Source organism: Carcharhinus amblyrhynchos, chromosome 22, assembly GCF_965287045.1.
Source record: "Carcharhinus amblyrhynchos chromosome 22, sCarAmb.v2.hapA, whole genome shotgun sequence".
Classification (NCBI taxonomy): domain Eukaryota; kingdom Metazoa; phylum Chordata; class Chondrichthyes; order Carcharhiniformes; family Carcharhinidae; genus Carcharhinus; species Carcharhinus amblyrhynchos.
Genome location: NC_137345.1, coordinates 41,512,962 through 41,801,319, shown reverse-complemented (window position 1 = coordinate 41,801,319; position 288,358 = coordinate 41,512,962). Strand labels below are relative to the sequence as shown.

The 288,358-nt window shown below is 41.3% G+C and overlaps 1 protein-coding gene across 2 annotated transcripts; it reads right to left on the bottom strand.

Annotated features, from left to right (window-relative positions):
- Positions 1-90,930: 90,930 nt before the first annotated feature.
- Positions 90,931-257,275, bottom strand: trim33 (tripartite motif containing 33). Of its 2 annotated transcripts, XM_080210202.1 has the most exons (20): positions 256,621-257,275; positions 201,276-201,394; positions 183,072-183,219; positions 173,452-173,584; positions 146,282-146,398; positions 141,066-141,180; positions 140,828-140,974; positions 131,130-131,247; positions 130,390-130,637; positions 128,029-128,208; positions 126,674-126,874; positions 122,956-123,103; positions 120,369-120,444; positions 111,820-111,988; positions 109,838-110,190; positions 107,622-107,745; positions 106,291-106,365; positions 102,658-102,810; positions 97,714-97,788; positions 90,931-94,921 (listed from the first exon to the last, which is right to left on the bottom strand). In XM_080210202.1, exons 1-20 carry the CDS (start codon positions 257,234-257,236, stop codon positions 94,706-94,708), a joined length of 3,531 nt encoding a protein of 1,176 aa, XP_080066328.1. In that variant the 5' UTR covers positions 257,237-257,275; the 3' UTR covers positions 90,931-94,705. The 2 variants fall into 2 exon arrangements, with proteins under 2 accessions (XP_080066328.1, XP_080066329.1); XM_080210203.1 differs by lacking the exon at positions 97,714-97,788.
- Positions 257,276-288,358: the final 31,083 nt, after the last annotated feature.

The window sequence follows — 288,358 nt, the reverse complement described above, 5'->3', positions numbered from 1 at the left end:
ATTGTTGCTGTGTCTGTATAAGATTTGACCTTGTTATTGTCTGAATAAATCACCTTGTGATGAAAGCAGACTCTTCATTGATACATCGCACTATTACACACTTCCTTCTCTGACATTTCTCTGCTAATTTTACAATCCTTCAATCTATGATTAGTACAGGAAAATCATAGCTACTTGCCCTGTGTTCCAGGTGGGTTCCTCTTATTACATTATTACCAACTCACAATTCCAGCAATTTATCACACAAAAATGTAAAAACCCAAGTACGCAAGGACAAGTCTAACTATTGGCAGACACTGAATCTAAATTACAGTTCCATACACCATGATAATCCTCAAACCCTCTGTCGCCTTTTCCAGCAGGTACTTGGATTTTGCAAAGTAATCAGACCCCCACTGTCTCCATTGATCATCTATTCAGATACTTACTATCCCTGTGTGTGATCGTTAAACCTAAACTGTCTGTTCAATCTCAGTCTGGCCTGTTTGAGGCTCTCTTCTCTTGTAATAGAATCAATAACTAAGATTAACATATTGATGTTTATCCTATCTCATACTTTTCCTGGATATTTCCATCCCATCCATTCCCTGCACCCAGCGTAAACATTCCCAGTTTCTCCCTCCAGTTTGACCAATAAGTCACCCATCAACTTGGTTTAGTGTCTACAGCTCTCTGATGTCCACCTGATAATGTGGCAGGCAGAACAACGCACAGTAACTCCAGGTAATTCATGAACTAAGATGGACCATTTTCCCAGTCTCATTCAAAGAGCCACTCCACAAGTTGAAGCTGAAAGGCACTTGGTTTAAGGTTTGTGAATTCACTGTGTCGGAAGGGTTTGCTGTGTCTGTAATGGAGGAAAGACGAGTGCCTTACACGGGGTGGTGGGGGGGGAAAGGCGGGGTTGTTGACGGTTAGTGCTGTGCCATTTGGTGTCCTGCGGAGAGAAGGCAGAGAGAGAATGGTTTGGAAGGAGAGAGGAGAAGGAAGACTCTATCCATGCAGAGGGTTTTCTCGGAATCCTGTAGCTAGTGAGCTGTGAGTCAGGAGCAATGGCTGAGAAGGTTACAATTCACCATGAGGCCATCCCACAAGTTGTTCTACCTCCTTCACTCAAGCATCAAGCAGGGCTTTCTGGTGGCTATGAAGGTCATTGCCACCGTTACACTTTACACCACTGGATCCTTCCATGCTGGAGCAAGGGACATCAGAAGAAAACTTGTAGTTGGCTATGGATGTGCCTGAGAGGTCAGGGAGGAACTTTATCCTCTTCCCTCTTGGGAAGAAACATCAGAATGAAAGGGGCATGTGGATTTTCCAGGATAGTGGAATCCTGGTGGTGCATCATTGACTGCACACACATGGCTCTACACCAACAGGAAGTAATAGCATATCCGCAATAGTCACCATTCTCTGCACATGCAACTGGCGTTCAACCACCATTCAGTGAATGCCCCTTATCCTGGCAGTTCTCATGATGCTGTGCCAGTCCACAATGCCCATCAAAGCCCCCAAGAGAATGATTGCTCAGTGACAAGGATTACCCTCTCCACAGATGGTCCACAGCTCCATTCCATCACACGGCCAAAGGAACTTCACTGTGAGTCATGGAGAAACTCACAGAAGTATAAAACAAGCTATAGTCTCCTCAATGCTAGTTTCTGCTGCTTAGTTCAATTGGGTATTCTCTGCACTATACACACAAAACACTAGCCGTGTTTCTGGTGGAGTGCTGTGTCATCGACCTTCAATTATGAAAACCCTTGTCACCTCCTAGGCTCGGAGGCCACCTTAGGATGAGGAAAAAGAGGAGGAGGGTGAGGTAGTGCCTCCTCTGCAGTCTGTGAGCTTACCCTGCCTCATGGATCTCTGGTGGCTGAGCGTACATCAGCTCTTCATCATCTGAAAACAGAAAAATGTAGGAGGTCATTAATCTTCTTCCTGAGCTGATGTTCAAGGTGTGACATCCTGGGCATTAATCACTCTTCCCCTGCCATCCATTTCCTGCTGAGACTCAGCCTTAAAGCCTTCCTTTGCATGTTCTCCCCGTATCTGCGTGGGTTTCCTCCGGGGGCTCCGGTTTCCTCACACAGTCCAAAAGACGTGCTGGTTAGGGTGCATTGGCCATGTAAATTCTCCCTTAGTGTACCCAAACAGGCACCAGAGTGTGGCGACTGGGGGATTTTTACAGTAACTTCATTGCATTGTTAATGTAAGTCTACTTGTGACACTAATAAATAAACTTTACTTTAAATATTACGTTAATACTGTGAATCTGCACTGTCAAATAGTCAGTACAGTAAGAAGTCTCACAACACCAGGTTAAAATCCAACAGGTTTATTTGATAGTAAACACCACTAGCTTTTTAAACCTGTTGGACTTTAACCTGATGTTGTGAGAATTCTTATTATGTTCAACACTGGCATCTCCACATCATGATTACCATCGACATCGCAAAATGGTCAGTAAACCAGGTTCTTCTAGGCAATATAAGTTACAGTGAAGAGTGGAATGTGATCCATTATTTACATCCCCCTAACCTCAGTAAGCATGATATCAATGTTTAAAACTAATAATTAGTATTTGTATAGCACCACATGCCAGTCTGAGTGAAGAACAGCACTCGAGTCTGAATCAGAAGGCCAGGGTTCAAGCCCCAGAGCATAGAGCAAATCTAGCCTGACATTTCAGTGAGGGAATGTCGCACTGTGGGTGGGTGTTGCACTTTGAGTGGGTGCCGCACTGTGGGCAGATGAAACATTAAACAGAGGCACTGTTTACTCTCTGAAGTGGATGTCAGAGATCCCGTGGCCCTCACAGAAGAGCAGTTCTTGCCAACACCTTTTTATGCTGTTGCTGGGATCCTGCTGTGCACAAATTCACTGTCACAGTGCCCACATTGCAGAGGTGACTACGCCTCTGAAAGTGCACCATTAGCTTCATTGGATGTCCAGAGGATGTGAAAGATGCTACACAAATTCACATTCTAATTTACCTTTGCGATATCGCGAAGTGCCTCACGCCTCACATCCAGAGAATTCTTTGAAGGGAATTGCTGTAGATTCAGCAGTGTTTTTCCAGCTGGCCAGCTTCCATGAAGATCAGTGTTGTAGGTTACACAACCAATTAGATTTTAGCTTGACTAATGAAACAGTAAGAAAGAAGTAGGGCTTGCAATAACAACAGTAAAGACTGGGGATGTTCGGCAGGTCATTCAGAACACTGATGAGATCTCATTGACCACCAACATTAGCTCGATTGTTCTCAATCCCGATCCTTCCGGACTTGCTGAGCATAGTTCCACGATTCCCGTTTTCATTCCCAATGCCCAGCATTCACAGTATTTTGGGAAGGTCTGCGTTGATGTAGCATCCTTCTTGACGTCCGGACACTCCACAGTGCTTTACAGACAACAGAATATTTTACAGTCAAGAAAACCATTGAGGTTGGGGATATTTGTGGAGTCTCTTCCTCCAGTTAATTGTTTAATTGTCCACCATCGTTCATGACTAAATGTGACAGGAGAGCTTTGATATGATCCATTGGTCATGAAATATCTTAGCTCTGTCTATCACATGCTGCTTCTGCTGTTTAGTACGCATGTAGTCCTGTGTTTAGTTTCATCTCATTTGTAGGTTTGGCAGTCGTTGCTCCTAGCATGCTTCTCCACATTCTCTGTCGAACCAGCTTGATGGGAATGGTCTAGTGAGGGACATGCCAGACTGTGAAGGTTACAGCTTGTAGTTGAATACAACTTTATTCACAAACAGGGTAGATCCTACTCAGTGAGTAGTACAGCATGTCAGTATGATTGCCAGTGTCCAGAGCTATGGCACTCAAATCTTATTCTCACGGATCTCACTCATAGTGGTCCAACCACCTCTGGACAAGAGAATGGGAAACTGAAAGGAATGTCACCCCTGCTGGTGGCTGGTGAAGATATGTATCAGCACAAACTGAGAAGGTGAATCAAGGAAATGATCCCAGAGATGGGGAACTTGAGTTATGTAGGCAGATGTAGAGAAGTTGGGATTGTTTGCCCTGGAGATGGTTGAGAGGAGATTTGATAGAGGTATTCAAATTCATAAAGGGTCTAGACAGAGTAGAGAAGGAGAAACTGTTCCTATTGATGGAAAGATCCAGGCACAGATTTAAGGTAATTGATAAAAGAAGTGATGGCGACCCAAGAAAAGCCTTCACAGAGTGAGTGTTTAGGATCTGGAATGCACTGGGTGAGAGTGAGGTGGAGGCAGGTTCAATTGAGGCATTCGAGAGGGAATTGGATTGATACCTGGAAGAGAAGATTGGGCAGGGTCACTGGGAGAAGATGGGAGGACAGCACTAAGTGAATTGCTCCTACAGAGAGCCAGCATAAACATGATGGGCCAATTGGCCTCTTTGTGCTGTGACAACTCTGTAACTCCAATGTTATCCCAACCCCGCCTATATCCAAGTGGGAAAGGAACGAAAAAGTAAAACGTCTCCCAACAAAATAAAGAGCGAACAGATGCTGAGTCAAAGCAAGAAAAGCTTTAACTAGCCCTGTGCCAATAAAGAACATTATATTTTTCAGATTTTGCCTACATTAAAGTATGTTCAACAAAGCTTTCTTCAGCAATTATAGTCCTAAGTGGGTTGTAAAGATAGAATGCTCCGTCAGTTATTTTAGCAGCACTGCTTTGATTCCAGCCAAGAGTAAAATTTGCTGGGTTCTCGCTGTCGAGTTGCTATTGGCTGCTGAAGCAAGTCCCGCGAGTGTGTCACTTTGTGACTCTTCAGCATATTGAAGTTGGATGGGAACAAATGAGGAAATAGGGAAGAGAAAGAGTAAGGAAGGAAGAGAGGAAGGATGGAGGACGGAGGGAGGTAAAGGTGAATGTTATAGGGAAGGAGGAGAAGGAAGGGAAGGAACGCGAGCAAAAGAAGGAAAAGGACAAGGGGGAAGGTTTGGATGAGTGGAAAGAAATGGGTTTTGAAATGATCTCACTGAACTCAAGGCAGTCAGAGTTAGGGAGGACTCATCATTAGACCTGCGCATTACACCCAACCTGATGATATTCAGAAGCATCCACAAACATCACTCCCTTCACCACCAAGGTTCAGTAGCAGCAGTGTGTACTATCTACAAAATGCACTGCAGCAATTCACCAAAGATCCTTAGGCAGCACCTTCCAAAGCCACAACCATTTCCATCTAGAAGGACAAGGGCAGCAGATACATGGGAACACCACCACCTGCAAGTTCCCCTCCGAGCCATTCACCATCCTGAGTTTGAAAGATATCCGTTCCTTCGCAGTCGCTGCGTCAAAATCCTGGAATTCCCTCCCTAATAGCATTGTGGGTAAACCCACAGCACGTGGACTGCAGCGATTCAAGAAGGCAGCTCACCACCACCTTCTCAAGGGCAACTAGGGAAGGGCAATAAATGCTGGCCAGCCAGTGATGCCTAAGTCCCATGAATAAAAAAACTCACAATGCTTACATTGAACTGACTAAAAAAAAGTGAAGTATTTAAGGTAATTAGCTTGTTTAATAATGTACTGTGAACCAAACAATACAACCCAACAGCCCTATAATTCAGAAATGAGTGTAACGTTTATGATATTCTTCATCATTGCCGGATGGTATACAGCCACCATTTCCTGTCAGTCCCTGGGTACCTCAATTAAGATGGTTCCCATTTTCACAGTCAAACAAAGCCAATAACATACACCACAGTTAATCTGAATAAAGTGCCTGGCTGGATTTTAGTACATGACTGAACATGCTCTCTGTAAGAAATATTGGGGGAAACTTTGTGTTTCTTACACTATTGTTCCACTCACACTATTCCAGCATAATCGGTTGAATGAGTGGACATTTAAAACTTAAATGAGTTAAGTCTAAAACTGCTTTCACTCATATTTTCAACAATCTTTTACACAGGTAAATTTGCCCAGATTAGGGCACACCCACAGAGCCAACCATGATCCCAGATCAAAACTGTAAGATTGGGGGGGTTTTCAAAAGGCTCTTCAATTTGCTCTTCATTAACTTAGAATCACAACTACTAGTAGATACATGTTAAAAGTTTTTCAAATCAAAAATATATTTACTTTACTTAGAAACCACCAAAGCAACAAAATTGATTAATGAAGTTTTTTAAAAGACATTTTCAGTGATTTTAAATCAGGATTATTATGTACAGTTTTGGTCTCCTTACTTGAGAAAGGCATTGGAGGGGGTGCAGAGAAGATTAACTGGGTTGATTCTGGAGTTGAGAGGGTTGGCTTATGAGAACAGACTGAGTAGACTGGGCTTTACTCATTGCAATTCAGAAAAATGATGGGGGGGTGGTCTTATAAAAATATAGAAAATTATCAAGGAAATAGCTAAGATAGAAGCAGAGAGGTTGTTTCCACTGGCAGGTGAAACCAGAACTATGGGCATGGTCTCAAAATGAGAGGGAGCAGATTTAGGACTGACTTGAGAAAGTATTTCTTCACCTAAAGGGTTGTGAATCTATGGAATTCCCTGCCCAGTGAAGCAGTTGAGGTTACTTCATTGAATGTTTTCAAGGCAAAGATAGATAGATTTTTGAACAGTAATGGAAGTAAGGGTTATGGTGAGTGGGCGGGTAAGTGCAGCTGAGTACACAAAAAGATTAGCCATGATCTTATTGAATGGTGGAGCAGGCTTGAGGGCCCAGATGGCTGACTCAAAGCCTACGGAATGTAAAAATTAAAAATGCTTAATCTTGGCGATAAACCTATTTTCAACTGTACGAATAAAATTATTCCCAGGTTAAGAATCTTAAATAACTGGTGCATTCTCCATGACAAAGCCTCTACCAGCACCCACTTAACAGCCAATCAGCACTTGTTTCTTGTGAAATATTAATTGTTCTCTTTATATTTGGTTCCTTGTGAGTTGTCCTGATGATTGGGCGATGAAAAGCTATGACAACGTGCCTTTTTTCAGCAATACTAAAGAGCAATTGCATCTTATTACAATGCTGCAAGTCACAAACCAACCACAGCAATTTTAAATGCATTTCTGAGTTCCTGACCTAACCTGAACCTATAATGCTATTGCAATGCAGACAAACAGCAAGGATGCCTTGGGCAGGATTTACTGACTGCGCTCGCCCCGAGTCCGGAAATTCCCACCCAAGGTCACCAGACCTTTGCATGGTCCATGTCCCGCCCGCTACAATTCCCGTGGTGGGCGGAATGGGAAAAGTCTGCCCAATTAGAACCATAGAACATTACAGCACAGAAACAGGCCTTTTGGCCCTTCTTGGCTGTGCCGAACCATTTTTTCTGCCTAGTCTGACCTGCACCAGGACTATATCCCTCCACACCCCTCTCATCCATGTACCTGTCCAAGTTTTTCTTAAATGTTAAAAGTGACCCCGCATTTACCACTTTATCTGGCAGCTCATTCCACACTCTCACCACTCTTCGTTTGCAGAAGCTCCCCCCCATGCAATATTCCCTTTAAACATTCCCCCCTTCCCCCTTAACCCACGCCTTCTGATTTTTTTCTCCCCTAGCCTCAGTGGAAAAAGCCTGCTTGCATTCCCTCTATCTATACCCATCATAATTTTATACACCTCTATAAAATCTCCCCTCGTTCTTCTACGCTCCAGGGAATAAAGTCCTAAGCTATTCAACCTTTCTCTGTAACTCAGTTTCTCAAGTCCCGGCAACATTCTTGTAAACCCTCTCTGCACTCTTTCAACCTTATTAATATCCTTCCTGTAATTAGGTGACCAAAACTGCACACAATACTCTAAATTTAGCCTCACCAATGTCTTATACAACCTCACCATAACGTTACATTTCGTCACAATTCAGTCAACAATATTTTTGACTGACTGATCGTGCAATGGTGCAGTACAGTTTGGTAAGGGGAAAAGACTTTGCCCATTGGCTTTCAGTTAAGATGTGATTTCTCTGTTATCGATGGGGGCCCAAAACTGTTACATTTGAGATTCTGGGGTATGCAAAGAAATCGCAATTCAGTTCCAATCCATAGATAAGTAAAATACTAACTAGAGAAATGCCACCATTCTGTAAAGTCAAATAATTAACTGGGCATCCAGAACTATTAAAATCTTCTTTTTTCAACCTACACGCTGATTACCTTGTTAAATGAATGTTGTGTTTATGTAAAGTTTTAGCAGCACTGTTCATTCCAGCAGCACCGAGTGATCAACATTAGAGAATGATTTGATATTCTCATTGCATCTTGATGCTGTTTGTAATTTACACATCATCTTTTCTTGACGGGAAAAGCTAACATTTTATGCAGATTAATCACGGTTGCAGGAATGCAGAAACACAAAGGCATACGAGATGAGTCTTTGAATTTCAGAGTTCGAAGCAGTCAAGATACCCGTAATAATGGATAAATGCAAAGCAATAATCTACTCCATGTGAATGTGATTACTGAACCAACAAAAATACGTGACTGTGCTGAATAATAATGTCGAGAGAGTGCACATTAAAAAAAGAACAGGACAGCAAAGTGGTGAGTTACAAGCCAAGGGCACAGCACTATCACGAGTCAACACACTGGTAATCACTTCAGTTAACTCCTCATAGGCATTATGAGGGAGGAGATTGAGAGAAAGCTTACATGCACTCTGGAACAAAAGACAAAAGGCGAGCAAGCTCTGACACTGTTGCATTGACTCTCACCCTCTACTCTTGCCTGGATGGGAGTAGCTCCAAGGATTGTGAAGAAGCTGGAGACTATCCTGGAGAGATTAGGTGGATTGACTGATGTTCTTGCCACTGAGGCTGCAGTATGTCTAAGCTACAGAGTGAACTGCCATAACTCAGCAAGTTCACTTCAGCTGTGCTTACCTCCCTACCCCCTAATAATGCTTGATCCCCTTATTGATCAAGAACCTATGAGTTAAAGACACTCAATGACCTGGTCTCCACAGCCCTCCGTGGCAATGAGTTCCACAGGTTCACCACCCGCTGGCTGAAGAAATTCCTCCTCATCTCAGTTTTAAAGCTGCGTCCCTTCACTCTGAGGGTGTGCCCCCGACTTCTTGTCTATCCCACTAGTGGAAACATTCTCTCCACATCCACTCTATCCAGGGCTCTCAGTATTCTGTAAGCTTGAGGAAGTTGACAAGAACCGGAGTCATCGACTGTTGATTTGTCCGTGGGCAAGAATGGCACAGCTACAGTCTGGCAATGATAGACTCTGATACAATATGAATGCCACTGCTTTACAACTGTGTACAAATCTGTTGATTTTAACCACGTTTCCTGGTTCAAAAACATGTAATTATCTGACATGACAGCTACTCAGAGTTATTCATCCTTGTTCAGTAATTGGGACTGTCTCTTCCACAGGAGTTTAATCAATTGCACAGAATTGGTCAGAACAACACATCGGACACTAAATAAAAGAAAAACAACTTTATCACTGCTTTTGTAAAATTTTTCACAGCTTAAAGCTAATTATAAAGTGAAAGAAAATGTTACAATTGTTCGATTCCTGGCTGGGGTCACTGTCTGGGCGGAGTTTGTACATTCTCCCCGTGCCTGCGTTGGTTTGCCTCAGGTGGTCCGGTTGCCTTCCACAGTCCAAAGACGTGCGGGTTAGGTGTTCCGGCCATCCTAAGTTCTCCCTCACCGGAGTGTGGCGACTAGGGGATTTTCACAGTAACTTCATTGCAGTGTTAATGTAAGCCGACTTGTCACTAACCAATAAACTTTACTTCGCTTTATCTGTCATGATCTCCAAACATCCGAAAATGTTTCACAGCCAATGAAATGTTGTTGGAAAGTAACTACTGTTGTAATGTCAAAATACAGCAGCCATATTGTACACAGCAAGCTCCCACATCAGATGATCACAAGAAGGCCACCTGTTTTAAGTTTTGATTTTGAGAAACAAATAAATAAATATTGGCTGCGACACTAAGGAAAACTCCAAACCTTTCTATTGATGACTCATGTAAAGTATCCAATAAGGTGCAATAGCATCTTACCCTTTCTCGGTGAATTCCTCACAGAATATCCAGGATAAATCTTACTCAAGAATTGGTGAAGTCAAAAGGTCTCCCGTTGTGTTTCAGATGTCCTCTTCAAAAGCTTCAGTGAACATGAAATAGTGAGTGTACCTTTAAGTAGTGCTTGAACTACGCATTGCCACAGTGTTTACTCTCAAACAACTGGTCGCTGTTGGCAGAAAGCATTAGTTTAGGTTGTGGCTAAGGTACTGTACAGCGTCTTTAAGGAGCATCCACAGGCATCTTAAGTAGCAATAATGGGCAGAATTTTACGGACACGTCATCCTGAGGTTCACACGATCCCACCTGAGGCGAATGGAGAATGCCGTTCTCCGAACATCGCCCACCCCCCGGAATCGGGGTGGACGTGCCGGTAAAATTCCGGCCTATGTGTCCAATGGCCCAATGGGACTCTGCATGATTCTAACTGCTTTATCAAAATGATATCCTGCATCGCAAGCAGAATAAACGCAACATTACAGTTGAAAATCCCATCTCAGCCACCTCAGAGACACCAAAATATTCGGTGAAAGTCGTGCCGAAAGCCAGGAAAAAGATACAAAAGTCTGAGGTCACGTACCAATCGACTCAAGAACAGCTTCTTCCCTGCTGCTGTCAGACTTTTGAATGGACCTATCTTGCATTAAGTTGATCTTTCTCTACACTCTAATTATGACTGTAACCCTACACTCGGCATCCTCTTGTTTCCATCTCTATGTACAGTATGCTTTGACTGTATAAATGGGAGGATGAAAGACTGGCAGGTAGTGAAGGAAGAGCTGGAAATTCTCAGGGAATTTCTCCTCAGCGAAGAAAGGAAAGTTCTGAGGGTGGAAGTGATGATGCAAATGCTTAAATATTTTCATTCTGGGCACATAAAACCAATGTGCTGGAGGTTACACGGAAAACCTACTGCAGTATTAGCAACTAGGAAAAGTGCCGTGAGTTAATGAGAAGCATCCTGATCCAGAGAATGGAATGTAGAACTTGCGCAAGAAACAATATTTTTCACTGTATACTAATACATGTGACAAAAATAAATCAAATCAAATCCAATCTTATACTTCAGCATTGCATAGTGCTTATGTCTCTGAAACAGGCCATTCGGCCCCACTGCTCAATGCCTGTGTGTTTATGTTCCACATGAACATCCTCCTAACTGGGACGGCACGGGGCGCGGTGGTTAGCGCTGCTGCCTCACAGTTCCACACACGAGGACGGTCTCAACAGGGATCTTGGGTTCATGTTGCACTATCTGTAACCCCCGTGACTTGCCTGGGTTTGCAAAACCTCAGTCACTGTGCTGTCTGGAGACAATACACATCTCTTTAACCTGTGAACAGTGCTCCTTCCACTCACATTGTCAGCCACTTTAGGACTTGAACAGCAGTTTGGGTGTGAAGATTCGCATTCTAATCAGTAATCTCTAAACTGTCTGTGCTTTATATGCTCTGTCTGAGGCCAGAACTCTCCATTCACCTGACAAAGAGGGAAACCTCGAAAGCTTGTGCGTTTACTATCAAATAAATCGGTTGGACTAAAACCTGGTGTTGTCAGACTTTTTATTGTGCCTCACAGAGCCAGGGACCTGGGCCCTGTTCCTGGCTTGGGTCACTGTCTGTGCAGAATGTGCACATTCTCCTCGTGTCTGCATGGGTTTCCTCCCACAATCTGAAAAATGTGCTGGTGAGGTGCATTAGCCATGCTAAACTCTCCCTTAGTATTCCTGAACAGGCACCGGACTGTGGCAACTAGGGGATTTTCACAGTAACTTCATTGCAGTGTTAATGTAAGCCTACTTGTGACTAATAAATAAGTTTAATTTTTTACTTCATCCCAGCTTACCAACATATTTTATATTCCTTTCTCTCTCTCTCATGAAATTATGTATCTTCTGCTTTAAAATATCTGTTATTTGCCTCAACTACCCCTTGTGGTCGCAAATTCCACATTGTAGCCATTCTCTGGATAAGGATGCTTCTCATAAGCTCACAGCAATTTTCCAAGTCCCTATAAGCTTTCCGCGTAACCACCAGCACACTGACTTTCTGCGCCCAGAATGGAAATATTCAGCTTTTGTAGTTTCACTTCCACCCTCAGCACCTTCCTGTCTAATGTGAGGAGAAATTCATTAGAAGTTCCAACTGTTCCTTCTCTGCTTTGACTACCTGCCAGTCTTTCACCCTCCCACTTTGTACCCTTATCGGATTGGAATGTGTGAACAAGAAAAGGTTTTAAGAACATAAGAACTAGGAGCAGGAGTAGGCCATTTGGCCCCTCGAGCCTGCTCCGCCATTCAATAAAATCAGGGCTGATCATTTCATGGACTCAGCTCCACTTACCCGCCCGCTCACCATAACCCTTAATTCCTTTACTGTTCAAAAATTTATCTATCCTTGCCTTAAAAACATTCAATGAGGTCGCTTCAACTGCTTCACTGGGCAGGGAATTCCACTGATTCACAATCCTTTGTGTGAAGAAGTTCCTCCTCAACTCAGTCCTAAATCTGCTTCCCCTTATTTTGATCTATGGACCATCTCACAATTATCCATTATATCTGCTGTTTGCCTAGTCATTTTAACCCTTTGTTCCCCCACATGGGTTCTAACTATCAAAGGAGTGAATCTTTAAACTCTTCCGAAAGAATTACTTCATTAACAGCTTCATACATTGCCTCTATTTTGAATATTCCCACCAGTGAAGAATACTTTATTTGATTCTGTCAAACTCAATACGAGTCAGTCCAGGTTGTGTTCTTACATCTCAAAGCTTCTGTCAAAACTTTATGCCTCTGGTACCAACTCATATGCACCCAGAATATCCCTTTTAACTGCACCATATTCCCCAAATACTTCCTCTGACAGTGATGTATATACTTCATGAGCTCTACCTGCCAACCTATTGTATAAAAGCAACGATCAAATCTCTTGTAGACATTTCATTTGTTTAGATATCTTCTTCAATGAAGTAAAGAACACTTCTACATCTCTTCCCTCAAACATTGAAAGAGCTCGTACAAATTTAAACTTCTGCTTGCTGTGTTCTGTTCTGGAAATTAGCCCTTACCCACCTTCTGGTGCCTCTGTTTAATTGGAATTTTCTATCGCTCTCCCTTCTCTTTTCTCTTTGCTAACTTAACTACGTCCAATTCCCTTTCCTGTAGTTTTTCTCTCTCTTGCCTTTCTGCCTGTTCCCTTTGAAATGTTCCCCTCGCATACACACAGGGCGGGGTTGGTGTGGGACGATGCGGCGGCGTGGGCTCGTTGGGCTGAAGGGCCTGTTTCCCGTGCTGGAATGTTCTTTGTTCTTTGTTCATTCTCTTTCCTTTCTTGCTCTTCCTCTTTCTTCCAATCCAATTCTTTGCTTTTCTCTATCTCTTTCCATATTAAGTTTCTTCATTTGAAACTAAATCCTAGTTAATTCGAATGACTCAGACTTCGGAGAACTTGGTCTCTAGGGTATCCCTTCCAATTTTACACGCTGCGCTATTACTTCAATTATATCTGCTTTCCTTGCTCCTGCTGTTACTCCTAACCGTAACTTAGCTGCCAATTCTGCTCATTGATCTTTATTCATCTTTTCTAAACCACTCAATGCTACATCTTTTAAGCCTAGAAAAGTCTTAGCAATTGCCAAAGCCACTTTGCAGCTCCCCCACTTTAAAATCTTACAATACTGCTCCTGAGTTCCATGTTCTCATCACCTTTAAGTTCATCAACACCAAGCCAATCAAGGAATTTTCTTTCTTAAATCCCACAAGAAGACCCCAATTCTGTTTTGGCACGACGGATGATAAATGCCAGACTACCCAAATCCCAAAGGGAAACTTGAACAAGCTGCCGCAACAGATTTCAATTATAAGGAGGTATCTGAGATCAAGAGAAATAAATTTCAGACCACTTGTGACAATTTTAAATATTAAGTTTAAACACTCATTAAAATAAAGAAGGTAAAATTTAATATTTTGTCTCAAATAAACTCAGAGCTAAACCCTTTTTTAATGATAATAGTCCTCATAGATTTTTAATCTATAAAAATTCCAGTAACATTACCACACAATGCCCCTTATGACCTGGGGGAAATTTCACACAAGTTTTCCCTCGAGTATCAGTCTGTACAGAGACCACAGCCTGTTTCTCTGAGGGTGTCAGCAGCTAGTGTTCATGGGTCTGCCTCTGGCACACACAGTCATTGTCAAGATCTCATCACCACATCACAACCGTCTCCAGTTCCTCCTCAAATATGTTTTTTTTCCTTTGATCTTCTATGCTATTGTTCATATAGTTTTTTAAAAGTTTCTTTGTCCAGAATGGACCCTTTTTTTGTTACTTTATATAAAATATAAATTTCTATATTGATAAAAGTAAAATTATTTTGTCTCATGCGTGTGTGATCTCCCAATTGTATATGATCCTTTTGAAATGCAAAGTTAACCTAAAATAACTTCCCTTCTCTGCCTAATGTAAATTCCTACTCAAGCTGCCCCCTGGCAGTCTGTTCATTTCCAGTTCAACCACTTGCTTTCACACCCACTCCCTGTTGATATTTTAATCCTTGCAGTCTAACTATCTTCAGCAAAATTAAACCAGTCGCACCCATACTCACACACACACAAGCCTGTTTCACAGTATGCGACAGTGATATGGCAAAAAATATTCGGAAATTTAAATTTTCCTCCTAAAAGAAAGATTTTAAAAAGGCTGCAAATGGACCTGTCTATAGGTTGTGTGCAAGCTTATTCTCAGGTAGATCACCTGTTGTTTCCATCAATCTTCAGATTTTCATCAAAGCTGGAGATGCCATTCTCTTTCGATGTCTCACTAACCAATCATCATTACTTTATATTCACCATTTGGTGCATAATAAAACTGGCAAGCTAAGGGATCAGTCCCTATCATTTATAGAAGTAGACTTTGTCTCACCCATTTACGATCTCCCAATTCTATATGTTCCTTTTGAAATAAAACAGTTAATTTAAGTAACTTCCCTTATCTGCCCAATGTAAATTCCTACTCAAGTCTGGTTCCAAAAGTATTTAAAGGTTATAAAATGCAAAAGTATTAGAAGCTGTGCAGCTACAAAGAGTAAGAATTGGGTAAAGCCTTTGGGAAGCTAAAAGAAGAGAAGGGAGGTACCTGGAAGTTTAAAAAAAAGACTTGTGCCATTCAAGGTCTCAGGATAGTACAAAATGGTTGATAGCTACTTTCTCGAGGTGTACACATGGTTGGTACTGTAGGAAGGGGTAAATTGCTCTCGGTTTCTGTAGGAGTTGTTTTAATTGCTCCTGGGATGTGAGCATCACTAGCTCGTGATTTATTGCCCATCCATGATGCCATCTGAAGGTGAGGCTACCTTCTTGAATCACTGCAGGTCCTGTAGTGTAGGTACACCCACAGTGCTGTTAGGCAGGTGGGTTCCAGGATTTCTACCCATGACAGCGAAGGAATGGTGATATAGTTGAAAATCTTGATGGTATGTGACTTGGAGGGGAACTTACAAGTGGAGGTGTTCCCAGAATCTTCTGCCTTTGTCCTTCTAGCTGCTGAAAGGTTACCAATTTGGGAAATGCTGTCAAAGGAGCTTTGGTGAGTTCCCTGCAGTGCATCTTGTTGCCAGGGTGATGGATGAGTTCCAATCAAGTAGGCTGCTTTGCCCTAGATGGTGTCAGGCTTCTTGAGTGTTGTTGGAGCTGAAATCATTCAGGCAAGTGGACAGGATTCTATCATACTCCTGATTCATGGAAAATATTTGGGCAGTAGGTAGGTAAACCACCACAAAATTCCAAGCCTCTGATCTAGTCTTCCATGCCTTCATTCAACATCATGTTATGGCTGTTACAGCATTGTCAAGAGCTATCAGACTTTGTGCGGCAGCACAGTAGCACAGTGCTTAGCACTGAGGCCTCACAGCACCAGGGGCCCGGATTCAATTCATGGTTTGGATCACTGTCTGTGCGGAGTCTGCACGTTCTCCCCGTGTTAGCATGGGTTTCCTCCGGATGCCCCAATTTCCTTCCACAGTCCAAAAGACGTGCTGGTTATGTGCATTGGCCATGCTAAATTTTCCCGAACAGGCACCGGGGTGTACAACTAGGGGATTTTCACAGTAACTTCATTGCAGTGTTAATGTAAGCCGACTTGTAACACTAATGAAAAAAACTGAAAACTTTGTTTAGAAGAGAAGGTATTTCCTGACAGGAGAAACTTGGGTCTGGGAGGTTTCTGCAGCATGAAAGTTGCAGAGCCCAGTTCTACATGTTTACAACATGGTTCCAGAGGCAAAATGCCTGAGAGAGGACTCACTGTCTGTGGTGTGACCACTCACTCTCAGTTTCCATTGGTCCCTCAAGTCAGGTGACTCACTTCTGCTGTCTTGTCTTAAAGAGACAGACACCACAACAGTAACATCTGTGCTGCTAATGAGTGTGGATAATAATTTACCTTTAAAGATGCCTGTTGTTGACTTTGTATGTTTGAAATCATTAGTCACAGGGTTTCAGTCCCTGTCTGTATACTGAATAAAAGGATTTGTTAACAGTAGTGGGGGATGAGGAGGGATGGGGTGAGTGGTTAGCTGGAGAAGCAGGAATATAACTGCTGACCGCTGATGTTAATCTACTGAAACAGCCATCAATGTTTGCACAGGGTCATGAGAACCTAAGAAAGACGAGCAGGAAAAGACCATTCAACCCCTCGAGCCAGCTCCGTCAGTCAACAAGATAATGGCTGCACTGATGTGGCCTTAACTCATCTCTCCTCCCATAATCCACCATTCCCTTGTCAATCAAAAATCTGTTCAACAAGTCTGAAGCTCAATCACCAGAGCGCACACTAAAACACGCATAGAATGGGAGCCGCCAGAAGCCATTCAGCCCCTTGACAATGCCCCAACTGATCTTCTTTCTCAACTCCACTTTCCTGCCTTATCCCCACTTCCTTCGATTCCCTTCCTGACCACAATGCTACCACTATGTTTGAGAACATTTTCAGCTAACTAAAGGACACTCAGATTAACATCAATGGTAAGAAAAATAATACAATTTGCTCTAAAGGAGAAAATGGAAAAACATCTAGATCAAAAATATATTAAATAGTTGGCATGGATTTCAATCATGATTGATTATATTGTCACTGAATTGTTTGGAAAGGTAACAGAAAGAATAGACTAACAATATTAAAGAAGTTTAGTGCTGGAAAATGGGGTTAGAATAGATAAGTGCTTGATGGCTGGTTAGCACTGCTGCTTCACAGTGCCAGGGACCCAGGTTCAATTCCGGCCTCAGGTCACTGTCTGGAGTTTGAACTTTCTCCCTGCATCTGCGTGGGTTTCCTCCGGGTGCTCTGATTTCCTCCCACAGTACAAAGATGTGCAGTTTAGGTTGATTGGCCATGTTAAATTGCCAAGGGGATTAGCAGGGTAAATACATGAGATTAAGGGAATAAGGCATTGGTGGGATTGTTGTCGGTGCAGACCTGATGGGCTGAATGGCCTCCTTTTGCACTGTAGGGATTCTATGATTCTGTGACTAATGCATTAGATGCAACTTATGTTGATTTCCATTTGGCCTTTGAGATGGTGTTAGATTATAGATTAAGACATACTGAATTATAGGACAAGTAGCAGAATAGATGCAGGGTCTGGGGGTGATAGGGGTGCTGGGAGGGAGAGCATTTGTGATAGATAGGTAGCTGGCTAGAAAGTAAAATTTATGTATTAGTCACAAGTAGCTTACATTAACAGTGCAATGAGGTTATTGTGAAAATCGTCCAGTCGTCAGACTCGGGCGCCTGTTTGGGTACACTAAGGGGGAATTTAGCAAGGCCAATACATCTAACCAGCACATCTTTCGAATTGTGGGAGGAAACCCACACAGACATGGGGAGAATGTGCAAACTCTACACAGAATTGACCCTGGGTCCCTGGCGCTGTGAGGCAGCAGTGCAAACCACTGTTCTTTACAAGTCACATAAAAAATTGAGACTGAAATCAGAAATACAGAACTAAATTGCGAATGACCCCAAACTTTTTTCGGGTGAGGTGGGTTGGGGGCTGGGTGTTTGGATAGTCAATACCAAGGAGCGATTCCCCCCAATTCCCCATGTTCTCAGTGTCATTGATAAAATCTAGGCTGTCTGGGAAACTTATGCACGCACAGTAAAGTTTAAAACCCCTTTTAATGTCTTTTGTAATATATTTAAATTGGCCGCCCGCTTTTCCTAAGCCTTTTCTCAAAGGTAGATGTCGGTAGGTTTGAGCTGTGCTTCTGATGGGTCATAGTTTCACGCCAAAACCCTTTCACCCTGTTTGGTTAAAATTCCACCTGGTTACCCTCCCCATTGGAGGGAGTGCAGAGGAGGTTTACTAGGCTGATGCCGGAGTTGAGGGGGTTGAGCTCTGAGGAGAGGCTGAATAAACTAGGCTTGTACTCGTTAGAGTTTAGAAGAATGAGGGGAGATCTCATTGAGACGTATAAGATGATGAATGGGATGGATAGGATAGAGGTGGAGAGACTCTTCCCGCTCAGAAAGGACAGTAGGACTAGGGGGCACAGCCTCAAGATAAAGGGGGGACGGTTTAGAACGGAGTTGAGGAAGAACTTCTTCACCCAAAGGGTGGTGAATCTCTGGAATTCTCTGCCCGTTGAAGTGGTGGAGGCTGCCTCGCTAAATATTTTTAAGACGCGTGTTGATGGGTTTTTGATAAGAGAGGGGATTAAGGGTTATGGGGAGAGGGCGGGAATGTGGAACTGAGCCACGACAGATCAGCCATGATCTTATTGAATGGCGGGGCAGGCTCGAAGGGCCAGATGGCCTACTCCTGCTCCTATTTCTTATGTTCTTATGTTTTTATTGTGTCTCTTTGGAATCATCTCCCCAGGGGACGGAGGGGTAATTAAGCTGCAGAAAATCTTCAGAACTGAGATGGATAAGATCTTTGTTTGCAAGGGAATAAAGAGATATGGGGATAGAGTAGCAGAACTGAGGTAGAGGAGCATTCATAATCTCATTGATTGCCAGAGCAAATTCAGCGGCTTGTGTGATCTACATCTCCCCTCCTTTTATTGTGCTCTTTGTTCTAAGCTGCACTTCCATTTATAAAGTGAAGGTGATTAATCAGCCACAGCAGTTGTATTTTTGTTATATTCAGCTTCTTGCCGGTTTCGAACGATTGGCTTATGTACGTACGAGAGTATGGATTCCAGTTTGGTGGAACAATCATCGATTACCAAGATGTTTTTTACCATTTCAAATCACTCACTCAGACTCCGACTGACTCTCCATGTTCTGGGTGAGGTAACTACAAATCCTTTTCCGTGTTGCATTTTGTCCTGTAACGGAGTGTTGTGTACAATTCTGGTTTCCTGCTGTAGGAAGGATGTTATTAAACTGGAAAGGGTGTTATTGGGTCTGGAAGGTTTGAATGGTAAGGAGAGGTTGGATAGACTGGGACTTTCTTTCCTCTGGAGCGGAGGAGGTTGAGGGGTGACCTTATAGAGGTTTATAAAATCATGAGGGGCATGGATAAGGTGAATAGCCAAGATCTTTCCCCAGGGTAAGGGGGTCCAAAACTAGAAGACCTAGGTTTAAGGTGAGGGAGGAAAGATTTAAAAGGGACTTGAGGGGCAACTTTTTCACACAGAGGGTTGTGCGTATATGGAATGAGCTGCCAGGGGAGGGAGTAGAGGCAGGTACAATTACAACATTTAAAAAACATCTGGACATGTATATGGATAGGAAAAGTTTAGAGGGTTGTGGGCCAAACACGGACTAATGGGACTAATTCAGTTTGAGAAACCTGGTCAGCATGGACGAGTTGAGCCGAAGGGCCTGTTTCCAATGCTGCAGATCTCTATAACTCTATGACACCAGCTCGTACTGCAAAAGATTAAAGTATTTGACTTATATCCAGTCTGGTGGGGGGGGGAGCAGAGAGGGAGGATTTTCCAATCAAATCTCGCGCTGCGGGTCCACCTCAACAGGTAAGACAACCCCAGCCTTTTCTGCCTCAGTGATTAATTCAACCCAAGTTCAAAAGATTATCATAATAACTACCACGGATGTTGCAGATCAGAAACAAAAACTGAAAATGCTAAATAAACTCAGCAGCATCCATGGAGAGAGAAACAGAGGTATTGTTTCGAGTTTGTATGACTTCTACAGAGCTGTCGTCTCAAAGCATTAACTTTATTTCTCTCTCCACAGATGCTGCCAGACCTGCTGAGTTTATTCAGCAGTTTATGTTTCAAAAGCTAACCGTTTACTATACCACGTCTATTTCCCAGGCTGGGTGTTCCTTGTGGTATCTTTAACTCTGGCTGTATCTCTCATGACAGTATGGCTATTCCAAAGGTTAATTTCTGAGGATAATTAGTGTGAGGAGCAGGGTTTGCCTGTCACCAAGGGAGGCAGTGGCACAGTGGTATTGTCGATAGACTAGAAATCCAGAGACCCAGACTGATGCTTTGGGGACCTAAGTTCGAATCCCACCACAGCAGACGGTGAAATTTGGATCCAATAAAAATCTGGAATTAAAAGTCGAGTAAGCACCATGAAACCATTGTCATAAAAACCCATCTGGTTCACTCATGTCCTTTAGGGAAGGAAATCTGCGTCCTTACCAGGTCTGGTCTACATGTGACTTCAGACCCACAGCAACATGGTTGACTTTTGACTGCCCTCTGCAATGGTCTAGCAAGCCCCGCAGTTCAAGGGCAGTTAGGGATGGGCAATAAATATTAGCCCAGCAGTGATGCCCAACATCCCATGAATGAACAAAAGCCAGTGGATATTGAAACAATGTGATTTTCAATATCCACTGCTGGTGATAAGTGTATCCTGAAGAAGAGCTTTCTTGGACTTGGAACGTTAGCTCTGTTTCTCTCTCTATGGGTGGGGTGGGATTCTCCATCCATTCACACCAGCAGGATTCTCCCACTGCAGTGAGCGGAGATTTGGATCAGTGCCAAATTCTCTGTCCTCGCTGGCCACGGCAGAGGGACGTGAACAGACGGAGAATTCTGGCCATGCCGTCAAACCTGTGGAGATTTTCCAGTACCTTCTGTTTTTATTTCAGGTCTGCAGCGTGTGCGATGTTTTACTTCATTAACATGCTTTAGCGAGGGAACCGAGATTGGAGATGGAATGGTGGTTGACAAGAATAGACAGGTCAAGGGTTTTTTTTGAAGGAGGGGGTTAATGGCAGTAGGTTTGATAAGAAGATTGACATCAATCAAGGGGAGGAAATGATTCACGTTATCAGCTCATGGGACCAGAAAAGGCTTTTGGATGGTAATTTAGTGGAAATACGGTCAAACAATAACAACAATTGTTACTTAAATTTCTATAACTATCTATCTAATGAAACATCACAAGACACAGAAGTATTATAAAACAAAGTATGTCACCAAACCACACAAGGAGATATTGGCCATGAACTGTTGGGGAGTGACAGTCCCAATCAGATTGTTAATCCGCTACCCAGATTGGGAGCTGCACTCTCTCACCTGGTGGACTGAGCCAGGCCTGCTGAATAACATGCTACACAGCAACACCGGTGCAACACAGCAGCTCCAGACTCCCTCCAGTACAATGCAACAGCTCCCAGTCCCCTCCAGTGCAGCGCAGCAGCTCCCGATCCCCTCCAGCGCAGCACAGCAGCTCCAGACTGTCTCCAGTGCAGTGCAGCAGCTCCCAACCCCCCCTCCAGTTCAGAGCAACAGCTCCCGATCTCCTCCAGTGCTGCGCAGCAGCTCCCAGCCCCCATCAGTACAGTGCAGCAGCTCCAAACCCTCTCCAGTTCAGCATAATAGCTCCCAACCCCCTCCAGTGCAACACACCACTCTGGACTTCCCCCAGTGTAACGCAGCGGCTCCAAACTACTTCCAGTGCAGTGCAGAAGCATCAGAGGATGTGAAGACCGTACTAGCTGCTGTAAACCGGATATGTTCAAATGTCCCAGTGTTTAAATTCCACTTTGAGCAGTCAAGGACAAGGTAAGTTTGGGCCAGGGTAGTTGGGGAGGTTGAAGAGGGTGGTCAGTGGAGTTAAGACAATGGGAGTAGTCAGGTGGTCAGGGATGGGCTGGTCAGGAGAATAGCCAGTTGGTAGTCAGCAGGGTTAGGACAGGAGGGTAGTCAGCTGGTGGGTCTGGTGGAAGAGAAGTCGGATAGTGGTCAGGGGTTCAGCAGGAGTGGGGGTAGAGGGGGGTGGGGGGGGTTGTTAGGGGGATACTCAGGTATCTGGGAAGGTTGTCGGGGTGGGTCAAGGCTTAGTCAGGTTTAGGGAGGGTAGTCCGGGGACAGTCAGCTGTGTAGTCACATGGTGGCCACAGGTGTCAGTAGTATAGTTACCCAGGAGTTGTAACCACCAGAGATTGGAAGTTCTCTCCAGATGACTAAAAGCTAAGCCGAAGAGGTATGTTTTAATGAGTAAAGCATGGAAGAGAGTTGCAGAGATGTTACAGAGCTAATTCCAGAGCTAATGGCCATGGCAACTGAAGATTGCAGCGGTGATGCACAAGAGGGCAGAATGAGAGGAGCACAGGTAGATTCAGAAGGGTTGTGGAGCTGGAGCAGATTACAGAGATGGGGAGTAATCAGGAATTTAAAATCTAGACGCTGTTTGAGTAGGAAAGACTGCCGTTCTGGTGAGCTGTAGGTCATGGACCATGGACAAGATGAGCTGAGAGAGAATCTATGAGTTCGGAGAGAAACAAAAGAGGGATCTAAGTGGTTAGCACTGCTGCCTCACAGCGCCAGGGACCCAGGTTCAATTCCGGCTTTGGGTCACTCTGTGTGTGGGGTTTTCACATTCTCCCCTTGTCTGCGTGCATTTCCTCTGGGTGATCCAGTTTCCTCCTACAGTCCAAAGATGTGCAGGTTAGGTGAATTGGCCATTGCCCCTCAGCGTCAAGGGGACTAGCAGGCTAAATATGTGGGGTTACGGGGATAGGGCCGGAGTGGGATTGTTATCGGTGCAGACTCAATGGGCCGAATGGCCTCCTTCTGTACTATAGGGATTCTATTGAAATTCAAGGAGATGGCTCGTTGTCCCGAGAGAAGGTTTGGCCCCACTGGCTAAAGCAAGGATTGGAGATGGCAGAGGCAACTGAAGTGATAGTCTCGATCTCAGTGACAAGCTGGAGGCCAATGTGGGGGACATGGAGGGAGATGGTTTGCTGCAGAGAATAAAACTGGGCATTATCTTTGCATTTCAGGATTAATAGTGAGCAGTTTTGGCAGATCAGATTAGTTCCAATAATGCTTGGAGCCTCTTTATTTTTGAAAATATGATTTTCCAACTTGCTACCGATAGAAAATTTTGCAAATTGAACTGAGACAGAGCAAATTACTTAAAAATGTCAGGTCTTGTGCTCTGTCTGTGAAAGACAGAACGAGGTAAGAATAATTTGTAAGCTACTTTTAACAGCAGATTCAGAATGGTCCCAGCTCTGAGCACCCTGTATTCTCACAGTCACAGGTAATGCACGTTGAGAGAGTGAAAGGTGGGGGAAACTTGAAAAGTAAAGTATCCAAAATAAATGAACTTGATGGTTATAAGTGATCCATCCATCGATTCTCTCGTGGGATTTCAGAGGCAACCAAAAATGAATTTTGAGTCAAAATTGGGTCCAGCTGTAATGTGGTCAACAGAGTGAGGAACATACATTAAATAAGGTCTGGTTGTCTTAAATGAATGTCTTCACTGAATAGCCTGAAAGATTAGCACGTACATATTAATCACTTTTCTATGTCCACGTTGTAACCTCTCCAATCTAGAAATCCACTTTTCAGAAATACCAGGAGAAGTGGGGAGGGGCGGGGGGTGTGACTCCCCCCAGTCCGCTGTGCTGAGACTGGAGTGAATGCCGTGTAGCGGGGCTTCCTGCTGGGTGCCACAGTCTCCATGAGCCTCCAGCCACCGGATTTCGGGCATCATGGAGCTCCTCGCCAGTGTGGAGCTGTATAAACTATTTAAGTACTGTATCCGGGCTCGCTCGAGTCTCCCCCACCCCAGCCAGAAGCCTTTGACTCCAGCAGGGTTTGCAATAGCTCTGGCAGCAGACCTGGTCCCGCTGGGGTGAAGGGAGGTCGTGGAGATTGGAGGTCAGGTAGGGTGGCCAACTTTTCCCTCTGGCACTGCCCAAGGGGCAAACGGGAAATGCCCAGGCACTGCCCACCAGGCATCAGGCAGTGCTAAGCGGTGGGGCCTAATGGGACGGAGTGAGATCAGTGGGGGTGAGGGATCTGCTACACTCAGTGGTGACAGAGGGAGGGAGGGAGGGAGGCCAGCGATCGGGGTGGGGGGGTGGTTGGAGGGGCAGCGATGGGGGAGGGGAGTGATTGGAGGGGGGGAGCGATCAGAAGGGCAGCAATGCAGGGTGGTAGGGCTGGCCAGAGATCATGATGTGGGTATGCCGGCGTTGGACTGGCGTAAACACAGTAAAAAGTCTGACAACACCAGGTTTTAGTCCAACCTATTTATTTGATAATATACTCGCAAGCTTTCGGGTTAGCCCCTTCGTCAGGTGAATGGAGTGTTCTGGCCTCAGACAGAGCATATAAAGCACAGACAGTTTAGAGATTACTGATTAGAATGCGAATCCTTACACCTAACCTGCTGTTCAAGACCTGAAGTGGCTGATAATGTGAGTGGAAGGAGCACTGATCACAGTTTAAAGGGATGTGTATTGTCTCCAGACAGTACAGTAAGTGAGGTTTTGCAAACCCAGGCAAGTCACGGGGGTTACAGATAGTGCGACATGAACCCAAGATCCCTGTTGAGACCGTCCTCATGTGTGCGGAACTAGGCTATCAGTCTCTGTTCAGCGACTCTGCGCTGTCGTGTGTCGTGAAGGCCGCCTTGGAGAATGCTTACCCGAAGGTCAGAGGCTGAATGCCTGTGACCACTGAAGTGTTCGCCAACAGGAAGGGAACAGTCTTGCCTGGTGACTGTCGAGCGATGTTCATTCATCCGTTGTCGTAGCGTCTGCATGGTCTCCCCAATGTACCATGCTTCGGGACATCCTTTCTTGCAACGTATCAGGTAGACAATGTTGGCCGAGTTGCAAGAGTATTTACCATGTACCTGGTGGACGGTATTCTCACGTGTGATGATGGTATCCATGTCGATGATCCGGCATGTCTTGCAGAGGTTGCTGTGGCAGGGTTGTGTGGTATTGTGGTCATCTTGCTCAGATGAGGAGGATCGTGACAGACACCTCCAGACCCTGAAAGATGCCCTCATAAGAACAGGATATGGTGCTCGACTTATAGATCGGCAGTTCCGATGCGCCACAGCGAAAAACCGCACCGATCTCCTCAGAAGGCAAACACAGGACACAGTGGACAGAGTACCCTTCGTCGTCCAGTACTTCTCCGGAGTCTTCAACATATCATTGATGAAGACGAGCATCTCACCAGGGCCATCCCCACACCCCCACTTCTTGCTTTCAGACAACCACACAACCTCAAACAGGCCATTGTTCGCAGCAAACTACCCAGCCTTCAGGAGAACAGTGACCACAATACCACACAACCCTGCCACAGCAACCTCTGCAAGACATGCCGGATCACCGACATGGATACCATCATCACACGTGAGAATACCGTCCACCAGGTACATGGTAAATACTCTTGCAACTCGGCCAACATTGTCTACCTGATACGTTGCAAGAAAGGATGTCCCGAAGCATGGTACATTGGGGAGACCATGCAGACGCTACGACAACGGATGAATGAACATCGCTCGACAGTCACCAGGCAAGACTGTTCCCTTCCTGTTGGCGAACACTTCAGTGGTCACAGGCATTCAGCCTCTGACCTTCGGGTAAGCATTCTCCAAGGCGGCCTTCACGACACACGACAGCACAGAGTCGCTGAACAGAGACTGATAGCCAAGTTCCGCACACACGAGGACGGTCTCAACAGGGATCTTGGGTTCATGTCGCACTATCTGTAACCCCCGTGACTTGCCTGGGTTTGCAAAACCTCACTTACTGTACTGTCTGGAGACAATACACATCCCTTTAAACTGTGATCAGTGCTCCTTCCACTCACATTATCAGCCACTTCAGGTCTTGAACAGCAGGTTAGGTGTAAGGATTCGCATTCTAATCAGTAATCTCTAAACTGTCTGTGCTTTATATGCTCTGTCTGAGGCCAGAACACTCCATTCACCTGACGAAGGGGCTAACCCGAAAGCTTGCGAGTATATTATCAAATAAATAGGTTGGACTAAAACCTGGTGTTGTCAGACTTTTTACTGGCCAGAGATCCGCAGGTCTGCACTGGGGGCTATTCCGCACGTACCAATCTCAGTGTGGACAGATCAGCATATGCGCAACTGCCCGCTCAGCACTATACTGCCAGCCTCCCCAGCAAGAATAAGCCCTGTTCGCCAATTTTTTAATGATATTCAAGCTAGGGCTCTCCGTGATGCACAGTGTGGGAGAGATTCACTTTGAAAATCCCAGCGGGATTTATCCCGGTTTTTATGTGAATTCGACACTTAGAATTCTTTTGAGAAAATCGCCGCCCCGTTGACAAAAATGTTGAGTGATGTGATAATGACCCTGGATGTCATAAGTAGCAATTCAGTACTGTGCGATTGGAAGTACAGGAGATGCAGTATTTTGACGAGTTGTACAAGACATTGGTAAGGCCACACTTGGAATACTGAGTACAATTCTGGTCACCCTATTATTAAACTAGAAAGGGTGCAGAAGAAATTTACTAGGATGCTACCGAGACTTGATGGATTGAGTTATAAGGAGAGGCTGGATAGACTGGGACTTTTTTCTCTGGAGCGTAGGAGGCTGAGGGGTGACCTTATAGAGGTCTATAAAATAATGAGGGGCATAGATCAGCTAAGTAGTCAATATCTTTTCCTAAGGGTAGGGGAGTCTAAAACTAGAGGGCATAGGTTTAAGGTGAGAGGGGAGAGATTAAAAAAGGGGTAAGGTAGGGTGACCCTTGAGCAACGCCAACTTTTCCCTCTGGCACTGCCCAAGGGGCAAACGGGAAATGCCCAGTGCTAAGCAGTGAGGCCTAATGGGGCAAAGCGAGGTCAGTGGGGTGGGGGGTCTGCTACACTCGGTGGTGACAGAAGGAGGGATGGAGGCCAGCAATCTTTGGGGGGGGGGGGGGGGAGAGGAGGGGAGGAGGTGGTGGATGCGGTTGGAGGGTCCAGAGGGACAACTTTTTCACACAGAGTGTGTCTGGAACAAGCTGCCAGATGCAGTAGTAGAGGCGGGTACAATTTTGTCTTTTAAAAAGCATTTAGACAGTTACATGGCTAATCATAGAAACCCTACAGTGCAGAAAGAGGCCATTTGGCCCATTGAGTTTGCACCGACCACAATCCCACCAGGGATCTTGTCCCCATTTCCCTACATATTTGGCCACTAATCCCTCTCACCTACACATCTCAGGACACTACGGGGCAATTTTTAGCATGGCCAATCAACTTAACTCGCACGTCTTTGGACTGTGGGAGGAAACTGGAGTACCCGCACAGACACGAGGAGAATGTGCAAACTCCACACAGACAGTGACCGAAGCCGGGAGTCGAACCCAGGTCCCTGGAGTTGTGAAGCAGCAGTGCTAACCACTGTGCTACCGTGCCGCCCTGAGATGTAAGATGGCTGTAGAGGGATATGGGCCAAATGCAGGCAATTCAGAGCAGCTTAGTGGTTAAAAAAGGGGGCGGCATGGACAAGATGGGCCGAAGGGCCTGTTTCCATACTATAAACTTCTATGACTCTAACCATCTTTATTGCTGCTTTATAGGGCGATACTCTCCCACTTGTTGGGGGTCGGAACAGGAAGTGTTTCTCACTGCAGAGATCAGCAGGAAATCATTAACCTCATTAATTATGTTCTGGGTGTTCAGCACCTTATACGCTGGCAGGGTGGGTATGATAGTGCGCCATCATATCTGGGCGCCATATTGAAAAGGCTGACCCACCATTGAAGAAAGAAGATGGACCTTCTGCAGAAAGAGAAAATAGATCTCCAGGAACACTCTCAGGCTGGGAGATGGACCTCTTCAATAACACTGAAGCTGATATATGCTGTGACGTTCCAGAATCCAGGGTTGCTGGCAGCCTCCATCCCAAACTCCAGAGGCAGCCCCTACGTATTGTCCAGGTAAGTCCTGACTTTCGCCCTCCATGTTGCTCCAGATGATCTGGATCAATGTGTTTGCCCTCTGGCGCCCGCGGAGATTCAGACGCGGATGGTAAGTTCCGGTCAGGCCTTTATCTGCATCCATTCGCAAGACGCGAATCCATTTCTCACCGTTATACAGCGGATTTGCTGATCTTCCATGGTGGAGAATCATAGAATCCCTACAGCGCAGAAGGAGGCCATTCAGCCCATCGAGTCAGCATCGACCACAATCCCACCCAAGATATTCCCATAACCTCACCCCCCCCCGCAGAAAATTCACACCAGCATATATCGATTTTCAGCCAAATTGTCCCCTCCACCCCTGCCCGCCCACCATTGAACCCATGGTAGAATTCCGGCAATAATGTTTTGTTGCTGTTTTCTGTACATTCAGGTAAATGTTTATATTTATGATGTTTCCCAGTTCACATAATTCAGCGAGACGTTCCAATGTCATTCGAGAATCCAGAAAGTTCCAAAATTCAGAACAAATTTAAGTTTGTTTATTGGTGTCACAAGTAGGCTTACATCAACAAGGCAATGAAGTTACTGTGAAAATCCCCTGGTCGTCACACTCCGGTGACTGTACACTGAGGGAGAATTTACCATGGCCAATCCACCTAGCCAGCTCATCTTTCGGACTGTGGGAGGAAAGCGGAGCACTTGGAGGAAACCCCGCACAGACACAAGGAGAATGTGCAGAGCACGCACAGACAAACTGGGAATTGAACCCGAGTCCCTGGTGTTGAGAGGCAATAGTGCTAACCACTGTGCCACTGTGCCCCATGTCCATCATGTCCTTCACAACCTCAGGATGTCCCCACAGCAGTTCACAGAAGATTAAGTGCTTTTTGAAATATAGTCACTGCCAATTTCTAAGACCTTCAGATCCGCCCTCTTCTAATTACCAGGGGAATTATCTCTGTGTCCTGCCCAATATTTATCCTTCAATTAACTTCACAGAAAGAGATTATCTGGTCATTACCACATTGCTGTTTGTGAGATCTTGCATTCCCTACATTGCAGAGACTACTCATCATAGACTTCTCTATTGGCCAGAAAGCACTTTGAGATGCCTGATGATAGAGTCATTGAGGTTTACAGCAGGGAAACAGGCCCTTCGGCCCAACTTGTCCAGGCTGCCCTTTTTCTTTTAAAACCACTAATCTAATTCCAATTGCCCCCATTTGGCCCATAGCTCTCTATATCCATCGTACCCATGTAACTGTCTAAGTGCTTTTTAAAAGGTAAATTTGTACCCGCCTCTACTATTTCCTCTGGCAACTTGTTGCAGATACTCACCACTCTGTGTGAAAAAATTTCCCCTCTGGACACTTATGTATCTCTCCCCTCTCACCTTAAACCTATGCCCTCTAGTTTTAGATTCCCCTACCTTTGGGAAAAGATATTGACTATCTACCTTGTCTATGCCTCTCATTATTTTATAGACCACTATAATGTCACCCCTCAGGCTCTTTCGCTCCAGAGAAAAAAGTCCCGGTCTATTCAGCCTCTCCTTGTAACTCAATCCATCAAGTCCCAGTAGCATCCTAGCAAATTTTTTCTGCATTCTTTCTACTTTAATAATATCCTTTCTATAATAGGGGGACCAGTATTACACACAGTATTCCAAGCGTGGCCTTACCAGTGTCTTGTACAACTTTAACAAGATGTCCCAACTCCTGTATTCAGTGTTCTTACCGATGAAACCAAGCATGCCAAATGCCTTCTTTACCACTCTGTCCACCTGTAGCTCCAGTTTCAAGGAGCTATGAACTTGTACCTCCAGATCTCTTTGTTCTGTAACTTTCCCCAGTGCCCTGCCATTAACTGAGTAAGTCCTGCCCTGGTTCAATCTACCAAAATGCATCACCTCGCATTTGTCTAAATTAAACTCTGTCTGCCATTTGTCAGCCCACTGGCCCAATTGATCAAGAATTGGGCCAGTGACCATTAAGTATGTTGTATAAATGCGAATCTTTCTTTCATAATCTGCGCCACACAAGCCTTCTGGACTGGAGAGGTCACAAAACAACAAAATTTATAATTGTTCATTTTGTGGGAAAGATTTAATACGAAGTCAATCCCTCACTAAAAAGAATTCTAGGCGAATGATACCCGAGATCTTTGGTATGCTGGTCCTGCAATAAATCATTGCCAGATAGGAATACAAAATCAGCGCTCAATCATGTGAAATAGTACATACAACAGAGAGATTGAGCTGCAACCACAGTGATAATCAGCCTCTGTTAAAAGCTCAAAAGTAAAATAAGGATTTGGTTCCCCAACAGTTTCAACCAGGGTTCTTAGCAGTTATTTTACTAGCTAATTGGCTTTAGTCTGACCTCTTGTCTTCACCGACAGCTGAGTGAGTCGCGATGCAGAATTAAAATGATTCTGTCAGCGGGCTATTTTTAACACGGTTGAGTGACAGCTTTTTTGTTACTTCCTACATATTAATCATGGTTTCAGAAGAGTTTGTCACCCCTCATTGCCTCTTCTGAAGGATCCCAATTAAACTGAAGATCGGATAGGTCCTCCAAGTCTGCAGTGAGTCACTTTGGATTTGATCATTCCAAGTCTTCCTCTCGGTTCAAGGTGAAATATCCAAATGGGTCGGACAGTTGCAGTAGTGTGTAGCTGGATTCATAAAAGCAGACAAACTCTGCTCTACGCAATAAAACACTCATTGACATGTTCTTGAATTCACTGTTTGCCCAGAAGTTACTTTCCTTACCTGTTCAGAGAACTATAATGCTACAGAATTCTTAACAGCCCCAATTACCAAGATGCAAGTGACCAATCTGATGCACCTGTAAAGCACTTTGAGTGAAGAATATGCTGCAGTTTCCTTCCCCACTCCAAAGGTGTGCGTGTTAGGTTGACTGGCCATGCAAAATTGCCCCTTGGGTCAGGCAATTAACAGGGAATAGTGCTGGAGAATTCAACATTTCCCAGTTAGGACAAGTATCAAAATCAAACTCTCTCTGCTTACATATAGCATAGTTAACACGCCACCTTTCTCACTCCCATTCCCTCATTCAGCTGCATATACATCCCAAACTCAGAATAACCTCCCATCTTGCGTTGGGTTTGAGCTGGGGCTCCGTTGGTAGCACTCTTATATCAGAATCATAAGTTCTGAGTTCCAGTTCAGCTCCAATTCAAAGCTGACATTCCAGTGTCGCGCTGAGGGAGTGCTGCATCGTGAGAGGTCAACTTTAGGGTGAAACTGTAAATTGAGGCCTTTTCTGTCATCACGAGTGGATGTTTAAGATTCAGCAGCACTACTGCAAAGAACAGTAGAGATTAATACTGACCTCCTTTCTCGCTGTAAAATAGGTGCAAACACAGAAATCAAACATCAACAAGTTTTTTCTGGATATACCTATGTCTATATTCAATATTAGAGAGAGGCACACAGCCATTATTTCAATCACCAGCTACGTAGCCCCCTGACTTTAAACTCTGGCCAACAGTAACCCCTGGAAGTAGAACCCACTATAAAGTGGGTAAGCTTACAGTAATTAAAAAGTTCTCTTATTAAAAAAAACTGAAGTCTTACCTTTAGTCATTTTTAATGAAATGGAGGTTAGAATGTTATTTCTGATAATCAGACATGTTCACCTCTCCCCCTCACACATACACTCACCCCTCTCTCCCTCACACACCTCCCTATCCCTCTCACACACACACACACCCCTCCCTCTCCCTCACACACATGCATGCACACATTCATCTCTCTCCCTCACACGCGAACTCACCTCCCTATCCCTCGTGCACTCACCCCTCTTTCTCACGCACACACGCACCTCTCCGCGAGTCTCAAACTCCCCCACTGCCCCTGTAGGCCACGCTGCTGCCACTTCTTGGAGCGTCCGGCTCCCACCTCAGGATCAATCCTTGCTGTAGGCCCCAGGCTTTTACGCCCTGCAACGGTGAGGTGAATAAACCAAATAGGCCAATCAGAGCAAGCCTTTTGAATTACCGAATGTTGACTAGTCAACCCTAGAGTGCAGCACAAACCCAGCGAGAGTCACTACTGGTCTCCACATGTCTTCGCCACATCTCCACTGGAGACCAGGTGGAGATTTGGGACATGGCTGGGCAGTACCCATCTGGCAGTGCCCACCTAGCACACTGGCAGAGTCTGAGTGAGGGTGGGGCCTGAGTGAAGGTGGGGCATGTCAGGGGACTCATTTGGAGGGCCCCAGTTCCATGCTGCCAGCAATCCGCGTTGGGGAAGGGGTGTGGAAACATACCACCAATGAGGGATGCTGGGGTGGGGTACCGAGGGGGAGTAATTAATTCCCAAGATCTATTTTAAAATCAAACCAGACCAAAATTCAACTGAACGAATCAGAGTCAATGTGCCTGGCTTGAATTTAAACAAAATCTTGGCTATTCCTTGGTGCCTTCTCCATGTCAGAATCCACTTGCCAATCAATCAACACTCCCTCCTCATGCAACATGCATTGCTGTTCCTTTTAGAATTGATATCCTTGCAAATTTGGCCTGATGAGTTCAAGCCAAAAGCTTTGATAGCATGTCTCTTTTTTCAGTAATACGCAAGCTCTGCATCAGCAAGTGGCAATGTGTTAACTGGTGCTCCTGTTACACAATAGAATTGCAACACCTAGACAAGTGATTGGATGCAAAGTGTATCCCAATACTTAGCAGTTATGGCGAACACCACAAAATCAGAATAAATCTCACTTTACAAATCTACTGGAACTAATAAGTTTATACTCAAAATAAAACACCAAGGTGGGAATTTTCCCATCCCATCCACCATGGGAATCATAGCGGGCGGGGAGTGGACCATGCAAAGATCCGTTGACTTTGGGTTTTGGGGTGCGCCTAGAAAATCCCACCCCCAGACAGTGAAGGGATAAGTAAAATAGGCTTCATTCCTCTAGCTGTTTTTACACTGATCTTTTGAAGGATGGTTATGCTATTGGCCTCAAAGAGCCGGTAGCTAAAATCGCAATAAAAACCTGCCAGATTGGTAAAGAATCATAGAATCCCGACAATGCAAAAGGAGGCCATTTGGCCCATCAAGTCTGCACTGACTACAATCCCATCCAGGCCCCATCCCCATAACCACACATAATTACCCTGCTAATCCCCCTGACAGAAGGGTCAATTTAGCATGGCCAATCAACCTAACCCACACATCTCTGGACTGTGGGAGGAAACCAGAGCACCCAGAGGAAACTCCACTCAGACAGTCACCTGAGGCTGGAATTGAGCCCTGACACTGTGAGGCAGCAGTGCTAACCATTATGCCACTGTGCCGCCTATGATAGCTGGGAAGATCTGCTTTTCACTGAGACTTTAGAGTGACTGATCTCAGTCACTCAGTCAATGCTGTAAGAGTATGAACCGAGGCAATGGATGCCCACAGCTGAAGAAACTCTCTTGGACCAATATGTAGAAGCAAAGTGATTTGGTTCCACTACACCTGAAGACAACACATATATCACCTGGGGAATCAGGTCTTGAAGATGTCCACATTCTTTACAGGAGCAAGAAATTATCTCACTTAAAAACTATGGGGGCTGCTTCATTGAGATTCTATTATTTTATCCAAAAGTCTGTAGCTATTGCTAGGGGTGCAATTGGTTAAAATGCATCAAGAATTTTTGGACTCTGGTTTTACTCAGGAGCAATGCCCACATTTCCACTTAATCTCATGATCCTGAATGTAAATTCTCTGGTTATGGGCAGGAGAAACTGAATGTCTTCATTTTCTCACCATAAACACAGGAAATTGAGGCTGAAATTTTACCAGAACAGAACGGAATTCTCCTCAGGTAACATTTTACAAGCCTCAAAATAAGCTGTGGTGCATATCCCCAAACCCAGATTGTGATTTCAATTTTAAGGCGACTCATAGAAAACTCTCCTTAAGGTTAAATCAGAATTAGAGTTCATTCATGTATTTGAACCCAGGGGATGATCGCAATTTCATATACACACATGTACAGAAAAGAAATAGAGGATTTTACAATGATGATAACTTAAAAGAAAAAGAGCCACAGATATGGATATCAGTTCACATGATTGCCAGAGTCCTAAACGTCAGACTCCAGTGAGAGTTTCTCCATGGAGGAGTTACACTCAGGCGGTTCAGCAGGAGTTACAGAATTTCTTTCAAGTTTATTGTGTCACAGTGAGGTGGGATTGGTATACAGAGACTTGGGGCAGAATTTTCCCATCCTGCCCGTTACGGGGATCGTAGTAGGTGAGCAGGACCATGCATAGGTTCATTGACCTCGGGTAGGATTTTCTGGTCTTGGGGTGAATGCGGCCAAAAAGTCCCGCCCTTAGTCCATTCAACAGGTGGTAACAGGCTTCAAGAATTGATACAGGCTGTTGGAAAGCCTGGAATCCTACTGTGGTGTTTTCAGACGGCAGGTTGAACAGCAGACTGAGTTATGTGTCTAGGAATGCAATATTAAAACTTTCCAAAGCTTAGGTCATACAACGTCACCCATTAATGAGTCAGTTGCGGGCTAATGAGCAATTTCCATGCCTCTAGTCAAAATCCATTGTTCGCCTTAGGAGATAGCTGGTTGCTGCTGGTGCCTGTATATGTATGATGAGTTTTGTTGGCCCTCTCTTTGTTATAGGACCAGACTGGGGAAACAGATCATCTGCTAGTTCCTGGTTTCATTGGCTGTAATGTGTCCTCATAATGAGAGGTGTGAGATTCCACAAGGATGAAGATGGAGCTTTTGTCCTACAACTGCTGTTGTAAATTTCAGAAAAGGTATCAAGTTGTGAATCATGTGACCTGTAGCAGCCATCGTTTAGTTCAGTAAAGTCTACTTTTCAAAATCAGCAAAGAAGATTTAATTTAAAGAGTTTATGATTTCTTCAGTGTATTAGGGATATGACATTTCCATGAATTAGCACAGTGTTATTGTGATCAGCGATTAACCAGGCACAGCCAGTAGGACCTCAAGATTATAGAATCATAGACTCCCTACAATGCAGGAGGTAAACCCAAGGCGTTGATCACAATCCCACCCAGGCCCTATCCCCGTAATGCCGCTTATTTACCCTGCTAACCCCCTGATGCTAAGAGGCAATTTAGCATGGCCAATCAACTTAACTTCACACCTTTGGACTGTGGGAGGAAGCCAGAGCACCCAGTGGAAACCCACGCAGACAAACCTGCCCTAAGTCACTGTATACACTGACAGAGACCCGAGGCCAGAATTAAACCCGGGTCCCTGGCGCTGTGAGGCAGCAATAATAAACACCATGCCACCCACAAAGGAGACAGACCAGTTCTTGTGCTGATCAATGTCTTTAAAATACCTTAAACATAAACATGTTGCGGTGATTGCTGCAACTGAAGGAACAGACCAAGCAGTGGCTTCAATTGGCTGCCAATCACAAACCTTATTCTACAAAGGACGGGTCAATGGATTGAATTTGAACTTATATTAAACAAATTGATTGTCCACGATCACACTCTAACACAAGCTGTCGGTCACGGCAGTGGAAGGTTATTAATGGTGGATTCCTGTAGTCCCGTGTGCCCTTAACTCTGACCAATGATAAACATAGACAAACTCGACATTGTGCCTGGAGGCTACTTCAGATGGAGCTGTATAAAAGATGGCGGAAACTCCAGTGGGCACAGCTTATTTAGTTCCAGTTCCACGATCTTTCCATTTCATCCTGCTCAGATCCCAGGTAAAAATCGTATGGAAATTCCTCGCCTTTGAACTTCCGAACACAATCCGTCCCTAAAAAGAGCCATCAAAATGCACAATGTATGGAGCGCAGGGCTCCTTGTAAACACTACAATACCCAGCGCTTAAAAATAACTCTGGGTGACACTTTGCTTCTTTGTGGTTTTCATGGTTCCAGGCACTGAGATAATAGGAAGTTTTAGAATTCAATTCTGAGACAATATACATTCAAAAGAAAAATTTTGAATGCATTTTGCAGTCGGTCCCTCAGTACACAGAGACTCCAGTGTCTTGGGCTTTTATGCCAGGTAATTGTCCAGCCAAAAAGCAGAAAATGCAGATAATGGGGAGGAATTTGCATCAGAAAAGGTATTCATACTGATCAGAGTATACCATGGGAAAACGCTTCTGCTGCCATAATAAAATGTCTGACAGCCTCTCCATTGAATAAAGACAGAGAACAACCTGTTACTGCAGCCTAGCATTCCCTCTCTCTACTGCATTGATGATGTTCAGTTTGGCAACGCTGATTTCCTGCACCGTCTCTTTCCCCGACTGCATTCTGCCCTCATTCCAGTAAAAAACGGCCGGTTTATCCATTATCTCCATGTCAGGATCAGGCATGGCCTGTGGAGTAAAACATTCCTCCTGGAATGTTCTCACAGGACAGTGTGTCTGTAGGGCAGGTTCTCAGAGGAAGGTAGCAGGGCAGGGACTCAATTACCTTGTAGATGGAGCCCAATTGACATTTCTGAGCAGGACAATTGGGAATGAAATTGGAGAGGTTTTTCCAAAGGTAGGGGAGCCTAGAGGGCATAGGTTTTACGGAGAAAGGAGAGAGATACAGAAGGGTCCAGAGGGGCACTTTTTTCACACAGAGGGTGGTGAATGTCTGGAACAAGATGCCAGGGGTAGTAGTAGAGGCGGGTACAATCTTTTCTTTTAAAAAGCATTTAGACAGTTAACATGGGTACGATGGATGTAGACGGATATGGGCCAAACGTGAGCAACTGGGATTAGATTCAGGGTTTTAAAGGAGGGCAGCATGGACAAAAGGGCCTGTTTCCATGTGTAAACATCAAAGACTCTATAAGGTTGCAAAGGATTTAAACACTAACAAGAAATACCAGAGATGTTTCAGCAGGTCAGTCGCTGGTGAGGAGAAAATGATTGACTAAATGGCCCCGGTTTTTAGGGAGGGCAGGCAGGATGGGTATGAGGCGCCAACATGGGACTCTTGTCATGGGGAAAGCCAACTGATCTTAACAGAACTTAACAAGAATTACAGAACTGACTTGAGCCAAACCGCATATTTTATCAATTACAAATGCTTTTTATTTCTACGTCCAAATCCTCACTTGCTTTCGCTTTGAGGTCAGTCCCTTCTCCACCACTGGGACCCTTACACAAACTTCATTCAGCCCAAGACACTGTGTGGACTATATTGGGGTGGAGCAGATATCAATCGGATGGGTGATGGACACGATGGCCATGCAAAGGAGTCACATATCCTGTGATAAACCCTAGGACTTGCATGGGCAATCATTGATTGGCCTCCCCGTGGGACTCATTGAATATGAGCTCCCCGATGATTGGTAATTACCAGATGGAGCTCGTATACTGAGCCTTTATAAATGTATCTACTATTTTGTTGGAAGGAAGGGATTTCTACACTGTTTTTGCTTCTTTTGGGAGCCTGAAATGGGGTGAAAGATTCTATTTCCAAGCTGAACACCCTTCAACTATGGCAAGTGCAAGCAATAGGCAAAAAGAAAAGGAAGTATTGTGACATTGACGTACGCAGGAAAACATTGAGATGGAGAGCATTGCTAACACACTTGGGAATCTGTGTGGTCGACACATCAATTGGTCAATCCCAATTGATAGCCTTTCCATGTTTATCAATCAATCACTCGATCATTCAACCTGATTTTAGTAGTTTGACTCACTGAATTTCCTTTGTCTGGCTGCTTTCAGTCACAAAATTTGATTCATTTCCTTTTTGTTCATTATCTAATCCCTCAAACTCTTCAAAGGCCACCTGCCGATAGTTAGGATTCTGGTCTTTATTCCCTGCGGCTTCCGGCAGTCTCGGTCTAGTTTCTCACTGTTGAACGTGGAAGTAAAGTTTGATGTAACTACAAGAAAAGGAATGTGTCAGTTCTCTGCAAAACATGTGGAGAGAGAGATTATTATCAAATGCTGTTAGAAAGGAATGATGAAAAATGGATCAACGGGACAGATTGTGAAATCAGATGCACGGAATAAAGGATAACTCAGGTCTAAGCAGAAGATACATAGAAAGATAGGAAAGAAAAGGGCTACTATAAGATTGGCAGACTCTGCTAGGGTTTTTGTTTAATCAACTTGGATTCAGTTTATCAACAGGCAGCAAGTTCGCTAGTCATTGTAATGAGGGGTTTTAAATATTTTGTAGTTTTTAAGGTATGTGTAATACCTTTAATTAGTCCATACATATAAATATATCTTCTATACATTTTAGAAATTAAACAAAGAAACTTTGATGCACAGTTATAGAGTACCTCTTTGATACCAAATACGTGTTAGACACATTCCTTTAAAGCACCCATCTGTTGGAATCACAAGGCCATAAAGGAGACTTCATTGCTTCACCAGACACCTTGTCAGAAACGAGAGTGAGTTTTAATGAAGCTGCCTTCACAGTTTCTAATCAAAACAGAGTCAGAAAGATATTAGTGTCTCAGCGAACGAAAGAGTTATGGTCGGGGATTTGGTGGGAACTGACAAGGGTTAATGGTAACGTGATGATACCACTGGAAATGTAGGTAGTGATAAAAAGCTCAGTCATTGAATTGATGAGCAATGTATCCATGTGTTTCATTATGTTGGCAATAACCAAAACTTATCTGGGCTATAATCGGGGAATATCCTGAAGGCAAGATGAGTTGATCACATCCTTTAGAGATTCAGTTAACTTCACTGACCAGACCATAAAATACTAATGGCTTTTGTTGGCCCCTTTCATCAATTAAAAGATGTCCATGTGAGACTGTTTAGTGAAGATGCTTTATGAGGTTGCTATCAAAAATGGAGACATGCTGTTAAGAGACTAGAGGACAGGCTTAGGGATGATATATTGGTGTATTCCATGAGGTATCGTGAGCTTATGGATCAGGGTGGTTCAGTTTTTTTCTATTAAGGAATAGATAAAGTACGTAATTTGTAACACTTTTGATTGGATTGTGTCAAACTAACCGCGAGCTGCAGAATTATATAAACCAGCATGATTTTCTTTGTCCAGTGGAGCGGTATCTCTGATCCATTGTGTCAAGAGACTACCCCCCTTGCTAGCAGGTAAATAAAGGCAATCTGTCAGTTAAGTATCTTGTGGTAATGTGTGTTTGTGTTAAAGTCAAACTCAGAAGTCGAGATTTCGACAATACAGAAGGTGGAGGGAAGAGATTGGCAAATGAAGCGACTCAGCTTTTCACTGTCAAGATAGAAGACTGTGCTACATTGTGATGATGATACCTACATTCATTGTAGAGTAAGAGGCTTGAGAGAGAATCATAGAATCCCTACGTTGCAGAAGGAGGCCATTCAGCCCATCGAGCCTGAGCCAACAATAATCCCACCTAGACCCTATCCCTGTAACCCTATGTATTTACTCCACTCATATCCCTGACAGTAAGAAGCAATTTAGCATGGCTAATCTACCTAACCTGCACATCATTGGAATGTAGGGAAAAACCAGAGCACCGGGAGGAAACCCACACAGATATGGGGAGAACGTGCAAACTCCACACAGGCGGTCACCCGAGGCTGGGATTGGGCCCAGGTTCCTGGTGCTGTGAGGCAGCAGTGCTAACCACCACGCCACCATGCTACCCTAAGGAGAGAAGGACCAACAGTGGATTGGAAAGTGACACCAACCACAGAGAAAAATGTATAATCATTGGTCAGCGCAGAGTCTGGAACAGAACTCAGAAAGCAGCAAGCCTGCCTGGAAGAATCCCATAGAATTTGGAACAGTGCGTAATTGAAGCTTAATAGTAGAAGTGTTACATTAACTGGAAGCCTCAAGATCCTTCCATTGAAAAATCATTACATCAATTTACAAGTACCTAACGTGTGTGTATAACATTTATTTAGAACGTGGGTTCAGTAAATCGATTTTGAAGATTGTATGAGAAAGGTAAAGGGCATGGGATATTGTGAATGCGGTGTCTGTTTCTCTAAGACAGTACAGCAGAAATGAGTCACCTGACTTGTGAGACCAATGGAAACATAGAGTGAGTGATCACCCTAGAGGGTGGAGTCCTCTCTCAGGCAGAATCATTCAGCAGTCATGTAGATATGAAAGGACTGGAGCTCTTGTTGTAGGGCTGCCAAGGGCTGCAAACTCTTGTACCAAGGTTCTCTTAACAATAAATACATTCCTTGTTCCTAACAAGTCTGAAGACTCTCTGAACAATTCCAGAAGCCCGCCACGCAAAAATACATAACATTCGCTTGATATCTACGGCTGAAAACGTTAACCCACCTGTTTTAAATTTCCATTTTTAATTTTTGAATGACAATTCAGGTCCCAAGGATCTATTTATAAGGACAGAATTCTGAGATCAATGTATGAAGTGCAATGTGTTATTCTGCTGTTAAAACATAGCTGTACATAACTTGTGTCTCTAAAGACTAATTTAAAAGCAAAATACTGCAGAAGCTGGAAATCTAAAACAAAAAACAGAAAATACTGGATAAACCCAGCAGGTCTGACAGCGTCTGTGGAGAAAAACAGAGTTAACATTTCAGATCTAAATGATCCTTCTACAGAACTGAAGCAAGGTAGAAATGTAAAAAATTATACAGTAGGAAAGGGGGGATAAGGGGGCTGAGGATGTGGGGCAAAAGAGAAGACCAGGGATAGGTTGAGGCAGAGGAAATTTGGCCAATGTGTGTTGGATATAAGACATAGGACAGTGTTAATGGCTTCAGGAAGGATGAAGAGTGCTAATGGCGGCAAAAGGTGATGTAGCAGGATGTGTTAATGGGAGCAAGTGAACAGCCAGGGATAAGTGACCAAACAAGGGAGGTTTGGGGTTATGTGGAGGGCAGGCCAGGGAGCTGAAAAACAATGAACAGACAACATAGAGAAGGAGAAGGTATGTTTACTGTCTAAAGTTATTATACACATTATTGTGCCCAGAAAGCTGGAACGTGCCTAATCGGAAGATAAAGTGTTGTTTGCCTTGGGCATCACTGGAATGTCACAGCAGGTCAAAGCTGGACATATGGACATGAGCACAAGACGCTGAGTTGAAATGGCAAGTGACCAAAAAGTAGGGGTCACACATACAAACAGAGTGAAACTGCTGCACAAAGCAGTTACCCAGTCTGTGTTTAATCTCCCCAGTGTAGAGGAGGCTGCAGAGCAAACAACAAATACAATAAACCAGATTGAAGGAAGTGTAAGGTGAAATGCTGCTTCACATGAAAGGAGTGTCTGTGCTCTTGGGCAATGAGGAGGGAGGAGGTAAAGGGGCAGGTGTTACATCTGGGATGGGAAGGTGTCATGGAAAGAGGATGAAGAGTTCAGGGCAACGGAGGAGTGGATCAGGATGTCATGGAGGGAGTATTCCCTTTGGAATACTGGCAGCGAGAGTAAGGGGAGGATGTGTTTAGTGGTGGCGTCATGCTGGAGTTGGTGGAAATGGCAGGGGGTAATCCTTTGAACGTGGAGGTTGGTGAGATGAAAAGCGAGAACAGGAGGAACGCTGTGATGGTTCTGGGAGGGAGGGTGGGGTGGGGGTAGAGGTGCAGGAGATGGGTCAAACAGGGTTGAGTGCTCTGTCAACCACAATGGGGGAGAATCCTCAGCTGAGGAAAAGGTGGACGTGTCAGAAGCACTGTTCTTGAAAGTGACACCATCAGATGTGGCAGTGGTGGAGGAGAAACTGAGAGAATGGGATGGAGTCCTTACAGGAAGCAGGCTATGAGGAGCTGTAGTTGAGGTAGTTGTGGGAGTCCATGGATTCATAATGAATACCAGTGATCAGTCTAGTGGAGACAGAGAGAGAGACCAAGGAGGGAAAGGAAGTGTTGGAGATAGACTATGTGAATGTGGGAAAGGGGTGGAAATTGGAAGCAAACCTTTACTGTTCCATGGCCCAGATCAACGAGAATCTGATTCATCGACCTGAAGATTCACCAAGATTTTTCTTTAAGTGTTTTTTGGTTCTTTGTGCTGACACCATATTTAATGGTCATCTCTAGTTGCCCAGAGATGATGATCTTGAGTCTTCTCCTTGAACCATTGTATTCCTTTTGATAATGGTGCTTCATAAGACCATAAGATACTATAGCAGAAGTAGGCCATTCAGCCCATTGAGTCTGCTCCACCATTCAACAATTGTTATGCAGGGAATTGCAGAACATGAATCCAGGGATGAAGATGTTTGAGTTTGAGGGTAAATTGAAGGGATGACTGTTTTTGTGGTTGATCTTGTAGGGCTGGAAGATGCTGTCAACATAATTTTGGGGAATTATTACAGTGCATCCTATAGTTAGCACAAATTTCATGCTTCCAAATGCAGTGATGTAAAGACGCTAATCAAGTGGACTGCTTTGCTCAGATTGAGTTTCTCAAATGATGTTGTAGCTGTATCCTACCAGTGAAACGAAGAGGATTTGAGCACAGTCCTGACTTGAGCCTCGTAGATGGCCTCCTGGCTTTGCTGGAGCGAAGATTCTGCTGTTGGTGGATTTCTAGCTCATACCTAGAACCTCCCCCTCTTCCTGGTGTTTTGGGAAGCTGTTCTGACTTCAGACTTGTGTGTGTGTGTGTGTGTGTGTGTGTGTGTGTGTGTGTGTGTATCAAGAGAACTGCAGTATTCAACCAAAGGACTAAGTTCCAGCATCATGTGAGCATTCGTATTTTCTGTTCTAAATGTGTGGCAAGGGTTTTGTATTGGGAAGTTTGTTTGATTGGAACATTTTATATATTTATTAAGGGCTATACAATATCATTGTTATTTTTCTTTCTTTGTTTGTAATTGGTAAAAGTTACTGTTATATGTTAACTGTATTCTTAAATAAATTTTGATATATCTCCCAGTAAGTCAGTTGACACATACCTGAAGTGAAACATCCATAGAATCCAGACAGTGCAGGAAGCCCTTCGAGTCTGTATCAACCACAATCCTACCCAGGCCCTATTCCCATAACCCCACATATTTATCCGGTTAATTCCCCTGACACTGGGGTTAATTTATAATGGCCAACAAACTTAATCCACACATCTTTGAACTGTGGGGGGAGATTGGAGTGCCCAAAGGAAACACTCGCAGACACGGGGGAGCTCGTACCTAGAACCTACCTCTCTCTCTGGTGCTTTGAAAAGCTGTTCTGACTTCAAACTTGTGTGTGTATATCCAATGTGGGTCACAGATAATGACCCAAGGCTGGAATTGAACCCGGGTTCCGGCGCTGTGAGGCAGCAGTGCCAACCACTGTGCCTCATGCCCTAGCCAAAATTAAATTGCAAAACTTATGATCCAGGCAGACTTCATAAAACTCTTTGGAGTTTCTGACCTGAATTATAACACTTATTATACCCAGTCTTCTGAATCCAGGAACACAGTGAGGACACAACCAAATTGTGCACACCAGTCCTTTCAGGAACCTATTAAGAATTAACAATAGTCAGGAACAATCATTTTAGGAAGAAGGAACGTGAATGATGGGTTCCGATGATTATTCCAGTGTCTTACAAATCCTTCCACTGATGTTTAAGGCGACTGTAATGAATAATGCTTCTCATATGCAAACACTAAACTCAATGATTTATTGAGGGGAGAAAAGCCTGTGGTTCAATGTTTGCTAAGGAGTTGTTTGGCATTCTGATAATTGGTGAACATAATGTCATGTGCCAATATTCCTTTTGATAAACACTGCATTATTTATCACTGGTGTCAGCATTGAAGCAGCAAAAAATTGCTTTTACATTTCATGAATGCTACCCTTTGTGAAAATCAATCAGAGATGACAGCCGTAGCTTTTGGTGCCATTTAGATGCACACATCTTACTTTGTAATTGTGATAAACTGCAGTCATTATTAAATGGCAATTGAAAAAAAAACACACTGAATCCAACTCAGCTGCTGGGCCTACCAGTGAGACTCGAACGTGAGATTTCCTTACACTAGACAAAGCATTATTTAACAGAGTCATTTTGCTTTCCTCATAAGCACTTTTTTCACAAATTGATGTTTTTCTTTCTACTCAGTGATAACAATCACCAATCCCTTCTTCTCAGCTTTGATCATTTCAGAGAATCATAGAATCTCTACAGTGCAGAAGGAGGTCATTCAGCCCATCAGGTCTGCACCAGCCCCCTGAAAGAACAATACACCCAGGTCCACCCACCCAATCCCTGTGACCCAATGCATTTATCATGGCCAATCCACCTAACCTACACATCTTGGGTCAGTAAGGGGTAATTTACCATGGCCAATCCACCTAACCTGCACATCTTGTGTCAGTAAGGGATAATTTACCATGGCCAATCCACCTAACCTACACATCTTGGGACACTAAGGGGCCATTTACCATGGCCAAGCCACCTAACCTGCACACTTTGGGACACTAAGGGGCAATTTACCATGGCCAAGCCACCTAACCTGCACACTTTGGGACACTAAGGGGCCATTTACCATGGCCAAGCCACCTAACCGGCACATCGTGGGATACTAAAGACCAATTTAGCATGGCCAATTCACCTAACTAGTGCATCTCGGGACACTAAGAGGCAATTTACCATAGCCAATCCACCTAACCTGTGCATCTTAGGACATTAAGGGACATTATTGGAAGCTAAGGGACAATTTAGTATAGCCAATCTATTTAACCTGCACATCTTGGAACACGAAGGAACAATTTAGCATGGCCAATCCACCTAACCTGCACATCTTGGGACACTAAGTGGTAATTTAGCACAGTCAGTCCACCTATCCTGTGCATCTTTGGAAACCGGAGCACCCAAAGGAAACCCATGCAGACATGGGGATAATGTGCAAATGCCACACAGGCAATCAGCTGAGGCCGGAATTGGACCCGGATCCCTGGTGCTGTAAGGCAGGATTTTCACTGCTTTCTGGGTAGTGTTCAAATATTTGGTTTATTTTCTGAGCAATCAGAAAGACTATAGAGAATTACATTGAATTTACAAAGCAAACAGAGATCATTCCTCTTAACTGAGAGACCAGTAAATGGAGAGGGAGGGAAGGAGAGGGAACCAGGGGGTGTCATGGGAAGTCATAGTTCATTTCCTCCCAATTGCACACAATTTAAATAAATGTGTAGCAGTGTGTGGTGATTGTCCCTTCATCAGCAACACAGCAGAGTAAGGGTCATCTGGCTTGGGGGGGCCACCTGGGACTCAGAGTGCATAATCACCCTCAGGGATGGAGTCCTCTCTTGGCCAGGAGACAGATAAGGATCTAGATGCTGTCAAGAGGCTGCTGAACAATTCTTATTAATTTTCACTAATAAACTCTGTGTGAAAGCATATCTTTTCCGTGTTCTGTGTCCCTACGCTGTACCACTCACCTCATAGCCAGGGGATCAAAATCCAGAGTTTTCCTGAGATTTACTTTACTTTTATAATCGTCTTGCAAATACTGAGCCAGAGAAAATCAAAGGCATTTATTGTATTCTTTTGAGTGTTATTCTTGAATCTGCTTCCTTTCAGACAATTCATTCCAGATCACAGCAACTTGCTGTGTAAAAAATCTTTTCTCATCTTCTCTCTGGTGCTTTTGCCAATCACCTTAAATCTGACGTGTCTGAGAACCACTTCTCCCTTGTCAAAACCAGTTATGATTTTGAACACCTCTACTCAATCTCATCTTAACCTTCTCTATTCCAGATTTCCCCCTCTTTTCACCTAACTGAACTCTCTCAGCCCCGGCTCCATTCTATACACATTCAGAGCAGCAATCTATAGATTTCTAGGTACTCATGACATCAAAGGATATGGTGATCGTGCAGGAAGATGGCATTGAAGATCAGTCATGAGCTGGTTAAATGGCAGAGCAGGCTCGAGAGGCTTATTGGCTTGCTCCTGTTCCTATACAAATTAAGAAGAGTAGGCCATTCAGCCCCTCTGGCATGCTCTGCCATCCAATAAGATCAAGGCTGATCTGACTGTAACCATCCATCCTCCCCCGCTAACCTTTCACCTCTCCCCGTTTATCAAGAATCTATGTACTGCTGCCTTAAAAATATTCAAAGACTTCCACCATCTTTTGAGAAGAGAATTCCAAAGATTCATGACCGTACGGCACCCCAATCTGCATTTTAAAATTTACATACCCGCTGCCTCCCCACCACAGAGAAGGGTACCCCACCATCACTCTCACTGATAATGGGAACCCTTCCCAACACACATGGGCCGTGGCCTTCCCCACGGATAACAGGAACGCCTCCCAGTACGGACCTCAATGGAGAACCCCAGAGGGACCCCTAGCACCACCCCTGGCATTGTGGACCTCTGCGCCCCCAGTGGGCTCCCTTCACCTGGTTCATGTGTTGCAAAAGCAGTGGTAAACCTCGCCGATGCGATTTTGCACCGGCAAAGGGGAAGGGTGGTTCTAAATGTGGGGGGACAGTACAGCCAGGAAGTCCTTTGAAGAGATGTAAATTTACTAAAATGAGATTATTGACTTTCTTGGGTGAAAACTCCATTACATCGCCGGGGATGGAGGGGAAATCAGAAAATGAACACATTGGTAGGATTTTCATTTTGATTATTGCAATATTTTGTGCTCAAGGGGAACGTAGACACAGAATTGCAGTAATGTGTTACACACCCCTGTGATAATATTGCAGACTGATATTGCCAGCTGTACATTTTCAAACACTTTCAGTTGATCACGATTAGTCTGTAAAGTTGCTGTCATATGCATTGCATTTACTAAAGTGCTTCTAACCCAGAGAGGTGAAACATCTACATTTCGTATTTTCTGCAGTAAGCTTTTAAAAGGTGAATCATTGACGCATAATGCATTTTGCAGCACAGAAAGTGGCCATCAAGCACAACCGACCCATGCTTTATGTGTTAATGCTTTTCATACGTGTCCTAACCTTCTATTCCTTTCTCCCTCATGTACTTATCCAGCTCTCACTGAAAGGAATCCATGCTAATCACCTCATTATTCCACATTCTCAGCACTCTCTGGACAAAGTCGTTTCTCCTGAATTCTTATGGGATTTAATAAATATCCTCAGCCCAAGAGGATTTCTTTCTCTCTAAATACAGTTTAAAAGTGCACCTGGGGAATTGAGTTCTCTTTTCTTTTATTAACGACGTGCTACAAGCATTTGATAATGTATACACCTCATTTGGACACACAGATTGCAATTACCGTCATTACACAGTTCCCCTCATCATTCAGAACTCACACCCAGTTTGTCTTTGTCCTGTCTTTGACACTTGACTGACTTGGTGACAAAACATGGATTCGTTTTCTAATTTAATAGATACACTGTGGGCCCATTGCAAAACTTTATTATGATTAATTAAACTAACTAGAAACTTCACCGATATAATTGTGTTTTGATTTGACTCGTGCAGGCTAGCTGGAAAAGGACACCCAATAATAAGACCTGACAAAGGACTGTTCAACTCTTCAATTCTCCCAGCATTGGAAACGGAGCTTAAATTTGGAGATTCGGTTGTGACGACTTTGCTTTTAAACATTTTTACCCCATCCTTAAAGTTACAAAGCCAATGCTCGGAGTGGATCAGGCAAACCCGAATCCGTTCCTGGCTTGCTCCAAACAACAAATTCAAAATCCAATTCACGGTCCCCACAAGAGAGGCCAACAAGATCCAAGCTGACAAGATATGGTACTGTGCCCCATCTTGGGTTTAATCTTGATCTTAGCCAAGAGAGGAGGGTGCTAATTGTAAATGAATTGTGTTTAGTAGTGGGCAGATGATGGGCATCAACTTGTGCACCTACCAATAGACACTGAATTAGACTACGGTAGTTGGGAAAACGCAGAGAAATTGTGATGTTTGATTGCTGAGTTAAACTGGTTATGCAATTAGACCAGACTGGTTGTAATAAGAGTGGGTTTGATGTGTTGGAGTTACATTGCCCGCAGTGACCCCAAAAAACGTGAAACTACCCATTGTTAGCAATTTGTCACGTGCCAAACACCCAGAAGCCAGTGTAGCTGCTTTCATTTTGTGTGTGTAAATTGGATATGTTGTCCCCTTAGCTTGGGAGACTAAAAGTAATTAAAAGTGTTCTCTGCTGAAACTAGTTCTTGTGGAGACAAAGGATACGGGACTCTATTTGTCAAATATTTAAAGTGAGATTGTGCACAATGGGAATTCTGAAAATCGTCTAGACATTGTTGGGTAAAGTGAGTGGAAAATGCTACAAACTCAACTATTGAAAGGTGAACTGTTGTCTGTCCTCAGGAAGCTGGTACACCTTGGCGGGAAAAGATAACATCCATCTTAGGTAAGTTCAATCTTGCTGAGGTTGATCACTCCACGTTATCATCAGAGCATCTATAGCTGTAGTCATATCTCAAGACCATTACTCTTGTAAGAAGTAGACTCGGAAAATCTGCTAATACTCCTGACACAGGCCTCCCAGTAAAGTGCCATTCTGACTGCTTCACCAATGGTAGCTTAGTAAGCTGGGCAAGACCATTCCCTCAGTCATCTAGAAACCATAATTCTTCCTTCAAGAGAGTCTTTGTTTTGGCAATGCCTTAATGTGTGGCATGTATAAGCGCAAGTCTTTATTTTCAGTGATACAGGAACGGCAAATCTACTTCCAGTTGCTGTGACCTTTCTGATGATACTGTTCTTTGAAGAAATGTATTGATATCATGTTTCTTGTAAGGGGTAAGTTTCAAATTCAGCGGTGCTGATCTGTTGCGAAACAGGCAGCTCATGTGCTGAGGATGCAGACTAATGATTGATTTTAGCTGGGGATGTGTTTGTTTTAATCTGAGTTAATGCAATTTTGTTAATTTAGTTTTTACCCTGGAGTTTCAGAGTAGGATTTTAGACAGTCATATGTTAATTCGTGGAACTAAACTTATAAGGAAAAGCAAGCAATTTCCTCTGGGTTCTGAAAGAAGCAAGAAATGCCTCTGACTCTCTCTCTCTGAAGGCTGCTGTTTGCGTTTGTCAAAAGATAGGTATATCTCTCTCTCTGTCTCTCTCCCCAGAGGTGTTCAAAAAGCTCCAGAACTGTTAACAACTACAAGAATGTAAGCCAAGATGTTTATTAATGATTTTGAAGAGGAGTTTAAGTCTATAAGAGGAATATTACTTGAATTGGAACTAAGAGAAATAAGTTAGCAGTTAAGAACTGTGTTTTGTCATGTTTAAGTATTTCAATTGGTAAAAGTTAAGCTAATTCATTTGTTATTTAATAACACAGTTTAAACTATAAAATTTGTTCTGATAAAAGCTTCCAATGTGTCAATAGAATCACCTGCAGTGGAATCTTTTATCCTCACACTAAATAGAGAACTGTCAGGTTTCATCATGTATTTTGGGGTTTTGTTCTGATGCCCCAACACCTTTGGGACAATTTCACTTGAGCACACTTCACTCCATCCTCAACATCCATGGGCAAGGGTGGATCTCAAACCTCAAAATCCTAAACCGAGTCCAAGCAATAAGAATTGAGGCAATGCTCAACTGTGCTGGTCAGGGCACAAACTAGCATTGTGGGCCATTCCATTGAGACAGCTGCTGTAAGGAGAGATACAGCCAAAGTCAGCTATGCAAGTGTTACAAAGATATGCTTATGGGAAAATTAAGGTGGTGTAGCACCAAGCCTAATGAACTGGAAGAATCAGCATGAGGACAAACTCACCAGAGAACCCTGACCTGTACAGGTTCTCTCACTTTTGGAAAAGATCAACGTCAATGTCTTATAGACACCTGTGAATGTTACATAACAGCATCCAACCAAGTCACACACCAGCATCTATGCATATCATAACATATGTGTTCCAATGCCTGAACTGTTTCTGACTATCAACACCCAGTCTAGGACTAGAATCACAGAGCAGAAAGAGGCCATTCGGCCCATTGCCAATAATCCCACCCAAATCCGATGCCCGTAACCCCATGTATTTATCCTGTTAATCCCTGGCACTCAGGGGCAATTTATAACAGCCAGTCAGCCTAACCTGCACATCTTTCAAGTGTTGGAGGAAACGGGATCACCCAGAGGAGACCCACGCAGACTCCATACAGTCTGTGACCCAAGCCGGGAATTGTACTCGGGTGCCTGGCGCTGTGAGGCAGCAGTGCTAACCACTGTGCTACCCCATCTCAGTGTTCATCAATGATGAGTCTGCACATCCATCACCTTCTTCAAACTCAAAGGACAACCATGGTCGTGGTTTTACAGCTGGAAGTTTCCAATCGTCGTGCCTTCAGCTACAAAAATTTTCATATGAGATTCTAAAGCTTCATATTTCAGTTCAAGTCATTGGCTTAATGAGTTGCATGGTCACCCTTGTCATTGAGATAATTCGCATCAGTGACAAGTAGAGGTGAATCACTTTTGACTAGATGTCTGTTTTAAAAATCAGCAGGGATATCGTCATGCTGCATTTGGACACGAAACTACTTCAGTATCTGAGGAATCACAAATTAAACTGAACATAGTGCAGTCATCAGTGAAAATCCCCACTTCTGATGGAAGGTTGTTGATGAAGCAGCTGAAGACGGTTGGGTCTAGGACACTATCCTGAGGGATTCCCGCAGTCCTGAATCTGAGATAATTGACCTCCCACCATTGCAACCATCCTCCTTTGTGCGAGGTACAACTCCAACCAGCAGATAGATTTCTACACTTTGTGGAGTGAAAATGAGACAATAGGAATCGGGGAAAAGTTGATATTTAGGGGAGAAATCCAACGTGGGGGGAGAATCCCTGGAGCAGGGGAATTCCACGCGTAGTGAAGGGGAAAATCACTTGGGAGGGATTCCCAGAGGTGGGGGGTTTCGGAGAGAAGTCCCATGGAGGTTCAGCATGTGTCTCAACAATAGTGACCCAGATGCTGGGAGTAGTTTTAATCCTAACTTTTTTGGAGTATCTCTTGATGGAACAGTTGGAAATATCGGAAATCTGGTTTCAGTTGCATCATTGGATGGTTTCCAGGCCAATTGTCAAAGAGCAATTTGAACTTCCTGGGTTATTTCTGCATAATCCTTACCTCGGAACCGCCGTGGGGGTGGAGGGAGGTGGTGGTGGCTGGGGTAAGGTTCCCCAGTCACACTGCCCTGGAGTTACAATCCATTAAAACTTTCTGAACTCCACTACATTCCCCACATTGAGCAAGCTCTCGTTGTGGTTGGGGAGGGCGATAACTACCTTGGACCAATGAGCCAGAACAATTCAGTGGTGTTTTGGGCTGGGTAACAAAAGGAAATTGTATTCTGAGCAAAGCCACTGAGGCATTGGAGCTGGGAAGTAGATAATCATAGAAACCCTACAGTACAGAAAGAGGCCATTCAGCCCATCGAGTCTGCACCAACCACAATCCCACTCAGGCCCTACCCCCGTATCCCTACATATTTACCCACTAATCCCTCTAACCTACGCATCTCAGGATACTAAGGGGCAATTTTAGCATGGCCAATCAACCTAACCCGCACATCTTTGGACTTTGGGAGGAAACCGGAGCACCTGGAGGAAACCCACGCAGACACGAGGAGAATGTGCAAACTCCACACACAGTGATCCAAGGCAGGAATCGAACCCAGGTCCACTGGAGCTGTGAAGCAGCAGTGCTAACCATTGTTCTACCATGCCGCCCCATCTGAGCAAAATCCTTGTTCAGAAGAATGAACAGAGATTTAAATCCAGAATTTAATTTTGTGAAAATCAAAGTGAATATTCTTGTGTCTAGAAGCTGTGGTGTTCACATTGTTCTTTAATGGTCTTCTCTGTGATATAGAAACTGTGATGTGGAGGTGCCGGCGTTGGACTGGGGTAAGCACAGTAAGGAGTCCCACAGTACCAGGTTAAAGTCCAGCAGGTTTATTTGGCAGCACTAGCTTTTGGAGCACTACCCCTTCATCAGATGAGTGAGGGTTTGTGTTCAAAAACAGAACATATAAAGACACAAACTCAATTTACAAGATAATGGTTGGAATGCAAATCTTTACAGGGAATCAAGTCTTAAAGGGTACAGACAACATGAGTGGAGAGAGGGTTAAGCACAGGTTAAAGAGATGTGTATTGTCTCCAGCCAGGACAGTTAGTGAGATTTTGCAAGCCCAGGCAAGTCCTAGGGGTTACAGATAGTGTGACATGAACCCAAGATCCCGGGTGAGGCCGTCTCATGTGCGGAATTTGGCTATCAGTCTCTGCTCAGCAATTCTGCATTGTTGTGTGTCGTGAATGTCGCCTGGGAGAACACTTACCCGCAGGTCAGAGACCGAATGCCCATGACGGCTGAAGTGCTCTTATAGAATAGAAACATCTTATATGTAGAAACGGCACATTTCAGTTTCTCATGGATTGGAAGCCCCCACATTGGTCTTGGTAAACAGCTGAGATACACAGAGCAGCAAGACTAAGGATCAGCCTTTCCTTATTTATTTGTGAGACATGAATGTCACTGGCTGGCCAGCATTTACTGCCCATCCCTTGGAGGGCAGTTAAGAGTGCTGTGGCTCTGGAGTTACACGTAGGCCAGACCAGGTAAAGACAGCAGATTTCCTTCCCTAAAGGACGTTAGTGAACCAGATGGGTTTTTCCAACAATCACCAATGGTTTCATGGTCATCAGTAGATTCTTAATTCTAGATTTTTTTAAAATCGAATTCAAATTCCACCATCTGCCATGGTGAGATTCGAACCCACGTCCCCAGAGCATTAGCTGAGTTTCTGGATTAATAGTCTAGTGATAATATCACTCAGCCATCGCCTCCCCGTCAGCCAGTGTGTTTAGCTCAATGGGCTCATCCAGGGCAACCGGGGCTAGTTGATCTTTTACTCCCACAAGCTGGATTTACCGGGAACAGAAATGAAAGCCCAGCCAATGGTTCCTGCTGCAGGGGTCCCTGTGAGGACAGGGCCAGGCTCAGCTCAGGACACGAGGGGTCCAAACACTTCGCAACAGATCGAGACTGCTGGCCTGGAGGCTTAAAACGAGTGTCAAACCTTTACCGAGCATGGGATAGGGAAGCGGAAGGAAACGATAATGGAGAAGTGGGAACAAGTTCACACAGTGTTGGTTTATTCTTTGTTGGGTAAGGAATAGAAGTACAGACTACAATCACCTGAGATGAGATCCCAGCCCTGACCCCCCACGATTGGGTTTGAAGGGTCCAGTAATCCAGTAGTTATGTTACTGGACTCGCAATCCATCAGCGCAGATTAAGCATACTGGGTAAACGGAGTTCAAACCCCACCCTGACCACTGAAGCAGGCTGCAGAGCGCTTGGGTTGGGGGGGGGGCAGTTCCTGGCCCACCGCTGATAGCTCCCTGATCAAGAATGTTACCTGTTAGTGTCGGGCTATTGTCTCACCACCTAAATATTCACCTGAGGAAGGAGCAATGCGCCGAAAGCTTATGATTTTAAATAAACCTGTTGAACTATAACCTGGTGTCGTGTGACCTCTGACCTTATCCACTCCAGTCGGACACTTTAGGAACTTTCACACGGTTATTGGATAGGCACATGGAGCACACCAGAATGATAGGGAGGGGATAGCTTGATCTTGGGTTCGGACATAGCTCAGCACAACATTGAGGGCCGAAGGGCCTGTACTGTGCTGTAATGTTCTATGTTCTAGTCCAACACCAGCATCATGGCCGCCATCGAGTATTTTTCAGAGTGGAGACAGCACGGGGCAGCAGTGAGTAGCACTGCTGCCTCACAGTACCAGGGACCTGGGATCGATTCCTAGCTTGGGTCACTATGGAATCTGCACATTCTCCCTGTGTCTGCGTGGGTTTCCTCTGGGTACTCTGGTTTCCTCCCGCAGTCTGAAAGATGTGCTGGTTAGCTAAATTGACCCAAACAGGTGCCATAGTGTGGCGACTAGGGGAATTTCACAGTAACTTCATTGCAGTGTTAATGCAAGCCTTACTTGAGACAGTAATAAATAAAACTTTAAATTTAGCGTGAAATTCATCATCACACATTATTACAATTTATTCAAATCTTAGTGAGTCCATTGCGATGGATAAATCTTTGCTGTATTAATGATTAAGCCTTGGATATAAATATTTCTCATTCATTGCTGACAGCTCCTGGTAGCTATTTTAAATCACAACATTCACGGTACGTCTATTAGTCAGTAACTAATTCCAGCCGTATTATTATGTTACCAGGAAGCAACCAGCTCACTTCTGCTCTTTTTCTTTAAAAACTTATTCAATTACGTTACCCTCATTATCTGCCCCATGTTCCAGTGATCATGCAAAAGATTTAAATATTCAGCTTTTGGACAACTCATCCCTGACATGGGTAATTAAACACCCCCCCCATCCCACCACCCCCGGGTCAGCGAATTAACAGACTCGATTAAAACATTGTCCTTTCCAATCAGGCTAAACCAACAATCTGTCAAACCTTGGGACCGTTCCAGAGCTACCTGCAGTAGCTAATGGAGAATTATCTCATGGATTGTATTTGCTAACACTTCAACCTTACTCTGCGCACTTACTCCAAACCCTCGCCCGTTCTGTCCTTAAGGCTGAAGGTCACCCAAGTGATCATTATTCCAATCAGTGCAGGCAGCCTATTTGACTGTGGAGGCATCACCGCTAAGGCTAATCGGGTATACATCTGAAGCTCAGAGGACTGATTGTTGGATGGAGAGGAAGAGTGGAGGGCTTATCGAGAATGTAGCTGATCTATTTTCTCCTTCCACTCCAAGTACGTACAGGCAAATTGTAGTCTGCCTCAGGTCATCTTGGGAGTGGCGGTGCGACGGCGCACTGGTTAGCATTGCTGCCTCACATCGCCAGGGACCGGGGTTCAATTCCAGCCTCGGGTCACCGTCTGTGTGGAGTTTGCACATTCTCCCCGTGTCTGCGTGGGTTTCCTCCGGGTGCTCCAGTTTCCTCACACAGTCCAAAGATAGAATCATAAAATCCTGCAGTGCAGATGTGCGGGTTAAATTGTGCTAAATTGCCCCTTATTGTTGGAGGGATTTGTAGAGTAAATACATGGGGTTACAGGAGTAGAGCCTGCGTGGGAGTATTGTTGGTGCAGGCATGATGGGCTGAATGGCCTCCTTCTGCATAGGGATTCTATGGTTAACTCCGTACAGAATGATGTTTAGATCTTGGAAATCAAACATGCTGAACAGTGCCCTCCACTGGCTGTGTCATGGAGTGCAATATGTTAAATGTCAGTCCTGTCAGCCAGCCTTACAGAGATGGGCAAGATGTCTTTCCCTCATTGTAGCCTCTGCATAGATGATTCGCAGTTTGTTCCTCATCTTCAATCTCAACCTTACTGCAAAGAAATTTCTATTATTACTTGCGTGGAGAAAAACTGCAGCAGGCGACGGTGCAGAGGGACCTCGGGGTCCTTGTGCATGAGTCGCAAAAACCCAGCTTGCAGGTGCAGCAGGTGGTCAGGAAGGCGAATGGGATGCTGGCCTTCATAGCGAGGGGGATTGAATATAAAAGTAGGGAGGTCTTGCTGCGGCTGTATAGGGCACTGGTGAGGCCGCAGCTGGAGTACTGTGTGCAGTTTTGGGCGCCATACTTACGCAAGGATATTTTGGCCTTGGAGGGAGTGCAGAGGAGGTTTACTAGGCTGATACCGGAGTTGAGGGGGTTGAGCTATGAGGAGAGGCTGAATAAACTAGGCTTGTACTTGTTAGAGTTTAGAAGAATGAGGGGAGATCTCATTGAGACGTATAAGATGATGAATGGGATGGATAGGATAGAGGTGGAGAGGCTCTTCCCGCTCAGAAAGGACAGTAGGACTAGGGGGCACAGCCTCAAGATAATGGGGGGGTGGTTTAGAACGGAGTTGAGGAGGAACTTCTTCACTCAAAGGGTGGTGAATCTCTGGAATTCTCTGCCCGTTGAAGTGGTGGAGGCTGCCTCGCTAAATATTTTTAAAACGCGGGTTGATGGGTTTTTGATAAGAGAGGGGATTAAGGGTTTTGGGGAGAGGGCGGGAATGTGGAACTGAGCCAAGACAGATCAGCCATGATCTTATTGAATGGTGGGGCAGGCTCGAAGGGCTAGATGGCCTACTCCTGCTCCTATTTCTTATGTTCTTATGTTCTTAAGTCGTCCTGGGTTTAGAGTTGCTGTATTTCTTCTAAGAGTCAGTCAAAGACCAAAAAATAAGGGTCACCCATTCAGGTCAGAGACCAGGAGAAATCTTCCCATCAAGGGTTTGGGAATCCCTTCCTCCAAAGACACTGGAAACAGAGATTTTGCGTATTTTTTGAGAGAGAGAGATTCTTGATAAGCAAGAGGCAAAAGGATATTGGGGGAAGGTAAGGGATCAAATCAGCCATGATCTTATGGATTGGAGGAACAGGATCAAGGGCCCTACTCCATTTACTTTACTTTCTCTTTCTAGTTGTGCTTTTCTCCGCACTCTTTGTCCCACAAGGCACCTTTGTGACATATTTCTACATGTCCTTATTTTTACCTCGGTGAATTGCTTCCTCTTTGTCCCTCCGTCTTGTCTCTCCCTTGTATCATGATCAACTAATTTGGGCCCCGTTTCTTTAATCTACGCTTGTAAATTCTGAGTTTGCTCGTATTATTTCTTTAAAATGTGACCCACTTCCCCTCTCCTGAAAATATGAGCAAACTGCTCCCCTCAGTTACCTGAAGTTGTTTCTCATTTCTTGGGAGTTAATCTTTTTAAAAGGTCACTTACAGAACATCATGCCAAGAACAGCACAGGGACTCCTGATTTACAAAGCCATGAGATATTCACACAGTACATTTACCAACTTGCACAATCAGTAGCATTTCGCAATTTATATTCAGTTGCTTGAAGTCACCCATTGTAATAATTGCCTGTTCGCAAACATCCTTATCTCCTCACCCAGCAAACTGATAATCCTGTGTTTTGTTTTATTGTAAAGTGAGCAGAAATCACTTCCCTCTTATAGGTTGTGTCCTGAAATCTCTCAGATTAAATATCACGCGGTTAGTGCCACACACAAACGCATAGCTGCCTTCTATCTGAGTGAGATTCAGGAAAATCTTCCACTGAAATTAGAGACTCATTTCCATTAAGTGTGTGGAAACGTACATACAGACATCAAACATCTCCAGTTTTGAATCGAATTGATATTTGACAATCACAAACTAGAAGCAGGAGTAGACATTTGGCCTTTCCAGCCTGCCATTCATGATCATCTAATTCAATATCCTGACCCTGCCTTCACCACATTTCCCTATAACCCAAGAGATATACCTACGGCACAGTAGCACAGTGGTTAGCACTGCTGCTTCACAGTTCCAGGGTCCTGGATTCGATTCCCGGCTCGGGTCACTGTCTGTGTGGAGTTTGCACATTCTCCTCATGTCTGTGTGGGTTTCCTCCAGGTGCTCCAGTTTCCTCCCACAGTCCAAAGATGTGCAGGTTAGATTGATTGGCCATGCTAAGAAATTGTCCCTTAGTGTCCTGGGAAGTGTAGGTTAGAGAGATTAGTGGGTATAATATGTAGGGATATGGGGGTAGGGCCTGGGTGGGATTGTGTTCGGTGCAGACTCGATGGGCCTTTTTCTGCACTGTAGGGTTCTATGTTCTAATCTCCTTTACTCCTTGCTTAACTTAGAAGGGAAGGATTCCAGTTACCCCGTGGCCAGGAGTAGTTGGTTGCTCTGCTGAAATTTTCAAACCAGAATCTTCTCACAGCACAGAAGGAGGCCATTCAGCCCATCAAGCCTGTGTCGACCTTCTTTACGAGCTATCCAATTAAAAACACGCTGTCGCCTTTTAGGAAGAGCCCTGCAACTTTTCCTTTCTTTTGAAGCATTTACCCAATACTCCTTTGGAAGTTTTACTTGAAACTGCTGCTGCCTCCCTTTCAAGCGGTGAATTCCAAACCATCGCAACGCGGTGTGCAAAGTAACAAAAACCTCCTTATTTTTAGTTTCTTTCTTTTTGGGATGTGGATGTCACTGGGTGGCCAGTATTTATTGCCCATCCCTAATTGCCCCTGAGGCCATTTCAGAGGGTAGTTGGGAGTTACAGTACAGAGTTCTGCACTGTAGGGTTCTATGATTCTTAACCTCATCGCTGTGGCTCCAGAGTCACATGTAGGCCAGACTGGACAAGGACAGCATATTTCTTTCCCTAAAGGACATTAATGAACCAGATGGGTTTTTCCTACAATCGACAATGGTTTCATGGTCATCAGTAGACCTTCTAATTCCACATTTCTTTATTAAATGTAAATTTCATCAGCTGCTGTGGCGGGAATTGAACCTAGGTCTCCCTGGGCCTCTGAATTACTAGTCCAGTGACATTACCGCTATGCCACTGCCTCCATTATCCCACATGGGGTTTTTTTTGCCAATTACATCAAATCTGTAAGTGGAAACAATTTCTCCTTACTCAATCTATCAAAAATCTCTGCTACCTCAATTAAATCGCTCCTTCGCCATTTCCGAGCTGTGAACCATTCCACAATGCTAGTACGAGCGCAAAATACCTCCATGCTTTCTATGTCGCTCCACAGATGCTGCCAGACCCGCTGAGATTTTCCAGCATTTTCCATTTTCGTTTCAGCTTCTCATCTCTCCCTCAGTCGGAAGCAGTACAAAATAAATACAGAAAAAAAATTAACACAAGCGAAAGATTAAATACCACAGAGGAAAGGAAGAGATCTATAGGGACATTCTGAGAATAAGATCCATTCTCACACATCTTGCTATTTAAATTAATTTTCATAAGTATGATTTAAGTTGCCAAAATTATTCCACTGTGTCACAACTAAATGCCGGTTTCTTCAAACATGAGCACTAAGAAGTGGACAAGGTGAAAAGCAGGAAGGGTTATTAAAACTGTACGGCTGTTGTTGAATTTTATTTTACACAAATTTGTCTGTCCACCGATAAAAGGACAACCTCTCCACTGCTGTTGGAGTTTTTTGAGACTTTGCTGCCATCTGGTGGAAATCCAGGAGATGGCATTTCCACAAAAGTTATTGGGCAGGTCAATAACCCTACTTTTGCATTTTGTCAGCCTCACATGATCAAACAACCATTACCAAATCCACGAACCTTCAAACCAACCTACTGAGCTCTCTGTATAGATGGGTTGTATCTTGTCCCGTAAGAGATCTACTTCCCAAAGCCAGATAATTAATCGATTGGCAAGAGCCAAGACCTGGTGACTTAAAGAGCTATTACTGGGGCTTAAACATGTCGGACAGGATTTCACAGCCTCGTTCATCCTGAAACTGTGACATCCTGCCTGAGGTCAATGGACTTTTCCATTGTCCGCCCTTTGCCGAATCGTGGGGCAAGCGGGCCAGTAAAATTCCAACCATCGGCTTAGAGCTAATATGGCCAAAGAGCCTGGTCTTTGGACCAAAGCTCCGTATCAAATCTAGTGTTGTACTAACTCAGGTTCGCCTGGTTAAAGGATTGACAAATTTAAAAGTACCCAACTAGCGAGTATAAAATTCAAAACTGTGGATGGAGAAAGAATGATTACAACAATGATTTCATAACAATAATGACAATGTTTGCTTTAAAGAGCAATTGGAACTGAGAGTTAAGCATGCTGGGATTTTTTGGTCAACTTATAATTAAAAATTGATGCAGGTCATAAGGGGCCATGACCCTGCCTGGGAACTGTGACCTGGAACTCCCAGTGTTGAGCAAGTATGGGATGTTGTTTACTTTGAGTTAGGCCCTGATGGCACCAAGAGGGGATAAAGCTGGTGTCCTATACACAGGCTGGATGATTGGTGCGGAGTTGTTTACAGGTACTTCCACTGGCTGGTCAAACAACGTGATCAATTTCTGGTTACACCGTCAGCTGAGTGCCCCAGAACTTTCTGGAAGTTTACAACATTTGAGGATAAGGACACACGTTCAAGCATTGTGTCTCCAGCAACAACTCGAGACACTCAATTGTAAGAATACTCTGAACGACAGCTTCAGAGAAAGAGCAAAGGACAGATTCTACATTGGGAATGGACCTGGAGATTTTGTTCTGAACCGTGTAACATCCGTATCCAGTTAGAGGTAATGCTCAGTTAAGAATCAAGTTCAGTTATGAATTTAAATTCAATAAGAGAGTTAAAGTGTTGCAACTGTTGCAAGTCTGAGTCTGGTACCTAAAGTGTTAAATAAAGGGAAGATTGTTAAGAGAATTTGAGCCGACTCCTGTCCTAGATTTGTCATATTAAACTAAGTACCTAGGAAAGAGTTTTAAATTAGTAGCATAATAACAATAGCATCCAACATTAGATGAAATTCCACGTTTGATAACACTTGCGAAACAGTCCTGATTGTGCTAAGAATTACACAGAAACCAAATTTAAGATTATCAGCCAGGTTCACAGTGTGGTTCGTTTATACATACTAGAAGCTACATATATTCACACATAGACCCCTGTCTTTTGCAGGCAGAAGGAACATATCTACACATTGCACCTTTTTCAACTAAAGAGAAGTTTTGGGACAGCCATTCCCTGGTTCATTCCTCATAAATCAGAATCAATCTGTCTGGTTTGAATTTGAACAAAAGCTTTGCAATCAACTGTCCCTTGCTGCATTCTCCATGGCGACACCTCTACGAGCCCACACAAGCCGATCAGCATTCTCTTTCATGCAGTATAAATGGTTATTGCTATTCTTGCTCTCTGTCCTGATGAGTACAAGTTGCAAAGTTGAAACTTTTTCCAGCAACATTCAAATTCTGCACCTCTAAATGGCTATAGCTGTATAAATTGAACTTCAAGATCAAAAAGCACATTTAACTAATAACAGGTCACATCCCATCTAAATTCTAATCCTGAGGACGAGGAGGAGTGAATGAGAAAAGGTTCTTCTATCCAAAATTAGACCATCTCCTTCTCTCTGTTACCGGACTCCAGGATATCTCTGGAATCCTGAGAGTGGGACAGCTTCTTGTTGCAATACTGGAGCTTTCAACAAGCTAATGTCCCAAAACAGAGGAACACAGATTTCCCAGATCATGACAACATAGGGAAGCATTGAAGTAAAAGGCATATCTAACTCTGGAGTTGAACTCTCCCACAGCCCAATCACCCAGGGGATTGCTCTGTAAACCTACTCCTCAATCTCCAACAGTTAGCAACAAAACCTTCAAAACATTTAGCTGACTTCCCACCTTCGCTCCTCGACTGTGGCATACTGCCTTCCAAACAACATTCACCCCCAGCAACATAACTGGCCACTGTCCAGCATGCAGCAATGACAAATTACCCCTTAGTGTCAGGGGGACTAGCTGGGGTAAGTGCATGGGGTTCCGAGGATTGGGCAGGATTGCATCGGTGCAGATTAAAAGGGACCAAATGGCCTCCTTCTGCATTGTAGGATTTTATAACACGAGACTAATGTTTCAATGTCAGTGTCAGTGTCAGGGAGTTAAGCTACTCATTTCAAGGAGATCTCATTGTGCATTTTGATAGCGTCATAGAGGTTTACAATAATGGAAACAGGCCCTTCAGCCCAACTTGTCCATGCTGCCTTTTTTTTTAAATCCCTGAGCTGATTGCAATTGTCCACATTTGGCCCATGTTCATCTATACCCATCATACCCATGTAACTGTCTAAATGCTTTTTAAAAGATAAAATTGTACTCGCCTTTACTACCACTTCTAGCAGCTTGTTCCAGACCCTCACCACTCTGTGTGTGAAATAAATTGCCCCTCTGGACACTTTTGTTTCTCTCCCCACTCGCCTTAAACTTATGCCCTCTAGTTTTAGATTCCCCTATATTTGGGGAAAGATATTGACTATCTAGCTGATCTGTACCTCTCATTATTTCACAGACTTCTATAAGGTCACCCCTCAGCCCCCTACGCTCCAGAGAAAAAAGTCCCAGTCTATCCAGCCTCTCATAATCCAAACCATCAAGTCCCGGTAGCATCCTGGTAAATCTTTTCTGCACTCTTTCTAGTTTAATAATATCCTTTCTATAATAAAGGTCACCAGAACTGTACACAGTACTCTAAGTGTGGCCTCACCAATGTCTTGTACAACTTCAACAAGACGTCCCAACTCCTGTATTCAATGTTCTGACCAATGAAACCAAGTATGCCGAATGCCTGCTTCACTACTCTGTCCACCTGTGACTCCATTTTCAAGAAGCTATGAACGTGTATCTCTAGATCTTTGTTCTGTAACTCTCCCCAGAAGCCCTACTATTAACTGAGTAAGTCCTGCCCTGGTTCAATCTACCTAGCATTTGTCTAAATTAAACTCCATCTGCCACTCGTCAGATCACTGGCCCAGTTGGTCAAGATCTCGTTGCAATTAAGAACATAAGAACATAAGAAATAGGAGCAGGAGTAGGCCATCTAGCCCTTCGAGCCTGCCCCGCCATTCAATAAGATCATGGCTGATCTGTTGTAGCTCAGTTCCACTTTCCCGCCCTCTCCCCATAACCCTTAATCCCCTCTCTTATCAAGAACCCATCAACCCGCTTCTTAAAAATATTTAGCGAGGCAGCCTCCACCACTTCAACGGGCAGAGAATTCCAGAGATTCACCACCCTTTGAGTGAAGAAGTTCCTCCTCAACTCCGTTCTAAACCGCCTCCCCTTTATCTTGAGGCTGTGCCCCCTAGTCCTACTGTCTTTTTTGAGCGGGAAGAGTCTCTCCAGCTCTATCCTATCCATCCCATTCATCATCTTATACGTCTCAATGAGATCTCCCCTCATTCTTCTAAACTCTAACGAGTACAAGCCTAGTTTATTCAGCCTCTCCTCATAGCTCAATCCCCTCAACTCCGGTATCAGCCTAGTAAACCTCCTCTGCACTCCCTCCAGGGCCAAAATATCCTTGCGCAGGTGCGGCGCCCAAAACTGCACACAGTACTCCAGCTGCGGCCTCACCAATGCCCTATACAGCTGCAGCAAGACCTCCCTACTTTTATATTCAATCCCCCTCGCTATGAAGGCCAGCATCCCATTTGCCTTCCTGACCTTATTGGAGATAATTTTCTTCACTATCCACTATGCCACCAATCTTGGTATCATCTGCAAACTTACTAACCATGCCTCCTATATTCTGATCCAAATCATTAATATAAATGACAAATAGCAGTGGACCTAGCACTGATCACTTAGACACACCACTGGTCATAGGCCTCCAGTTTGAAAAACAAACCTCTACAACCACCCTCTGGCTTCTGTCAAGAAGCCAATTTTGTATCCATTTGGCTACCTCGCCCTGGATCCCATGAGATTTAACCTTGTCAAAGACCTTGCTAAAGTCCATGTAGACAATATCAACTGCATTGTCCTCATCTATCTTCTTGGTTACCCCTTCAAAAAACTCAAATTTGAGAGACATAATTTTCCACTCACTTGCACCCAGTTTCTGCTCTCCTCTGTTCCAAATGAAGCTGTTTTAAATACTCTGTCTCTAATGAGTTAGACTGCACCCCAGGATTTCCACCCTGCTCAAATTCCATGATGGATTTTGCCAAAAGTCAGGGTGAAGGACTAGTTTAACAATACAATCGCACAAATTGATTTTTTTAAAAAAAATTAATATTTTAATTTTAATGTTTAATAAAATTGAAAAATTGAGGGTGGTTGAGGGCTGGCTTACACATCCATTCCAAACTCCATCAACCCTGGGAACTGCTATCAGAAAACTCAGGAATCCTTGAACAATGGCTGACAATGGCCTTTACATCATCGCAAAATGTTTACTTAAAATTTTACCCCAATCTTAAAGCTACAAAGTCAAGGTGCAGAATGGACCAGGCACACCCTTAATCCATCCCCACAAGAGAGACAAATTAGACCCAAACTGACAAGAAAAGTCATTGCACCCCATCTTGGGCTTAATCAATTAGAGACTTATTTTGAATAGTTTTAGGATTTTTATTGTTACTCTTTAGACTCGTAAGTAAATCTCAAGAAGCTTTTTGCTGTGGAGAGTTTCCCCAAAATAACTGGGCAGGCTACAGAAAGGGGATCCAATTTCTTGTTCAGCATTGCTTATCGCTCTGTTGATGTAAGGGCCATGTGAGAGTTGGTGTGTCAGGTGATGAAGGGAATTTAGTCATATTACTCAACATGCGGAACGAAGCAGATAATACAAAGTTTTGAAAATAAATGAAAAACTAACAAGGGCACTGAAAGTCAATTAATGTTAGTTGTTAAATTTGCCAGTAACAGATTGTTAGCCCAAGGTTTGTTTGTATCAAAGAATTGACAAAAAAACCATGAAAACTCAATTACACTGTAGCTTGGACATGGTACAGTATGAAACTATCCTTTATTTAAAAGGATAAATTATTTACATTTCAATACAAGTAGTTTAATCTGGAACTTCTGCCAGATGTGCAGGCCAGCATCCAACAGGAACTGGATCTAATCTCCCTGCAAAAAGCTGAACAAGTTAAAAGTATAATTTTGTATTGCTAAGCAACAAGGAAGCCATTTTGATTTAGGAGTACACTTTGAACAGACAAATGACAAATCATTATTTAAGATGTCGGATTATAATTCGATTTGAGAATGTGTCATGAATAGATTGACAAGTTAAATATTAAATGAGATCATTAAGTTAATTGTTGGGCTGCATCTAAGATAACCAAATTATATAATTGTCCAAGATTTTAGGACGAAGGTTGGAGATCTGCTGAGAAAACTCGAGGTGCTGTTGCATCACCAGATTCCCCTTCGACCAAAGTATTATACATGTCTAATGTATGTCTTTTGTCCTTTGTATTGTTTGCATGTCTTATAACAAAACTGGTTTTGGAAATAACAATTTTATTACGCTTCAAATCTGAGTTTCATTTACCTCTGCAAAAAATATTAAACGGAATTACTTTTTAGTATTTCTAAAGTAATCTGGCCACTGAAACCGAGTTCCCCACTTTGCAGGAGACTAACGTTTCTCTCCAATCTTTGAACTAGCACTTGTTCTGTACAAATCAACCATCCATCTCCCCGCGCCTCCACCCTCTCCTTTTATTACCTCAGTCGCATGGAATACTTCCTCTGTTACATCTCTTTCTGCAGAGTGCATTATGTGCAATTGTTTCCCAAGAAAGAAACAGAACACTCGTTAAGGTCAAGCAGGGATTGAGTCACTCAACAATTATTGAGCTTGTCTCCTTTCCCGATGTTGTCCCAGGCTGATACATATTGACCCTAGGATGCAGTAACACAAAGCTGCAACAATGTGGTTCTCCCATCCTGTCATATAAAAGAATTTAAATAAAGACTAGATACTCAATAAAGACTTATATTTATTTCGTACTTCGCCGCATCTGCCAAAAACGGCTCAGATACGAATAAGGAATTACTGCGAATACTTGTCAAGCAACCAAATAGAGCATTTATTCTCTGCACAGCAAAGGTGATATAAACTGCAGATGGATGTCAGCTCAACTGTCTTCACTCGAGTGAAGAAATGTTGGCTGGAAGACTAGGAGCACACTGGATTTTTTGTAAGTGGTATCACAGGCTCTTTAAAAGAGAAAGGACCGGCACATTTTGAAAAGAAGTTTATTTATTAGTGTCACAAGTAGGCTTACATTAACACTGCAATGAAGTTACTGTGAAAACCTCCTAGTCACCACACTCCAGTGCCTATTCAGGGAGAATTTAGCATGGCCAATGTACCTAACAAGCATGTCTTTCAGACTGTGGGAGGAAAACGGAGCACCTGGAGGAAACCCACTCAGACACAGGAGAACGTGCAAACTCCACACAGACCATGACCCAAGTTGGGAATCGAACCCAGTCCCTGGTGCTGAGAGGCAATAGTGCGAATCACTGCTACCGTGGTGTAAGTCCATCACGTCTTTCACAGCCTCAGGATGTCCCCACAGCAGTTCACAGAAGATTAAGTGCTTTTTGAAATTTAGTCACTGCCAATTTGCGTGTAGCAAAGACCTTCAGATCCGCCCTCTTCTAATTACCAGGGGAATTATCTCTGTGTCCTGCCCAATATTTATCCTTCAATTAACATCACAGAAATAGATTATCTGGTCATTACCACATTGCTGTTTGTGAGATCTTGCATTCCTTACATTACAGTGACTACTCATCATAGACTTCTCCATTGGCCATAACGCACTTTGAGATGCCCGATGATCACAAAGTAGGTTGCAGAAATGCAAGTCTTTCATTATCTGTGTTTCTAGTATTAGAAACAGAAAATGGGGCAGATCAATCTGTCCGAGAACAAAGAGAAACAGAGTTTCAGGTTGATGACTTTCAGATAGGCACCCCCGGACCTGTGGGAGAATTCCCAGCAATTTCTATCGTTCATCTTTCAAAGGGAGACATTGGGCTGAGGTGCCTTTGGCCTTCTGGGTGGCTGTAAAATATCTCATGACAGTACCTCGAGGAAGAGCAAGGGGGTCATACATTTCATTGGTTGGGAGATACTTTGGGAAGTTCCAGGGTCGTGAAAGTCTCTGTTTCTTTTTAGAATTTCAGATTTTCAGTATCACAGCATTTTGTTTTTGTGTTTCATTTGAGATTTGGTTGAGGGATACGTGTTGACAACAGGGAAACTCCCTTTTCATCTTCAAATCCTGCCATGGCATCTTGTACATTCACCTGAAGGGATCTCAGCTTAAAACCTGCACCTACAACAGGGTAGCATTCCCTCAGCAGTGCAGTGGAGCAATGCCCAATATTATGTATTCAAATCCCCTATGGTACCTACAACTATTCTGGCAGTCCAAGTACTTATAAGATGCATGTTGCTAACTGATTTAGTTTGGGGGCGGCACAGTAGCACAGTGGTTAGCACTGCTGCTTCACAGCTCCTGGGACCTGGGTTCGATTCCCAGCTTGGGTCACTGTCTGTGTAGTATTTGCACATTCTCCTCGTGTGTGCATGGGTTTGCTCCGGTTTCCTCCACAATCCAAAGATGTGCAGATTAGGTTGATTGGCTATGCTAAAATTGCCCCTTAGTGTCCTGGGATGTGTAAATTAGAGGGATTATCAGGGAAATGGGGATAGAGCTTGGGTGGGATTGTGGTCAGTGCAGACTCAATGGGCCAAATGGCCTCTTTCTACACTGTACGGTTTCTACGATTTTTGAAGAAGAGTTTAAGACTAAAGGAGGAATATTTCTTGAATTGGAACTCGGAGATAAGATGCAGTTCTTAACTGCTAACCTATCATGTTTAAATATTTCAATTGGTAAAGGCTAAGCTAATTCAGGCTGAATGGACTGAAAAACCAACCTTGAGGAGCTGGAAGACAATCTGGTCACCCAGAATCTATTTGGATCATTTGATCAGCATCTAAAGCTGATATGTTATCTTGCCCAACTCTGCTTTTCAACAGTAGACATCAGTGGCTCAAAACAGTACTAAACAATTCCCCCAAACCACCCCCCCCCCCTCAAAATACACATGAAGGAAAAATGCACTTGCCTGTAAAGAAAATCCCAGTGCTGAGTCACCTAAATAGGGGAAATTCTCTAATACCTTCCCCAAAAGTGAGCAATAAAGCTGAAACCAGGTCTCCAGGATAGTCTCAACACAGACAGCTGTGGTAACTCAGGCATCTCATTTCCTTCATTGCTTTGCAGGTCCCCTGTGGTTTACATCTGCATCACACACGATGACTCGTATTTTCTACACATCACTCTTTGCCCCGTGACTGGTTAGCACTGCTGCCTCACAAGGACCTCGGGTTAAATTGGAGTTTGCACGTTCTCCCGTGTCTGCTTGGGTTTCCTCCGGGTGCTCCAGTTTCGTCACACTGTTGAAAGCTGTGTGGGTTTAGATGGATTAGCCATAGTAAACAGAACATAGAATGTGCAAAGTGACCTGTGTTTCCTTGTACACCAGTCACAAAGTAGGCATACAGGTAAAGGCAGCAAATGGTATGTTGGCCTTCATAGTGAGAGGATTCCAGTACAGGAGCAGGAATGGATTGCTGCAATTATACAGGGTCTTAGTGAGACCACACCTGGAATATTGTGTACTGTTCCTTATTTGAGGAAGGATTTTCTCACTGTGGAGGGAATTCAGAGAAGTTTACCAGACAGGTTCCTGGGATGGTGGGACTGATGCTAAATAATATCAGTTAGATGATAATCACTGCAGTTAAGAAGAATGAGGAAGGATTCTATAGAAACCTATAAAATTCGAACAGGACTAGACTGGGAAGGATCCTCCTCGTGACCCCAAGGATGACATTTTTCCACTCCAGGGTGGTGGGTCCTGGAGTGACTAAAAAGTCCAATGCTGGATATATACATTTTGCCCCATATGGGGTAGGTATGAAGTGGGTGGGTGGGATGGTTGGGTTTGATACGCTCCTTTCATTTATAAGTCCAAGTACAGGCCAAGACAAGAGACATTCAAAATGTTTGGCATTTTGTCAAACCTTCTTCTCCAGCTTGGACAAGTCCTAAGGAAGAGATTCCCACCAATAAGTGGGAATGGTGCATTACTTTCAGGGAGATTTTGCCCTCCCTGGTAAAGGCTGGCCATGACAACGTTGAGTGGAGAGGTCGCTTGGGAGTCTTGTGTCAGGCTATGGACAATGTGACCCACCCAACGTAGCTGATTAACCATGACCAGTGCTCCAATATTATGGAACTTGGCCTGAGAGGGGGCATTAATATTGGAGTGCCCATCGTGCCATTGAATTTGCAGAGGCAGCACTGGTGACATTTTGCAAGGAACTTAAGGTGTCTGCAATATGTTGTCCGTGTCTCAGATGTCTATAGTAGGGGGGCAGGCAGCACGGCAGCCCTGCCAACCGTGAGCTTGGTGCTGAGTTTGAGATCTTTGTCTTGAAACACTTATCCTCAGATGACTGAATGCTGTGCTGGCACATTGTTGAGTTTCACTGACAAATACAAGACCTTGCAAAGCCACCCTGTCTCCAAACATTGTCACTTGCTTGACTACATCACCCCCCATGTGAAGGACTCGTGCCATGACAGGAGCTGACCACTGCTGGACTGACTACCACCTAATCCAGGTTACTATTTCCAGTCAAGCTGGCCCCAAAACAGCAACAGCAGCAGCAGCATCAGCGCTGATTGGACTCAATATGAAATATAATTTAGGGAGGTCTGACATTTTTCATCTGGGTCAGAAGAATCAGTAAACTACTAAACATTAAGAGGCCAGAAAATGTTGAGATTCAGAGGGAATTAGGTAGCCTTATGCACAAAGCATATGCAGGGTCCAGCAGGAAGAGAATAGTATGTCAGCCTTATTACAAAGGGATTGAAATAGATGAACAAAGAAGAGAAGGAAGTCTAACACATTGGGCTCAAAAAGTTCACTGTTCTTCTCTCCACAGATCTGTTGAAGTTCTCGCACTTTGTTCTTCTTTAAGATCTCCAGCCTCTGCCATATTTTGCTTTAACAGGCAGCTATGGTGAGAGCTCATGTGAAGTATTGCATACAGCTTTGGTCTCCTTGCCTAGGGAAGGATACACTTGCCTATCAGGGAGTAAAGTGAATGTTTATTAGACTGCTCCTTGGGATGAAGACTAGCCATATATTCCATAGAATTTCAAAGAATAAGAGGTGATCGGATTGAAACATATAAGATGTCAAGAGACACGCCAGTGTGGATGCTGGGTGGACGTTTGCACTTGGCTGAGGAAGCTGGAACTGGGAGGGTTCACTGTCTCAGACTAAGGGGATGGCCATTTAGGACTAAGAAGAGGAGAAATTTCTTCACTCAAAAGGGATACAAATCGTTGAATTCTCTACCCTACATGAAAGATCAGATGTTCAGCATATTCAAGCCAGAAGTCAATAGATTTTTGGGTACTAAAGGAATCAATGGATTATGGCAATGTAGCATAATGATTAACCATAATCTTATTGAATGGCAGAGCAGACTAAGGGCCAAATGGCCTACATACAAGCAAGGAGTAGGCCATTTGGCCCCTCAAACCTGCTGCTAGTTAATAAAATCATGGCTGATCTGAGAGTAACCCCAAATCTGCATCCTGCCTATCCCCAGTAACCCATCACCCTCTTGCTTGCCAACAGTATATCCACCTCTGCCTTAAAAATATTCAAAAACTCTGCTTCAGGAAGAAAATTCCGAAGATTCATGGCCAGAGAAAGAATTTCACCTCAAATGGGCAACTGGTTATTTTTAAACAGTGGCCACTAGTTCTAGATTCTCCCACAAGAGGAAACTTTCTCTCCACATCCACCCTGCCCCAACCGCTCAGGATCTTACGTTTGAATCGTCTGACAAGCCTGTCCTGTCTAACTTTTCCATAAGACACAAGAGAAGTAGGCCATTCGGCCCATTGAGGTTTCTCCACCATTCGATGAGATCGTGACTTTCCTCACAAGGCAACTGGCCCCTTCGAATTGTTATTCCAGTAAACCTTCTCTGAACTGCTTCTAACACATTTATATCCTTAAATAAGGAGACTAATACTGTACAAGTATTCCCGGTGTGGGTTCACTAGTGCTCTGTATAAAACATAACCTCCCTACTTTTATAATCAATTCCCCTCGCAAATAAATGATAACATTCTATTAGCTTCCTTACTGTACTTGCATACAAGCCTTTTGCGATTCATCCACCAAGATACCCAGATCCCTTTCCACCTCCCAGCTCTGCAATCTCTCACTATTTACATAGTGTGTTTCTCTTTTATTCTTTCTGCCAAAATGGATAATTTCATATTTTCCCCACACTATACTCCATTTCCCAGATTTTTGTCCACTCATTTACCTTTATCTCTATTTTTTTTTGTCTTACGTCCTCTTCACAACTTATCTTCATGTCGTCAACAAATTTGGCACCCATCCCTTCATCAAAGTCATTGTTATAAATTAACAGTTGAGGCCCTAACATTGATCTCTGTGACACATCACTCATCACATTGTACCAACCTGAAAAAGACCCATCTATTCCTACTTTCTGCTTCCCATTAGCCAGCCAATTTCCTATTCATGCTAAAGTGTTACCCACTACATCATGAGTTTGTGTATTCCACAATAACCTTTGATGTGGCACTTTAAACATGATTTCTCCTTACCTGAGAAAGTATATACTGGCACTGGAGGGGGTGCAGAGGAGATTCACTAGGTTGATTCTGGAATTGAGAGGTTGGCTTATGAGGAGAGACTGAGTAGACTGGGACGATATACACTGGAATTCAGAAGAATGAGGGGAGATCTTATACAAACATATACGATTATGAAGGGAATAAATAACATAGAAAAGGGAAGTTGTTTCCACTGGCAGGTGAAACTAGAACTAGGGAGCATGGCCTCAAAATAAGGGGAAGCAGATTTGGGACTGAGTTGAGGCAGAACTTTTTCACACAAAGGGTTGTGAATCTGTGGAATTCCCTGCCAGTGAAGCAGTCGAGGCTACCTCATTGAATGTTTTTAAGGCAAGGATTGATGAATTTTTGAACGGTAAAGGAATTAAAGATTATGGCGATTGGGCGGATAAGAGGAGCTGAGTCCACGAAAAGATCAGCTATGATCTTATTGAATGGCGAAACAGGCTCGAGGGGCCAGATGGCCTACTCCTGCTCCTAGTTTTATGTTCACAAAACAATGTTGATTCTGCCTGATTGACTTGAATTTATCCACGTGCCCCGTTAGAACTTCTTTACTCATAGCTTCTAACAATTCCCTACAATAGATGTTAATTTAACTGGCCTGTAGTTTTCCATCCCTCCCTTTTTTGAATCATGGAGTTGTATTTACTTCTTCCAGTCGAATGAGACTTTCCCTGAATCTAGGGGGCTTTGGAAAATTAAAACCAATGCATCAACTATCTCATGAGTCACTTATTTTAAGACCGGGGATTGAGCTATGAGGAGAGGATGAATAAACTAGGCTTGTACTCGTTAGAGTTTAGAAGAATGAGGGGAGATCTCATTGAGACGTATAAGATGATGAATGGGATGGATAGGATAGAGGTGGAAAGACTCTTCCCGCTCAAAAAAGACAGTAGGACTAGGGGGCACAGCCTCAAGATAAAGGGGAGGCGGTTTAGAACGGAGTTGAGGAGGAACTTCTTCACTCAAAGGGTGGTGAATCTCTGGAATTCTCTGCCCGTTGAAGTGGTGGAGGCTGCCTCGCTAAATATTTTTAAGAAGCGGGTTGATGGGTTCTTGATAAGAGAGGGGATTAAGGGTTATGGGGAGAGGGCGGGAAAGTGGAACTGAGCCACAACAGATCAGCCATGATCTTATTGAATGGCGGGGCAGGCTCGAAGGGCTAGATGGCCTACTACTGCTCCTATTTCTTATAGGACTCAGACTTGTCAGGTTACAGCTCCAACAATTTGTTCTTCTCTGATAATAAAAATTTTCCTGAGTTCCTCCCTGGTTTATAGCTGCTTCTGGGATGTCATTTGTTTAAGTTTATTAGTGTCACAATTAGGCTTAGATTCACACTGAATTTACTGTGAAAATCCCCTGGTTACCACAGTCTGCCACCTATTCAAAAGTTATGCAGACATGGGGAGAACATGCAGACTCCACACAGACAGTGACCCAAGCTGGGAATCACATGCCGGTCCCTGGTACAGTGAAGCAGCAGTGTTAACTGCTGTGCCACCGCGTAGCCGCTATAGTGGAGACGGGTGCAAAATACCTGATCAATCCATCTGCCATTTCTGCCCACTCCTGTTCCTATTTCTGCAGAGACAAGAAAAATACAACATTTCAGACTGATAACTATGCATCAAAACTGGAAAGAGAGATAACGAGAAAAATAGGACAGCAATTAACAGGGAAATGCTGCAATGGGGTGGAAGACTGGAGAGATTAAGTAATAAAAGTGATAGTGCAAGACAAACAGAATGGTAAAAGGACAAATAAAGAAATGAAAAGATGAGTGTAAATGGCAAGAACAAAATTACCAACAGCAGTCAGCCAAAATAATCTGGAGCAACTTCCTAAGATCATGTCACAGATGCTAGCCTTCCACCAATTTGATTTACACCATGTGACATCAAGAAATGTCTTTCTGCTGTCTATATGGCAACGGCTAGGGTCACCATCATCATTCCAGCTGTGGTGAAGAAGTGTGCTCCAAAACTAGTCATGCCCTTAGCCAAACTGCTCAATACAGTTACAACACTGGCTTCCACTCAACAAAGTGATGATTTGCCCAGGTATGACCTGTCCACAAAAAGAAAAGAGAACAAATCTAATCTGGTCATTATCATCCCCATCAGTCTACTTAAACATCAGCAAGTGATGGAAGGTGTTGTTGACTGTGCTATCAAGTGGAACTTGCTCAAGAGAAAAAAAGGAGGGGTGACACAATGGTTAGCACTGCTGCCTCACAGCGCCAGGAACTTGGCTTTGATTTCTGGCTTGGGCCTTTGTGTGGAATCTGCACGTTTCCCCCACGCCCACGTGGGTTTCCTCCGGTTCCCTCCCACAGTCTGAAAGACATGCTGGTTAGGTGCATTGACCCGAACAGGCGCCGGAGTGTGGCGGCTAGGGGAATTTCACAGTAACTTCCATTGCTGTGATAATGTAAGCCTTACTTGTGACTAATAAATAAATTTTACAAATACATAAAAAGTATAATACTGCAGATGTTGGAAATCCCAAATAAAAGCAGAAAATGCTTTCCTGTGGAGAGTCAGAGTTAACAGAGTTGAATTTGAAGAGCCTTTTTCTATTTTATATTACTAACTTGATTATAATTTTATAGTGTTTCATACCAGCTCACTGACACTATTTGAATTACTTTTCTTACTTAATTGAATTAATTTTAATCTCCATTCATCCAAACTCTAGTGTGATTTCCATCAAGTGCAAAGTTTATTCCTTGTTTCTTTGCCCACAAAAAGATTCCTCACACTTATCCCCAACTAAATTACACTTGCCACCATCTGCAAATTCTGCAATACTGACTGTCTGTCTGTCTTTTTGACAACTTCCTTCACTTCTGCCAGCAAGTTGTTCAAAAAAAAAAGAAAAACTTGCATTTAAAGAGTGTTTTTCACAACCGCTGGATGTCTTAAAGTTCTCTACAGCTGACCAAGTGCTTTGAAGAGAAGTGTAGCTGCTGTTGTAGAGTAGGAAATGTGGTAAACAATCTGCACACAGTAAGCTCCTACAAACAGCAACGTGATTTGATTTATTATTCTCACGTATTGGGATGCAGTTAAAAAGTATGTTTTTTTTTTACAAGCTATACAAAGCATACCACTGATAGAGACAGACAGGATGGAGAATGTAGCATATATGATAATTTTGCAGGGATAAATAAGGAGGAATTTACAGGGTCAATGTGGCTAGGTGTATCATTGTCCGTTTCAGTGCCTACGTAAGAGAGATGAGAAATATCCTTTGGCCAAATTGTTTCAATCAAATAAACTTCGACTTGCCCTCTTTCTGGGCGACCTCTAATGTTGGGTTCAAGTTCAATCTTCCAACCTGGCCAAAACCTGAAGCTCAGTCTGCCAACACAAATTGGGACGTGGATGATTTAGCCCTTTCAATCAAGCCTGAGGTTCGCTATATCGTAGCAGCCAAGTGTACACTGTCAGTAGATACTGGCACAGTTTCAATTGTGTTCCTTGTGTCATTTGCAGCTCAACACGACCCTACTCTTTCAAGTTGTGCATCACGAGGAAGGGAATGAGGGGAAACAGAATGGAAGGGGATGGGGGGTGGTCAGAATACGTGGCCTGGAAAATGAGAGAAGAAAACACACGGAAGTAAAGCACGGATATTTGTGCAGAGTTCAAATGATGAAAGAGAGTGTGAAAGAGGAAGGAACCAAACGAAAGATATTTCTTTCTTCAGTCTCTCCCTTTCAATGAAACTTTATTGTAGTCATTGAACTGTTTGTTGCACTTCTGCTTTTTTTTTAAATCCTAGTTTTGAAAGAAATTTCTAGGTGATGAAATACATTGAAAGGCATTTCCCCTGAGTGAATGCTTATCTAACTATTCTCATTCAAACTGAGTACAAAACAAAGAAACACTGTATGCAGTGTACAGAAAGTTGGTTGTACCATATCACAGCTGTACAGACACTGATATTTGGAAGGGGTTACAAACTCTGAAAGCCAACTACACCAGGTTTACTCTCCAAAAAAAAAACTCCCACCCCGTGACAATATTGCCATCTGTGTTTCTGTGATGTTCATGCCAGCTGCACCATCTCTCAGCTGTGCCATCTGTGCTTGCCTCATTCCCCTCAGCCCTGCGGCACAAACACAAATAGCTCTTTTGTAAAAAAAAATGTTGCAGCAACTTTTGTGCAGAAGTAACTCAATAATGATTGACTCCTGGAGTACTAGCTAAATATGATTGTTATGAATTCATTTATTAGTCACATGTATTGGGATACAGTGAAAAGGATTGTTTCTTGTGATACCATTCATAGAGTAGATAGGGGAGGAAAGGAGAGGGTGTAGAACAGTGTTGCAGCTACCAATAGGGTGAAGAGAAAGATCAATTTAATACATAACAGGACCAGTCAGAAGTCTGATGGCAGCAGGGAAGAAGCTGTTTTTGACTCAGTTGGTACGTGATCTCAGACTTTTGTATTTTTTTCCTAAGGGAAGGTGGTGGAAGAGAGTATGGGGTCCTTGATTAAGCTGGCTGCTTTCCTGAGGCAGCGAGAAGTGTAGATGGAGTAATGGATGGGAGGCTGGTTTTTGTGATGTACTGGGTTGCATTCAAACCCTTTGTAGTTTTTGCAATCTTGGTCGGAGCAGGAGGCATACCAAGCTGTGATAGAACCAGAAAGAATGTTTTCTATGGTGCAGCTGTAGAAATTGGTGAGAGTTACAGTGGACATGCTGAAGTTCCTTCTGAAAAGTAGAGACATTGGTGGGCTCTCAATTATAGCATCGGTGTGGAGGAACACCTAGAAACTTGAAGCTCTCGAGCATTTCCACTTCTTCACTTTTGTTGTAGACAGGCATGTCTCAGTAGATGATGAAAACTAGTGTTGGAACGAGAAAATAGATTTGCCCGAGGTCATGGAATGCTATGTCATTCCAATTGACAGGCATCTCACCAACTTCCTCAACCCGACCAGTGCATGTTAAATTAAAGTTTTCACATATTTGCCAGATTTTTCTTTTTTTTTGAGGGTTTGGGATTTTTATAGCCTTGTGCCTTATTCCTCAGGAAACCCTTGACCTGTGACCACATGCAGACTCAAATAGGTGCTCTAAAATTTACTAGTTAATTGGAATTGCACTGCTGCGAGAATGGGAGGAGGAAAAATGGGAGAGAAACATTCAAATGATTTTGTTTCTGTTCATTAACTGGAAATGTTGTAGGGTAGTGGTGATTTTACTGCTTGGCCTTCTCTCTTACTGGGGCAGGGAAAGGCCCTGTTACGTATTGGTGGAATACATGGAGCAAAGTCTCCCGCAGTAGAGGAATGCTGATTCTCAAAATCCTCCCGAGCAGGCGGCTCCATTGCTCTGACTTAGGTGCAGGCACTGCATCGACATCCTGCCTCCTCAGCCTGCTCTTCGTCATTGATACCCAAGCAGTCCCATTGGAAATGACACCCTAGAGAGACACACTATCTTCTCTGATACTTTTGCTCAGACAAATGTAGGTGGCTGATTAGATTTTGCAACATATACTCTGGAATGAGAGGTGCTTTCCTGGCTGTCTGTAGAACCCCAGTGTATTCTGGCCCGGCCTGGGCTGCACTTCAGTGTTCCTGTTGGTTGTAGAGCATCTGGTGCCTACAACCACTCCCTCAGCATCTTATTTTCACTATTTGTGGGTCCAATAACATTGAGTTTACGATTCCCATTCTTGGAAGATTGCCCCCTCATTGCTCCCCTGCCCTCTCCATGATCAGCCCTTCCCCTACAGACCTCTGTCCCTCAGCTTCTAGGAGCAGACCTACCCTGCAGTGCTCCTTGCAGGTTCTTTGCCAGCAGATTAGAGATTGCAGCTGTAAAATGGTTGACCTTCTAGTAAAGGTTTGCAACCCAACCTGAAAACCAGTGACTATCAGCCAGCGAATAGACAGCCTGCTGTCCTTGCACTAGCCACAGTCTTTCCTGCCACTTTTGACACTCAGCTTGTGTTATTCGACAGCCAACACCACCGACACCACTCTTTTAACGAAATTCCACCCTGATTTGATAATATTCCAATGGAGCAGAATCAGATATTTATTGCAAATAAGGGACACTGTTTGGGGGAAACAGAATCATAGAATCTACAGCCATTTGGCCCATTGAGCCTACACCAACAATCCCACTCAGGTCCTGTCCTATCCCCGTAACCCCACATATTTACCCCCCTAATCCCTCTGACCTTAAGGGCAATTTATCATGGCCAATTCACTTAACACACACAACAATCCTGTTACTAGGGGGCATAACAATGAGGTTCATGTGGGAGATATAGGAGGGATGTCTGAGGTAAATTCTTTACTCAGAGAGTGGTTGGGGTGTGAAGTAGACTGCCTGCTGTGATAGTGGAGTCGGCCACTTTAGAAACTTTCAGGCAGTTATTGGATAGGCACATGGAGCACACCAGAATTATAGGGAGGGGATAGCTTGATCTTAGGATTGGACATAGCTCAGCACAACATTGAGGGCCAAAGGGCCTGTACTGTGCTGTAATGTTCTATGTTGTTTCTATCTTAGAACTGAGAGAAGAAACTGGAGCACCCATGGGAAACCCCACACAGTCACGGGGAGAACATGCAGACTCCACACAGTCACCCAAGCCCAGAATTGAACACGGGTCCCGGCGCCCTACTATAAACAGTAGACATCAATCCCAGAACCATTGCTACCATTGAACCATTGAAATGTTATTCCTTTTTCATTCCTCATTCATGGGAAGCAGCAGCAGCAGCTTGCAGGAGTATTCCCACCATATTCCATCACGTAGCTGGGAAGCACCCATGCGTTTATAACACAAATGGTGCTTGCTGCACCTCAAGAGCATCACTCTTCCTCGGCCTGGATTCTGGTTTAATTAGGAAGTTAAGTATTTAATCAGAGTCTGAGGCATGACCGAGAAAGATGTCAACCTCCACTAAGCATGAAGCTACCTCATGTATGTAACCAAAAATACATCTTTCCACACAGCATGCCTTTTAGAGCTCACTCACCACCAACACTGAGGAATTACCCTTCATCTCAAATATTCTTTTGAGAATAGGAGAGATTAATTAGGTTATTCCTCAAAGAAATGTGAGCCAAGTAAATTCCATGTATGTGGATTAGAGGGCATTATCTCAAGGCTGATCCTTTCTGTCAATGTTTCAGTTGATAATACCTGCAGCTTGCATTTTCTGCCATTCATCAGCTTCAGAAAGCTCAGGCACAACACTCAGTGATGAAACCATGAGCAATGAAACCTTCTGGAACATTTGTTTCCATATGTGAAATCATACACTACCTTCCCCCTAAACCTCCCTCTGCCAAAAGTTGTTTGGAAGTTTCTGTTACTTCCCCCCAGCTTACATTGGAGTAATTTATTTTTCTGGCTTCTTGAGCACCGTGTCTCACGTGACTCAGCTATTTATTCACAACAAACCTCAAGACATCTCATTTTATTATAATTGTTTTATCTTTCACTGACATTCGTCACAGGAAATGTACAATTGAGCAAATTACTCACATGATCCGGGATTGACTTTACAACTGTGAAGCCTCCAAATGAATCAACACCCAATAGCAGGCTAGCATCATGAGTAAGAAGTCTCACAACACCAGGTTAAAGTCCAACAGGTTTATTTGGTAGCACAAGCTTTCGGAGCTGCTCCTTCATCAGGTGAGTCCAACACTAGCATCTCCATAACAGCATCATGAGGACATGATGCATTTAGGCTGGCATGAGGAACTAGAAAACCATTAAATCACACAAGTTGAGTCACAAAGAAATAAAAACTTTTAAAAAGTCAAAAGGAATTTTAAAAAGTGCTGGTGGCGGTGAAGTTGAACCTCAATTGTAAAAATGTTAAATGTCATCTCTAGACTCTCAAAATGTTAAAGGGGACTATCACAGAATAGCATCATTCACTAATCATGTATGGCTCAATTGGGGTTAAGACAAATGCATGTAATTGAAGCAGCTGAAAATAGACATTCAACGATCTGCCCTGAACCACAAGATCAGAAATGGGGATGCTTGCTGTTGATTGCAATGTTCACTTCTCAGATACAGAAATAATCCATGTCCATAAGCTGTAAGACCTGGATATCATTAAGGTTTGGGCTGACAAGTGTCAAATGATATTTGCACAATGAACTACCAGTGATCATCTCCAAACAGAGATAATCTAACACATCATAACTTTCAAGGCCAAGGGCCAAATTCTGGTAAATGGGAGTTGGTGGGAAGTCAGTGTTTTTCATGCATCGGTGCAGACTCAATGGGCCGAAGGGCATCTTCTGCACTGTAGGATTCTATAACAATCTGCCTTTGGCATTCAATAGCATTACCATCACTACATCATCCACCAGCATCCTAAAAGCTTTTACTGACCAGAAGCTGAACTGGACTAGCCATATAAATACCGTGGCTACAAAAACAGGTCAGAGGCTAGGAATTTCATGGCGACTAACTCAACCCCTCTGCAAAGCTTGTCCACCATCCATAAGACGCAAGTCATGAGTGTGACGGAATACTCCCCACTTGCCTGGATGAGGGCAGCTTCGGCAACACAACACATGCTCCAAGATACAAAAGCTACTTCAACTGGTACATAACCACAGAGCGAAGGCAGTATATACCATCTACACGATGCACTGCAGCAACTTGCCATAGCACCTTCAACAGCACTTTCCAAACATGCCGAACCTAATGGAAGCATGGGAAAAAACCACCTGCAAAATTTCCTCCAAGTCACTACCGTTCTAACTTGGAACTATACCATCATTCTTTCCCCGTCATTGGATCAAAATCCTGGAATATTCTACCCAACAGCACTGTGGGCATACCTACATTGAGTTGTAGTGGTTCAAGACAGCAGCACTCCACCACCTTCCCAGGAGAATTAGAGATGGAGAATAAACGCTGTTCTTGCAGGAAATGTTGACATTCCAAGAAGGATTCTGAACAGCATGTCACACCAATGAGGGAGCAGCTCAGAGGTATGGCTGCAATTCTTCAAGCACTTTTTGCATTCACTTGGCATTTATGTACTTCTTTTGACAGGAATAGCAAACAAAGGCAGCAGTGTGGATTCTAGATATGGGATATTTGACTTACAAATATGGTGATACTTGCTGGCAGCAAGGGTGGCACAGTGGTTAGCAGTGCTGCCTCACAGTGCAAAGGGATGCAGGTTCAATTCCAGCCTCAGGTTACTGCCTGTGTGGAGTTTGCACATTCTCCGTATCTTCATGGGTTTCCTCCCATAGTTCAAAGATGGGCGTGTTAGGTTGATTTACCATGCTAAATTGACACTGTCAGGGGGATTAGCAGGGTAAATGTGCAGGGTTACGGGAATAGGGCCTGGATGGGATGTTGTTGGTACAGACTCAATGGGCCAAATTACCTCCCGTACTGTAGGGAGGCTATGGTTCAAATATAAGACAATAAGATCGCTGACATATTGCATGCATGCCAATTCTTAATTTTAGCATTGATACCTCAAAAGATCCAGTGTTTTGAGAAGCTAGTAGTATTGTAAAGCATGTTTGTTCAAACGACAGTGCTAATGACCATACTGTTGAAGTGGAAATTTTCCTGTTTTTTGACTGAGATAGTAAGACTCAACAAAAGTAATTCCGACAAAGTAACTAGTCTTTATTTACGAAAGACTGCATGCAGTATTGGCAGTAACTCAGGTTTGGAGAGCAGTCGTTACGATCTGCTAATTCCTTCTCAAGTCCACGCTTACCTAAAAAAATCAGTTCAGTATTTGTACATAATCACTATCGGCTTGCGTGACCAGAGCTTATTCAGGAATTTGATCAATAGTAGCATCATAAGCAATGTCATAAATAATTGCTAAAACTCTTTGCTGACCTAGAATTCTTTGTTTCATCATTCATACCTTTAGCACGCCCTTCTGATAGAACAGGAGAAGGCTGATGACTTTGTCATCTCATACTTTATCTTGTCTCACTCATACAGCCCTAGATCATGTGGAGTTAGCCTTATCAGGTCTTAGAGGTGAGGCATAGCTTGACCTTCTCCGGTCTTATTCATGTCTTAAGTTATGTGGAGTCAGTCTTATCAGGTCTTACAGGGGTCTGGCATTTTGGAATAGCTTGATCAGCTTTCCCTGTTTTGTACCAGATACTTGACCAATTTTCCCATCATGCCACTACTTTATTCGTACAACTTCACATTCCCTCCTTTTGTTATATCATGACAACTACATAAATAGGTATATCCATGACCCCATTAAAAATGCATTTACACAAGTAACCAAGCAATCTTATCCCCAGTAGCAGTAGTAGCATGAAGACCTTAAGGATCCAATCAAATAATCCGTGACCCAACCATCCTAACTAACTTGGTGGGTCATAGTCACGAAATTCACGACCAATCTTTTGAATTTGATAAGCCTGTCTCCTAATATGGTCAGCCAGGTTGGTGATATTTTCAGAGATATCTGGGATACAAGTACAGCATTCCTGACCTACAATGGCGCACGTTCCTCGCTGCGAGGCTAACAGATAATCCAAAGCCAGCGATTTTGTAATGCCACGGTCCGGACAGCCACCAGCTCAGCCAAGACCTCAGCCAGTGCCTGTCCAGTTGCCCTGGCTTCTGCTGCTGTGACGTTTGCCAGTTGTTCCAATGCTGAGAATCAGTTCGTTGGCTGCCCTGCCCCTTCCATATAGTAGAAAGGCCATCATAAAGAACCGTTCAGTCCTGCTAATGATCTGATCCTTTTGACACGTGAGGGGTAATGCTGAAGGGAGGGTAGATGGTGCATGTAGGGTACGACATATTCCAGGGTAACAGGATCCTATCCAATTGATAGAAAGCCACGAGTATGCTTTAGTGCCACTATGAAATACGTTCCATTATAGGCCATAAAATCATCAGCCAATGTCATCCAGGGTGTTGGGGAAGTATGTGCCCATGAGCTATTAGAGGTTATATTCTATACCCTGGACCAAACAAGAACAGGTTTGCGACTGGTCCTTGTCACTCAGCTGTAACATTGCATCTACTTTGCCCCATCAACTTTCCTTTCCCTGATTTACTAAAACAGAGAACCTTGCACATCATTTGAGGGGATAATAAGGGAGAGTGGAAGCAAGGCATGATTATAAGCAGGCTGGTACCAAGCCAAAAACCTAGTCATTTCATAGCCAGCCAACTTTCGTTCTATCATATCTCCCCCAATCCCTGCTCCGTTTTGACATAGAATCCATTCAGCTGTCTCTGCTATATGGAATGGGAGAGATTGGAGAGTATTCCTTCCCTCGAATGGACGGGAATGTGGGTATAAACCCAACACTTGCTTACATTCAATTTTTCAGCATACATATAGGACATATATACATACATACACACATATTGGCATGCAGTCCCTGGATAGTTCGCTTTTTCACTACCGAGTGGCCATGAAGACCAAATAATCCAGAAAGTCCAAAAATACAATGAAGACCTTCATCCTGTGTTCGTATCTGGGTTGGAGACAATCTTCTTGCAATCGGATAGGTGTATCCAACTTGAACGTCCTTCAAGCTTGACGGAAGTTGGTGTGGTCAGTAGTACTTGAAAAGGTCCACTCCAGCGTTGTCCTAGTTTCTTTCCATCTCAGCTCTTTGCCAATACGTCGTCTCTGGATTCAATCACTGGATATTGAGGGGTGGCTGTACCTGCTGTCACTGAGAGATGTGCCTGTTTCACCTGTGAGTGGAGAAACTTCAGAAAAAGTGTTAATTGCTTCAAATAATTCTGCATCTGTTCCCCCATCGCATGAAGGTCTACTCCCTGAAGGGGTTTTTCATGGGCATCCCAGGGAGTCCTCATTGTCTACGGTTGGCCAAGCTGACAGTCCGGTCCGCGAATGTGGAGTCACCCGCATGTGAAACAGTGTCAAAGACAATACCTTTAGCCAATTTAACCCAGTTTCTTCAGTCAATTTAGATAATTTTTCCTTTTAAAGTCCCGTTGACCCTTTCCACAATTCCTGCTGCCTGCGGGTGATAAGCGCAGTGCAGTTGTTTAATTACAAGTGCTTCACACAATTCGGTATTGATCCGAGCCACAAAATGTGGTCCATTATCTGAGCTCACCATTTTGGATACCACAAACCGGGGAATAACTTCTGTCATCAATAACTTCACCACCGTATGCGCAGTACAACTCATGGTGGGGAAGGCTTCAATCCATTTATCAAACACATTGCTATAAATATTGCTTAGTAATAATCAATGTACTTTTGGTAATTCAATAAAATCAAGCTGCATAAGGCAAAAGGGCTATCTGGCAAGGGAGAGGTTCCAGGAGGGCATTTAATACTTTACACTTATTATTTCTCATGCAAATGAGGCATTGATCCAGCCACAATTGCGCTGCTGTATTCAAATCTGGGTGCCACCAATTCTTTAGAAGTAGCTGTACCATTCTCTCCTTGCCAAGATGGGTACAGAATGCAAATAATCAATAAGTACTGGCAATAAAGAATCCGGAATACAAACTTGACCAACTGGAGTAAGCCAGAGTCCCATGCCAAGGAGTACAAACACCCCATTGACTTCCATAGTGTGCGCTCAGAATCAGAGGCGTCCCTCTGTAAATGTTGAACCCCATTTATCTCTGGCATGCTCTTCGTCCTAATGCAGGTACCCGATTTAGAGCCTGATTACCCCCAGTGGGAACGATCACAAAGGACGATACAGCTGCTACTTTGGTAGCTGAATCAGCACAGGCATTCCCTAATCACATAGGAGTGTCCCCCTTCGTATGCGCAACACATTTAATAACAGCCAATTGACAAGGAAAGGGAGGGTCTAGGGGTCAACTCCTTCTCTTTCTCTGTATCGCCGGAATAGGGAAATGGCGGCATGCCACGGCAACTGGGAGGATCCTCCTATTGTTTAATCTGATGGGCTAGCCCAACCTGCCAATCACCCAATGCGTTCTTATTCTTACCCTGTTGTTTCGTCTCATGATGCTTCCTATCCCAAAGTTCACATTCCAATTTTAAATTTCCCAATCCTTTGATTTTCCATCCACACATTCATCAATCCGTCTTTTACAGGCGTTATCCCTCCAACTCATTAATAGCAATTGTTCATGGCGCCTAGTTGACTCCATTTTTTCCATTTGAAATTAAAATTTTCCACTTGGAACCTACATTTTTTTGTCCAAATAGCTTTATCTGCTGCAGTGCAATTTTCCAAGTTCCATGTGCCGCCTAGTGACCCAATATCTTAACCCAATTTACTATTTAGTGCAGCAGATAATCAATGTAAATTCCTGATCAGGATACTCAGAACACACAAAAAGCAAAGAATCACCCAATTTTGTCTAAAATCTGTCCCATAATGTCAGTATACCGTGCCCCTGGCAAGAACGTTAAGAGAGAATTCCTGGGACCAAAATCAAATCACAGGGTCCCTGACCCAAACTAAGCCTGTGTAACCCTGATCCAGATCTAAAACGAGATCAAGGGGTCCCTGATCCTAAACACTCTACTCAGTCCAATTTAGATTCGAATACCATCACCTGTTAATGTCCTCCGTCCGGGAGACAGAGAGAGAGAGAGAGAGAGAGAGAGGCCAAGGTGAATCTTACCTTGTGCCAGCATCCGTCTCTTCCCTCTGGGTCGTGGCTCGATCACTTCTTCAGTCCCTCACGGAATTCACCCAGGGTATTGGTTTCTGCTTCGCAGCGCCAAATGTTGAAGTGGAAATTTTCCTGCTTCTTGACTGTGATAGTAAGACTCAACAAAAGTAATTCCGACAAAATAACTAGTTTTTATTTACGAAAGACTGCATGAAGTATTGGCAGTAACGAGTTTGGAGAGCAGTTGTTACGACTTGCTAATTCCTTCTCAAGTCCGCAATTACCTAAAGAATCAGTTCAGTATTTATACATAATCATTATCCATTTGCGTGACCAGAGTTTATTCAGGAATTTGATCAATAGTAGCATCATAAGCAATGTCATAAACAATGGTACAACTGGCTGACCTACTAAAACTCTTTGCTGACCTTCTAGAATTCTTTGTCTCATCACTCATACCTTTATCTTGTCCTCTTGATGGAACAAAAGGCCGCCGATGACTGTCATCTCATACCTTATCTTGTCTAACTCATACATGTGGAGTCAGCCTCATCAGATCTTAGAGGTTAGGCAGAGCTTGACCTTCTCAGGTCTTATTCATGTTTTAAGTTTTGCAGAGTCAGTCTTATCAAGTCTTACAGGGGTCTGGCATTTTGGAATAGCTTAGTCAACTTTCCTTATTTTGTACCAAATACTTGACCAATTTCTCATCATGCCACTACTTCATTCATACAATACCACTCAATATGTGAGCTCCTATTTGTGTCTGAAACAGAATATTTTTGGGACCTCTACCACACACAGTCTTTAATTCCCACTTGACAAGAATAGAAAATTCCCTAATTTCAGAGTTGAATCTTGCATTCTGATTATGCTCTTACTGAAAATCCCCAACAATGGTTGGGCTGGCATTTATAGAATTGCTTGCTGTGATCTTTCAGGATTGGTTAACTTGCAACAATCCTTACTATTAAATGTCATTGGAACTTGGCAGGCTAAACTCAACCAAATCACCAGAGAGAGAATAGGCTTAATGTGATAATTAAAGCATAGGGTACAAAAGTGAAAGTAGAACTTGGATCTGGACACATGCAAAGTGCTCAGAGTTGGGAACCATACTCAGTGGTGTTATATAGCTTTAACAAAAATTATTACTTTTTGTACTCTATACCTCTATTTATAAAACCCATCAGAAGCCCAGTTGTCAGACAATTACACAAAACTTGATCATTCAGATTATGCAACCAGCATCGCTTTTTTAAAAACTGGCAATATCCGGATAGCAACACAATGACCTGGACCACACAAGCGCTGCAAACAATAATCCTACGTACACAAGAATATCTGGACTCAACAGTGATATATTCTGTTGTTGCATAACTCCTGGCTTCATTCTTAATTTAAAAATAGCAAAACTTTCCAGTAAATTAACACCAACTAATTCCCTATAACAACATACCATTTCAATCCACACAAGTGAATTTATCAGAAACAAAATCACACCGAATTGAAGTGATAAATATTTTCACATTTTAAACCAATCACACTTACAAATGCTCAGCATGGAGCATGTAACAGGAGAACAAAGTACTGCAGATACTGGAAATTGATATACGAACAGAAATTTCTGGAAATACTCAGCAGGTCAGGTAGCATCCAGAGAGAAAGTCAGAATTTCAGCTCCACTATCTTTACTGTCCTCTGTTTCTCTCTGCACACACCCCAACAGACGCATTGAGCATTTCCAACACTTCCTGTTCCGCCTGGACCATCCGCCAAAAAGCGATCAGACTTCTTGTGAGTCTCACTCGCCTTCAGCAAGAAACCCAATGACAGCTCTCTGAGATCCAGCTTGGCACTCGATTAAACGTTTCTGTTTTAAAAAGCGAAACAAAACTTGCTAAGCAAAAATAAGCCATAACTGATCTTTTAAAAGATTAATTTATAAATTAATTAAGCATTAAGTGCCAAGCAACAGAGCTAACTAATTAAACCTTTTTGGCCTTTAAACAGAGCTAGAGAAAGATAGACTTGACCCCAATTACTGGTCACAAGGGGAGGAAATCGGGCCAAGCTAAGAATTTGGGTTTAACAAATACCAGCCTTGCACTCATCAGTGGTGGCTCATTCACACCATTGAAGGGGAGGTCTGGTTAGGAATGGCCCTGATGTGGAGATGCCAGCATTGGACTGGGGTAAACACAGGAAGAAGTCTGACAACACCGTGTTTAAGTCCAACCGATTTATTTGATAGTGTTAAGCTTGTGAGTTTACTACGAAATAAATCGGTTGGACTTAAACCTGGCGTTGTCAGACTTCTTACTAGGAATGGCCCTGCCAGGGCCACATATCATTGAGGGACATTTGTAGTAGGCAATGGCTTTTCTTAATTAATATGGCCCAGACTTTGGGTTAGGAATACAATTTGGAAATTTACAGATGATATGCCAGTTAGAAATATGATAAATAGTGAGGAAGTTAGTAGCAACTTCAGGGGTATTGGGGAAATGGTCAAAAAATACGTGGATATGTGTGAAGTGACGCACCTTATAATAAAAATATGGGAGTTGTAGCAAAACCCTTAAATTGTGGGTTTATTTCAAATGAGTTGGGGGGGAGGAATGCAAGAGCAGAAAGACATGGGCTGCATATGCACAAATCTTTGAAGGTGGCAGGGCAAGTTCATGAGGCAGTTAAGTGAATGGGATATGTGTCTTTGCAAATAGATGCGCTGAATGAAAAAATCTTGCTTAATATTTACAATTCACTGGTTGGGCCTTAGCTGGAGTATTGTGCGCACATTTGGGCACCCTACTTTAGGGAGGATGACAAAGCCTTGGACGTGGACCAGAGGTTTATCAGAGAGGCCAGTGTTGAGAGACTTCAGTTATTGGAGAAGGTGGAAATGTTTGCTCTAGAGCAGTAAAAGGTAATAGAGGTATTTAAAAAGACAGCTGTTGACAAAATTGGGAAGTGGTTTGATAATTAGGTCATAGATGTATAATAATTGACAGAAACTGGGGGCTTTCAAAAGGCAACCTTTTCAGAAGGCCAATTTGTAGGATTTTGCAGGGAAAAATTGGAGTGTGGGGTAAATTAGGCAGAGTATTGAAGAAATCTGATTCAATAAAAAGCACTTTATTTTAAACAACTTGATTTTATGCAGATCTATAAATTAGAAAACTGCTCTACGGTAGAGTCATAAAGAGGAAGTAAACTCCAAGCTAGAGGAGGAACATTAAGGACAGATTGATGGTCAATGTGATAAGGGAGGATACGAAAGGAAGCGCAACGGTGGGAGAAATGTAGAAACAACCAGAGTTAGAAAAAAATCTGTGGTGTTGGCCAAATGAATTGTAGACCAGGTGTTACTGGACACCTTTGCTCTTTAAATAGTACCATAAATCTTTCATATCCACCCAATGAGGGTCAAAGCTCTGGTTCGTCATCAGAAAGTTGGCATGGTCAATAGTCCTTCCATGCGACTTTGAAATATCCAGTCTAAATTATGTGCTCAAGTCTTGGGACTTGAACCCACAATCATTTGACTCACAGTTAACAGAATTACTACTAACACTTGCACCTTAAATTGGCAGTTTTTGTGACAGTGTGGTTAATAGGTTGAAAACTGGTTTGAATAAGACACCAAAAGTTGTGAAGATGTGACCAAATTCATAATTGAGGAAGAATAAGTTGACACTACAAAACTAAATATAAAAGCCTGGTAAGTTGATAAGTCACCAGGTTTGCATCAGATAATACTGAGGAAAGGGTAGAAATTAGCAAAAATGGCCATAATTTTCCAATCCTCCTATAATGGGGGAGGACTGGAGAATTGCAAATTTTACACTTTGTTCAAAAGAGGTGCAATAAACTCAGAAATCACCAGCCAGTCAGTTGGTAATTGGTGGTGAAAAGACTTTTAGAAATAATAATTCAGGACAAAATTAAGTCATTAGTCAAGTGTGAATGAGTCAAGGACAGCATGCACAGATTTCTTTAGGCCGTCTCATGTTTAATTAATTTCATTGGCACTTTTCAACAATGTAACAGAGGATTGATTAGGGTAGTATGGTTGTCAGCCAAGTTAAAGCCCATGGAAAAGGGACAGTACTTACATGGAGTAAATAAGAGTAGTGGTGAATGATTGTTTTTCAGACTGGAGAAAAGTATATAGTGGGATTACTCAGGAATCAGTATTTAGAACTAGTGTCAGTCTTGGTCTATATTAATAGCCTAACTTGGGCATACAAGCCATAACTGCAAACCTTTCAATGACAAAATGTAGCTATGATGTGGAGATGCCAGCCTTGGACTGGGATGGTACAATAAATAGTCTCACAACATCAGGTTGAAGTCCAGCAGGTTTATTTGGAATCATGAGCTTTCAGAGCGCTGCTTCTTCATCAGACTCACCTGATGAGAGAGCAGCACTCTGAAAATTTGTGATTGCAAATAAACCTGCTGGACTTTAACCTGGTGTTGTGAGACTTCTTAAAATGTAGATATCTAGTGAACTAACAGGACAGAGTGATGCACTTCAGGGGCAGACACACCCTGGTGAAATGGATGGTCACATGACAAATGCAAATTTTCATTGAGATGTTTGAAGTGACATATTTTAGTCGGAAGAATGATGGAAGACAATATAAAATAAAGGATATAATTCTAAAGGGGATGGAAGAGTAGAGGGGGTATATGAACAAATCATTGGAGGTGACATAACAGGTTGAGAAAGTGGAAGATATACAGAATATTGACAGGCAGAGTACAAAAACAAGAAAGTTATGGTGAACCTTTATGAAACATTGGCTTGGATTATATTGGAGTAGTGCCCATTTCTGGGTCTCACAAATCAGGAAGGATGCAAAGGCATTGAAGAGCACGGAGAAGATTGTGGACAGGGTAAAACTATTCACACTGCATGTGTCAAGAATCAAGTGACACCGACTCAGTGATTGGCAAAAGAACAAAGAATGACACAAGGAAAAACCTTTCATTTAAAAGTGAGCAGTTAGGAATTAGAATGCAGTGTCTGGAAGTGTGGTGGAGGGACTTAGAGATTCAATCTTGACATTCAAAATGAGAATTAGATAATTATCTGAATAGAAGATTTGATTTATTGTCACATGTATTAGTATAGAGTGAAAAGTATTGTTTCTTGTGCGCTATACATAGCCTACTGTACATAGAGGAAGAGAGTGCAGAATGTAGTGTTACAGTCCTAGCTATGATGTAGAGGAAGATAATGAGAGGTACGTCCATTCAAAAGTCTGATGGCAGCAGGGAAGAAGCTGTTCTTGAGTCAGTTGCACAGTTACGTGGAAAAATCAGGGGATCAGAACAGGCTGAACTGCTCTCAGAGTCGTCAAGGACCGTGACAGTAGTCTCCCTTTCACACACGGATTAAATGAGGAAATTTTAAAATTTAACAAGGAAAACGATGACTGAATATTTTGACAAGGTACAACAGAGCTGTGAAGAGAAAAAACAAAGCTGAAGAGCTGCCTCAGAACAAACTTAAGAATGTGGGAAAATAAGATAAGATGTCTCCTGACCTACTACTGTTAAGTGCTCAGATCCACTCCTACCTGTTTGGGGGAATAATACATTTCAGAGTAACTCATGAAGCTTTTGCCTGGCACATCATAAAATCAATACATATTGATCACTCTCCCAGTGGGCTGATTCCTTCCACACATGAAGTTAATGCAAAGGTGAATAAAAAGAAATTTAACCCAGAGCAAAAAAAAACACCAACAACTGTTGTGAAACCACAGACACGCCACTGATTTACAAAAGTCTACAGCACAACTAAATATGGATATGAATTGTACTCTCTCCTTTTGCTGAAAGGGAGTTGAAACAGTCATGTTCTGATGCTGCAAAACCCATAAATCTTCTCCCTTTTCCGTTTCAATTAAACTCTTCCTGTAATTTTTAAGTCAAAAAAAGGCAGCCATTACCAAACATTACACTTGCGTGGCTCAAGATTAAAGTGAAAGATTAACAGCCTCCAGCTACATTGCAAAATTTGGGTGTTTTGATGGCATTAAAATACAGAACCTCAATTTCATACATCTAATTGATCTGTTTACAACAGCTTAGCTGAAACCTGTCAGCTAGGCTAAACAAAACTGGCATGTTTCTTATTAACAAAACAAACAGGAAAATCATCTATTTCAGCAGAAATGGTACCTTGACTTTTATTTGAGAGCTGGGACTGTGCTTTGTGGCTGCACTATAAGTCACACCTGCGTTTTTGGCACAAGAAAAACACTCCATCACTATATGCCCCTTGCCAGCTGTACAATTTAATAGAAATGACTAAGGAGAAAGTTTCCAATTAAAGCATTTTGTCTGTTTCTAATGCAACAACTTTCATAGTCTACAACACAACATTCCGATATTTTAAAACAGGTAATATTTACAAACTGTTGACAGGCTTTTAAATAACTCATTGACAAAAATACTGTAAACTTTTAAGTTACAAAATAGCAAAAACACAGCGGATGCAACAGTTATAACTGGCAATCATAAAAAAAGACAGTCGATTAAAATTCATCCATAGGACGGTCGACTTTAAAGAGTATGATCAGTAGCTAATGAGGCTGTATATTTTTATGGCATACACAAGCAGCTTTTCAAAACTGAAAGTAATAGCTGCTGCACAATCGAGTCTAGGACTTTCTTCAATTTCAATCCTGCATCAGTAATAACCATAATGGGACTTCATACTACCATTTTAGCTTTCAATATAAAACCGCTTAAGTCAAAGTACAGCATAAATTCATTATGAAATAAAAGATTCAGAAAAGTGTACAACTTAAAAATGAGTTGTTCATAACTTCATAACGTCAAACAGCAGTTCACCTCTAAACAGAATATTAGATCAATTGCGCTCTCCCTCTTTCAAACTGGATACAGTAACAGCATCAGCCCTTTCAAGTCAGAGTTAAAGGAATTGCAGTACGTATTAGATGTGAGTCAAGACATCAACAGTATGACCTAAATTTGATTACTGAATGAATTATCAAGTTAAAGCTAGTACCACTGAAGAACATGGAAATTGTAAATCCTAGATTCAACAGATCCCACATGAATTTTTGTATTCTGCATTTTAATGCATAGTACTTGGTCAGTAGGAACCATATTTGCACATGGTTACCTTGAACAACTATCTACCTCTGACTGAAAGCTTATTATGGATTATGTGCTTCTTTTAAAAAATGTGTTCCAAATTGTACAGAAGGCGGGATGAGAGAAAATTGTAAAAGCAAATATGATTAATCAACTTAGAAGGGATGCTTTCCAGAAATTGGTGAATTAGAAATTCAATTAGATTTTCAAGTTTGTGCTATGTGGGGATAACAGAAGCAGCTGGTACTCACACTGAGCTTAATTGGCCAGAAAGGCAACAGTGCCCAGCTATATGCTTAAAATGTGGATACAAATCTTGTTAGAAGTTAACATTTACTGTAAGGTATCATATACACAAAGGAAATTTGAAGATGATCAATCAGGCATACATATTCTAGCCATTCATTTTTTCCCCACTATTCAGTGTTATTGTTTTTGATGTAGACAGAAGTTAGTCAGCAAAAATTGTAAAGGGAAAAGTCCATATCCACACCAGCTACGCAAAAGATTGCACTGTACAAGAGCAGTCTTATACAGTTTTACATTAGTATGGAATTCAAACATTTGATTATATCAATATAACTGTTTCTTCTGCAGTATTTCTTTCACACATTCTCATGGATCATTCAAATCATCAATTTGTTTATGAAGACACGAGGGTGCAACAAGTCCAACTCTATATTATTTAAAGGCTGAGATTTTATATATTTAAACAGTATGGGAATCCAAGTACTCTCATTATACAACCCTCTACTAACCTGTATGTGTCTATCCTGTATCAAAGCTTCAAGTAACAATATAAAAAGCTGACAAAAGTCATACATAGTTGGCATCAAATCAATTTGTGAAGCATTTAAGCATTCTGTGCTTGTACACTTGAGAGGAGAATGATCAGCATAGAATAGTTTTATTTCCATCTACTTCTGACTTCAATTTTACAAAACTAGAGAACACCACTTCCAAATGCACCACTTTCATCTTTTATTTTGAAACTGTATGAACAAATTGATCATGGTGAGAGATGGCGGTTTAATTGCTGGCTGTGCACACTTCCATCTTTGGTTCTTGGCATTAGCGGCATACACTCCCAAAGTCAGGGAGAGCAGATCAGATGCAGAGCACAGCTCCCTGCAACGGCCCATTATTCTCACTCCGGGTAACAATCTGTTCCTTTAACATAAAAGTTTAAGCACACAGTTGATGCATCACTTCTGAACCAGGACTGAAGCATAAGATGAGCCCCAAGGAAGTTCCACTTGCTGTTGGTAGTTTAATACAACTTTCAAATCTCCTGTCCAGCCAAACACCAAAATCAGAATCAAATTCATGACACATCTATTTATGTTACAATCACATCCTGTTCAATCACCTAACAAAAAAAGGCACAATGTAACCAGTGAATGTTACATCCTGTTGTGCTATTGACATTACTTGCTCTATTTCTGATACCAATCATCCCTTATTGCATGCATAAGATAACAGTTAGTATCAACAATTTTGTTCTGAGCCTATACCCATTAAGAGGAGAATTGTGACTGGCCAATTTCATGTCACAATGCTTCAGCCTGCAGGGAAAAAAGTGTCAGCAGTCTTTGTTGAATTCAAGCCTAAATCCCAAAGGGGAGAGGATACAAAAAACCCTTTGCACCAAATGGCTAATCACTTTCACTTAATATTCACAGTTGAGCTTGAAGATGTTTGTTTCAGATATTCGGTGATAAATTGCATGACCTTTTCATTCCTGTTGAGGAATGGCAAGATCCAATCAGTCCTTTCTAAAAAAAAGCCCAAGATTCTGTTGTAAGGTGTACTTGATTTGATAGGCACCCACTGATAAAACTAACAGTGCAGAAAGAACCAGACTAACAGATTGACACGTCAGGAAAAATATATACTCAATTACCTTGAAATCCCCATACCTTTAAATTTATGAAAATAGGTCTACAGCAAATAAATCAATTGAAAATTCAACTTATTGATGCAGCATGACAGCAACAACAGATAAAAATGCTGCAGCTATTCCACAGATCGTGACATTAATTGGTAGGCTTGCAGGTCATATCCTGGACTTCTGTCTGACTGTGAAATCAAATAAAAATGTACAAAGCTACACGTAAGATTCTATTTACAACTGTCTTGCAAAAATAAACAAATCTTGTACTTTCAAGACGTGAAGAAATGCTACAGTGGTCCTCCAACAGTTCAAAACGTGGTTAATGGCAGTTATTATTGCACTGCACATATTTACTGCACCAGAATTAAAGAAACAAATCCTGGCACGCAACAGGTAGCGTTTGAAGATTTTGCATCTGATTTTAATTGAACACTTGGTAGCTTAAAAAAAGGTAACTGAATGAGAACAGGCACCTGGAAGGCAAGAGCTACTGTGTTTATCTAACCTGACAATTGTGTGGTAGGTTACCATTTTATACAGAGAGAATTTTCATTTCTAAATATGTAAATTAAAGGTGTGTAGTTAATAAATAGATACTTGTGCATGCCAATAAAATATATGCCATCTACAACGTTTAGCACACAGAATCAATCAGATAATTACATCAGTAAAGGCAAGGATTTTTTTTAAAAAAGGAACAGAATCTGGAAAGACTCTCAGTATTCAGGTAATGAACAAATGCAACAAAGTCTTGTTTATTTGTACAAAAACATTTTAAAACTCTAATAAATACTGTGTGGTGGATATCAGCTTTTACAACCAACAAGCAGATAGCCACTGGAGTACTGCTCACATCCTGTGAACACAAAATGAGGGGAAAAGTCTAAGAAGTTCATCTTTCCACCCCAAGAGAGGAGAAAATCATTTAATGTGCACTGGTCTGTCATCCGATTTTAGCCGCTTTCGCCTAGGTTGAACGAAGTCATCGTCCGAATCCTCACTAATACGAGCTTCATCTTCGTGGTCGGAATCTGATTCCACCAAAGGTGTGAAGATTCTGTCCGAATAAACCACCTGTAGTTTTGTTTCAAAGTAGCTTTCTAGAGCCTTTCCAGCCTGGGCCACCTCGGAATCTGCCTAAAAGTGAAAGCAGTACACAAGTTTTTAATCTTGCTACTAACACACTAGTATCCCCATTTAAACAAAACATTTCTTAAAGCCTTTTAATATCAGGAAGTTATCTCTGCTGTGACAAACCCAGTAAGAAGTCTCACAACACCAGGTTAAAGTCCAACCAATTTATTTGATAGTAAACTCAAGCTTTCAGGGTTTGCCCCTTCGTTAGGTCATTCACCCGAAGGGGCAAACCCCGAAAGCTTGTGAGTTTACTATCAAATAAATTGGTTGGACTTTAACCTGGTGTTGTGAGACTTCTTACTGGGTTTATCTCTGTCCAACGCCGGCATCTCCACATCATTACAAACCCATTCAGACCTTCAATTCCCCAATTTATTCTATGTTAGCTGATCTCAGCCAAGAGAGGAGCTGAATTCTTGAGCTTAACACTCTTAGGCTTTGGGAGCGAATGTGGGACATGAGCCAAGGGTCGTGCTTGGCAGTCAAATGATCACTGCAATAAATTTTGCTTGAATAGACGTCAGCTGTGAACCTCCAACAGCCCACTAACACTCACTGTCTAAACTCACGAACATTCACTAGGTGAAAAAACAGAGGGCTACTAAACCCTGTTAAACCAAATTCTTGCAAGTGAACATCTTCAGAACATTGAGGCAAATTATTTGATTTGTTACAGTCTGCATGCAAAATCTACTTGCAAAAGAGGAACTATCCTTGAAAATGTGTTTAATGTATACAAGATCCTCAAAATAACATACATCAGATTTTAAAATCTTCTGTTTTCACAAGATGGAACCCAGAGGCATGTTCTATTTCATGTCTATGTAGATATTGACTACAACAGTAGAATAAGGAAAACAACCTTTTCTCAGTAATTATTTTATGATTGTACAATATTCACCATCATATGTGTAAAGTCTTATAGTGGTAAATCCGTTTAGTTTACAATATCAGCATGCTGAGTGTGCTTTGCCTGAAGACAGGTCCTTGGCTCACTGTCAAATGATGCTTCATTTTTACTCATTTCATTTGACAATTTTTGTCAGTGGTAGTTTGCTCTCAGGGGCAGGACAAGTAGGCAGATCCCAAATCTAGCTCTAAAATAATCTATATGTGAGCCTTACAGCCAACTGGCCCCCACCAAAATACCAGTATGTCACAAAAAAATCCGTGCTTTCCTACACTATTCAAGTCTTTCCATGCATGTACACGCTCATACTACATAAAGTATTAGCTACTGGCAAACTACAGTGCCCACATACAAACCATATCTCAAACTTGAAAGATATCAACTTGCGTAGGCTTCATTCCTGAATGAAAACCATAAATTGTATTTATATAGGGCCTTTCATAACCTTAGATATTTGAATAATTTAAGTGTAGATAAATGCAGACAATATGCGCACAAGGTTTCACAAATAACAATGAGATAAATGACCAAATAATCTTTTAGGATTGGTTGAGGGACAAATATTCAACATGATGCTATTCTGTTCTTGTAAATTAATGCAACAGAATCATTTACATCTACCTGAGGCAACAGATGGAGCTTCAGTATAACATCTGAGCCAAAAGACTGTGCAACTGTTCCTCTCCATTACACTGAAGTGTCAGCCTAGATTATGTGCTCATGTCTTTAGCATAGGCACCAACCCACCACCTTCTGACTTGAGACAAAGGTGCCAACACTGAGCCAAGCTTGACACCAGAATTGCCAGGTTAATGGTTATGCATAAACATGCCATGTCAACTTAATGTCTATTTCTCATTCAGCATTCACTTTCTCTTACTATCACACACTCCTTTAATTTGGAGAAACTATGCTCCTGACAACTTGCATCATAAATTGGATTTACAGCAATGGACTTCAGTTGTTGTATTTCTCTACATCATCAAGTAGCTAAATCTCAAGACAATGGAGGTACATAGAGGAATGCATTTGTTTTAATGTGCGTTTAGCAATACGTTTACAGACCCCTCAAAGCACTGACACTAGAATTTTCTAATTTCACACTTCTGACGCATCTGGGAATTAAATTTTCATGTATTATCAAGGCTAACACTGAAGGTAGCACAGAACATTAACTTATTTGTAATGGATATGAATAGGCTCCAAAAGGGACCAGTGAAAGAAGAAAGAAAATTGGAATTGGATTTACTAATTTCCATCTCAGTCCTGTTTTCTCACTATACGCAAAGAATATGACAATGACAAAAGCATTTTAATTGTTGACAATAGAATACTCCAGCTGCTCCAGTACTGGCATTTTCTCAAAATGACAGGTCATTTCTGCTGATAAACTGAACATTTTCTCTTCTTGGGTACCCAGCATTAAACATTTCCAGGATATGCACGTTATAATCTTCAGACTAACATAAGATTACTCCCTACTACATAACTGACATATCCCAGTTTTCACACCTGCCATTTTCTGGTCTTCAATAAGATTACTAATTTAGTGCCAACTGAGGACCAACAGTCTGTGTTGACTCCTTATTCAATGGATTGAAGCTGTTAACCACGTCATGTCAGACATTTAAAGGCCAGTAAAGATAACTTGCATCTCACCCAGCTGCCCAAATTTGAACAAAGGGTGTCACTTCCTTACACAATAAATTTCATCTGGTACAATGGACAATTGCTAAAATAATATTCTAAGATATCCTTGGTGAAACATTATGTTTTTAATCCACAAGCATCCTGTGGAAATTTTTACATAAACAACCAAATTCAACTGATAAACACTGCAGAGAAAGAAACAGGTCTGTCATAAGCAGGGGTGATGTTTTACCTTGGTTCTCATTTCCCTTTCTTTGGTCCTCATGAGGGCTTGAGGACCATTTTGAACCCCAGGTAATAGGGTAACCTTTATGAGACAATAAAATTCATAACATAAATTTGTTTTATGTTGCACAGATAGACACAAACATCAAAGTTTCCTTAATATCTGTACAGTTTATCCTTTATGTGCATACTCATTTAAGTATGTGCACTACAAAAAATCCATGCTCCTTGTGCTTAAAAGGCTGGTCTATTAAAAAACAAAAATGAGGTGGCAATATATATCAATTAATAGTTATCATTACTGGCAACTACCAAGCTGTTAGCTCATCTTCCATATCCTTCCTTGAATTATAAAATGTTTACTGTTCCCTGTGTGATCAACATCTTGTGCAATCTAAGTGAAACATTACTATGTGAACAGATTGTGCAACAAGAGATCACTGCTCAATGTAAAAACGAGATGGCAATTTACATCACTAACAGCAGCAATGTTTGTGCATATCCTGTTTCTATTTATTGTGAATATGGTGAGTGTAGGATAGTTTGAGTTTATCATACAGTCTCACTGTTAGAAAAGTAAATAAAACATTGCTTGAGAATTTATACCATATTTTGTGTGGGCTCTTAAGTCTGGAACACTGAAAAATATTGAAGGTTTCCACTGAGTAAACACATATGGTTCTGTAGTGAAATCTACTGAGTCTGGATTCAACTCTTGGTCTGTGCTCAGTGAATTAGGCTTAGCAAAGAAAATAGCAGTATTCTCGGTATCCAGGTCTCAGTGATCGATATTTACATTCCTCACCAACAATGGCACTAGCATTGGGGAATAAGACCAGCACGCCTGCATTGGCCCACACATCATTGTGGAAAAACAGAACATACTGTCACAGAAGAGTAACAAGAAAAAGTTGGGGATGGTGTCATGAATGGTTGGGGGAGTGGTAGGGAAGAAAACTGATCAGTTAGTGTTTACTACTTGTCAAGCGGCATACAATTAGAGTCCTCAAGCAATAACTATGCTTTGCAAATAAATAATTGTGAATTTTCACTGCAACTTCCTAACTCTGACATCTTCAGAGTCTGGTGTGGTTAAAGGACAACAGATATTTGCATATTGCCTGAACATATGGTACTTGCACAAATAAGGTTTCCCTATCCTAATAAACTGTTAGACAAATTAAAGGCAGAATATTCAAACCCACAAAGCACTTCATGAATTCATCCTCCAACTTCAGATATACCAGGTACCTTTTGAACAATTTTCCTTGAGTAGCTTTCTTATAGAGAAAATGGGAAGAAGTTTGAAATCATAAGCCTCCTCTATAAAGTAGCACCTTAATTTGAATTAAACGGGGAGACATTTAAACATGCACTCAGAATTGTACCACTATCAAAGTAGCACAGAATACCATCAGAACTGCCAAGCTGTTTGAAGATTCTAGTGTTTAAGGGAACATTTTCAACAACTGAAGTTTAAAAAAAAATTCTGACACTGAATTTTACACAAAAAAATGTCATTGTTTTAGAAAGCTATTTTACACACAGCATTGTATTAAAGCAAAGATGGAAAAGTTTTCAGAGTCAGCCAGGGTAAATTACATACCTAAAAGGCCATTAAAACTTCACAAAGTATTAGTTAAATCAAAAGCAACAGCAAAATAAGCAATGTGCCCTGAGAATTGCCATTCAAGTCCCCAAAGATAGATACTGCTGAAAATAACCAACTTAGTTTAAATAATTGGTAGCCATGTGGTCCTTGTACATGGAAAATAGCCCTCTGAATCCATTCATTTTTCATTTATGGTGCTGAACTCCACAAGCTATATATTATTAGAGGTATACATGTGGTGTGATCACTAAGAGAACCTTGAACTCTAATCAATGATCAGATTGTGTTTCAAAGTAAAAAACAGTTTATCTAAACAGTAATTAATCAAGTGGACTGCTAGCTGCAGGTCTATATAATGCCTGCAGGATCCATAGGTTTTGTGGGATCACAAATATCTTCATGTGATTCGAAATTCACAATGAAGTTAACTACCTTTTAATCTTCTTCAGTTGAGTACAGAGGTTAAGCAGTTTTGAGGAATATCAATGTGGCTGGCCAAATAGGTTTTGATGTGCCCTTGATTTATGATAGGATGCCATTTTAGCACTATGCTTACACTTACTTATTTTGGGCAATTTTGTCAACTATCTTGGAAAGCATGGTGATGAACTCTGGTTTGCAAAGGTTAAAAAGTGCATGCTGTAGAAAAAGTGACAATGCATTGGCATTGTAATGCCCAAGGGGAACCAGAGCCTATATAAAAAAAAGCCAAGAAATGAAGCACTTGGCATATAAATGAGGAGGAAAAAATATTTCCTGAAATGTTATGCATCAGTTTTAAGACTGAAATTTACTATAGCATGCACAGCAACACAAGAAATAGGAGTAGACAACCATATGGTCTTTCAAGCCATTTGGTTGAATCATGGGCTTTAATTCCACTTCCCTGCCTGTTGTCATATCCCCCTATTTCCTGGGAAACTAAAAATTAGAATAGATTTAAGGCTGAGGTAGACAATAATGGAGGATCCACAACCCTCTGGGGCAGAGAATTCCAAAGATTCACAACCCTTGGAATGAAGTTATTTCCCTCATCTCAGTCATAAATGAGGCCTCTTAGCCTGTTACTGTGCTCCCGTGTTTTTGTTTCCACTGGTTGGGGAATCTATGTCTCAACATTTACCCTATCAACCCCATTCAGGATCCTGTAGGGTTCAACTCAATAGTCACATTTAATCCAGTTGCTTCATGTTGTCAGTCACTGAACCCCATCATATCTTTCTATTCCTTTCAACTTAATTCACTTTTTTTGCTTTCCCTTGAATACATCTATGATATGCAACTCAATTGAACTAAGAAAGGATAGGGATAGACTTCAAGGAGACAGATAGCTCGTTGGAATGGGCCAACATATGGCTGATACAATTTAATGCAGAGATAGGAAATGACGCATACTGGCAGAAAGAACAAGAAGAGACAGTATAAAATGAATGATACAATTTCAAAAGTGGTAAAACATCAAGGAGAGAACTTTTAAGTTGGCAGGGCAGGTTAAGAAAGTGGTTAAAGAGAATTACAGGACCTTGGGCTTCACAAATAGAGGCATAACAGAATAAAAACGAGGTGGTCATGAGGATCCACCTTATTATGATGCTCTGCCTTAACTGGAGAATTGTGCATCCAATTCTGGGCACCATACTTTAGGAAGGAACTGAAGGCTTTAAAAAGGGTGCAGTAAAGATTCACAATACTGGTTCTAGAGATGGGAGACTTAAGTTATATGGGTAGATTGGAGAAGCTGTGTTTGTTGTCCTTATGGAAAAGAAGGGGAGGTTTGATTGGGGCATTCAAAATCATAAAGGCCTGAACAGAGTAGAAACTAGTGAGAACTAGAGGACACTGATTTAAGATGAATAACAAAAGAGGAAAAACCTCCGAAATGAGTGGTTAGGTTCTGGAATGCAAAGCTTAAGCATTTAGTGGAGGCAGATTCAATTGCAGATTTCAAAGGGACTTAGATTAGCACCTGAACAGGAAAGGTTTGCATGGCTACGAACAAAGGGAGGGGGAGTGGGAGTAGCTGGGAGCTGGCACAGACATCTGCCTGAATAGCACCTGTGTTACCATTCTAAGATATTACAACTATATAAAAAATGGCCATTTTAATAAACAATTAATTCCTACTTAATTTTCCTATTTACTATTGCAGTGAATAAAGAATTTATATTACATAGAAGTCATTCTTGGATCCATTTTTTCCCACTGATTCTGTATACTTTGTGATATGGAGACCAGATCTGAGCACAGTACTTCAAGCATGGTCAAAGCAAGGTTCCGTATAAGCTGAACATAACTTAAAACTATAAAATCCCTAGAGTGCAGAAAGAGGCCAATTGGCTCACTGAGTCACCCTATGAGTCTGGACTGACTCTCTACAAGAATGTGGCACCCATGCCCTCCCCTCTGTCCCGCCCCTGTAATCCTACCCATTTTCCATGGCTAACCTACCAAACCTGCACATCTAGGCAAATTTAGTATAGTCCTAACTTGCACATCTTTGGAATGTGGAGGGAAGCGGGGAAACTGGAGCAACCAAAGGAAATCCATGCAAACACAGAGAGAACATGCAAAACCCACACAGACAGTCACCCAAGGCTAGAATCAAATCCAGATCCATGGCACTGAGGGGCAGCAGTGCTGACTACTGTGCCATCCTTCTGAGCTTCCGAATTCTATTCCTGAGAAATAAACTGCAATCCCCTGCTCTTTATCTGGTTACTTATTATGATACTTTTAAACTCAAATTTGAAACTCTAAGTATAACTGGTCCCCTTATTCTTCTTGGCAAAATGCATCGCCTCATGTTTATCTATAATAAAATTCATTTGACATCTAAACATCCATCTTACAAGTTTATGTCATCTTGTATTTTCCTCAGTATTAACTATTCTCAATTTGGTGACACCTGCGAATTTGGATATTATACTGCTGATTCTAAACCGGTTGTTGAACCCTGTCACACCATTTCCCACCTTGTGCCAGTCCGAGTAACCCCTAACTCCTGCTCTACAGCTCTGCTACTTGCCCTGACTTCACTCCTTAGCCCTGAATCTACTTACTAAAAACCTTTAGAAAAGTCCATGTATTAATACATTTGCTACATCACTTTCATCTATACTTCGTTATTTAATTCAATAAAGGTTGGGTGCGCATGCTGCCTATACTTCACTTCCAGTTTCTGGATGAAATTCAAATTAAACTCGGTTCGAATCTGGGCTTGTTTACAGAATTGTGGGGAAATAAACTCTCAATTTGGATTGCAAAATTTAATCCTACCAATAGGAACAGGTAGCAGAACATGAATTTTTGGCACATTTGAAATTTACAAATTATACTTACTTCATTGAACTTTTCACAGTTCTTAAAAATGAGCCTAATATCAGCCACAAAGTTCTCTGGTGCTTGGTAATGTTGAGAGTGTTTTTTCTGTAATTTCATTTTCACTCTGGATAAATCCATTGGATTTTTAATAATTCTGTAGTAATCAGGAACCTAGGAGAAAAAAAAGGCAATTTGATTCCATTTTTATGGAGATTTCAGTTATATCTGTAGTCCAAATACCAACTAATGTTATCAATACCTTGATACGGCTCCTGCTCTGCCTAACACCACAAGGAACTACAAAGGGTTGTGAATGTAGCCCAGTCCATCATGCAAACCAGTCTCCTACCCACTGATTGTCTATACTTCCCTCTGCATCAAAAGCAGACCCAACACACCTGGACGTACTCTATTCCACCTTCTTCTGTCGGAAAAAGATACAAAATTCTGAGATCACTTACCAACTGACTCAAAAACAGTTTCTTCCCTGCTACCATTAGACTTTTTGAACAGACGTACCTTATATTAAGTTGATCTTTCTCTACACCCCACCTACGATTGTGACATTATGTTATGCACTCTCTCCTTTCCTTCTTCCTTATGTACTGTATGAATGGTATGCTTTGTATAGCATGCAAGAAACAATACATGTGACAATAATTCAAATCCAATTAAAGCATCACTTATTATATATGAAAGAAGGAAAAACAGTTAAGAAAATGGTTCCATTTTATTACTGGCTGGTATAAATGTTGTCTTAATTTTTAATGAGTGATGCAAGGAAAAAAAAACCATGCTCTTGGCTTTAACTTAGAAAACCACCCCAAGGCAGGTCAGACTTAAAGGATGAGCAGTGATCAAATGATTGGTGAAAGAGGTGGAGTTTAAGGAAGAGTCCTAAAGAAGGTGGTGATGGAAGCACATAAGTTTAAGAAGAAAATTCTAGAGTACAGGGCTTAGGTAGGTCAAGGCAAGGCTGGCAATGGTGCAGAAAAGGGAAGGAATATACAAACAAGGTCAAATTTAGAGTAGCACAATTTCAAGGGGAGCGGTGTGGGTGTAGCTCTAGGTCAGGTTACAGATATAGGATGGGGCAAGACCATACAGGCATTAGAGTTCTGAAGTTGGTGGATATCAGGAGAGAAGAAGCAGGTCAGATGGTGATTATAGGGATCCACACTGGAATGACCTGGACAATGAAAAAGAAAGCAAACTATTGTATCACATGTACTTCCCTCATCTACGACCGAGGGTGACATTTGAACTATTTAAAAAGACTGCAAAGAGGGGTTTACGAGAATGGTTCCGGGAATGGAGAACTTCAGTTACGTGGATAGATTGGAAAAGCTGGGGTTGTTCTCCCAAGAAAAGGGAAGGAGAGGGGATACTTGAAAAAGGTACTCAAAAATCATGAGGGCTCTGTACAGAGTAGATTGGGAAAATTTCTGCTGGTAGAAGGGATGAAAACCAGAGAACACTGATTTAAGGCGAGTAACAAAAGAAAGAGGTGATATGAAGAAAAAAAAACTTGTTTAAGCAGTGGATCTGGAATGCACAGCTTGAGATTGTGGTGAAGACAGATTCAATCATGATTTTGAAGAGTGAACTGGATAATTTTCTGAAAGGAAATAATTTGCAAGGCAACAGGAAAATGTAGTTGTTCTAGCTGAGATGTTCTTGCAGAGAGTTAACAGGGACATGATGGGTCAAATTGCCTCCACCCTCATTGTGATGATTCAGTGATTCTAAGATCGTCCCAATAACTCAAACCACTGAGGCAATTAATGGTTGTTGAAAGTGACCATAAATATACAGTAACAAAAACAAAATGCTGGAAAAGTTCAACAGGTCTTATAGCATTTGTTGGGGCAGTGGAGGAGAGAAGAAAAGAGACCCAACCTTTTGAGTCTAGATGACCCTTCGTCAGAGAGTCACTACCAAAAAGCCAAGTGTCAAACGTAGAATGCTAATAAAATCATTCATAATATTGTTGCTGCTAAAAAGCTTGTATGAGTGGGTTTTGGCAGTAGTACAAGTATGTTGTCAATCAACATAAAACGACTTCAAGAAGAGTACAGTTCACTGATGTACAATTTTGAGTTTAGGCTGTAGAGATTTGTAATAAAGATTACATTTTAACTAATCATCCATTAATGATCAAACTTACGAAATTTATTATGGATTTGTGGCAAATACAGAAATACTAAATTTATTCAGTCTTAGCCTTCTTAATAAACAAATTTTAAAAAGTAATTCTTGCAAATAACGTTGCCCCGATGACTTGAAAAGTCTTCCTAATGCAACACACAAATAACTCATCATTTGCAGATTTCATAATGGAGAAAGCAATAGGTATTTCAAGGAAAATGATACACTAAGGAAGGCATTTTTTGTGGGGGATGGGGTGGGAAAGGAAGAGAAATTAATCCACATTTCAAAGGTACATGTACTGATAGGAGATTACCACAATCAGGTTTCAAGTGTCCTCAGTCTACAACTATCTGAAGAGATCACATGATAAATATGGTAAGAACCAACAGATGCAATAACGTGGTGCTATGGAATCTAAATATGCAATGAGCAAATTGACTACGTTACACACTCTTCAGTTGAGAAGATATTTTCCTGATTTCGTTCTAATGACCCCTGCTGGAAAGTACATATAACTCAGCAGAGTTGGAATCAATCATAATATCCCATTCCCAATAAACTAGCCTGTCAAATCTCATGTAGCTTCACAGATGAAGACAGACCACTCAGGCGGGTGCAGCAATGGGTAGCAGTACCTTTTAGAATCACAGCACAAGGTGCCACCTTTAGAAGTGAAAGGATAAAATTATGACTCAAAATGTAGCCAATTACACCGAAAACCCTTAATTAAATCATTGTCATACTTCCACGTGTAGCTCCCTTGGAAATACCTCTCAGAATTGAGACTCTGAAGAGATATGCAAGTATGTGCCAGAACCTAGACTTACGAACAAGGACTTGTAAGCATAAACAAATCAATGCACGAGGGTGGATTAAGGCAGAATCCAGGCTTGTAAGAGTGCATGTATAAGCAGGTGCCAGAACTAGACAGTGTGGTAGACAATGCAGAAGCATTGTTTTAATACACCACTGCACCCACCTGGAGTTAAAGAATGAAAATTAACCATGTTTCAATTAATCCACGACATGGTGCAAATTAATTGTGTTTAACTGTAGGCATTCAATTTGATTTCACTTGTGACCCTATAAATAGACACTGACGAACTATAGCTGTTGAGTTTGGAAGTGTTTGCTTATAAATAATCTGCAGCTGTGTAAAAAAAAGCTTATAAAAGTATGTTAAAGATCTGGTGGAATTCTCTGGCCCTGACACTGGAGAGTGTTGTCACGGGTGGGGTGGGAAAATTTGGAGAGCTATTAAAGTCAACAGCTCTCCAAATTTTCTGGCCTTGCCCATGATAATGTCTGCCTCTATTTATATCTTTCACCAAATAGTTATACGGACTATAACCCACGTACAAAGCAGAACTGACAAGAGGCCCACACTAACTACTTTCAGATCATGTACACGTTGCAGTAGCTTTTTAAATAACATTAATATTAAAGGTATTAAAATACAGAAGTATTTCAGAAACTGGACTTCAAACTCGAGACACTTACAGAGGAAGGGACAGGTTCTTGGAATGCGATACTCATTTCATGACAATACAGATATAATAGGAGACGCTCACACTTCTATTAAAAAAAAGCAAAACACCAGTTAGTAAAGCTGCAGAACTGAGTTTGAAACTGGACTCCATATCGTGCAACTAGTTGAGATACAATTGTAAGATGTTCACTTAACTCTTGAAATATTCAAGAGATTTAACTAACTGTATCTGACTGACAAAATTTGAAGTGTGAAAACACAGGCAAGAGCTGACATCGGTCATTTGGTCCCTTGAGCCTTCCCTGCTGTTCAATAAGATTATGAATGATCTTCTACTCAACTCCACTTTCCACCCTATTCTCCCATCACTTGATTTACTTCAAATCCCACATAACAAGCTGACATGTTATATAGGGTATGGAGATTTGCATGGGGCAGCAGCTCAAAGAGAAGCACAGTCACTTGGTCCAGGCTTGAACCCCAACTTGAAATGTTAGTGTCTTTTAGCAGTGTTAGACATCCTTATTAAAACTAATAGGCAGATTAATTCCAAATAAATTAATTTTTATAATATCCATTTTTAAACTTGTTTTCTACAAGCTGAAATTATTTTCCTAGCATGCTTTGAATTAATATTGAGTTTACCTGGTAGTATTTAAAGTTTGATATACTCCTTAACGTTCTCCATTAATCTTTGAGGACAGGAGGAATTTTAACTGTTCTAATCTTTCCTCACAGCATATTAAACTTAACCTTGTTGCATTTCTCTTTATCCTTATCAATACCTGTAAACCCTCTGACACGGAAAACCAGTACTGAACACGGCACTTCAAGTGTGTTATAAGCAGTGCTTGCAAAGTCTCAGTATAATTTCTAGATTTATCTTGTACTGCACTGGCCAATCTTCCAATTCCCCAAACATATTTATATGGACATTGTCAATTTCAAGTCCACTCTGTTTTCCCTCATGGCTTTGATTCAATTCATTACCTACTTATTTTTTCAACCAATGTGCACTGTCTACAGTTCTCATTGATAATTTTTATCTTTCACCTATTTTGCAAGCGCTCCAAATTTGTTTGCGAAGCATCAGAAATGTCATCCACCTCCATTAACCACTCTAATTTAGAACTAGAATATTGAAGAATTGGTTGGGATTTTAATTTAGAGTCTGAAACAGAACAGGGTCTAAGTACCAATTCCCAATGCACTCTCCAAAACAGCTGCCCTCTCTACTACCGACACTGACAATACACCCCAAGTACTTTTTTGCTTCCTTTCAATTCTTATCCAGTCCTACAATTATAGAGTAAACTTTTCTTCTTAAAAGAATGGCACTCACCCTTTGGTCAACTGGAGCCAGGCTTGGCCCAGTTTTTCCCTTCTTTATGTGATGCAGATTGTCACAGTCATACTCTACTTCTGGTTTGGACAGGTCCCGACAAAATGTGCAGATCCACTCTCCACTTAAGTAGGAACAAAAACAGAGTCAAAATAGTCTTTAATCATCAAATTCTCTAGGCAAATTAGAAACATGCACATCAATACTTTTAATAGCTATCACCATCACTAAGCAATCCAATTAACCATTGGTTTAAAAGTTATGAGTACTTTACTGTGCAGGACTGGGTAATTCATTTTATCCATATCCAATTTTCAGCACTATGTATAGTTCTGGTTTTGTTTTTCCATTTTTACACGTTTTTCATTTGTATATTTTTATCTTCCTCGTTTTTTTCTTCAGATTTCTTATTTTGCTTTACTTCTTCCTTCCTTCGATTTTGCTATTACTTCTCCAACTGTCTTTTGAACATTGCGAAAGAAATAGGAGCAGGAGTAGGCCATCTAGCCCATCGAGCCTGCCCCGCCATTCAATAAGATCATGGCTGATCTGTCGTGGCTCAGTTCCACATTCCCGCCCTCTCCCCATAACCCTTAATCCCCTCTCTTATCAAAAACCCATCAACCCGCGTCTTGAAAATATTTAGCGAGGTAGCCTCCACCACTTCAACGGGCAGAGAATTCCAGAGATTCACCACCCTTTGAGTGAAGAAGTTCCTCCTCAACTCCGTTCTAAACCGCCCCATCTTTATCCTGAGGCTGTGCCCCCTAGTCCTACTATCCTTTCTGAGTGGGAAGAGTCTCTCCACCTCTATCCTATCCATCCCATTCATCATCTTATATGTCTCAATGAGATCTCCCCTCATTCTTCTAAACTCTGACGAATACAAGCCTAGTTTATTCAGCCTCTCCTCATAGCTCAACCCCCTCAACTCCAGCATCAGCCTAGTAAACCTCCTCTGCACTCCCTCCAAGGCCAAAATATCCTTGCGTAAGTACGGCGCCCAAAACTGCACACAGTACTCCAGCTGCGGCCTCACCAATGCCCTATACAGCCGCAGCAAGACCTCCCTACTTTTATATTCAATCCCCCTCGCTATGAAGGCCAGCATCCCATTCGCCTTCCTGACCACCTGCAAGCTGGGTTTTTGCGACTCATGCACAAGGACCCCGAGGTCCCTCTGCACCGTCGCCTGCTGCAGTTTTTCTCCACGTAAGTAATAATCCTTCCTACCATTATTCCTACCAAAGTGGACCACCTCGCACTTGCCAACGTTAAATTCCATTTGCCGGTTCCTGGCCCATTCACCCAGCCTATCTAGATCCTTCTGTAAACTCTCCACACAACTTGCCGTTCCACCAATCTTGGTGTTATCAGCAAATTTCGACACCATACACTCGGTTCCCTCCTCCAGATCAATGCATGTGCACATCACACCTGCATCCACAGGATGGTTTAAATTCCTTGTCACAATGGCGCTGCACCTATGTCAAGCGCACAGTGGTCTGTTTCTGTACTGATTTTATACATTTGCAAAGTTGATATAAAACATACATCACTGATTAGGACCCAAGGTTGCCTTAAATCTTGGTTTAAAGAAGTACCCCGATACAAGTTTTACAGAATTTGAGAAGCGCTTGCTGTCCTGTATTATGATACTTTACATGGTATTTCCAGATTCAGGCACTGAACTCCTATGTCAATGAACTGAGGGCTAATAGGGCTTTCTCTTGGTTGGGGAGGCTCTAGTTAGAATAAGTGAGTGAATACAAGCTGAAGTTTGCTTGCTCAGGGTACTGTTATTTAATTAGTGCTCCTTTTTAAGGAGAAAAGGAAATCACATTCAATAAACCTGCAATACATTTTATGACACAGGCCACTGAAATGACATTCAGGCATCCAGTTGTTTGCACCCAAAACCAAATTTGTTTGGGAGTTTATATTCAGCATTAAGTGTGAAATATATTACAGACACATGCATCATGCAGCTAAATTTAGAACAGTATACATACAATGGAGTAAAATCCATTGTACAAGCTTTTGTTTAATTTGGACCAAGTTCAAATATCAAAAGGTATTATTAAAGGAAAGCTGAACAACAAATTATCGTACTCCCATATGATAAATCATTGCTACTTACTGCGCATTTCAGGAGAAATAAATTCGAAACTCGTTGCTGCTGCTGTTATCTGATGTTAAGGATAGGGCAGACTTACCTAGGAAAGTTGAGAAGTGTAGGTACATGACACGCTAGGTGGAAAACCTTTGGACACTTATCACAACATAGTAGATCTCCTCCATTCTGACACACAGCGCACCAATCCTCGTTAGGGTCTTCATCTTTGTTATTGCTGTTGTCCCCTCCTACTCGTGGTGAGCGATGCGCGAAATTACGGATTGGGGACTTTCCATTAATGGTGTTGCTCAACTGCCTGCAACTCCCTGTCTTATCAGAAGCTTCCATCTTCACATGGTTTTCAACTTGCCGAAGACCCTCTATATCAGTCTCGCTCTCAGAGTGCAAGTTGTTGGAAAGAGGTGGTGTCAAGCTGCTTTCAGGACTGCTCATCTAAATTTGAAGGAGGTTAGTATGTGGATTATTCAGGAATCAATCTTCTAAGCAAACTTTATGAAATTTAATTTCTCTTGAACACCAATATTCAAGTTAGTGACTCAGCAGCCCACACACTATCCCTTGTCCAAGGGTGTAGGGAGTGAAAATGCTCCCAATCATTAAGATGGCCAGAAAGACTGAGCCTATCTCAGGTGAGTCTAGTGATTCCCCTTTCTCCTTGCAGGGAAGCGCCTAGTCTATTTTCCCTTAATGCCAAGTCCCTATATGGAAAATACTCAGGTGCAAAAATTGTACTTTAAATTTTAAAGAGTCCTGTAAGGTTGTCTTGCCATCATGGCAAATGCTTAAATATCTCTGTTGCTTTTAAAGCTGGAGGTTTTGTTGTTCTACTTTATTCAATTCTTATTCAGAATAAAATGCTTTCTCTTCAGAAACTGAAATACACATGTGAATGGCCCAATTCTACCCTGATTATCTAAATTCCACTAACCTCCTTTAACTTACCTTTATTGTTACAGAAAAATGATGATTGTGCCAGAACTAGCACTGAAAAAGCAGCTAGTCGTCAATACCAAAAGCTCAAAAAAGTTAGCTCCACTTTGAACCCATCTCTGTTTCTTTGGGAATTTCTCTCTTTTGTGCACAACTTTCACGTAAACAAAAAGGAATCTGATAAAATATTCTTTGTCCTTGAGAAACCGAATGCTCTTTGTAGAAGGTTCGCAATGTGAAAAGCAATCTGAATGAAATAAACTCTGAACGTACAGTCCTGTACTATACAGAACGTGGGCCAAGGAATACATTACAGAGGTGCAACACATTCGGTAGAATTGAGATTAAATTTCAAATGATGGAAGAACACCTAAACAGTTTGTATCTATCATTTGAACCCCTCAAATTGTATCATTTTTATAATATACTTCTCCCTTAGATTGCTTCTCACTGTTGCCATTCAGCTGTTTCATCAGGAACAGAGAACTTAGAGATTTTGTGTACGCGTTGCCAATTTGCAACCAAATCACAGCAGGAAGAATAACGCAATGTTTATAACAAAAGGAATTCCAATCACGAAGCATATATCTTTTATATATACCCTTGCACAATGTAAATGAGGCATTAACAGGGAAACCAAGTCTGAAGGTATCCAGACAACTGAGGTATATTCAAATGAGTAGGAGTGAAAAGAACCAATTTACAGTGACACTATCACAGAACTCATCAACCTTATACTTTATTCAGCTTACTTCTCAGTAACATAATCCTTTATTAGTTGTCAGCTAGGAAGGCAATGAAATATATACCGCCTATCTGAAACTATCAAGAATGTACAGTCTTTATCAAAAGGTGCAACAGCATCCAGTTCTGCGAACAGCTGTTTTACAGGTCAATGTCAGTTATAAGATTCTGTATAAAATTAGAGAAATTTTTCAACTGCAAATTGGCTTCTACACTAAAATAATGGCTACAAACATTGCTGACACATGACCTGAATGCATTAAGCTGCAATTAAAAAAATACATATTTTAAGCTGTGGCTCGAATTAACTTCTCATTCAAGCAATGGACTGCCACTGAAAAATGCAGCGGATTTTTTTTGATTAAGCCAGAAGTGTTTCAAATTTACCATGCAAGCACTTCTCCGGCCATCTTCCAAATGCTCATGTTTTATAGAAGCACCGGAGAAACTGCACACGTCATCCTCTGTGCCTGGCTCTTGCTTCACTTTGATTTGATCTGGTCGGAAGACTGAGATCCCTCTCTCTGTACCTTGAGCTTTACCAGAAGAGCTACAACTGTAAAGGAAGACTTATAATCAGAATGCTCCAGTTCGTTTCAATCACACAAATGTAAATTCATAGGTTTATGAAATTTCATACAAAATGCATAGCAATGACATACGGTTGCTACAGAGCTCTTGAACTACATTTAAACTGACTTGCATTAAATGTAAATCAGGATGATTCAAACCAAATTTCCCTGCTTTGATCAGATCCAAATTAGAGGAAGTAATAAATTACCCTGCCTCAAGTGAACCCATGAACGTCATCTGTCTGTCTGTGATGGCTCTACATGTAATAAGCTTGGTCGCTCTCCATCAAACTACATAGAATTACAACAAAATGTAAGTTTACATGCCTCACAAAAAAAAAAATCAGCATCATATGAAACCAACTATCTTAGAGAAGTCAATAGTTAACTGGTGCGGGAAATAAACAATAAGGAAAGCTTTGGAAGATTAGGCTGAGATGCAAAATTGAGACAGCACAAGGGGCAACTTAATTCTACACTCAAGTGTAGAAAACACAACTAATTCTACCATTCCAAAATGCATGTTTGTTAGCAGTAGCGTAAAGTGGTGAATTATAATGCTAGCTTCTTCTGGGACTACCTTGGACCAGATTTACTTCTCACACGTTCACTTGCAACTCAAGATCAATGTAATGAAGTTTGAAGGTCTGGTCGAACTCACCCTAAAATGAAAATGGACAAACCTTTGTTCGTCATTCTCTAGAGCTTTTTAGCAAGTTCCAGCAGTCTATAATGTCTTGGATATTGTTGGATTCCTCTTTTTAGTAATGTATCTCTTCACCAAAGGGTAAACTTTCCAGTCCAGCCCACCGTGAAAATCATCGGACCACTGACCTCAATAGCAAGTGGCGTGACTGGAAATTCCCACCCCAAGTACAGGAGATGTGGTTTATAAGCTCATGATACAGAAGATGAGAAACAATACAAATTCTAAACTACAGTCAAGATTTCTTAAAGAAACAAACATGCTGGTGAGATCAATCATAACATTACCAGTTCAAAAGGAAAGAATTTTTAAAAATTTCATTTCTAGTGTAGAGAATAAACTTTGAGTCTACATGTTACTACAATGTGGGTGTGGGGGGGGGTGGAGAAGAGAGAGAGAGAGAGAGAGAGAGAGAGAGAGAGAAAGAAAGAGAAATCAAGCTCATTTGCTCCGATAGCTGAGAATTGCTCGAGCAAATTTAAAAATCTAATCCAACTTCCCATTATTTATATTATCTTTCCTTGGTTGCTCTAACTTAATTCTTATTGTGCGCTCTTATTGGTCAAATTAGTCATGATTTAGCTGACTGCTATTTCAACAGAAATTTATTGTACAATGTTATCAAGCACTGATTAAGAGTAGGCACCCCTTATTTATGTGGTTAGCACCCTTAAGAGAGATGAGCTCTTTGATCCACTAGGACCAGATGCTTTCATATTAACTTGATACTGAGAGTCCAGAAACACAATAGCGCTTTTTTCAGCTGCTCAGCTCAGACTGGCTTGCTACAGAAGGAAACAGCATTCTTTGATATAGCAACTGAATAAGTTAAGATTCCATTACCATCCCAACAAAAGTGTTAGTTCTCTTCTAACCTTCCCAGTTGTGAGCAAGAAAAAAATACATATTGCGCATTAACAAACATTAGTCACTGCACATTTGAAGCGCTTGATGTGTAGAGAAAAATGGCACTTGGTTTGCAAAAATCAGGTTCCATCATCCACCCCAACATGTGTTAAGTTCTCTTCGAAAGCAAAAACCATCCTCACTTGAACAATCACCATTCCTTCAAAGCTAGTTCAATATCCTGCAATTCCTTACCCAACATCATTGTGGGAACACTGTCAGAAAGATTGCAGTAATAAAAACAACTCATTGCCACCTGGCCATTGCCCCCAACACAGGGCGGATCTTAAATGTTGTCCACATCCACAGATCAAATAAATTCATAAAATGGTTGTTGTGTTTGTCATAACAGTAACTAAAATTCAAGAAGTGCTTCTTTGTATGGAAAGTGCTTTGGGACAGCCTGATGACAGCAATCTCAAATAGATACAAGTTTTTTAAAAATTTGAAATAGCAGAAATGAGCTAGTAGAAAAGGCATTTACAGAAAGCTGTAAAAATGTAACATGCTCTATGAAACATGCATTTCAATGGAAAGGAATAATCTTGGTGGAAATCTAGAATATATCTAACTGGCAGACTAATAAGTGTTTTAATAACTGATTTTTTTCAAAAAGGTTTATTTTGAAGAAGTCCCCAGAATATCCCCATTTTTTATTTCCAGTTCAGATTGAAAGAGGAAGAGGTAGAGTTCAAACCACACGGGGGCAGCTGGCAAATTCTCCCGCAAAAGCCCCCAAAAAGCCTGGGAAAATTTAATCGTGGGGGCAACCAACGAGAGAAAAGTCAGCTCTGTTCATGAACGTGATAATCTGTAAGGAGTGATTCCTGCAATCACAGGCCACTTCTGTACCACACTTGCCGAGAGACTGAAATACATCTAACAGCAGCAAATGTGGGAGAGAAACTGTGATTGAAAGAGCAATGGAAAAGTATGTGGCAACACATGTGCCAAGCATCAGGGTGCATCAAGTTCCCATGTAGTACAAAAAGAGGGGGTGAAGCACCACATCAGCATCAAACAATAAAGCCACTCATGCTCTACTGAAACACAAGCAGCAAATCCAATAGATCCAGGTTATCTATTGCAGTGGTTAGAGTTAGAGGATGTGGGGCCATAAAATTAGGAGTAGATTACTCAGCCCCTGAAGCCCACTTTGTCATTCAATTAGATCATGGTTGATCTGATTGCAGCCCCATGTTTGTCTGCCTATGATAATCTTCCATTCCTTGTTAATCAAGAATTTACCTAGCTCGGTCTTAAGAATATTTAAAGACTCTGCTTCCATTGCCTTTTGAGGAAGAGAGTTCCAGAGACTCAACCCTCAAAAAAAATTCCCATCTCCATTTTTAAAAGAGAATCTCTTATTTTTAAACACCTATTTCTAGATCTCTCACAGGAGGAAACATCTTTTCTACATTCACCCTGTTAAGTCCCCTCAGGATCTTATATGTTTCAATCAAATCACCACTCACTCTTTTAAACTCCAGTGGATACACATCTAACCTAACCAACTTTTCTTCATAGGACAACCTGCCCATTCCTGGTATTAATAAACCTTTTCTGAACTGCTTCTAAAGCATCATTACATCTTTCCTTAAATAAGGAAACCAATACTGTACAGTCCTCCAGACGTAATTGCAGCAATGCTCTGCACTGCAGAAGCATCAACCTCGTTATTTTTGCGATCAATTCCCTTCACAATAAATGACAACATTTGCTTTCCTAATTACTGCTATCTCTTTTGCGATTCATGCAGTAGGACACCAAGATCCCTCTGTATTTCGGTCCTCTGCAATCTGACGCCATTTAGATAAGCTTATTTATCCTTCCTGCCAAAATGGAAAATTTCACATTCGCCCACATTGTACTCCCATTTGCCAGATCTTTGCCCATTCTCTTAATGCATCTTATATGCCTTTGTATCCTCCTCAAGTCCTCTTCACAGTTTACTTTCCTACATATCTTCGTCATCATTCAATTTAGCAACCACACCTTTGGTTCATTCATCCAAGTAATTCGTATAAATTGCAAAAGGTCAAAGCCCCAGCACTGATCCCTGTGCTGCCGGGATAGTTTCCTCGAACAGTGCGTGTTGGAGCCGACGAGGGAGCGAGCTATCTTGGATCTGGTGCTATGTAATGAGGCGGGTAGAATTAGGGACCTTGTGGTGAAGGATCCTCTTGGGGAGAGTGATCATTGTATGGTGGAGTTTCTGGTGCAGATGGAGGAGGAGAAAGTGGGTTCCCGGACACGCGTCCTTTGTTTGAATATAGGGGAGTACGGTAGGGTGAAAGAAGAATTGGCGAATGTGGACTGGGGAAGCGCGTTGGAGGGAGGGTCTGTTGAGGAGCAGTGGAGGATCTTTAAGGAGATCTTTCTTGGTGCTCAGCGGAAATTTATTCCGATGGTCAAAAAGGATAGTAGGAAGAGAGGTAATAAGCCGTGGATAACGAAGGAGGTGAAGGAAAGTGTTAAACTAAAAGCGGAGGAATTTAGAGTAGCTAAGAGTAGTGGGCGAGAAGAGGATTGGGAGAGGTTTAAATGTCAACAAAGATTGACAAAAAAGTTGATAAAGAAGAGTAGGAGAAACTATGAAGCTGGGCTAGCGCTTAATATAAAAAAGGATAGCAAGAGTTTTTATAAATATATAAAAAGGAAGAGGCTGGCTAGGGTGAATGTTGGTCCTTTAGAGGATGAGAAAGGGGACCTAGTGGTAGGGGATGGGGATATGGCTAAGGTATTGAACAAATTTTTTGTTTCTGTCTTCACGGAGGAGGACGTGAATAATTTGCCGGGTGTTAGCGATGGAAAGGTGGTAGGACTGGAGGGTCTTAATGACATTACTGTTACTAGAGAGGCGGTGCTCGACAGACTGGAGGGGCTGATTGTGGACAAGTCCCCAGGACCGGATGGAATGCATCCGAGGGTTCTGAAAGAAATGGCGGAGGTGATAGTGGATGCCTTGGTGGTTATTTTCCAAATGTCGCTGGATTCCGGGGAAGTGCCGGATGATTGGAAAACGGCTAATGTTACGCCGTTGTTTAAGAAGGGTGCCAGGCAAAAGGCGGGGAATTATAGGCCGGTTAGTTTAACGTCTGTGGTAGGTAAAATGTTAGAATCTGTCATTAAGGAGGAAATTGCGAGGCATCTTGAAGGGAATTGCTTGATAGAGCAGACGCAGGACGGTTTCATTAAAGGGAAGTCGTGTCTGACAAATTTACTGGAGTTCTATGAGGATGTGTCTAGGGCGGTGGATAGAGGAGAGCCGGTGGATGTGGTCTTTCTAGATTTTCAGAAGGCGTTTGACAAAGTGCCTCACAAGAGGTTATTGCAGAAGGTCAAGGGACATGGAGTTGGGGGTAGGGTGTTAGCGTGGATAGAGGATTGGTTGTCAAATAGGAGGCAGAGAGTGGGGGTCAACGGGTGCTATTCGGATTGGCGGATGGTGACTAGTGGAGTGCCCCAGGGGTCGGTGCTGGGGCCTCAGCTTTTTACCATTTATATAGATGATCTGGAGGAGGGAACCGAGTGTAGAGTGTCGAAATTTGCTGATGACACCAAGATTGGGGGAACGGCAAATTGTGCAGAGGGTATGGAGAGTCTGCAGAAGGATCTAGATAGGCTGGGCGAATGGGCCAGGAAATGGCAAATGGAATTTAATGTTGGCAAGTGTGAGGTGGTCCACTTTGGTAGGAATAATAGTGGGAAGGACTATTACTTACGGGGCGAAAAACTGCAACAGGCGACGGTGCAGAGGGACCTCGGGGTCCTTGTGCATGAGTCACAAAAACCCAGCCTGCAGGTGCAGCAGGTGGTCAGGAAGGCGAATGGGATGCTGGCCTTCATAGCGAGGGGGATTGAATATAAAAGTAGGGAGGTCTTGCTGCAGCTGTATAGGGCATTGGTGAGGCCGCAGCTGGAGTACTGTGTGCAGTTTTGGGCGCCGCACCTGCGCAAAGATATTTTGGCCTTGGAGGGAGTGCAGAGGAGGTTTACTAGGCTGATACCGGAGTTGAGGGGGTTGAGCTATGAGGAGAGGCTGAATAAACTGGGCTTGTACTCGTTAGAGTTTAGAAGAATGAGGGGAGATCTCATTGAGACGTATAAGATGATGAATGGGATGGATAGGATAGAGGTGGAAAGACTCTTCCCGCTCAAAAAAGACAGTAGGACTAGGGGGCACAGCCTCAAGATAAAAGGGGGGCGGTTTAGAACGGAGTTGAGGAGGAACTTCTTCACTCAAAGGGTGGTGAATCTCTGGAATTCTCTGCCCGTTGAAGTGATGGAGGCTGCCTCGCTAAATATTTTTAAGACGCGGGTTGATGGGTTTTTGATAAGAGAGGGGATTAAGGGTTATGGGGAGAGGGCGGGAAAGTGGAACTGAGCAGCGACAGATCAGCCATGATCTTATTGAATGGCGGGGCAGGCTCGAAGGGCTGGATGGCCTACTCCTGCTCCTATTTCTTATGTTCTTATGAAAGGCCCCATTTATGCCAATTCTGTTTCTCATTAGCTAACCAATCTTCTATCCATGCCAATGTTATCCCCTACACCATCAGTCAGGTGCGAGTTAAGCTGCATTTCTGTGTCTCACCTGTGTTAGGCCACCCCTCCTCCTACTTGCTGGTTAATGTGGTCTGCCAAACTGTCATTCATGGCGAGAGCAGGAATATCACTATTGCAGTTGTGCATCTGATAGAGGCCCTTCCACATCTCTCCTGACTGCTGCTGTCACACTAACAATCTAAACATCAATACTTCCCGTTCCCCTATACCAAATGCCCCCCTCCCTTTTTTTCCTCATCCTCTTTCATTTTATAAAAGATACATTAAAGATTACTGCCGACTTTACCTGCACCTTAGCTTAAAGTTGATCTGATATTTCCCACTGCTCCCCAACCCCCACCACCCCCATCAAGTTTCCAGATGAAGTTTTTCTTTGCAAAAAGTGAATGCTCATAATCAACTGAAAAGTTTATTTGTGTGGGTGCTGTTCCACTGCCCAGACATTTTCCAAACTCCTTTACTGATTGTAACTGGCTTGGTTTTTCTTCATTTCTATCTAATTTATCACATTCTCTCAACAAAAATGTACATTAAAAGATTTTGCTTATTGTTTTTGTTAGGGACCAGGTCAGAAACCCCAAGGTATGTTATGAAGTTATCCCAGGCTCCAACTATATGTTTGTTCAGACATTAGTGTGAGGATAATGTGTTTCACTCCAGGTGTGATTCTATTGACACATTAGGATGTTTTTATCAAAACAAACTTTATTTTAACAACACAGTTTAACTATAACAAATGAATTAGCTTAATTTTCAACCAACTGAAATACTTAAACATAACAACTGCTAATCTATCTCTATTAGCTCCAATTCAAGCAATATTCCTCTTATAGACTTAAATGTCTCTTCAAAATCAGTTAGCAAACAGCGCAGGTTTGCATGTTTTTACTTGTTAACAGTCCTAGAGCTTTTGAACACCTCTGGAGAGAGACATTTGTCTTCTGACACTTAGCAGCCTCCAGAGAGAGTCAGAAGCACCTCTTGCTTCATTCAGGAAGTGCTAGCTTTTCTCTGTAAGCTTAGTTCCTCCCGCTAGCACATTATTGTCTCGTCAACCAACCTAATCAAAACCCTACTCTGAAACCAAAATAAACAAGAATGCATTACTCAGATTAAAAACACACCCCTAGCTAAAAAATCAATTAGTCTGCATTCCCAGATGTGAGCTGCCCAGTGTAGACAAATCGGCACCGTGAAAACAGAGCTGAATCTTAAATATGCCCCTTACAAGCACCGTTATATAAATACATTTCTTAAAGACACAGCATTGTCACGTTATAAAGTCCAACAATTGTGGGCTGATACCTGACAGGGCAACGCCAATACAGTGCATGAAGACAAAACTGTCTGAGTATTTTACGCATAGACAATCTTGTGCAATTGCAAAAGGGTAAAGGATTCATCTATACTAAATTGAAATAATGTATTCCAATTTAAACAATTTAATATCATTCACATACTCTCTAGCAGCTGCGCTACCATATCTATCTAAAGAGTGAAACCTTCAAATTCACAAAAATGAAATGTTATGTTACTATGAGACTGCATTCAATAATAGTTAGTGAGAATGAAAAAGGAGCTCTGAAAACCAAAATGTAACTGTTAAGAAAATCTCAATTTGGATTCCTGAAAGAGGAAAAGGAGCTCAAGATTTGGGGAGGGGGAGGGAGGAAGGAAGGAATAGAGAGATAGAGCAGGATATTAAATTTGAAGGCTTGAAGGGCTAAATGGCCTACTCCTGATACAATGCTGGATTTGAACTATTTTGCAGCTTGCTGTTATACTACATATACTAAGCACAAAGTGGTTGCATCTTGTACTTAGCATACACAGAACAACAATACAAGAACACCAGGCTTGCTGAGTTCTGCTCCTGGGTTGTTAATTTGAGCATAAAGACAGCATCATTTACTTCCTTATAACAAAAAAAATCCAAAGTAAATTTAAGAAAAGTTTCCTAGGAGACACTATGTATTCCGGAAACTTTTCACATGTTACTTGCAGAGGCCTAAAGCTACAGTACAGTGTTACTCCAAAGCAATGCAAGAAAATGTGATGAAATGATGAAACTCCAAAATCACACAAGTTTTTTTGGCAACACAAATCAAAACAACTTCACAGCAAAGTCAGCATAATTCCTGTCTAAGTAAGCTATTAAAGTTTTACACCTATAAAGCACTTACCTGCCTCTGCTACCAGTACTGGAGGTACTTGAGGGTCTGACTGGAGTGTGAGAGTTAGCCATTGCCAAGGCTGCAACTGAAAAATATATTAGATATTGTTGCTAGGTTTGTCTGTATATATTAACTTATTGAAATTACAATGTGCTGTATGGATAGCCTGTGGGAAAATCAGGGAATTATGCCTCCAGTACCCTAAATCCCATGCCTGTCAAGGGCTCTTAACATCGCTTTGGTATACTGCATTAACCAAATATGAACTTCAACTCTATGAAGCCTTACACCTTAGTTCTGCTATTGTGTATAAGCTTTTAGATTTTGACCATGAACTGTAAGGGGCATGTCTGCCCTGCAGTTTCAAGAAATGACGAACATTCTCTAGAATACCAAAAATTCAATAAAAGTGTGTTTAAAAATAATTTTACTGAAGGCACGTGTTACAGTAGGTGAGTAGAAATATTACAAACAGTGTCATTAATATGAAATTCAGCCAAATATCATTTGTTGTCCTTGAACAAGGTTTAATTTCAATACCCATAATCTGGGTGCAGTCTACATCACCTTCCAAACAAGTAGTGGCCCTAAAGGATAAAAGGCTGATGTAATTTTTCTCTGGCCCAGTGTATACAGCCCATTACAGTTAACCCTTTCAACATCCACAATGGTAAACTCTGCTTTTAGACACAAAATGCTGAGTAGAAGAAATAATTTTTGAATCAAAACATTGAATGGAGTATGAATATTGGTTGAGGGTAAAGCAAGTGCTAAGTACTAAGGTAACTCCCACACAAGTAATTTTAAATATCCAGTAGCAGCAGTTTTGAAACAATTTGTTACCAGTGCTCGATAAAACATCTAATCAAACCCACATGACTGATCTGAAGTTACGTAATTCGCCAAGAACTGAAAGGCGGGGGGGAGAGGGGATGGATGGATAGATGATCACCGTCTGAAGTTTGAGATTTTTAGATGGTTCCTAGTGCAGCCAATTTCCCATCGTAACTTTGTATTTCTTCGGCAATGGCCTTGCAAACCTTAACTTAAAACTTTTCGGGAGTTGGATTGGGGATGTCCCAGTGTATCTTTGGGGAACGTAGTTACTCTAACTTGGAGCTTGAAAGTTATGTTGTGTAATTTACTAATTTCTGCCACACAGGTGAGGCTATCAGAATCGAATTACCCTGTGTAGACTTTGCAGAGCAATGCTTTGAGAGTCAAGTAACTTCAAAACAGGCCTTGTACAAATAGTGACCATAAAGTTTTTTTTTGGGTCACAACTACAATCTAGTCACAGGAGACAGTGCTGAGACCTTGAGCAGTTGTGCTGTCATGGAGGATAGTAGTTACCTACTGAATGTTCTAAACTGTCACCAACCTTTTCATGTACAATACTTGCTACTTTTACTTGTACAATGAGTTAATTGTTAAAGACAAAATATTGGATGCTGAAATCTGAAACAAAACCAGAAAATCTCAGCAGGTCTGACAGCGTCTGTGGAGGGAGTATTGAGCCAACCTAGAGTCTGGATGACCCTTTGACGAAGGGTCGTCCAGGCCTGAAACGTTAGCTCTATACTCTCTCCACAGGTGCTGTCAGACCTACTGAGGTTTTTCAGCATTTTCTGCAAGAGTTAATTGTTGTGGGACTTTGAAGGGAAGGAATGAGATTAATTCAGCAATTAGGAAGCTGGTGCATGCTGGGTCAGTTAACAGTGCAACTGATCCCTGTAACACAAGAAAAACACAAGAGTGTCAGCAGAACCAATTCTGGTGGACAACTCTTGAAGACAGACATCCAAATGTTACTGATACATAATGAAAAACCACCAATTGAATTTTGCATGAATTTCTTGTATTAATGTTTCTGACAAATTGGGAGATATATACCACAATCTGCTTTAAGTACAGTAAAATTTTCAAAGAAAAAAGTTAGAATTATTACAACGTCATTCAGAACTTAAACAAAAATGAAACATTACTCAGAAAATTACCAATTTCTTAAAAACTCAATCCCTTTGTAATTACACTATGGAGTTTCAGCATATCAGAAACATGAAATTCCATCTTAAAAACCCTTTTCCATAAAGGGGCCAAAGTCACAATGAGGAGAGTCTCCTCCAACAAACACATCAACAGTATGCCTGATTTTTATCTGAGCATAACTTCATTCAAACTATTGCAACCTTTCAGCTTTTAACAACGTGCACCCAAGAGATTCAGTGGTCCCTTCCAAAAATAGATATTACTTCTGGGGTCATAACAAGCATTCTGGAGGTTACACTATCACAGAATACCAGGAGCTAGTTGGCCCATCATGCCCAGAGTAGAAATATCTAAAACGTCCCACTTCCCAACTCTTTCCTCATAGCCCTTTTTTCCACTCCAGTATATACCCAATTTGCCTCAAAAGTCCTTTCAGGCAGTACATTTCATTGCAGGTAGGAGTTCCATGAGAAATAGTTAATAGAACTGTACAAAATTAGTGCCATAAAAAATTAGATTGCACTTATTGGCCAAATTTATAAGAACCTAGCTTTCTATTATATCAATATATTTGTATGGTTATTCACAGCACAATGCATTTGCTTACTTGCTGGTCCAGGGGACGGCGCTGAGGGTCCAGGGGATGGGTTTGAACCAGAGGAAGAGGGTGGTGGCAGTGGTGGCGGCTGGTGGTGACTGTCCGAGATAAATCTGCTCAACAAATTATCTAATGTACTTGATCCAGCATCATCCAGCTGCAGACAGAATCAAAGGTAATATGCAAAGGAACAGCTTTTTTGGAGAACAGTTAAAATCAAGCCACAAGCCTTACAGAATGGAGGGGTGACTGGGCTAAATTTTTTTTTAAACACAATTGGCTTGTGTAATCCCTCTTCCTGTTGAGATTAAATTAAACTAGGCAGATGACACATATCAACTAAGGGTAGTGGATATTCTATAGTTGGACGTCAATATTTAGTATACAAATATAAATTTGTTAAGCGCTAGATCAGAACTCAAGTAAAAATAAGATACAGCAGTTATCAGGTCTAGTTTAAAAAATATACCCAAGTGCCCATATTTCTGGTCTCCCCATTATGAAATCGATATAGGACGAATTTGAGTAGGTACAATAAAGAATAACATGAATGATAGTAGAGCGAAAGCCTGTATTTATTAGGAAAGGCTGAGCAGGCTAAGGCTCTTTACTCCAAAGAGAAGGTGGACAGGTGACGCAATAGAGGCATTTAAAACACTGAAATAGTTTGATTGGGCACATGGAGAAAAGTTTCATTTGAACGAAGTCCAAAACCAGAGTGCATAAATATAAGAAAGCTACTATTAAATCCAACAGGAAATTCAGGAGTAACCTCTATCTAAAGGGCAACAAGAATGTGGAACCAGAGTAGTTGAGGCAAATAACATTAGTTTGGTGTTGGTTTTAGTTTGAACAGAGGGAAGTACGGTAGGATGAGAGAAGAATTGGCGAATGTTGACTGGGGGAGCGTGTTGGAAGGTAGGTCTGCTGAGGAGCAGTGGAGGATCTTTAAGGAGATCTTTCTTGGTGCTCAGCAGAAATTTATTCCGATGGTTAAAAAGGACCGTAGGAGGAGAGGTAATAAGCCGTGGATAACGAAGGAGGTGAAGGAAAGTGTTAAATTAAAAGCGGAGGCGTTTAGAGTAGCTAAGAGTAGTGGGCGAGAAGAGGATTGGGAGAAGTTTAAATGTCAACAGAGATGGACAAAGAAGTTGATAAAGAAGGGTAGGAGAAACTATGAAGCTGGGCTAGCGCTTAATATAAAAAAGGATAGCAAGAGTTTTTATAAATATATAAAAAGGAAGAGGCTGGCTCGGGTAAACGTTGGACCCTTAGAGGATGAGAGGGGGGACTTAGTGGTAGGGGATGGGGAAACGGCTGAGGTCTCGAATAACTTTTTTGTTTCGGTCTTCACGGAGGAGGACGTGAATAATTTGCCGGGTGTTAGCGATGGAAAGGTGGTAGGACTGGAGGGTCTCAATGACATTATTGTTACTAGAGAGGCGGTGCTCGACAGACTGGAGGGACTGATTGTGGACAAGTCCCCAGGACCGGATGGAATGCATCCGAGGGTTCTGAAAGAAATGGCGGAGGTGATAGTGGATGCCTTGGTGGTTATTTTCCAAACGGCGCTGGATTCCAGGGAAGTGCCAGAAGATTGGAAAACGGCTAATGTTACGCCGTTGTTTAAGAAGGGTGCCAGGCAAAAGGCAGGGAATTATAGGCCGGTTAGTTTAACGCCTGTTGTGGGTAAAATGTTTGAATCCGTCATCAAGGAGGAAATAGCGAGGCATCTTGAGGGGAATTGCTTGATAGAGCAGACGCAGCACGGTTTTGTTAAGGGGAAGTCGTGTCTGACAAATTTATTGGAGTTCTATGAGGATGCGTCTAGGGCGGTGGATAGAGGAGAGCTGGTGGATGTGGTCTTTCTTGATTTTCAGAAGGCGTTTGACAAGGTACCTCACGAGAGGTTATTGCAGAAGGCAAGGGGGCATGGAGTTGGGGATAGGGTGTTAGCGTGGATAGAGGATTGGTTGTCAAATAGGAGGCAGAGAGTGGGGGTCAATGGGTGCTATTCGGATTGGCGGTTGGTGACTAGTGGAGTGCCCCAGGGGTCGGTGCTGGGGCCTCAGCTATTTACCATTTATATAGATGATCTGGAGGAGGGAACCGAGTGTAGAGTGTCGAAATTTGCTGATGACACCAAGATTGGTGGAACGGCAAATTGCGCAGAGGGTGTGGAGAGTCTGCAGAAGAATCTAGATAGGCTGGGCGAATGGGCCAGGAACTGGCAAATGGAACTTAATGTTGGCAAGTGCGAGGTGGTCCACTTTGGTAGGAATAATGGTCGGAAGGACTATTACTTACGTGGCGAAAAACTGCAGCAGGCGACGGTGTACAGGGACCTCGGGGTCCTTGTGCATGAGTCGCAAAAACCCAGCTTGCAGGTGCAGCAGGTGGTCAGGAAGGCTAATGGGATGCTGGCCTTCATAGCAAGGGGGATTGAATATTAAAGTAGGGAGGTCTTGCTGCAGCTGTATAGGGCATTGGTGAGGCCGCAGCTGGAGTACTGTGTGCAGTTTTGGTCGCCGCACTTACGCAAGGATATTTTGGCCTTGCAGGGAGTGCAGAGAAGGTTTACTAGGCTGATGCCGGAGTTGAGGGGGTTGAGCTATGAGGAGAGGCTGAATAAACTAGGCTTGTACTCGTTAGAGTTTAGAAGAATGAGGGGAGATCTCATTGAGACGTATAAGACGATGAATGGGATGGATAGGATAGAGGTGGAGAGGCTCTTCCCGCTGAGAAAGGACAGTAGGACTAGGGGCACAGCCTCAAGATAAGGTGGGGGGGGGCAGGGGGCGCGGTTTAGAACGGAGTTGAGGAGGAACTTCTTCACTCCAAGGGTGGTGAATCTCCGGAATTCTCTGCCCGTTGAAGTGGTGGAGGCTGCCTCGCTAAATATTTTTAAGACGCGGGTTGATGGGTTTTTGATAAGCGAGGGGATTAAGGGTTATGGGGAGAGGGCGGGAATGTGGAACTGAGCACGACAGATCAGCCATGATCTTATTGAATGGCGGGGCAGGCTCGAAGGGCTAGATGGCCTACTCCTGCTCCTATTTCTTATGTTCTTATGTTGGTGGAGGAAGAGACAATACATGAGGGGCAAAAAGAATAGAAGTTCATGCTGATAGGGTTACATGAAGTCAAATCAGAAGAAGGTCATGTGGAGCATAAACCCATCATAAAAATTGAGCCAGAAGATTTGTTTTTGTGGTGCACACTTTTGAAACTGCGCACAATTACTGTCTATATCATAGATGCAATTATTCTTCGCTGAAAATACAAATCCTTTCAGTGGACTCGGAAACATTTACTGCACATGAATAGATCTTCAAATTATTGCAGGAATATTTCCATAGACATGCAGATTATCTGGCTGGAACAGTTAGATGTCATCAGGAGGTAGATATTTTGAATTTTGATTGCTCATATGCGACATCAAAATACTGGGCTGAGGGGTTGTTAACATGGGAATGTCGCCCCTCAATAGACTGTCTTGAAATCATGTCACATTTCAGTCTAACAGGTTTACAATTAAAATAAAGGCTGACACTCGGTTACCATCTATTGCCTACTTAACGGCATATGTTGCTGAAATTTATTTTATTCAAATTCAGAACTTAATTAGTATTTAACAAATGACAGTGGCTACTCATCATCTGTAGCATTTTATTAACTGACAAGGCAAAAGGGGCAATCTATTCAACAGAAACCTCACGATACTCACCTGAATGGGTGGGATATCTGGAAGCGGAGGAAGGTTCTCTGGGTTAGTAACAGAAGGAATCAGTTCTATTGTGGCAACTGTGGGACTGGTGGGTCCACGGTTTGCACCAGCCAAACTCGCTGTGGTGGGACTGGTTGGATTTGGAATGCTATTGTGCACCGAGGCTGCAGAAAACGGTCCTGTGTGCCCAGGATTTGCATGCTGTCAAGAAACAAAACAGGTGACACATTTTAGTTTGATATTAGATGAAACAGTAAAAATTCCCTCTACCCATTCACGTGGATTGGCAAGATGTTTTCCAGCAAGAATATCTAAAACAAAAAGTGGAACCAATCTGCCATTCTATAAATTGCAAATTTCAGTTCAATTTAAAAAAAATTTAGTGGACATGGACCAAAACAATACTACAAAGAGAGCGGGTGGGATTTTACAACCTCGCGCGGGTGAGATCATAAAATCCCATTCAAGGCCAATGGGGATTTTCGTTCTGCGAGTCTCAGCTGCCTTGGAATTGGAGCAATAAAATTTCAGCCAGTGGGTAGAAAAAGGATCAGAAGTAAATCTGCAAAATTCTAGGGTTTTAGATTTAAATCTACTCCACAAAAAAAAATTAGAATAAAACTTCCAAGATTTCAGTGGCCACTTTGACCCCCTCTCTTCTCTCCTCTGACCTCACTCAGCGCTTCCCTCCCTAATCCTTGAAATTTCACAAATGGCTTTGCTGGCAATTAAGTAGGCACTGCTGTAATGTAGGAAACACTGCACTCAATATGCACATCGCAAGCTCCCACAAACAGCTACGGTGCGACTAATCAAGTTTCTCTGTTTTGGGTTTTGTTTAAGGACAAATGTCAGTCAGGACACTAGGGGAACTCTTTCAAATATTGCCTTAGGATCTTCACATGCGCACCCGAATGGGCAAGAGCAGCCTAAAGGTGCCATGTCCACCTCCAACCTTGCAGCAATACCCTTTATACCATACAGAAGTATCAGTCCTCGGGTATGTGCTCAAAGCTCAGTGATGGGTTCAGAACCCATAAATTTGATTACAGCAATAGTGCTACCACTGAGCAATGTTTGCCACCTAAACACCTAGCAAATGGGAAAAACAGGTCTTTAGTTTCCATCCTTGCATGATGGCCGACCTGGAAATGATCTAAAAGTCAGTCAGCAAAAAAAACCAAACTTCAAAGTGTTGATTTTAAAATAACTCCTGATCACTGAAAGAATGGCTACATTAGTAATTTTAATCTATTTTATGACCATTCATTTGGGGGAGAAAAAAATAAAAGGAATATATCCAAGGTGATCTTTACTACCAGGAAGTTGTGAATCTTTGAGGGAGACCATGTTACCTGTCGTGGTATCTGAGGCATCATTGGGTACTGATGTCCATTGTGTCGAGACATTCCAGCCATGCGAGCAGCATTTTGTGCCATTCTCATCTGATGGGCTTGATGAGCCTGGTGGGCCTGAAGTGCAGCCCCATTCAAATTTCCTCTAGGCATGGCTTGCATGCTAATCAAACGTGGAGGCTAAAAAGATAACATAAATCAACTTGTGCAGGGTTTAAAACAGCACTGCAGTCAGCTTCAGAAATTTCTCATTTAGATTTAGCATAGGTATCTTTGACTTGGGTGAGAAGTAAATGCCAGCATTAATGATGTTGATTAAGTGGCATGGAGGTGGAAAAGCAGGGAAACTATGCCATACTTAAAATACAACGATCTGCTTTCCAGCTATATGGAACTCAAGGTCTCTAAAATTTGGCTGTGTGCCAAAACCACACAGTAAATTCTTTTGGGGAGGCAATGTGGTTTCAAAAATAATAAATCATTGTATTCAAAAATTATTTTATACAATTTTGGCCAATCATCTAGACTTCCAAAAGTTGGAATGCTCAGATAGTCTTTTCTCACTCTATCCCAAAATTATTTTACTTATTCAAAGGGTGCAGCAACCAGATTATTTGAGCTCGGGAAAATGACCAAGTTAAAAATCTAAGGACATAATCATTATTGTTTGTTATGCATGTGAACCAAGCAGAAGTAGACCACTCAGTCCCTTGAGCCAGGTTTGCAATAAGATCAGAATTGATCCAAATGTGACATCAATTCCACTTTCCTGCCTATCTGCCATTTTCTTTCTTTCCATTCTTCATTCCAGATGCTGTCTTGCTGGGACTCATGGTCACTGTTTATTCTTTTCTAAAATTGTCAAAAACACTTACCCATCTATTTAATATTTCCAGCTATCTTTCTTTCATATTCTAATTTCTCCTCTTTTCGGTCATTCTTTGCTGGTTCTTAAATTCTGACCAATTTTCTGCCCGACCACTAATCTTTATAGAATTGTACCAGTTTATCTTTCAATTTGATACCATCTTTAACTTCCTTAGTTAGCTACAGATGGTGCATCTATTTCAGAGGGTCTTGTTTTCTCACTAGAATGCATCTTTGCTGAACATGAATATCTCCCTAAATGTTTGCCACTACATTTTGACTGACACACCCCTTATCCTATTCTCCCAGTTCATTTAGCCAACTGTCTTCATACACTTCTGACTGCCTTTATACAAGTTGACAAAACTTGTCTTAGGCACACTCTGCTCTTTCTCAAACTGAATACAATATGCAATCACGTTATATCTGCTACCTAGAGGTCCCAGCACAATGAGGTTATTAATCAATGCTGCCTAATTGCAACTGCCATGTCTAAAATAATCTCCTCTGGCTGGCTCTAGAATGTGCAGTTGTAAAAAATTGTCCTGAAAATGTTGTACAAACTCTCTTTCCAGGCTACCCTTGCTGATCTGAGTCATCCCATCTGTATGAAGTTAAAATCACCTACGATTATCAATGCACCTTTCTCATTACGCAGGGCGGGGTAGGTGTGGGAAGATGTGGCAGCGCGGGCTCGTTGGGCCAAAGGGCCTGTTTCCCGTGCTGGGATGTTCTTTGTTTTTTTTTTAAAACACCCATTATTTATCTCTACATATTCTGCCCTACCGCGCTATAGGACATCTATAAATTATCCCAAAATTGACTTTCTCCCCTTTGCCATTTCTTATCTCTACAACTGATCCTCAGAAATAAGATCAGTCCTATTGTGCTAATGTTATCCTTAATTAACAGAGCAATACCATCACCCTTTCTTCGGCTCCTGTCCTTCCAAAATATCACATTTTCTCAAATATTTAATATTCAGATACCAGCAGTGGCCACCTAGTAGTCACGCTTCTGTAATGGCCACTAGGTCAAACATATTGGTGAGAATTTTTCTGTCCTGCCCAGGGACGGCCATCATAAAAAGGCCCGTTGACCTCAGGTGGCATTTTCCGGTTTTGGTGAGCTGGCGGCCAAAAAACCCTGCCCATTATTTCTATTTGAGCTGACAATTCAGCTATGTGTTATGAATGCTATATGCAGTCATGTACAGAGCCTTTAGTTCTGTTATATCTCTACTTTTGCTAATTCTGGTCTTAGTTACTGCCACATTCTTAATTTTGCATGCTGTCTTTCCTTGCCATTTCTCATTGTCATTACCCTTATTGCTACTGTTCTCTTGCTTTATCCTTTTCCTCTAATTTATCCCATCTTCCCTCACACCCTCTCCCAACTATTTAGTTTAAAACCCTCCCTACACCCTTCACACGTTCTCTCTCCTATCAAGAGGAAAGAATGGACTTCATTTCAGTAATATGACATACAGTGTACCTGCTGCTGGACCATCTGTGGCCCTGTAGTCCTGGGGTGCTGTCCTACTGGGTGACTCATCCGCATCTGTTGCATCTGCTGCTGCTTCTGTGCAAACTGCTGTTGCATGTGCTGCAGGCGCAGCTGTGCAAGATTAATCTGACCCTGAGGTTTCCCCCCAGATGGTCCCTGGCCTTGGGAACCATGCCCAATAACTACATTGGGAGTGTAACCTGGAGGGTTCGGCTTGTTTTCAATCACAAGGTTACCTATTTTAGAAAATAAAAATCAAGCCTCTGAGTTAATTTTTATATGCAGCTGGTCATGTAAATCATTAAAAGTGTCAATGTAATAGTTATTGCTGTTGGTTCCAAAAGGAACTGTGGCTTTAGCAACATGCAAGACAATTATGATACAAGACTGTAATGGTAAACAATATTGATTTAAAATTGTGGAGTGACCAGTTTAAATCCAGTGAAGAGTGATTGGCTTATTACAAACCACAAGATATTGCAATGAATTAAGCATTTGGAATGAGTAGGTGCCATTAGAAAGTTTATAATTTTGATCACTGGAGGTTTAATTATTGCATATGTTGACAAAGACTAAAATGAACAAAATCTGTGCATGTGTGCATTGAGGGTGAGTGGGGGAGATGAAAATCTGCAGGTGAAAGAGAATTGAGAAAAGTACAGAACAATCATTAGTGATTCAGGGATAACATTACATTTAACAAATATTTTATTTTGTTGATGCCTTACCTAAATTCACAACATTTTTTGCCCAGAAAGTGGGATCACAGTGAAAGCGCATCCCACCATTAGCAGCTGGGACAGGGTCACAGCGTGCCCTAAGAATATGTCGCAACTGAAAGGTAATCTGAAAAACATAGATCAATGAACAATTTTGCAATGCTCAGTTTAACCAATCTTCCGTATAAATGTCTGCCATCAACTTGTGCAAATCAAAGCTTATCCACTTAAAACAAAATCAAAGCAAATCTACTTAAAAAAATGCTATTTGGTAGTTTCAAATATTCAAATTGGGGTTGAAGTTTTTTTTGGGTGATGGAGGAAGGCAATCAATTTGGTTTATTCAATCATCTGGCCCCTTCTTGATATTGTAACAGGTCTTTTTTGCACTCACTTAGCTTCTTTGGTTTCAACATTTAATAATGTCGTCCTGCGACAGACACCCAATATTAAATGGGGTAAAAATGAATAGCTGTAACATGGAGAAGATTATGGTTTATTGTGTTATTACGATGACATGAGAGTCACAGAACCAAGTTCCATTGAAGCAAACTTTCTGGATTAAGACCATTAACTGGCATACCAGCCGAAACCAATAACACGGTTCTCATTTGTGTCCATTTTAAGAACGGTAATCACCCAGCACATTCCAGAGACAATGTTTAGTTTGCCATTATTCCCAATTCAAAATTATACGAGTTACTTATTCTAGGAGTTGATTTATACAGAGCTGAGAAAACAGTCAAGAATCAATCTCTGTCTCTCTATGCTCATGTAATGACCTCAACAAGTCCCAGGAGGTTGGCCTCGGAGTATGAGCTCCCTGATTGAATAGGCAATCATTACCTCAATCAGGGAGGTCTCACCCGTATATACATTGAGTATCAGGGCTACAGGCACTCCAGATTCTAACGTCGTAGCTGAAGAACTCTTAGTGGAGATACACTTGTATATAAAGGGAATGCTTTAGTGGGTTATTTCAGCTTCGTTTTGTTGCTCTATCCTTTTTTGATATGAAAGCTATACTTAACTTGTGTGTGGAGGTCAGGAACTTCAATAACTGACAGATCTTGGAGCTTTAGCAAATGTGCAGCCCTGGAGTAGGCTGCACATGTGCAATTTCTATGATCTTTGAGCCCAGTGTGCCTTGCAAGAAAAACTGTATAAACCTATGTCAGGTGACTGGGAGTGGAAAGCCATGCAAGGCTAATGTCCCAGGCAGAGAACGGGAAAATGTCCCAAAAGAAGAGGAGACAAGGAAAGGTCCAAAGATCCCAGAGGAAGGTCAGAGACAAAAATAGGTGCCAATTTGGCAAAAATGTGGAGCAGAGAAATAGGCTACAACAGGAAAAGAGCCATGGGTAGCAGAACTTAAATGAAAACTCAGTAGAAGCCCTAAATAATGCAAAAAATGTTGGAAACTCACTGCTATGAGCCATTGGGCAGGAAAGGTACCTTTTTAAGAATAGTAGTGTTCTGCTTGACACAGCCAAAGAGTTGAAATCGTGCTCGTGATTTAGCGCTCGAGTGCATGCTCATGAATTCAAGGGACAGAATTTCAGGAGATGCGATTGAAAGCTTGGTCAGGTTGAAGCAACTTTTGGAGAGAATGTCAGGTTAGATTTCTGTAGGTGATGACACAAATCCCTCATGAGTGAGATTAGTTGATTCCTAGTGTCACTGACATTTAGGTGAGTGTGGTGAAATCCATGGACTCTTATTGCAATTATTATGTAATGTGGTGTTTTCAACTACAGATGGCTTGTTAATTCACGTGTAGCTCATAACCTTGAATGTAAGGTAGATTAGTGCCAGTCAGTTCAATGACTGTTTCCAAGTGAAATTAAAAAAAAGTATTGCATATCTTTCCATGATTTTATTTTAAAAAGACAAGCAAAAGAATGTGGAAGCTTTACAAGTCAGCTATTTATGTAATGATAGGAATGGGGACAATGTACACAAACATAAAAAAGGCAGCAATTACAGTTCAAGGAGAAAAAACGTGTACTATAAGCCAGTTAGTTTAACATCAGACATTGGGGAAAAGGCTAGAGTCCATTATAAAGAAAATAATAGCAGAACATTTAAACAAGCAGAGTCAATGCGGCTTCACAAAGGGAAAAATCATGCTTGACAAATTTCTCAGAGTTCTGAGGTGGTAACAAGTAGGTATAGGGGAACAAGTAGATGCAATGTATTTGAATTCCAAGAAGTGTTCAATGAACTACCATTTAAAAGGGCATTTAAGAGCCCAAAGCGTTGGGGGTAGTATATTAGAATGGACACAGGATTTGCTAACAAATGGAAGACAGAGTTGGGATAAGAGGGGCATTTTCAGGATGGGAACCTGCAATCAGTGGAGTGCCACAGGGCTCAGTGTTGTAATTATTTACAACATGTAATCAATGACTTGAATGAGAGAAATGAATGCATTGCCAAGTTTGCAGATGACAAAAATAGGTGGGAAGACAAGTGGTAAGATGAGAGAGTTTACAGAGGGATATAGGCAGGTCAGCTGAGTGGGCAAAAATTTGGCAGATGGAATATAATGTAGGAAAATAAATTATTCTTCCTACCAGAGTGCATAAAGGAGTAGAATATTATTTAAATGAAGACAGACTGCAGAAAGCTGCAGTATGGAATGATTTGGTGGATTCCTCATGCATAAATCACAAAAGCTAGCATGCAAACTCAGCAGGTTATAAGGAAGGCAAATGGAAAGTTGGCCTTCATTTCAAAAGGAACAGAGTACAAAAATATGGAAGTCTTACTAAAATGATTCAAAGCATTAGCTGGTTCACACCTGGAATCCTGTGAACAGTTAGGGTCCCTACCCAAGATGCAATGTACTGACCTTGGAGGCAGTCCGGATAAGGTTCACTAGGTTGATCCGGAGTATGGACAGATTTTATGAGAAGTACTTGGGTAGGTTAGGCTTCCACTCATTTGAGTTTAGAAGAATGAGAGGTGACTTTGTGACATATAGGATTATCGGGAGCTTGACAAATTGGAGAGTGTCTAGGACCAGACAGCATAATCTCAAAGTAAGGAGACACCCATTTAAGATGGATATGAGGAAAAATTTATTCTGAGGGTAGTAAATCTGTGAAATTATTTACCACAGAGGGTCGTAGAGGTTGGGTGACTTAAGTATGCTCAAGGCCCAGAAATTCAAATTCCTAATCAAATCAGGGAATCAAGGGTTATGGGTATAAGGCAGGAAAGTGGAGTTGAGGATTATCACATCAGAGCAAGCTTTGGCAAGAATGGGTTAAGTGGCCAACTTCTGCTCTTGCGTCTTATGGTGTAGTACAAAAGGCAACAGGTAATTTATAGTCTGATTATTTAATTATTTCATGTGTAAGAACAAATTTGTAGTTTATTATTGCACTTAATCTCTCCAAATCGTTTTTCAGTTCACCTTCCAAAAGACTGGATAACAACATGGCAGAAGAGATTACAGTACTCAGTACACAGGAAGCATCATATTGTTGGGGGCTTGAATCACCCTTATTGTTTAACCAGATATTGTGGAGCAAAGGTATACTCCAATTCATAGGATATGCAAACTCTGCTTATGGGAATGCTGAACAAAAGCATTTACCACAGCTCGGATTTCATTTTTAGATCTACAATTTAGGATTTCCAGCTGCTTAAAAGGATTATTGTTTGATAATAATTGAAATGTAAATAATAGCACAAAGGTTGCCATTTTAGATTCCCACATTTTCAAAAAACAACTACTGATCAACAATGCTTTCTGACGTCGAGATTAAAGCACATCAGGGTGCGAGCCTTCTGGACACACTGAATTCAACAACTGTAGATCATAGCCTTTACCTCCATATTGTTCTGTTTTGCTTTTCTCTATTTGTTTTACTGGTTTGGACTTGTCTGGTTTCTTCTTTTATCCCTTCATGCTGCATTCAGAATTTACATAGTCACTCACGCTACATTTAGAGGTAACTTTCAGTTTCTTTACCATAGCTATTACTACTCTTGTTGGTTATTGCATCATGAAGTCTTCTGTTACTTAATCTCCATCACCATATTACAAAATGGCAGCATGGTGACACAGTGATTAGCACTGCTGCCTCTCAGCGCCAGAGACCCACGTTCAATTCCTGCCTTGGGTTAACGTTAAGGAGCTGCATACTTTTCCCATGCCTGGTGCTCTGGTTCCCTCCACAGTTCAAAGGTGTGGAGGTTAAGTGGACTGGCCACACTAAATTGCCCTTTCATGTTAGGGGGATTAGCAGGATAATTATTTGGGGTTTCAAGGATAAAGCCTCAGTAGGACTGTTGGTGAAGGCTCGATGGGCTGAATGGCCTCCTTCTGTTGGGATTCTATTAAGAAACTAGTTCTTCCTGCCCCCTTCCATCAGCACCGAAAAAAGAAATGCAAGGTCATAGACCCAAAATGGTAATAGATTCTTGCCACAGGTATTGATCTTCCAGCAATTTTTTCTTAAAGTTCAACAAGATTTGCCTTGCAACCAATCACACTGGACTCAATCTACCAGTGCTACTACTGTTATTTATAAAACATTTTTTTAATGAGCGTAAGTCCCTAAAGAAACTGAAAATAGACATTGATCATTAGGTATATGAACAAAGCAAGTTAATGCAAAACTCTAACTAGCATCCAACACTCAACCATGACTAGCCAGCAGAATTACAAAATCAAAGGAAATAAATGCTTTTTAGGTGGAAACTACAAAGTCAAATAAGCTAATTGCCTTTTGTAGAAGGGAGTCATCACAGCCTATGGGTCAAACATGTTGATCTAGGACTAATGAGGAAGAGGAGAGACCCATGAGACAAACGGAGAATGCTTCCTTTCGAAGAATTATGATCTGATGAAAACATGTCATTGGGCGCTGCCAAAGAATTATTCTATCCAGTATCACTTTTGAAAATGTGGGATACATCAAATGGAGCATTTAATAAAGAAGCCTCTCAATGAAAAATAAACAGCTTGCACTTGTTCAAATAAATTCAGAGAGGCAGATAAAAACCTCATCTATTGCTGCTTTCATCACAGCATGGAAGTTCCCCAATATGGACATTAAGCAGAAGTGTCTCAGTTGGTTAACAATAGAATTACAGACCTGTAACCACGATCATTTTAAATTGGCTGATAGCAGCATTGCATCAGATTAAGATCAATGGTGCTGACTTGTAATTATAAACATTTGTGAAATTTAAAAGAATGGATGGGCTGTTAGACAAATGGAGAATCTTACAAGCTTAGCTGGTGCAGTATTAGGAATTGTGCATTTGCACGATGCACTTCCAACACTATAAAAACAATTCAGGCCAGTTAAAATCACAGACATGATCCAAAATACTGGTTAGAAACTCATTAAAATAACCTGTTGCAGCAGTCTCCAAAAACCACATCCGACTACTAGAGAATAAAGCGTCCTTAAATTTTAATTTCACAACAGCTGCAAAAACAATTTTAGATCAAATCATATGTTGCTGCACAGCAAAATACAAAATAATAAGAGAACTATGTAATAAAATCATATTGAGGAGATGGAGGACGGGCTTGGTGGTGAAAGGAAGAGGAGATGGCAACTAATTTTCTTCAGCCAATCTGACAGCTGTGCCACATATTGCCCACAACACCACTGACTAATGCTTAGAATGCTGAGAAATAATTTGGTAATTGTAATCTATACTGAATTAATGTAAAGAAAAATTAGTGTTAGTCTCAAGACAAAGTCAAATTAGCTAATCGCAAAATGGCCTCTCCCAACCCCCTCTAACTCCTACTATACCTCTAATGGCATGGATGAGTCACATCGATTGAAAATGGTCACTGTACATGTAAATAATCTAGCATCTTCTTTGCACATCATCCACATACAGGCAAAGACTATTTTACAGACTAATGCATACACTCTTTGTAAATCTGCCAATGGTGTTACCTGCTGCAGTTAAGTGTACACTGGAAATGTCTAAGGATTGCTTGAAATTGTTCTTTTAACCCGCATTATGAATTGGAAACTGTTTGAGAAATATCCGAGCACCAACTGTTGAACAGTCAGAATGACATTCAACTTGCTCCTTGGGAGCTTCTTTCTGTGTTGCATTCTAAGTATTCAATTATTCTCCAAGTATGAATTCAGTTTGTTTTAACTTCTTGCACCACTGGAAATTAGCACAAATTGCTGTACAAAATATGGATCTTAAGTTTCTGAGAACATTCATATAATGAGGTCCAGTTCTGAATTATGTGGCATTGGATAAAACAATAAGGTAATGTGTTAATTCAAATAAAACTGGACGTTGCCTTTTTATAACTCTGTAGGCATCACAAACCCTGCCAAGATTACCAATTACATTTAATCCTAATGTGGCCTTGCAATTCAATGTTGTTACAAGTCAAAACTAAAACAAAAGTAGTTTTCCATGCAAGAAAGAAACTTGCAGTTGAAGACGATTAACCGGAGTGCAAGAATTTAAGAATTAGGATCCAAAATATGATCAATTAATGCTTTTCCAAATGCATGCATAAAGTTCATCTAGTGATCTAAATGCCAAACTCGTAATGAAAGACCAAAATAACTATATGAACCTAAACACAACTTAGGTTTCAAACTGACCTCAAGCAGATGCTGGAGAAGAGCAAATCCCCTATTTGGGGTTTATAAATGGTTATCACTTATAGTGAATGTTGCTTGAACTAATCTTAAGGTAGGGCATATGATTCAACAATATTCCCATCTGAAATGTTTTCTTTATTCATCCAAGAGATGTATACTTCCATGGTTAGGCCAGCATTTATTGCCCATCCCCAATTACTCTCACCTTTTCAGTGATCCTTACTAAGAGAGAAGAATTCTCTCTCTCCATTTGGTCAAAACGTCCTGAGTACCATTGCATAGAGGGCCAATAAGAAGGTTGCCAGAGTAACATTTTGTTCTGTAAAAGTGCCACTATCAATATTCTGACATGACCTCAATTCAAAATACAAAATCTGATGGCTATTCAGAGGGTTCAAGACAGTGCCATCTATAGTACGCCTTCTCTCAAAAATGTTCCGAAATATTCTCAGTGAATATATCTCCCACTATACGTATTGTGACAGTGACTATTTCAAAGTACTTCATTGGCTGTAAAGCATTCTCTCAGGTGTCCTAAAACCACAAAAGGCACGAGGTAAATGCAAGTATTTCTTTAATGAAGGCAAACTGCAATTACAATTTAAGTATAGCATGCTTTATACCCCAACTAAACAGTCATGGGAATGAAACAACCGATTGTAAAGCAAGTTACCTCCTCCTTTAACTTAATAGGCCAATATGGTTGATTGATCCCCCCACACAAACTTACTCTATCTCGAAGCATTGCCGAACGAGCCTGACAATACTTAATGTGCAGGTGGACTGCTATATTGTTGGTGCATACTACAGTTGTATAGGTGTGTCATGGGGAAGATTCAACAGTGAACACCAATTGGTATTTCACAAAAACCTCCTAAATCTGGTTAACCTTCTATTCCTTTGTTATGTTGTTACCTAAATTCCCCTCAAAAGATATTGGTTATTCACCTTATCTATTCCATTTGGCAGCAAGTTCCATATTCTAATCACCAGAGGTTTCTCCTGAATTTCCTATTGGATTTAATAGTCATTATCCTGTAACTATGACCTATGGATCCGAACACCTCTAGCAGAAAAATTCTCTACAACTACCATATCAAGCCATTTAATTTCAACGATTCAATCATCCCTCTGCCTTTATTTTCTGGAGGAAAGATGCCTTTGCAAGTTTGGCCTTTAATGATAGCAGGACACTCTTACATCTGATATTGTCTTTGTAAACATCTTTCACATCAACTTCAATATCTTTATACCCTTTTTGTAATTTTGAGACCAAATGCAGTCTGTCAAATATACCTTTTCCACCAAGTGTGGCTATAATTGATGCCTTGCATAGACTGCTGCTAAAAGAAACCAGTGCTTGCTCATGGCATTTAAACCAGTGGTTCTCACATGGGAGTGTAGGACTTTATTCAGTATATCTTGTGTAGTATGGCAGTCCGTATTTCATCTTTTGAACAGAAGAACATAAGAAATAGGAGCAGGAGTAGGCCATCTAGTCCTTCGAGCCTGCCCCGCCATTCAATAAGATCATGGCTGATCTGTCGTGGCTCAGTTCCACATTCCCGCCCTCTCCCCATAACCCTTAATCCCCTCGCTTATCAAAAACCCATCAACCTGTGTCTTAAAAATATTTAGCGAGGCAGCCTCCACCACTTCAACGGGCAGAGAATTCCAGAGATTCACCACCCTTTGAGTGAAGAGTTCCTCCTCGACTCCGTTCGAAACCACCCCCCCTTTATCTTGAGGCTGTGCCTCCTAGTCCTACTGTCCTTTCTGAGCGGGAAGAGTCTCTCCACCTCTATCCTATCCATCCCATTCATCATCTTATATGTCTCAATGAGATCTCCCCTCATTCTTCTAAACTCTAACGAGTACAAGCCTAGTTTATTCAGCCTCTCCTCATAGCTCAACTCCCTCAACTCCGGTATCAGCCTAGTAAACCTCCTCTGCACACCCTCCAGGGCCAAAATATCCTTGCGTAAGTACGGCAACCAAAACTACACACAGTACTCCAGCTGCGGCCTCACCAATGCCCTATACAGCTGCAGCAAGACCTCCCTACTTTTATATTCAATCCCCCTCGCTATGAAGGCCAGCATCCCATTAGCCTTCCTGACCACCTGCTGCACCTGCAGGCTGGGTTTTTGCAACTCATGCACAAGGACCCCGAGGTCCCTCTGCACCGTCGCCCGCTGCAGTTTTTCGCCACGTAAGTAATAGTCCTTCCTACCAAAGTGGACCACCTCGCACTTGCCAATATTAAATTCCATTTGCCAGTTCCATTTGCCCAGCCTATCTAGATCCTTCTGCAGACTCTCCACACCCTCTGCGCAATTTGCCGTTCCACCAATCTTGGTGTCATCAGCAAATTTCAACACCTTACACTCGGTTCCCTCCTCCAGATCATCTATATAAATGATAAATAGCTGAGGCCCCAGCACCGACCCCTGGGGCACGCCACTAGTCACCAACCGCCAATCCGAATAGCACCCATTAACCCCCACTCTCTGCCTCCTATTTGACAACGAATCCTCTATCCACGCTAACACCCTACCCCCAACTCCATGCCCCCTTACCTTCTGCAATAACCAAATTTACTTCAAATAATCAAAATTATTTTCTTGACTGCTTAAGTTATCTTGCTTGATGGCTTCCACATTAACCTGACTGCATTTTGGTTGGGCACAACCATACAATAGTATATAGCAGTTAGGAAATCACCTTGCTCCAATATTTATATCCTTTCATGGTGATCATAAAAACAAAGTTTCTGGCCTGTCTTTACATATTCAGATTATAATAATTATAAACATGCATATACATAACATTAAGTTTCTATTAAGCTTTAGAAAAAATAATTTCTGCCAGCAACTGGTTTTGCAGTCTTAATTTTAATTATTGGTTATCTATCTATTAACAGCATCGAAACGCAATACAGCCCAGCAGCTGCTGATGCTCCACACAAACCTCCTGCCACTTTATTTCATCTCTCCCTCATCAACATATCACGGGTTAGCAGCTTAATGTTTCCATTATAGGAAGCTACACTTCCTGCATCAAGGACATAACTTAAAGATGTCACTGCCTTACCAATCGCTTGCTGTAAAGTAGTGCTGTGCTGCTTCCACTGGAAATGGCCCACTTGGCAAAGTTCATCACATGCTCCACCTGTCTTGCAAGACTGGTGACATCCTGTTGCTGCTGCAGTAATTTTATCTGCCTCTCTTTTGTCACATTCTGTAGAAAAAGCAGTGAAGGACAGTCAATGTGAGGCAATGTTCAGCAGCAGTAGAATATAATTACTGTGCAAACATTGACTACATCATACCTCTAGCTGCTGCAATAGATTCTTGCCCTTTTTGTTGATCTCATTAATGAGAGTGAAGATGGCAACTTTAATGTCGTGCTCCACTTTCTTGTTTGTATCGGTTACTTCGTTTAATCTAACATGGAAATAAGTAAACAAATGTAAGCCAGTAGAAACCATCTTCTAAAATCTGATTCACAAAATAATTTTAAATGTTCTTTTACTTTACCAAAGCCTCGAGGTCTTTGAAAAGTAATACTTACCCACATGCATCTTTAATATGGTAAAGCGTCTAAAGTTGCTTGAAGGCACTGGTATTAAACTTATCAAAATTTGACATCAAGCCATGCAAAAAAAATTATAAGGAGCATCTTAAAAAAGAGCAGGGGGAACTGTTTGGGGAAGGAACTTGAGAGCTCTTGCTTTGGCAGCTAAAAGCATGGACACCAATGGTGGAAAATTAAAATGGAGGAACTCAAGAGGCCAGAAATGAAGGAGTTTGATATTTTGGAGACTTGTAGGACTGGACAAAATCAGAGTTAGCGAGGGATGAGGCCATTAAGAGTTTGAGCATTTTAACAACAAGTCATTGTTTAACCAGGTGCCAACAATCTAGCATGTATTGGGATTCTGGGTGAATGAGGCTTGGTATACAAAGAAAGTTTTGGATGACTTCCAGTTCAAATTGTAGAACGTAAGGCAGACAAACGTATAGTGTAGTCAGATCTGGTGAAAGGCTTTGTCCAAGGGTGGAAGTGTCAATTACAAGGCAGCACAAATTCAAGGTGTAGGTGGAAGTTTAAGGGAGATGTGTAGGGTAAGTTTTTCACAGAGAATAGTGGGTGCCTGGAACGCGCTGCCAGAGGTGGTGGGAGCAGGCATATTAGCAATATTTAAGAGGCATCTGGATGAGTATATGAATAGGGAGGGAATAGAGGATACGGACCAAGGGCAAAAGGTTTTTTGTTAGTTTAGTTAGGACATCATGATCAGCACAAGCTTGGAAGGCCAAAGGGCCTGTTCCTGGACCGTACGTTTCTTTGTTCTGCTATTCTGATTGGTGGTTGGTAACTAGGAGTGCCGCAGGGATCGGTGCTGGGGCCTCAGCTATTTACTATTTATACAGATGATCTGGAGGAGGGGGCTGAGTGTAGGGTGTCGAAATTTGCTGATGACACAAAGATGAGTGGAAAAGCAAATTGTGTGGAGGGTGTGGAAAGTCTGCAGAGGGATCTAGATAGGCTGAGCGAGTGGGCGAGGACCTGGCAGATGGAGTACAATGTTAGCAAGTGTGAGGTTATCCAGTTTGGCAGGAATAATAGTAGGAGGGATTACTATTTAAAGGGTCAAAAGCTGCAGCATGCTACGGTGCAGAGGGACCTGGGGGTCCTTGTGCATGAGTCGCAAAAACCCAGTCTGCAGGTGCAGCAGGTGATCAAGAAGGCAAATGGGATGCTGGCCTTTATAGCGAGGGGGATAGAATATAAAAGCAGGGAGGTCTTGCTGCAACTGTACAGGGCACTGATGAGACCGCAGCTGGAGTACTGTGTGCAGTTTTTGTCGCTGCACTTGTGCAAGGATATTTTGGCCTTGGAGGGAGTGCAGAGGAGGTTCACTAGGCTGATACCGGAGATGAGGGGGTTGGACAATGAAGGGAGACTAAATAGACTGGGTCTGTACTCGGGAGTTTAGAAGGATGAGGAGGGATCTTATAGAGACGTACAAGATAATGAAGGGGATGGATAGGGTAGAGGTAGAGAGATTCTTCCCGCTCAGAAAGGACAGGAGGACTACAGGGCACAGCCTCAAGATGAGGGGGGAGGGGGGAGGGGGGAGGGGGTGGGGGAGCAGTTTAGAACAGAGTTGAGGAGGAACTTCTTCAAAGGGTGGTGAATCTCTGGAACTCTGCCCGTTGAAGTGGTGGAGGCTATCTCACTAAATATATTTAAGTCACGGGTAGATAGGTTTTTGGTAGGCAAGGGAATTAAGGATTATGGGTAGAAAGCGGGAAAGTGGAACTGAGCCACTTCAGATGAGCCATGATCTTATTGAATGGCGGGGCAGGCTCGAAGGGCTAGATGGCCTACTCCTGCTCCTACTTCTTATGTTTTTATGTTATGATAATAATGCCTTAGTAATGGTCTAGATGTGTGGCTGCAAGCACATCAGGGGGTTGCACACTTTCTAAGGCTTTCACAAATGAAACATGCCAGATTTTGAATTTGAAAGCTACCTTTAAGCATCTTAACTCAAGGCTAAAAAGATTTGACTGCGCTCAAATAGAAAATTCCAATCATCTTGTGCAAAGGTTTTTCTTTACCGCAATTCCTTTTGGAGGAAAACGTGCTAATCTACTTGCACCATTACTGATCTTTAATCCTACTGATGATTGCGAGACAACCAAACAGGACACGTGGTAATGTTAGAGAATGAATCAGGACTGATCTTGGTTCATATAGGTCAAGGAACGTGCATACATTTTTAACTGTGGTTTTTGGTACGCCAGGACCCTACTCTGTTTTAAGCATAGAACTTCATGTCCATTGCCAAACAACTTAAGCTTTGAGCCTGCTGCCTCTTGGTGCTAAATGTGGTTACCTCCCTTGTTGCATCGGCCAATGGTACATCTGCTCCAGAGATGCCCTTTCAACAGGGTTAGTCCCCTGGCTATTCAATAATATAGCTATTTGAGAGTGTTAACACTGTGCAACATCTAAACTACAGGGAATATTAAGACTGTTGTCTGAAATTCACACTGCATATTCTGAGGCGTTTTCCTTGCAGTCCACTGACAACTGTGTTGTTAAACAAAGTTTGAAGGCTGCATTGCCTGCCTCCAATTCAAGTACTGTTCGCTGGATAAAATTATACACTGAAAGCTGAAAACCAGCATCCAATTATATCTCCCACATCCCTTTATTATCTATACGCTAGAGAATACAAAGTTTGTGGTCAACATACAATTGAAAAAAATTCTACTTAGAACGTGGGTGACAGTAGCAAGGCATTAAAAATCAAGTATGCAGTGTGGGACCGGAGTCATATATAGTATCAGACTGGTTAGAGGTGTCATGTTTCCTTTCCTGAAGGATATTAAGCGAATAAATTAAATTTTCCAAGACACTCCAACTTTCCAAATGAATGTTTCTGACCGCAGCTTGCAATTTCCAGATTGAATTCAATTGCATTATTTGTTATGGTGGAATATGAAGTCATGACCTTTCGGTTTCATCCAAAGCCATAATGACTCAAATAACTTGAAAATGAATCCCTCAACCTTAAGAACATCCTAGTGAATCAGACAACACCCCTTTCACTGTTTTAAATCCATGAAGATTCACATTAAAAAAAGGAGAGCAAAAACTCAAACACAGGAAAACTAGATTTCTCTCAGGAGCAAATTAACAAGTTGGAATTTTTCTGTCCATCTTACCACTCTGCAGAGTACAGGACTTATATTATTTTTTGGCAATAATCTTTGTTTTGATAAACCAAACGACCCGAGTCTTTACTTCAGCATCTGCAGTTCTAGACCAACTGCTTTTGGTTTGTTTGGGCTTTATCTCTGAAGATTCCATCTACATAAATTTGGGATTTTCCAGAAATGCTGAATCCATCATCATTTTCTCCATTTTATTTTCATCTTTGCCCTCTCCTGCTCAATATCCATCCACATTGTTGATGGCTTTTGGACAGTGAACATTTGAAATATTTTTAATTGTACCATATCTAGATTCATGACAAATATGAAAACACTCAGCATTGGTTTTCTGTACTGTGATTTAGTAATTGTTAATAACTAAGCAGAGTGTTCATGATCAGATCTGTGTACCTCCATAACAATCTGCATTAGAAAATATGAGTTAAAAGATGCAAAACATTATTTTACCATTGATCGGTTCTAATGTGCATAGCTTGGGGACATGCTGTTGCTTTGTACAAGTCTTCCAAAAGAAACAGGTAGCCACATGTCCGTTAAATGATATGGAAATTGACTAACTATCAAAGCAACAGACTGCAGACAATCCAGAGATACAAAAGAGCATTTTGACCCATTTTTTCCCCCCTTTTAGAGTGCGAGTGGAGAAGGACAAAAGAATGGCGTGCTTCATACCTGTTTAGCTGGGAAAGGGAAACCATAGGAAATGGTTGAGATGATAGTATAGATGCATTGAAATAGGAAATAGAAAAACACAAGGATTGAGGACTGTGCTGAAAGTTAGAGCTGCAAGTAGACTTGGGAGGAGGCTTGAGTGGAGCATAAACTGATTGTTATTCTTTGAATGAGAAAGTTAATTTTTAACAACAGTAGTTACAAACAAAAATAATCTGAGCATTATGCAAAATGACATGCCAATTATTCAAGTTTTAGGAGAGCAACTAGGAAGACAATTAGCAATTCGTTTTTATTGCAAGGGGGAATTGGAGGACAGGAATAAAAAAGTACTGTTACAATTGTACAGGGTTTTGATGAAACCCTATTTGGAGCCATTTTGGGATCCACATACAAGAAATGATAAACTTACATTAGAGATGGTGCAGTGAAAGTTTACTGAACTGGTCCTCGGGATTAGGGCATTATTCTATTATGACAGATTTCATAAATTGGGCCTATGGAGGTTATAAGCAAGAGATGATTTAACCAAAACACAAAATTCTGAAGGGTTTTGATAGGATGAATGAGTGGCTGTTTCTGATGGTTGGGAAATCTAAAGCAGGAGCACAATCTCAGGAAAGAAACCAATCATTTAGGACCGAGAGGACGAGAAATTACTTTGCGGAAAGGATTGCAAACCTTTGGAATTATCTGCCCGAGAGTGTTGTAGATACTTCATTATTGAATACATTCAAAACTGGAATAGATTGATTTTTGATCTCTCAAAGCTAAGGATAATGGCAAGCAGGCGGTTGAAACCCAAGATCATACTGAATTACAGAGCAGTCTTGATGGCCATGTGGTCTACTCCTGTTCCTATGCTGCATTCTTGGGAGATTTATCTAGTAAATTTCAGCACTTGCAACCTAGTAGCAAAACTTTTTTTTTGCAAAAGGAACAGTTTTAAGAAACAAATCACTATCCAAGTGTGGATAACAACAAGTTATAGGGGACAGTAATTTGCGTGCCCTTTCAAATTGTTAAAACATATTCTAAAAACATCAAACCCCTGATGTGAAAACTGAAATAAAAATGAGGGTACCACCACATGGCTATGCTTCATTTAGTAAGGTAAACATACCTGTTCTGTACTTGACTGGCTGCATACTGCACGTAATTCTTCTTTTCTTGAAGCTTGGCCATTAAAGTCTCAATAATAACTTTTTGGTTTTGAAATGCTTCTTCTAAAAATTGATATCTGCAAAGCAAAAAAACCTGGGTGAATTTAACAAAAGTAAATCCCAGTGAAAATGATCAAGTTTATGTTCTCAGTCAGGAAGTTGAATCAGTGAAAATGTAAACTCCTTTATTATGCCCTTGTGTGATACCTCAAGTGACACTTTAAACATTTGGTTTCAATGCTTAATTTTTGTTATTGTGGGGAAAAATATCAATTTTAGACTTGGAGGAACTTAAATAAATACTGTGATCTTGTCCATATAAAGGATATGTTTACATTTATATAGCACCTTTTAAATTCAGGGCACCCACAAGTGTTTCATAGCTAATGACAGTGACTATCATAATGCGAAAAAACCTGGTGCCAATCTGCACACAGCAAGGTCTTGCAAACAGTGAGATGAATTATCAGATCAATTTTAGCGACTTCAAAATAGGAATAATGTTGATAAGGATATCATGAGAACATCATACCTGTTTACCTAACCCTCTCCCTTCTTCAAATAGTGCAACAGGATTTTTTTTACATCTGCCCAAAAAGAACAGATGGGAATTTGGCTTTGTGTTCGTTTGAAAGATGGCACCTTTACACTTCTGAGACAGTGTCTTGTATCAATGTAGTGTAAGAGTATATAGTTCAAAACAAGCTTAACTGCCTACAATCAAATACCAACCCCAATTAACAAGTCGTAGATATGTCCTCAGATCACCTAATTATTAAGCTACTTGTAGTCAATCTTAAAAGACCAATGCTGTGGATGAAACTGTATCTAGTTTGTTAATTGGATCAACAGTAACTCCCATGAAAATCCATCTAAGCATACATTACAACAGTATATCTGGGATTAAACAGGACGTTTACATGGTTAAAAATTACACAAGCAGTACTAACTGGTGGACAGACAAAAGCCTCAAATTTTGTTTAATTTAACTTGTTTAGGTTGGTGTCACTGGCAAGGCAGTATTTACTGTGCCTCCTTTGAGGCCCAATGCATTAACAGCCGACCATAACATGTGGTAGGACTGCAGTCATACAAGCCAAAGCAAATAGTGGTAGGTCTCTTCCCTAAAGGACAGTGAACCTGGAGGGTTTCTACAAAAATCTAAGCTTTCATGGTCAGCTGTTCTGGTGTCCTTTAATTTATTAGATTAGCACCATTTTATCAACTTTGTTCTCCGTCTTAATGTCAAAATTATAAAAATGTTACTCTCTCAATTTCAGTGCTTCATGTTCAGAGTGGCAAGAGACAGCTTAATCACAGCAGTGCTGCAACAGCGACTCCTTACAAAACAAAGGCATGAAGCTTTCCATCAGGTAATTTCTGAAAGGCCAAGTGCCATAATACAATTTGTTTTATTTCAACAACATTTAGACTCTAACCAAACTATCATGTTGCTAGGAGCTTTGACAAAGGGTCGACTGGACTTAAAACATCAACTCTTTTCTCTCCTTACAGATGCTGCTCGACATGCTGAGATTTTCCAGAATTTTCTTTTTTTGTGTCATGTTGCTAGGATGTCCAAGGCGTGGGCTCAATGAAATCAGTGAAGAACTCTAACTCAGAAGTTCCTAAGCTTCTGAAACAAACAAAGCTTATAGTCTGTTACAAGGAAGCAATTTAAAGTTTATTATTAGTCACAAGTAGCTTACATTAACATTGCAATGAAGTTACTGTGAAAATCTCCATACTTACTCCCATATATTGATTTGCATTTCTACCAGAAAGGAGTAAACTTATTTATATTCACGACTTTAAGTTATTTCCAGGATCCACTAAAATTGGATTGAAAATATCTAAATGTATCATGCTTGCTCAGAATGGGTTCATGGGTTTTTTGCTAAGAAAGCTAAATAATCTTCACTGAAAGAAGCCATTTACGAGGTTGTTGAAAGATTGATCAGTAATTCACTGGATTAAAGATCAACAATTGCTGAGAGATCTACCTGCGATGTGGAGATGCCAGCATTGGACTGGGTGCAATGGTACTGTTTTCTACAGTGATCTACCTGCAACAGGTCTGTCCAACATTTAACATTTTCGCTAAGGAGAAAGGGGGTGGTGGAGAAGAGAAATTTGCATCTCTCACAGGGGCTGATTAGCTAATTTCAGAAAGGTATAGCATAACAATAAACTGCAATTCAAAAAAGTTGAGGATCTAGCAAAAGAAGCAATTGCTAAACAAAAGTACAGCAATGTCATAAATAAACATAAAGATATAAAATAGTAATAAAAATAACCAGAGTGTCAGCATATGTGGATCAGTGAGTGGTTGTGTGTGCACGTGTTGGTATATGATGGTAAGAGCAAGAAAGTAGTCCGGGACAGCATGTAAGGCAGACTCAACAAGCACCCCCCTTACTCCATTCTACTCCCATTTTGCTTCCTTCGGCCCAGAAGCCCTCAGCACACATCAGTGCCACTGTTTGCTGCTCCTCCAATCAGACTGTTTCTGTTCTTCATCTGCTGCTGATAGGTGGATTTGTGAGCCTATCAGAAACAAAAGAGACAGGAATGGCCTGTGACTGAAGAAGCAAACTCCAAAACAAATCTTTCATGGAAAATAGCCTCTTGACCAGTGTTTTGAAAACTGGGGCTGCATGGAGGGGCTTGGCCTGAACCAGGGAGACCTTTGCATACACAAGCACTTTTTGTTCACTTTATGACAAAATTCAAGAGAACGGGGCTCATTACTAACTGATTCTACAACCTCAATATATTGATTTGTCATAACAGCACACAGGCCATTCAGCCCATCAAGATGCTGCTCAATGGATATCCAGCAATCTAGTCGCCATGCAAGTTTATTTTCCTCAAAGTGAACCAGATGGGTTTTTATGACCATCGACAATGGTTTCATTTGACTTTTAATTCCGGATTATTTATTGAACTTGGGTCTCCAGAGAATGCCCTGGTCTCTGGGTGACTAGTCCAGCGACAATACCACTATGCCAGCACCACGCCTAATGTGACAAGTTGAAGACGCAGCCCTCTAGGTCTACCTTCAGTTCAATTATAGTTAAATTTTTCTTGATTCTTTGCAATTTGTAAAATTTGATTTACTTTTGATAACAGCTCCCAGCAACCCCTCTGCTTGCTCCCAACCATCGATAACATCACCAATCCCTACTTCAGCTCAACTATTGACACAACTCGAATTGTAAGATTTGGATCATTTTATTTACAAAGCACACGCTTTGCTAACTACTTGCAATACATCACATTTCCTTCAAATATCTATATATTCTGAATAATGCTGGAAATCAATTTCTAAACTTGGTAAACTTCTCCATTTAATTGTGCACCAGTATTGAAGGTTATAGCTACCCATGTTCTGATTCAAATTGATTAGGGTTATGATGTACTGAGCAGATCAAAAATGATTAGTACTAAGATAATGGGGAAAGGTGCAAAAAAAGTTGCCCATATCCAGATATCACATTTTGACAAGACGGCATGGACAGGAGAGTGCCAAAGTCTGAATGTGAACAGGAGGAGAGGAGATGAGCTACAAAGCAGGGAGGGATAGTTTACCATCAGGTGGAGGAGGTGGCTTTCTAACAGAGCAGGGGAAGAGAACATTAATTCTGGGAAGCGGTGGGGAGGGGAGGGTTAAAGACAGATTGGGATGGGTAAGGGGTAAGATGATTAGCTACAGCGCACGGGAGCAGAGGTTTGTGACAGAGCAGGGGAACAGGGCCAGTTACAAAGCAGAGGAACGGGCAGAAAATACCAATGAATGCAGCCAGATACAGTCCAAGTATTAAACCTTAAAATATAGCCCAGATTTTGCTGGATGAAGGCATCTCATGATATGCACTATTAGAACCAAAACTTGCACAAACAAGTTGCCCGCAGTTACTGGAAGGGCAATCTGATAATGAATAAGCAAAGGCAACAGGCACCTGAGACTTTGGCAGGAAATGTAACAGCGAACCTCCTTACCCTTACCCATGGTCACTAGTGGATGAGAAACAAACAGGAAGGTCTGACAAAGATGGTAAATTAGCACTGATGATTTCCATGACAAACCATTATAGAAAGAAAAGACAAAGAAAAATTAAGACTAAATTAAAAATAAAATGACATTAAGATCTCCAATAATTCAGCATGAAGGAATAAGACCATGCAGATATTTTCATTTTCTGAGAGAGATTAATTGCCAGTCATTAACAATTATCATCTCATTAAAAGGGTACTTCAGCTGTTGATTATTAAACTTGACTTCCAGCAGCAAATTTAATGGGCAATTAACATGAAAATGCAGCAACTTCAGGATAATCAGAAAGAGGTCAAGGGCAAGATGCCGTTTGTGATTTTTAATGCCAAGAGAATTGCAACAGCATTATTTTTATTTTTTTCAGCAAATTCTGGTCATCTGTCTACCACTGCCTCTGGGAGTCACTTCTTTTTTTAAAAACAAAACAGTTACATTTCAGAGATGTTCTCAATGTTAAATTTTAAAAAGCAAAATCAGAACGAATCTATTTGTCTCTAAGGCATCAACAATCAAATTGCTCATTTTCTGCCAGTAAAGCAGTTAATGTTAAACGCTAATTAAAACAGAATCACAAAACTGTTTAGCACAGAACGAGATTATGTAGCCCCTCATATTTGTGCCGGCTCACCGAAGGAGGAATTATACTTATCCCTCCTCTTTGCTTTCTAATTTTCTGGCCAGTTAACCACCCAGTTATTTGTCCCCACTCCATCTTAATCATGAGTCTACCCTGTGATACTTTATTAAAGGCCTTTTGAAAAGTCCATATGAGATACTTACTACATTATCCTCATCTACTCTTTCCATCATCTCTTTAAGAATTCATAGAATCTCTACAGTACAGGAGGAGGCCATTCGGTAAATCAAGTCTTCACCGACCACAATCCCAGCCAGGCCTTATTCCTGTAACCCCACATATTGATCCTGTTGATCCCCTGACACTAAGGGCCAATTTAGCATAGTCAATCAACTTAACCTGCACATCTTTTGACTGCTTTCAGGTTGGTCATACAGAATCCTTTTTGCTAATCAAGATTCAATTATGTTCCTGAAAAATATGAAGAAAATAAACTCTCTTTTCCAGGGAAGGGATGAAAGGAAAGGATGGTCTCCTGGTGATCTGAGGACGAGGACGAGGACGCAGTGCTAGTCTGTACAATAGTTATCCAAAAGTTAGAAGTGGCTTTAATCCTTCTAACTTGATGTAACACAGTCAGAACCATCTGAAATTTGCAATTTAAATGACATTTTTGAGCGGTGCAGAGCAGTTACCCAAAGGAAGTTTGTATTTCCCAGGCAACTGCTGTACAAACTTTACTTGGGAACTTCTGAGGTTGGTGGAGGAGGTGGTCCCCAGCACAATTTTAGGGTAGTTCCCAGGTACACTGCCCCAGAGCTCAAAAACTGCAACCCATTTTAGGATCTAGGACAGTGTTTTCTTTGGATATTGCTGAATAGGCCAAATTTGTTTTTTGGTATTATATGATTTGAATAAAACCAATAAAGCCAAAAGATTTACTATTGTATAATGAAACAACCAAGAAGTTCAGCAACATACCTAGTAAGCAGCTGAATCACTAAGAGCAATTAGGTCTTGATTTAACCATTGCTAAATTTGCTGACAGGACTAGTAAAAATGCTGCAATATTTCCAAATATCCATTCTAAGGGATTGGAAGAGAAGCAAAGGAGGGAGCAGAAAGAAGATAGTGTTCCATCACATGGCCAAACAGCTTGGCAACACTTCCAGTAGAAGTTCACAGATGAATAGTGATTACCTTGGCAAACAACAAAGCACGTGCATAATCTAGTTCAGAGTTGACAACGGAAGGGAATTAGAAAAATGAAAATTGATAGATTGAATTGCAATATAACTCTTGGATTCACTGCTTTAGATTACTCCCAAAGCAACAGATTTGTACTCATCAGTACCTTATGTTAGTGTTACACAGCTCAAAAAAATAAACAGAAATAGAGCTGTAGAAGAAATTCTTCTTCGTACTATGAGTCTTAAAATGCTCAGTACAGCTGGTTTGAAGTTTTATGTACATCCACTTATGTTTTACTTAAATCTATTATTTATTCTAAACTTGAGACTACCTACTTGAGAACTCAATCACTTCAATCTAGCTTGAATATATTAGTTATATAAACTTTTAACCTTCGCTCAGATATGAGTAAATGTTCAAAAGTTTGCTTAAATTCAGTGTAACTATGAACAGCAGGAGCCAAAGTCTGTTCTTCAAAACACCACTAATAAATATTCACAGCAGCACTGAATTCAAGATGTCTGCAGGTTATCTATTTATACGTGTTGTGCATTTCTTTGAATAGAAACCGTAATTCTCTTTTAGTGTTAATTCCAGTGGAGCTATAGCATTGGTGCCAGTCAGATAATGCCATCAATTTCTTCTGGTCAGGAGAGAACATTACATATGCAATGACATCAAGTGTTTAATTTTTAAATGCAAAGGCTACTAGCTGGAAAATTCACCTTCTCATAATATCTAAGTAACATTTGGAAAATGGTTGAGAAGCCCAAGGGAATCGCTAACTATGCTATCACATGACTATACTGCAGGCAAATTCAAATTCAAGCAATGTGAAATTTGTAACTCCCAACTATTATACTGCCACCTGTGACACTTCTAAGAAATGTAGCAACATTACAACTAAAATACAAGTTCAACCCCAAAGGGTTATTGAGGCAACAAAAGAGAATGCCTACAAAACGAGTGTGTGTAAAACTTCACCAATACATTTACTGCACATTATTTTTGCAAAAAGTTTTTCAGTTACTGAAAAACTGTTTTCACTGCTTGAATGGTCACTCCCTGAACCACAGTGTCCTTATTCCCAAAGGCAACAAGACCAGGTCAATGCATTGGTCATCTAATTGGAGGCTGATTACTTTCAGCAGCAAAATCAGACTCCGATTGTGCTCTTTCAGGCTGACCAAAAACTGGTAACATCTAAACTGCCATGCCAACAAGAAATGAAGCAAGAAAATCTTAAAAATCTGTCCCTCTTCAATATTCTGTTTTAAAAATGGACCATTGCTGGCTGGACATGATGGCTGCAGTTGGTCACATGCTGATAATTCTAACCACCATCACTCAAGACTGGCCTTCAGAAAGTCTCTGGGATAAAGAACAAAATCTTGCCAGACTTGGACTCATTGGACACTCCACTGATGTGAATTTACAGCAATAACTTCTTTGATTTTAAGAGTGGAAGTACAGAAATTAACTTTTATTTTTGAAACTGAGACTCAAACATACTGAATGGCAGCATACGCATTTTGTTGATTGTGGAATTGTTGCTCCTGCACTGGACTGGCTCATCCTGTCCTGCATGGCAATGGTGTTACTGGCTGATCAGCAAGCTCCGTGTTTGCTTGCCTCAGGACTCGCATTGCAATATTGATCATCTTTACCATCATTCTGATGAGGGGCAAGCTTGGATTTCAATTCAGCATTTATTCATACAGACACGCTTTTACAAGTTAAGAAGTAGTGATCAATCTGCATATTTTTGTGGCTTCTGCCTTTGCCTTCTGAAGGCGAGGCTGAGTGGGGGAGGGCATCAATGAAGGCAAGTGTAGGCTTTTACTGTTAAGCTGCCTCTTGTTATGAGAAGAATGCACTGAACTATACTTCCACAATCAGACAAGACCCATATACAGTATCAAGCTCTCTTCAAGGCTTGCAATATGGAAAACATTGCAAGAAAGACATACATGCACAACCTCGCCACTGCAGTACATTCCTTCCAGTAGATACCTGATGATCAGGCAATTTCTAATACTTAGGAATTTCCTTCATTAAGATGGGTTAATAATGTTTCCATTCAATTATTAACAGCTTTTCCTCCATTAATTGCACGAACAACTTGCAATTAAATCACTGTGCATCCTTATTAATTACCATAACATTAATATTTTTACCTAGACTGGGACTGTAACAAAATGTGAAAGAATTGAAAGGCAGTTTATATGCACCAGCTCACAGTTTGTAAAGTTTAACCTGTTGGCTGAGAAAGGCACTTCTTCCATTTATAGTGAAGTTTATATTGGTTTGGCAGGTGTTTACCAAGGTCTCTTCCAAAACTTGGGATAATGACTTATGCATTTACAAGACTGCGTACAATTCTATGAAGCTGTATTTCAAGCAGTTGATATGAAATGGGGAATAGCCTGGGGAAATCCCTTCAGTGCAAAACAAGGATTTTTTTGGCATTCTTGGAAATTACTCATGCAACATTCTGCTACAATCCCCTGGGATTCCCGTTCTAACTTGAGGATTACCAGAGAACCTATCACCACTTCACAACAGCTTTCTGAAATGAATGCCAATGGAACTCAGTTGATCAACTTTGCAAACGCAGAATTTTTCAAAAATTAAGAAACAGCCTTAGCCACTCTGGTCTTACGTCAGCTGATCGCGACACAGGTGTAATGTAATCAAGTTTCATCACCACTGTTTTATGTGAATGAAAATAAAAGCAGCTAGAGCATTCTTGCTTCAAGATATGCATATATTTATATACTGTGGACATTAGTTGCGGCTAATATTAGGCTTGACTGTGGCAGCCTGCAAAGTTGCTGATAGACACTACCCAGATTCACATCAAAAATAGGCAAAATTGGGTGAAGAACTGGTGGGGCTGATCTGCTAAGCAGATTCAGGAAAGCGAACCTAGAAAAATTGTTCATGTTTATATGGAACAAAAATACAAGGAAGTATTTTTAATGGGTCAATGAAAAAAAAATTAATTCCCTTAATATTTAGCCGAGAATCTCAAGTCTGATCCCCCCCCATTTCACATCTAATCTGCGACCCAACTCCATATAACCATCTTTGTGTATCCATTAAAACCTTTCATTAAAGTCTATCAACGTGAGTTTTAAAGTTTACAATTTATCTAATATTGATTGCCATTTCTGGAAGAGTGTTCCAAACTTCTACTCTTTGTGCATAGAAATGTCTCAATTTCACTCTTGAAAGGTCTGACTCTAATTTTTAAATTTTCTCACACCCCAATCAAAGGAAATATTGTTGCTCCATCTACTGTTCACCAAGAAACCTTCTAAATTCCAGGAATACATTCCTAAATTGAGATCTCTCCTCATAATTGTATCCTTGGATCCCGTAAGTTCTGGTAAACGTACACTGCATTGACTCCAATGCCAATATGTCCCACTAAGGTGTAGTGCCCAAAACTGCTAAAAGTGTTCTGGGGGCAGGGGGTGGTGGTGGTGGTGGTGGGGGGGTCATCCAATCATGTTTTTATATAACTAACTTCTATCTCCATATATATTCTAGTATTCTAATTTTAGCAATTTTAAGTTTAGCATTTCAACAGTTTTGACTATTTTCTCGACTTGTAAATAATGTTTTACTGATCCACATTTCTACATCTCAAAGTCTCTTTGGAATTCCACTGTTTTCAAGCTCGTCACCATTTACAAGGACTATTATTCTTGGGTGCAAAGTGGATGACCTGATATTTCCTAAATCCACTTGCCACAGTTTTAGCCATACAAAATTACAAAGTAATGTCGATAGATTAAGTTTCCATCTGTATTGCCTACAATGCGATCCACTGTACCACTGGCAAATGTGGAAGAGCGTTTCTCTATTGCATCAGCCAACTCATTAACAAGTGAACGTTTGAGGCTGCAACACAGATCTTTGAGAGTCCCACTAGGTACATCCTGTCAATTCCCTAACTAGGTAATAATTTACCTTCAGTAATGAACTTCTATTTGATGTAACAACCTTTTATGAGGAAATTGTTCAAATGTCTTCAGTAAATCCATATAAAAATCATTCACCTTCTCAGAAAATCCAATCAGGGTCATCAGGCATAACCTACACGCTGGGTTTCTCTGATCAACTGAAAATTTTCAAGGTATTCAGTCACTTTTCTTTAATAAGATTCTGGCCCTAATAAAAACTTTGCCAACAATGACTGGCATATACACAGTATACAAGCTTGTGGCTAAAAGTTTTAGCTCCATCAAGTTTTTGTAAGTTAAACATCTTGTCTTTCACAACCTGTGGGAAAACAGATGTCTCTACAATATGTTATGATATCACAATGAACAAGGAGACAGGAGTTCAACACAAATAAAACACAATTAATCTACTGATGACTCCCAAGGAGGCTATTCATTTACAAGTTAATCTCTGATTCTTCACAGTACTATAATCATCCAATTGTCTGTTCATTAAATTTATATATTAATACCACAACATGTTGCTGTAACATTCAGAAAAAAAAACAATGATTTGGTAGAACGAAATACTGAAGAACAGTTGAAGCAGCTTGACAACTGAGAAAACACAACTCAAACCCAGCAACAGGACTGGAATCTCTCATCTGCCTGAATGTGAACTTGTGACAAGTGTTGAGCTTTCTTACAACAAGAATGCAATTACATGATTCAACTCTTCCATACAAAATAAACTTTAGTACGTCTAGTGCATCAGAACTTAAAAAGCATCATACATCAAACTCTTTTATATCAAGAAGGTGTTGATGGAAGCATACTTAGATGAAGGAACCAAACAGCATCCATGGCATGACAGTTTCCCGTGCACAACAGTCAGCACGCAATAGCAACACTATTGTAGGTTTTCCCACCCAAACACTGACATAGAATCCACAGAGCATAAGGAGGCAATTTGGCCTATGGAGTCTACACTGACAACAATCCCACCTGGGTCCTATTCCTGTAACCCTATATATTTACCCTCCTAATCTCCCTGACACTAAGGGGCAATTTAGCATGGCCAGTCCACCTAACCCGCACATCTTTGGACTGTGGGAGTGAACCGGAGCACCAAGAGGAAGATCACACAGGCACAGGGAGAATGTGTAAACTCCAGTCACCTGAGCTGGAATTGAACCTAGGTCCCTGGCACTGAGAGGCAACAATGCTAATCACTGTGCCACCCCATCCATCATAACCGTGAAAATAAGCATACACAGCCTAAACTTGCAATACTCCAAATTTCATAAACTAATCTGGCAATCAATGAAGGTCATGTGGAACAGTGTAGGTTTCCCATCCAAGAATCGTGATACTGAAGTGTCCTTCCTTAGACTTCCATGCACAATAGAATAATCTGTTCTCGATGGCTGCTGTACAAAAACAGCTTTGTTCTCCCTTTACACTTGGCATGCTGGACTCTCTTCAAACAGTGACTTATACAATTACTCTATTACCGGGAGTGGGGAATCTGCACAAATTACACATGACAACGGCAATAATTGCATACGCGCAATTACCTGAATTTAATTTCTCTGTCCAGATACTGGACCTTTCATAACAGCTTGTGAGCCTCGCTGAAGCAGCACTAGAAAATTCACATCACTTGTGTAGGGACAGACTGAATGTTCGCTACTGAAGCTGAATGGTAATTTTTAATAAGGTGATGCTGATAGTTATCCCCCCTTAGCCAGTGGTAAGTGGGATAACTATTTGGACATGATGTTTTCTGGGAAAAGTGCTTACATGCTTGGTTATTTCCAATCGGAAATAACTGAGTCACATTCAACTCATTCACTCAGCTACAAAACCAACACAGAACAAACCATATCAAAGTTTTCAAGTGACAAGAACTGAAAATAGGTGAAACTTTAGGAACACAAGACAAATTGGTGAAATGGACAAACAAGACAGGTGCAAGAACTGAAGGAAAAAATGGGGAAGTGAGCAATAAATTAACTCGTACAGGAAGAGAAAAACCTGGGATGATGTTGTCTAATGCAGATTTGTATACAATAATAGTGGTAAGACAACTTGATAAGGCTGCTAAGCATATGGGATCCATGGCATTATAAAAAGATTATAGAGCACAAAAGCAAAGAAGTTATGTGAAACCTCCATAAATCAGTGATTAGGTCTCAGTTGGATGGCCTGTGCTCCATTTGTAGTACCACACTAAATCAAAGGATGTTTTGGAGAGGGTGCAGGCAAGATTTACAAGAATTACATTAAGAATCAGGGACTTCAGTTGTGTGCAAAAATTTAATTGAGACATTTAATATCAAGGCAAGGGGGAATGGTGGCACAGTGGTGGTATCACTGCACTTATAATCCAGAGGCCCAGGCTAATGCTCTGTGCAGATGGGTTCAGATGTCACCATGGTAGGTGGTGGAATTTAAATTCAAGTCAATAAAAATCTGGAATTGCAAGCCAGTCTCAGTAATGGTGACCAGGAAACTATCATTCATTGTTGTAAAAATCCAAAAGGTTCACTTACATCTTTTAATGAAGGAAATCAGTCATCCTTATCTGATCTGGCCAAAATGACTCAAGAATCAAACATGTTACTGTAGATCTAAACTGCCCTCTGCGTTGACTTTGCAATCATGATGTGGATGTGCCGGTGTTGGACTGGGGTAAACACAGTAAAAAGTCTGACAACACCAGGTTTAAGTCCAACCGATTTATTTGATAGTACGCTCACTAACTTTCGGGTTAGCCCCTTCGTCAGGTGAACGGAGAGTTCTGGCCTCAGACAGAGCATATAAAGCACAGACAGTTTACAGATTACTGATTAGAATGCGGATCTTTACTGAAGTGTTCGCCAACACTTCAGTGGTCACGGGCATTCAGCCTCTGATCTTCCGGTAAGCATTCTCCAAGGCGGCCTTCATGACACATGACAGCGCAGAGTCGCTGAGCAGAGACTGATAGCCGAGTTCCGCACACATGGGGACGGTCTCAACAAGGATCTTGGGTTCATGTAACACTATCTGTAACCCCCGTGACTTGCCTGGGTTTGCAAAACCTCACTTACTGTACTGTCTGGAGACAATACACATCTCTTTAACCTGTGATCAGTGCTACTTCCACTCACAATGACAGCCACTTTAAGACTTGAACAGCAGGTTAGGTGTAAAGATTCGCATTCTAATCAGTAATCTGTAAACTGTCTGTGCTTTATATGCTCTAAGGCCAGAACTCTCCATTCACCTGACGAAGGGGCTAACCCGAAAGCTAGTAAGTGTACTATCAAATAAATCGGTTGGACTTAAACCTGGTGTTGTCAGACTTTTTATTGACTTTGCAAGCCACTCAGTTCAAGGATAGTTGGGGATGAGCAACAAATACTGGCTTTACCAGTGACACCCACATCCCTTGTGACAAAAATATAATATTTTGAAGGGATTTGATAAATTTTCCCATACATATTTAAAAAGAAGAAAATTGCAGGGCTGTGGGGGAAGAGCAGGAGAGTGGGACTCATTGGATAGCTTTTTCAAAAAGCTGGTACAAGCTCATTGCTCTTCTCCATAGCCCTACATTTTTCTCCTTTTTAAATATATATCTATTTCCCCTTCGAAAGCTATGATTTAGTATTTTCAGGCAACGTAAACCAGATCATCATTTGCTGTGTAAACTACCTTGAATTTTTATTCTCTGGTTACCAACCCTCCAGTGGAACTATGCATGGCAAAATCAATCAAAACCCTTAAAAATATTATTCTTTGTCTCCTCCTTTATTGTACAATTCATCATAAAGATTGTGAAACATGAGTGCATACTGCAGCAATCACTGCCACAGAAAATATTGCAGCATCTCAACTTTGTCTATAATTGCTGTCACTGAAACTACTGCACTACATTAACCATTTGGTGGCATTGGAAATCATCCAACCTGTTCAGGAGACCCGCACACAAATTTTAAACAGTTAAACTTAACTGCAAGAAGCCAAATTACTTTGTAGCCTAACTGATAGGTTAGCGTGCCAATTTCCAAGTGGTGAAGGGTGAGCCACATTGCAAAATCCCAGCATTAAGGAAAAGCTCCAACTTGCAACAATATTCCAGTTGGGGTGGTACTAATGTTGCTTCTCTCCCCACTCAACTTCCAGCTTCCGCAGGTGCTTCTCAAACTCCAAGTGTCAGTTCCCACTCTGTCTCTCTACCCCTCATGTGAGATAAGGGACACAGGGGAGAGAAATTTCTGTACAGTTTAATCCAGACTCCAGAGCACTGATGGGCAACCTGCAGCCCAGGGCCAGGATGATTAATGTGACCCATCAGGGATCAAGTGCAGCCCACAGAGATGCCAGATTCCTCTGGATTCCACCCCAGTAACATTCTTACCCCAGTATGATTGAACTGACATGCACATAGAGCAAGTGCACACAAGGTGAGATGTATGCTGATTGCAGTTAACATTTAGTGATAGCAGTGCCCAATCTAGCGTAAATACTTATTTTGTTTTTAATCACTTGAAGCTGATAGCTCTACTGATATATGAATAAGCATTAAACACTAGCCATATAAATACGGTGCTACCAGAGCAGGTCAAGGGCTAGGAATTCTGCAGCAAGTAACTCACCTCCAGACTCTCCCAAGTCTCTCCATCTTCCACATGGCAAAAGTCAGAGTATGATGGAATACTCTCCACTTGTCTGGTTTGCAAGTTCTTAAACTCCTGTCCTCTTTAACAATAGATTTCAAGTGAGATTGCTATTTATAATGACCTAATGTCATTTGCCTCAACAAGCCCTTTGGCAGATGCCACAAGAGGGAAGAGGTAGACCTATTTAAAGGTGAACCACCCAGCTTGAGCAAAAGACCAAAACAGTGGAAGAAAATGGATGGATTGGGGTGACGAATTAAGAGATTAGACCTCAGAGGGAAAAGTTTAAAAAAGGCACGATAGAGGGAAGAGTTTAAAAAAAGGCACGATAGAGGGAAGAGTTTAAAAAAAGGCACGATAGAGGGAAGAGTTTAAAAAAAGGCACGATAGAGGGAAGAGTTTAAAAAAAGGCACGATAGAGGGAAGAGTTTAAAAAAAGGCACGATAGAGGGAAGAGTTTAAAAAAGGCACAATAGAGGGAAGGGATGTAGAAGAGGTAAAGAAAAAATAGGTGTTTTTTAAAGGGGGAAAAAATGGTAATAGAAGCATTTGGAGAGCCAATGTAACTGCAAGTGGACAAGGAAAAGCTCAAATTACATAGGCTTGGTTATAAAAATTAGGATACATAAAAACCTGACAATATACAGAAATAGGGACTCACAGGAAGGAGGGTTGATTAAATTGGTACGAACATCTAAAAATAATTCAGCCAAAACGCCAACTTGAAATATTTCTTGAAGGCGAGGTGGCTGTGGTGATCAAGTTTATGTAAACATTTTCCATTAATAAAGCTATTTGCACTAATGTCTCAAACAACCTTTATCTTTGACCTACTAGACAAAAAGGCAGTATAACTGCCAAAATGCCCATTGCTACTTAGAATATTTAATCTTGAAACCAGATAGAACTCCAATTAGCAAGAATAATGGAGAGAAATGGATGATGTTCAGGTGAATCTTATAGCTACACACAGTGCCATTCATAATTAATAGCACAAAATAACTCAATATAGACTAGTGAAGAATGGCATAAGGGGAAGGACTTTTGTTCATTACCCTTACCATTTTTTAAAAAAATCTTTGTCATCAATCATTTTTCCTGCAAGGACGGGGAAGAGGTGGGGCATGAGGTGGGACATAGTACCACTTGCCACAATAAATTAGCCCACCACAATTGTCTCGCCTGTAGAAAAGAAATGCTGACTTTGTCGAGGTCCCAGAGCTATGACATCCAAATCAAAATCTAAAAAGCATCTTGGGCACAGGGAATGGTGATAATTTCGGAATGCAATAATTCTGACATTTGATTCTTTCATTGATCTCTCACCTTCAAATAATTGTCAGAATCATGGTCAAATACCAATCACCAATAACTTTATCATTCAGAATGATACACCTTTACAAAACTTGGGAGACCAAAAGAATCACAAAGCCAAACCCCTCAAACGCTTGTAGACATTAAAACGGACAGATACAGATCAAGAACAATTTTCAAGCTGTACACAAGAACTGGATTGTCTGGCTGTAACTAGTTGTTCTCAGATGTTTGTTTTGCTTAAAATCTACAGTATGTCACTGACATTCCTGTTTCAAACCATTTGGAGCTTGCTGTCTCAGGTTCATACCAGTGCAAACTATCAGATTTGGATCTTTTTAGAGAAAGCCAAAACAATTGCAGCAACTCTCCCAAAAAGCACCAAAGAATTATACAAGAACACACAGTCAAAATAAAATGAAGTTTTGCAGCTTCTTTTGTAAATTTTAACTTCTTGTAAGCTTACCAGTCACTATTTGGATAACTGCAACTGACATTTATCTCAACATATTTAGTGTACAATTGATGTAGGTAGTTAACTTTTGTTGCTTGAATAAATAATATTCACCATGACTTTTAAAAAAAACATACATCAACAGTGGCACTCTCCTGCTTAAGTGGCCAGTTACTGAGATTAATTCAGTTACAAGTATATTTTTCTTTTAAATAGGATTGACCAATGTTTGCATCACAGTAAATCCACAAAGCTGTTCAGCTAAGGGGAAAAGGATCCCTCTTTACCCAAGATAAGAATTCGGATTGCATTGCAACCAAATGCCCTCTATACCGTACAGTGCTACAACTGTCAAAACTCTGAATTCAGTGACACAGCTACAATGCAAATAAGGCAAGATTAGAAACCTGCCTCAGGAATGGGCACTTATGCCAAATAAGGTTTGTCACTGCCTCCACATTTGCACTGTACAAACTACTCAGGCTGCTTTATTTAAATTGGTATCTTGTGCAAGGTCTGCCACAAGATAACAATCACCAGTTTTTAAGCAAATGTAAAAACTGCCGCTATGTTTACAATTATTCCAATTCTGCCAAAATTGGCTTTGCAATATAAATGAGTAAATTTGAGTACCAGTGGTTTTTGATTTCTCTCCCAGGATGTAGATAAAATAGACATGAAAAATTATCCAACCCCCAGTGGCCTCAAGGCGGTTATAGATCTTCATGATAGACTTTCTAACATTAAAAGTTAAGCATGTGAAGACAGAGTTTGTAACAACCAAACAGCCTCCATGATCATTTTTTCCCCCCAGATTTGGCATTATTAATAAATTTAACTTACTGTGGTGGAATCTGAACAAACTCGAGTTGTTAAGTGCAGTACATATCAAAATCATTACGTAGATTGACAATAAAAAAATTAGCAAAACTAAAAAATTGCAACATCTTAAGAATTTTAGAACAAAAATTTAATTCAAGTCCTCAACTACTGACAACCAAACAAGCACTGTACTGGTTGGTTTACAGGATAGATTTCCTGGGCAAGGACTCAAAAGGCTCAACTTAAAATAGAACAGAATCCCTACACTGTGAAAGGCAGCCATTCAGCTCATCGAGCCTGCAGCGACAACTATCCCATCTATCCCTATCCCCGTAATCCCCTAGATTAATCCTGCTATTCCCCCTGACACCAAGGGACAATTTAGGATGGCCAATCCACCTAATCCTCACATCTGTGGAGAATTTGTTAAATAATTTATGAAAGTTAACATGGCTTTGTAATGATAGCACAACAATTTAGGATAAAGAATCAAGTTGTCAAACCTATAAAAGTGGCACTGTACAAGTGGCTCAAGATAAAGGTAGAATTCCAAAACAGACTGGAGTAACAGATCTAACTTTTCTTGAAACCATGTTTTCCACACAAATCAAAAATTGCATGTAGAAATTTGAGTACTAAGGATCAGGGTTTTGATTTTATCTAGAAATTATGACAAAATACATTAAAGGAGGTATAGAACCATTGTAGGTAAATGAAAAACAGAAGGATGAATGATGAATGGGATGTGGTTCCAGTTAGGATACAAAGTTCCATTCTCAGTGTTGCCAAATCTTGAGCCAGTGGTCTAAAATCCTACCTCCAGTATTGTTGAATTCCAGAACTTTCATACTGCAATTGTCTTCAGAACTCAATGCTACCAATTTGCAGTTTTTATCCCAACATTCCTCATGCTGTAAACACTCCTAAAATGCCCACACCAGTGCTGTCATAGGCTCATCCAGGGTGATATCAAACACTGGTCTCCCGTAATTTTAGTAATGGAATTTCTGTGCTGCCAGCCCTAGAATCAGCCCCATCTAATGCTCTTAAACCTCAAACCTTGAAATACACCAAAATTTCTAAAAATTTTCAACAATTATCAGTATAAACCCTGTTGCAAAACAGAATATTCCTGAACTCATTGAGCAATTAAAGGTAAATTCTATTTTCCTAATATTTTGAATATTAGGAATATTGTTGAATATATTTTGTTTACATTTGTGCTTGGGTTTTCTCAGAAGAGTCATAGCATGGAAGCCTTAATTAGGTGCAAAATGTGGAATCCTTACATTTTGCCATGAATGGTGACAGAAGAAGATTTAGCTAGATTTACACAAGACTTTCTGTATTACCTTGCTACGGCAACTGTATAACTGTACCTCTTTCCAAGGATAAAGATGCTCATCTAACTGGGAAGAGAATGAAAGAATGTTTATTCCTACTGTATTTAGACAGTTGTATTTACTCAAGTAGGAGGAAGCATCTTTCTGACAATCACAGAGTACTCAGCTTTATATACAAAAGTAAAAACTGACTGAACACTGAGTCATTATCACACTACTATTTGTGGGACCTCGTGGAGCTAAAATTTACACAGGACATGCACAGAAAATAGAAATTAGAGAAGGCTTCAAGCTTGCTCCACCATTCATTATGATCATGGCCGATCATCAAATTCATTATGATCATGGCTGATCTCACCTCCCATCATATCCTTTGATTCCTTTACTATGTTTCCTGAATGTTTGTTCTTTAGAACTAATATAGTGAAAGCTACTACAAAAATGAGTCTTTGATAAAGTAGTTGCCATTGCACAATATAAAGCATAACCCTGAATTTTTTGACCCAATTTATTAATTCTACATTATAATTGTCAATTTATAAACAAATTCTCTTTTCTCAAACACACAGTGAAAGGCATATCAAATTTTTTTGCAGTTAGTCACTTGCTATATAACTTATGTCAAGGTGACAGATGATTGAATTTGACAAAAATACAACTTGTGTTCCTTGGTTAGATTTGCTGAGATGGAGTAATAAAGTTTATACCAAATTTATTCTTCTACTTTGATGATATGAGCGTAACTTTTAGCCTGTGCATATTTCCGATTCATATGTGATACATTCACAATCTTTGCATGTGCCACTGTCTGCAAATTTTCCTTACACAGCTCAATAATCCCTTCACATGCTCAAATACACTTGAGACAGTAGTCCAACACACAAGTTGGAAATCCACGAAGGGGTTCTCCATTATACCCATTGCAAGCCTGTTGGATTCATTTTGGGCCCTTACTATTTGATCATCTTACAAGCTTAACATAGAAAGTGCATTGCTACCCTGCAGGACAATAGCTCTCCTGATCAGATTACTATTTTCTGCACGTGGCCAAAGCTTGCAAATGGGCCACTGACTGCCACTTCCAGACCTCCTAAAGCCATATAGATCTTTCCCAGCAGCGTATATGAATCTCTTCAATTAGGTTTTGATCGAGCACAGGATTGCAAGGGTATAAAATAAAGTGACAAGTTATATCTTGTGTGATCATGATTTCTGTCTCATCACTGGACCCAAATAGCTGAAGACAGGACCAAAGATCCAGAATTCCTTTCCTAAATATTCCACCATCTATGTCCTCTTGTTTATGGATTGTTTACAACCTGCTCTAAACCTGGCTCTTTGATCAAGTTTTTAGTCATCCTGTCTAATTTGGTCTCTCTACTTGGACTCATACAACATTAAATACGCCATAAAGATTAAGAATGTAATTGCATGAGAGAGGGTGCAGAAGTTGAACTAGGATGTTGCCAGGATTAAAAAAAATTGCAGCTACAGGATTGGATAGGCTGGGATTGTTTTCCTCAAGACAGAGGCGGCAGAGGGTACATTTGATTGAGATATACAAAAGTGTGGGAGAGATTTGATTGAGATATATAAAATTGAAGGGCCTGGACAGAGTGGATGAGAAAAGCCTAAATATTATATGGACAGGTCAGTGACCAGGGGCTTAGGTTTAAAGTGATTCGTAGAAAGATTAGGAGGGAAGTGAGAAATCTAGTTTTCACCTGGAGAGTGACAGGAAACTGGAAGTCACTATCCGAAAGAGAGGAGCAGAGGAAAAAACCCTCAACTCATTTAAAATGTATCTGGAAATGCATCTTAAGTGCCATAACCTGTAGAACAAAAAGCGGGAAAGTGGGATTAGGGTTAGTGCTGTGTTTTTTTGACTGGTGGAGATATGGGCAAAGTGGTTTCTTTCTGTGCCATAAACATTCTATGTTTCAATACAAGTTCAAGCTATTTTGTTAACTTAAATTTTTAACAGACTTTTTTTTAATGCCATCAATAATAAATTCAGAAAAATTGAGGGATATTAATTTCTTGTCTGAATCTGTTGAGTCTTTATAGTTTCAGGTAAGTTGACAGAGTTAAAACTATGATTTTCTTTAAGACTTAAACAGAAAAGGGTGTGATACAACAATACAAACAAGAGCTGTTAACCTATAGTTCATAACATACTACTCAATCTACCATGACATTGCACAAGTCTTGTAAAGTGTTCTCTCAATATTCTCAACAAATGTGATGACTAACACAAACTGGTACTCTAGTATAGACAGTAAAAAGGCCAGGACTCTCTATTCACCTGAAGAAGAGGGAAACCTCGAAAGCTAGTGAGTTTACTATCAAATAAATCGGTTGGACTTAAACCTGGTGTTGTCAGACTTTTTACTGTGTTTACCCCAGTCCAACACCGGCATATCCACATCTCTCTAGTATAGAATCATAGAATGGTTACACCACAGAGGAAAGCCACTTCAAGTCTGTGTTGCTTCTCTGCAAGAGCAATTTAGCTCATCCCAATCCTTTGTCTTTTTCCTGTATATCTGTAATCTGCCACATTTCCTACGTTACAACAGTGACCGCATTTCAAAGTGCTTTTTCATTGGCTGTAAAACGTTTTTGGGCATCCTAGGATTACAAAATATACCACATATATCCAAGTTACTTTTCATCTCTTTCTCCCTTGTTTTCTGGTGAGAAAACCTTGTTTTCCAGTTAAAAATGTTCCACAAACTTTGTAACTGTTATTCTAGGGGACACATTCTTCACTGGAAAAGAAGTCCACGAAAAGCAGACATTAAATTGATTTAAGCGTTTTAGAGATATACTTTATTCAAACATATGTATGAACTATCGTTTGAGTACAGTTTCAGTGTGCCAAATGCAATTATATGGTTAACACTCCAAATAATTTTCCCAAGTAACAGTACAATTTACAAATCAGCATACTGTTCAATAGCCATTCTACGTACAAAATTAAGTGTTACAGTGCGAGATTTGTAATACAGACACATACATCAGCTGAAGACCTCACCTCTGGGGCCTTGAACTTAAAATCAGAGACAAATGTTTTCTCAGATCATTTTAACTAGTCCTTCAATTGACTTATAATAAATGCCAATGCAGACAAGAGTTTGGTCTCAAATATGGTAATTTGTTGCACTATTTAGAATTCACAAACAAAAGCAAATTGTCACAAGAGTAGTTTGGGAGGGAGCATTTTCATTTGCAAGAATAATGGCCCAAGACACGCCATAAATAGCTAGGTTCTGCCAAACATATGGTCATTCAATACTATTGTTAATTCATTTCTATCAGATGAAGGAAAAAGAATTTCTGCAACAGCCTCAAATAAAAATACAATTTTCAATATACTACAGATCCATAATTTCCCTCCATTAAACAGAGATTATCAGGATACAAGAAAATTACTGAATGGCTTCAAAATGGAGTTCAGAAAATTGAAGTATGATGCCAATATAAATTGAAAATAAGGTGAAATTATAATTTGTAACACAGACATTAACTGGGATCTATGCCTGATGATCAATGGATACCAGTAAAATACTGAGTGCAGAACACCAGGATACCATTGATGAAGAATGGAGATAATCAAAGCAAATTTCAAAAAAATATAAATCAACCTAAAATTGCCATAGGCTGAGGGTTGTTAACCATAGTAGGATAAAAAGACAAAGCTGCCAATGGAAATTGGAAGGCAAATTAGTATCCTATATATTTTGGTGAACACTCAATATTCAGCAGTTAGTAGGGCAGTCATTGTACAACAAGTAAACATCAATTCAGTGGTTTGTAAGAAGAACTGCAAGCATCAAATTTTATTGAATAAAAGGCTCCAAAACTGGTTAAGATAAAGCAAGATACTCCAGAAAGCATAGACTATTTAAATTGAGACTTTTTATGAATGCATAATTAAAATTCTCACCACAATAGGCAGAAACAAAACACTGGGTGTTAGAAATCTGAAATAAAAGTGGAAATCCCAGAAACACTTAAGTCAGACTTGTTGAGTGTTTCCAATATTTCCTGCTTTTGTTTCTAGATTAAGCACTGTTCAAATTACATTCAACTTTAGCTATAATTCCCTTGAATCAGATGGCAGCCTTTTTCTCAGTCTCTTAATAGGATTTTAGGATGTAATGAAATTTGAGCACGTCAAAATACTTGGAATGGTGAACTAGAGAAACATGTTGATCTTTGACGATTGAGTACTTTCTGCAGAGTAGCTTATTCAAAACCCAAGTTTCTATTGATGTGACGTTGTTAGGCTGGTCATCTAACATTCAGTCTTGTATAAGCCATTATTTGTTCCAAATGCTTGTGATAGAATTATTTTGGTCTTTATGCAGATGTCTTGTTCCACAAAGACAAAAGCCTGGAGCTAAAAGGTTCATTCACTATGTATCTCTGCCAAGTTACAACAGCCAACAAATGGCAGAAGTTCAGGAACAATCCTGACTAAATATATGTCCAGATGAATATACATCATGGCTGAGGCACCAGGAATACACAATAAGTTTCCTCTACTTAGCAATGAGTGAGAGGATACTCATCGAAAACTTATTGTTTTACAGATATTTAATGCAATGGGCACTTCCGAGAGCACAGCATTTATAAATCGTTTAAAATATTAGCTACTTTCAGCTGGATTGTATGGACATACTTCAGGCCTCAACAGCATATGTGTAGTATCGCGTGAGTTTTTGTTAGGGAGGGAGATTTGAAAAAGAAAACTCAAACTTAATTTTTTGTGTGGTAAACTATTCAAAAAAAACTGTAGTATTTAAAAAAATTCACTCAATAGCACTTAATTGTAAGGAATAGATAAAACTCAGTTAGTAGTCAAAGATAAAGATATACATCTCACAAAATGTAAATTTATATTTTATGATTGAAAGTTGGCACCGTTCTATCCTTTGCCAATTGAAGGATCTTTCAAGCTTACTACTTTAGTTTGGTCAAGACTATTCTATTGTTTCAACTGGAAACTATCACAAGATAGAATCGAAGCACAGTATTTTAATACCCTTCAGGAGATACAAAATGCACAATTTGGCACATAACCATTACATCTTACAGAACTTCACAGCTTTGTGCCTGAGCAGATATTTATTTTAAATAATTTAAATTTAAAATTAAGTAGATGAGGTTCTCTACCAATTTAGAATGGGCCATTTAAAGTTCAAGATTATGCAATGGAAGTCAGTGCTTGCAATGTGTCTGGTTCAATCTATACTTGACCTGTACTGCACAATGGCAACGGTTAGCACTTCTGCCTCACAGCGCCAGGGACCCTGGTTCGAGCTCGGGTCACTATTTGTGCAGAGTCTGCACGTTCTCCCAGCGTCTGCGTTGGTTTCCTCCAGGTGCTCCGGTTTCCTCCCACACTTGGTTAGATGCATTGGTCATGCTAAATTCTCCCTCAGTGTACCCGAACAGATGCCGCAGTGTGGCAACTAGGGGATTTTTACAGTAACTTCATTGCAGTGTTAACGCAAGTCTCCTTGTGACACTAATAAATAAACTTTTTTTAAAAACGAAGTGCTTCACGTAAATTGGAAGAGTCAATTTCCCAGCAACACTTACACTTTTAAACAGATGGATATTATGCTCTCAAATTCTCATTGGTTCTGTCCAAAAATTGCTCATATACCATAAGCTTGCATCAATAAACTTCAATTGATTTATTTCACTTATTTTATGGGGTTTATAAAATAAGGTTTATAAAATTATTTAAATGCATTGTATTAGCATCAAATTTTAGGTTCCAGTCAGAAAACAACACTCTAAAATGCTAATTCACCAAAGGATATATATGAAAGTGGAAAAAAGCCATAAAGATGGGTACCTGGCATAAAAATAGCTGTCCGGCACATAAGGGGTTAAAAGGCATTAAACCTGCACTGACTTCCAACACAGACACTGACTTTCAAACACAGGCAACTATTTAAAATTTAAACCACAGGACAGACAGTTAATTGAATTAAAACAGGGAACAGACGTTTCAGGAAGCCAGGCACCCTAAGAGATAAAGATAGTCCTGGGATAATGAGGTCTGATAGGGAGATTAAGAACAAGAATGCATGAACACAAAGGAACCACTTACTACAAGAATAGAATAAAATTAAGTCATTGATAAAGAGGAAATATACCCATTCATGAAACAATGTGATATTGAAAAGATAATGGGTGTACCTGTCCATAATAATGAGCTAAGAAATGTTGTACCCATTTGACTAACGATGTGATAATCGTGTCTGGTCCACCTATTGCGTAAAGGGTATAAAGGTGGACCACTTCTATTGTTTCAAGAGAAGGTAGCTGTCCTGTACCGCACAGTGCTGTTGCCTTTTCTCCACGAAGCTTCATTAAATAAAACTGTATTGTTGTTCCTCCAGTCTGACTCCGAAGTGGTAATTTTCCCACAACATATACATAGAATGAAAGCAAACAATATTTCTTCTATCCGATGTAATGCTGAGGTTAAAATTAGTACCTGGCTCTAGCATGGCATGAAATAACAACAAAATTATAACTGCAAGTAGAAGTGCTTTAGAGTTATGCACCAAATGATAATTCTATGTCTTGCAGCTTCCTCTTATTTACAAATGCATACAATTGAGGGGATATGCAATTGCGATTTAATAAGAACATAAGAAATAGGAGCAGGAGTAGGCCATCTAGCCCTTCGAGCCTGCCCCGCCATTCAATAAGATCATGGCTGATCTGTCGCTGCTCAGTTCCACTTTCCCGCCCTCTCCCCATAACCCTTAATCCCCTCTCCTATCAAAAACCCATCAACCCGCGTCTTAAAAATTTTTAGCGAGGCAGCCTTTACGGGATTTACGGGAGTATTTTGTTTTCAATCTATACCTCACCCCCTTCCCTTAATCATTAAATGTCATGGCCTGCTCCTCTTAGAATTGGTTCTAAAAACTAGCCAAGTTAAAACTCAGGATGAACACATTGCACAATTCTACCACGCTTTTAATTTTTAATCCAATTTCAAGAAATAGAAGCCAAAATCCTAGGAGCTAGTTATTCTGCCAATTTTCACCAATGTTCAATGCCTGTAACAATCCTCTCCTCCTATTTTCATCTTTCTTCATATTTCTACACTTTTAGAAATATTTATTACCCTACCACTGAATTTTAAATATTAATACTTTGATTCATTATTTGGCATTCATTCAATTTTGTTCACCACTGCTACTGTCCATATAATGTAAAAGAAAAGGATCAGCAGCACATATGCTGAGTTAACTGTGCAGAGGTGCAAATTTATTGGCAATGCTGAGTAGCATCTGAATTGCTTTAGTCAAATATGAAACTGCCACTCCAAAGTGCAAATTGTTGCTGTCATCAGATGTCGAAAACCTCAGCCCAACTGTACGGGTCAACAACATGCCCTTCTAATCACGAGTTTGTTCAAACCTTCCCAACTATTCTGCTGATCTTTACAGCCAGGAATTAAATTCATCAAACTGCTTTCTCTGGTATTGTGAATTATCGTGCAACATGAACAGAGCAGATTCTATAGCACTGGCTGCTTTGAGCAAGTTTTCAGTATTTCAAGCATATCTACCACATGGGCATAACATAAGCCTAAAACTAGACTTACTGGCAGCAACATTAAATATTCCTGAAGTAACTACTCCATCACCTCACACCATCCATGATGTTACTGATGAGCTGGGTTGCTCTAAACCCATGTGTGAAAATGAGTGAACACTTCTTAGAAACAGCCCATCTGAGTGCTAAATTTACATTGCAGTGTGTTGTTCCATCTCACTAGAAGCAATTGGAATCAAAAGCAAATGACTAGTTATGTCAATACCAAAAATATTGTGCCTTTTACTCACTCCAGTCTCAACACTATGCTCTCACAGGAAGGTGGTGCTATATTTTCTAAGAATTCTAAGTTCCATCAAAGGCTCATTAAGATAGATCAGTCAAATGTTGCAACAGAATGAATTCCATGGTGGATTATTTGATAAGAGCAATAAACAGCTTCTGCCTTTTGAGGTAATACCCAAACATTTAAGAAAAGCAATCATAACTGTACAAAAGGCAGCCATTTGACCATCTTTGTAGAGGAATTCAGTCAGGCTCCTCTGTCTCTACAGCCACACAAATTTCTCTCAGCACCTATCTAATTTCTTTTTGAAATCATTATCTCTGCTTCTACCATCTTTGCAAGCAACAAGTTCCAAGTCATCACCACGTGATGCATTAAAAAAAATTTCTCCGGTCCCTCTTGTATTTACAAGAAATGGGTATACATTTCAGGAAAGAATCAACAATATGGGTCTGCTCTTTTTAAAGGACTGAGAGGTAAAACTACCAGCGGTCTTTAAAGTTATGAAAGTTTGATAAAGTAGACACCAAGAGAATGTTTTCTCTTGTGGGGAATAGCATAACTAACATAAGAAATCCAATCTGGGATTCAGAAGAAACTTTTTTCCCCCCGAAAATGGTGAGAATGTGGAAGTGGCTGAATTTCAGGGTGCAGAATGACGCATTTATGGGAAAACTAGGCAAGCATAAGAGGGAAGGGAATAGATGGTTGCAATGATAGAGGCCTCACGTGGAGTATTAACATCTGTTTGGCTGAATGGCTCCGTCTCTGCTCTATATCCTAGGTAATACTACCCTATGTAATCCTTCTAAATCAGTTCACCAAAATTCTTGCAACAAGCATTTTTTTAAACTAGAAAATTGAGCCTACCTGTGCTCTTTGTGTTCCAATAACTGGCAGTCCCGACATGTCAGTTTATCACACGTCTCACAGAAAAGTTTCAACTGTTCTTGTTTATGGATAGGACAAAACACAGGCCGTTGGCTGGGTGTTCCCACTGCCTCTATAATTCAAGAGATTGAATTTAGAAATAATAAACAGTTTTCAAAACGAGTGCAGGTCTTAAAATTAGTGAAGGTCATTTGTATGCAAATCCTTGGCATTTTCTCTGGTTGAATTTGTTCACATGAATGTTTAGTTGTACGCAACTTTTACCTGCCCTACTTGACAGAAAATAGCTATCAGCTCAGAGAGCAAAGAAAATTTCAATCACATTAGCAATTAGTGAAACAGTTGTGTCTTTATTTTTAAGATCCAAACCACCAGTTATCACATATTCATATGTAGATAACACGGACTATAGATTGAACTATTGGATACTAGGGCATTGTCCAGTGTTCCAAGTTTTTGCTTTGCATTCTTTCCCTTCGTCCCAACCATGACTATTACCCTTTACTTCTTTTGACTGTGAAGCAATGAATGGTTGGGAAAAGTTAATGCCTGCAGCAATCAATTCATCTCAATGAGTTCTGTTTTTACACAACGAGATATTCCATTCAGCAACTTGCTACCTCATTACAAGTCTAGTATTTGTTTAAAACTTGAAAATACAAGATCATATACTCTGCCATCATAAATGTTTCAATTCATATTTTTATATTTTATGTGGATTTTGGAGCTGTACTTATGCCAACACCAGTGATTTTAAAAGTGGCTTTTGGCAAATTGTCCCCGAAGAGAATATATATTTGTACTATTAAGTGTGCTGCTCTCATCCATTTCAGTGCCCCAGCAATTCTTAGGACTATAACTAATCAAGTGGTGTGCATCTTTTTAGGGATCAAAATCATTGAAGTGACTAATTTTGAACAAGTGCAAACCCATTTCGCTAATTTGACTGATAGACATCAGGGTGGAGGGTGGGAGCAATGACTTCAAAAATACATTTTATTAGCTGCAGTCATTAAGAGCATTTATCAGTCTACCTTGTGTTAGGAATAAATACACAAGAGAACATGCAGGCTTTATGTTAGTCATTTAGCACAATGAGGAGTCTCATTATTATGGTTGCTGATTTGCACAACCATGCCTAGATAGCAATGTAGGTAAACTCTTGGATCATCAGAAAGATGTGGTTGTCTCGGAGTAAGAGGTAATACTAAATGCAAAGAAATAGAATGCAGACCAGAAATTTGGGACAGTAAACTACTTTAACGCGGGAGGCAATGCAAAGTAGTTCAGGAGAGACATGATCTGCTTTACAGGAAATAGTTGAGCTACTAACAAGAAAAACATGTTAGAAAAGGCAAAAGTTATAAAATGGTGGAACCACTTTATGTTCTTCTTTTGAAAAAAACTTTTCTAACACTAATAGTTCATGTTGGCAAATAAACTCAAGACAAATCTGCTTATAGCCTGAAGGATCAACTTCATAAGTTAAATCTCAAACTACTACACATATAAAGAAAAGCTGTGGCTCACTAACAGTATCTCTCCAAACAGCATCTAGGACACAACAATCCAGAAGTCAGTTCAGCTCACTTGAATAAAAGGTGGTAGCTTCCTGCAAACTCATGTAATTAGAAGCCATTATGGTTGGGAATAAAACGTGCTTTGAAATGGTACGGCTGCAGATAGTACAAACTCATCTGTAGCCTAGTACAATGGTGGACAGCAACCAGGTATTGTTTCTTTACATCACCGCAGTGAAAAGAATGTTTAAACTTTACTGTTCAAAGCCAAGTTATTTGCTAGAATCTTGTTAAGAGCTACACCCTCAAGCAACAAGACAACTCATTAATTTTGCAAACCACTGTACCAGAGTAATGGAACATTGATTTATAGTTTTATTCTGGTCTTTCCATTCAGTATGGGTACTGGAATCTCCTCCCTTGTTTCCACTTAGAAATCAAGGAGGTGCTGAATCTCAGATCCATCAAAATTCAAAAGATAATACAGACACATGACTGTGGTGAGCAAGGACAGTTTAAGTGGGCCAAACAGTTACTACCATTCCTCCTTGAATACATTCCTTAAAAATATACTTCTTTGACAAAGTTTTGAGTTAATTGTCCCAATATCTTATATTGCTGTGTCAAATTCTGTTTGATAATGCTCTTGTGAACAACCTTGGAAAGTTTCATCCAGTTGTTATACAACTGATTCAATGGCTGTTATGAGACTGACATTACGTAAATTCTAAGAATATTTGTTTCATTAGGTTTTTTTTTTACTTAAATGAGGGATGGCTCAGCTGTCACATTAATTTGACAAAATAAACAGTTTTAAACACAAACGCCATGCAGTTTTCCTACAAACGTATACAGAATTAACTTGTTGTATACTAATAATAAAATGCAAATTACACAATCAGGAATCATATGCTGTGCTGCTGAAATTAACTATTCAGATATCATAGGGATAACCTGTACCTAAACCTTAAGACTTTAACCAGTGTAGAAGGCCTATCATTCAGCATGCATGTTCTTATCCTTATTTGCCAAAGGTAGCCTCGCAGGCTCTTCATACTTCATGTATGAATGTATATCTAATTAACGAGGATGATTTTACCTGCAGTCCTCTTCAATTAGCCACACTGCCTATTTCTGCGGTCAGCAAATTAACAATGAGCTTCTTTACAAATATCAAGACTGAACAGACAACTTACTGTACCCAACATACTTATGTAGTATCTTATCAAGCACTGTTTGAAAATCTGACATATCAACTATTTTTCCTTGCTAACATTTCCTAAAAGAATATATAAATAACACTTGAATTTGTCAGGGATGACAAATCACCTGTTATAAATCTCAGCTGGTTGTACTTAATTAATTCCGTTCTAATTGGAGGAGTAATTTTATCACAGATTACAAATTCAAAATGCTTACCCACTTCTAAAGTTAGGCTGACATTTTCCACTGTCCAGTTTTTACTCCCTTTTGAATAGATTGGTGAACTTCAAGTCCTGACAAATTCTATATCTAAGAATGCTTGGTGGTGAATTTCTACTTCTTCCTCTTTGTGTTCCAAGATGTTAAAAGACATCCTGAAGCTACCTGAATTCTTGTCACATTCCTACTTGCTTGTTTTGATTTCTTAATATTGAAGAATCATTTTAAGTGCCTACAACTAGATTCTTCTGACCACTGCAACTTCATGATTCAGCTTCCTAAAGTTGTATTTAGGAATACAACTTATTAGTTTGGGGATTGGAAGCTTGTAAAAGATAAAGGCAGCACCTGGTTTGACAAACTGGTAAACACCCTTAAGATAATTACCAGAGGATGGTCCAAATTTAGTGTTTAAGTTAGATATGCAAGAACAACAGGCAATAGGTGGTCTTCTCTTAGCTTCAGAATGGAGCCAGTACGTCTGGGAAAATTGCAGTCAGCTCCATTAGAGTTATAAATTATTCATGCAACTTCCTCAGGACCACCAACTGTTGAAAAACTAGCAAACAAATATCCATACATTTTCCAGATCAAAGTTCTTCTTTTTGAAAGGTGAAGTTAATGAGTTGAAATCTCTATTTGGGACCTCCCAGGGGTGCCAGGTTGCTATGGAGGTGTATTACAAGTTTTTTTGCTCCAGTTTATCCATGTGCTTTCTGACAGCAAGAAGTCTCACAACACCAGGTTAAAGTCCAACAGGTTTATTTGACAGTAAACACCACAAGCTTTCAGAATGCTGTTCCTTCGTCAGGTGAGTGGAGAGTTCTGATCAGAAACAGAGCATATAAAAGCATACACAGAGTATTTACAGCTAATCTGCTATTCAAGTCTTAAAGGTGCAGACAATGTGAGTGGAGATAGCATTAAGCATAGGTTAAAGAGATGTTTATTGTCTCCAGACAGGACACTAAGTAAGAACATAAGAAATAGGAGCAGGAGTAGGCCATCTGGCCCTTCGAGCCTGCCCCGCCATTCAATAAGATCATGGCTGATCTGTCGTGATGTTGCAAATTCAGGCAAGTCATGGGGGTTACAGATGGTGTGACATGAACCCAAGATCCCAGTTAAGGCCGTCCTCATGCGTGAGGAACTTGGCTATCAGTTTCTGCTCAGCGACTGTGTGCTATCATATGTAAAGAAGGCCGCCTTGGAGAATGTTTACCCGAAGATCAGAGGCTGAATGCCCGTGAATGCTGAAGTGTTTGCCAACAGGAATGGAACAGTCTAGCCTGGTGATTGTTGAGCGGTGTTCATTCATCCATTGTTGTAGCGTTTACATGGTCTCCCCAATGTACCATGCTTTGGGACATCCTTTCCTGCAGCGTATTAGATAGACAAAGTTGGCCGAGTTGCAAGAGTATGTGCCATGTTTCTGACAGCCACAGGCAGTGTTTTCTGGAGCTAAAATAGCTTGGAAACTAAGAGCAGCAGATTTAACGAGTGAAGCCAATGGTTCAGCCAGGGTGGTTGGAGAGCGGCGGCGGGAGCGGTGTGTGTGTGTGTGTGTGTGTGTGTGTGTGTGTGTGTGTGTGTCCGTCCGTCCCAGGGCAACTGAAAGGTGCTTAAAAAGAGAGTTTGAGGATCACCTGGTTGATCCCAAGATCACTGCTATGAAGGCTAAAGGAATGAAGCCAGAGGAGACCGCCCAGCATTAAGCACTGGAAACGAAAAGGGTAAATCCAACTCTGTGTCCTGCAAAGTCTTCCTTACTAAGATCTGCAGGCTTGTGCCAAAATTGGGAGAGCTGTCCCACACACTAAATAGGCAACAGCCTGACATTGTCACACTTGCCAAGTCATAATTTGCAGTGTCTTAGACACCATCACTGGGAATGTTCTGTGCCACTGGCAAGACTGACCCACCAGATATAACAACAGTGGCATGCAGTCACAAGTGAGTTGCGCTGGGAGTCAACATGGAATCCAGACCCATGAATTCTCATGGCACCAAGTCAAACATTGGCAAGGAAACCCCTGGTGATTACCACCAACTGACCCCCACCTCACATGATTACTCCTCCACATTGAACTCCACTTGGAAGAAACTCTCTGGTCAGCAAAGGCACAGAATGCACTTTGGATGGGGGATTTCAGTGACCATCACAGAGTGGTTCGGAGGTGCCACGACTGCAAGCTGCCGAGACCCAAAGGATGTAGCTGCTAGACTGGGTGTGCAACAGATGGTTAGGAAATCAGGAAGATAAATAACTTGACCCTATCCTCACCAATCTAGCTGTTGCAATTGAATCTATGAAAGCACTTTTAGGAGTAATCACTGCAGTCCTTGTGAAGACAAAATTTCATCTTTACATGGACAATACCTTCATTATGTTGTGTGTCATTACCACAGTATTAAATGGGATAAAATTTCAAACAAATCTAGAAACTCAAATCTGACCATCCACGAGCAACAGCAAAATTGTGTTCAATCTGTATGCAACTTCATGGTCTGGCATGTCTACCATTACCACTAAGCCAGATGATCAATCCTGCTACAATGAAGGTGCAGCACCAGGTATACCTGAAAATGAGGTGAAGTTACAACACAGCACTACTTGAATGACAAACAGCGAAACAACATGCGAAAAGCAAGACCTAAACAATTCCACAAGCAATGGATCAAATCGGAGCTCCACAGTCCTGCCACATCCAGTTGTAAGTGGTGGTGGTGGTGGACAATTAAACAACTAACCAGAGAGAGCAGCTCCACAAATCTCAATTTCAATGATGAGAGAGTCCGGTGAAAAACAGAAGGCTGGAACATTTGTAACCACCTTCAACGATAGTGCCAAATAGACAATGATCCATCTTGGGCTCTTCCCGGGGGTCATAGTATCATTAATGCCAGCCTTACTGTTAAAACTAAAATACTGTGAACAAAGATATGACTGGACTAGAAAGGGTGCAGGAGGAGATTCACCAGGATGTTGCCAGGGTTGAAGTGTTTTGGCTATGAAGAGAGGCTGGTTAGGCTGGGGTTGTTCTCTTTTGAGAAGAGACGGTTGAGGGAAGACCTGAGTGAGGTGCACAAAATTAAAGACATCAGATAGAGCGGATAGGAATAAACTTTTCCCCTTAATAGAGGGATCAATAACTCGGGGCTATATATTTAAGTTTATGGGCAGGAGATTTAGAATCAATTTTCACCCAGAGAATGGTGCTAATCTGAAATGATGATAGAGTTGGGAATCCTTAACATTTAAGGAGGTTTTGAAATGAAGTAGCATACAAGGCTGCAGAGCAAGTGCTGAAAAACATGATGGCCAAAAGGCCTCTTTGCATGCTCTATGACTCCATGATTGTCTATGTCACTGGAAATCTGAAATAAAAACAAGAAATGCTGGAAAAACTCAGCACATTTGGCAACATCTACTAGACTGAAACAGAGTTAGTATTTCCAGTCCATATGACTCGTCTTCAGAACTGAAGAGAGAGTGAAACGTGATGGATTTGATACTGAAGGGTGGAGCAAAACTTCCATCCTTGGCCTGTTGTAATGTTCCACCGAAGTCCAAAGCAAACCAGAGGAACTGTCCCTCATCTTCCAATTAGACACTGTACAACCTCTTGGACTTGCATCAAGTTAACTACATACAAACCACAAACTCTCTCCTACATTTAGATTGTTTTTAAATCCTCAGGGCATGTTTTGCTTTTGCAGAGCACTCCTTGTTCTGCTATCAACAGTCTACTATCTTACCTTCAAACCACTATTAGCACTTTGTCTTTAACATTACCCATTATCACTTCCTTTGTCTTAAATCCATGACATCTTGTCAGATCTCTCCCTAATGCCCATCTGTCCCTGACCAATTTTGCTCTACCTGGTTCACCTCTTCAGCAGTAAAAAATCTTTTAAAATTACATTTATTAGTCATAAGTAATGCTTAAATAAACACTGCAATGAAGTTACTGTGAAATTCCTCTCATCGCCACACTCCGGCACCAGTTTGGGTCAATGCACCTAACCAGCACATCTTTCAGACTGTGGGAGGAAACCGGAGCACCTGGAGGAAACCCACTCAGATACAGGGAGAACATGCAGACTCCACACAGACAGTGACCCAAGCCGGAATCGAACCTGGGTCACTGGAGCTGTAAGGCAGTAGTGCTAATCATTGTGCCACCATGCTGCCCCAATCACGTCTCCCTCTCTTCAGCTCTGAAGTCGTACAGACTCTAAATGTTAATACCAGTTCTCTTTCCACAGATCCTGCCAGAGCTTTCAGAATCCCTATGGTGCAGACGGAGACTATTCAGCCCATTGAGTCTTTGCCGGCCCTCTGAAAGAGCATCTTAGCCAGCAGTCTGCTGTTGATCATCAGCAAAGTGATGGAAATCATCACTGACAATGCTATCCAAGCAGTACTTGTGCTTGCTGACACTCACTTTCATAGAATCCCTACAGTGCAGAAGGAGGCTATTCTGCACATTTACTCTGCTAATCCCCCTGGCACTAGGGTCAACATTTAGGCTTGAGCCAATAAGTGGTAAGTAACACTGGCATCACAACTGCCAGAGAATGACTATTCCAAAAAGAGAATACAATCATCTCCCATTGATGTTCACTGGAAATATCACTGAATCCCCTACTATTAACAGCACAACCTAGCAAGATGCACCACAGAAACTCATCAAGGCTCCTTAAAACAGCACCTTCCAAACTTTTGACCTCTACACTAGAAGGACAAGGCCAGTAGATGCATGGGAACTCCATCACTTGCAGGTTCCCCTCCAAGCCCTACACCATTGCTCCAGACTTTGAGCTATATTGCTGGAACTCCCTTCATAGCAACATAGAAAACAAACAGGAGGAGGCCAAAAGGCCCTTCGAGCTTGCTCTGCCATTCATTTTGATAATGGCTGATTAAAATTAATATCCTGGTCCTACCTCTCCCCCATATCTTTTGATCCCTATCGCCCCAGGAGCTTTATCTAATTTCTTCTTGAAATTACACGTTTTGGCCTCAACTACTGTGGCAGTGAATTCCACACATTCACCCCTCTCTGGGTGAAGAAAATTCTCTTCACCTCAGTCCTAAAAGATTTGCCCCTTAGCCTCAAACTATGACCCCTAGTTCTGGACTCCCCCACCATCTGGAACATTCTTTCCGAATCTACTCTGTTAGAATTTTATACAGTTTTATGCGATCCCCTCTCACTTTTCTAAACTCCAATGAATACAATCCTAAACCGACTTGCTCTCTCCTCATATGACAGACCTGCCATTCCTAGAATCAGCCTGGTAAACCTTCGCTGCACTCCCTCCATATTAAGGTCATCCTTCCTCAGACAAAGACACCAAAACTGCACACAATACTCTAAGCTATGGCCTCATCACCACCCTGTACATTTGCAAGAAAACAATCCCTCAGCCTATATTCAAATCCTGTTGCTGTGAAGGCCAGCATACCAATTTGCCTTCTTTACTGCCTGCTGTACCTCAGGGTATCCACCCCTCTCAATTTACATCCATTCAAATAATATTCTACCTTTCTATTCTTGCTACCCAAGTGGATAACCCCACATTTTCCACATTATACTGCATCTGCCATGCATATGCCATTCACTCAGCCTGTCCAAATCGTGAAGCATCTCTGCATCCACCTCACAGCTCACCCTCCCACCAGACTTTGTATCATCTGCAAACTTGGACCTAATAATTTAGTTCCTTCTTCCACGTCATTCATGCATGTGAACAGTTGGGGTCCTGGCATAGATCCCGTGATACCCCATTAATCACTGCCTGCCAATCAGAAAATACCCATTTATACCAACTCTTTGCTGCCTATCTGGTAACCAGATTTCAATCCATCTCAAACCACTACTCATAATCCCATGCACTTTAACTTCAACAAGATTTTGCCTAGCAAACTACTACGTGAAAATCTAAACAAACCACATCCACCTGTTTTCCTTGGTTAACTCTACTAGTTACATCCTCAAAGAATTCCAACGGGTTCATCAAGCATGACTTCCCCTTTATAAATCCACATTAACTTTGTCTGATTATACTACTGCAGTCCAAATGCTGAGCTATGAAATCCTTGATAATGACATTGTGGTTGTACAAACAAGGACTGCAGTGGTTCATGGCAGCAGCAACTATCACTTTCTCAAGGGCAACTACAGATAGCAATAAATGCTGGTCTAGCCAGCAATCTCCATATCCCGTAACAAACAAATTTTTAAAAGTTTATGACAGTGTTAGTTAGTAGGATTTGTAAGGTCTCAAGTTTTATATAACTTTTACAAGAATTGAAGTTATTTCAGTTAATAACTGAGAGATAAAATTTATTTATGAAAGTCAATGATTCAGATAACACCACGACTACATTTCAATTTGTAAAAGGTTATAATGATCAGCTGGTCTGCTACTCAATGCACTATCCATTCCAATGTTTAAGACCTTCATATTTATTTTTCCATTCTCAAAATGTGGACATAAGATGTACTATAGCAATGTAATCTGTAATAAAGATTTCACAATAGTTATTCACTATGTGCTGTCCAGATTCCTCCTAGCAAACCACCTGTGTTTGAAACTTCAAATCAAACCTACAATATTAGAACTGCATTCAGCAAATTAATTTCCAACCTGGTGAAACATCTTCCTTCCTTCTTATTGTATGATCCTTTGTGAATTTCACTCTCTGATGGGCTTCTACACATGTCTTACAGAGCCATTCAAGACATTCCACACAAAATCCACTGGCTTCTGCATTATCTTCACAGCTTGTGCATACCTGAGGGCCAAAAAAATCACTGTAGTTAGAAAATGATCTGGAAGATAAAATGTCTAGTGTGCTACTACAAAAAATTAATTGGAAAACTGGAAGCAACACTACTATGCCTGTCCTGATTTTCGTAAAAGATTTGAATTCAAGGCACTCTTTGCAAAATTCACATTTGGAAACCTACACCTTTACAAGACATTGCCAATATTTTATCGTATATATACAAATTCAGTACTTATCCATTACATACACTCGTTCTGCAATCACTTTGACTGCTTGAGACACACTGCTTTGTACATTGTGGCTGCTGCATTTGGCTATATAACCACCTGCATTCTTCATAAATGATTCACTGGCTGTCAAGAGTTCTAGGACATCATGAAAACATTAAACGTACTCTTTATTTACATACAAAGTTTGCTTAGCTTTTCCTAATTAATGTTGTCAAATATTTAAAAATGTAGAACCAAGCATGGAATAGCAACACTGGGGAAATAGTGTAGTGGCATTGTCGGTGGACTAGTAACCAAAAGGCAAAGATTAGTTCTCTGGGGGTTCAAATCCCATTATAGCAGATGGTGAAATCTGAATTCAATGGAATTAATTGTCTAATGATGACCATGAAACAATTGTTGATTGTCCTTTAGGTAAAAAAAATCTGCCATCCTTACCAGGGCTCGCCTACATCTGATTCCACATCCACAACAATGTGGTTGACTCTTAAATGCCTTACGAATTGGGCTGGCAAGCCAGTCAGTCCGAAGGCAATTAGGAATGGGCAATAAATGTTGGCCAGCCGATAATACCCATATCCCATGGATGAACTTAAAAAGCAGAAGTGTGGTGAGGAATTATGGGGTCAAAATTTAAGACTTTTCAAAAATACAAAATTGCCCAAGAGCTTCCAACTTTAGTATTGTGACTTTTTAAAGTCAATTCCTTTAGGAACAGGTAGTAACAAAGCAGTCCAAAAATTAATTTAGGAATCAAGCTACAAACCACATCTCTTCCAAGTGTTCCGATTAAAAAAAGAGCTGGAGAACAGGCTGCAAAATCGAAAGTTAATCAGTAACAAAGGGAATACATACGTGCTTACGCACAAAATACTTAACTATCATACAAAGCTGTGATCATCAGCAGAGAGCCCCTACTAAATAACTCATTTTCCCTCAAAAGAAAATATGATTCCAAGAATGACACCAAGGCATGTTACATCAATAGTCCAAACAACGGTGACAAACTATACAAGGCTGTTCTGTTATTTAACTGCAAATATCACAGCAATTTCAGATGGGACAGATGTGCAACTAAACACCAGAAATCAAGAAACCGGGACAACTCAAGTCATTGGCTTAGTGAAAATCCCAATGCCAGGCTGCCAAATTAAATACATTGAGTCATGCAAGGAAGGATCCTGTCCTTGCATATTATGATGCAAAATTGCCACAAAAAAGCAAGTCAAATTAGTTTAATATTCATCCTTAAATCAACATCACAGAAGCAAACTATCTGGTCATTATCATCTTATTGCTGTTTGTGGGAGCCATGTATGAAGCATGGCTGCTATGCTTCATACGTTACATCAAATGAACTAGTTTTTGTAAAGTGCTTTGGGACAGTGTGAGAGAAAAATGCTATATAAATGGAATCGTCCTTTCAGTCATACAATCAATCAGCAAATGTGACAATGATCATACAATGTATTAAGTGATGTTGCTTGAGAGATAAGGTTAAGTTTAATCTATTAGTGCCACAAGTAGGCTTACACTGCAATGACATCACTGAAAATCCCCAGGTCGTCACACTCTGGTGCCCAATTGGGTACACTGAGCACGAATTTAGCATGGCCAATGTACCTAACCAGGATGCCTTTCGGATTGTGGGAGGAAACCACAGTACTGCAGGAAACTCATACAGACACAGAAGAACTTTCAAACTCCGCAGAGCCAGTGATCCAAGCTGGGAATCGAACCCAACCCCTGGAACTTAGAGGCAGCAGCGTTAACCACTGTGCCGCCAAATAGCGGGATACTGGGGATAACTCTCCCACCCCTTTTCAAAATAGTACAATAAGATCCATTTTTGTCCATCTGAGGGGGCACAACACCCCAGTTGCTTCATCCGAGAGAATGTCACCACTACATGAAGTACTCATTCAGCATTGCATTAGAGCTTAGATTAAAGGATCATAGTTAATGAGACATGACCCTACAGCCCAGAAGTGAGTGTGCTATCACTGAGCTAAGCATTACGGTGACTAAAGTTGAGTTCAGTATTCCTGGCTGAAGAGGAGGCTATTTAGTCAACAAGTTGCTTGTTTTCAGACGAGGCTAATTTCCCAGTGAGGTACTGAAGGAGCATTGCCATCTTTCTGTAGGGATGTAAACCAAGGCTTTGTCTGCCTTCTTAGCTGCAGGCAAAAGATCCCCACTTCTGGAAAGGCACCAGGGTTCTCCCCAGCGCTCCGATGTATATTTATTCCTGATTCAACATTACTAAAAATCAGATTAGTTTATCATTGCCATATTACTGTTTGTGAGAACTTGTTGCATGAAAATTGTCTGCTGTATTACCTTCATTGTAAGGCATCTCACAACACCAGGTTAAAGTCCAACAGATTTATTTGATAGCAAAAGCCACTAGACTTTGGAGCACTGCTCCTTCATCAGGTAAGTGGGAGTTCTGTTCACAAACAGGGCATATAAAGACACAAACTCAATTTACAAATTAATGTTTGGAATCGGGAGTCTCTACAGGTAATCAAGTCTTAAAGGTACAGACAATGAGAGTGGAGAGAGCATTAAGCACAGGTCAAAGAAATGCATATTGTCTCCTGACAGGACAATCAGTGAGATTTTGCAAGCCCAGGCAAGTCGTGGGGGTTACAGATAGTGTGACATGAACCCAAGATCCCGGTTGAGGCCGTCCTCATGTGCGCGAAACTTGGCTATCAGTCTCTGCCCAGCGACTCTGCGTTGTTGTGTCGTGAAGGCCGCATTGGAGAACGCTTACCTGAAGATAAGAGGCCGAATGCCCATGACCGCTGAAGTGTTCCCCAACAGGAAGAGAACACTCTTGCCTCGTGATTATCGAGCGGTGTTCATTCATCTGTTGTCATAGCATCTGCATTGTCTCCCCAATATACCACGCCGCGGGATATCCTTTCCTGCAGTGTATAGGGTAGACAACATTGGTCGAGTTGCAAGAGTATGCACTGTGTACCTGGTGGATGATGTTCTCATGAACGATGATGGCATCCATGTCAATGATCCAGCACGTCTTGCAGGGGTTGCTGTGGCAGGGTTGTATGGTGGCATGGTCACTGTTCTCCTGAAGGCTGGGTGGCTTGCTGTGGACAACGGTCTGTTTGATGTTGTGCAGTTGTTTGAAGGCAAGAAGTGAGGGTGTGGGGATGGCCTTGGCGAGATGTTTGTCTTCATCAATGAAATGTTGAAGGCTCCTGAGATGATGCCGCAGCTTCTCCGCTCTGGGAAAGTACTGGACGGCAAAGGGTACTCTGTCTGCCGTGTCTGTCTTTTGAGGAGGTCGGTACGGTTTTTCACTGTGATGCGTCGGAACTGTCAGTCGATGAGTCAAGCACCATATGCTGTTCCTATGAGGGCATCTTTCAACGTCTGGTGGTGTCCGTTGCAATCCTCCTCATCTAAGCAGATCCTGTGTATATAAAGGCAGCCTTCACGACATACGACAGCGCAGCATTGCTGAGCAGAGACTGATAGCCAAGTTCCGCACACGAGGACGGCCTCAACTGGGATTTTGGGTTCATGTCACACTATCTGTAACCACCACAACTTGCCTGAGCTTGCAAAATCTCACTAACTGACCTGTGCTTAATGCTCTCGCCACTCACATTGTCTATACCTTTAAGACTTCATTAGTTATAAAGACCCGCATTCCAACCATTATTTTGTAAATTGAGTTTGTGTCTTTATATGCCCTCTTAGTGAGCAGAACTCCCACTTACCTGACAAATGAGCAGTGCTCCGAAAGTTAGTGGCTTTTGCTACCAAATGAACCAATTGGACTTTAACCTGGTGTTGCGAGACTTCTTACTGTGTTTACCCCAGTCCAACGTCAGCATCTCCACATCACGATTGCCTACATTGTAACAGTGACTATACTTCTGGTGTACTTAAATTGGTTATGCAGCACCCTTGAATGTCCTGAGGTCACGAAAGATGTTCTGTAACTGAAGGTCTAAGGTGGCGGCAAGGCAAGCAGCAAACATATTCATATTCCGAAGAAGCCAAAGGCAAGGCAGGCAGCAAGAAGCTTCAGGGTCCTTGGTTATCCGGCTCCAAGCAAGGCAGACAAAAAGTATCTTCAGGCTTGATAATGCATGGTTCGACCACAGATTCCACATTTGGTTTGCTCTCCAAGCCGATTTGGAGAATCCAGGGAAATGTACAATAGATTGAATGGCAATCCACCTTGCGAACAGTCTGTTCTGGCTTTGTATAAGGGTGCTGATGCACAGCAGGACTGATAACTTTGTAAGCAGTTGAGCAATGTGAACGTCCAGATACAATATCAACTCACCACAAAGTTAAGGCAAATTATTTCAATGCTAAGTTCTCTTTCAAAGATGTGGAGGAAAGAGTTAATTATTGGCAGTCTCTGACATTGACAATTATTACACTTTTTTTTATCTTTTCCTGATTTTTCCCTTTTTTCTGCATCTAATTTGGTGTTGAATTTGCTATTCTAACTTGCACTTTTGTTCAGACCTTGTTAATTTCACAATTTTTCAATCTAATTGGTTATGAAGATGCAATGATTAATCCTCACTCATTTAGGTCACAGATGCCCTGCAATACCACTTCCAGCAATTTGCCACACAAAATATCATGGAGATGTATGGTCACAGCCACTTAACTAACAGGAGGTGCTGTTCATTAATCAGTTTTAGGCTAATGTCACTTGATAAATATCACTTGCGGAGAACATATTTTTCATGTGTTAAGGCTATGTAACTGCTACCAACCACAGCAAAAGCTTTGAAGTAACAGAAAAAATCCGACTTGTGCTGGTTGTTTGCTGTCTTGCAAACAACAAGCCTGTCTCATTAGGATGGTCAATATGATATTTGTAAAAAGTTAAAAAGTATAAATGATTCCTCTCTTTGTTGAAAGGACTCATCTTACTAGGGGACTTGCAATCAACCAACTGACAGAAGGAATGCAACTGCCCAGTTAGCACATTAGTCAATCCTTTGCAGATATTTAGAAACATAGAGACTAGAAGCAGTAGGCCTTTGGCACTTCAAACCTGCTCCACCATTCATTCTGATCATGGCTGATCATCAAATTCAATATTCTGATCCCCTCCTTCCTCCCATATCCCTTGATCCCTTTTGCCCTAAGAGCTATACCTAATTTCTTCTTGAATTCAGATAACGTTCTGGTCTCAATTACGTTCTGTGGCAGTGAATTCCACATATCATCACCCTCTGGGTGAAGAAATTTCTCCTCACCTCAATTTTAAAAGGTTTACCCCTTATCCTCAAACTATCACCCCTAATTCTGGATTCCCTCACCATTGGGAACATTCTTTCTGAATCTACCCTGTCTAACTTTGTTAGAATTTCCCAAGGTTCTATGATTTTCTCTCTCTCTCTTCTAAACGCCAATGAATATAATCCTTACCGACCTTAGTCTCTCCTCACATGACAGACCTGCCGTTCCAGAAATCCTCTCGCTATGAAGGTCAACATACCATTTGCTTCTTCACTGCCTGCTGTACCTGCGCACTTACTTTCAGCGACTGATGCACAAGGACTCCAAGGTCTTGGAGTCCTCTTTCAATTTACACCCATTCAAGTAATAATCTGGTCTTCCTATTATTGCGACAAACATTTATCCATATTATATTGCACCTGCCATGCAGATGCTCATACAGTCTGCCAAATCATGTTGAAACATCTCTGCATCCTCCTCACAGCTTACTCACCCAACTTTATATCATTTGTAAATTTAGAGATAATATATTCCCTCTTCCAAATCATTAATATATAGTAAGAACAGTTGGCCTCTTTTAGGTGGTCTAGCACAGATCCCTGTAGAACCCCACTAGTCACTGACTGCCAATCAAAAAAGGATCCACTTATGCCAACTCTTTGCTTCCTTTCTGCTAACCAGCTTTCTATCCATTGCAAGACATTACCTGTGATGTGAAAAAGCCTTCAGAAAGTCTAAATAAACCACTTCCACTGGTTCTCCTCAGTCAGCTCTACTAGAAACATCCTCAAAAAATTCCAATAGATTCGTCAAGCATGATCTCCATTTTATAAGTCCATGCTGACTTTGTCTATTATACTACTGCCTTCCAAATGCCAAGTTATGAAATCCTTGATAATAGACTCTAGCAACTTCCCTAGTACTGATGTTAGGCTCCCTGGTCTATAGTTACCTGTTCTCTCTCTCAAAAACCTCCCTTTTTGAATAGCAGGCTTACATTAACTTCCCTCCAATCTGTAGGAACTATCCCAGAGTCCAAAGAATTTTGGAAAATAACCACCAATAGAACACAGAACATAACAGTGCAGTACAGGCCCTTCGGCCCTCGATGTTGCACCTAGCTGTGAAACCAATCTAAAGCCCATCTAACCTACACTATTCCAATATCATCCATATGTTCATCCAATGACCATTTAAATGCCCTTAATGTTGGTGAATCCACTACTGTTGCAGGCAGGGCATCTCACGCTCCTACTATTGAGTAAAGAATCTATCTGTGACATCTGTACTATATCCATCACCCCTCAATTTAAAGTTATGTCCCCTCATGCCAGCCATCTCCATCCGAGGAAAAAGGTCCACGCTATCCACCTATCTAATCCTCTGATCATCTTATGTGCCTCTATTAAGTCACCCCTTAACCTTCTTCTAAAGAAAATAGCTTCAAGTCACTCAGCCTTTCCTCATAAGACCTTCCCACCATACCAAGCAACATCCTGGTAAATCTCCTCTGCATCCCTTCCAATGCTTCCACATCCTTCCTATAATGCAGTGACCAGAACCGTACGCAATCTCCGAGTGCGGCCACACCAGAGTTTTGTACAGCTGCAACATGGCTCCTAAGCTCAATCCTCTACCAATGAAAGCTGACACACCGTATGCCTTCTTAACCCTATCAACCCTAGGTGCCAACTTTCAGGGATCTATGGAGACGAAGATCTCTCTGCTCACCCACACTACCAAGTATCTTACCATTCGCCCAGTTCTCTGTATTCCTGTTACCCCTTACAAAGTGAATCACTTCATAATTATCCACATGAAACTCCATTTGCCATCTCTCAGCCCAGCTCTGCAGCTTACCTATGTCCCTCTGTAACCTGCAACATCCTTCTGCACTATCTACAACTCCGCCGACTTTAGTGTCACCCGCAAATTTACTAACCCATCCTCCTATTCCCTTTTCCAGGTCATTTAGAACATAAACAGAAGAACATAAGAAATAGGAGCAGGAGTAGGCCATCTGGCCCTTCGAGCCTGCCCCGCCATTCAATAAGATCATGGCTGATCTGTCGTGGCTCAGTTCCACTTTCCCGCCCTCTCCCCATAACCCTTAATCCCCTCTCTTATCAAAAACCCATCAACCTGCTTCTTAAAAATATTTAGCGAGGCAGCCTCCACCACTTCAACGGGCAGAGAATTCCAGAGATTCACCACCCTTTGAGTGAAGAAGTTCCTCCTCAACTCCGTTCTAAACCGCCCCCCCTTCATCCTGAGGCTGTGCCCCCTAGTCCTACTGTCTTTTTTGAGCGGGAAGAGTCTCTCCACCTCTATCCTATCCATCCCATTCATCATCTTATACGTCTCAATGAGATCTCCCCTCATTCTTCTAAACTCTAATGAGTACAAGCCCAGTTTATTCAGCCTCTCCTCATAGCTCAACCCCCTCAACTCCGGTATCAGCCTAGTAAACCTCCTCTGCACTCCCTCCAAGGCCAAAATATCTTTGCGCAGGTGCGGCGCCCAAAACTGCACACAGTACTCCAGCTGCGGCCTCACCAATGCCCTATATAACTGCAGCAAGACCTCCCTACTTTTATATTCAATCCCCCTCGCTATGAAGGCCAGCATCCCATTTGCCTTCCTGACCACCTGCTGCACCTGCAAGCTGGGTTTTTGCGACTCATGCACAAGGACCCCGAGGTCCCTCTGCACCGTCGCCTGCTGCAGTTTTTCGCCACGTAAGTAGTAGTCCTTCCTACCATTCTTCCTACCAAAGTGGACCACCTCACACTTGCCAACATTAAATTCCATTTGCCATTTCCTGGCCCATTCGCCCAGCCTATCTAGACCCTTCTGCAGACTCTCCACACCCTCCGCACAATTTGCCGTTCCCCCAATCTTGGTGTCATCAGCAAATTTCGACACCCTACACTCGGTTCCCTCCTCCAGATCATCTATATAAATGGTAAAAAGCTGAGGCCCCAGCATCGACCCCTGGGGCACTCCACTAGTCACCATCCGCCAATCCGAATAGCACCCGTTGACCCCCACTCTCTGCCTCTTATTTGACAACCAATCCTCTATCCACGCTAACACCCTACCCCCAACTCCATGTCCCCTTACCTTCTGCAATAACCTCTTATGAGGTACTTTGTCAAACGCCTTCTGAAAATCCAGAAAGACCACATCCACCAGCTCTCCTCTATCCACTGCCCTAGGCACATCCTCATAGAACTCCAGTAAATTTGTCAGACACGACTTCCCTTTAATGAAACCGTGCTGCGTCTGCTCTATCAAGCAATTCCCTTCAAGATGCCTCGCAATTTCCTCCTTAATGACGGATTCTAACATTTTACCCACAACAGACGTTAAACTAACCAGCCTATAATTCCCTGCCTTTTGCCTGGCACCCTTCTTAAACAACGGCGTAACATTAGCCGTTTTCCAATCTTCCGGCACTTCCCCGGAATCCAGCGACGTCTGGAAAATAACCACCAAGGCATCCACTATCACCTCCGCCATTTCTTTCAGAACCCTCGGATGCATTCCATCCGGTCCTGGGGACTTGTCCACAATCAGTCCCTCCAGTCTGTCGAGCACCGCCTCTCTAGTAACAGTAATGTCATTAAGACCCTCCAGTCCTACCACCTTTCCATCGCTAACACCCGGCAAATTATTCACGTCCTCCTCCGTGAAGACAGAAACAAAGTTATTCAATACCGTAGCCATATCCCCATCCCCTACCACTAGGTCCCCTTTCTCATCCTCTAAAGGACCACGTTCACCCTAGCCAGCCTCTTCCTTTTTATATATTTATAAAAACTCTTGCTATCCTTTTTTATATTAAGTGCTAGCCCAGCTTCATAGTTTCTCCTACCCTCCTTTATCAACTTCTTTGTCAATCTTTGTTGACATTTAAACCTCTCCCAATCCTCTTCTCGCCCACTACTCTTAGCTACTCTAAATTCCTCCGCTTTTAGTTTAACACTTTCCTTCACCTCCTTCGTTATCCACGGCTTTTTACCTCTCCTCCTACGGTCCTTTTTGACCATCGGAATAAATTTCTGCTGAGCACCAAGAAAGATCTCCTGAAAGATCCGCCACTGCTCCTCAGCAGACCCTCCCTCCAACGCGCTCCCCCAGTCAACATTCGCCAATTCTTCTCTCATCCTACCGTACTCCCCTCTATTCAAACAAAGGACGCGTGTCCGGGAACCCACTTTCTCCTCCTCCATCTGCACCAGAAACTCCACCATACAATGATCACTCTCTCCAAGAGGATCCTTCACCGCAAGGTCCCTAATTCTACCCGCCTCATTACATAGCACCATTTATTAAAATGACAAACAGCAGTGTCCCCAAAACAGATCCTTGCGGTACACCACTAGTGACTGAACTCCAGGATGAACATTTCCCATCAACCACCACCTTCTGTCTTCTTGCAGCTAGCCAATTTCTGATCCAAATGGCTAAATCATGCTCAATCCCATGCCTCTGTATCTTCTGCAATAGCTTACCGTGGGGAACCTTATCAAACGCTTTACTGAAATCCATGTACACCACATCAATTGCTTTACCCTCATCCACCTTTTTGGTCACCTTATCAAAGAGCTCTAAGGTTTGTGAGGCACGACCTATCCTCCACAAAACTATATTGACTATCTGTAATCAAATGATTATAAATCCTCTTATAATCCTTTCCAAAACATTGCCCACAACAGAAGTAAGGCTCACTGGTCTATAATTACTAGGGTTGTCTCTACTCCCCTTCTTGAACAAGGGGACATTTGCTATCGTCCAGTCTTCTGGCACTATTCCCGTAGACAATGACAACAATGATCAAAGCCCAAGGCTCTGTAATCTCCTGCCTAGCCTCCCAGAGAATCATAGGATAAATCCCATCCAGCCCAGCAGATTTAGCAATTCTGGAAAGTATGAAAATAGATAACCCCATCTCCTTATGAACCTCAATCCCAGCTAGTCTAATAGCCTGTATCTCAGTATTCTCCTCGACAACATTGTCTTTTTCCTGTGTGAATGCTGACAAAAAATATTCATTTAGCACCTCTCCTATCTCTTCGGACTCCATGCACAACTTCCCACTACTGTCCTTGACTGGCCCTAATCTTACCCTAGTCATTCTTTGATTCCTGACATACTTATAGAAAGCTTTAGGGTTTTCCTTGATCCTATCTGCCAAAGACTTCTCATGTCCCTGCCTGGCTCCTCTTAGCTCTCTCTTTAGGTCCTTCCTGGCTAACTTGTAACTCTCAAGTGCCCTAACTGAGCCTTCATGTCTCATCTTGACACAGGCTTCCTTCTTCCTGTTCACAAGCGATTCAACTTCTTTAGTAAGCCATGGTTCCCTTGCTCGACCACCTCCTCCCTGCCTGACAGCTACATACTTATCAAGGACATGCAGTAGCTGCTCCTTGAGCAAGCTCCATGTTTCAATTATGCCCATCCCCTGCAGTCTCCTTCCACGTCCTATGCACCCTAAATCTCGCCTAATCACATCATAATTTTCTTTCCCCCAGCTGTAACTCTTGCCCGGCGGTATATATCTATGCCTTTCCATTGCTAATATAAACGTAACCGAATTGTGATCACAATCACCAAAGTGTTCACCTACCTCCAAATCTAATACCTGGCCTGGTTCAATACCCAGTACCAAATCCAATGTGGTCTTGCCTCTTGTTGGCCTATCTACATACCGTGTCAGAAAACCCTCCTGCACACATAAGAACATAAGAAATAGGAGCAGGAGTAGGCCATCTAGCCCTTCGAGCCTGCCCCGCCATTCAATAAGATCATGGCTGATCTGTCGTGGCTCAGTTCCACATTCCCGCCCTCTCCCCATAACCCTTAATCCCCTCGCGTTTCAAAAACCCATCAACCCGCGTCTTAAAAATATTTAGCGAGGCAGCCTCCACCACTTCAACGGGCAGAGAATTCCGGAGATTCACCACCCTTTGAGTGAAGAACTTCCTCCTCAACTCCGTTCTAAACCACCCCCCCTTTATCCTGAGGCTGTGCCCCCTAGTCCTACTGTCCTTTCTGAGCAGGAAGAGTCTCTCCACCTCTATCCTATCCATCCCATTCATCATCTTATATGTCTCAATGAGATCTCCCCTCATTCCTCTAAACTCTAACGAGTACAAGCCTAGTTTATTCAGCCTCTCCTCATAGCTCAACCCCCTCAACTCCGGTATCAGCCTCGTAAACCTCCTCTGCACTCCCTCCAAGGCCAAAATATCCTTGCGTAAGTACGGCGCCCAAAACTGCACACAGTACTCCAGCTGCGGCCTCACTAATGCCCTATGCAGCTGCAGCAAGACCTCCCTACTTTTATATTCAATCCCCCTCACTATGAAGGCCAGCATCCCATTAGCCTTCCTGACCACCTGCTGCACCTGCAGGCTGGGTTTTTGCAACTCATGCACAAGGACCCCGAGGTCCCTCTGCATCGTCGCATGCTGCAGTTTTTCACCCCGTAAGTAATAGTCCTTCCTACCATTCTTCCTACCAAAGTGGACCACCTTGCACTTGCCAACATTAAATTCCATTTGCCAGTTCCTGGCCCATTCGCCCAGCCTATCTAGATCCTTCTGCAGACTCTCCACACCCTCCGCGCAATCTGCCGTTCCACCAATCTTGGTGTCATCAGCAAATTTCAACACCCTACACTCGGTTCCCTCCTCCAGATCATCTATATAAATGGTAAATAGCTGAGGCCCCAGCACCGACCCCTGGGGCACTCCACTAGTCACCAACCGCCAATCCGAATAGCACCCATTGACCCCCACTCTCTGCCTCCTATTCGACAACCAATCCTCTATCCACCCTACCCCCAACTCCATGCCCCCTTGCCTTCTGCAATGACCTCTTGTGAGGTACCTTGTCAAACACCTTCTGAAAATCAAGAAAGACCACACCCACCGGCTCTCCTCTATCCACCGCCCTAGACGCATCCTCATAGAACTCCAATATATTTGTCAGACACGACTTCCCTTAACGAAACCGTGCTGCGTCTGCTCTATCAAGCAATTCCCCTCAAGGTGCCTTGCTATTTCCTCCTTGATGACGGATTCTAACATTTTACCTACAACAGACGTTAAACTAACCGGCCTATAATTCCCTGCCTTTTGCCTGCCATCCTTCTTAATCAATGGCGTAACATTAGCCGTTTTCCAATCTTCCGACATTTCCCTGGAATCCAGCGACGTTTAGAAAATAACCACCAAGGCATCCACTATCACCTCCGCCATTTCTTTCAGAACCCTCGGATGCATTCCATCCGGTCCTGGGGACTTGTCCACAATCAGTCCCTCCAGTCTGTCGAGCACCACCTCTCTAGTAACAATAATGTCATTAAGACCCTCCAGTCCTACCACCTTTCCATCGCTAACACCCGGCAAATTATTCACGTCCTCCTCCGTGAAGACAAACAAAAAAGTTATTCAAGACCTCAGCCATTTCCCCATCCCCTACCACTAAGTCCCCCCTCTCATCCTCTAAGGGTCCAACGTTTACCCGAGCCAGCCTCTTCCTTTTTATATATTTATAAAAACTCTTGCTATCCTTTTTTATATTAAGCGCTAGCCCAGCTTCATAGTTTCTCCTACCCTTCTTTATCAACTTCTTTGTCAATCTCTGTTGACATTTAAACTTCTCCCAATCCTCTTCTCGCCCACTACTCTTAGCTACTCTGAACGCCTCCGCTTTTAATTTAACACTTTCCTTCACCTCCTTCGTTATCCACGGCTTATTACCTCTCCTCCTACGGTCCTTTTTAACCATCGGAATAAATTTCTGCTGAGCACCAAGAAAGATCTCCTTAAAGATCCTCCACTGCTCCTCAGCAGACCTACCTTCCAACGCGCTCCCCCAGTCAACATTCGCCAATTCTTCTCTCATCCTACCGTACTCCCCTCTGTTCAAACAAAGGACGCGTGTCGGGAACCCACTTTCTCCTCCTCCATCTGCACCAGAAACTCCACCATACAATGATCACTCTCCCCAAGAGGATCCTTCAGCACATGGGTCAGTTTTTGTCCAATCTAAAGTACTCGAGCTATAGCCTTTCCAGTCAATATTTGTAAAGTTGAAATCCCCCATAACAACTACCCTGTTACTTTCACTCCTATCCAGAATCATCTTTGCAATTCTTTCCTCTACATCTCTGGAACTTTTCGGAGGCCTACAGAAAACCCCCAACAGGGTGACCGCTCCTGTTTTTAACCTCAGCCCATACTACCTCAGTAGTCAAGTCCTCAAACGTTTTTTCTGCCACTGTAATACTATCCCTGACTAACAATGCCACACCTTTCCCTCTTTTACCCTCTTCCCTAATCTTACTGAAACATTTAAACCCCGGAACCTGCAACAACCATTCTTGTCCCTGCTCTATCCATGTCTCCAAAATGGCCACAACTTCAAAGTCCCAGAAACTACCCATGCTGCAAGTTCACCCACTTTATTCCAGATGCTCCTGGCATTGAAGTAGACACACCTCAAATCACCTTCCTGCCGGTGCACTCCTGCAACACTGAAACCTTACTCATGACCTCACCACACTCAACGTCCTGTACACTGGAGCTACAATTCAGGTTCCCATCCCCTGCCGAATTAGGTTAAATGCTCCCGAACGGCATTAGCAAATTCCCCCCCCCAGGTTCAGGATCTACTATTTCCAGGGCCATTTCCTTAAGTACTCTGGGTTGAAGATTATCAGGACCTAGAGATTTATCCACCTTCAATCCCATCAATTTCCCCAAAACTATTTCTCTGCTAATGCTGATTTCTTTCAGTTCCTCACCATATGTTTTTCTCAGCACTTCTGATACATATTCATGTCTTCCTTGTGAAGACTGAAGCAAGTACAAATTTAATTCCTTAGGAGACTTGAATAGTTTAAGTTCTGTTCGATAATGAGATTAGCTGGGGACCCTATGAAAAATATTTTTCAACTGCTTTTGAACCTATTGTGTCAAAAGCCTGAGCTCTGAGATGCTCCATGTATCTCTTATGCAAAAATGGTGATTTGATTGGAGGTGCCTAACAGTGTGTTGCTGCCTCATCATGATGCTCGGTGAATTCAATTCTTTCTCTGCCTGCTCCAGTAATATTTTGTCTGAAGAACAATTTGATTAAAAATTTTCCTTGTTTTTAGATCTCACGTCTATACGCTGAAGAAAATGAGAGAAATAAACATGTAACCACTCTGGGAGAAGTCTGTAACCTGGTCAAAAGACCCTCATGCCAGATGACTAAATATACTAAGCTATGAATGTTATTGGCTTCTTGATGAGACTAAACTTAAAATGAGGATACCTTTTCAGGAAATTCGATGAAAGTCTATATAACCTATGTAGTGAAAAGAAGCATGCATCATTCTTACAGAAGTAGCATTAAAGACAATGCAGTGAGACATCTTGTATACAGACAGCAAGCTAATCCAAACAAATTCCCGACCATAGGGAATAGAAATCTGATAAGCCTGTTACACAACCCCTTTGCAGTGGAGTGAATGCATCTTGAGCACTATAATTCATGGTTTAAGGGCATATGAATGAGAGTGAGGAGGAGCAAGACCTTGTACTATATTCATTAGTGTTATCACCTTTTTCCTAACACAGGAGGGCAAAATACTTCCCCTTAATTTTACTTATTCTAACTGGTAGCCTTCCAAAAGGTTATAAACATGACCTGTATGGTCAGATACCAAAGTTACTCATTCATCTCAGCTAGATGAATTAGCGGTTTCCTCCCACACCCCAAAGATGTGCTCTTAGGCTGATTGGTTTTACCAGATTGACACTATTCTCCCCTGAATCTGGCTAAGTCAGGGGTTCTATTTGTAGATACGCAGGGTAGAATAGGTGTAGGGTGATGCAGCGGCACGGGCTTGTTGGGCCGAAGGGCCTGTTTCCCGTGCTGGGTTGTTCTTTGTTTGTAGATACTCAAAGTCCACCTCTGGTACAAATGGTCTAGGAGTTCAGTGATGGAGATAAAACAATGTCTTGGTGTTTCGTACATAATTGAGGCCATTTTGGTTCTCTCTCCTTTTCGTTATTCCCATTTGGATAACAGAAAACTATAAAATGGCTTGTCACAATGATGCATACCTGCCTTTTGGGAACAACAAACTAGCCACGATAGAGAATTGGGGCTGGCTAATTGCAGTGGAATTCTTTCTTCTCAGTCAGTCAAGAAACAAAACATCAAGGACAATGCAAGATGCTGAGCTAAAAAGCAACACTCAGAAGCCTGGCATTGTGGCTGCAAGGTCTGAGCCTTGAGGTACTATGCCTCTGCCTTTCAAGGCTACGAGCTTTGCTTGTAAAGAAAGAGAAGCTTTTCACGGCTTACTTTTAAGTGGATAATAAATATCTTCGTAATTTTGGAATTTCGAATGTGAAAGGGGCTCTCAAATAAAATCCCATCAGGAGCTGCTTTATGAATGAATTTCAATAAAGCACTTGATCAAACCTGCCATCCAGACAAATCATGCACCTTGGACATAGTTATATTAAGAAAACAGGTAAGCAGTACTGACATACAACTTGTTTTCCAGAGGTTGAAAATTCTTCAGCTCTCTTCGGTGAAGTTATGTATATAACCCACATCTCTCCTTGGAATATTCAGTGGATAGCTGTGGAACATCCTTTACAATGCAATTGTCTCAGGTAATCCACCTCAGCATTTCAGAATGTTGAATTCTAACCTTCCAGAGAAAGATAGGAAGGCCTGCAAAGATAATCAAATCTGGAGGTGACCAAGGACAAATGTGATGATTTTCACAGCACCTGGGGTGAGGTAGGCGCAGATCAACAAACTTTGTAATGAAGTGCATAGGTCAAAAATAAAATGACAGAGAAGGTGTATATAATCACCAACCCAAGACAGTGGCCAGAGAGAGAATAAAGTCAACGGCAAAGGAACAGTGGCAACCCGTCCATAAACTTCAGCATGTCAAAATTCTGCTGTTTGCATCCTACCTCAATATGTCTAGCATCCTCATTCTCACCATGAATCACCTTCACACTTCAAATTCTTGTTTTCACTTCAGAATCTTTCCATGGTTTTCCCCCCCCTCCAACTATCTAACCTCCTTTGCAACAGGAACACACCAAACAGTTCCCAAGCATGCTATTCCACTGACATCTGTACATTCCACTAAGCTCCTTTCTTAACCACTCTTTCTTTTATGTAAAGCCCACTTGCTGGAATTTCTTTCTGAAACACCTCCACCTGTCAATCTCCTTTACTCTGCTACTGTGAAGAAACTTGGGATGTTATTTATAGTAGCTGGGTACAGTATTTTCCCAATGAAGGATGAGACTAAACAGGTGGTGAGAGGAGGAATAACATGCAATCTTCAATAACTGTTCAATTTTTCCATAGCTATCAGGGTTTTAAAACTCAGCCAAGAAATTACCCAAAACATGTCAAAAAAGGCAGACTTGAACTTCTATAGCACCTTTCATGACATCACAAAGCACTTCATAACCAATGAAGGACTTTATACATAACCCTTGTTGCAAAGTTGGAAATATGACAAATTTAGACTCAGCAAAGCTCCCATAAACAGTAATGTGATAACAATTAATCAACATCACTAAAAGCAGAGGGCCAGATATTGACCAGGACACCATGAGTTTGTTTCCTTTCCCAAAGTTGTGCCCGGGGATCTTTTATGTCCAGCTGATAGAGAAGGCACAGCCTCAATTTAAAGTATCCTGGAAGACAGCACCGCAACTGTATAGTACAGGTGGAGTGCTTCACTGAATATTAGCCTAGATTTTACTTCATGCTTCTGGAGTGGGTTTTGAACCCACAATCCTCTGCCTCACAGGAAAGAATTATCAACTGAGTCACAGATTGCATATGGGTACATGATAATGAACTGACAAAAATAACATAAGCCAATTCTATAGTGTCAGTACCAGAGCCAAGGCCATAGCGAACAGAACTTTAGGCACTTGGTCTTCTGTCCTTAATTCTGATGTGAATTATCTTTGTAATTACAAAACTTTTAAATTGTGTCTGTAGTCAACCTTCAGTAAGTCCCGTTATAAAATTCTCCTTACTAAAGTCATCTTCATTTTTATTTTCATTTTTTTTTTCTGATCTGGCAACTGGATAGGAAGTGCTCAGATCTGACCATGCTAAATTCTCCTTTAATGTACTCAAACAGTCAGTGTGGCAACTCAGATTTTCACAGTAACTTTGCTGCAGTGTTAATGTAAGCCTACTTGTGACACTAATTAAAAAAACTAGGGTGGTGCCATTGGCAGATCAGAAGTACTAAATTAGGGGGAAACCTCACACGTGGTAACTGTGCCAACTACTTGATTTAAATGTCTGCTTGTTTTATGTCTAGAAGTTGATTGCCCTCTGTGGTTAAAACTCTGAAAATGTTCCATTCAGGATTCTAAACAGCACTAGAATCTTTGTTTTTTTGTGTCGATAATATGACACTGTACACGAATCTACATTATGCCTGGTACAAATAACATTGTTCATTCACAATGCATTTGGGATTTCAACCTAATTTTAAAAACACCTGTAATAGACCAGTCGTACCTGACATGACTTTTCATCAGAATTGTTTGTTCCTTCCGTGGAATCCTTTACAAAGTAGTTATCGACCAAGTCTATCTGTCTGCATTCTTGGCGGCACACTGGGCAACGGATCACACCCACTGGGGGATAGAAAAGAATTGAAATTTTAACCTCAAGAAACAGCACTCTTTTTGGCCAAAATGTACCAAAATGAAAATCCATTTCACTGGAACAAAGATAACAGCATGCTATTACTTAAGGATGCACATTTAAACAAGTTTTGATTTGCATAATTGGAATTTTCCTCGACATTGAAAGACTTTAATTAAAGATTTAATAGCAGATTTCACTACATTATATTATTTTCTCCTAGAGCACAGCAATTTACATAGGTAACTCAACAAAAGATAAAGCCAGCACAGGAGGTAAACCACTTTCCAGGTAACTATGTACTTGGAAGCTCTTCCACACTAATGATGGACCAAGTCCAGCAAAGATGTTTGCAGAGGTCTTGTGTAACAACGATAATAATCTCTCAAAATAGTTCCCACATTTCACCCTTCTACTCAAAAGGGCTTCCAAATTCAGTCCTCAGGAAAACGTGTTTGCAATGATGGGTTTAGGTGCAAACTGTTATTTGACAGTTGTACTTGGATTACAAGTAGAGTTGTACTCTACTTGTAATCCATCAGTGGGAGGAAATGTCTACTTCAGTAGGGAAAGCTGCTGCACAATGCTGTTTATTTTTGCCATTGAGGGAGAATGATTTGAAGACATGGTCATATTAAACTCTAAAAAGGCACTTCGCTTCCAAGCTCTGGAAGCTGGAATGCAGCTAGGTTTAACAGAATCAAGTTGAAGGGATGAAAACAAAAAAGCTGCTGCGACTTCAAAACGTGTAGAAAAGCTAGTTTTGTATCAGACCATTAATGCTGTCAGAGCGATTAATGGCAGACACAGACAGTGTATTAACAACATAACCCTGGTTCTCCCACAAAATGAAAACACTGGAAGTTATCGTCTGGCAGTAAAAAACAGTAATCTACTTCCTAAAAATGACCAAATTCAGTTAATTGATATTCAGTCTTTGGTTGAAAAGGGAGAAAACTTCAGCATCAAGATTTCCTCAATGCACAACCCATATTGCACATTCAATGTCAGTCACAACATTAACCATTAAATAACATTGTTGATTTAGACAGCTGTTCTATAAGCATTCCACCTTATCCCCACCAACTTGCTTTTTTTTTGTTCATTTATGGGATGTCGCTGGGCTAGGATTTATTGCCCATCACTAATTGCCCTTCAGAACCTATTGAAAGCAGCACATTTTCATTTTTTGCGGAGGCTTACAGAAAGTGAATGGTAGCAAATTTGTGAAGCCAAGCCATGACAACTTAAAATAATCCTTTGTGATGGACATCCAATTCTGATTAAAATTGGAAGTCAGTCTATCTCCAAACCTTTGTGACAACTCAGTTGCAAGGTTGAGAGTATAATCTTATGGCAAAACACTCAAACCATTTCAATCAGCCGCATCGAGACATCTGCACTCTGATCCCAGATTGTCCAATTATGCAGAACGTAAAACTACCAGTGAAAATCGCACTGAATTTCTCAAACGTAGTTAACAGAAAAAACCTAATATGACAGCAGTTGTGTTTTTCTAGGAATGCGTAAATAGCATAAAATCACAGCTGTTCCCCGTTAAAGAATGGAAAAAGCAGAAAATGGCACAGGAAAGTGAAGTGGCATAACAGAATAATGCAAAACAGCATATTTAGCATGGTTTAAAAATGCCACACTTCTGATATTGCACCAATATCCTTGCATTACTTCAATTTGTCACCTCATTGTGGTATTACACAGCTTCACCAAAGTTGGAAGTACAAATTAAACAATGCAAGCACTACAGTTGTATCAAGTCCATGCATTTTGATACAGTGCTAATAAAAGACTAGTTGGCAAAATTGAAATCCAGGAAATCAAAGTTGAAGTGGCAGCATAGAAATAAAATTAGCCAAGAGACAAATGGTCAAGAGTCAAGGTGAATGACTGTTTTCAGACTGAAGTACACAACGATGCTCAGTAATAGTGGACTCAGATTCTACTACTACAAAGCATCATTGAGCAGCACGATGACACAGTCGTCAACACTGCTGCCTCAGCACCAGGGACCCAGGTTCGATTCGCAGCTTGGGTCACTGTCAGTGTGGAATCTGCAGGTTCACCCGTGTCTGCGTGGGTTTCCTCTGGGTGTGCCTGTTTTCTCCCACAGTCCTAACAATGTGCTGGTTAGGTGCACTGGCCATGCTAAATTCTCTCTCAGCGTACCCTAACAGACACCAGGCTGTGACAGTTTTAGGGGATTTTCACAGTAACTTCATTCCAGTATAAGCCTACTTGGGACAATAATAAATAACAACTGATGAAAAATACTGTTTTTGATACTTAACGACCAATAAACTTGGGTGCAGGATGCAAAATTTTGAAAGTTTGCAGATACATGGCAGATGAAATTTAACAAAGACAAGTGACAAGTAATGTACTTTTGACGCAGGAACATGAAACAATCCCAAATGGGATGCAGTGGAGTTGGACTGTCACGGGCACTACAATTCCAACTGCACCATTTTATGACTCAAAAGCAACAACTGCTTAAATAAAAACACTATCCTTCAGTCAAAAACTATCCTTCGGGCACGAACTAACTTGAATATCCATAGGTGCATTAATAATAAAGAACAAAACATGGAAAATAAATTTAATTTTGATAATTAAAGCCAGTGGTGGGATTGAACAAACTTGGCATTTGGTTCAGGTAATAATTCAGAGATTACTACTATCTTTAGAGATAGTGTTTTAATTTGGATCCTAATACTTAAACCCAGGGTCACTCAGATGATTTTTAGTGCCCCTTCTGTTTTCAGAATTTCTAGGTAGTGGTTACCTCTGCCATTGAAGGTGAGCAGAAGTAATGTTTCAGCTCGAATTATTAGTCTGTTTGTCTGTGAACAATATATCTGAATCCATCGGCAGCAAGTTCCACAAATTCACCACCCTCTGCGAGAAGTAGCGTTAAATGGTAACACAGTAGTGAGCACTGCTACCTCTCAGCGCTAGGGAATCAGGTTCTATTGTGGCCTTGGGTGACTGTGGAGTTTGCACATTCTTCCTGTGTTTGCATGGCTTTCCTCTGGGTAATCCAGTTTCCACCCACAGTCCAAAAATGTGCAGGTTAGGTGGATTAATCATGCTAAACGTGTTACAATCTATACAAGTGATCTGCAAGCAAGGACAGAGTGTAACAGCAAAATCTGCGGATACTAAAATAAATGGGAAAGCAAGCAGTGAAGAGGATTATAAAGATTATACAGACAAATATAGATAGGCTTGGAGAATGGACCAAAATTTGGCAGATGGCATTTAATGTGTGAGGTTATCCATTTTAGCAGAAAAAAAACAGAAAAGCAAGTTATTACCTAAATGGAAAGCAGATTCAAAATACATCCGCGCAGAGGGATCTGGGTGCCTGCGTTCATGAAATCGCAGAAAGTCAGTATGCAGGCGCAGCATGCAATAAGAAAGGCAAAAGGGACTTGAATGTATGAGTAGGGAAGTGTTGTTGACATTGTATAGGATGTTGGTTAAGACCTCATCTGGAGTATTGTGTCCAGTTTTGGTCTCCTTATTTGAGGAAGGATGTGGTGACATTGGAGGCAGTTCAGAGGAAGTTCACCAGATTGATTCTGGGGATGAAAGGGTTGACATGTGAGAAGAGATTAAACAGTTTGGGTTTATAATCACTAGAGTTTAGAAGGATGAAGAGGAGATCTGATCAAAATATAAAATTTAAAAAAGGGATTGTAAGTATATGTAGACCAAATGTTTCATCTTACAGGGCAATCTAGGACAAGGGGTCACACACAGAGGTTGGGAGGCTGTAGATTTAACGCTACTTCTCGCAGAGGGTGGTGAATTTGTGGAACTTGCTGCCGATGGATTCAGATATATTGTTCACAGACAAACAGACTAATAATTCGAGCTGAAACATTACTTCTGCTCACCTTCAATGGCAGAGGTAACCACTACCTAGAAATTCTGAAAAAATACCTATCAAGTTCAAAAATATCAATTGGGTCAATTTGCAAAATCTACAACAAACTTTCTTCATGTTTTCACTGGTGCATGATGATACGAGTATATTCACCTCATTACAGTAGTGCCGTTTCAAATTGCTACATGGATATATTGGACCTCAAAAATATATCATCATGTTCTTCATCCAAGACACACTAAAAATGCCTCCACAGGAGAACCTAATCCTGCTCACCATCCTCTTAGGGGCAACTAGGGAGAGGTAATAAATGCTGGTGCAGTGATGCCCACATCCAATAAATGGATAAAATGCATGCTGGTCGAGGTGAAACTAACACTGAAGTCACAAACTGGTTGAAATCTGGAAATAAACCCAAATGCCTGAAAATTGCAGGGTTGTTTCTGCTACATCGCTTTAGTATCAAGAAGTCTACAAAAGATGGGTACTATTGATCTGCAATTGAGAGAATCAAGAGAAAAACAACACAAGTAATGGTAAACATGTTACAGATGAGGTGATTATGAACATTCAGAACACCTGATAAGATAGCACACATGGGAAAACTAAAGAAAATTAAGCGGCATAGAATTTGGGAAGGCTACAAAATTAGATGTTAAATTGATTAGAGGGGAAATAGAAGACGAATGCAGGCAATTTTTCAGTATGTTTGAAAGTGAGGAGCACTTTATTGTCCTTAGAATGTAGTTCTGTTCACTACGTAAATTAATATTTTGAATACAAGGCACAAGACGATATGATACCCAAATCTGCAGACAGTATAATAAGAGGCATAGTAATGAATTCCAAGAACCAAAGAAAGACGCAGAAAGTTATAGATCCTGAAAGATGATCGAAAAGGCAAATAGGGCGGCAGATGGTCAATAAATACAAGATGACACATTTTGGTAAAACAAATGAATATACTTTGAATGAGGGAAACTAGATGATTTGGAAGAATGAGGATTTGTAATTTAGGTTCATATGGCCTAAAAAGCAACACTGCAAATACAAATGGTTGAATAAAAGGGGAATGTTGGGTTTTAGGGCAAGCAGTACAGAATATAAAAAGGTGCAATTATATAAAACTTTGTGGAACCACAGAATAGGGTTTGCTATTTTAAGCTCCACAGTACAGAGGCAAGAAAGAATGCTTCCAAGAACTGATCTATGCTTGAAAATCATTATCGTAATAATCAGGGGCAGTTTTTGGGATACTGGGGAAGGAAAACCAAAAAAGAAAGACAGAAAGAAATAAACTAGAAATTAATGCACTCAAGTTTAAGAAGTATTTTAACTGATGAACAATCATGCCCAAAATTTCAATATCTAGCCAAAAATGAAAGACTAAAGTATTAACTTGCAATCCCAAGGCAAATTCAACTCATGAAGTTAACTTCACATATTCAATTATACAGCACTTAGAGACTGCATGTGCACCATTCCTGAACTGACGGAGTCTTTTTGAAATAAACATAGAACACGACAGCAGAAACAGACCCTTCAGCCCACAAGTTGCGCTGATCATATCCATACCTACCACGCCTATCTATAACTCTCAATCCCATTAATTCCCACGCACTCATCCAGAAGTCTCTTGAGACCCCAACGAGTTCGCCTCTACCACCACCAACGGCAGCCGATTCCACTCACTCACTACCCTCAGAGTGAAAAACTTACTCCTGACCTCCCCTCTGTACCTGCTCCCCAGCACCTTAAACCTGTGTCCTCTCGTAGCGACCATTTCAGCCCTGGAAAATAGCCTCCGAGAATCCGCCCTAAAGGTGATTGTTTTCAACAATAAACCAGGATAATGGCTAATCAACTCAAGGAATTAGAAGAACTGAAGGGTACAACAGTACGAGGTCTCCAAGGCCTGTTCCTTTCTCAATCTACCAACACGGCAAACTGACCACGGTAACAAGACTACGAGCGACTGTGACTTGCAGAAAATCCATTCCTTCAAGAATTCCCAAAACATTTTGCATAGGAGTTTGGCTGTTGAGTTCACCTAAACTTCCCTTCAGCAGTGATGACACTTTCACCAGCGTGTTTTCCAGAACAAGACAATGTGAATTACAAAGTACTCTTTTGCTCCTAACCTGTTACGTGCAACATTCTCTTCAACTGTACCTTCCATGTGGTATGTGTCACAGTATGAAAAAGAATGTTTGAAAGAAAAAAAGAATGCGAGAATGAGTGCAAGCAACAGTTCCACAGCATTACATTTTGGCATGAGCATTAAAATAAGTAATCCCCTTTATTTAACCCCACAAATTGCTTGCTGCTTATTATTCAAATTGTCCATACACCAGGGGTCTCTCTCTCTCTCTCTCACACACACACACGCGCACACACTTTACTGTGTATGGACAATCGAGAAGAGGCAAAAATTGCAGTAGTTCTTTCTCGCTCTGTCCATAACAAAGACATCGGCTTTATAAATAAAGGTAGAGTACTCAAGAGGGATTATGGTGAACCTTTATAAAAATTACTGGCTCGGCCTCAATTGCAGTATAGCGTCCGATTGTGGGCACCCCTCTTCAGAAGGCTCGAAAATTGGTGCAGAGAAGATTAAAAGAATGGTTCCAGGGATGCAAGACTTCTGTTACGTGGATAGATTGGAGCAGTTGGGGTTGGTCTTTTTAGAAAAGGCTGGAAGATTTGGTAGAAATGCTCAAAATCATGAGTGAAAACTGATTAGAGTAAATAGGGAGAAATTGGCCAAATGTTCACGAACCAAAGGATGCTGATCAGCAAAAGAACCAAAAGTGAAATTCTTTTTATTTAATGCAGCATGTGGTTAGGATCTGGAATGCAATGAATTTCCCAGGTGGGGTGTGGAGGCAGATTTAATTAAGGCTTTCAATAGGGAATTGGACAATTATCTGAAAAGCAAAAATATTGCAGGACTACAGTAAAGGACATGGGAGTGGAAGAGTGAGTTGCTTTTGCAGAGTGTTACATGGAAAAGGCAGATTAAATGGGTGTCCTCCTCTGTGCTGTAACTATTCTCATTAAGTGTCACAATACCAGGTTGAAGTCCAACAGGTTTATTTGGTAGCAACCGCCACTAGCTTTCAGAGCGCTGCTCCTTCGTCAGTTAAGTGGGAGTTCTGTTCACAAACAGGGCAATATAAAGACAAACTCAATTTACAGAATAACAATTGGAATGCAAATCTTTACAGCTAATGAAGTCTTAAAAGGTACAGACAATGTGAGTGGAGAGAGCATTAAGCACAGGTTAGAGAGATGTGTATTAGCTCCAGGCAGGACAGTGAGATTTTGCAAGTCCAGGCATGTCATAGGGGTTACGGATAGCGTGACATGAACTCAAGATCCCGGTCGAGGCCATCCTCATGTGTGCGGAACTTGGCTATCAGTTTCTGTTTAGCGACTCTGCGCTGTGTGTCATGAAGGCCACCTTGGAGAACGTTTACCCAAAGGTCAGAAGCTGCATGCCTGTGACCGCTGAAGTGTTCCCCAACAGGAAGAGAACAGTCTTGCCTGGTGATGGCCGAGTGGTGTTCATTTATCCGTTGTCATAGCACCTACTTGGTCTCCCCAACATACCATGCCTCAGGACATCCTTTCCTGCAGCGTATCAGGTAGGCAATGTTGGCCGAGTTGTAAGAGTACATACTGTGTACCTGGTGGATGGTGTTCTCATGTGAGATGATGGCATCCATGTCAACGATCCAGCACATGTTGCAGAGGCTGCTACGGCAGGGATTGTGTCGTCGTGGGCACTGTTCTCCTGAAGGCTGGATAGTTTGCTGCAGACAATGGTCTGTTTGAGGCTGTGCGGTTGTTTGAAGGCAAGTAGTGGGGATGGCCTTGGCAAGATGTTCATCTTCAAATGACATGTTGAAGGCTCCAGAGGAAATGTCATAACTTCTCCGCTCTGGGGAAGTACTGGATGACAGGATGCGCTGTCCACCACGTCCTGTGTTTGTCTTCTGAGGTTGGTGTGGTTTTTTGCTGTGGTGCATCAGAACTGTCCATTGATGAGTTGAGCGCCATATCCTGTTCTTATGAGGGCATCTTTCAGCATCTGGGTATGTTTGTTGCGATCCTCCTCATCTGAGCAGATCCAGAGTATACAGAGGCTTGTCCATAGGGAATGGCTTCTTTAACGTGTTTAGGGTGGAAGCTGGAGCATCGTGAGGTTATCCATGGGCTTGCGGTACAGCAAGGTGCCCGTCCTTAATGTGATGCATTTGTCCAAGAATGCAACTGATTCCTGAAAGTTGTCCATGGTGAGTCTGACGGTGGGCTGGAACTTGTTGATGTCATCATATAATTGTTTCAGTGATTGACATTTTCTTCCTTTGGACTCAATGAACATCGATGTATCTACTGTACAATATCGGTTGAAGGTCCTGTGCGGTGAAGAAATCTTGTTTGAAACCTGTGCATGAAGATGTTGGCGTACTGAGGTGCAAATTTGGTCCCCACGGTTGTTCCATGTGTCTGAATGAAGAACTGGTTGTTGAAGATGAAGACATTGTGGTCCAGATGAAGTGGATGAGTTGTAAAATTGCATCTGGAAACTGGCAGTTGTTGGCATTGAATACTGAGGGAGTTGCAGCGATGCCGTCGTCGTGGGGGAGGCCGGTGTAAAGTGCCGAGACATCCATTGTGACGAGGAGTGCTCCTGGTTCAACTGCTCCACGTTTGCTGAGTTTGTCAGAAGTCCATAGTGTCGTGACAAAAGCTGGGGGTTCTTTATACAATAGGTTTCAGGATGCATTCGATGTAGCCAGAGAGGTTCTCGCACAGGGTCCCATTGCCTGATATGATGGGACAGCTATGTCACACAATCTGTAACCCCCATGACTTGCCTGGACTTGCAAAATCTCACTGTCCTGTCTGGAGCCAATACACATCTCTCTAACCTGTGCTTAATGCTCTTTCCACTAACATTGTCTGTACCTTTAAGACTTGATTAGCTGTAAAGATTCACATTCCAATCATTATTCAGTAAATTGAGTTTGTGTCTTTATATGTCCTGTTTGTGAACAGAACTCCCACGAACCCGACAAAAGAGCAGCGCTCTGAAAGCTAGTGACGTTTGCTACCAAATAAACCTGTTGGACTTTAACCTGGTGTCATGAGACTTCTTATTGTGTTTACCCAAGTCCAACACTAGCATCTCCACATCTAACTATTTATCAGTATAATTTTAGAAGCATAAAAGTATCGTTAAATCACTTGGATGAATTACATTATGTAAAATGACAACAGGTAGCCCAAGCATCTTGGTAAAATTATACTTAATGACTCAGATGTACAAAAAGTATAATTTCAGTTACACAAGGTCAAAGATATCTCAACAAGCATGGATGACAAACCTGTTTCCTTATATTACTCACACAAATGTTATCAAAATACTCATTTCTAGGCGATCATTTTAAAAAGATAAATAAATGCAAACAGCAGACTAGCAATCTGTTTATTTACTCTTATAAGTATTTACCACAATAAATGTTCTCCCAACAGAAATTTATATAGCTATTGGTTGCAATAGGACTGTGTAAAATGATTGGCATGTTACTACAGTGAACAAGGATGGAGGCTATGCTTTCCATAAACACAGTGTATAATTTGAAAATATTAAAACTCTTCCAAGTTTTCCTTTTTTAAAAACTTTGTTTTCTACTCTTGAATGTTTGTTTTTAAGGCTCATTTGAGTCCAGTCAAATTCAATAATACAATGAAGGGATTCCACTAAAAGATCAGCAGGATAAATTACTAAACAGAGGATGTCCTTTTTCATAATTACCTTTGTCCCGTTTGTATGGCCACTGCATTGGCTAAGGTCTTAAATTAAGGGTCTCCCATTTAAGTGGGGATGAGGAGACTTTTTTTTCCCCCCAAGACCATAAGTCTACGGAACACCACCATAAAGTGGAGAAGGCAGAGCCACTGAAAACTTTCAAGGCTGTATTAGGTTGATTTTTGATAGAAAGAGCGTCAAAGGCATTTGTATGGTGCCCTTAGTCATATACTTTGTGTAATAACCAAGAGAAAAAAAGCAATCACTAAATATCTGACAAAAGAGCTATGGCCACAGGAAGGTCAGTATCAGTGGAGACTGATTTTGGGTAATTGGCAGAAAGAAAAAGCAACATCAGAGGAAAACATTTACGCAACTAGTTACCATGATCTGAATACATGGCCAGCAGAGGAGTGGGGGCATGCAATACACCATATTATCTCAGTTCTTTCTTGAAAATACACTTTCGCTTTGACTTGTTACTCTAACAAACTTAATTATTCCAAAACATCTAAATGTCTGTGATATACATTCCTTTCTCATCTTATTGCATAATATTCAAATTACTGCTGTCGTCATTCATTCTCTAATAATAACAGGTTATGAAAAAAACTTGATTAGATTCGACTTTTCACTGTATACTGATCCATGTGACAAGTATTTTCTTGTCCGCTATAAGACAAAGCATACCATACAATGAAAAGCAGTGTGCAGAATTTTGTGTTACAGTCATAGCTAGGGTGTAGAGAAAGGTAAAGTTTTAGAAGCATAGAACAAGAGTAAAAGATAGAATTTAAGTGTATGCTGGGCACAGCTTGCAAGAAATTGCCTTGCTCCATCTTGGAATGTAGCTTTAAGTTGTTGATCTTTGTCTATTTCTGTATTCAAATTCAACCACTTACTGTGCACTTATACAGCAGCAGCCTGTTCTACAAGTCTGAGATCAGAAAATTAACCTTAGTTTATTCGAAAAGGAAGGTCCTCACTTGCAGGACTTGCATGTCTCAATTTAGAGGAAGGGTACAGGATTGTCTGATTGGAACATATTTTCTCCAGACAACTGAAATATTGCATTTCTCTATACCAGGTTTGCGCATATTTACTCAATCTGAAAAATAAATCACTGCATTAGGTGAAAGGGCTTTATGAACAGAATTACTTCAAGCAAAAACTCAGTTAAGGCTAAATGCCTGAAGAGACTGGTTGGTACTAGAAAGGATGAGAAGTGATTTACGCAGCTCATCAAGGACGCACGATGGCAGAAAATTAGATAGTTGCCACACAAATCTATTAGAATGGGACAAAAGCATAAGGAGAATTGCAAATATCAGGCATAATGTAGATTCATGTTCACTGTTTCCTATTATCTAAGCAAACAAACTAGAAAGGTTCTAGTGCTGTTTAGAATCCTGAATGGAACATTTTCAGAGTTTTAACCACAGAGGGCAATCAACTTCCAGATATAAAAACAAGCAGACATTTAAATCAAGTAGTTGGCACAGTTACCATGCCTAGGGTTTTCCCCCTAATTTAGTACTTCTGGCCTGCCAATGGCACCACCCTAGCTTTTTTTGAATAGTGTCACAAGTAGGCTTACATTAACTCTGCAACGAAGTTACTGTGAAAATCCGAGTTGCCACACTGACGCATGTTGGAGTACACCGAGGGAGAATTTTGCATGGCCAATCCACTTAACCAATGCGTCTTTCAGACTGTGGGAGGGAGGAACCCGGAAGAAATCCACGCAGACAAGGGGAGAACGTGCAGACTCCACACAGTGACCCAAGCTGGGACATGAATCTGGGTCCCTGGAGCTATCAGGCAGCAGTGCTAAACAATATGCCGCCCACCTGAAGGGTGATCACCACCAGACAGGTACTGGAGCTAGAATTACTTGATATAACAGTTCAACTGACTAAGTTGCTGAACTTTATAATATAAATAGCCCCATGTTTGTGGAGCCAATGGCATCATTAGGTCAATCAACACTTTGATTTATGAAAATCACATTGGATCAAGGTAATTGATCAAGCCCCCAGGTTCCCAGTACAACAGTTGAATCTTTGCATGTCACAGAAGGCAATTCAAACAAAACCAGATACTGCTCTGATTGGACAACAAATGACTAAATCATATAACAGCACCTAGAACAATAAGATCTTTTATCCATCAACTTACTAACAACCACATATACCAAGTGAATGTTTGAAGTTTGGCTTGAAGCAAAGCAGTGGTTCTGGCGCAGCCACTTACTCCATTGGCAGCACCTGCTGCCCATCAAACTGTGGAGACCGAAGTTGCTAAAATCAACTTTTAAGAGCGGACGGTTGCAAAATTTCTAACAGGAAGATATGGGCCTATTATTTGAGCTTGTGTTAAGTTTCATTGCAACAGTGTAGGTTCAGAACAGATTCAAAGTGGAAAAATAAATTAAAATTAGGCAAGGTCACACTTAAAAACCAAAAGATGTCCAGCAATAGTCAATCTACAATCAATCAGTCTTTCAAATGAAGAATGAAACTTTTACTCAATTTCTCAACCGCAGATGCTGCCCGACTTGCTGTTTCTATTTCAAATTTCCAGCTTTCTTAGTATTTTGCTTTTTCATTGTGTGGAGTGGGAGAGCAGAGGTGAAATAAGAGAGAAACATTTACATAGGAAGTATATGTCATTTATCTCAATACCATGGAAACAGATGCAGGTGGTTAAGTATAAACACACTTAAAATACAGGACAACCCAGAGGCCTCCTTGAATATTTGAATGACACACTGTTAGGAACAATATATAATTAAGCTGAAAATATTTGTGTTAAGGTAAAATGGTTCATTTCATTTTTTGTTGTTTTCATGTCTGGGTGGACCTATGGCTGAAGGTTGGTCTTTGGGTGTTTTTATAAATATGTACACACAAACATCCATTCAATGAGGTTTTACAACCCTGAAGTTAAAGAGATGAGTTAAAAATGTCAGATGTTTTGTGATTTTTGTGGGGAAAACAAAGTAGAGAAAACTGGGCTGACGCCTAGCAAACGTGGTCAAGTGAGTGAAAAACAGTAGTGAATCTCAATAAAGGTAACTATGATGGTACGAAGCTTGAATTGGCCATGATGGACTGGGAAACATTACTGAAAGGAAAGACAATGGCAGGTATTTAAAGAATGAATACGTGAACTCCACAAGTTGTTTATTCTTGTTTGGCGCCAAGAGTGGTAAGGGAATTGTGGCCAAACTATGGGATAGGGATGCTGCAATTGCATAGGGCATTGGTGAGGCCATACCTGGAGTAGTGTGTGCAGTTTTGATGTCCTTATCCGAGGAATAACATCCTTGCTGGAGAGTACAGCTAAGGTTTACCAGGCCAATTATTTGGATACGGGTCTTTCATATGAGGACAGAATAAGTCGGTTAGGATTACATGCACTGGAGTTCAGAAGAGTGGGAGTGGATGGGAATCTCATAACCTTATAAAATTCTAACAGGATAGATTCAGAAAGCACGCTCTCAATGGTGAGGGAGACAACTAGGGGTGACAGTACAAGGATAAGGGGTAAACCTTTTAGAATGGAGGTGAGGAAAAATGTCTTTACCCAAAGGATGGTGAATGTGTGGAATTCACTACCACAGAAGGTAGTTGAGACCACAACGTTGTTTTAAGAAACTAGATATAGGTGTAGAGGCAAAAGAATCAAGGGATATGGTGGGAAGAGGGGGAAATCAGGATATTGAATTCAATGATCAGCCATGATCAAAATGATTGGCACAGCAGGCTTGAAGGGCCGAATTGCCTAATCCTGCTTCTAGTTTCTGTCTTCAATGTGCGCCAGAGAATGAAGCCAGAGACTTTTCAGCTCTCTCAGAAGAGAAATGCACAAGGCTAGTGGGGCAGCACTTAATGGAGTAGTTATAGGATTCAAAAAAAACGATCAGTTTAGCAGTATTGCTACTGTAAGTGAGTTTAAAGTACGATTTTTTTGAAATGTCTCAGGGAGACACACAAGTTGGACAAGAAGCACAACAGAATGCTCAAGAATTCACTTAAGAAAAAAAGCTTGTGTAGTAGTCCCAAGCACTGTGCCTTCACATGAAAACGCTTCATTGATTGTGTCTGGAAAGATATTGTTGGGCAAAGAAATATTGGGAAATTGAACCTTGTGCTTGTTTTGAGACCTTTCCAACTGTGTTCTCGTTTTAATAAATATTTAATTTTTGCATTAAAACTTAAGCCACAGGCTCCATCAATTTGTTTAGTAACTTTATTCCATGGTTTCTAAAAATAGAAAGGATCCATTAAGCCAGGCTTCACTCTGGGATCGGATTTGTTCAGTATCAGCTGCGATCATAGCAGAATAAGTTTTCCAATGCTACGAACGTTATCAAATAGGTGGAGCTAGTCCAATATTACGATTGTAAAGCAGATGATACACTGCTTTGCAAAAAATTCAAAACAGTTTGAATAAGATTCACAAAACATGTCAAGCAGCAACGGCAGTGCAAACATTTCCACTTAATATGCCCATATGTTAAAAAGCTATTCCACAGTAGCTCTCAAGCCCCAAAATCAAACCCAAAGAATATTTTGAATCAAACTTTTAGATTTGGTAATAATGGAATGGCACCAAAGGAACAACAGAAATGAAGCAATGACAACTTGGTGAATATCAAAAGGACAGCAACAAACAGATGGGAGGACTAATTTGTTCACAAAAAGCTAGCTGACAAATATTGCTCGCTGCACATCCAAGAAGGGATGAAGGAAAATGAAAATTAGGGTAACGTGCAGGCTGCAATCATATTCACTGAAGGAAATTATACTGTTACAGACAAGATGAAGAATAATTTAAACAGTCCTATTTCCTCCTCTTGCTACCTGTCCGTAAATAGAAAAGATGTTTTCCCTTTTATAAACAGTGGTGTATTTTCTTCAACCCTAATCCTCTATTAATAACCCGAATGTAAACTTGAAATGAGGTGAAATAACAGGGTTGGTTTATTTTACATGTACAGAAAGGGGTTTTGGATAATGGATGTATTTTTCCAGGTCTAGAAGATTGAGGTGTGAGACCCTGTTTTCTTGTAGACATATTGCCTCCGATGGCCAGCTCTGCCTTAAAAATATAAAGCTGCTGGTGTATTTACTACAAATTTGTTATTTTGTAGCTACAGGGGCATTGGCACTTCTTTAAAAGTAATGAGGACTCTACTACTTTCTGCAGGTTAGGAATCCCTCTGGTCGGGGTCATGGCTTGCCAGGAAGTTTGGCTAAAGTCTTTGTAGCCAGATTGATGTAGATACACATTTTTCTTCCCTTTCTGGAAAAGACAATTGGCTTGGATTATCAATCCTATACTAATGGCTCAAATGTTTGAATTTTCCTACATTCTCTCCAGATACCTTAAAATCTATTCATAACTTTCAAGACATAGATCAGGCCACCTCCAAGACTTCTTTACCAAGTTAAAAAGCCCTAACCATTTCAATCTTACCTTATAAACTGTACTGAGTTCTGATACAATCTTTGTAATTTTTTTTGCACTTCAAGTTCTCCCTCACATGCTTTTTATATTAAGACCAAAACTGTGAGCATTGCTGATCAGCACCCCATTCAAGTTCAACATGGCTTCGCTACTTTTGAATTCTATACCTCTAGAAATAAATTTGAGTTTTTTGGGCAATTTTTGCTTAACTGAACAATGGGCACTGCTTTTAATGATTTATTCATTGTATTCCTATATCCCTTTACTCTTGTACTCCAGAAGTACAAATGGTGTTTCATGTCCTATCAAGTACATTGCCTCACATTTATCTATACTGAACAATCTGGTCTACAAATTTCCTAATGCCTTTTGTTATATTCTTCCGAAGTATTAGTTACATCCCACAGTATTACATTTGTATTTTCATCTGCAAACTTATTGCTAACTTGCTCCTAATTTCAAAACTTAATTTAAGTTGGGTCAGTGGTGCTAGCATTGGTCCTTGTGAACACGACTTTCTTCCGATCTGAGGAACCTCTACTGTCTGCTTTCCATTTCTTGGCCAGCTGGCCACATTATTTGTGCGCACTCCATCTTTGTTAGGAAAAGATCATACGGTGCCTTTCAAAAATCCACAATATATTTACTGCGTTATCCTCAACTACTTTTTCCACTGACTGAATTCTTGATAAGTCAGTTCGGTTATGCATGGCTTCACTTTTCAGAAGCCATTCCATTAAACCCCATCAAATAATATTTCTCAAATTAGTCCCCGCTCTGATGTAAAACTTTGTTGCTCTCCTCACTTTTAATTAATTTACCAACCTGTAATAGAAGTGATCAAAGCCTATCCTCCTTTCAAGAATATAATATTTGATCAAAATCTGAAAGCCTGGGGGGCTTTGAGGACCTATAAAAAGACTGGGGAGAAGACCCCAAATGGGAACAAGAAAATGGCACTTGAGTCTGCATTTGAACAAATCTCCCAAAAGTCAGCATGCAGTGATTTTCACTGTCTGCTTACACTTTTAAAATTGTAGATGGCAGAGAATCTCATGCACAACCTAGGCATAAAACAGTGCGCATGTCCATGCAAATAACAAAGTCTAGCTTTATTCAGTTAAAATATAAATGTTCAATGAAATTCCAAAGTATCCACATCTACTTGAGAGGAGTATAATCTTGGCAGCACTATGCACCAACTTATTTGGCTTCTTTCCATTAAGTATCAATCCAGCTTTCAGTAAAACTCTGATAAGAACTCTCACACCAAGTTACAATAAACTTTAAACCCAGGATCATGAACTGGCTCAGGTCACAGCCAGAGGCTGTAATTAACATTGGTTATTTAGCTTAGAGGCCTGTCATTTGAGCACCATGCCACAAAGGGGACTGCTCCCAAGTCTGCTACCCTTCACAGAAAAGGAATTTGTCAGGTTTTTGATAGGTAGTTGTCAGTGTTCACTCATTACCCGAGTCTAACCACAACTTTAATCTGCATTTGTGCCATATTCTAATGCAACAAAGTTGTGGTATGTCAATCACTACTCCACACAAACTACACTGTGGACTTCTACCCAACCCAACCCCCCTCTCCCCCCAATAACACCAGGGAGGACAATCAGCAAATATGTTAACAACTTTCCCTTTTCCAATTTAATAGGCTGGGGAGGACCGGAGACAAACAAGTAGGAACAGACTGAATATTAGGCTTTGCCCAGGGAGCTGACATGCTCTGGATACTGCAGATGCTGGAAATCTGGTTATGGTAGATGTGCAGCTGACTGAAAAAAAATGCTCGTCTAGGCATATTCTTTTGTTTCTCTTTGGCCCTGGACGACTAACCCAAGTCTTTCAATCTCTCTAGTCTTCCACCTTATTACAGACCTTCCTTTCATTTTGTCCCACCCATCTCCACTCAAAACTTAACACATTGCTATCTTTTCCTTGTTCTGATGAAAGGTCACAAATCTGAAACTTTAACACTTTCCCTTCACAGATGCTGCCACAATCAGAGTATTTCTGGCATTTGTTTTGATTTTGGAACACTGTCAGCTAGTTGACTCTGCCTTCTAGAGGGAGCTGGACCTGTGCCTGACTTTGGCAGGGTTCACATGATACATGCCTTTACAGGTGATGCTTGGTTCATGTGATCTTCCAGATGAGTCAAATCGCTCAGGTGATTTAAACAAGTTTTCTTCCGTTATTGATTGTGGGATTTCTTTTTCTGTTTCTTGATTGAGAGCGCGTGTGAAATGGCAAAGCAATAAAGTGATTTGTCACAACTCTGTCCACCCACCATTATGTGAAACAGGCTTAATGGAACAGCTGGTCTTTTGTCTGTCGTTTTGACGTGCTTGTACATCCACTGTCCATCAGAATATAACAACCGGAGCTCAAAGTACCTTTTATTTTTGTCACGAATTCGGTGAACAGATAAGAATGCTCTACAACAAAACCTGTGCAAGATTCAGATCCCTTATAAAAGATAATGGGCAGCACGGTAGCACAGTGGTTAGCACCGCTGCTTCACAGTTCAGGGACCTGGGTTCGATTCCCAGCTTGGGTAACTGTCTATGTGGAGCTTGCACATTCTCCTCCTGTCTGCGTGCGTTTTCTCCGGGTGCTCTGGTTTCCTCCCACAGTCCAAAGATGTGCAGGTTAGGTTGGTTGGCCTTGCTAAAATTGCCCCTTAGTGCCCTGAGAGGCAAGGGTTAGAGGGATTAGCAGGTAAATATGTAGAAAAATGGGGGTAGGGCCTGGATGGTATTGTGGTCGGTTCAGGCTTGATGAGCCAAATGGCCTCTTTCTGCACTGTAGGGTTTCTATGATAAGGATTATGATGTTTGAAGACCAACTAGAAGTAGATTCCAGGGAGATACAGATGGGTTGGTCAGACAGGCAGATAGTAGTAATAAGACAAGAGACTATTTAATGAATGAGAGGGCATTAGGAAACTGAGGGGAACAGATGGATCTTGGGGAATTTATTTACAGATCTCTGAAGGTGGCCCAGCAGCTGAATAGGATTGCCATGGCATAGAGAATAGGAGCAGAAAGGTAATGTCAGAACTGTACAAAATGTTAGTTAGACCGTAGCTGCAGCAGTTTGTGCAATTCTGGTCATTGAACTATAGGTAGGATGTGATTGCACAATACAAAGGAGATTCACCAGGGGGTTGCAGGGGGAGGGGTAGGGGTGGAGAGACACCTTGCGACATGATTGAGATTTATAAGATTGGGGTGGACAGGTGGAAGTGGCTGCTCCCCTTGGATGAGGGGTCAGTTATGAAGGGGCACAGTTTTAGGATATGGGGCAGGAGATTGAGGGGATTTGCAAAAACACTTCTCAGAGCAATGGGAATTTGGTATGCACTGCTTTAGGAAAGTGATGGAGGCCAGAAATCTTACAACATTTAAAAAGTTTTTGGATGAGCAGTTGAAACATTCAAGGATATGGAACAAGCGCTGGAAAATGGGATTAGTGCTACTTTAGTGATAGTTATTGTTGTTGCAGACTCAACAAGCCAAAGAGCCTTTTCTATGCTATATGAAACCTACCATCCTTATCCTACCATCTGAATGGCAAGATAACATGATTCAAGGAGCAGGCCCAAGACCTGCTTCTGGGGACCTTTTTGGGGCAATTTTGGGATAGGCATTAAACGCCAGTCTCGTCAATGTTTCATACAGCCTGAGAACGAACGGGGGAAAAATCTTGCTGCTGACCTCTGCATATTGATTTGGAACTTTAGTGAAGTTTCCCTCATTCGCGTTTCTAACACGCCCATCTCTGTCAAAACTTGTGTCTAATTGATGTTCTTTAAAGATAAAAGGGTACTTTTGTGTGGTGGATGAATTCAGTTGAACCTCCTTTGCTAGTTTCCACTCAAGAGGGTGGCAGCATCTGCTCTAAGGCCTCTAGCCTGTGCTCCTTTTGAATGGAACATGGGAGGAATTGATGAGGAGTAAACCCATGCACCATTACTGAGAGTAAGTGCTCTGTGAAATCCACGAGTCAAGGCAGATCAGAGGTGAGAGACAGTGATGAGGCTATGATCGAGTGACGATGAAAGGGAAGACTTGAAAATTGTCTTGAAAATTATGCAAAGGTTTACTTGGGTGGAGAAACTGTTTTCATCAGTGCTTGAATGCAGAAAAAGGAGGGTGTATAAATAAAAATGGAGTTAAAATAGGTCAGTCAGAATAGAACAAGGGGTGAGTGGTGAGAATATGGGATTCATTGCCAATTGGAGTGGTTGAAACAGATAATGTTGATGCATCTCAGAGGAAGTATGATTCCTTTTTGGAGGATACGGGGCAACGTGGGCGGAAGCTCATACGGATATTAACACCAATCTTGCCCAGTTAGGTCGAATGGCCTGTTTCTGTGCTGTACTTTCTATACTTGTAATCTAATAATGAACAGTATGCAGGCAGCAAAATAGTTTCTGCCAATAACATTCTCCCTATTCTGGATCCTCTGGTTTTGAAGCCAGCATATATGCAGCACTGTCTGGCACAACCTTATAACTTCAATTCTGTCCTTCAAAGAAAGGGTGTCAAAGCATCTTTGAAATACTCTTCCATCTGCATACAGATTGGACACTTAATGAACCACCGTTGCTGAAACACGATATTAGGCCTCTGCTCCCCAGTATGATCCTAGCATACCACTAAATCTTTGTGCTCTCAGCAGTCTCTACAGTGGAATTGGTGTTACAGTCATCTTTCTTATTCTGGCACACTGTTACATTCTGATAAACGGCACTAACATAATAGCAAAATATTGTGAATCTTTACTTAATTGTCAAGAGGTTGTGGATTTGAGCCACAGAGACTCGAGGATATGATTTAGAGTGATTCTTCAGTGCAGTACTGAGGGGTGCTGTCGTTTGGTTTTCCCATAAGGGACAGCGATGACCTAGTGGTATTATTACTAGATTAATTCAGAAACTCAGGTAATGTTTTGAATCCCACCACAGCAGATGGTGGAATTTGCATTCAATAAAAAATATCTAGAATTAAGGATCTACCAATGACCATGAAACTACTGTTGTCAGAAAAACCCATCTGGTTCACTTATGTCCTTTAGGGAAGGAAATCTGCCATCCTTACTTGTCTACATGTGACTTTAGAGCCATGACAATGACATTGACTCTTAACTATCCTCCAAAGAGCAAGTAGAGATGTGCAATAAGTGCTGGCCAGCCAGCAATGCCATGACCCACAAAGAAATTTTTAAAAAACTGTCTGAGGAAGCGTAGTGGAGTTGTGTGTCCTGGCCAACATTTATGTTAACTTAATTGATTTCATAAGAACATAAGAAATAGGAGCAGGAGTAGGCCATCTAGTCCGTCGAGCCTGCCCCGCCATTCAATAAGATTATGGCTGATCTGTCGTGGCTCAGTTCCACATTCCTGCCCTCTCCCCATAACCCTTAATCCCCTTGTCTATCAAAAACCCATCAACCCGCGTCTTAAAAATATTGAGCGAGGCAGCCTCCACCACTTCAACGGGCAGAGAATTCCAGAGATTCACCACCCTTTGAGTGAAGAAGTTCCTCCTCAACTCCGTTCTAAACCACCCCCCCCCCCCTTTATCTTGAGGCTGTGCCCTCTAGTCCTACTGTCCTTTCTGAGCAGGAAGAGCCTCTCTACCTCTATCCTATCCATCCCATTCAACATCTTATACGTCTCAATGAGATCTCCCCTCATTCCTCTAAACTCTAACGAGTACAAACCTAGTTTATTCAGCCTCTCCTCATAGTTCAACCCCCTCAACTCCGGAATCAGCCTAGTAAACCTCCTCTGCACTCCCTCCAAGGCCAAAATATCCTTGCGTAAGTGCGGCGACCAAAACTGCACACAGTACTCCAGCTGCGGCCTCACCAGTGCCCTATACAGCTGCAGCAAGACCTCCCTACTTTTATATTCAATCCCCCTCGCTATGAAGGCCAGCATCCCATTCGCCTTCCTGACCACCTGCTGCACCTGCAGGTTGGGTTGTTGCGACTCATGCACAAGGGCCCCGAGGTCCCTCTGCACCGTCGCATGCTGCAGTTTTTCGCCACGTAAGTAATAGTCCTTCCTACCATTATTCCTACCAAAGTGCTTTCATTGCTTTTGGTGAAGTTTCTCTGTGAGAAGATTGGCTTTTACGTCTCCTACATTACAATGATACTGAAGTTGTAAGGCTGTTAATTGGCTAATTAGCAACCTTAGTGCTTTGGAATATTTCTCAAGGGTGTGCACAATACTCTGTAAATACATGTTTACACCCAAATTATTAACCTTTCATCTTTACAGAAAGTGGCTGATTGACAATATTTTCTGCTCACGTTACATATTTGCAGCACTCTCCATTTTACTGTTCCCTTTCACTATTGAAATATGGAACTTTGATACAGGGCGTACTGGAGAGAGACTACTGCGAGTGAGAAAAGCTGCACAATGTTCAGATGCAAACTCAGTTGAGGCAGTAGTTAAATCAGAGCTTTTAACTCCAGGAATGCATGGTGGCAAAGTGGTTAGGACTGCTGCCTCAACATCAGGGACCCAGATTCAACTCTGGCCTTGGGTCACTAAGTGAGGAGTTTGCATATTCTCCCCATGCCTGCGTGAGTTTCCTCCGGGTGCTCCAGTTTCCTCCCCCAGTCCAAAGATGTGTGGATTAGGTTGACCATAAATTGAACAATAGTGTCAAGGAGATTAGAAGAGTAAATATGTGGTATTGCGTGAATAGGCCGTGGGTAGGATTGTGGTTGGTGCAGATTCGTTGGACTAAATGGCCTCCTTCTGCACTGTAAAGATTCTATGGATTCTATGGAAAGCGTGCAGGCAACTTCTTTCCACATATCTGCAAATATAACAGGCTTCTAAAAGGTACCACTCTCCCCATGAGCAAATATCTAGCCTCATTGGGTATTTTTCCTGAATTAAGCAACTGAATCTTTGAGGCAGGTTAGTGGAAAATCAAAAGAAAGCATACTTCTTTGCTCCATAGCACAACACACTACAGTCCAATTCTGACTCGCTGCTTTTTAGTCCTGGACCACTACCGTCAAGGATTGCCACAGGGTTTAAAAAGGCAGAATGGACTCCAACATCTTCATAGTTATGGGGGATTTCAATCTGCATATTGATTGGTCGACCCATGTTGGACGCGGGGGGCTCGAGGAAGAGTTCTTGGAATGCTGCCGGGATAGTTTCCTCGAACAGTGTGTGTTGGAGCCGACGAGGGAGCGAGCTATCTTGGATCTGGTGCTATGTAATGAGGCGGGTAGAATTAGGGACCTTGTGGTGAAGGATCCTCTTGGGGAGAGTGATCATTGTATGGTGGAGTTTCTGGTGCAGATGGAGGAGGAGAAAGTGGGTTCCCGGACACGCGTCCTTTGTTTGAATAGAGGGGAGTACGGTAGGATGAGAGAAGAATTGGCGAATGTGGACTGGGGGAGCGCGTTGGAGGGAGGGTCTGCTGAGGAGCAGTGGAGGATCTTTAAGGAGATCTTTCTTGGTGCTCAGCAGAAATTTATTCCGATGGTCAAAAAGGATAGTAGGAAGAGAGGTAATAAGCCGTGGATAACGAAGGAGGTGAAGGAAAGTGTTAAATTAAAAGCGGAGGAATTTAGAGTAGCTAAGAGTAGTGGGCGAGATGAGGATTGGGAGAGGTTTAAATGTCAACAAAGATTGACAAAGAAGTTGATAAAGAAGGGTAGGAGAAACTATGAAGCTGGGCTAGCGCTTAATATAAAAAAGGATAGCAAGAGTTTTTATAAATATATAAAAAGGAAGAGGCTGGCTAGGGTGAATGTTGGTCCTTTAGAGGATGAGAAAGGGGGCCTAGTGGTAGGGGATGAGGATATGGCTAAGGTATTGAATAACGTTTTTGTTTCTGTCTTCACGGAGGAGGACGTGAATAATTTGCCGGGTGTTAGCGACGGAAAGGTGGTAGGACTGGAGGGTCTTAATGACATTACTGTTACTAGAGAGGCGGTGCTCGACAGACTGGAGGGGCTGATTGTGGACAAGTCCCCAGGACCGGATGGAATGCATCCGAGGGTTCTGAAAGAAATGGCGGAGGTGATAGTGGATGCCTTGGTGGTTATTTTCCAGACGTCGCTGGATTCCGGGGAAGTGCCGGATGATTGGAAAACGGCTAATGTTACGCCGTTGTTTAAGAAGGGTGCCAGGCAAAAGGCGAGGAATTATAGGCCGGTTAGTTTAACGTCTGTGGTGGGTAAAATGTTAGAATCTGTCATTAAGGAGGAAATTGCGAGGCATCTTGAAGGGAATTGCTTGATAGAGCAGACGCAGCACGGTTTCATTAAAGGGAAGTCGTGTCTGACAAATTTACTGGAGTTCTATGAGGATGTGTCTAGGGCGGTGGATAGAGGAGAGCCGGTGGATGTGGTCTTTCTAGATTTTCAGAAGGCGTCTGACAAAGTACCTCACAAGAGGTTATTGCAGAAGGTCGAGGGACATGGAGTTGCGGGTAGGGTGTTAGCGTGGATAGAGGATTGGTTGTCAAATAAGAGGCAGAGAGTGGGGGTCAACGGGTGCTATTCGGATTGGCGGATGGTGACTAGTGGGGTGCCCCAGGGGTCGGTGCTGGGGCCTCAGCTTTCTACCATTTATATAGATGATCTGGAGGAGGGAACCGAGTGTAGGGTGTCGAAATTTGCTGATGACACCAAGATAGGGGGAACGGCAAATTGTGCGGAGGGTGTGGAGAGTCTGCAGAAGGATCTAGATAGGCTGGGCGAATGGGCCAGGAAATGGCAAATGGAATTTAATGTTGGCAAGTGTGAGGTGGTCCACTTTGGTAGGAAGAATGGTAGGAAGGACTATTACTTACGGGGTGAAAAACTGCAGCAGGCGACGGTGCAGAGGGACCTCGGGGTCCTTGTGCATGAGTCACAAAAACCCAGCCTGCAGGTGCAGCAGGTGGTCAGGAAGGCGAATGGGATGCTGGCCTTCATAGCGAGGGGGATTGAATATAAAAGTAGGGAGGTCTTGCTGCAGCTGTGTAGGGCATTGGTGAGGCCGCAGCTGGAGTACTGTGTGCAGTTTTGGGCACCGCACCTGCGCAAAGATATTTTGGCCTTGGAGGGAGTGCAGAGGAGGTTTACTAGGCTGATACCAGAGTTGAGGGGGTTGAGCTATGAGGAGAGGCTGAATAAACTGGGCTTGTACTCGTTAGAGTTTAGAAGAATGAGGGGAGATCTCATTGAGACGTATAAGATGATGAATGGGATGGATAGGATAGAGGTGGAGAGACTCTTCCCGCTCAAAAAAGACAGTAGGACTAGAGGACACAGCCTCAAGATAAAAGGGGGGCGGTTCAGAACGGAGTTGAGGAGGAACTTCTTCACTCAAAGGGTGGTGAATCTCTGGAATTCTCTGCCCGTTGAAGTGGTGGAGGCTGCCTCGCTACATATTTTTAAGACGCGGGTTGATGGGTTTTTGATAAGAGAGGGGATTAAGGGTTATGGGGAGAAAGCGGGAAAGTGGAACTGAGCAGCGACAGATCAGCCATGATCTTATTGAATGGCGGGGCAGGCTCAAAGGGCTGGATGGCCTACTCCTGCTCCTATTTCTTATGTTCTTATCTTCTCCTTCCCACCATTAACAATGATGTTTTAAAAACACAAAACAGTAAAACAATATATTACGTAAAGATAATACCGACTTCCAAAAAAAACTCCACTAAAATCACTAGTCATGCTCTCTCTCTGGTGGCCAAATCCACAACCGCACTCTCAATTTTCTACTGAAATTTTCAATTTCACACTTTCTTCCAAAACGTATACATCCTGGGCAGGTCTTTAACAGTTTTCACACGGTTTGCTCAATCAACTGCCACTCTATGTACAACTTCAAATAAGAATTTGATCCTCGATAACATTTTTCCTGGTTTCTGTCATGATTCCTTGCAGTTACCATTTTGCCTGTGGATGAGGAAAGCCTTGCTTTGCATCTATTTTTGGTCATGTGTGTAGATTTTTGACATTCAACTTATCTCCACTTTTTTTGCTGAATTTGTATTTACTTTATGATCTGTTTAACTGGGAATCTAGACCCAGCTTTCTTACATTAGCCTTTTTGCTTTAACAGAATCAAAGACAAAACGAACTATAACCCCAACTCACATGTAATTAATATTTTCTGCACTGTTTCATCAGTTATCCACGTAAATTTTTTTTATACTAAGTAGGTTGACATAACTGCATTTGAACCAGTTATTGCTACACAGTTGTGTTAAGTATACGACGCAGGTGTTGGATTATGGTTTGGAACACAAATGCTGCCAATTTACTGTGCTAAGTTTTCAGGCTAAAAATATATTTTCTCGAAATAAGGATCAACAAATACCATTGTGATTCTTACTGCTCAAATTTGTATAGCTCGTAGTTCACTATTTCACTGAAGGTATAACATTTTTCTACATCAATTGGAGAATGTCACATCTTCCAACCTGTAAACAGAAACAAACTAATTCTCTCTTCACTGCTATTAAGCTTGAACACAAAGAGAAAATAATTTAATTTTGAAATTAAAAGATTGTTGAATGTTGACCAATAGTGTAGGCACCAATCTCAGACACAGTAGTTGAAGTTTAAACATTTCACCCAAGTCCACTAAAGCTTAACAGAATTGATCATAAATGAGCCAATATATATTCAAGTTACAAATACCACACACATGTAATTCAGGCCACCTCAGCTGAATCACTGAAGATTTCCAAACTCCTAAGGAGCTGACAGGTTCTTATTCCTGTGGCTTGCTGACTGAAGGTGCATGTGAAAATACGAATTAGGAGCAGGAGTAGGCCATCATCTCAGCTTCACATTCCTGCCTACCTGATAACCTATTATCAAACTTCAGCTTCTCAATTCTCCTGCCTGAATTTGGTTCCTTTTCATCCGGTGTTTGTTGACCTGAATTTGCTCAAAGAGCATCAAATTAAAAATTCTCATGTTCAAATTTCTTCACCATCTTGCCTTCCCCCATCTCAGTTACTTCTTCCAGTTCTTTACCATCCATATAATTCCACCATTCTCAAACTTTATCACTTCACAGAAATCACAGAACCCTACAATGCAGAAAGAGGCCCTTCAGCCTATCGAGTCTGCACCAAACAATCCCACCCAGGCCCTACCCCCATATCCCTACATATTATACCCACTAATCCCTCTAACCTATGCATCTCTGGACATTAACGGGGCAATTTCTTAGCATGGCCAATCAACCTAACCCGCACAACTGTGGACTGTGGGAGGAAACCGGAGCTCCCGGAGGAAACCCACACAGACATGAAGAGAATGTGCAAACTCCACACAGACAGAGACCCGAACTGGGAATCGAACCCAGGACCCTGGAGCTATGAAGCAGCAGTGCTAACCACTGTGCTACCATGCCGCCCACGGCATGCACCGTTTGGTGTTGTTTCAGGGTAAGCGATTTTCCCACGGTGATACAATATGGTGCTACCTGAGCTGGTCGTTCTCCCACTACCTCAGCTAACATTTTTCCTTCATTCAGCACTAAATAAAGTGAGGTAGCGACTTGGATAAAGACAACTGGCATGTGGCAGAAAGAGGCTGGGAGTACAAACTTAAGAGCATAAAGGCATTAAAATTTTTTTTTTAAAAGACAGGCTCAGCAGCTGAATGCAATCAGCATTTGTAATAAAATAGATGAGCTGTTTGCTCAGATTAAAACAAAACATGCATGACCTGACAGTCATCACGAAGACTTGATTGGAGGGTGACCAAGGCTGGATCCTGAATATTGATAGGTATTTGACATTTCCAAAAGATAAGATGATGAGGTGGAGTAGCTCTGTTAATTAAGGATGTCATTGGTAAGTAGTGAGAGATGACATTAGCACAAGAGTGCAAGATGTAGAATCAGTTTGGGTAGGGATCAAAATAAAGGAAAGCTATGTGGGAGTACTTTCTAGGCGCCCTAACAAAAGTTTTGTAGGTCAAAATATGCAGGAAGAATTAATTGGGAAAGAAAGGTATCATAATAATCATGGGCAACTTTAGTCTATGACATGGTGATGCCGGCATTGGACTGGGATAAGCACAGCAAGAAGTCTAACAACACCAGGTTAAAGTCCAACAGGTTTATTTGATTTATTTTAATCTACACAGATTTGGCAAAATCAGAATGGCAAATGTGGGCTAGAAAATGAGTTCATAGAGTGTATCGAGGATAATTCTTTAGAGAAGCAAGTTCTAGAGCCATTTTAGGACAAGTAATGAACAATGAATTCTTGAGGAGCAAGATGGATAAAAGGGAGCCTATAGATGTGGTCTATTTGGATTTCTAGAAGGCATTTGATATGATATATCAAAGGTTACTACAAGGTAAGAAAACATGGTGTAGTGTAGCATGGATAGAGGGTTAGGTAGCTAGCAGGAAGCAAAGAGTAAGGATAAATAGACTTTTTTCAGGTTAGTGGAAAAACATATGGATCAGGGGCTAAGGCCTCAACTATATCAATGACTTGAAAAGAGACCAAATGTATGGTTGCTAACCTTGCTGATGACACAGATAGGTAGGAAATTAAGTTGTCAAAAAGCAGAGAGCCTGTAAAGGGATATAGACAGGTTAAATGAATGGACAAAAATTTGGTACACTGATGTTGTTATGGAAAGACATGAACTTGCCCACACTGGCAAGTATAGGAAAGTTATTACGCTCAACGGGAGCCAAGGCGTTACCTATACTAATAGTACCTTACTGGGATAGAGTGAAGCAAAATTTGTAGTGTAGAGACTGGAGAAAAGACTAATTTTAAAATCTTTTCCAAAGAACTGCTGCAATTGTAATGAAAAGAGACTCAACTTGAGAGCCCTTTAAAAATGGTATATGGGACCAGATTCCAGGATTCCTATGTCCCATTCCCAGCATTTTCTGCAGGCAAAGTGTAGATAGCCATGCTACAGGCAGCACACCTGCCTTTGCTGGTTCTTTTGTAGGTTTGAGCAATTGCCATGCTGGTGGAGACCAGCAACTTAAAAAAACAAATCCCATTTATTTATTGAAAAGAATAAAGCCACAAGATCCCACATTTTAAAACAAGCTCATTTTATTACACAACAGGCAAGCAAATAAATATCATCTTAGATAATTACTTATACTTCAAAATCAAAAAGCACAAAATACATTCAAGTGTACTTTACACTGAAATCCTCAACTGAACTTTCCCTTTTCCTCTGGCTGTATCAGCACTTATCCAGTTCTTGAAGGTTATCCACTTTTTGGGACCAAATGCCAAGCTTTGCACAGACTTGGGACTTTTCAGCTCAAGCCTCACTTGCAACCTTACCTCCTGAACAATGACTTGAGCACAAAATTAGTAACACCTCCAGTTTCTAATAACTATTAATCCCAGCTACAGCTGTTCCAGAGCTCTGGGCAAATTATTTTTCACTGTCTTCTGAATTTAACCAACGTGGTTTTTCCAGTTCTAACCCCCAACACTATCGAAATCACAACCTCCCAGAAATCCAACCAAACCTTATCTCAATGGTAACAGACCAATTGTGATGCCCAACAGTTTAGATTAATTACATTTAGCTTCAATCCAAACTCTTTGACCCTGAAGTCTGCATAAAAATTCACCTTGCTAATTACATTTCAATCAGGCAAATTTCACCAAGGAGTAAAACAATGCAACTGAGTGGTAACACCATACCTTCGAAGCAGAATTTTAACTGACAGTGAAGCCAATTGCAACTGGACATGAACTAAGAAAACAGATGATTTTTCCAGAAGACCATGCACAGCTGCCAGTAAACAATCCAAATGCATCAGTCGCTGACATTAACTCAAAACCAATAACTTAGAAATCCAATGAAAACCTTCAGCCTAAAACTAACTTGTTTCTCCACAGATGTTGGCCTTTGGGTCGTCACTTCTCTGCATTTTCTTCTAACTACAATTTTTATTCCAAACTACATATCCAGTTTTTCTGATGTTTTAGGCTCAAACACAGTGCTTCACAAAAGGACAAATTATCAGATGTGTTGTCTTTCGGATAAAAGGGAACAATCCCTTTCTGTAAAGCAGTGTGTGTGCGTTAACCAAATTGTTGTGTTTTGCAACAGCATCCAGTCAGCATCTTCCAAATTGGCCCCTGCCACATCTCTTCTCTACACCCCTCTCTTTCTCCTCTTTCCCTCCACCCCCAAATAGTTCACAGAATCATAATAAAAGGAAAGCCATTCAGGCCATCATGTCTGAAATCCATGAAGGTTGCGTAAATCCATGAAGGTTGCGTCACAAGTGGAGAAGGTTGTTAGGATGGCGTATGGAATGTTAGCCTTTATAGGAAGGGGTATAGAGTATAAAAGCTGCCGTCTAACGCTTCAGTTGTACAGAACGTTGGTTAGACCGCATTTGGAGTACTGCGTCCAGTTCTGGTCACTTTACTACCGGAAGGACGTGGAGTCTCTGGAAAGGGTGCAGAGGAGGTTTACCAGGATGTTGCCTGGCATGGAGGGGCTGGGTTACGAGGAAAGGTTGGAGAAACTGGGACTTTTCTCCTTGGAAAGACGGAGATTGAGGGGGGACATGATAGAGGTATATAAGATACTGAAGGGAATAGATAGAGTTAATAGTGAGAGACTGCTCCCTAGACTGGGTACAAACACGAGAGGTCATGATTTAAGGGTGAGGGGGGAGAGGTATAATTTGGAAGTGAGAGGAAGGTTCTTTACGCAGAGAGTTGTGGGGGTATGGAACGCGCTACCGAGTAGGGTGGTGGAGGCAGGAACGTTGGACTCGTTTAAGGTTCAGTTAGATAGACACATGAGTGAAACGAGGGTGGAGGGTTATGGTAGGGGCTATTAAATAAGGTTAGAACCTCGGGAGACACCGGAAAAGCAGGCTTGTAAGATTAACGTTTTTGTCTTTTTATTCCGCAGGTGGAGGTCCACCTCGTGTCAAACGAGGGGCATGCACACGGTGGGTCGTGCGTGGGCTGCTCTTGGAAGTTCCGGGAGTGGTCTAGTACTTCGTGTCGGTGTGTGTGCTTGATCCTGGACCGGTAGACGGGCACCGCAACAGCTCGGTGACTAGCACTGCTAGCTGTGCAGATACATGGATTTGGGCCTGTGTCTGTGGGAGTTTGCGCATTCTCCCTGTGGTTGCGTGGGTTTCCTCCGGGCGCTCCGGTTTCCTCCCACACCCCAAAGATGTGCTCTTAGGCTGATTAGTGTCAATTTGGTAAAACCATTCTCCCCTGAATCTGGCTAAGTTAGGGGTTCCATTCGTAGACATGCAGGGTAGAATAGGTGTAGGGCGATGTGGCGGCACGGGCTCGTTGGGCCGAAGGGCCTGTTTCCCGTGCTGGGTTGTTCTTTGTCTGCACTGGCTCAGCTAGTGAGTGAAATGAGCAATTCACCTCATGCCATTCCACCACTTTATCCCTGTAATCTGGTTCATTCGTTCTTTTCAAATAATAATCCAGTTCCATCTTCAATAAATTTCAATATTAATGCAAATTCAATGTGATTGCTGACATCTTGGTTTCCAAGCTTTTAAGGTGATAAAATATATAAACCTATCAGAAGCAGCATATTTATGACGTACGTGTGTGTGTGTGTGCGTGTGCGTGTGTGTGTGTGTGTGTGTGTGTGTGTGTGTGTGTGTGTGTGTGAGTGAGAGACAAAAATAAATATTTCAATTCTTGCCTTCATTTCCTAGAGGAACATGCTACCAAAATTCCATCACCTGCTCTGAGCAAACTGATGGCCCTGGTCATCCAAATGTGAGGAATTATACATCAATGTATCATAAATAGATGTATCCACAAGTGTGATTTAACTGCAAGACAGTACATATTCATACATATTTCATTGTAATCTGAAAAGGCTCATTATTGGTACAATTACATTTACTAGAGTGGGAAGAGTGAGACAAATATTGTAGAGATACAGATAAAAAGCAGGAGACAGAAAGAATGGTGGGGGAGAAAACACCACAACAGAAGGAATGGAGACAGCTGCAAAAAGAGAAATTTATTTCAATTTCAACAACATCGCAAACTCAATTAATATTTAAACATTTACAAAAATATATTCCTGCTCAACCAAGCTTACTTCCCTTAGCTGTCTCATTGCTGGGAAGAACATAAGAAATAGGAGGAGTAGGCCATCTAGCCCTTCGAGCCTGCCCCACCATTCAATAAGATCATCGCTGATCTGTCGTGGCTCAGTTCCACTTTCTCGCCTTCTCCCCATAACCCTTAATCCCCTTGCCTATCAAAAACCTATCTACCCGCGTCTTAAATACATTTAGCGAGGCAGCCTCCACCACTTCAACGGGCAGAGAATTCCAGAGATTCACCACCCTTTGAGTGAAGAAGTTCCTCCTCAACTCTGTTCTAAACTGCCCCCCACTTATCTTGAGGCTGTGCCCTCTAGTCCTACTGTCCTTTCTGAGCGGGAAGAGCCTCTCCACCTCTATCCTATCCATTCATCATCTTATATGTGTCAGTGAGATCTCCCCTCATTCTTCTAAACTCTAACGAGTACAAGCCTAGTTTATTCAGCCTTTCCTCATAGTTCAACCCCCTCAACTCCGAGTGATGTATGTCATGCCAAAGTTGACCTGACAGTGTGCAAAGATACTGTGACAAGATTGCAACATGCCATCACATAACCAAGCTCCCCAAATCTGTCCATACATGAAATAACATTCTATGACAAAACCACAGGATGATGCAGCTCAGGTAGTGGCCATTTAACTCTGTGCTTCTGCCATTGATAATATTTTGCATACCCAATAACAGTATTCTGTCACAAAACTTAAAGCAAAAGTTCCCATATAACCAAAGATCCCACTCCACAAGTGTCAATCTTGAAACAGTCACTGTCAAGACATGTGACACTGGTGAATTATTTGGATTATGGCAAATTTACAAAGGAGCCACAATGCCTGGTTAAATATAGATGGTAAGACTATATATTCAGGTTGGGTGAGTGTAGAAAATGGACCTGCTTTTCGTTGGGGTGGCACAATGGTTAACATTCCTTCCTCACAGCATCAGGGACCTAGGTTCAATTCCAGCCTTGAGTGGATTTTGCATTTTTCCTCATGTTTCTGTGGGTTTCCTCCCACAGTCCAACGCGTGAAAGTTCGAACCATAGAATCCTACAGTGCAGGAGACAACCATTTGGCCCAAGTTTGCACCAACCACAATCGCACCCATGCCCTATCACCACTACCCCATGCGTTTACCCTAGCTTCCCTGACACCAAGGGCAATTTAGCACGGCCAATCCACCTAACCCGCACATCTCTGGACTGTGGGAGGAGACCAGAAGAAATGCATGTTGACGCAGGAGAACGTGCAAACTCCACACAGTCACCTAAGTCGGGAATCAAACCCAGGTCCTTAGCGCTGTGAGGCAGCAATGCTAACCACTGTGCCACACAGGTTATGTGCACTGGCCATACTAAATTGCCCCTTAGTGTCTCAAGAAACACAGGTCAGGAGGATTAAATATGTGGGGTTACAGTAATAGGGCCTCGGTGGGGTGCTCTGTTGGAGCATCAATGCAGACTCGATGTGCCAAATGGCTTCCTTCTGCACCGTAGGGATTCTATGTTTCTAACTAATTAGCTGGAAGTTTATATCGAATTAATATACAATCAGAAAGCAGAATACTGATATTGGAAATCTGAACAAAAATGCTAGAAACGTGCAGGGAAACAGAGTTAATGCATCATGTTGATGACCTTTAAATCATATCTGAGAAAAGTTAGAGAGGTTATAAGTTTTCTATACAAAGTTGAACATTTACTATATTTTTAAAAGGAATCAAAGTAGTGCAATACCTGAATACTGCAATAATTTTTCCTACTACCTTCCAAGTGGGGCTAGTGAGTTGGCACAAATGTTCAAAGGTTACCAATGTCAAGCCAACCAGACAAGTTTGCAAGTTAACTGAATTCAGTACTAGTATTTAAAATATCAAACACTGAAGTAGCTACTGCTGCAAAAATAAAGCAGAGCACAGTTAATGATTCTCCCTTAAAGAGAAAATCTATTTTAAGCTAAAAACTGTTTAACAATTTGCCTCTGTATGCATGACCAATATGGTTCAAGCTAAGGGTATGGAAAACCAAGTTTTACCATTCAACAGCACAGCCTCATTACCTCAAAAGGTAGGTAAGCAAGCTCTCCCTTGATAACCTGAGGTGGGGAGGAACTTGTCTTTAATTGGAACCGTGGTGCAAATATGAAACAATCCATAAGGGTCTGATAAGATTAGACGATTGTACAAGTTTGAACTCCAGCAAGCAGAACATTTATTGGTTACAGTTTGCCATACATCAAATGTGTGACCATATTACATACACAAACTTGACAAAGCTTCTTCATCGAATTGTAAATTATCTAATGTCAAGCTCAAAACTGAGTGATTAATCTAGTTTTATTCTCATTAACTTTTTCATATCGTTACAGTATAATTGAGTGGCTGCTTAGGCAATTTCAGACAGCATTATGGGGCAACCACATCGCAGTGGGTCTGGTTATCAAGACCTGACTGGGCAAGGACACATTTCCTTTCTTAAAGGCCATAGTGAACCAGGTAGCTTTGTTTTAAAACAACAATCCAGCAGTTTCAGGGTCACAGTATTGATACCAACTTCTTAATTTCAGATTTATTAATTCATTCAATTTAAATTCATTCAATTTAAATTCTCCAGCTGTGGTGCAATTTTAACTCATGTCTCAGGATCATTAAATCCAGGCCTCTCAACTATCTAATCTCCAAGATCACAAAGCCCTGGACCTTATTACAGCCATTGTTCATCAGCTGTATTGCAGGAATAAGGCAAGAGTAAATCAAAGTAGCCTTTAGTCAAAGATGTCATCAAGAAAATTTTTTAAATTGAAATGAATGGGAATCAGAAAGAAAACTGCAGTCATACCTAACACAAAAAGAAATTGGTTGGGGTTGTTTAAGGCCAATCAGCTCAGCCCCAGAACGTCACCTCCAGGAGTTCCACAGGACACTGGCCTAGACCCAGCCATCTTCAACTGCTTCATTTATGCTCTTGCCTCCATCATAAGTTGAGTAGGAAATGTTTATTGACAATTGTGATCGCCAGTTCCATTCGATATTCAGACACTGAAGCAGTCCATACCAACAGGCAACAAGACCCCAACAACATTCAAGCTTAAGCTGATAAGCGACAAGTAACACATCCCACCCAGGCAACAAATTTAACCACTGTCCCTTCAAATTCAATGACATTATCACCGTTAACTCTCAGTACGTTGGTAGTGGGGTACTTGGCAATGACCAGAAACCTAATAGGAACTACAACATAAATTTGGTGACTATAACAGGCTGGGTATTGAGTAATTCAATTTCTAACTCCCCAAAACCTGCCCAGCACCTACAAGGTGTAATGTGGGTGTGATGCAATACTGTCCACTTGTCTGAATGCTCCAATGTCTTTCAAGAAACTCACCACCATCCAGGACAAAGCAGCTGGCTTGTTGGGCACAGCACTCATCACTTTAAGCCTACACTCACTCAACTATTGGTACAGTGTTTAACACCTACAAGATGCACTGTAGAACTCACTTTGCTTCTTCAGCATCATCTCCAAAACTTGCAATTAATACTTGGAAAAACAAGGGTAGCAAGCATGCAAGACGACCACCACCTACAAGTCATAAGTCATGCACAATTCCGACTTGTAATCATATCAATTCTTCCTGGGTAATCAAAATTCTGGAACTCTTTACCTAGCAGTTCTTCTGAACCACCTTCTCAAAGACATTAGGCTTGGGGAATAAATAGTAGCTTCGTCAGTGATGCCCATAACCTTAAAAAGGTGGCTAACTGGCCAGCACGCTTGTGTCAGCTCTTATTCAATTGGTTCCTTTCTACTGTCATGTACTCCAATCCACAGTACTTCAAATTTCCCCTTTTCATAGAAAGTTATTACTGAATCTGTGTTCAGGTAGTGCATTTCAGATCGTAACAACTCAAAAAAAAATCACTCCCACCCTGTCTCGAGTTACTTTACATCAACATCCTATGGTTACCGTCTCAAGGAATGCATTCTTTTCAACATAACCCTCACAAAGGCCTTTTCAGTGACACTAAGGAGTACAATGCCTCTGCAGTTGTTGGACTCTCCTCAGTTGCCTTTGTTTCTGTATAACACTGATTTTTGCATTGCACATGTTCTATGGAACAGATCCTACCTTCCAGAACAGGAAGTTGTGAAGGTGTGGCAGAAGACAAGACTTTCCATGCTTGGAATAGTTTTGAGTGAAACTCTGCCCATATCACGGGCCTTTCTCCTTGCCAAGCAATAGTCACTTAACCATGACAGGAAAGCTATGGGAGATTATGTCAAACACGCAGGAAGAAGTCCAGCTCAAGTCAGTAGTGTTCAACTCAGTGGGAAATGTGTCCGTTCTGGTCAGTGAGTACTTCACCATCTGCCAATTTCAGTGGGACAACTTTGTTGGTTGGATCAAGCACCGCTAGGTTCCATCATACATGGCACTTGGATATTTGCTGAAATAGATCTCCATCTGTTTGCAGATTAAGTGTATCCAGAAGCATAGTGATTTCTGTGTTGGCAGATCCATAGTAGGTACCATGTTGTCTTATGTCAGCTCCAAGGTGCAAGGAACAGATTTTACCTCACTTTTATAGATTCATTAACGCACTCAACACCATCAGTGGGGGGTAGACTCTGCAAGAGTTTGCAGAAAATTCACTGCCGCCACCACTTCCAATAGTTTCAAGTTGAGAATGAAGTGAAACAATCCTGTATCTTATTCCATTATTTTGTTTGGTACCTTCTTATCCTCACATGGAAAGACAAATACAGCAGTCTCCTCAAAACACAGCTCCCAATTATGTTGGTCTTGGTCAGGCATGGGATTTTCTGTACGCTGATGTAGCCATAGCCAGATGACCACCACAGTGCCCAAAGTTTTGCTTCAAAAGATGCTTGTAAGCACGACATGGATATCCTAAACGTTAATTCTTAGAGCCGGGAGACACTAGCTGACAGAGGAAAATCACAACATCATCTGTGAGTCAATGTGCAACACTCTTGACAATTAGCCTTCCCTGTAGATATGGAATGGATTTACTTGCATAGTAGATCAGACAACAAACTCCACAATTTGTCCCAGCTGAAAGGGTAGACAAAAGTACAGTCACACCATGATCAGGGTACACTTATACACTGAACCACACTAGTCACTCATACAGAAACTCAGCTACAGAGGCTCATGAATTCTCTCTCCCCTGCCTATAACTTGTTCTCTTTTATTAGAAGCATCAAGAAAACAGTAGTTATGGGAGAGGTTGTCACTTCTCCAACTTTGATCACAATAAACTTCCTGCTGGTAGTAGTTAGAAAATTCTGCTATCCACGATGACAGACAACTTGCCTCAATGCATAATTCTATATACGGACAGGGAAAGCAGCTATTACTTTTATCTGACTCAAAAACGTGCATGGAAGAATATCATGCTGAACCTTAGGACCAAAACAATAGCCTACAAGGCTTACAGCCATCAAGAAAGGCAGCTCGACAACTTTCAGCTTTGCCATTTATGGTGCATTCTGGGCATCACATGAAGGGACAAATACAGCAGTCTCCTCAAAACACAGCTCCCAGTTATGTTGGTCTTGGTCAGGCATGGGATTTTCTGTACGCTGATGTAGTCATAGCCAGATGACCTTCAAAGTGCCCAGAGTTTTGCTTCAAGGATGCTTGTAAACACGACGTGGATATCCTAAACATTAATTCTTACGGCTGGGAGACACTAGCTGACAGAGGAAAATCATAACATCACCTGTGAGCCAATGTGCAACACTCCTGACAATCAGTGGCTACAATAGCTTGGCAAAAGGCAACAACACCTTTTAACAACCTCATCTGCGATACTTAAAAGCAGAACTTGCTTCTCGTGGTTTTGCCTCTTCAGCTATCAGTAAAAATGCACCATATGAAGCTACTCAATCTCCAACAGATTTAATTTACTGCATGTCCATCTCTTATGCAGATGGAAGAACGCCAATGACAAGTTACTGTCTCTTGCCACTGGAAATTATTTTCTCCCTATCCATTTAATCAAAATGCTTCATAATTTTGAATGTCTAATGAATTTTCCATTCACCTATTCTACTGTCAGCGAACAATATTAGCTTCTCTAAATTAATCACTTTTAGGGGGGCTCTAATGTCTTATGTTCATCCTTGAATAGATAAACAGACATCCGACCAACTTTTTAAAAATGATTGCAATGATGCAACAGAAATATTGATTATATAATGCAATCATACTGCTGTTAACCAGTTCTCACTATGAAAGTGATAGTGTTCTGTTGCCTTTGTCCTTGTAAATGATGAAGGACACAGGGTTGTGAAGCATTGCTGATGAGCTATGGGTGAAGCTGCAACTTTGCAATTTGAAGATAGTGTACACTGTAGCAAGGATACATCAATGATGGAGATGGCTGATGCACAGGCTAATGGATAAGGTGTTGATTTGTTGCTGCTGAGGTACTTTTTTTTAGGGTGAACTTTGTGTACTTAGTTGTGCTAAGGATGACACCAGGTGTCTGAAATTAGAAGAACTTATATTTTATGCTCAAAACAAACTTTAAAATCACCTATATGTGGTGATCCAACATTGGCAAGGATCAGGTTTGCAAAAATCTGCCAAAAAAGTAAAATCAAAAACAAGTATTTTATTTTGAAAATGTTAATGCATATCAAAGCACTTCTTACGTCAATGCTGACTTAAACATCTTCCAAGTTGTCACTTAGTTATAGTGTCACCACAAGAGGCAACTTCACAAATCATTTCTTCCAGTCCAAAGAATAACCTATATAGATTTGGTACAAGGCATTTTTTAAAGACAAAGAATCTTCAAAATCAATAATCCCACTTAAAAAAATAAATTAACACATTTATTTGTTAAGGGAAAGCAGCGGTATAGTGGTAATATCATTGAACTAGTAATCAAACGCTCTGGGGACACGAGTCAATTGATAAATTTGTATAAAACTAGATCTAAAGTGTCTGTGATGTGATAACCCATCTGGTTCACCAATGTACTTTAGAGAAGGAATCTGTTATCCTTACCTGGTCTGACCTATATGTTACCCTGGATGCATAGCAATGTGGTTGACACTTAAACGCCCTCTGACATGGCCGAGCAAGCCACTCAAGGGAAATTAGGGATGGGCAACAAATGCTAGTCTTGTTAAGAATAAAAACAAGATATGCTAAACGTAATTGAGTTATAATAGTAAATCCACTTTGGATTCTATCATTTGTTAATGCAGAGGGAAAAGTCAGAGGAAGAGAATTGGCCTTAGTATCCCCAGATATAGACAGAACATAACACAAGTTCATCCCCATCAGTAACTTCACTTCAGGCAGAAGTAGTGAGATAATCAAACTCAATTGCAGCCATAGGCAGTAGTCTTTCAATACTCACCGTTAAGCTCTCATGCAACTGGTGGGATACTGCTAATGGTGCACTCAAGTTGCCAGAAAGCTAGCAAGTTGATCCTAATGTGCGCAGTTAACAGGTCTTGGTAGAGGTTACAGTAGAGCAAATTTTAAAGCCCTGATATAGCTGATCTCAGCTGAGTCTTTGATGGGGCTACACTGACTTCATGTGCTTGGATGAGAGCAAGGTTAAACATGCGGTTGGTATAATCGGAGGGCCTGATGCAAAGGCTTCTCAGTTGAGTTAATGATCAATGCACACAGTTACAGCATACATGTTATTTGGACACAGTATGTAACTGATTACCACGAATCTGTAACCTTGGAAGAACAACTTGCATTTCCAGAATGTTTTTATTGTAGAACTAAACGTCCCAATGAACTTGAGACACATGGGAATAGTGAAAGAGAAGCCAAAGCAGGCATCTGTGGGTGTGACCAGAGGTTGGTTGAAGAAGTGGTTTTTGAGGATCGTAGAGAAGGACATAAGGGAGGAAATTCTAGTTTGGCAATACAGACTACAGAAGTTGAATACAGAGGCCAGGTGCAGCTTTAAAAGACAGTTCAGCATCTAACAAATTGTCCTAAAACACCAAAATTATTTCACACTCCCAATAACCACACTGTGTTCCTGTATACCAAGAAGGTTAGCAGAGCCCTGGAAGACGCCACAGAATTCAGACTGTTAGACCCAAAGTCCTGATGAGATTGGCTCAAAGACCAAGAAACACAGCGGCACAGTGAATCTACGTATGTCAAGTGTGCATGTGACAGAATTAAGCATGCATTCCTTTTGAGATGATGATAGCGGTCACGATACTGAAGGTCCGAGCACAAAGCCAGAAATTGAAGTGAATCATCTAGTTTTGTATAAGTATCGAAATAAAAAACAGATTGGGAAAAAACACTACAGGATGCACATGGGGCCAAGGGACAAGTAACTTCAGAAAGAAGCTGTTACAGGCTGAAGAAAACAGCTGTAGATTAATCCTTAAAATTAAGGACTCAAGCAAAGTTCACCATGCAGCGTAAAACAACTGAGATCCAAGTATTTAAATACACACACTCAAAAGGAGGCTAATTTTGTCTTAGTGTGGAAGGCGCAGAGGGGCACCAAGATTTTTAATCCAAGATTTGCAAACAGATAGCAACCTACTATGCTACAAACACAAATAATAAGAACTTAACATTGAATTTTTGGATGATCAGAAGCCAACGTAGGTAACAATAATGCAATTTTACTGGTGTAAAATTTGTGATGGAATGTAAAGGATTTCATGAAGTTCAGCTGACAGAGTAGACAGATACGTTGTTTTCCCTGGCATGGTCCCAGGAAAAATGGGCAACCATTTAGGACTGAAACTAGGAAAAATATTTTCACTCAAAGGGTTGTAAATCTTTGGAATCCTTTGCAACAGTGACTTGTGGATATTCTATCACTGAATATATTTAAGGCTAAGCTTGACAGATTTTTGATTTCAAGTTAGAGGGATATGGAGAATGGACAAAAAATTGGAGATGAAGTGCCAAGATGGCACAGCATACAGTGGGCTGTATGGTCTCTCCTGATCCTATTTCTTACGTTAGGAATAGGATATCATGGTAGCCAACAGTTTAGCTCAACCAGAGTGGTTGGGGAAGAGATGCCAAAGGGATGACTCTGGTGTTAGCAACTTACCTTAACAAAACTGAGGCTGAACCAAGATAGGATACGTAGCCAGCCCTTCAGCAAGAACAAATTCAATTTAAAAAAGATCAACATTCAAAGGCTGACAGTTAAAGTGCGAGGTCTTGGTTCACTAAGAGAATCTAGTTTAAAATGTGGCTGAAGTGGCAAAATGCACGCAGAACGCACTGGTAATACAGTTCAAAGTTGCCGTGGTGAAGTTATACTGGAGTCAGACTCAAGTTAATAATTCCGAGCGAATCAGATTAATCTATTCACAACTGGAACAAGGAAGCCTTCAGCATCCAAAAGAGACTTGGACTGTCAAGAAATTAAGTTGTTTGCAAAACGTACCTTCACAGCAGATCAACTGTCAGATTTAATGTTCCTGATCTTACTTTTTAAATTGATTTCAATTAGTCAGGTGATTAGCAGCAGATGCCTGCAAATTTTCTCATAAACCTGAAGAGGAACAATCAGCATGAACTCATTCAGACTTGGGGTTGTTGCCCCTTTGGTGGATGCAGACTGCATCAGTTAATGGGATCACTCAAACAATGTAAAAAATGGTCACTATTCCAGCATAAAGTGTTTACAGGTGAAAATCAATTTAAATTTAAAATCCTGAAGACTCCTGCACATTTCATTTGATTGTGCTCAGTTATATGATAACTTAATTTGGCTATTATACAGCAATTTCAGATCCATACCTTTAAGAATTGCAACATTTGATTAAAAAGAAAACCTTGGAATGAAATACTGAAGCTGCACTCCACTCTGCCTTAGACGTACAGGAGGAACTACAAAATAATTTAGAGGAACGTAAACAGGAGACGGCCACTCAGCATTAAGTAGTTGGGTTTTTTCGGGGATATTCATGAGGGCTAAAACCCTTAATCCCTGCCAAATCTCACACCTACTATAAGGGGCTGTGGTTAGGGGAGATTGGTGTTTCACAACTCTCCAACTCCACATTGCACCAATTAGCTGATTCTGCATACAGGTGGTCTTATTCAGCAAATTTGACTCGGCAGTTGAGGGATCCATTAGAAAACTTCACAGCTATCCAGATATCACATTTCCCCTGAAGCCAGACAAACTGTTTTAAATTGACCATTATTCAAGTTATAGCAGGTAAGTCTGTCTGCACACAGATTAATTGAACAATGTACTGCATCAGTAATTATACTGTTGATTATCTTACAAGTAATTTGCACATACCAATCACAAGTGTACATTTGGCCTGAAGTTATCAATATCCAATTGCAGCTAATAGTTCTGGTTACATCATTTGTCAGGTGAATCTAACTAACCAATTACAGCCACTACATGCTTGCCTAATTTATCCAACTACTAACCAGGCACGCCTATATGACTGCACATTTCCAATTATCCACAAGTCTGATATTGACTTGAGCCATGGCCTGTTACCTCCTTGTGGTTTATCAAAGTTCCCATCCTCTCTGTCCATTGGCTGCACAAACAAGATGAACAACCTGCAGTTGTGGAATTCTCGGCCTTTTGACTAAGATCAAGTGTAGTATCAACCTGCTGTACTTGAAGTCATTGGGTTACATTTTAGTTTCATTTGAAATTTTTTAAAGCAGCATATCGGCCTTTTGGCTAAGATGCAAATGAGATCAAGTCTTGGAGGTGCAATTCCTACTCCAATCAGCTTGGATCATGTAGATCAAGCCCAAGGCAGGTGGTGAGAGCCCTGTCTTGTCAGCTTGGATCGTGAATGTCTCACTTGTTGAGACTCTGAATTGGACTTGATTTGATTGAATTGGATTAAAAAAATCTGCAGTTGTGGGATCTTCAGAAGCTTTCTGTGGGAACCTTGTTGTACTCAGTTCAAAGGGGAACTCTGCTGCACTCATGATTTTAACCCCTTCATAAGATTCAGCTGGTGTGGTAAGACGTTACCTTTTTAAATATGCATGAAGACTATGGATGGTGAAAGAGACAGAAGGTCCTAACAAGTTAATTGGACAATGACTCAAAAAAGGTGGAAACCAGCAAGTTGTGAGACACACCCAAAAGGTACATTAAGGCAATCTGGCCTGTCACCCATGAAGAATCTGCAACCTCACACAGGACAAGCCCCATAGTAAGTCACTGTCAAAGACTAGGTGATAGAGGAGGTTGGGTTCTCTGCGACCAATAGAAAGGGGAAATTAGTGACATTGCCCAATGAGCTAAATTCACAAGAGAGATCAGCTTCTGAGCCCACAGTCAGAGGTAACTTCTTGAAAATAGGAATAATAAGAATTGGGCTGGAAATCTTGATAACTAGACACTGTACTGGCCAGCTTAACAAAGGGTCGTCTGGACTTAACGTCAGCTCTTTTCTCTCCTTGCAGATTCTGCCAGATCAGCTGAGATTTTCCAGCACACACTCTTTTGGCTTCAGATTCCAGCATCCGCAGTTAGTCCACTGTACAGGCTTACTAGGACATGCAGTAGTAAGATGGCTAGAATCCAATCAGATAGAAAAGAATTGTGCGCTTTAATTCTCAGGAAATAAGCAGCATCGTAGTAAACACAAGATGTAAGAGATCAGTTCAAGGTTACTAGCCAATCTCAAAGATTAAGATAGAAGGAAAGCTTTGATTGGCTGTTATGCAAATATTTGCCTGACAAGATCACTGAGCTGGAAATAAAGTTGTTTTATGGTGAAAACCTGAAGCGTTACAATCAAGTTAAATTAACTGATGTGATAATTGTAATAGGTGACTTAAACAATATCAGTGAAGGAACATCAAGAACACATCTTGGCCAATATGGCCTTGGATTGAGAAGTGAAGGAAAAGAGAGACTGATACAATTTGCCAAGGAAGTGATGTTATAGTAGCAAACACATTCTTGAAGCAACCGATAAGATAGTACTTGGAGAAGTCCAGGCAATATGTAAGGAAATCAAATCAATTGTGATGGTGAAACGTTTAAAAAAACTGTGCAGAGAACATTCATACCTATGCCAGTGCAGGTATAAATTCAAAATATTGTCACCTTGTGGTAAAAATTAAGTTGAAGCTGAAAATGCCAAATTAGAAAAAGATGCGTGACCACAAACTTAGACATGCTCAAGGATGAGAACACTGAAGAGGCTTTCACTTAAATAAAACAAGTATGAAAGAAAGCAAAATGAGTATCCAACATGCTGCAAAAGGAAATATGAAGAAAACAGAAAACAGAAAAGGAAACAACAAATGAATGCCTGATGAGATACTAGCAAAGGTGATAGAGGAAAAAAGGAAACATACATCAGGATGATTAAACCTAAATGAAAATAAACGGATGCGTGCAGGCTGGCTAAAGAAAAATAGTATAATCAGACATGTGAAGTATGACAGCTGAAAAGAAATCACTAAATGAGAGTTATGCACCAAAAGGTGAAACTTCTGATAGGAAGGAAAAAGGATAACAACTGAAAATGGGTGCATAAGAGACAAAGCTGGCTGAAAGGAAAGCAGAAGCAAAAATAAAAGGACAATATGTAAGTGAATTGTACAATGATCCAAATCAAGTGGTTCCTCGAGATAGAGGCAAATAAAGGATCAAGCATCATATCAAAAGGTATAAAACGATTTGAAATTGAGTCCAGGAGAGCTCCAGGCATGGACTGAAAAACAATTTAAAATAATTTGTGATCAAATATATACTAAGGGTTGCATTCCAAGTGACTTGAGAGATTCACTGTTCACTAAGTTACCGATGAAACCTAAGCAACAAGGGCTAGGGAAATCACCCAACATTTATTGGGAGATGTTACTGTGGCTTTAGTATAAGTTCTGTTTTCTGTGGTGACACCTTGTTTTAAAAACAGTGCTGATTAATTATACCTGGTTTGCTTTAAAACAGATATCACAAGTTCTCTCAATTCCCATGCTACCTCCAGCTCGTTGGTATAGCGTCAATAGCTACTCTGGAATTTGTTTTATGTTTTTACAGGCAGTGCCGTGTCATTTTATGGTGACAGTCACCTGTCAGTTTGGGAGTCAAACATCTTTCACTGAGCTCCAGATAAAGGCTTTGGCTACTTAATGCACACAAAGGGCTGAATTTTGAGGGCAAGATGCTTCCAGATGGGCCAAAATTTGTAGGTGAGCTTCTCATTGGCTACCTTAGAGAACGTGAGCAGACTGCTGGATAGCATATTGGAGAAAGGATAAAAGATGGAAGGAGGAAGATTTAATCAGGTGGAATGATTATCGCCAAGTTTTCATTTTTTATATCCTATTATATCCCTAGATGATTTTTCCCCCCGCCAGATCATTTGCTACTTGCATACAGTACTGTTTGGATTTCAGATGTGTAAATCTGTAGTTTTAATCTGAGTCAACAGAATGTTTTCAAAAAGTAGGCTAATAACCTATGTCTCCTTATCCAGATAATACAATCCATTTAACACCATTTTCGCCACAGGCCATTTTCCTTTTTGCCCATCTTGTCATGACTTTACCATTTATATGAAATATTATGTCTGAGGCTGCTGTGTAATTCTAACAATCAGGGAGCAAATAATGTGCTATTAAACTAAACAGTGGTTGGGATATATTGCATAAATATTGTGAATTAGCCAACAGATAATGGAAGAAGTTTACAATGTACAGATTTCTAACATTCAAGACACAATCAGAACCTTATCATTGTGTTAAAACGTGGTTTCTAGGTGGATCCAACAGGTTTAGTTTTAAAATAAACTAGCATACACGTTATTAGAAAATCTGTTAAAATAAAAATCAGCTATCCACCAGAAGCAATAAGAAAGCAAGGAAGCCTGAACAAGAACCAGAATGAAAACTGAATTCCAACAATTCCAGTCAGTGTCACTTCAGACAAGTCCCAAATAGTCTGAAATAAAACTACGTATGTGAATTAATGGAGTAGCGATGCAGAATTTCAAAATAATGATACGAGTTCTTTAATTCCATGACAACAATTACACTTTACCAAAACTCTCCATTTAAAACACGATAGGCCAGATTTCTTGTCAGTAGCAAGGCCAGGACCTGTGCCACATAAGTTTCAAAACTGTGACCTTACTTTTAGGCAGGGGATTTTGTGTCTGATTTAGCTACCAGTGCAAGGGAACGACAAGGTGTGGTGGAAAGCTGCAGGAGCACCAAGGCATTCCTGCATTGAAATCAGCAGTGCAAAAAACACTTCATGAGATGTAGGTTTGCAGTGTTTTGGTGAAGGCTTACACTAAGCATTTTTATAAACTATTTTAAATCTTCCAAAATTATGTAATTATTTTTAAATTTGATAACCTTTTGCAAATGTTCTTGCATTAAATCAAAATTACTTCAAACAAAGTAGTAAAATGCATTAGTTGTCCGAGGGCATTGATTTTTTAAATGTTTCTTTACCCAATGCATTAGAAGTAAACACAATTGTTCCCAATGCATTCCAGTTTCAAGTACACTGATCTATTTAATATTACAAAAGGGCGAAGTTAGCAGTGCCTGCCCCTAATTGCCCATGAACTGAGTGGCAGTTCAGGGTCAGCCACATTGAGAGTCTGAAATCAGACCAAGTAGGAATGGTAATTCCCCAAAGGGCATTAATGAACCAGATGGGTTTTTATGACAATCAACAATGGTATCATGGTCATCATGAGACCTCTAATTCCACATTTCTAAAACTGAATCCAAATTTCATCACGGTGAGGTTCAAACACCGGTCCCTCAGAACAGTATTCTGGGTCTTTACGCCAATAGTTCAGTGACAATGCTACCCCCTCCCATTGTTTGGTGGGTGTTCAGTCGTTGGCAGCTGATTTTTTGATGACTTGAGCTGTACAAATGGAACATAAAGTCCTAAATGAGTGCATTACAATAGTCAAGTTTAGATATACCAAAAGTATAGAAAGTTTCAGTACTGAAGCCGATACAAAGGCTTAAATAGGTGATGTTACGGACGTGGAAACAGCTAATCTCAGTGACTGTGTAAACAGGTGGTCTGTAGCTCAGACATTAAATATGACATCAAGGTTGCAAAGTCTGGTTCAGCCTTAGATAGTTGCTAGCAAAAAGGATCAAAGTCAATGGTCAGGAATGAAAACAATGGTTTCAGTTTTCCAGACATTTATTTGGGGGAAATTGTTTCATGTATGGGGTGAGGAACAATCTGACAAATGAGACACTAGCGGTGAAGTAGAGCTGGGTGCTGTCAGGGTAATGAGGAAACTGATGTGATGTTTCCTGATGATGCTGCTGCCAAGAGATAGCATACAGATTTTTTATAAACGTGGGTGAGCAAAAGGGAAAGAGGGCAATGATAGTTCCCAGGAGGGGAAGGTAACAGTGCAGGAGCAGGAAGAGAAGCAACTGCAAATGGTTCTGAGAATTAAACTGATTGGAACCAGACAAGTGCAGTATCACTCAGCCAGATGAAAGTAGAGATGCACTGGAATATGGCAGCGTGGTAAATGGTGCCAAATGCTGTACGCAGACAAGAGGAAAAGGAAAGATAATGTGTGCTTGTCACACACAAGTTATTATGAGTTTTACCGTTAACAGTTTTGCTACTGCAGCTTGAGCAAAAGCCTGAATTAGGGATTTCAAACTTGCAGTTTTGAGAAACGTGCGCATGAACTTGGGAATTAACAGCACAGCGCATTAAAATATTTGGGAAAGACAAATGGGATAAAGACGGCAGAGTTGAAGAACGATGGGATAATGTTAGCACCAGAAAATGGTCATCAGTTAACACAGAAGTCAGGAATGAAAGTTGGGTAGTTAGCAGTTATATGGGAATAATATTGAGGGAGCAGCAGCGTGAACACAAGCCTGGAGGGAAAGAGGGGAAAAAGGAGATACTTAAGCAATATTTCAGCCTCTTCCTCAAAGAGGAGGAAATGGATGTTTGATCTGAAGGCTTAGTGGAAGGAAGGAAAGCATCAGAGGCAGCTGACTGGATAATTTTATTGACTAAAGGAGACTATTATTCTAATTGGAGAAATAACTTTCAAGGCAGGGATTACCTTTACATTCCATGATAATCCAGAAATGCTGGACAATTTTGACAGAAGACAGCAGAACCCAATCGTGCTCTGCATGATCTAACCCAGAGGTCTCCAAACTATGGCCCGCAGGCCATATCTAGCCCACAGTGGGCCGCATCCGGATCGGAATTTGGAGACCGCTCATCTAACCAAATCTACAGGCAGGTGTAAGGCAATTGTCTGCCTATTTGTTCAAGGTGAGGGACTTAAGGGATAAAGGTCAGGGTGAAAAAGCAATTGTTACAATTCAGGTTAAAATAAATTGTTGCATTTTAGGACTTGAGTAAAATGCTGTCATGAGACCTACAACAGCATTTAGTCAGCTGTGCTTTCAGCCTGATACTTACCGTAAAAGTCAGGAAATCTTGTGGCATTCCTTCAGCTTTTGGTCTCTGAATTTTCTAAATTAACTTAAGGGGGAGCTTGACTGGAATAGGAAGGCTATGCAAGGTGACACAATTAGGGGGTGCCAAATAAACAGATTGGGAACTTATCTGGAAGAGTAAGGAAAACCAGGAAGAGATTGAAAGTACTGAGGGTAAGAAGTTGTTCTGTTTAGAGGCTGAGAGAAAAACCACAGCCTCTACACTGCTCTGGGCAAGGCAAGTGGTAGAAAGTATAAGGCAGCAGGGAGAGTCCATTTAGAATACATCCTCACCATTCAGTCAGATTTCCATCAAGGTCATGAAGTTGATGCATTTGTCCATAATAAACTCATGGTTAGCATGCGCCATCTTCATTAGTGAATTGGCATACTGAGGGATATACAAAGTGTTGTAGCTGATGAAGGACCCAGAGTCAGGACTGGGCAGAGAGGAGAAGAGTTAAGGAGATTAGCAAAACTAATCTCATGTGGTTGAGAAAGGCGGGTGAGGACAACAGAGTGAGAATGGAAATTGTCGAGAGGTTCAAAGGAAAGCTACAACATTATATGCAAGGAAGAGTCAAGTATGGGAACACAGCAGGCAAGTCAGAATACTGACAGATTGCAGGTAAAGATCTGACAGAGCAATGTATCCAGGAGGATAAAAAAAGGCATAAGAAAATGCAGTAAAAAGTAGCCATTCTCTAACACAAGTACTCGTTGCAGCAACATTTTAATATGCATTTTGTAGAAATTGATTATCCACATAACTGTGCCAAGGTGCATTATGGTACATGACCAAAAGGAGCTTTGGTGTGAAACAGACAGTAATAATCAGTACAGAAGAAAGGCATCCATGCCTGTGCTGGATGGGAAAACATTTTAACAATCTGATAAACAACGTACAGATATCTGACATTATGCCCAGTCATATTCTCTGTTTGTTGTAAAGCTTCACAGTTTTACAAAACATTGAAAACTGAAGGTCATTCTATATATTAGCATTACATATGGGAAGATATTCCGTGACAAGGTTACCCATTGCTTGTTCACTGCACAAGGGAATTCCATCTTCATGGTATCACTGCAACAAAGTGCAACACACTGCTTGAATGACTCAGATGCCATTGGTGTCTGTTAGGCCATTTAATCAATCAGTCTTGAGGCCTCCATGGCCATACAAGTTTAATACTGCTGCTGGCAAAAATTACATTGTGATCTATAGAACCAGGATATAAGTTGTATAAAAAGATATAAAACAGTTTATTAGGTTTACCTTGAAATTTATGCTACGCATCTCCCAAAAGCACATTCAAAAGGTCTGTAATCACAGCAGGAATTTCAATTAAATTAGCACAGCAGACCACAATTTTGACAACCATTTTCACAAAATGTCTTCTTGAACAGAGCTCTGCTGTGCACCAGTGCACCACTTATTTCATGCCCTATGAAGTGCAATGGCATTCAGTACCACCCCCACTTGCTGCATCCTAGTTACATACTGTTGAATTATTTACAGACTGAGCTGCATTGCCTCAATGGATTGCAGCTGACACCAATCTGTACTATACTTTGTACTATAAAACAAGCTCATCTCAATACAAAATAATTTTACAAATTTAGAGATTATGACCAGTATTGTTACAAAGGTGGTGGATTTCAGAACTAAATACACATTTAAACAAAACTTACAAGGCTTACAATCCTCTTTCTTACGTCATAGCGAAGACCTTATTCATTAGGCCGTAACCTCCCAGCTCCAGGGCAATGGGGGTGGACACTCAATTAGGGATTGTGGCACAACTGCATGCCTCCCCACCGTCCCTCCCAAGACTCCAACACTCACGCCTGCAGGGGTGTGCCTGCACCTCCTCCATGGGATTTCTCCACCCTCATCCCCATCCCCAATAGAGATCCAATATTAGAGGTATGACCTCCTTACATCCAACTGATCAGCCCTCAACATTAGGCTTCAGGAACGCACTTCATGCCCAGGCCTTGTCTGACTGAAGATGGAAGGTTGGGTGAGATAGGATCAAAAGCATTTCCGGATAAGTAGCAGCAAAGTGGCAATCCAACTCAGATTACCAGCTTGTGGAAGTTCATGCCCAAAAATACCAAAACACTGCACTGAAAACGTAACTAATGCTGGCATCTGTTACATTTTCAAACTATCAGCAACCTTTCAGTAAATCCTAACAGTGCAGCTCAAAGCCTCATTTCTTTCTAATGAAGGCAAACACAAATGCAGAAGATCCATACTCAATCCATCCATGTCTGTGTGGGTTTCCTCCCACTGTCCAAAGATGTGCAGGAATTGACCATGCTAAACTAGTGTCCAGGACGCGTAGGTTAGAAGCCATAGCGGGGTAAATATGCAAGGTTACAACGATAGGCCTGTGGGGGATTAGCGGTGCAAACTTCTTGGCCTGAATGGCCTCCTTCTGCACTGTAGGATTCTGTGATCTAGAAAGCAAACTTCTTGGTTTCTGTTTGATCATCAATCCTGGTTTGAGCATTCCCAATTCAGAATTGCAATACATTTTATTAGATATTATTTCTTTACAAGCACACATTTAAACTAGCAAACAGGTACTCAGGGAATACTTTCACAGGCATTCCAACCTGAGGTTTGTTCAAAGAATCATAACACTCTTTCCAAAATTACCAGTGATCAACAGGCTAGTAAATAACCACCTAGATCTAAATAGCACGTTGAAATCCAATAAATCTGTGTTAATTGTCCATGAACTATATAGGAATATTCTATATAGTTACAGTAATATATAATTCAATCGTTCACTGTGGCAACGCAGTCACAGGTTTATACTCTAATTACACATTGAGAAATTAAATTGTTCTTTTCCACACGTCTCCTACAAAAATAAATTCACTCACCCTTGGGAAAACATTAGCACCAACCCTATTTGTCTTATTAAAGCAAGGGGAGGTATTCATGGATACGATGCAGGGTTTCTTCTCCCAGGATACGGGAGCACTTACAACTCAAGAATTCCGAAGTTTACCAGATAAACCATGGCTGTGAGCTCATTTATGTACAAAATGGAAATACTTCAAGCAAACCTTACTTTAATACAATTTCAATATTTTTTGGGGAAAGAGAAGCCATCATAGCAAGACTCTAATTCACCAACACTTTCTCTCCAACCTTGACTCAACAGCTTGGCCTGACAGCCGAGGCAACCACTACTTCAACATTGGTTAGAAAAGATTATTGATGTTTAACCTGACCAAAAATGGCATAAGCAGCTGCACAGTTCTGACAGTTATAAATATTTTTTCAATAATTTGACTTGCACACACCAATTGCTTTCTTAAACATACGCACAACACATGGAGTGCAGCAGTTCAAGAAAGCGGCTCATTACCACGTCAAGGGCAATTATGGGTGGGCAATAAACACTGGCCTCGCCAGTGCAACCCATATCCTGTGAAAGAATAAAAAAGATTACATTATCTTGAAAATAATTTAATTGACAGTGGTATAAACCAGTAGAAAGCAACTGCTTGCTGAAATATTGAAGTCCTATCAGTAAAATTGCCATGCTGGTGGACCATAATGGAATTAGAATTTTAGCCTCCATCTTCCCTGCTCCCCCTAAGAAAAACAAACAGACCAAAAATTAAAGATAACCAGTGAGAAAAGCATTGTTTCATACTGGTGATATACAATCTCATCACAAACCCAACCTCTAGTACATCTTAGTTGTGGGTTTTCAGGACACCATATCTGCCCTTCGTGCCACAGATTCAAGGGAGTAAGATCAAGCCACATCTTAGCAGGTCTGACAGCATCTGTGGAGAGAGAACAGAGCTAACATTGTGTCTGGGTGAACATTCGCTCTGATGAAACATTAGCCTTATTCTCTCCCCACAGATGCTGGTAAGGCCAGCTGACATTTTCTGGAATTTTCTGTTGTTTCAGTATTCAACAGCTGCAGTAATTTGCTTTTATCAACACCATTACATGTGCACCTCCCAACACGTTAGGGCAGGGGATCATCCGACCCAGCTGTCTGCCCTTTAGTGTGGCTGCATTCACCGCTGGGCTGTCTTGGAGAGGGAGCATGCAGTCAACTAGTAAACTTCAGGCCTTCCACAATCAACGGGCATGGCAGAGATTGGGTGCATCATCACCCTGGGAATCACATCTTGATTTAAGTTAACAAAAAACAGAAAATGTTGGAAAACCTCATCAGGTCTGACAGCATCTGTGGAGAGAGAATGGAACAAATGTTTCAAGTCTAGATGACTCTTCATCAGAGCCTCTTATGAAGGGTCATCTAGACTTGAAACGTTGGCTCTATTCTCACTCCACAGATGCTGTCAGACCTGCTGAGATTTTCCAGCATTTTCCAATCTTTCAGATTCTGGCATCAGCAGTATTTTGCTTTTATCTTTAATTTAAGTTTCTTTAGGAACTGAAAATAACAAAAGGCAGCACATATGCTGACAGGGCTTGAAATAAACTGTGTTCGAGTTTTGATACAGGAAGTTGCATGTTTGAACAGAATTAAGTATTGCACATCTGGAAATGGTCTCTTCTAGTTTTGTTCCTTCAACCAATTGCAGCACTAAAAAGGTTACATTATCTTGAAAATAATTTAATTGACAATAGTATAAACCGACAGAAAGCAACTGCTTGCTGAAATATTGAAGTCTGACCAGTAAAATTACCATACCGGTGGATCATAATGGAATTAGAATAGGTCAAAGCTTACTACCTGACTGATCCCAAACCACATGACCATTTTTTGTCATATGTCAGGTCAGAATTGAATTAATGATCATTTCTACTGAGCCTTTTCACTACCACAAAACTGACAAATCAATTTGCGCTTTTTAAAATAATTAAAACATTACATTTGCCATTACTTATTTTAAAAATAGGTAGAATCACAAAGATTGCTCTGCAGCAGACTCATTGTAGGGACTGTGCCATTCCTAAGGTTTTTCCACCAAAAATTACTTCCACTGTTACATTTACTTCATTACTTCAAATGCCCAACATCTGTTGAATGGGGCAGTTGCTGGAAAAACAGATCTTCTGGCTTTGGCACTTATTATTTTGCACGAAAGCTTCAGGGATTTCCTGTACAGGCTGAAGGACGCGACCACCAAAGGGAACTATCAGATGTCGTGGTGAAGCACAAGAAACAGCAAGATCACATCCCCTTTGACAGAGGAGCAGTAGACGGAATGCCCTATAACCACCAGTTATGGCAAGATTTCTGTAAAATCCTTAAACATTTAACCATTTTTAAAAATGTCTAAGTTTTTATTTAATAAGTACGTGTCAATGTCGAGGAGCATCCACACAAGGTCGTGGGCAGCTTACATCTGGAAATTTAAATTTTATATCCAAGTTCCAGACCTGCGCACATCAGAGCTTCCTCCGAGTCCCAAAGCTCAAAGGTGGTGGCGAACATTTCAAAGTTCATCTCCAATGTACTAGAAAATCAGACTAATAATAAGTTGACTTGTGTAATTCTTTGGCATGTGGTGGGGGCAAAGACAGCCATCGCTATCAAACTAAAACTGAGCAATTATTAGATAACTTCACCCAACTCCACCACAATATTTGGGGGAGTGAAGTAACTAATTAATTTGTTTATCTTTTCAACCACCAAAACCACAGGGATTTAATCAGCATTAAAAAATATATTTTGACATGCAAAGCTTACAGCTGCTCTCAGTCTCCAATTACACAATTATCTAATTGATATTATCAAAGGTTTCCAAACCAGTTTCTGCCCATGAGCATTGATGTGGTAACTCAACTAATAGCACATATGTAAAAATGTTTACATACATAGTGCTTTAAATACAATAAAATAACTCAAGCCACTTCTTTGAGTCATTATAAAACAAAATAGGATACTGAGCCACAGAAGGAGCTGGGTTTGAGTAGATGACCAAAAACCTGATCAGAGGTATTGTCTAAAGCAGTGGTTCCTAAATTTTTTCTCACTGGGCCACACTTCCGAAATAAAATTTTGTTTGCGCCACACTGCATTTTTTTATTGATAAAAACAAACTTATTTAAATCGTAATACTAAATATAAATCTTAAAATGCAATAATAACACACTATACTATACGACACTGCACTTAAAGAGAGATGGCATGAAATCTGGAAACTTCTACGTGTTTCTATAGATGAATGTTTCAATGTTTCTTTGATTGTTCTTGAATCTTCCCGCCACACTTGCCATCCTCCCTTGCCACACTAGTGTGGCGCGCTGCATCCTTTGGTAACCACTGGTCTAAAGAGTGTCTTATAACAGGAAAGTGGAGTAGAGTGGCCAAGGGATTACACAGGAAAATTAAAATTACGGATAATGTATTAAGAACTTTGAAAAATCTTGAACGAGCAGTTTGTTGCTGGGGTACGGAGGCCGCTGACAAGGCCATAAATACAGTCCCTTCCTGGGTACACGCAAGAAGGTAGAGGTGGATAATCTTTTTGAATTGATGGATCAGAACTAAATCTTGCAACAGTTTATTTTAAATTGAAAGAACGAGGTAGGATAGGCTTTCTAAATTCAGACTTGCCAGTGTATACTATGATTCAAATCACAATAACAGGATATTTTGGCAACCTTGAAACTTATTTTCAAACGATACTTTCAACACCTCCAGTAAAGTTCCCAAATAGGTAGGCAATTAATAATTTTATATAACTTGGCTCAACTAATTTAAAATATGTGCTCATTGGAGGAAAAAAAAATTGCAAACTGATTTGGTCATAAACAAATATTACTCTGGCCAATTCAAAGACAGACATAAACTCAGTATAATCAAATGACTTACTTGATAAGTGACAATCATGCACAATTAAAAACGCAGCCTCTAGATTTGTAAATGTCTGTTTAAGCAATTACGAAACTACCCTGAATTACGAATGCCATACAAAGCAAACTTTGAAAAAGTCTGCCCAGACATCTCAAATTTAAAAGTGCTCCCGAATTTGGACTTCTGATCATTTCCAATGCAAAATGGTCCTACACTATTTCCAAAGTGAACTCCTCAGCGTTGTCAAATGAGCTATATAAGAGTCGCCATCATCGTTTAAATACAAAAATCATAGGGTACAAAAATCGTGAAGGCTTCAGTTTTGGAATTTACCTGAAAACCTTTCAAACTATGACAACATAGAACTAGGATTCCGCTGCATCCCTTTGCAACACTTACTCTGCATGAACAGAGTTAAGTCCACTACAGTTGGAGATTGGACAACGTATTTGCCACACGCAAGTCAGATCAGGAGTTCATTGCGCGATAACTTCAGACAATCTGATCAGGATGATCTGATCATGTCAACAGGGGAGGGAAAACATTAACGAAGTTGGGAATGAGGTCGGCAGTGGCCGGGTGGATCCCCCCCTCTTCTGTAGGCAGGGCTGCCAGGCGGTACTTACCCTGCTGGATGGTTGGCGAATCCCCGTTATTTCCCGCGGCGTTGTTGCCCCCAGCGGGGATGGGGATGCTGAGCTGCCGCTCGGGCTCCGGCAGGCAGCGTTTGCAGAAGGAGTGGAGGCAGGGCAGCAGCTTGGGCTCCTTCCCCTGCAGCGTATCGCGGCAGACAGCACACTCGTCCAGTAGGTTCAGGTTCACCTCAGCGGGGGCCGCAGCCGGGGCCGGGGCAGCCACCACCACCACCGCCGCCGCCGCCGCCGCCACTTTGTCCGGACCCACTCCTGGACTGGGTCCCGGCGCCGGACTCGGCCCTGGGCCTGGACTCGGCCCTGGGCTCGGGCCGGGGCCCACTCCTGGACTCAGGCCTGGATTCGGACCCGCTCCCTCGGCCGCCGCGGCCGTTGGTAGTGGCGGTGGTGGTGGTGGTGGTGGCGCTGCCGGCGGTGTTGTTGATGATGATGTTGATGATGATGATCCTGTCACCGCCATCGCTGCCGGTGTCGCGCTGACCTCCGCCTCCGGTTTCTCCCGACTTTCCTCATCCTTATCGGGTAAGCTGCTCTTCTCCTCGCTAACGCCGTTGGCCTCGACGTTATTTCCACCTTTGTTTTCCGCCATCTTTTCTCCTCCCCGCTCCCTCTTTCTCCCTCGCTCGCTCCGCGCACGCTCACATTCAAAAACCTCTCCAGCTTCGCCGACACCGAGCGCCGCGTTAAACAGCGGCGCCTATTGGCCGGCCTCACACGGCTCCTGCCGCCCGATGTAAGCCTGTTTCCAATTGGCTAGCCTCGCCGACCTCCTGCCTCTGGATGTGAGGTTTTTTTCTGAATGGTTGATCTCGTCCGACTGCTACCGCCGGATGTAAGCCTATTGGTGATTGGCTGACCTCCCCTGCCGCCGGATGTAAGCCTATTACGATCGGCTGACTTCGCCTGCCGCCGGATGTAAGCCTATTACCGATTGGCCGGCCTCTCCTGCCGACGGATGTAAACCTATTACCGAATGGTCGACCTCGCCGGCCGCCGCATGTAAGCCTATTACTGATTGGTCGACCTCGTCCGCCGCCGGATTGGCCGACTCTCTCGATTGGCTGGCCTTTCGCCCGACCCCAGCTGCTGGATGCAAGCCTACTCCCAATTGGCCGATCTCGCCCATTCCCGATTGGCCTGCCTGGGTGGGCGGAGCTTGAACGTCAGCACGCATGGCACGTCGACGGTGCGTGCTGCTCCCCGCGGCTGCAAATGGCGGGCAGGTGCGGGATGGGGATCACATGGTTGCAGCACTGAGTCTCCTACTTCCCCTCAGGCAGAGCAATCAGGCAGTTGGGCTCTGATGTGAAAGGTAGTTAACAGCATACTTTATTTAACTGCCTTCAGATGATACATTAAGTTTTACACATCATAATGAAATACAAGCAACAGTTGGGAATGGGCTATAATGAAGGATAGACAATCCTGTGAAGTTGGCATGGGCCCCCTGGACCACCAGTTGCTGAAGGTCATAGGCCCTTCAGTTATGTTTTTTAACAGCAACTTTTACACACCTGTGGAAATGTTTGGATTACAGATAAAGAAACTTAAGAAATTGACTTCTGTCAGCAAAGTAATTTATTTGTTCCTGGAATTAAATCCAATTATACGAGCAAAGGCGAATGTTGAACAAATGCTGGAAAAATCAGCAGGTCTGGCAGCATCTGTGGATAGAGAAAGTTAACATTAAGTCTGATTTTTTTTTCGCTCCAATCCCTATTGATTCTAACATAAAATGATGGAAAAACTCGGCATATCTGACAACATCTGTAGAGGGAGAATCATAGAGTCCCCACAGTGTCGAAGGAGGCCATCTGGCCCATCAAGTCTGCACCAACAACAATCCCACCCAGGTCATATCCCCATAACCACATGTCTTTACTCTGCTCATCGCTGTGATATTAAGGGGCAATTTAGTAGAGCTAATCAACTGAACCCACACATCTTTGGACTGTGGGAGGAAACGCATGCAGACGCAGGGAGAATGTACAAACTTCACACAGTTGCCTGTAGCCAGGATTGAACCTGGGTTCTTAGTGCTGTGAGGCACCATGCTAACCATTGTGCCACAGTGCTGCCCAGAGCTCTGTCGAAGGGTCATCCGGACTTAATGTTGTTTCTATTCTTTCTTCACAGATGCTGTCAGACCTGCTGAGATTTTCCAGCATTTTTTGCTTTCTTCTAGATTCCAGCATCTACAGTATTTTGCCTTTGTCCATTGATTCTAAATTTTCTGAATTTTTTCCCCCAGAAATTTCTGTTTTATTTCATATCTCCAGTATCTGCTTTGTTTTTCTATAATTAGAAACATCTACATGTAGTAAAGGAAATATCATTAGTTGTGCCTTTGGATAAATCATGTTATTATTTAATTATGATGTTTTAACAAAGATGCTCCTTCAGAAAAGTTGCCTATCCATTTGCTTTCAAAGGCTGACAAGCTAACATCTTCATCTTTTATATTATTGTTTATGTGTTCTCAGGTGTTTAATGCCTTGTTGTGGTTTACACAGATGCAAATAGCAAGAGACTTGTTTTGCTCTACATTTTGCTTCTCCACACTTCAAAATAGAAGACTTGTATTTTTATCATCTTAAAGTTTAAGTTATATAAGTTAGGTGAGAATGCATCAATTCCAAGGTATGTGAAAACTAAGCTCAAGAATTGCTTTATTATTCTAATTCCTGTAATTCCAAGAAAAGTCTGAAAACCAACTTGGGATTCACAGAAAATTCAGATATACTATCCAAAGTAACAACAGTTTGTGTATGTATAACATTTTAACATTGTAAAGTGCTCCAGAGATATTAGTAAAGATGAAACTGGCTATCAAATGCAAGTTGGTGAGGAGTGCCTTAGGGGAAGATAGGTCACAGAGGATTGAAATTCAATAGCAAAACTGGCATTTCCTAACTAAATTACGACAGTGAAAAATGTTTTCATCTGTGAAAGTAGCTGCATTCAATGCATACCACCTAACTCCTTTTCTGTGTACCCAAATGAAGAATGTCAGAAACTTTGAGTAAACATTGCTCGTATGGTTGGATTTAATTCCAAGAGCAAATAAATTTCTTTGCTGACAAAAGTCAAACATTTCCACAGGTGTGTAAAAGTTCCTGTTAGAAACATCCCTGAACAGCCTGTAACTTCTCAGCAATTGGTGGCCCAGGCAACCCATTCTTTCCTCGCAGTAGAAGTCACAAAAAGCATGCCAATAATAATAGAATATTGTGGGTTAAAGGGTGGGTGGAACTAAAAGCAATCATTAACAAGATAAACATGAGGCAAGTATATGGGACTGCAGGCTGCCTTGACCCCTGGATCTGATGGTCTATAACCTCTGGTATAAGAAAAAAATGCTGAAAAGATGGAAGATACATTGTTTGTAATTTTCCAAAATTCCCTAGATATTGCAAAGGCCCCAGCAGATTGGAAATGGCAAGTGTAATTTTCTTTTCAAGAAAGTAGAGAGAGAGACATAAGGCAGGAAATTCATGGGCCAATTAGTCAAACATCAGTCACTGGGAATACACTGGAATCCATTATTAAGGAAATAGTGACAGGACATTTAGAAAATCATGCAATCAAGTAGCTGTAACATGGTTTTATTATGAAAGAGAAATTGTGTTTGACCAATTTACTTGAGGATGATAACAATAGGTGAATAAAGAAGAACAATTATGCATATGGATTTCCAAAAGACATTCAACAAGGTGCCATACACATAAGGGCTCAATGTATTGGTAATATATCATTATGAATAGATGGTTGGCTTATTACTGGAAAACTGAAAGTTAAAGAAAGAGAGTTAAGGTTCAGGTTGGCAAACTATAATTAGGGGAATGTCACAGAGATCAGTGCTGGGGCCTCAACTATTTTAATCTTAATTATTAGGATGAAGGGACTATAGTCAAATGTGCTGGTGACATAAAGCTCAGTAGGAAAGCAAGTTGTGAAGAAGATACAAAGAGTCTGCAAAGGAATGTAGATAGAAACAGTCGTTTGGTAGGACAGAACTTAATTATTTCTTAAGTCAGTCATGTTGCTGAATCTTTTCATCTTGTACTCATCAAGACAAATGCAAGAACGCCAAATTTCAAATATTTGCAATTTATCCTACAGGAGGTAATAATGCTGATTCATTGGCAAGTCAACTCTAATTGGTTGAAGTATTTCCATGGACTAAGCAAGAGGTTTTCCTAGCTCCTTAGTAATTCAAAAAATAAGCAAGGCTTGAGTATACTCCTTTTATAGAGAATGGGTCACTGTGCATGAATGGATGTATTTTTTGCAATTCAGCCATGTTATAAGCTTGACTTGGTTGTCAATGTAGTATGCTCAGGATTGTTCAGCAAGTGCTGTCCAATTGTGGAATCATATCTAAAGATAGACAGTTTATTTTGTATTTTGCAAGCACTGGCTGGTTAAGTCTATACTCTGCCTTACCAAAACAATGAAAGGAGCATGACGTTTGTTTCAATCAGCTGATCACCGGGATGTGCAGTTTACATGCTCAACATCGTACCAGCACTGAAATTGATAAATTATATTGCTCAGTTATTTGCACTAACAGCAGCTTCTTGCAGTGGAAAATATCGGTACTATTAGGAGGTAGTAGTGGAAACATATGCAGGGTAGCTTGGGGGCTCTCCCAAGTATTTGCCCCTTGGGGAAGCTGAGTAGGCAGAAGATCCACTCAGAGATGTTCTACCCAACTGCAATTATAAATCAAAGTATCAGTACTAACAGTGCCGTCAACTGAGCCAAGCTGATATTCGGGTCTGTGTATTGAGAAACTGAAGTGAAATGACAAGGTTGAATTGGGTAAGAACAAAATGGAGTTTATTAGGAATTCAGTTATACCCAGCTTGGAATTCAAAGCTTGTTAATTACACAAGGCTGAGGAGATTGAGGAGGTAAGAGTATTATAATCGTGAACTTCCTGAGAAAGAATAAATTGGAGTTACTTAATATCCCATAAGCAGTAAATAAAAATATATTCTTTAATTACTCATTCAAAATCCTAATTTATTGTAGCATATTGATGTTTGCAGACATAGGTTGAGTTAAGTTCATATGATACAATGTTACTTAACACACAGATAAATTACCAGATGTTACAACTTAATTATGTGATCGTTGCACACACTTTACCAACATTTTTAATAGCTGTGAATTTTTCTCATAGCAATATGTGAGACAGATATGCAATAGATATTGGAATTTATTATGCTTGTGTGAGTGCAGTTTTGGTATTGCATGAAATATTTCTGTCTTGAACACATTGAGCATCAAAGCACTCCCAAGTCAGACATACTTCAGCTCACATATATAATAAAATTCCTTCTCTGATGCCAAAGCAGGAGTCTTTACCCTACCCTCAGAACTGCACCTTCCTCTGTGTCGATGTGACATTTCTGCACCTTTCCTTTTATGATTTTCAATCTTGTGTTATTCCAGTGTTTGGCACGTTATAGGCAGGTATTTTTTAATTTATTTTTGTGATATGGGCATCCAACATTTATTGTTCATCACTTGTCACCCTCCCCCATCTGCATTGTGTCCCATAGCAATATGTATTACAAACATTTGTTCTCTTTAGAAAAGTTGTAGCAGACCTCGTAAAGACACCAGGATAACCTTTTGCCGAAGCAGAAATTCAGCAGATATTCGTCACTAATGTCAGGCTGGATTATTCCTCCAAGTGATCTTTGCAAACCACTATTACAGTCTGCAATCGTGCACTTTATTTTTGCTTTGATCAAGTCCCTGCTGAGTATTTGTTGTGAGAAGAATCATTCAGAGCTAACGTTGAAGAAGAAAAGATGGAACGTGAATGCTCGGTGAGAAAAGAAACTAATATTAAAATCAATGCAGACTAGTGGATAACGATCTATGAAAATCCCTCCTACTGATATTTATCTGCTACCCTTCTTATTCGTGGAAATGTCATTCTGGATTCTACACCAAATATTTTCCTCCAGGTAAAAAAGGATGATGGTAAATATAACAGATTTTTATGCCTCCAACGTTTACTCCAGTTTCCTTTTGTGTCTTGGAAACCTAAACTAGATTCAATGGTGGCGTCTAACTTAAAACATTGCAGTTATTCACCACCAGGAGTTGCCATTGCTTCATAAGATCACAAATCACAAGGTAGATACATATGAGGAAGGTCGTTCAGCCCATCATTGATAACAAGAAGAAGACTGTACACCCCTTACCAACAATAAATATCCATCTGCGCTTTAAATTTCGCCAGGAATTTCACCCGTACCAGTCTAGAAGTCTGTTCTAATATCTTGGTCACTCTATTTGAAAAACAAATGGCATCTTAGGATCGTAGAATGTTTAAAGCTCAGAAGGAAGCCTTTTGGCCTTTCATGTCACTGTAGGATCTGTGCAAGACAATTTACCTAGCCTCATTTCCCCCATCCTTTCCCTCCAGCCCTGCAACATTTTCACTTCAGGTGCTTACTAAATTCCATTTTGAAATCCACAACAGAATCAACATCCACCTCACTCTCAGTCTGTTTAGATCCTAACTGCTCCCTGCATCAAAAAGATTTTGCTCATGTTGCAATCTATTCCTTAGCCTTAAATCGGTGTCCTTTGGTTGTTTACTGTTCCACCAACGGGAACAAGTTCTCTCAGCTACTGTTTAGCACCTTCATGATTTTAGATAGCTCGATTAAAATCTCCTCTCCATCTTCTCAAAAGAGAACAATCCCAGTTTCTCTAATCCATCCATTCAACTAAAGTCCTTCCTAATCAAAATTGTACTTGTAAACCTTTACTGTAACTCGGTGAAAGATTTTATTTTCTTCGTGCCCAGTATTGAACAGAATACTCCACTAGAGGCCCAGTTAGCGTTTTAGATTCATCATTACATCCTTGCTTTTTGCAATCTGCCTCTATTCATAAAGTCCAGGATCCCTTTGCCTTTTTAACCAATTTATTAAGCTGTCCTGCAATCTTCAATTATTTGCACAATTTGTACCTCCATACATCTCTGCTCCTGTATGTCCTTTAGATTTGTATCCTTTATTTCATATTGCAGCATCTCATTTTTCCTGTAAAAATTACCACTGTATATTTATCTATGTTAAATTTCATCTGCTGTATGTCTGCCCATTCCTTCAGTCTATGTCCTCTTACAGGACTTGGGAGAAGTCAATGCAATCCTTCAGGCCTACTCCCACCATTCAACAAGATCATTACAGTCTTAACTCCACTTTGCGTATGCCCCTCATAACGCTTGACTCACTTGCCTATCAAAAATCTATCAAATTCTGCTCTGAATAAAGTCATTGACCAAGCCTTCAGTGCTTGCTGGGGAATAGAATTCTACATATTAACAACCTTCCGAGAGGAAAAGGTTTCTCCTCGTCTTCACCTTAAACTGTGTCCCCTAGTTTTAGTCTCTCCCATAAGCCCCCCCCCCGTATCTACCCTATCAAATCCCCTCAGGATCTTATGTTTCAATAAAATCACCTGTCAAGTTTTATAAACTCCATTGGCTTTAAGCCCAACCCTTTGTTCATAAAATATGCCCCTCATGCCAAGAATGAGTTGTGAACATTCTCTGAACTGCTTTTAATGCAATTTCTTCAAATAAGGAGACCAAAACTGTACACGATATTCCGGACAAGATTTCACCAACACCTGTACAGCTGCAGTAAAACTTCTCTAGTTTTATATTACATTTCTCTTGCAGCAAACACCAACCTGCCATTTGCCTTCCTAATCACCTGCTGTACCTGCATGCTATATTTTTGTGATTTGTGTATCAGGACACCCAGATCTCTCTATGCCATCAAGTTCTTCAGTCTCTCGACGTTGAAATAGCATGCTGATCTTATTTGCTATTAAGCATCTTCCAAAGGTTTAATTAAAAGGGGTAAATCATAGCAGTTGAGCTCAAAGCTGTGGTATGTTCCTCATGCTCCATGTGGGAAGCCAGGAACATTTCCAGTGCATAGGACTAAAAGTAAGAACAGTAAAATGCAAAAATATAGAGGCAATCAAAGGTGAAAAGCAAATAGGACCATAGTACAAAGAAAAGTTAGGATAATTTTAAATGGCAGAAAGATAAGCCGAAAGGTTTTGTATCTTAATGCATGAAACACTTAGAATTAGGTAGATGAACTGATAGTGCAAATCAAGGTAAATGGATATGATCTCATAGGCATTATAGAAACATGATTAGATGGAAATGAAAGCTGAGAACTTAATATTCAGGGATATTTGACATTTTGGAAAGACAGGAGAGAAGGAAAAGGTGGCGGTTTAACAATGTTAATAAGCAAAGAAATTAGGTCAGTTGTGAGAGATAGTTTATGCTCAGGTGATGTAGAGTCTACTTGAGTTGAAGTAAAAATAGGGCAAGAGAAAGATGACATTGGTCAGAGTAGTGAATAGATCCTAAACATTTAGCCACACTGTAGGAAAGGGCATAGATCAACAAATAATAGATACATGTGAAGAGAATAGAGCAATAATTATTAGTGACTTTAACCTTCATGTTGATTGGGTTAATCAAGTTGGAAAGGGTAGCCGTGATAACAAATTCATAACAGTGTATTAGGGATAGTTTCCCAGAACAATATGTCATGGAGTCAAGAAGGTAACAGGCTATCCTGGATCTGGTAATGAGGCAGGCTTAATAAATTACCTCAGAGTAGAAGATCTCCAAGGAAGTAATAATCAAAGTATGGTAGAAATTAATATTCAGTTTGAGAATGAAAAACTTGGGGCTAAAGGCAGATACATCCCCGACCCTCATGGTTTGCATCCTTGGATCCTAAAAGAAGTAGCTACTGAGATAGTGGAGGTATTGGTTGTAATTTTACAAAAATCCTTGGACTCTGGAGAAGTAACAGAGGATTAGAAATGACACCACTATTCAAAAAGGAAGGGAGGCAAAAACTGGGTAACTATAGGCTGATTAGCCTAACACTAATTGTTGAAAAATATTGGAATCAATTATTAAGGAGATAAAAGCAGCACACTTGGAAAATCAAAATCTAAATAAACAGAGTCAGCATGGCTTCATGAAAAGGAAATCATGTCTGACTAATTTATTAGAGATTTTTGAGTAAGTGTCAACCACAGTGGATAGAGGGGAACGAGTAGATGTGTTGCATTTGGACTTCTAGAAGACATTCAACAAGGTACCTCACAAATGCTTAAATCATAAGATAAGAACACGTGGTGCTGGAGGTGTACATTGGCATGGATAGAGAACTGGCTAATGGGCAGGAAACAGCAAGTGAGGATAGGGGGTTCTTTTTCAGGTTGGCAACCTGTAACCAGTGGGTTTCCACAAGGATCAGTTCTGGGACTGCAACTGTTTACAATATATATATGATTTGGAGGAAGGAAGCGAATGTACTGTAGCCAGATTTGCAGATGATACAAAAAGAGGTGGAAAGGCAAGTTGTGAGAGGGATTCAAATGGTTTACAGAGGAAGTGATAGGTTAAGTAAAGTGGGCAAAAAGTTGGCATGTAGGAAAATGTGAACTTGTTCATTTTGGGAGGAAGAACAAAAGAACAGTATTACTTAAATGGAGAAAGCAGCAACACAAAGGGACTTGAGGGGTACATGTGCATGAAACTTGCACCAGGTTCAGCAGATAATGAGGAAAGCTGGTGGCTTGTGCTCCAGAACTTGCCACACCCCTAGCCAAGCTCTTCCAGTACAGTTACAACACTGGCATCTAACCAACAATGTGGAAAATTGCCCAGGTATGTCCAGTACACACAAAGCAGCCAATTACCACCCAATCAATTTACTCTTGATCATCAGTAAAGTGTTGGAAGGGGTCATCAACAGTGCTATCAAGCAGCACCCGCTCAGCCATAACGTGCTCAGTGAAGCCCAGTTTGGGTTTCATTGGGGTCACTAAGCTCAAAAACACCTTTCTGTTTATGGACCTATGGTGAGAGGAGAAATTGGAGTTGTTTAAAATTAGTTCTACTGGCAGTTCTACAGGTAGATTAAAGTGGTGGCACAATGGTTAGCACTGCTGCCTCACAGCGCCAGAGACCTGGGTTCGATTCCAGCCTCTAGCGACTGTTCGTGTGGAGGTTGCATGTTCTCCTGTGTCTGCATGGGTTTCTTCAGCTGCACCAGTTTCCTCCCACACTTCAAAGATATGCAAGTTATGTGGATTGGTCTTGCTAAATTGCCCCTTAGTGTCAGGGGGACTGGCAAGGGCAAATAGGGATTATGGGCTTAGCGCTTGTGAGGGTTTATGGTCAGTACAGACTTGAAGGGCCAAATGGCCTCCTTCTGCACTGTAGGAAATTCTATGATTTGCAATTTTCCAGTCTTTTGGCGCTATTCCCCTATCAATGGAGAATTGGAAAATTACAGCTAGTGACTCGGCAATTTCCACCCTTCTCTTAGCATTCTCGAATGCATTCCATCTGAACCTGATAACTTATCACCTTCAGAACATCAGCTTCTCTTACCTTCTCTTTATCAGTTTTTAGCCCAGCCAGTGTTCAGTAACATCCTGTTTCACTGACTTCGGTAGCACCTTCTTCCTAGGCAAAAGAACAGCCATAAAGTATTCATTTAGTACCTCAGCCATGCCTGCTGCCTCTGTGTAAATTCCCTTTGCGGCAACTGACTAGCCCCAGCCTCCCTTTTTCCACCTTATTTTGTTTATATGTCTATCAAATACTTTTGTATTCCCTTTTATGTTAGCTGCCCGTTTCTTTCCATATTCTTTCTTTCACTGTTTTACTTCCTTTTTCACTTAATTTCCTATATTCAGGTTGGTTCTCACTTGTATTATAAACCTGACATCTGTCATTTTACTCACTATTTATTTTGTCATCAAGGGGGCTCTGGTTTTGGTGGGGTTACCTTGCCCCCTTATAGGAATATACCATGACTGTATCCACATAACACCCTCTTTAAAGGCAGCCAATTGTTCTGTCACAGTTTTGCCTACCAATCTCTGATTTCAATTTACCTGTGACAGAACTATTCTTCCCCGCTCCCCCCACCCCCTCCCCCCCAAAATTTTCCCTCGAATTAAGGGTGGGATTTTCTGCATCCCTGTGGTGTGCATCGTGGCAGCGCAGGCGATTCACCATTGACCAGCAGCAAGATCTACTGGTCTCGGGGGTTCCTGCAGTGGAGTTTGCAGTTGCCCATACTAAAGATCTCATCAGCTGGACTGGCCCGAAAAATTCTTGCCTAAGTGTTTTGATTCTAGATTGCTCCTTGATCTTTTTCATAACTATCTTAACCCTTATGATATTGTGATCACTGTTCCCCAAATGTTCCCCCACTGACACTTGATCCACCCTTTCCAATTTCATTTCCCAGAATCACATCCTGCAACTGTTTTTTAATTGTATCTTCTTAAATTTCTGTAAGTCCACTGCGTAACAGTTGAAAGTTAACAGTAAAGTGAAAAAAAAATTAATTTATTTCAATAAATTATTTAACATGCTGAGGGTGTCACCAACATCGACAATTATATTTACTCTATGCATTCCATGTCAAATATCGAACCCTAGGGGTTTTATGCAATTTTCAACTACTCAGTGGGAAGGCCTCAAACTTTCTCAATTGGGCCTTTACAGCGGCTATTCCCAGCTTTAGTGTGACACTCCGTACATAATCCGGAGGTTGGTGTGCCAGTTTTTAACACTGGGTCACAAACAGCTCATTTCACTGTAAGACCAACAAGTGTCTGGCAGATTAAAAGAGCGTCTTTCACCAAGTTGATTGTCCGTCAGCAGCAGTTGATGTTTACCTTAGTGCGCCCCTGGGAACAGCCTGCAGAGCACAGTCATACATTATGCTACGGATGAACCATGAAAAAATCTCTGCATCTTTTTCCAGATCGGCTTTAAAAAGGCACATTCCAGAATGAGTTGGGCAATGGTTTGTCCTCCACCACAGCTACCTTGAGACCAGGGTGGTGTGGTGCTGAGATTCTGGATGTGCATGAAGGATCTGATGGGGAAGGTATATCTTACTATCGTCTTCATGCTTGCCGATGAGGCACTTTGCCAAATTACTTTGGCAGTCTGTTCAGGGGCCCATTCAACAGGATTCATTTCCTTTTCCTACAGGGCCTCAAGGACATTACATTACCAACCACTGTCTGATGGACTTGTGGTCAAAGATGTTGTTCTGCATTAGCTTTTCCATGAGGGGCAGGTGGGATGGCATGGTCCAGCTGCTTGAAGTGCTCCATTGCTATGTCATCAATATGATGATAATGGTTGCTATAATTTATATTAAGAGGAATGTTTTAAAATTCAGTTGTTTTTCTACAGGCAGTTGGTATATCTGGAGGGAATGCAGCTCAGATGCTGGAAGAGCAGGATAATTACTCATTTTAGCCATGTAGGGGGAGAGCTTACTAAAAAGAGAAATTCGATGGGAGAGAATCGCAGCCACTTTTTGGGCGAGCTCTCAGATGCAATCTTCCAGCACTTAGTGCAAAAAAGAGGCAAAGTGTGATTCATGCCAATAGGGGGAGTGGCTGGAGTCTATTCTCATCAGGAAGCCAGGTACTGATTGCGAGGCATGCTATTGAGCATTCACCTTGATTTCTCAGTGTTCTGTATACATAGTACACTAAGAGATCTGTTACTCCCCCCCACACTCTCTTCCCCCCCGCCCCGCACAAGATATTGCAACACCCGCTCCCAATCGCTGTCTCCCTGGAGAATCGCTGGTCCCCAACATCCCCTCGAACTGATTGGCAGCCTGATACCCCTGTCCAATCTCAGCCCCAGCTGATCCCTGTTACAGAGTACCCCTGCCTCCCCATCATTGCCCTGCCCCATACTATGGCCCTGCCCCCTCTCATTAGACCTGGCCTCTTGGCACTGCCCAGTGCTTGGGGCACTGCTAGGGTTTCAGGCTGGCAGTGCCAGGATCCCATTTTGGCAGAACCTAGATTGCACTGCCCTAGGGGCATTGCCCCCTGCCCCCAACCACCATGGACCTCAATGGCTTCCGATCCCACCGGTGAGACTATCACATCAGGTCCCCATTACTGGGATCCATTAAAGCAAGTGAGCCTGGACAATTCTGTTTTGGGCACACTAATATTATTAAAATACACCCTTCCCTGGCGCGAACCTGGTTTTTAATCTCTTTCACTATCTTACCAGCTGGCCACACAATCGCCATGCCAATAAGATCGCCGCTGTATTGTTTACTTAAGAGAGAGCTGATGGATTTTTGTTTATTGATGATTTCCCCTGAGATTTTCGATTAGGTTGATTAACAGGGTCATGTGATAACATGGTTAATAGGAGGAGTTTTAGATATGTAGTAGAGAAAAACAGCTTTCAGTTCTGTCTTGGGTTTGTTTAAAGATAGGTCTTCAAGCTGCTTTGAAGCTCAAAATCTTTCTGAAAGCTTCAAGATTGATTACACCTCATAGCAAGCATATTTATGGTTGCTAAGTGTATTTAAAAGGGAATTTTAATCTGTAAGAGAATGTTGCATATTTGGAACTGGAATAGTGCTAAGTTAGAAAATAAAGTTGATTCCTTTCATTTTTAACCATTGTTTAACTGTTAAAAGTTAAGCTATTTCATTTTGTTAAAGTTATATTAAATAAAGTATGTTTTTACTATGAAAGATCCCTAATTTGTCAGTGGAATTAATCCTTTAGTGAAGCGTTGCCAAGGCACTAGCTATAATTTTCCAATTCTCCATTGATATAGGAATAGTGCCAAAAGACTGGAGGATCTCAAATCATAAAATTTCCCAAAGTGCAGAAGGAGGCCATTCGGCCCTTTTTGTCTGCACCAACCATAAACCCCCTCAGGCCCTATGCCCATAACACTATTCACTCTTGCCTGTCACCATTGGCACTGAGGGGCAATTTAGCATAGCCAATGCACCTTAACTTGCATATCTTTGAAGTGTGGGTGGAAACCCACGCAGACACAAGGGAACGTGCAAACTTCACACAGACAGTCACCAGAGGCCGGAATCGAACCGTGCTCCCTATCGCTGTAGGCAGCAATGCAAACCACTGTGCCGCCTCTTTGATCTGCTAGTAGAACAAATTTTAATTTTAAACAGCTCCGACTTCTCTCACCACAGGTCCATAATCGGAAAGGTGTTCTTGATTTTTAATTTCCCCATTTATAAATGAAGGCATTTGTTTCCCAATCCCAAGTTTTGGAATGGTCCAATCCTCTGTTAATAATCCCACAGAAAATTTCAAATAAGGTAAAATAAGAGGGTTAGTTTATCTTACACACACAAAAGATGGGAAAGGAGTCATGTGCAAAAGCAAATGGTTTAATGAACCCAAATAGAGTATACGTACAGATCAGATAACTTGAACTGGAGAACCATTACAGACAAAAAAGGGTACATGGAGCAGGAGACAAAGAGGACAGGAGAAAAACCCCAGAAGTGAAGTCCCAGGTAAGGGACAAAAATAGGGATCAGATAGATGATGTGGAGTCAAAATAAATGACAGGAGCAGAGAAAAGGCTCCAGGTTAAGGAAAGAACTGCACGGAGGAGACTTGTAGCAAAGTGGGTTTGAAAGAAGCCATGAAAATCCAAGGAGTAAGCCAAAGGTTGGTGACTCCTTACTATGGGTCTGTGGAGCAGTGGTGTTGAAAGTATGCTGGAATGTGCGTGATCTAGAGGAATCACAGAGTGAAACCCTGGAGGTGAACAATGCTCCAGAATTACTTTTCATTTCTGGCTTTGCCTGTAATAAGTCTTCAGAGGTAGAAGTCCCTTCACCAAAATCCCTTTAGTTACAAGCTGTTAATAGTAGTACACAGAGTGCTAACAAATAGCAGTCTGTTACAGGGGTGTTAGAGGAACTGACACTCCTGATTACGTACAAGGCAAAATAATCCCTGATTGACCCATCAATTGGATCCTTAATCAGGGTGTTCATACTCCAATAGGCCAATCTCAACAGCCTGACTGAAATCATTACACTGCCATGTTGCATTGTCAATTGTTGCCTATTTAGTGTCTACGTATTTTATCTATTTTCCCAGACTATTGATACCTTGAAGTAACAGGTTACAGATTATAGGATAAAACAACCTAAAATCTACTGGCCTACTCAGTATTCACCACCAATCTGAAGGGGGAAAGGCCTCAGTCTGGACAATCTCAACAGTTTCCAAGCCCAAAAGCCTGATACACATGCAATTAGGGAACTATTGGCCAACTAAAATGTCACCACTGACAAAAACAGAAAATGCTGGAAAATCTCCCCAGGTCTAATAGCATCTATGGGGAGAGAATAGAGCCAACATTTCGAATCTAGATGACCCTTCTTTCCTAGGTTATGGAGAATCAGCAATATCTTCCCTCTGCAACTGTTTTAAATTGTTATCTATTTCTGTAATCAGTGCATTCAAGGATTATATGGAGGAAGCTGGACAACACATTTTCCAAGATTTACAATCATTGAACATAAGAACATAAGCAGTAGGAGCAGGAGTAGGCCATCTAGCCCTTCGAGTCTGCCCCGCCATTCAACAAGATCATGGCTGATCTGAAGTGGATCAGTTCCACTTTCCCGCCTGCTCCCCATAGCCCTTAATTCCCCTGTCTATCAGAAACCTATCTACCCGTGACTTAAATATATTTAGCGAGGTAGCCTCCACCACTTCAACAGGCAGAGAATTCCAGAGATTCACCACCCTATGAGTGAAGAAGTTCCTCCGCAACTCTGATCTAATGTGCACGCACCCCCCCCCCCCCTTTGAGGCTGTGTCCTCTAGTCCTGCTATCCTTTCTAAGCGGGAAGAATCTCTCTACCTCTACCCTATCCATCCCCTTCATTATCTTATTTATTGCTTAATTGCACACACGTAATTCCAAGCAGCGCTGCAGAATGTGAGCAAGGATTCGGTCAAATGAACTTAATGAAAACGCTAACACACTCAAGAATTCTCATAAATTGGGTATCAACTCTCATGTTTATCAGACTACCCAGAGCTCCCCCCTCCCCCACACACACTCTGATGCATTGAGATCCAATACCATATGTCACAACCAAAACAGAAAATGCTAATAAATCTCAGCAGGTCTGACAACATTTTTGGAGCGAGTCTGGATCCAGACTCAAAATGTTGGCTCCAGTCTCTCTCCAGAGATACTGTCAGATCTGCTGAGATTTTCCAGCATTTTCTGCTGTTGTTTCTGATTCCAGCATCCGCATTCATTTGCATTGAACCATATGTCGCAATCTGGCTGCGATCAGCAGAGGACTCAAGGACAAGACTAGCCTCTCCCTCTAGCACAAAGTGGAATCGGACCTGTTGTGGAAACTACTGTAAAGTTTTGGGTTGCCAAAATTCAAGAAGCACCGTGGTCTCAAGTTTTTAAATGTTTATGGTGATGAAGCATCTGAGGAGAATCTACTGATGCGTTTGCCATGCTAATTTCAGATGAATAAATTTACAATGCTGACGGATTGAGACTGTTGTTGCTGCCACACACCCATAGGAAAATGCTAGCAGTGGCTGACAAGGAGCACCAGCTTGTGATGAAGGTGCTACGAATTGGATTTGATTTATTATTGTCACAGTGAAAAGTATTGTTTCTTGCACACTAGACTTACAAAGCATACCATTCATAGAAAAAGAAAGGAGAGTGTATAGAATGTAGTGTTACAGTCATAGCTACTGTCCTTGGCTGTGCCGGTGTGGTTGGCACGTACTAGTAAATTAGCTGTAATTGGGAAGAGCAAATATCCCAACAGTTTCAAGGATATTCAGACACTACCTGTTCACTATAAAGGCAAGAAGAGAGCCTGGGTAATCAGCGACATGTTTTCTGACTTTGTAACAAAGGTATGTGTGCATTGTTGAGTTGCTGAACTTGAAGAAAATTGTAAAATCATGTTGCTCCCGATCCTGGACAATTGCTAACCACATCCACTTGCCAAACTCTTGGTGAAGAACAATATTTTCACTATTTACCTTCCCCACCCTCACAGCCCCCCGCAATCACAATGTCATTAATTCAGCTGATGGACCAATGCAATTTTTGGTCACTGAAGTGTAAATGATATGAACAATGATGAAGTGAGTGGCATTGTACGACCGGGAGAGAAAGTGTCCATTGACGATATTATTAAGATGTCTGGCAAATTGGTAGATGCACTCGAGCAAAGTGCATTTATAAGTGAGCAAAAAATAATGTCAGTCAATAATATAAAAGACAAACCTATGAAACAAAAACTAATGTTGATTAAGCTGGAGGAACTATTGAAGAATGCCCCCCAGCAGATCACATACATCGACACATGGCACTCTCCTACAAGCAGAATCGAAGATTGGATGGGAACTTATTAAGGATACCTTGTATTTATTACTCAATTTTACATCTTTCCTGGCCACCATATTCAGTTTAAATCATAGTTGGCTTAAGCTATTGTAATGTAAGTAGGCCTACTCCTATATACAGCATCTAAAAATCAAAATGACCTGAAAGATGATCGGCCCCGAGGATTTTGAATAATGGACATGTGACTTGCAAAATGAAAATCTAACTACGCTAAAGACTAATGATTCAAAATAACACATGGTTCAAATTAAAATGCCTACCACCGACTGGCACTAATGCTTTTCACTTTAAAAGCACAGTTTATAATTTTTGGGAACTCAAATTTTTTTAAAACAAAATTAACTGAAAATCCAAAACATAATTGGCGCAGAGGGTTTTGAAAAATGGAGATGCAACCAGCAAAGTAATAGTCGATTTAAAAATGATATGGCCAACATGTTTTCTTCGAGCGTTTGCATCTCAAAATGTGGCGCTACACCACTTAAATGCTAAACAAATAGATTCTTTCCTTGATTTCTTCAGGACATCCTCTCCCTGCAGCATTATGTTCTTAATAAAAATAGCCATTGCTCCTCTTTCATTCCCTTTTTTTCCTGAACTTCTTAGAGATGTACAGGGTCATTTAGGATCAGGTCCTGAACCTTTTTCAGCCACACCTCCATTATCATCACAGTACCACTTCCCCATGTGGTTATTTGTGCTGTTATGTGTGTGTACCTTTAAGTTTTTTTTTAAATCATGCAGCTTACAGCTTCGGCGATGTCACTGGGGATGGAGATAAGCTGTGGCAGTCAGGTGATAGGGCTGTCAGTCTTGTTTGTGGCAGTCAGGTGATAGGGTTTTTTTCCTTTGGACTTTCAGTTTCATTGTGGGAAGCAGTTCAGCAACAAGCTAAGCAGCAATCTTTCTCCCTCTACCCATTCTTCTCTTTAAAAAGCTGTGTTTTGTAAAACAGATTTGACTACAACCTCTTCTGAGTTTCTTCACAAGGCAGTTTCAGCATTCAGTCCAGGAGACGGGATACCTGTAATGAGTGGGCATTAACCTATGCTGTATTGTATTTATTTGGAGGGTTTTGTGTGTTGGGTGTTTGCTTTGGTTGGAACATATTAGAGATATTTCCTTATGAGTTACACATTATCGTGGTTGTGTTTCTTGTTTGTAATTGTTAAAAGTTCTTGCTAATTGTCTCTTACATGTCAACAATATTCTTAATTAAACTTTGTTTTTTTTTGATAAAAGCTGAAGTGAAACCTGTCATGCTCATCCTAGCCAAGTTCAATGTAAAACATTACAGGTCAGGCGAGCTTCGTAGAACACCTTGAAGTATCTGACCTGACTTGTAAACAGTGCCTGAAGCTCACCCAATCTTATTTACTACATTTTACTGTTTACAAACAAGCACTTTAAACATAAACAAATCATTTTCACTTATTATCCAGATGGAAATTCGTTTCAGATACATTGTTTGTCCATTAAATGTACGTAATGTATGTAAATGATAATAAAAAATAAAATTACCCTATCAAAGCGATCTAACTTTGATTAAATAAATATTAAAAACTATTCCACTACATTAAAATAATCCATCAGCATGCATATCTTCCATACATCAAATTATTGTTAAAAGTTCTTATGGGAGGGACACAAATGAGTTCAGGAACTAATTTGTCCTGCAATTTTCCCTGAATGTGTCCAACAGTAATACTGAGATAAGAGGTGATTCTCTTTGTTCGTGGCACACTTTGCTTTCATCAAAATTCTTCAAGAGCAGATTTCATCAAGAAAGATCTGCTCATCAAATACCTTTCTTGCCTGGTTCAATAATCTGTGTACCGTTGAAGAGAGTCTGCCTTCCTCAGATACCAGTCCCAGGGGAGACAACCAAAAAGGATAACACTCTAAACTACAGCTGTATAGAAGAGAATTTATCCCTCATTGTATTACCTGTTAGTCTGATCTAACCTAAAACTGTACTGCCTCTTACCTTAGTGTTAACTGGCTCTCCTTTATGCACCACACTTCACATAGAACCCCTACAACGCTGAAGGAGGCTATTCAGCTCATCGAGCCTGCACCAACAACAATCCCATCCAGGCCCTATCCTGTAACCCTACGTACTCACCTGCTAATCTCCCTTACACTAAGGGGCAATTTGGCACAGCAATCAGCCTAACCCACACATTTTTGGAATGCGGGAGAAAACCAGAGCACCCAGAGGAAATCCATGCAGACTCGGGGAAAATGTGCAAACTTCACGCAGACAGTTGGAATTGAACTTGGGTTCTTACTTCCCCTTTCTAATGCTTCATCCTAGTTCATGTTCCTTTGCTAAGTTGCTTTAAAGCCCCTCCATTTCCACAAGAACATTCATCCTGGCTCTGTTTTAGGATACTGACATTAATCCCAAGGTATCTTATGAAGTCAGATTAGATCCCAACAATTTTTTTTATTTTTGGCATAAATGTAAGGATAGGATACTTTACTCCAGGTGCCATTCCACTGACAAGTTAAGGTTCTTTATCAAAGCAAGTTTATTCATAACAGTTTACATATAACTCAAATAAAATGAAACAGCGTAATTCTTAATGGTTGAACGATCTTTAAACGTGGAAAACACTATTCTAATTTCTAACATCACTACTTATAAGTGTGAGGTTATCCACTTTGGAAGGAATAAAAGTAAAACAGACTATTATTTAAATGTGAAAAATTACAACATGCTACTGTGTAGAGGGACCTGGGGGTCTTTGTGCATGAATCACAAAAACTCAATTTGGGGGTGCAGCAGGTAACCAAGAAGGCAAATGGAATGTTGGCCTTTATCGCAAGAGGGATGGAGTGTAAAAGCAGGGAGGTTGTGCTGCAACTGTACAACGGACTGGTGAGGCTGCACCTAGAGTATTGTGTACAATTTTGGTCCCCTCATTTATGAAAGATATAATAGCTTTGGAGGGGGTACAGAGAAGGTTCACCAGGTTGATTCTGGAGATGAGGGGGTTAGATTATGAGGAGAGATTGAGTAGACTGGGCCTGTACTCATTGGAGTTTAGAAGGCTGAGGGGAGATCTTATAGAGACATGAGATAATGAAGGGGCTAGACATGGTAGAAGCAGCGAGGTTATTTCCACTTACAATGGAAACAAGAACTAGGGGGCATAGCCTCAAAACACAGGGGAATCAATTTAGAGCAGAGTTGAGGAGGAACTTCTTCTCCCAGAGGGTAGTGAATCTTTGGAATTCCCTGCCCAATGAAGCAGTAGAGGCTACCTTGTTAAATGTATTTAAGTCACAGATAGATAGATTTTTAACTAATAAGGGAATTAAGGGTTATGGGGAGTGGGTGGGTAAGTGGAACTGAACCCACTATCAGATCAGCCATGATCTTATTGAATGGCGGAGCATGCTCGAGGGGCTAGATGACCTACTCCTGTCCTATTTCTTATGTTCTTACTATGTTCTTATTTCAGTTCCAAATAAGCAACAGTCTTCCCATAGACTTAACCCCACTTTAAATATAGTTAGCAAACCCAGTCATGCTTGCTTTAAATTGTGATTATGGCTGTGAAAGTCCCAAAGAGACTTGTCAGAGAGAGAGCAGTTGGCAAGCATCTATCTTTAAAAAGCCCTCTCTAGCAGCTGTTTTCCTGCTAGCAACCTAGCTCTCGCATTAATCACTTCACATGACCCATTTTGCCAAAACAAAACCTTCCATTCCTTTCGACTCCATTTATAAACAACAGCCCATTAGCATCCTGCTACATAAACACTGCATGGCTAACATGAGCAATTATCCTGCCTTTTGGCATCTGAGCTGCAGGCTTTCCAGACATACTGACTGACTGTTAAAAGAAAACATTGAATCTTAAAACATTCTACAGAAACATAGATTATATCAATAGCACAGTATCATCACAGTTGAGGTACAATTCATCATACCTATATAGATCCCATCTCCCTTTGAACCTGCCTCAATGTCCCAAGAATCTGAAGGCCTTCCTCTTGCATCATCTCTCCTGTCAAGCATTCATCTGCAGAATTCTTCTATTTTGTGTGACACGGAGTAATCCACTACCTTTTGAAGCCCTGCTTGCTAATCTCTTTCCAAGTTCCCTAAAATCTGCCTGTAGGTCTCGACCCTCTTCCTATTTACGTTGTTGATACCAATATGCACCATGACATCAGGCTGCTCTCCATTCCCACCGTGTGTCAGTGACTGCAGAAAAGCCTGTCACTTTCCCACACTGTTGAATCCTCAATCACTATTGCTCTCCCAGTCTTCTTCCTCTTTATTCACCTGAGCCATCCGTGGTGCCATGGACCTGGCCCTAGTTGCATTCCTCAAGGGTAGTATCGCCCTCAGCAGCCTTAAATTTGCCTGCAATTATTTAACTTGAAGTAGTATTCTGGATTCACTTGTTTATTGTCTCATCCGTCTGTGGCATCCCTAATTATCCATTCAAGATTAAAATACCAAGAATTTTTCAACAGTTCCTCACAACTTAGACCTCCAATACTTGGGTCCGTGTGTGTTGCTTTTCTGTGCACCACCCTCCTGGGCTTGTATTTCTGTTTTATCTCTATGATCAAAAGCAGACACAGCCTCCACAACGGCCTGCATTTTAATGGTGTTCTTCAATTCAAAAAGAATGATTTATAAGGGCTGAGAAGGAAATGGACATCAGGGAAGAGCAGATGGGGTGGGGGAGGTAGTGTAGCAGGATGAAAGAACTAAGGAAAAAATTCCTTACGTGACTTTTGAAAGGGAGGAGATAAGTTGGAGGGATTTTCAGAAAGATGCACAATTTTTGTAGAGGATAACAATACCGCCTTTCCACTACCATCTCCCTCTGTTCCCCCATCACTGAAGCTTATCACTTGTAATTACTTGAGGGCTTAACCTCTCCAGTGACCTCTCGAGCTCTATTCTAGACAAACTCCAATTATCTGGAGTCCTACAGTTAATATCCTATCTTGTACTATCTTACACACCTCTTTCCACTATCTATTTTCCAGCATATTGATTTCAAAATCCTCATCCTTATTCACGTGGTTTTTTCCCACTCCATCTCTGTGGTCTCCTCCAACTGTACATTATTGGCAGCACTTGTCATTCTTCTGAAATTTAGTTTATTATAAAAGTTCCACCCCTCCCTCTCCAAATTCTGTTTCAACTTTGGTGCTAAACTCTTCTACCATCACTTCCCTGAATTATGAATTTGCTTCGTAATCCCCCTCTTCTGCTTTTGTCCCCACCTTCAAAGACTTTCTCAGAACCTACTACCCAGACTATTTGTTCAGCCACCTTGTATCATTCTTTATCCAACTCTTGTTCAATATCCATTCTCCTATCCCCTATAATCAGAATCATAAAACCCTACAATGCAGAAAGAGGCCCTTCAGCTCATCGAGTCTGCACCGACCACAATCCCTACCCCCATATCCCTACATACTTTACCCGCTAATCCCTCTAACCTAAGCATCTTAGGATACTAAGGGGCAATTTTAGCATGGCCAATCAACCTAACCCACACATCTTTGGACTGTGGGAGGAAACCCACACAGACACGAGGAGAACGTGCAAACTCCACACAGACAGTGACTCGAGCCGGGAATCGAACCCAGGTCCCTGGAGCTGTGAAGCAGCAGTACTAACCACTGTGCTACCGTGCCGCCCAGGTGAATAGAAACTGCACTGAGAGGTGGTGTGATAGTATCGCAGCAAAATAGGAGAGTGGGAAATAAAGAAGAAGACACAGAGAGGTACAGAAATAAATAAAGAATGCATGAATCACAGTAACAGGAAGATAAACACATATGTGGAGTTTCTATGGAGATTCTCCTGATCTCAAATAACTTTGGTGGAAGATCCTGAGAAGTGAGGCATTTATAATTTGTCCACCGAAGACTTTTCTGTCAATATTATGCCGAATGTAAGGGAAGATCAGAAGTCTTCTTGCAAATTTTTGATCATGAGCAACATCACAGGAGATTAGTAGTAGAGAATATTAACCACTTTTCTTAGTAATTAGCATACGGTTCAGTGTTTGACTAGTTTGCCAATAATAAATGCTACATACCCATCGTCATATAATTTGTTATTTCTAGCCAATTTCCAACTTCATCTGCATCAGGACAGTCCATGCAGTGTTTAAGCCTTTACATGCATCAGTGTGGCCAATTGAGGGGCAAAGATAATCCAAGTGCAGCTTCTATATTATGAAAAAAATTGAAGATACAAAATTTCCCAGCCGTAAGTGTGGCTTACCATATCATAGAATCCCTAGGCCAGAATTGAACCTGCGTCCTTGACGCTGTGACAGAGCATTACCAACCACTCTGCCATCGTGCAACCCTGTTTGTTTCTATTCCTCTTGTCATCTGTAAGCAAAAAATGAATAAGACTAACACCCTACCTAAAATGGTGTCTAGCATAGCACACAGCAGAAGTGTGCAGGAGGCATGGACACCGTACTGTTGCCGAAATGGTATCTGTGGGTCTTGAACACACAATCAAAGTTTGGATTGATGAGAGGTCATCAACCTGAAAGGCTAACTCTATTTCTCTTTCCACTGATGCTTCCTGAACTGCTGCACATGTCCAGCATTTTATGTTTTTATTTCCTTCCCAAGGTGCAGTAGTACCCAGAACTGCTCGCAGCATCAGCTGTGGTCTAACAATGACATTACATAACCGAAGCATGTCTTCTGCCTCCTTGTATTCAAGTCATCCCAACATAAAGAATAGCTTTCCAAGGTCTTTTTGATTTTTTTTGTCTTTGTCAATAATAGAAGAAGATTGCGGAGACTGAAACACAGTGGAGGTGATGGCTCTTTGTACGGGCATAATGATATTTGCAGACCCGTGACTGGAATAAATTGTTCCAATGAAAGGCAAAGTGGTATTGTCATCACCTGTGATGACATTAGGCAGCTAGCTGATACTTGGAAAAGAACAAATTAAAAACAGAGCATGCTAGAAAAGAAACAACATATTAGCCAAAATCTATGGAGAGCACAAAACTGGAATAAATTACAGGTGAAAGCATTTAGCAAGGAAGGAAGAGGGGAAAATAAAAACTAAACACACACACAAGTAGAATGATGTGCAAAACGCTTCAGTGGACAACAGCTGGCACGGTGGCAAAGTGGTTAGCACTGCTGCCGCACAGCGCCAGGGACCCGAGTTCAATTCCCAGCCTATGGACAGTGGGTCACTGTCAGTGAGGAGTTTGCGCATTCTCCCTGCGTGGATTTCCTCCGAGGGCTCTGGTTTCTTCCTACAGTCTGAAAGATGTGCTGGTTAGATGCATTGACCTGAACAGGCGCCGGAGTGTGGCAACTAGGGGAATTTCACAGTAACTTCATTGCAGTGTTAATGTAAGCCTTACTTGTGATTAATAAATAAACTTTAGACTGTACTTTAAAATGGTTAAATGCCTGAAGGGATATTACTATCAAATGACAAGCAAAAGCGTAATGAAAAAACTAAAGCTGAGAGCATGGAAATATCTGAGGTGGCAAGTGAGAGTTAAGACAGCTGAAAAATAGCTGTAGTCTGATGTAATTGAAATCATTATTAAGGAAGGATGCCATGCGTGTAACAGAGAAACAAAATGTTTCTCAAACTTGTGTTGAGTTTTACTCTAACCAAATAAAAGACCAAAGTTGAGAAACAATAGGAAATTAGGATGCAGTGGTAGGTGGTTTGGGTCATGTTTATGGACACAAGTTTCTGCTTGTGTTGCTACACCTTCCCTTCCTGCTATTCCATGCATGCTGTAGAAATCTGGGTGACAGAAATTGGATGTAATATTGTAGAATAATTTGCAGGCTATACAGTTTTTCTTCTGAGGCCCTCTATAGTACAGGTGTTTGGCAAACTACTAACTCAATCAGCATTTGGTCTCCCCAATGTTGAAATGCTAGAATCAGCAATGGACACATTTGGGTAATATACTAGATCAGATGATGTACATGGAGAAAAGATTTTCGACCAAAAGCAGTGTTTGGGATTCTGTAAAATGATACAGAGAGAAGTGAAGGAGGTGTTTCTTCTCCTGTGTTTGCATAGGAAGGTGCAGGGGAAAGGAGAACAGGTGATAGAGATGGTGGAAGAGTATATCAAAGCATCTTTGGAAAGCAAAATGCAGAGGAAAGGAGAGATTAGGTGGAAGGATCACACTAGACTGAACCATATCTATCAAAGTTGAAGGAGTAGAGAATTAGTGAGAATTGAAATATTGGAAATGGTTGGACCTGGATGATAACAATATCTACCATGGTATTGTCAGCTATTAAGAAGTCTCACAGCACCAGATAAAGTCCAACAGGTTTATTGAAAGTGTGAGACTTCTTACTGTGTTTATCCCAGTCCAACGCCAGCATCTCCACATCATTGTCAGCTAGTACAGGGATCAGGATGGTAGCTGGGAGACCTAGAATTCAGTGGGATAAATTTGGTTGTCTGGTTTTCTGTCTGTGTTAACACTATCAGCAAATAAAGTGTGCACTTACAATTGTCTATTTTTCCATCTTCTAAAACATTTAGTAACAAGGCAGGGATAAATAATAAATTAGGATCTAATAGCTTCACAGTAACGCAAAGCCTTCAGGAAGAACCTATGGGAGGAAAATAGATAAAGGAGCTGAAATACAAAGCACATAAATATACTGGATAGAGTGGGAGGAAGGGCTGTACTGCAGAAAAGACATTTGAAGTAGGTTGAATAATGAGGTGTTCAAAGGAAATTAAAAAGATGGATGAGGTGATGGTGGGCATGAAGCAGATAGTGGAGCTGAATAAGAATAAGAACAAGAACGGGACTGGATAGAAAAAACAAGAAATAAAAGTGCATAAGGATGAATGAAAAGAAAATCATAAATAAGAAAGCAAAGAAAAATAATTGAATCAAAGTTGAAGTGGTGATAGATTCTATTGTTCATGCAGTTCCATGAAAATTTGCTTGTGTAACACAAGTTTCAGATCACTGATGACTCACTGAGTGTCAATGAGATGCTGTGCCCTAGGAATATGGGAACTGAATTAGGCCATTCTGTCCTTTGAGCCTGTTCTGCCATTTAGTTAGATTAGGTCTGATCTGTATCTCAGTTGCCTTAGCGCCATATCTTTTGATACACTTACTAACAAAACCGTTCTTATTTCGAACTTAAAAGCTCCAACTGATTTGCAGCACTCGCAGCCTTTTATGAAAGGGGTTACATATTTCTAGTCACATTTGACAGAAGAACTTCTTCCTGATTTCCCTCCAAACTAGTTCAGCTTGAAATTCAAGAGATTTAAAAGTTGAAGAGCCTGTGCTGATTTAGCTGATCTTAACTGGAATGCTGTAAGGGCACTTCCACTGGTTTCAGTGTCCCTCATCTGGGAATGCTAAACATAAAAAGCGCACTCCTGTTTGCCATCCCCTGCTGGAAAGCAGACATTGCATAACTACAGGATTGTACTTGGCTTTGATGCCTTGTGCAAGCAGGCAGTCAGCTGACATTAACTGTCTATGTTCACAAATGAGGACTGGCCAGTTGAATAAGATAGCCAAACATGTGCAAGAAGCTTTAAGCTTCAGTTGTGAGGGGAAGAGATAGACATTTCCCCAGCCACACAAGAGACTCCAATATGGTATGTTGCCTCCCTGGTGCAAGGGTCAAGAATGTCTCAGAGTGGTTGTAGGACATTTTGAAGGGGGAGGGTGAACAGCTAGTTGTCATGGTACACATTGGTACAAACGACACAGGTAATTAAAAAGGATGAGGTCAAAAAGGCATAATATGGGGAGCTAGAAAACAAGTTGAAAGATAGAACCTCAAAGATAGTTATCTCAGGATTAAGACCTGTGCCATGTGCTAGTCAGAGTAGAAACAGCGGATATATAGGATGAATATATGGCTGGAAAAATGGTGTGCGGGGGAGGATTTCAGATTCCTGGGGCATTGGGACTGGTTCTGGGGAAGGTGAGACCTGCACAAACTGGATGGGTTACACTTGGGCAGGCCTGATGTCCTTTTGGGAGGGGTGGTTAGGGAGGGTTTAAACCAATACTGCAGAGGAATGGGAACCTAGGTAAGGATTCAGAAGAGGGCGAATCAAGAACAAGAGGAAAAGTTAGCAAGGAGAATAAGAAAAACGATAAGCAGAGAAATTAAGGGCCAGATCAGATAAGGACACAGTAAAATATAGGAAAAACTGGTCAAGGAATGTTAAAAGGACTAGCTTTAAGGATTTGTACCTGAACACTCATAGCATTTAAAATAACATGGATAAATGAGTTGGGTAGATAGATGTAAATGGGTATGATATAACTGGGATTATGGAGACATGGCTCCAAGGTGACCAAGATTGGAAACTAAACATTGAAAGCTATTCAATGTTTGGACAGGACAAACAGAATGGAAAAGCTGGTGGAGTTGCATTCTTGATTAAAGATTTTATTGATACAATACTGAGGAAAGATATTAGCCTACACAATGTGATTTCTAGGATTGCAGGACTGTCATATGAGGAGAGACTAAATTGGTTAAGATTATATTCATTGGAGTTTAGAAGAGTGAGAAGCGATTTCATCAAAACTCAGGATTAAACAGGGTAGATTAAGAAGGAATGTTCCTGATGATGGGCTGTCCAGAACTAGGGTTAATAGTCTGAGGATAAGGGGTAAATCTTTCAGAACTGAGGTGAGAAGAAATTTCTTCACCCAGAGAGTGGTGAGTATGTCAAATTCACTGCACAGAAAGTAGCTGAAACCAAACCATTGTGTGATTTCAAGAATAAATTAGATGTAATTCTTGGGGCTAAAGAGATCAAGGGATATGGAGGAAAAGCAGGATCAGGATATTGAATTTGATGATCAGCCATGATAATAATGAATGGCGGAGCAGGCTCAAAGGGCCAAGTGGCCTACCCCTGCTCCTACTTTCTTATGTAGGAGAGAAATGAGTTGAGAAATAAAACAAATACAGATAGATAATTAATTTCTTGAATGAGTGAAATTTTCCATTTTATGGTCATTTCTATTCGAGACACATACCAGGCTTCTCACTACAATTAAACTACAATATATTTCACTGCCCAAACACAATCTATTCCTAGCTATGAGCATGCCCCGGGAAAACTTCTGTTGAAACTCCTTGCATCACACTTTCAGGCAGCGCATTAAAGATCACAACAACTTGCTGAATAATAATAAGTTTCTTCATCTCTCCCTGTGACTTATTTTGCAATCATCTTAACTTTGTGTCCTCGTTAATGTCCCTTCTATCGGTAGAAACATTTTTCATTATTTATACGATCAAAGCCTTCATATTTTTGAACATTTGTGATAAAATATACCCTTAACCTTTTATTTCAGTTATGGCCCTCCACACAACTGAACTCTCTCATCCTTAATATTAATCTAGTAAATCACCTCAATATCCTCCCCCAAGTTATTTATAAAAGTTTAAAGTTTATTTATTAGTCACAAGTGAGGCTTACATTAATACTGCAATGAAGTTACTGTGAAATTCCCCTAGTCGCCACAGTCCAGCCGCTATTCGGGTCAATGCACCTAATCAGCACTTCTTTCAGAATGTGGGAGGAAACTGGAGCGCCTGGAGGAAACCCACACAGATACGGGGAGAACGTGCAAACTGCACACAACAGTGACCCAAGCCTGGAATCAACCCCAGGTCCTTGGCACTATGAAGCACCAGTGCTAACCACTGCACTACCGTGCCACCCGGCTTGGGTTTAGCACAAATTCCTTATTATGTTGGTCTTGTGTGTTTGGGGGAATGTATCATCATGGATAGAAGATTGGTTAATGGACCCGAAACAGAGTAGGAATAAATGGGTTATTTTCTGGTTGGCAAGTTTTTGCTGAGTGGGATATTACAAGGATCAGCATTTTGGCATCAGCTATTTACAACCTACATTAATAGCTTAGATGAAGGGACTGAATTGGCATATCTAAAAAGCTTGTTGGAAAAGTGTTCTATAAGGAGGACACAGAACCTGCAAAGGGCTATAAATCAGTTAAGTGAGTGGGCAAGATAACAGAAGAAATTTGAGGGTGTACAATTTTCTCAGGAGAATGGAAAAACATTTTTTAAATGGGGAGAAGATATTAAATGCTGATATTCAGAGGAATCTGAGTGTCCTTATATATAAAATACAGAAAGCTAAAATGCAGGTACACCAAGCAATTAGGAAGCTAAATTGTATGTTGCACTTTATTGCAAGAGTGGAGTGCAAGAGCAAGGAACTTTTGCTGCAATTGAGCAGGGTTTTGATGGAACCTGGAATAATATTGGTCTCCATACTAAAGGAAGGATATACTTAAAGGTTAATTGGAATGCTTCCTGGGATGAGAGGGTTGTCCTTTGAGGACAGTTTGTGTAGACTAGGCCAGTACTTCCCAACATTCAGAAGAATTTCAGTGAAATGTATAAAATTATGATAGAGCTTGAAAGTAAATGTTGAGAGGTTTCCTCTAGTTAGAGACCTGATTTGTCCAATCTTCTTGCTTGGTGGGCCACATTTCCATTTGCTACACACTCTCACTTTCTCACTCCCACAAACATACAATCACTCACTCCTGCAAACACACACTCTTATCCCTATTCCCCACTGCACCCCTGCCCTCAGTACTATCACCCTCAGACCCTTCCTTCCTCCACACTCATGTCCTCATCTCCCCCATCCTCGGCACACTCTCTCTCTCCTGCACCTCCTGTTCCCTCCCACCAACCCCCCCGCCATTCCAACTGTAAGAAAATAATCCCACCTGTAAGAAAATCTTTCTCCCAAGAAAACTCAGCACTGCTGGCATTTGCCACTCCTCCCAATTACAGACAGATTTATAGCTCTTTGGACTCTAAGGAAATCGAGAGATATTTTCTCTCCCGTCTTTTTTTTCCCTTCTTAATCCTTTCTTTCAGAGCTTGCCAATTATGTAATCAGGCCTTTCTACACATCTTGCTACATTTTCCAGCCTCTCCTGTGGTTTCTCCAAATTTTTCAACAACTGTGGTAGAGAGGTTTGATGGATAACTCTACTTCACAGTCACTACACATGACATTGCAAATTTAGTCATTGGGAAAGGTAAACAATTTGTAATTATATAGCAGCCCATCATAGAATCCCTATAGTGTAGAATGAAGCCATTCAGCCCATGGGATCTGTACTGATTCTCTGATTGTCTTACCCAAGCCCTCTCCCCACCCTATCTCTGTAACCCCACACATTCATCATAGCTAATCCTCCTGCACATCTTTGGACACTAAGGGACAGTTTAGGGTGGTTAATCCACCTAACCTGCACATCTTTGGACTGTGGAAAAAACTGGAGCAAGCGGGGGAAACCCAGATATGAGGAGAATCTTGATGTGTGTGATGCTTCCAGTTAGTCACTGGATATTCAAATACCTTTTTACAAGTTATGGGGATTGTAAGATCAGAAAGTCAAGTTGGAAATGACCTCCAATGTTCTTGCAGTAGCAGTAAAGGCTGACTGTACATTCAGGATGTTGGATTGGAGGCGGTTTAAGGTCTTTTTTCATAATTATGCTAATTGTTGCATCCGTTGGATAATATATAGCTGGTATCTTCAACGTAAGCTGAATTTTACGTGTGCTTGGAGCATTTTCAAAGGGTTGTTGTTGATGGGCTTCATCAACAATACACGCTAAGAATGTGTGTGTTGGAGAATTTTAACCCCCTAAGAATGAGCTAACATTTGTCATTTTGAGTGGGAGTGCAACTTGATTCTGAATGCAGCCACTCCCAGCTTTAGAAGAGGTGTGTTTGGATGCTGATAAGAAACACGAAAGTCAGGAATTTCATAATTGCATGCAGGCAGGTACCTATTGACACATAAAACATCCTGAGGAGGTGTTAATCTTTTAATTGCATTCCACCGACTCCAAATTTAACTTGAACGGCACTTGTTTTCTCAGGCTCAGAAACTGACCAGAGAAAGGGAGGTGAGTTTGAGCAACTGCTCATGTGGAGATTTAAACTTGTCTTTGTCCCATCTGAATAAAATCTCACTTATTACAGCTGATGTCTCAGTCCCCTTCAGCAATGTTTAGCAGAGAGTTAGTGTGTGGATGCAGCTTTTCCCAATCTTAAGGTCTTTCAAATTGATTCAGTCAAGATGGAATGTGTTTTGACAGTGAATCAGAAGAGGAAGATCATCATTATTCGGGACAGTGATGGTGAGATCAGCATATGCACAGCCAAAGCTGATAATAATGAATGTTTTCCCAGTGATGACAATTAACAGTATGAGCAAATATTTAGATTTAACAGCCTGACTGGACTCCCCCAGGTACACTGTGTCATTAGCGACACACAGGTGGCAATTCAAGCATTACCACAGCATC

Coding starts and splice junctions, on each gene's coding strand:
- trim33 (XM_080210202.1), bottom strand. CDS start 257,236: ATGGCGGAAAACAAAGGTGGAAATAACGTCGAGGCCAACGGCGTTAGC. Junction 111,989..120,368: donor AGTACTGGTAGCAGAGGCAG/GTAAGTGCTTTA, acceptor CTTCCTTTACAG/TTGTAGCTCTTCTGGTAAAG. Junction 110,191..111,819: donor GCCGGAGAAGTGCTTGCATG/GTAAATTTGAAA, acceptor CTTCAAATTTAG/ATGAGCAGTCCTGAAAGCAG.